General features: G+C 42.7%; 2 protein-coding genes across 3 annotated transcripts; one reads left to right on the top strand and one right to left on the bottom strand.

Moving 5' to 3' along the window:
• Positions 1–57,102: 57,102 nt before the first annotated feature.
• Positions 57,103–211,929, bottom strand: DOCK8 (dedicator of cytokinesis 8). 2 transcript variants are annotated; one of them, XM_056847983.1, is made up of 47 exons: positions 211,864–211,929; positions 207,210–207,385; positions 201,952–202,023; positions 196,201–196,324; positions 195,232–195,444; positions 194,186–194,271; positions 188,993–189,059; positions 187,930–188,079; positions 183,405–183,485; positions 181,912–182,071; positions 171,490–171,629; positions 170,557–170,650; positions 169,977–170,139; positions 162,087–162,204; positions 159,543–159,613; positions 158,270–158,408; positions 157,645–157,746; positions 155,628–155,723; positions 154,264–154,498; positions 149,912–150,076; positions 147,671–147,846; positions 147,002–147,097; positions 145,622–145,717; positions 144,988–145,137; positions 137,392–137,505; positions 133,770–133,925; positions 124,121–124,260; positions 122,977–123,146; positions 114,199–114,341; positions 110,888–111,070; positions 110,533–110,668; positions 108,733–108,820; positions 106,142–106,238; positions 101,656–101,790; positions 92,108–92,260; positions 91,213–91,371; positions 89,233–89,333; positions 87,300–87,492; positions 71,799–71,942; positions 70,562–70,693; positions 65,465–65,599; positions 64,214–64,303; positions 62,803–63,039; positions 61,164–61,307; positions 59,750–59,856; positions 58,190–58,360; positions 57,103–57,206 (listed from the first exon to the last, which is right to left on the bottom strand). In XM_056847983.1, the coding sequence occupies exons 2-47, from the start codon at positions 207,335–207,337 to the stop codon at positions 57,146–57,148; spliced, it is 6,111 nt and encodes a 2,036-aa protein (XP_056703961.1). In that variant the 5' UTR covers positions 207,338–207,385; positions 211,864–211,929; the 3' UTR covers positions 57,103–57,145. The 2 variants fall into 2 exon arrangements, with proteins under 2 accessions (XP_056703961.1, XP_056703960.1); XM_056847982.1 differs by having other exon boundaries at positions 114,199–114,347.
• A 16,781-nt stretch (positions 211,930–228,710) lies between these two features.
• On the top strand, positions 228,711–268,315 carry LOC130476049 (zinc-regulated GTPase metalloprotein activator 1A-like). The gene is made up of 15 exons (XM_056847864.1): positions 228,711–228,871; positions 231,025–231,111; positions 237,556–237,652; positions 238,183–238,274; positions 241,204–241,263; positions 244,941–244,978; positions 248,523–248,569; positions 249,247–249,333; positions 251,460–251,504; positions 254,910–254,966; positions 259,081–259,132; positions 264,008–264,076; positions 264,287–264,352; positions 265,802–265,931; positions 268,226–268,315. Exons 1-15 carry the CDS (start codon positions 228,727–228,729, stop codon positions 268,297–268,299), a joined length of 1,146 nt encoding a protein of 381 aa, XP_056703842.1. The 5' UTR covers positions 228,711–228,726; the 3' UTR covers positions 268,300–268,315.
• The last annotated feature ends 14,205 nt before the right edge of the window (positions 268,316–282,520 follow it).

The following is a 282,520-nucleotide window of genomic DNA, read 5'->3' on the forward strand; positions in this document are numbered from 1 at the left end:
GGTTTCTTTCTGGAAAATCTGCGGAAGGCATTTGCTTCCCATATGCAGAGTCGGGGGGGGGGGCAGGGGGAGGAGGAGGGACATTTGGCCTGGGTGTGAAGCTCAAAAGGGGACTAAAATTAGACACATTATTTTTTTGGCAACTAAGCACATAATGTGTCATTAATTTTTATTATGACTAAGGGCCAAAATACTGGATCTCTGAGAGGACCTGCCCATGAATTCTGCTGGTATATTTTAAATCAGTCAAGTATTAACAGAGACACCAAGAGTCTCTAGGGTTTTCTCATTCAAAGGAAACTAAAGCAGGCCATGTTGCCCCAAGAATTTCTCACAGCATGGGAAAGTGAGGAACATTTAACAGTTTAACAACCATCATTAGTGTAGTTAATTCATTTCATGGCCACCCATCAGTGCACCAACAACAATGCAGAAAGGGAGATTTCCTACCATTCCCATCCTGGGATGGTATTACTTACACAAGCACACACACTCTTCCTCTGGATATGTGAAGAATTCACAACACTGCCAGAGTATTTAGCTGTTATTCCTACTTGTTTATACAAAGGGCTAAGCGCTCTTCCCCTAATCTTGTTCTTTAACTAAGCATAAGACAAGGCATCATTGTATTGAAGTAGTAATATGAATATCCAAATGATATTCAAACTGGCAGAAACAAAAAAGGAAAATAAAAATGACAAATGCAACATAATGAGGAGCAAGCATGCAGCATATACAGAAACATTTGTACTTGCTCATGTCTATGTTACAATGATCTCTTAATAATCTCTTAAGATATTTTCATGAAGTTTATCTACCATTATGGTCACCTGCATTAGTACTGTAGGATTTACCTTCTATAGAGAAGTTTGGAGACACATCACTTGGTGGAAAATACCCAACAATGTAAGTATAATTAAGTAATGAGAAAAACGTCATGTCCCCTTAATGGTGCTTAGTTTAATTACTTCTTGGTCAAGATCTTTTTAAAAATACCATTAGTATCCTGCCACTCCATGGCTCAACTTATATCTCAAATACCAACTGAATTAGCCCCAATGGATTGGTGTATAAAATTAGACATGTCAGATTTGTGTGAAAGGCAGAAATCATTCTTGTGTCAAGAGTACTGACAGGCCTCATAAATATGTCAGACAATATTTACGTTCAGGCCAAAGTTGTGGTTTGGCAAAAGAGTTCATTCACCCCACCAGGGCTTTGATCTTCTGACAAATCATTTCCTGATACAAGTTTTAACAACAGGCAGGACTTTGGACACCGACCAGCTGTCACGGTTGCCCTGGGAATTGGCACTGGGCTCACACAAAGGGAAAAAGCGAAGACAGGCCCAGTCTTCTTACATCCTCAGAACAAGAATATTAGCACTTTACCAATTCAGTGATTTACTTTATAAACAAAACCAAAAACCTCCCCATAAATACACATATGACCCTCCGCATCCTTCTTGCAGTGCTATGAAGTACACATTTCACATGAAATTGGACACCATTTTATCCTCAGAGTTACAGGCAGTATGCCAGAAACACTGTTTTCATTAACTGAACAACAGCAGGCAAGCTAGAGGCCAATAAGAAAGCAAATGAGATATATCACTGATTCTAGCAGTTTTGTTTTTAATTGTAAGTTTTGCTCTTTAACACAATACCTCTTAGAAGATTGCTTGAGATGTGAAAATCTCGATACATAAAAACTGATCTCAAATTCAGTGAAAGACTTGACACACACACAAAATAGCTCAAATGCTATTTGAATGTATTATAAGGTAAAGAAACAGCACTCGTCGGTACTATTTCACTCTCCCTACACATAAGCATGTACTAATACAAACTAATCACTTTTCCTTGTCTAAGACACAGACTATCCCTCAGATATTTATTCTGTTGTCCCCATAATGCCAATGTCTGCTATCATTAACAGTTAACCATTCTGAAACTGGGAACCAGGGCAGGAAGACGAGAGTAAGAAAATAATTTGCCAAGTTGCTTTATTTTACTAAACTCTTGTGGAACCTCTAACAGCTCCACAAGAAGCACCCCATGTTCTGTTGCAGTTTAGAAGCAAGTGGCTGGTGTTCTGGTTTTTAAAGGGGGCTGTTTTTAAAAAAAATGTAAAAAGGACTTCAATGAAAGAGTGAAATTCATGTTTTGTACAAGCAAAACACTTATTCACTGAATTCTCCTGAACTCCCTTGTTGTGGGTGGCAGAGAATAACATTCCTTACTCCCACCAGCAGTATATTTGTTAGCATCCAGTTATTTGTAATTAAAGAAAAAATGTGCAACTCTAGAGCAACCAGACACCTCCAAGGATATTATGTCAGTTCAGTATAAAAGGCATAAAGCATACAAAGACACTAATATAAATACAATAAGAGAGAACCTGGGCAACAAAGTAATGAAGCAACTGGGATACATAGAAGGACACCACAAAAATGACACTGTAAGATACTGAAGACAGAAGGTGTCATTAGCAGTCTGTCACATACCCATAAAAAGGAACTAATCAAACATATATACCTTTGCCTAAGGAGGGGCTTCTTGAACTCAAGGGATATTACTCAACATCTTCTGTAACAGTACAAGTCAAGTGCCATACATTTGTATATTGTAAGATGGAACAGAAGCTCTACTTTTCCAATTTGGTTTGCTACACAAGTATTATATTGGAACGGGAAGGTTCAATTGACCCATACTATCTTATTGCTGTCCCTGTTGTAAAGATATTTTGTTTTTCTGTTAATTTTAAAATTGTATCATTTTTGTAAGTTGTTTTGGGTTCCCACTGGCACAAAAATAAGGCTCAGTATAGACAGTTATTTTTATAGAGAAACAAGCTCTTTCCCTCAGCCAAATCATGTGACTACCCTACCACAGGCAGGCCCAACCAAGTCAAATGGCAGCAGCCACCTCACCTGCCTGGCCAACTCAGCACAGCCACAATGCCTCAACCTAAGCCAGGAGCCACAAATCATCCAGCCAGGCCTCCCTACATCAGGGGTATGGTGGGAAAGAGTTGTTTTTTCTAAACTAAAACCTCAGTATTCAGGTTAAATTGCCGTATTGGCACTTGGCAGTAAATAAGTGGGTTTTGGGTTGCAGTTTGGGCACTCCGTCTCTAAAAGGTTCGCCATCACTGTCCTAGAACTTGTTTCTTTTGAGACTACTTTTACCCCAATCTTTTCTGGAAGCTGATTTTGAGCCACCTTTTTCCTCAAGCGTAATGTTTCTGTCAGTTTTCTTTGTCCCACCCACTCCCATGCACATCGAGCCCACTTTTTGCTGACTGGAATATTGTCATCTTCAAACCACTCCTCCCCCACACCCTGAAGACAAGTGGTTTCATTTTATTTTTTAACAGCACTAATATTGATATACTGCTGTAATGATAGGTACAGCAGTTTCTCTAAATTCCCAGCTTTCGTTTTCTTTAAAAAGTCTCTAGCCCCTTTCGTTGCAGAGATATAAGGAAACAGGCATATCTCCACAGGAGAAGGGTCTGGACGCTTGCTTTTTTTTTTTTTTAATGAAAGCTGGCAGTTTGGAGAACCTGCTTGACCAATCATTACTGCAATATCAACATATTGATATTTTAATACAATTTTAAAAAAACACAACCATAATATCAATGTGATATAAACATGTGTGAAAAATAAAAGGGGGTGCTGTGACACTACCAGTAAAGGCACTAATGACAACAGCACCTTTCCTTGAAAATCCTGATTATTTAAGGCACAAGAAAATAAACTGACTCCAAACCGATTCCAATGATTGTGGATCAACTACCAAGAAAACCAGGAGTAAGACAAGTGTGCAGAACAGCCCCTACTTACAGCAACAGATAGTATGAATTACAAACAGAGGATAGTCTACAGTCCCTAACCCTTTACCCCAAGCTTCTTTTTGAAACACTTTGTTACAGCGCAGACCTATTTCTTGTGCAAAAGACCCTCTTGAATAATTCAGTTTTGCAGAGTTTGTGGAAATCCAGGAGAGTGACAGTCTTTCTAACCTGATCAGGCAGATTATTCCATAAGGTGGGGTCCCAACAGTGAATGCACGTGTACAGTCAGCTGCTGATCTTGTCAATTTTCAGGATGTCACCCACAGAAGACCCTGCTCAGATGAGTGAAGTTGTCATGGTGGAGAATAGGAGAGAGGCATTCCCACAAATATGAGAGACCAAGGCCATGAGGGGCTTTGTATGTGACAGCTAATACCTTAAATTGAACCCAGTAACTGACGAGCAACCAATGAAGTGACTGCAGAATGGGAGTAATATGTATATACTGCCTAGCTCCCAATAATAATGGAGCTGGGGCATTCTGCAGCAACTGGAGTCCCCAAATTGACTTGGGGGGGGGGGCTTTTTAGAATGCATTACAGTAGTCTAGTCTTGAAATTCCCATATTGCCCAATCATCTATATCAAGGTAGGGAGGCATCTTCTGGGCTAGACTGAGTTGGAAGAAGGCGTTTTTTGGCAAGTGCATTAATTTGCTTCTCCAGCATTAATGTTGAATCCAATATAACCTCAAGGATCTTAACTGAGTTAGCAAGGATCAGATAAACCCCATCATAAGTGGAGAGCACAACAACCTTCAAGATTTCCACCTTCCGTAAGGCTCTTAACCAAGTCAGCAAGGGTCAGCTGAACTCCATCAAAACTGGGGAGCACAATGTCCTTCAAGACCTCTGTTTTCCCAGCCAGTATTACCTTTGTCTTTTCAGGGTTTAGTTTCAATTTATTTACTCTAAGCCATTTAACCACAGCAGCCAGGGAGCAAGTCAGGATATGAGGCTACCATTTGTGCTTCCATATTAATTTAAAATGAACCAAGGAATTTTGTAGCCTAGACATGGTTTCAGTTCACCAAATTTCTCATGAGCAACAATATTCTTAAGAGAGAAACACGATTGGATTGGATAAATGCTTTTATAACAACCAAGGATTTACTTGGATTACAGCAACTCCCCTAAAAAGGGTAGGCTGGCTTTGGCTGAAGCAACATAAAATTGGAGCATTCCTGTAGCACCAATTCCAATTAGTTTGATGATTACCTAAAGAATTTTCCCTGATTGCCTAAAGTAATTTTTTAACAGTAGAGTATGAAGTGGCCTGCTTCATTCAAGAGCAGAGTTAACTGCATTCCAACAAGATGCAAATTGCATCCAACTACAGCACAATTACAAAGGCCTTGAATCACAAGGCTGACTTTGACCCTTTGGTGAAGGCTTAATCTGTTGAATAATGAAACATGCATGCACACTACTTATACATAAATAGATTGTTGTGATTCATGTAACAAGACAATAATCAGAACAATCCGCATTTTCCACTCTGCCGTACATTCCAAAACATGAAAAATTTCACAAGACGTTTTTTAGTGCTCCTCAAATTCTTCAATGTTTTCCAATCAGAAAAACTGGAAAAAGTCATTAGGAAAGAAGACTTTTCCCCCTTGGACCTTCACATCTCTCAGTGTGGCAAGACCAACTCTTAGATGTTCACCAACAGAAACCAAAGAAAAGCAATTCTTGTAATAGATGCCTTTTGAGTATTAAGAGGCAAAACTAAATCTGAATGCATCCCCAAGTTACAAATGTAACCTCTAACTCTGCATACAATACCATCCAGAACTGGCTGATTACCACTCACAAGATATTATGACCCATCCACCTATATAGACCATTACTAACTCTGGGTACCTGTTCAGGACATTTCGCAGCTGCACCTGGATTAGATGAAAAGGAGAAATACAGTTATGTCATTGGTATGGAGATGACACACTGAAGTCAAAATTTCTGAACAATATTTACCACCAATTTCCACGCAGATATTAAACAGCATCATGGACACGAAAGCAACATACAAGCCTACATTATATACCGGTAAATGCCAAGGAGTCCCCTAGCATCACTTTCTGAAACCAGGCAGATGAGAACAAAACAACTGGTATCCGTTATCCTTCTCAACTAGCAGGTTAAGACACCATGTTCAGATGCAGACGGGACATTCTACCATCAATGGTAGACTTGTCGTAAAAGTCAAGGATTCTGGCGAAGGATACACTCAGAACTTCAGAAAATTTTCTGTGAGAACTTTGATTTAGATTTGAAATGTATGCTGTTGGGAATGTTTCCCCCACAACTAAACCCCAAGCATAAGGAGCTTTTTCAATATGCAACCTCGGCTGCCAGAATAGTTTTTGCTAAATATTGGAAATCTAACAGAGTGCCGGATATTACAGAGTGGATGGATAATTTCGCAGTAGATTTCGCACTGATGGCAAAGTTGACACAACTGATGAACCACAAATCAATCGACGAATTTGAGATGAAATGGCAAATACTGTATGACTATTACTCAAAATGTATATAAAGATTTCTAGAACAACAGGAGTCATTAGTAATTAGTAAATTAACTGAGTCACAAGAGTATGTCAGGTTCAGGCTTTAAAATGTTCATAGATAAATATTCAGTAGAGAACGTTCTTATAGGAGTATAATTTACGTAATGATAAAGGAGATATTTTTCAATGAGCGTATTAGTTGATTTAGCAAGTACTGTTGATGTAAAGGCTCAGCAGATATAATCTGTCAGATTTTGCCCTTTTCCCCATTTCCCCCTTCTTTTCTTCTTTTTCTTTTCAATAAAAATGGGGGGGGAGGGGAGACACCATGTTCAATTAGGTATCAGGAGACTATGCTCGATGGTATCAAAAATTATCACAAGTCCAGGTGAACCAACAAATCATGCACACATCTCAATCTTTCTCTCAGCAGACTGCCAACCAGAGCAAAGTTGTTCCAATCTTTTAAGCAGCATTAACTGAACCCCATACAAGGAAAAGTGATTTAATGTTACTAGAAGACCATTCATCATTAATACTGCCCTAATTATAGACCCCAAGGTGCTTATCAAGTAGCTTGTATTGACACTAGTACCTAGGTGAATGAGCAAATGTTCTATTGTGCATCTTTTGAAGATACTAAAATCTTTATCTTACTCAAGGGAAGTAGTATGACACTGCCAACTGAAGGTTTGTTACCATTTTATGTAACTTTATTGATCATAACCACTGCTTGCATTCATCTTCCAGATGACAGGCAGAGATCCTGCTGTATAAGCAGAAGGTACTTGCTCATGTAAGGGCGAGGTTGGTCTTAACAGCCACCATTACCATATTATGGCAATTACAGTGCATTCCTAAGGAGAGTTACTCCAGTATAAGCCCACTGGAATGAATGGGTTTAGACTGGAGTAATTCTCCTGAGGAATGCACTGTTAGAGCCCCACAGGCACATTCCATGGAATTTAGGGATCCCCAGCCATGTTCAAACTGGATTAGGTATTCATGCATTGCTCATTTAGGATTTTGCAACTTCCTAAAAAGTCTTGCTCGCATTATCCCTGTGAAATAGCCCCATAAAAAGGCTGATCTCTAAACACAGCACCATTCAGAATTAAATATTATCCTCATTACTTCTTTAAAGAGAATTTCAACAATTCTGCACATTAGATATTTTTCTCAGGGAAAAGGGCAAGGAAGTATTTTATTATAATTAAGAAATATGGTTCTCAAATTGAGCAAAACGTTTGACAGCACAAATTGATGATACAATCCAAAGTTACACTCTGGCTGTGCACAAAGACAGGGCTTTGTTTACTCAGAAAAATAGAAACTGCTAAGAAATAAATTCTGTTTCAGACTTCAACAGCTCACAGCAAGGATGTCAAAGATAAGGCCCGTGGGCCACATCCAACCCTTTGAGCACTAAGCCAAGTAAGCCATCCCCCGCTCCTGATTCTGGCCTGCGGGGAGCCCGCAAGCAGCAGAGATCGAAAGGTGGGGGCTCCACCCCAGCATGTGGATCACCTTCCCCTGCCATCCCAGAAATCGGGGGCACTGGGGAGGGTGATATACATGCTGGGCTCCAGCCTAATGCCTAGATCACCCTTCCCCACCACCCCCATAGTCGGGGGTGATAGGGGACGGCGATGTATGCACTGGGCACCAGCCCAGCGCTTGGATCACCCTCCCCCATTGCCCCTGATTCCAGGGGCTGCTGGGGAAGGCGATATATGCGCTGGAATTGCCAGCCGAGGCAGCTGCCCCCCAGTCCCCATCTGGGCTGGCGAGCCCGCTACGGGTCAGCAAAGGAAACCATGCTCAGAGTTTATTATGTATTCAAGGTATTTCGAATTCACTTTCCCATCTAATTTCCTCAAGGAGCTCACAAGCTATGCCAAATATGGCACTCAACACAAAGTATAAAATTACAAAAACAGTCTCAGAAACAGTAGCACCATCCCCAATGCTTAATTCAGAGCAAAGGCCTTTCAATAAAGAAAAGTATGGACCAGAAGAAAATAAATAAAGACAACCCCTTCCAAGAGGAGATTGATGGTCCAGACTTTTCTTTATAATAAATAAAGAAAAGTCTGGACCATCAATCTCCTCTTGGGAGGGATTTCCACAAACTGAGGACAGCAGCCAAAAAGGACCTCCCATAGGTTCTGACAAATCTTACTTTGGCTAAGAAACATTTCCTATATTAAGGCACTATTTATAGATTTCAAAATCTGGCCAGTTCAGTCTGAGAAGAGGCCCTGGATTTACATCATTCTTCCTATTACACAACTGATACCTATAATGTTCTTATAGAGGGCCAAGCTGTATTTAGGAGTCAAAAAAGAAATTACAGTTTTGTTTTTATCCATACAGTGAGGCCCTTCTCACTTTCCATTATCTGTGAATTGACAAATGAGCACATGAGATAGGAAAGCAGCAAAAAAGCCACTTCAGCAGGTATTTGAACTGAATGAAAATTTGACTTTGTGACCAGCAACTCTGATGTTGGCTTTACTCTATTAGGATCTTGTTGTCTGCCCTCATTACATGTTTTATTATGACAATTAACGATTTTTATTGACAGTTACCTTGGGGTCTTCCAAACCAGAAAGACAGATAAAGCTACCATGTGTGTGTGTGTAAAGTGCCGTCAAGTCACGGTCGACTCATAGCGACTCCAGCAAAGGGTTTCCAAGGCAAGTGATTAAGCAGAGGTGGTTTGCCATTTCCTTCCTTTGCAGAGTCTTCCTTGGTGGTCTCCCTTCCATGTACCTGACCCTACTTAGCTTCTGAGATCTGATGGGATTGGGTTATACCATGCCACCTTCCGTCCCCAGCTACCATGACATCAGCCTTATATCAGCAATGGAGCTTTACTAATTGTTCATATCATCATTTTATTACAATATTTAAAAGAGGGATATGTATTGCTGAATAGAATTGTATGTTCATTGTCTGAGGAAACCATATATTACCATTCTTGTTGATACATAATATTAGACATGGGAGGGATAAAGATAGAGCTTTGGATCCATATTTCAGTGGCATCCTTGATTGTCTCCTCAGGCCCCATGGGAAATCTAAATGCTTCTCTACATCAGTGCCAATTACTTAAGATACAACATCCAATTCCTAAAGTCAATAATGTATCACAAGAGACAAGAACATAGAAGCCTTCGTCATGAATTGAAGAGTGAGTTAAAGACATTGCCCTCTGCAAAGCAAAATGCCAGAAAAGTTGTATAGTGCTTTCTAGATGCAGTGCCAATTTCACAAAGATAAAAGGATTTTTAAAAAATCTTCCACAGGCTAATTTTGCAAAAAGGTCTAAATTGCTCATGATTTCCACACAAAGCAAAATGAACTTATCAATTGACAACGTTATTCCAAAACAAAGTCCATCCAGCAAAACACACGCAGGTAGACTGGTTTGATGCTAAGAGTTAAGCAATGGGGTTAGCATCAGAAATATATTATGAGTTCAGGAGCCTTAGTTCATTTGCCTCATTAGGTGCCTAGAAGTCGCAGTTCACATATACTTTTATCACAAGTGGCAAACCTGTTAGATACAGTACAGTGTAAATTGATAGCTCTATGCCTGTTTAATTGGTCAGAGTTCCGATGCCCATAAAAACAATCTCCAGCATGTTGACTGACAATAAATTTAAATCAAAACTTGGGAAATCAAATTACAGTTATAAATTAAAATCCACATACCTTCAAGCAGAGCATATTTCTGGGATTTGGCAGGAGGGTGGTTAGAAAACCAAGCATTGCTCTTAGGTTATATAACCTGTTCATATCTTGTTGAAAAAAGATAGAGGACAGAATGCACTCATCCTAAAGTTTATTTTTCTTATAAAAATAATACTAAATTTATTGGAACCGATATGAAATGGGCATAAAAATAGATTAAGAAGTTACATGTACATTACCCTGGAATTTACATGGCAATTTTGAAAATGCTATGTGTCCTATCCCCAATTTAAAAACATTGGCAAGTACAAATGGTTTATGTCAAAATATATGTGCAAGTTTAAAGCTTTAATTAAATTCTGCTACTTAATTCCATTAAATAAATGATCTCTAGTGAGGGTTGCTGACAGCATAAGTTTATAAGAATTTCCAATTAACTGATTGTGCTTTTATAACCAAAGGGATGAACTGCTGTCCATTTCTGACAGCTCTGCAAACAGCAGGAAAACAGATCTGCATCAGCTACCAAGCAAATTCTTCATTAGGGAGTTTAATTTCACTTCCTACATCTATTATTTAAGACAGACTACGCACAACAAGAGTGGAAAGACCAAGAGGTATTATAGCTTAGAGAGCAGAAAGGAAAGCTGACTATATACGAGGGCATTCATGATTTTTTTTAAAAAAAGCTACGATGGGCACATTTTCTACTTTCGTCTGAGCAAATGTGTATCTGAAGGGAGTCTGCCCTGCCAAATTTACTGAGCTCCTCTATGCTACAAGCCAAACAATGGGCTTTAGCTCTGCAATCTGAAAGTCCAGTACGGTCCCATGCCAGTATGAATACTCAAGGGTATTCACGACCAAGTCACATGACTTCTATAGATGTAAATCAACCCAGAAAACTTTCCCATATCCTAGAGAAAAGTTTTCATTTGTATTTTGATACTCTCAGTTTCAAGTTTAAAAACCTCATCCTTTCCATCATCCATTTATCCTTTACTTTCGTCTTTGCCAAAGCAATCCAGTTTCCTTTCTAACCAAGGTAATTGATCAGAAAGCAGTGTTAGCTATGAGCACTCTTGAATGAAACAAATTATCCAGATCATTTCAATCTGTAGTAGTTGAGGATGGAAACCGCCTTCGGTCCCCTGACAGATGATCTATACTGGGAGAAAGAGCAAGACCTTGTGGATTCTCCAGGATATCTCAGCAGCTTTTTCTGCCACTGGCCACAATATTCTTCTGGGACACCTGTTGTACATTAATCCATTTGTACCTTGCAGATGAGTTGCAAAAAGAGTTACTGAGAGACTATGGCTTTTCCTATAGGAACTGCCTGACGTGGTTCCAGCTTGTTTCCCATATTAATAACGCTATAGAAAACCACTGAATGAGCTATTGTTTCACCAGTATGCAGATGATACCCATCTGTGCTTCTCCTTTCCCCCTGCATCAAGTGCAGGAGGGCCCTTCCTGAATAGCACCCAAGGTCAGTAGGAACGGAAGTGAGTAAAATAAAGCTCAAAGCCATGAAGGACAAAATGCTGGTGGTAAGAGACTCAGTGATCTGGGTATGGTGTGCCAGTGTGGTATAGTGACTAGAGGGATGAACCAGGGCAGAGACCCTAGTTAAATCCTCACTCTACCATGAAGCTTACTGGGTGTCCTTGGCCCAATCACACAGACTCAGCCACACCTATATCACAGAAGTGTTGACAGAAGACAGTATAAGGAGACGGAAGAAAGGTAGAATTAAAATATAAGTATCAATAAGCTCTTTCTTGATGAGGTCAATCTCTTCAAGTAGTGAACTTACAGTATGGGGGTGCTCCTGGCAGGATGGTTCAAAATGTGACAGCCTGATTTAGTGCACCTGCTAAACCAATTATTTTGAATTTGTATTGGCTACCAGACTATTTCCATGAGAAGCATCATATTGACAAGCAGATTCTGTACAGTCCTGAAAGCAGTGTCTGCACACAATTATCCCAAGCCACACCACCATTGCTTAATGAAGTGTTTCATTCCCACTTCAGCCAAACTTTTCACAACAGCAGCACAGCCATTCTCAAGGCTAACTGCATTTCCTCAGGGAGTAAAATGTAGTTAGCAGCTGTTTCTTCTCAGGATTCAGTTCTGCTTTATCTAAAGGATATCAGTTGAGCATAGTAGAAACATGCAAGAATCTTTTCGAAGGTAACCCCACTGACCTCCACAAGACTGCAAATTCATTTTGGTGAAATACCTGATCAATAGAACTGAAGCACAAAGTACATGCCCAGGGTAATGCCAATCGCCACTTTGGGGTCAGGAAGCAATTTTCCTACAGGCCAAATTGGCCAGGGATTCTGGAGGGGTTTTTGTTTTGTTTTTTGCCATCTTCTGAGCCTGGAGCGGGAGGAGGTAGTTGTGAATTTCCTGCATTGTACAGGGGGTTGGACTAGATGACCCAGGTGGCTACTTCCAACTTTATGATTCTAGTACATCCCAATCCCAGATACTGAAGTCACAAGCATCACAAACACAAGGCACCATATCTCTTCCTGTATCACCACATCTCAGTATCCAAGCTGGCCCAAGGGAAGGGCTAAACCATGTTTAAAATCCATCTGGGACACAGTTAGGGAATAACACCCAGGATGAACAGACTCATCAATAGCTTTGTATTAAACTCAGGCCACTTAGTAACCCTTTGTACCCCTATTTCTCTTTATCCCACTACAGATACTATCTTCAGACATGGTTAATAAACAGGTTGCAGAGTAAACTAATTCTACTGGTATTGTGGAATTGGCAATAATTATCTTCTTCACCCTTGCTAAGCCATAACCATACTCAGGTACAGGGTAGTGCTATTACAAAATGGTAATGTAGGAGGAACTAAGGTGATTCTTCTATTTAAAAAAATCAATAGGACTTATTCTTACCTCCCACACACAGCCTTTGCATGTGGCTGCGGTACAATCATGTGGGCAGAGCTTCAAACGGTCTGTGCTTTGTCAGAACCATTTCTCACATCATGAGGGTGATTGCACCCAGTGCAAGGGCACCCCAAAATATGGGGTTGCACTAATGGGCTTAAAATCAACTTTATTCAAGCAAGGCTAAGTGTGCTTTGCTCTAAAGCAAGTGATCTATTTACTAGTACTCCAAAGTAGAAAGCCACATACATGACAAAGGTGTTTTATGCATAGTTGCTTCACCCTCCTTTATTGCCCGTTTCAGCCAGGATCAAATTTTTCACAGTATGCACGATATCTCATTCCTTGGAAGCTCAATGCTGTTTCGATGCAAAACGAACCCGGTTTTTCCCATTCCTCTTCGGGCCCGATTTAAACCATTCATCCTGGCTCATTCCGGAGCCACAGAGTGTGCATACTCCGTTCTCGGGTTGAGCTTCCCTGTGCCATCACGCCCCACCCTGTTCCAACCCCCTCCTCAAAGCAGCATGTTGATGGTTAAACAGGGGAAAACAGAAGATTGGCTTCTGTCACAGCCAATCACAAAGCAGTGTGTAAAGAGGTGGGGATTCAAGTGCTTCCTGCTTCCAGAGAGCTCTTTCTGAGCAAAAGAAAGACTTTTTTAAAACGAGGCTTGGGTTTCTCCCCCCCCCCCTTCTTTCAAGTAGCTCAATTTTTTGTTCTTAAAATGCTTTTTTATGCGGCAGTTGGGTTTGGGGAGAAGGAAATCTCTCACAGGGAGTACTGCGAAGTAAGCCAATTACAGAGCAGCATTTAAAGGGGTGGGACTTGATTTGAGCTTGGGAGACTGTTTTTCTGTATTCATGGTTCGATTAGCACAGAGTTTCGTCCTTGATCATTCAAGCCAATGCATACAGTTTCCCCCAACCCGGGTTACTTTAATGTGCAATGAACCCAGGTCCAAACAGGGAGATCCAAGCCATGAATAAATGACTATAGTTTGGCTACTTTTTTCAGGCCCAGGTGCAAGGGCTGTTTCTAGAAAAGTACAGAGTTGTCATGCAATAAACAGCCTCTAAAGAAACAGGAGGTAGATGGAGGTGGGGCAGATGATGGTGTACTCATAAAAATTATACTTATTTGCATAGTTGGAGAATAACCATGAACTTTTTGGCAAGGGTGTGAATCTTCAAGTTACAAATACAATAATAATAAGAAACAAGGTTACCCCCCCCCCAAAAAAAAACCCTGACAGCTGGAGGGGGCAATTTTTGTGCAGGCTCTCAACAAGCTGCTTAAGCCAGACCTCTGAGTAATAACTATAGATCAATAAGCTTCCAGCTATGCATAAAATGCAGCTTCATTAACGAATTCAGGTGCACAGCAGCAGTAGCAGCCCGGCAAGGAGGGAAGAAAGTCTGATTCTTTCCCCCTGCGCCAGAATCAAGCACAGCTGAAGTGCTGACAGGCATCCTCTTCTGGCCTCCAGAACTGCACCCCCTCCCCATCCCAAATACCTTTGAGGTTTCTAGAACAAAAGCCTCCCTCATCCCTGCTGTTCCAAAGAACTGAAGGAAGAGGTGAAGCGGCAAAAGGGCAGAGGGAAGCAGCAGCCCTTACTCCCCCCACCCCCACGCAAGTGCCCTGGCTATTGCAATGTCAAGTGAAGGGGAACCCGAAGGAGGGGGGAGAGAGAGAGGGCAAGAAAAGGGGGGCGAAGACCTGCAGCCCTAGGCTGTGCAAGCAGTAACAAGACTGGCCAAGCGACAGCCCGGCATCCCTTCCCGCCGCCCCACTGCAGCAGATAAAGCCCAAAAGTCACAAGGGAAGGGAGAAAGGACGACCGAACCGCCCAAGGGCTCCCATAGCCCAGTCCGCACCCCCAAACCTTCCTGGGAAGAAGGGAGCGTGGAAAGGAGGGCAGACAGTCACTCACCAACTACATTTCTTGGTATCTGAAGAAGTGAGCTGCGGCTCACGAAAGCTCCTACCCTGCCAGAAAATATTTTTGGTTAGTCTTTAAGGTGCTACTGGACTCTTGCCCTTTTCTACTACTGCAGACTGACTAACACGGCTGTGGCTCACGAAAGCTCCTACCCTGCCAGAAAATAGTCTTTAAGGTGCTACTGGACTCTGGCCCTTTCCTACTACTGCAGAAGTGAGCTGTTGCTCACGAAAGCTCCTACCCTACCAGAAAATATTTTTTGTTAGTCTTTAAGGCGCTCCTGGACTCTGGCCCTTTTCTACTACTGCGTTTCTCGGCACAGTCCTGCAACCTCCCTCCTAGTCCCCCCCCCCCAGGCAGTTCGCCGCTCTCTTTCCCGCCTGCGGGTCGCGCTGAGCCCAACCCCAATGCCCCAGAGCTTGACTCACCTCCCTGCCGCCGAGCCCTGCGGGAGGGGAGCGGACCGCGCACGTCCCAAGGCGCAGAGGCAGCTCCGGCTTTTCCTAGCGGGCGGCTCCAAGGGGAGAAGGCTGTGCCAGGCACGGCTGGCTGGCTGGCTGGCCCGCCGCCGGCAAAGCCCACCCCAGCGGCTGCAGCGATCCCCCGGCGGCGGAGGGAGCCGCCTCCTTCCAGCCACCTGGGGCGGCGCAGAGTTCCCTCCTGCAAACTCCTCGCGTGCCTCTTTGTGGCGAGCCGCTTCCCTCGCGCACACCGGCCGGCCCGCACTGCGGCTGCGCGCGGCTGCCCAAAATCAACAATGGGGACTGATCTCCCCCCTCCCCTTCCATCCCGGGATTCCATAGGCGAGGAGTTGCACGTCACGTGGTGGGCTTAGCTGCAGGGTCTGGAGCGGGCCCGTTCGCTGGCCGCCCCGATCAACTGGAATGGCAACAAAGAGAGGGAGCCGCTGGTCACTCGCGCGGAGCCACCCTTTCTGCTCCGGAGAGACGGGAAGTTCTGTGTCCTTCGAAAACTGGAATATTCCAGGCTCGCAGAAGTTGGCCCAAGGAAAACGTGCATTGCCCGAGAGGGACATGGCTGCTAATGCAAACAAGTGACCCAAGCTGCTGGTGTGCAGGATTCACCCAGTCCAGGTGGGAGGGTTTCTTGCGTTTGCCCGGCTTTCTGAAAGTGTTTGAGCCTGCAAATCTTCGTTTGTAATTCTGAGCTCAGTCTGTCTGTTGAATATAGTTCACAGTGGGTAGCCGTGTTAGTCTGTCTGCAGAGGTAGAAAAGAGCAAGAGTCCAGTAGCACCTTAAAGACTAGCAAAAATATTTTCTGGCAGGGTATGAGCTAAAGCTAAAGCTCATACCCTGCCAGAAAATATTTTTGCTAGTCTTTAAGGTGCTACTGGACTCTTGCTCTTTTCTACCGTTGAATATAGTGTGTGAGTGTGAATGTGGAAAAACTAGAAAGTCTTTACATGGGATTCAACCCCCCCCCCTTTGATTCTGTGTCAGCTGTGCACATAAAGTCACAGCCTCCTTTGTGTGACCTTTCTTCAGTGCCTCTGACTGGCTGCGACCTTGATGGAAAGCCACCGTGTTTCTGTGACAACATCAACATCATGTTCCTGTTTCCACAGGACGCAACAGATGTCAGTGATTTCCACCAGTCTCAATAACTGATATATTAGAGCTATTACGCATCCCTGGCTGGTGCTTTCTGACACCAGCAAAGACACCTGTTGATCCATAGAGGTGATAATTTGCCTTTGTTGCATGTATTGCACTGACAGGTCCCCTTTTCAGACTCTTAGAGATGCAGGAACTGAATGTTATTTTTATTTTATTAATTTAAAATACTGATAGCCCTGCTTTTCTCCCAAACTTAGGGGTACACAGCAAGTAACAACAACAGTAAGATAGATATCAGTGCAGAACCAGCAAAAATAAACCAGTCCTTTTAAATAAGACTGAAGGGGTGTGCACAAGAGAGGATTTTAGTATCACTCTGCAGTGCTAGGAAAAAGAGACAACCTGCCTGAGAAGTCTTAGTCCATGACTTAATCCTGGGCTGAATCCTGATTCCAAGTATTACGGGGATCAGGCTTCCTTCCTATTTAGCAACCTTCAAGCAACCAGGCAAAAACAATCTTACCAGTTAAGGCCAGATAGCTCAAGTCATGCTGTGACCTGGATAGCCCAGGCTAGCCTGATTTCCTCAGATGTCAGAAGCTAAGCAGGGTTGACCCTGGCAAGTATTTGGATGGGAGACCTCCAAGGAATACCAGGGTTGTGACACAGAGGCAGGCAATGGCAAACCACCTCTGAATGTCTCTTGCCTTCCAAACCCCACCAGGGTCACCATAGGTCAGATCTGACTTGACTGCCCAAAAGAAAAGAAAAGTCATGGAGGGGGGAGAGACAGGTAAGCTCAGCACCCTCCTTGCTAATTATGGGAGATCCTCAGGCTTTTGAGGACCCTTGCCTTCTCTCTATATTCTGTGTCAATGTCATTTTCTCTGTTGTAAAAAAATAGACACAACTTTTCAAAAACCCTCTATATTTGACAACTGAGTTCCAAACAACAGTATGTTAAAATGCAATGTTTTAAAACTGAAAGACAAAAAAAAATGCACTGTTGAGCGGTACTTCTGCCAGTGTATCCCACCATTGTTTGTGTGTGTGTGTTAAGTGCCGTCAAGTTGTTTCCGACTCATGGCGACCCTATGAATCAATGTCCTCCAAAGTGTCCTATCCTTAACAGCCTTGCTCAGATCTTGCAAACTGAGGGCCATGGCTTCCTTTATTGAATCAAGCCAACTCTTGTTGGGTCTTCCTCTTTTCCTGTTGCCTTCGCACCATTGTTTAGGGACTACTAAAGGTTAATGAAATCATTGCTGATCATGATCTTGGCCTGAGTTAGTAAGTATTCCTTGCTGTGATTGGCTGGAGTGATGGACAGACCTTCCAGACTTATCATTCAATCTATTGATTTGCTTGGAGGCAGATAAAAGTAATTAGTGGGCTATCTGTTGATTAAATGTGCAAGTCAGGCAATAAGAGAGATCCCAGCATTGAAATCAGTGGCCATAATCAGGAATAAATCAGGAAATCAAGAGTATGACAATTACTCATGGTTGCAGGGTTCTATTTAACTAAGAAATGTTACTGCCTTGGAAACATAGTACAGTTTGTCAGTGTAGCCCCCTTCATGTGTGAGGCCTGGAGTGAGCCCCCCCCCCAAAAAAAATGGAACTGACATGTTGGCCAGTGATACTCGTTTGAGAAAAATTGTCCTTGGGATAAGGAGGTAGCATAGGACTCTGCTACCAAGCAAGAACATAAAGCCAGGAAAGCAGTAGTTTTCTTTTCTTTGGGCCAAATGTGGGATATAAAGAAAAGTTTACCCTTGCAGAGATCCATGTGGCCCTGTGTCTCTTAACCTATTTACAGACCATTAGCATATCATTTACATATCAGTGTTTGCATATCAGCACATCATTCCTCCAGGCCATAAACTGCAGTCATTGTAGACTGTATGCAAAGTGGGTAAATAAATCATTAAATGTGGCAGTGGGTCGCATGGCCCCGTGCATAGGCAAGTGCTGTCTGTGTACCTCAAATGAGCTCTGTTCCTTTAGGGATTTTTTAGGCTCAGACTGCCTAACAGCCCAGTGTGCTGATCGATGGGAAATCCTGTCTGTTCTGTCCTGGGCCAAATGTGACACAGCCTTGGTGACTTCATTGGTGACTTTGCTTTCTTCAATTATGCCTGCTTGATTCATCTTCTTCTGCCGTGTCTATTCCGTGCAACCTACAACAACCTGCTTTCCTGGATACTAATCTGCTGGCTGTTCCTGAGGAAAAAGAATTATAGTTTTTGTAGTACAGTGTCAGACAAGCATTGTAGTAGAGCGTTTAGAGTGTCAGACAAGCATTGGGGAAATCCATGTTTGAATCCCACACTCTACCACAGAAACTCACTGTGTGATCTGGGGCCAGTCATTCACTCTTAACCTAACCTACTTCACACAAGTAAAGTGTGACAAGAGGCCACAGTTAGAACAGAATATGGAGAACAAGAGGCCACAGTTAGAACAGAATATGAAGAAACGGAATGGTTTCCAATTGGCAAAGGTGTCAGACAAGGATGTATTTTATCTCCCTGTCTCTTCAATCTATATGCAGAACATATAATTAGGAAAGCTGGATTAGATTTAGATGAAGGTGGAGTGAAAATTGGAGGGAGGAACAATAATTTGAGATATGCTGATGACACTACATTATTGGCAGAAAATAGTGAAGATTTGAAACGACTAATGCTGAAAGTTAAAAGAGAAAGTACCAAAGCAGGACTACAGCTGAACATCAAGAAAACAAAAGTAACGACTACAGGAGAATTACACAACTTTAAGGTTGACAATGAGGAAATTGAAATTGTTCAAGACTTTCTATTCCTTGGCTCCACCATCAACCAAAAGGGAGACTGCAGCCAAGAAATCAGAAGGAGATTGAGACTGGGTAGGGCAGCCATGAAGGAGCTAGAGAATATTTTGAAGTGTAAGGATGTGTCACTGGCCACCAAGACTAGATTAATTCATGCCATCGTACTCCCTATTACTATGTATGGGTGTGAAAGCTGGACAGTGAAGAAAGCTGATAGGAAGAAAATAGATTCCTTTGAAATGTGGTGTTGGAGGAGAGTGTTACGGATTCTGTGGACTGCCAAAAAAACAAATCAGTGGGTTATAGATCAAATCAAGCCTGAACTGACCCTAGAAGCTAAAATGACTAAACTGAGGCTATCGTATTTTGGTCACGTCATGAGACGACAAGAGTCACTGGAAAAGACAGTCATGCTAGGAAAAGTTGAGGGCAGCAGGAAAAGAGGAAGACCCAAAGAGATGGATTGACTCAATAAAGGAAGCCACAGCCTTCAATTTGCAAGCTCTGAGCAAGGCTGTCAAAGATAGGACATTTTGGAGGACTTTCATTCATAGGGTCGCCATGAGTCGGAAGCGACTTGACGGCACTTAACACACACACACACACTTCACACAGGATTAGGGTTGTGCAAATTTTTGGGGGGTAAATTTCGGGTTTGGGTTTATTGGGCTCGATTTTTTCAGTAAACCGTGAATAAGCCAAATACCCATACCGGTAAATATAAGTATTTGGCTTATTTCGGGGTTTACCAAAAAGAATTGGGTCCATTATAGTCTATGGAATTTTTTTTTGAAGCTCCTGTGGGGGCATTTTTTGAGGTAGAGTCACCAAATTTGCAGCATAGCTGCAAAAGACTCTCCTTAGAGAGACACTGAAGTTTAGTGAACTTTGGGACAGGGGGTCCAATTTTATGGGCCACAAAGGGGTTGCCCCCATCCTCCAGGCATTTGCGAGCTGAGCTACCATCTGTTTTCAGGTTCAGAAGTTTAGCATTGCCGAGGACTGGCAGAAAGAGCTGATTGGTAGGCTGGCGCCTCAAAGTCTGGGGGCTCCCTTCGTATCTGGGGCACAAAGAATGATCTCCATGCAAATTAGCTTCCAAACTGAGGAAAAAGGCTTAAATGCAAGAAAAATAAGGGACAGAAAACATTTATTTTGGTAGCAAATGACATCCTGTGAACAGTCCTTTATTATAGTCATCAAAAATCTAATTTTAAAAGAAGGTCACAGTGCGGGGAAACAAAGCCTCTACTCGGGGCGACCTTCAGTTTAAGAGCAGATTTTCTGGGAGGGGGTGATATCGGAGCCAGCTGAAGTCATGACCAAGGTAGCTCTTGTGAAGAAGATTGCTCTTTCTGAGTATGGAATCTTTTAAAATCTCCCTTCCAACACAGCAGAAGGAAGTGCTACGGATTTTGCCTGAGTAAATGCTCTTCTGCTGTTGTTAGATTCTATTTTGGTTAGATAGGCTGTATTTAAAATCCACGTGCAGTAGGATTTATAAAGATACTTGCTCATTGAGTGAACATAAAGATACTTGCTCATTGAGTGAACAAAGAGAGGTTGCCAGTCCATATAAGGAAGGGTGTTGCTTCAATGACAGTTAGTACTGTATACATGATAAGAGTCACTGTGTATTTGGGTTGCCATTTTGAATTTCTCCTTAGAATTGCCATCCAAAGACCATCAAAATAAGGAACATAGTATGAGATTATAAACAAGTATCACGTGTCAAAAAGTGTGTGTGTAAAGTGACATCAAGTCGCAGCCAACTTAAAGCAACCCCTTGTGGGGTTGTCAAGGCAAGTGATTAAGCAGAGGTGGTTTGCCATTGCCTTCCTTTGTAGAGTCTTCCTTGGAGGTCTCGCTTCCAAGTACCGACACAGCTTAGCTTTCAAGATCTGATGAGATCTGGCTATACTATACCATTCCACATCCTGTCAAAACATAACCAGTACTTTATTTTATTTTACAAAATGTATATTCCACCTTTCTGCCCTCACAACGGATCACCAATATATATTGGTAATATAGTGAATATAAGTTACCTTTTGCAGCTGTGGATCATTTCTTCTGCTTAATGAGTATTAATATGAAATAGGGAATCATCCCTTGATATAAGGAACCAGTGACAAGTCTATGCCCTTTGCTTCCTAAGCATCATTGTTTCTGAGTGGGAGCTTGATGGCTAAGATAATTGCCTTTCCATGTCTGGATTCTACAAACCCGTTGAATAGTTGCATTAGGAAGTAGTTAACAAGTGAATTTACAGTTGTAGAACGAGTGATTCACAATGGACCCAACAAATGCTAGCAGAGTGACAAGGCTTACAGTCTTTTTTTTCTGATTTGGGTGCATAATGTTGTTTATTGATCAGGCAGCTCACATTGTTCCATTGCTCACAAAGCCACTGCTGTTATACATAGAATCTCTTTCATCTCCCTGCTCCTGTCTCTACTTTACTGTCAGACTCTGGCATCTTGAGACTTTCTCAACTGCTCATTGTTTCTACATTTTCTTTGCTACAGGAGATTTCTCCTGAAACTCCAATGGTTCATTTTTTTATTTTTTATTTTGCTGTCAAGTCACAGCTGACCTGTAGGGTTTTCAAAGCAAGAAACATTCAGAAGCAGTTTGCCATTGCCTCCCTTTGCATCTCACCCCAGTATTCCTTGGAGGTCTCCCATCCAAATACTTGACAGGATAGAGGCTTAGAATGTGTGTCTGGCCCAAGGTCACCCAACCAGTTTCCATGGCAGGGTGGGGATTCGAACCTGGGTTTTCCAAATCCTTGTCTAACACCCTAACCACTACACCACACCAGCTCTCTCAACTTCTGTTACATTTGTAATAATTAAAACACACACACTAGTTGGTCTTTTTTCCCTAGTGGGAAAATAAATAACCCCATTTTAACTTTAGTAATTTATCTACTAAATATGTGGTTGATGAACTAATTAAGTGCTTGAGAGCGGCGGGGGTGGGGAAGCATCATTTTTCTGGGGTACTGATGTGTAGTATAGGTCACCTTCTGTGATTTCATTCAGTCAGATAAAATAATAAACCCATAAATAATGGGTTGGATCCAGTCAGGGTTTTTTGTTCAGTCTTGGCCAACTCCCTTTCTACAGCCCCCTTCCACATGTCTTTTGTCCATGCATGTCCCATGATGCCCCACATAACCTTTTTGGTTGTCAAAGGCTACCACTTGCTCTCTTTTTCACCAGTTTGGAGAAGCTGTTTGGATCCCACTCAATATATTTTATTTCTGAAATGTTGTAAGTACCATATAATGATAATGTGATTACATCCTGAGCCAGGATCCCCAAGATCTCTTGGTTCCAGGAAAATGTAACCATTTCCCTCCCAGTGTGGTGGACCTAAATATACACATTGTACAATGGAAATATTTTAGTGTGCTTATAGACTCATCTGTCAGTCTTCCCTGAATGGGTAGCATTAGGGATTTCTGGTTCAGAAATGTGTTACTAAAAACAGGGCATCATGAGTTTTTCATCCTTAGTTTTTTTTAAAGATCACATGAAAGATCTGTTTACACAGTACATTTTTAAAACCAAGTGATTACGAAGCTGTTGAGACACAAGCTATCTAATCAATTACTGTATGTCCTGTTACATATGTGTGTGTGTAAAGTGCTGTCAAGTCACAGCCAACTTATGGCAACCCCTTTTGGGGTTTTCATGGCAAGAGACTAACAGAGGTGGTTTGCCAGTGCCTTCTTCTGCACAGCAACCCTGGTATTCCTTGGTGGTCTCCCATCCAAATACTAATCAGGGCTGACCCTCCTTAGCTCCTGAGATCTGACGAGATCAGGCTAGCCTGGGCCATCCAGGTCAGGGCCCTGTTACATATATTTTGCCTTTATTTAAAATCTAAAAATGTCACAGGAAATACATTTATACATTTTGAATCAAGAGCTCATATTTTTAGAAACCCTGTAAGATTGGCTGCCATTTGTAACACTTACATTATTAGCTGTTATTATGAAATATTTAAGCTCAGAGCATCCTAATGTTTTATGCATGAGTTTTCAACTGCTAAGATGAGGAAGCACCATTGCTATTAATGTACTTAGAGCAACAGGAAGCCAATCCAAGTTATACATGTGCTAATATTCAGTTTGGCCACATTCAAACTTCAAAACAAACCTCTGCTTGCTTGTGAGAGGCACACATACAGTTCGTTTGCCATGCTCATGTGCTCCCTCTTCCTCTCAACCTCCTCCCTCATGCATTGAGTGAGATTGAAGGCTTCCTGGTTTGATTCAATCCAACTTGCTGTGATGTCCAAAAGCAGGTAGGTATTTCAGGAAAATGGATATTGGTCGGTTATGCATGGCTGGTTTGTCTTACGATTCTCCCACAAATGTCCCGATTCTCTATGGAGATTATGCATGACGTTCCCCTCCCTCTGGGCTCAGCTTGCTTCCATTCCACGATTTCCCTGGGTTTTCCAATCCCTGTTTTATCCCCCAAATAATTTTACTTCCGAGTTTATGTCAGATTTGAGTAGGTGCATAGTTCAGCTGCGGGTCAATCTTCCCACGTCACAACATGCCCCCATTCTCCTACCCCTCCTCCAACTCCTCCTTCAGCCAGCCTTCAGCCATCCCCTCTGCAATGCCCACAATGCCCCAGGCAGAAAAAAAAATAAAAAACTGCGGCAAGGGGGCATAGAGAAGGAGGCTTCTATTTTAGTGATTTTCAGCAGTGTGTGTCATACCGTGGAGAGTTCCCCTTTTTCGTTTTGTGCGATTCACATGGACAAATGGCAAACGTGCCTGTCTATTCAAGTCACTGTGTGTTCAACTACGGCGATCCACCCCCCACTTACCTTTTGTGTGATTCACAGGGATTCTAGTCAGTTTCAGCACTGTGTATACAAAGAAGAATCTCCTCCATTTTATTCTAGTGGATGAAGTTCTTTACTCTGTTTTGGGTTGTGAAATGGTCGCTCATGGGGGGAGAGGGGGGAGAAAGGGGAGGGGCAGGTTATGTTTTTGTCAGAGTAAACACTATTGCCAGTGAAAATGCAGCGTTTAAAGCAGGGATGGGGAACCTCAGGCCCGGGGGCCGTATGCGGCCCCCGAGGACATTTTTTGTGGCCCTCGGGAGCTCCAGGGCCCCACCGTGGAGGCGCAGCATAGGACAGCCCTCCCTGAGGGTGTTCCTGGGGCCATGGCTTTCAGGGGTGCTGCAGCGCCCTTTGGACCTCCTCTCGCCGACTGACGGCTGTTGGTCGGCAAAAGGAGGGGGAGGGACGCTTCCCCCAAGGTTGCCCCCTATAGCCACAGCATGCAGGAACACGGGGCACACTGTAAGCCCCTCTTGCTGCCTGTCGGCTGTTGAGCAGCGAGGGGGGGGGGAAGAGGCCCGCAGCTCCCGGCGGCAGAGCATGCGTGCAGGAGCCGATCGGGCTTCAGGGGGCCTTTTGTGGATTCTGGGGCGGGGAGGGCATGGAGCCTGGGGCCAGGTGGTGTGGGGCCGGCGGGTGTGTGTGTGGAGGGGAAGGCTTTTCTCTCTCCCTCTCTTTCTGTCTCTTTCTTTGTCTGTCTCCTTCCATCCTTTCTTTCTCCCCCTCTTTCCATTTCTTTCTCCCTCTCTCCCTTTTCCTCTTTCTCTGTTTTCCTACCTTCCTCCCTTGCCGATCAACCGCGGGCTGCACCTCCCTGCACCTCGTTTGCTTGGGGCCCACCGCTGGCTGCCCTCCCGCCTGGGAGGGGGGGAGGACCGGGGGAGCCCTCCAGGCCTTCTCTGCGTGGCCTCCCCTGGGGTTGCCAGCCTCCAGGTGGTGGCCGGAGCCTCTCCCCCCCCCCCCACACACGGGAGATCTACACCTGGTATGGCCCCCGAATGATGTTATAAATGTGCAAATGGCCCTTGGCAGGAAAAAGGTTCCCCACCCCTGGTTTAAAGGGACGGGGACTCAGGCACTTGCTGATCTCTCTTTGTGATTATGCTGTGCTCAAGAGACTATCCAGGACTTTCTTAACTACAAGCAAACCCATGCATAAGGTTTTCCAATCTCGGGATATATAAGTGTGAGACAAGAGAGGGACGAACCAGGGACATACTAACCATGCATAACCGACCACTGTTTCCTTTCCCCAGACTGGGATTCAAACCTGGGATTATGGTGTAGAATCCTGGTTTGGGGCAAAGAAACAAACTCTAGTTGACATCTGAATGCAGCCTTGATGTATGGGCTAAACACAGATTTACCTCCTAATCTCAAATGATTGGACACAAACCACTGCCCTTTATCTTATACTTATTAATCTGTACAATTTTTATGCCACAGCTCCCACTCTTAAAAAGCCCCCAATTCAGCTTTTGAATTATAAAATGACAATAATAAAACTGAATAAAACCATCAATAAAAGAGCTATTAGTAATAGAACATCCATAAACCAGTTGCTAATTTTAAAAAAACCCAGCACCTTAAACAGCAATAGAAGGTCTAAAAGATAATAAAGACAGCCCAATAATGATAATGGAGTATTAACAAAATGAAACATGAAGTAAAACTTTTAATTAAGCTTACTTTGAAGTAAGCAATCCTAAAATCACATGCTAGGAAATAAATCCCACCAAAGTCCTTGAGATTTATTTCCAAACAAAGGATTGGTCTGGAGCTGTGTTTAGGATGGGATGCAGACATCAAATGACCACTGAGAGGATTATTGCAATCACCCACCTGAATAAGAGCTGCCCTTGCAAGCGAGGAGGGTGCAAAGGTCAGGCCCTAAGACTAATAAATAAACAAATGTGCTCAGTGCATTGAAAAGAGCCAAGCAAGGCAAACAAAGCATCCTCTCTCTTTTTGGTTCTGTTCTCTCATTCAGTTCCCAACTGGTGACAATTTAGGTGGGTAAATCTGAAAAGGAAATCGATTATAATCTTGCCTGCATGGAGTGAAGCTTCAGGTACATATTCTTAGGATAGGCAGAGTATTCAGTTTTGCTGTCTTGTGTGAAGATGGAGAGATCATCAACCAATTGTCAGTCACCGGGTTGTTACAGCTTTACAGCTGATATTGACTTCTGTATTTTATAGGAAGCTGAGCCAAACCATGGATCCATCTGGCCCAATATTGTCTATTTTGACAAACTCCCCAAAGTTGAAGATTGTCACAGTCTGACTGAGATAATTTTAACTGGGTACACAAGCGATTGTACCCAGAACTTTCCACATTGCAGGTATGTGCTGTTTCACTGAGTGGTGGTTCATTATCTGAGCTCTATGTCCACTTAGATACCATGACATAGAGCTCAGATAATGAACCACCACTCAGTGAAACATATGACACTGTATTATGGGAAACCCACACATCCAGGTTGGCATCTTCAGAATCTAGACTCTGCGGATCCATGCAGAGTTTGCCATAAGGTGAAACAGCCATATGTTTAGTGTTAGTTTGTCACAGCTCAGTTTATATTGATTGCACCACACCATCCTGCCAAAAGAGGTTAGATGAAGAAGAAGAGTTGTTTTTTACACCCCACTTTTCTCTACCAAAAGGAGTCTCAAAGCAGCTTACAATCACTTTTCCTCTCCCCCCGCCAACAGGCACCTTGTTAGGTAGGTGAGGCTGAGAGAGTTCTGAGAAAACTGTGACTAGCCCAAGGTCACCCAGCAGGCTGCATGTGGAGGAGTGGGGAAACAAACCCGGTTCACCAGATTAGAGTCCATGGCTCATGTAGAGAAGCAAGGGATCAAACCTGGTTCTCCAGATTAGAGTCTGCCGCTCTTAACCACTACACCACGCTGGCTCCCCACTGTCAATATGAATTAACTTGTAAAAAAGGTAGTGAATCAGTGATATGATCAACCCGAAACATGTTGGAATACTACATGCGTCAAGTCAACATATATTTTCAACCGGGTGTTTGGGTTGTGTATACTAACTCTACAGTTGCCAGGTCCACATATATCATTTCTATTTTTTTAACAGATCTGCAGCTGTGGAAGTGGATAAAGCCCTGCCTTTTCCTACCCTGTTCCTTCCAAGTCCCCCCTTCCCTCCCTCCCTGTTTGTGTGCAACAGGAGCATCTTGCTTGCTCCTGTCAATGGGAGGGAACAGCAGACAACGGGAGGAACAGCAGTGTGGGAGAAGTACTGCATTATCTTTCATAAGTCACTAACAGCATAGCCCTAAGCAGAGTTACACCCTTTGAAACCCATAGCCTTCACTGGACTTAGAAGAATGTAGAAGTCTGCTTAAGACTACACACTGTTAATGAAACAGATGTGAGTAGGTTGAAGATAAGCTGCTAAAGCCTAATACTAAAAACAAATAAGGTTGTTGTGAGTTGCTGTCTGATTAGTGTGAATGACACGAACTGTTGAGTTCTTGTCCTTCCACTTATGGAAAAGATCTTTAATCAGAGGTTTAGGATCAAGCTCTCATTGACCAATAGCTAATTAACACATTGGAGATTACATCATCTTCTAGAACTGGTTAGCATTCTATACAATCAATATTAACCCTTGTCTGTCTGACATGTAGTGAAGCCCGCTACCTAAGCCTCAACACGAAAGAACATGAACATTCTTCAATTTAGTTTCCAGAACAGGCAGATAAAGTGCAGGGGTCGTTAGGCCAAATATAGTGTTTGGTGGATGGGAGACCACCAAGGAATACCAGAGTTGCTGTGCAGAGGAAGGCACTGGTAAACCACCTCTGTTAGTCTCTTGCCATGAAAACCCTGGACGGTGCTTTACACGTGGAAAATAATAGTTGTGCTGTTGGAGTACACAACAAGAGGGATAAAGAGAACAGTGAGATGGCTGCAAATGAAGCACCTAGGCATCCTTTTAGGACTGTGCGGATGTTTACAAGTGTGTATATTGTACATATATAGAAAGGAGTGGGATAGTGCCAAACATCTGCATTCACGTAGACTCTCCATTTGATAGGAACCTGCTTTTTATAGCATACCAGTTGTGGAGAGGAGCATATGTGTGTACACTTGTACCATAAGCCATGATTAGCTGAATGTACAAATTTGAGGGATAGAGACAGTGAGTGAGGTTTGGCTTTTTCTTTACCTGCTTACCCTTTGAACATCAGCACAACCCATTTCTGGAGACCTGATATAGGGTACTGAATCTACAGTCTGGTAATGATGCCTCTTTCTCTCAACCTATGTTCTGCTTATACATGGCAGTGTATTCCTGCTGTACTCTTTCAGAATTTGCATCTGTGACTAACTTGAAAGGGCTACTTGTGTCTGCCAGCCACATGAGTTTAAATGATGAGAAATTATTTACAAGGTGGCTGACTTTCTACTATGTGCTTTTTGACAAGTTGGGGGGAAAGGTAGGCTTGCATGGTAGATTTTATTTGAGATGCCGCCAATAGGCCAACATGCCTCAACAACATGCTGGATTTTTGCATGAATGAACAAGGGTGCCATCCCAGAAATTATTAACTAGATAGAATGCAACTTCTTCCTTATGATATTTAACCAAACCTTGTCAAGACTTTAAGTCCCCACATTTCTGGCTTCTGATAATGGTTATGATGTATTATTATTACAGTTGTGACTCATGGTTGCAACTCCAATGCAGCTGTTGGGACACTCAGAAGTGGCTATAATTCTTTAGCTATAAAAAGTCATATAATAAGGAGAAAACCCTCCAGGGGAACATGATCTGTATTATTTTAAAAGGCTATAATTTGATGGTTATATTAGTAAGAACATTTTTCTTCTGTTTCCTAGAATTTGGTGGGTGACAGTGGGTGTATGCATATATGAGTCTGCACAGAAGTGTCCAGCTGCAGGATTTTCACTTATGTACAAAGGGAAACTAAAGTTCCATCCAGAATAAATGATTAATTATTTTAATGCAAAAAATGTTTCTTGCTTTACAATATCCCTCTCCATTTTTGCAATTGTTATTTATTTATTAATTACTTATTGATAAGATTTATATGCTGACTTTCTGCCCTCACAAGGGCCACCAAAGTGGCTAACAATTTAAAACATACATAATCAAATCACATTTTAAAATCATTAAAATTAACTGCCCCAACACATATCATTAAACAAATAAAAACAGAGTTGAAATACACACAGACATAAAAACAGGAATTAAAACATTGGTCAGGAAAGAGGGATCACTGAGGGAATGTCAAATGAAACAAAAAAGTCTTCACCCGCTGGTAGAAGATAGCAACAGAAAAGAACAGAAAAAGAAAAGAATCTCCCTGGGGAGACAGTTCCAGAGTTTTCATGCCAAGACTGAAAAGGGCCTCTCCTGGGTTGTCTCCCACCTAATCTCAGAAGGCGGGGGGACCCAAAGCACAACCTCTGAAGATGACCATAGTGGTTGGACCAGTTCATAAGGGTAAAGTAGGCAGACCTTCAGGTATGTTGGTCCCAAACCATATCAGGCTTTGCAAGTCAAACTAGCACCTTGAATTGTGTTAATGCTTTTGAAAGCAGTTTTCAGTCACTAGTGCACTTTTTAAAATATTCAGGAGACAGGGTTGTTGCAAATTTTGTCAGGGGCTGGGGTTGAAGCACCGAGCAATTCGAAAACAGGTTTGCACTTACCTGTAACTGTTGTTGACTCATGTTCAGTTTGTGGTCCAGTAAGACTCCCAGATCTCTTTCACATGTACTGTTGTCAAGCCAACTATCTCCCATCCTGTACCTGTGCCTTATGTTGTTTCTGCCTAGGTGAAGTACTTTACACTTCTCCCTATTGAAATCCATTTTATTCTTATGGCCCAGCTCTCCAGTCTATCAAGGTCATTCTGAACTCTGACCCTACCCTCCAGGGTATTAACTACCTCTCCTAACTTGGCGTCATCTGCAGATTTGATTAGCACGCTCTCTATTCCATCATCCAAGTCATTTATAAAAATATTAAATAGTACCGGTCCCAGGACAGACCCCTGTGGTACCCCACTGGTCTCTCCAGGATGGTCGTGCCATTAATGAGCACCCTTTGGGTTTGGTTGGTCAACCAATTACCAACCCACCTAACAGTAGCAATGTCCAACCCACATTTTACTAGCTTTGTTTCAAGAAGATCATGGGGGACTTTATCAAAGGCTTTACTGAAATCAAGGTACACTACATCTACAGCATTCCCTTCATCTACCATACTTGTCACTCTTTCAAAAAAAGATATGAGATTAGTTCGGCATGACCTGTTTTTGAGAAACCCATGTTGACTGTCAGTGATCATGGCATTTTTTTCTAAGTGCTTACAGACCGTCTGTTTAATTATCTGCTCTAGTATTTTACCTGGTATTGATGTCAGGCTGACTGGCCGATAATTGTTTGGGATTTCTTTCCCCCCCCTTTTTAAAGATGGGGACCACTTCTTTTAACACCCTTGGATGCAGTTTGTAGTGCCCCGGAGACTTGAATTCATTAAGAGTAGCCAGGTATTCCTGTACTATCTCAGTGTCTATACTATGCTGTAATTCCCCTATTGCATCCTCTGCTCCATTATTCCCAGATTGAGCAGTATTCCCCTTTTGGGGGAGAAGACTGATACAAAAAAGTAGTTAAGTAATTCTGCCTTTTCTGCCTCCCCTGTTAATAACTCACCATCCTCTCCACGCAATGACCCAATCATTACCTTGATCTTTCTTTAGTTATGGACATAACCAAAAAAACCTTTTTTGTTGTTTTTAACTTCCCTGGCTAGCCGGAGCTCATTCTGCGCTTTAGCCTTCCTGACTTTCTCCTTACATGTGCCGGCTACTTGTTTGAATTCCTCTTTGTTGATTTCTCCCTTTTTCCATTTCTTGTACATGCCCTTTTTAAATCCTGTCTCAACCAAAAGTTCTTTAGTCATCCACCCTGGTTTCTTCAAACCTCTACCTTTTTTTCTCCTCGTGGGAATTGATTGAAATTGCGCCTTCAGTATCTCCCTTTTAAGAATTTCCCATCCTTCATGTACTCCCTTCTCATTCAATATTCTCACCCACGGGATCACACCCAGTAGTTCCCTAAATCTGGATCAAGAGAATGCGGTTGATGTTGTTTATCTGGATTTCAGTAAGGCTTTTGACAGGGTTCCCATGATGTTCTGATGGGTAAACTAGAGGACTGTGGACTGGACTGTAGGATAGTTAGGTGGATAGGGAAATGGTTGGAGAACCACACTCAAAGAGAAGTTGGCAATGGCATTTCATCTGAATGGAGGGAGGTGTCCAGTGGGATGCCGCAGGGTTTGGTTCTGGGCCTGGTGCTCTTCAATATTTTTTATAAATGATCTGGATGAGAGTGTGGAGGGACTACTAATTAAATTTGCAGATTACACCAAATTGTGGGAGGAGCAGCAAACACACCAGAAGACAGAGATAGAATTCAATGAGATCTGAACACACTGGAAAAGTAGGCGGATGTGAGCAAGATGCAATCCAGATGTGCATACTGGATGGGGGATACATTTCTGGGCAGCAGTGTGTGTGAACAAGATCTTGGGGTACGGGTGGACTATAATTTAAATATGAGCAGCCAGTGTGATGCCGCGACCAAGTTTTCCAGCCCAAAAAAAGGGCTGAAAAATCCCAACTCGGCCTATATGCGGGTCAATATGGTAGGTGGAGGGAGGGGGGAAACTTGCGGCCGCGGCCACCTCCAGCGCGCCTTCCCCCGGGCCAGGAGTGGCCTGCTGGGCCTCCTGCATGCCGGGGGGGGGGGCTGTCGCCACCACCGCCAGCTGATCGCCGCCTCTCCCGGTAAGTAGGGGGTTCAGGGGCTCTTCCCCCTCCCCCCCTAGGGTGGCGCTGGGGTCGGGGTGGGTCTGGAGGGCCCGGGAGGCCGGGCGGGAGGGCGACCCAGGGGTTGTATAAGCCGACCCTCGGATTATACGCGGGTGCCTAATTTTCCCCTATTTTTGGGGTGAAATTAGGCACCTCAGCTTATACTCGGGTCGGCTTATACACGAGTTTATACAGTAATGTGATCTCGGGGTGCATTAACAGAGGCCTAACATCCAAACTGCAAGATGTCATAGTTCCACTGTACACTGCATTGGTCAGGCCTCACCTGGAGTATCATGTGCAGTTCTGGAGGCCTCAATTAAAAAAAAGATGTGGACAGAATCAACCAGGTGCAGAGGAGAGCAATGAGAATGATCAGGGGCCTGGAGACAAAGCCCAATGAGGAAAGGCTGAGGGAGCTGGGAATGTTTAGTCTAGAGAAGAGGAAGTTGAGGAGGCACATAATTACTCTCTTTAAATATTTGAAGGGCTGTCACTTAGAGGAAGGCAGGGAGCTGTTCCTTTTGGCAGCAGAGGATAGGACTCACAATAATGGGTTTAAATTGTGAGCGGAAAGGTACCACCTGGATATTAGGAAAAAGTTTTTTACAGCAAAATTGTTTGACAGTGGAATCAGCTACCTAGGAAGGTGGTGAGCTCCCCCTCACTGGTAGTCTTTAAGCAGAGGCTGGATAAACACTTGTCAGGGATGCTCTAGGCTGATCCTGCATTAAGCTAGATGTCCTGTATGGCCCCTTCCAACTCTATGATTCTATGCCCAATTGGTTACTCTAGTTGTGAATCATAGAAGCAGAGCATTGGACGGGACCACCAGGGTGATCTAGTCCACCCCCCTGAACAATGCAGGAAATGCACAACTACCTCTCCCCACCCCCACCCCCAGTGACCCAGAAGATGGCCAAAAAAAACACAAAAAAACCTCCAGGATCCCTGGTCAATCTGGCCTGGAGAAAAATTGCTTCCTGACCCCATAGTGGCGATCGGCACAACCCTTGAACATAAAAGAAAGGGCCACAAGAGCCAAACACTGATGGAAACCTTCCTGCCCTCCCTCTCATGATCTGCATAAGGTCATAGAATCAGCATTGCTGACAGATGGCCATTTAGCCTCTGTTTAAAAACATCCAGGAAAGGAGAGTCCACCACCTCCCTAGGAAGCCTGTTCCTAAATGTTAGAAAGTTCTTCCCAACCAAACTGACAACTTTCCTTTCATTCACAGAAACTGGATTGTAAACTTGCTGACATCTGTTTCCTGAACAGTCAAGGGTGTTCATAAACATTCCAAGCCAATAAACTATCTTTGCTAATCAGAGTACAATATAAATTGTGGCTAGACACACTGGCAAAAATTCTTAATGTCAGGGTGGCAGTTTCTCAGTCTCAGCAATAATAAGGCTGTCAGCAGTAATAAGGCTACAATGGATTATGACAATTTATTTCTGGTTAATTTCATATGTCATTTAAGATCACTGCATACACTGGCATTTTTGCAACTCCCTTTGTATTATTCTGCAGTTTGAACACAAACCTCCAACTAGGATAAGAATTAGTGTGGTGCAGTAGAAGCTAGGTTGCAAAGGTTTGAGAACCAGCAGTAAGTAGTCAGCTTATAGATGGCATAGTTCTAGGCTGCTGAAAGTTCTGCAACCTTTGCAACAAAGAACATCAGTTTATAAAGATTGTATGGCTGTTCACCCTGCCAGTTCCTCCCTGTCTCCTTGTATACTTCATTGGGGGGGAAATGCCACCTTATTTTAGAATGGAGGAATGGATGTGTTAAACCAAGAAGCACTATGTTCACATCCAAGGCTTATTTCCAGAGAACACCTGACTGAAGGTTCTTTAGCTTTGAGCAAAAGTGACCTCCAAAGAAAAAAGAAAGTTTGCTTTTGTGTCTCTATCACTGTTTTTGCAGCATTGAAAGTGTATATTTGCTTTGAGATAGTCTTCTAACTTTAAAATGGTTGGGCATTTTAAGCTATGAGAGGTGCCACTAAGAGTAAACTAGACAGCATCTTCTAAACAGTTATAATAAAATTTCAGATGTTCACATTATGACTACTTTTCCAAGTTGCCATGCAACAACAGCAGTCTAATATCATCCTAATCCTCAACTGTGGCTGGGGAGGGGCAGTGGGAGACAAAGCACTTTACCACTTACTATAAAGTAATCTTCATAGATGAACAAAGCTTTCAGCTGAGGTTTGCATTACAACATCCAAAACCATAGCTTCTGCTGCACCACACTAATTCTTATCCTAGTTGGAGGTTTGTGTTCAAACTGATGCTATCATTCAGTGTCTAATGATAAAAATGAGTACATGACAACTGGTGTGGTTTAGTGGCTAGATTGTTGAGCTAGGCTCTGGGAGATCCGAGTTCAAATCCCTACTCTGCCATGAAAGCTTGCTGGATGACCTTGGACCTATCACACACACTCTCAGGCTAACGTACTTTAAAGGGTTGTTGTGAGAGTAATATGGAAGAGAGGCCACTTTAGTCTCCATTGGGGAGAAAGTGGGATATACTCTCAGGCCAACGTACTTTAAAGGGTTGTTGTGAGAGTAATATGGAAGAGAGGCCACTTTAGTCTCCATTGGGGAGAAAGTGGGATATAAATGAAATAAATAAATAAATAAATAAATGTGGCACATCTGTGTAGCTCCAAATTTAGAGCTGAATCCATAGGCAATTTATTCTATCCCACACTGGTCTCTCAGGTTAATAGGAATCATTGTTGGATCTGAGCAGGCTGTGCACTGTATGCCTAATTTCCTACCTTGAGCAGAAAAAGAATGTCCATGGAGAAAAGGGATACCAGTATACCAGGCCGCAGCAAGGAGTACAGGAAGCAGCTATGTGCTTTGAGGCTCAGTTGTCCCAAAGCGGTCTTAGAGGGGAAAGCGTTCACTTTTTCAAACATTCTCATTTGTTCCTTCTAAGAACCCCAGATTGTGCCAAAGTAAATGATGAGGGATCTTCAGTGAACAATTGCTCATTTGACTTATTGCCTGAAGGGCTTTAAAGACGTTGAGCTGGTTCTTGCTTTAGATTCTGCTGCAAGCAACAGTATCTTCATCTCAGACTTGATACTCACTAAGAAGGAAAAGGCCCTCAATATTGGCTTGCAGCTTCTTGCGCTTTTTGAAAGCATTATGAAGATTTCTGGAGAGACTCTTATTAACAGAATGTTCCCCTTCACAGTGCTTTTTTAAAGTGCTTCCAGCTGCACTCTTATACACAAATACCTGAGAGTAGACCTCACTGTACTTGTCACTTACTTCAGAGTAAATATGCATAGTTCAGGATTCACATCTTTTCAAAAAATGAATACAAGGGTTGTGGCTCCTTATGGTACATAAGCACTCACCGTACACTTAGCATACCTCATCCAGAAACAATCACTTGATTGGAGAGTTTGATTTTTAGTAAATGTATGTACCAAATTTAATGTACTACGTTGTGAGGACATTTGTTGGCCAAAATATTAAATATTTTGATTTTTTTTTCCTTGCATTCTGATGTACCATTTACCATAATTAAAAGTTAATTTTATTTAAATGGTTGTTTCATCAAAGAAGCCATTGCATAGTGTTCTTAGCCAGAGTCAGAGAGCACTACCCAAGATCTGTAAATCTTGGGCAGCATTCAGAAATTGGAGTGGTGAATAGGGAACATTCATAGACAACCACTTCTTTTTTGCGTGCAAATTACAGACCGTGGATGAGAATTGTTAGGGTTGTAAATATTGATATACCCAAACCGAAAATAAACCTGAAATTAGATGTTTTGGCAATATTCGGGTTTCAGGTAGACCGAATACCAAAACCTGGGAATATGTTCGAAGCTGAACAGGTGATTCCCAAAAAAGCCAAATAATTATTCGGCTTTTTCGGGTTTGGCTATTTGCCTTTGCTCAGATGCATGGCTCTGTGCTTTCTCCCATTTTTCTTTTTTTTAACTCGTTTTGTTAGGGCCCCATAAAAAGACATCTGAATTCTCAATTCAGGCTGCACTCGTGTCGCTTGTGCATTTTAACACCAAGAATCAGATTTTCACCTCTTTATCCTAACGAGCCCCCTCTGATGACCTTCTACCTCTTTTTAGAGAATGAACCAATACATCTGTCATAGAACAACCCCATTGAAGAAGATAACCATGGTTACCCAGACCTTGTTGCTGGTGTGTGCAAGACTGCCAGTATGTTAGAATGTGCAGGCAAAGTGTTTCCCCTCTCCCCGCTCTGTCTAGCAGAGAAGACAATTTCAAACAAACATCAGCCACTGCTTATGCAGAAACCAAGCCCTTCCCAAGTCAATGAGCCTATCAATTCAATCATCAATAGTCTGTCAATTACCAATATGCTGAATCACTCTCTCCTCACTCTCAACCCACCCTTTGATCTTCTTGAACTCTAAGCTAGACAGTTAGGTGCCAGAATAATGGTCAGATTCAAACATTTCCAAATATTACCAATCATGGTGTGTTTTTCATTTCAGATTAGCTACAGTAACCATATTTACTAATAGATATTTTTGCTTGTGTTTTGAGTAGTTAATATCTGAATTCACATCCCTAGTTCACACTTTATCCAGAACACACATCTCCTAGTGAATGCTTTAAAGTGTGGGGATACCAGTTCATACACATTCACGATGTCTGGAAAGTCTGCCAGGACAGGATCTGGAAAAGTGAGATGAAAGATTAACTATTTGATCTCTTTGAAACTGCTTAGCCAGTCTACATGAAACAAAGTTATTCCTTAGAATTGGTAGGGAACACCCAAGATTTAAACTAAATATGCAGAGCAGCTATTTATACAAAAATCCCTTCCTGGTGTTAAAACACAATTATCTATTGTAGAGTTTAGTCAAGGCCCAATAGATCGTGATTGTGGTTAGAGAGAATCAGGTCAAGCACACAATAAAACAGAGTCAAAAACTTTTCTCTTAATCAAACAAAAATCCTTTACTTTCCTAAAATAGGGGGGGTTACATGGAGTAAAAACAAATAACAGTCTTTCTATCTAGTTCCCTATAAATCTTGCTAGAAAACTAGCAGGTACTAGGGCTTAAAACCCTTTTGTCTGTGTCCCAGCTCAGGAGAGCTAAGAACAAGCATCTTGCTTCTGTGAGATTGAAAAAGCAACTGGCACATCCTGCCCCAAAGTTTCACACCTTTAACAAAGGAACAGGGTAATAAACAATTCTGACTCTGTGACTTTCTGCACGTTTGCAATGGCGATTTGCTAGCCAATAGAATATTTACATCTGTCATTTCATCATCACCTTGAGACTATCTAAACTGTTGATGTAAACAAGTTAACTCTTTAACTGCCCTGACAGAAATGGAACTCACATTGAATCCTCAACATCTATATGGCAGAGCAGCATCTTGTAGAAGGAGTTTTTACCTGGCACTGAAATATGGTAGCATCACTCATTAACAACATTTGTACACATTATAGCACTGGGAGAGAATGACAACATAATACAGACAAGCATTATGATGCTACAGGCCATTAACATTGTACTGTAGCTCAAAGTAATTGCCACTGTCTACACTAATAATCACAAGTCTTGGGCCATTTATGTAGGGGAAATTTGTGTTTGGTTTGCTGCATTGTTTTTTGTGCCAAATTCTCAAACATCATATGTATGAGGGCTCCCCCCTCCCCCAATCCCAGGAGTACCTTGTGATTAATTAGGCATCCCCAGTGAATCACGGAGCTTCTGAGTCCCTCCCCCTGAAAATGCAGCCTTGTTGCACTTAACTTGGAGGGGGCGGGTCAGCTCTTAAAGGGACTGTGTTCTTTTGCTGGGTATTCCTCCCCACCTTTCTTCAACAGCTCCCTGCCAGGAGCTGCCTTCCAATCTTTGCAGCCTTCTTCAGTGTCTTCCTGCACATTCCATGAAGGTTTAACTCCCTCTTTTATGCTTTGCTTTGAGGGAAGAGGTAGGATGGAAGGGACAGACACATGGGAGGGAGAAGCCAAAATGGGTGTGGGGAGAGAAACCCAGAGTTAAGAGCTATGCATGGAAATAGGGGGAATTTACATTGCTCTAGCCTTGAAGCGGTATCTAAATCCATCCTAAAACAGGATCCTAGAACTGTGGGGGAAGAACAAGGCCAGAGCGAAATCATGTCTGAAGGTCAGTAAAATCATGACTAATGCAAAAGAACCCTTGAAGCAGTCCTGCACAATGTGTGTGTGTGTGTGTAAAGTGCCATCAAGTCGCAGTCGACTTATGGCGCCCCCTTATGGGGTTTTCAAGGCAAGAGACTAACAGAGGTGGTTTGCCAGTGCCTTCCTCTGCACAGCAACCCTGTTATCCCTTGGTGGTCTCCCATCCAAATACTAACTAGGGCTGACCCTGCTTAGCTTCTGAGATCTGATGAGATCAGGCTAGCCTGGGCCATCCAGGTCAGGACACAAAGTAAATACCCCTGCATAAATGGCCATGTAGTTCCATTATATATATACCTTTTTCAAGCATGGGGTTTGGAAGAAAAAGAGAAAGACAGAGCAGTTGTAACTGAAAAGAAAATATGTTATTTACAATATAGAATAAGATTTGGTATCATACCAAAAGATCTGATGGTCAGCCCATTCCTGGGGGGGGGGGGTGTTGACGGCAGCTGGGAGTGGCGCAGCCATGCCACCGCCAAAAAGGCTTCCTAGCTGCTGTGGAGGGGGAAAAAACTATTTAAAAAAATTACAAAATTGAAAAAGGGCAAAAAAAGCCACATTGACTTTAGCAGGACTATGCTACCAAAAAGGTGGCATAGCCACACCACTGCACCAAGGGGTGTTCCCAAGCTGAAAGGGGTTAGGAAGCTGCCTAAAGGCAGCTCTGCACCTGGGAACACCCCAGGAATGCCCCCACACCCACTGCCGCCTCTTCTAGATTTAGTTTGAGGAATGGCAGTGCTGGCGGGGGTGGCCGGTGCAGCTCCGCATGGCCTAGGCACCGGCATAAATGCCCTCCATGCCAGCATAAGTGCCCCTTATCACAGGATAAATGGGCACTTGCACTGGCTCAGGGTCATGCCAGCTCCTAAGGAGCTTCACCCCCTTCACCCTCAAGAATGCTGCCAACAAGTTTAAAATATTAATGAGAAAGCATCTCTTCTTGTATCTACTACCTTTTGCTAGATTTATCATGCAAAATCACAGAACAATTTTATGATATGGTGGTCTAAAGACCTAAATTATTAGATTGACTCTAATGTGCAGAATTTTGTGTTTACTAGAGGAAGAACTTTTTCAATCAGTCTGTCTCTGAGGAAATGTGTTAAAATAAAATAAAAAGGTTAATCAGTGGCACCTCACCCTTAGTAGGCTTGCAAAAATATACTTATTGGCTCGAGTATAAGCCTAGGGTGGGAAATGTAGCAGCTACTGGTAAATTTCAAAATTCACCCCTCATCCTACACCGTGCATGCGCTCCCCCTCGGCGTTGGGTGCCTCCATTCTCCCCCCTCCTCCTCCTCTTCCATCCTCGCCGCTCCATCTTTTTTTCCCCTCAGCGGCGGCCGCCGGAACTCTCTGAGGAGGAGGAGGGGGTCGGAGGCGCCCCTCCCCCCACACATACTTTCCTGCCTCATAACCGCCGAAGCCCCCCCTCCCAGCTGCCCTCACTGAGGGGGGCCGCCAGTCCTAACTCCCTCCCCCCGAGGGACCGTCCCGCGCCCCCTCGCTTCCCCCCTACCCATGAGGCGGGCGCGCAGCGCATGCGCGGAAGATATCAGCAGTCATTGGACCACCTACAGAGGCTGCAGGCGCCTGCAGATGAGCAAGAGAGACCGGAGAACACCCGCACTGCACCGGAGAACAGGTAAGTGGGACCCTCACTCGAGTATAAGCCGAGGGGGCTTTTTTAGCATAAAAAATGTGCTGAAAAACTCGGCTTATACAAACCTTTCACTGCATGGGGTATGATTTCACATAATACTTTACATATTCTGTCCCAGAATTGTTTTATAACTTCGCAAGTCCACCATATGTAGTAGAATGAGCCTGAAGGTATCACCAGCATTTTAATGCCACCTCAACATTAATTTCAAACCATTTCCCCTTTTATTAATGTTGGTTGATGTGGCTAGGATATCTTTGAAAATTCCTCCCACACCTGTCTTTGGCAGTTTCTTGCATTAAATCACATTGCCATCTCTGTCTGTTTGTTGGCTACATATAATCTAATTATAGAAGCATCTCATAGCATTTTGCTAGTAATCCTTCTCTAAAGTATTCAATGGCTGAAAAATGTCTACTCTTTGAGCTAAATTGGATACAAAGTTTTGGATCTGTTGGTATTGGAATTCTACCAAGGGGTTACTCTCCACCCTCTCTCTTATCTGATTCCATGATCATACTCTCCCTTCATTCAAAAAGTCTACAATTCAATTAAGACCAGCTCACTCCCATTTGTGGAAAGATCCTGCAAGGCTGCCTTGTCTGAAGTACTTATTGTGTATAAGAGACATAAGGGTTAAAAGTGTTGGAAAATGTGCCCTTCTAGACTGTGTCACTTGCCTGCACATTTAGAGGGGGGACTGACCAGAGAGTCAGATAGATAGACAGGACATGGGAGGTCTTCTCTAGTTGCACCTCACCCTCATGTCCTGTCCCCTTTGATGTTTAGAGATATATTGTCAGGGAAACTTTCCCCCCTCTCTCTTCCCCTTTGCCCTTCATCCAAGGAAGACCTAGAGCCGAGGGCTCCAATCCTCAGGCCTTCCCACCCCAAGATGGAGTAGAAGGCAGATACCTTTTTATACCTAGAGAATTAGCAAGGTAGATTAGGATAGGGGACCCCTGATTGTCCTTTCCAACAGGTCATGGTGCCCAGATTTTGAAAGCCCAGATTTTGTTTGCCTGGATTTTGTTCCTGATTTTTGTTCCTGCGTGGAGCCCGTTTGAAGCAGCTTCCTGAGCCTCGAAGAGTTAACAGATCCATTCCTGCCAGCTCAGACGAATAAAGACTTGGAGGAGAACGATCATTGCCTGGAGGCGCCGAAGAAGGAAGAGCATCTCTGAAAAAGGAAGGTGAGCCCAAAACCCTGTGGGGCGTGCTCTGACTGTGTGTGTGACTAAAAGGCCTTTACCATGGCTCGTCAGATGATTGTCACAGAATAATGCTTCTGGATGATGACAACTTTAATGCTTGGAAAACTAGAATTGTGGTTGCGATGCAGTCTGAAGGTCTTCAGAAATGCCTTCATGACGAATCTCCAACCCCTCTCAGCAATGAATGGATCAGAGCAGATGGGCGTGCGCAAGATCTTATCTTAAGTAACGCGAGTAATTCTGTTCTTTGTGAGTTACACGAGGCTGAAACAGCCAAAGAAATGATGAAAATAATTACTGAGATGTTTACCAAGAAAGGTTGGCCCTATTTTTTTGCCTTGAGAAGAAGATTGGCCTCCCTGGTGTACAAGGAAGGAGATAATATTAGAGAGCATATCTACCAACTTAAAGAGTTGCTGGCACAGATAGAAATGGCTGGGATGCCTGTCTCTCAAACAGAAAAACTTTGCTCCCTATTTATGAGTCTCCCAGAACAATATATCCCAATGATCGGGGAACTCGAACGCAGACTTGATTTGACCTTTAAAGAGGCTTGCCATCAGGTTACGATGGAAATTATAAAGAGAGGCATTCTGAAAGTGGATAGCCGCTCTTTGCCAGAAGAAATGGCACATAAACTAACTGTGAAAGACCGCCATGTTTCCAAGAGGGCCCCATCTCCCAAATTTCAAAGGGATGAGCCAAGAGGGAAGAAGGGAGGGGCTGAACAGGGAAGCAAACGGCCAATTCAAAGGGAACAGTTTTGGCGTGTGAGCAAAGAGCCCCTCCCCCCAGATGAGATCAAGAAATCCCCCTACAGTAGTGTGCTTCGGTTGTTCAGAAGTTGGCCACAAGGTGTCACACTGTCCCCATAAGCAGCGTGAACAGGAGAGACAAAGAGGATCAGAAAGGAGGCAATATAGTGACAGAAATAGACATTTTAACTATTCAATTGGAGAAAAGCCTTATGAAACACCGTATTTTCTGTTGGATACAGGATCAACTGTACATGTCTCAAATAGAAAGGACTTTTTCATTGAATTAGAAAGGATTTCCCCTCAAGAAGTATTAATGGACAATGGAACTAAGATAGTGGCCCACCAAAGAGGGACTGGAATTCTAAACTGCCAACTAGAAGATGGCGAAGTATGTGAATTCCCCTTGAAAGATGTTTTATATATCCCTGAATTCACAAGTAATCTCATTTCTTGGAGTAAACTGGCTGCAGAGGTGTATGAGAGTGCTGCAAAAGGAAGTAAATGTACTATTTCACTGAATGGAAAAGCTTGCATGATCACAGAACACGGCAATGGTTTGCCAGTTGTCCAAGAGGAGCAGGATGATGACTTGCCTGAATTGTGTGCTGATGTTCCCAAACAAGAAATTAATGTGACAAAGTGCTGTGGGAAAACAGAATGTGTCAATTTATGGCACAGAAGACTCGGTCATGTCAATTACCAAGCAATTGAGCAAATGGCAAAAGGGAATCTAACCCAAGATTTTTATTTTTCAGACTGTGACTATGATATTAACTGTGTTTGCTGCATTAAGTCCAAAGGTGTAAACAGGCCCTTTCCAAAGAAGAGCGAAAGGAGAACAACAGAACAGATCCAGATAATTCCTAGTGACATTTGTGGACCTCAACCAGCAACACTGGGTAATTTTCGATATTTTCTTACATTAATTGATGATTTCTCAAGATATACTGTCTTGTATTTGCTCTCTGAGAAATCCCAGGTCCTTGACCAGCTGAAGGAGTATGCAGCTCTTGTGCAGAACAAATTTGGACGGAAAATACAGATCCTACGTTTAGATGGTGCCGGGGAGTACATATCTAGGGCGATGGAGCAGTTCCTGAAGGATGAAGGCATACAGCATCAACTGACAGTGCCGTATAATCCATCCCAGAATGGTGTGGCAGAGAGATGCAACAGGACACTAATTGAAATGGTGAGATGCATGCTTAATGACACACAACTTCCAAACAGTTTTTGGGGCGAAACTATTATGACAGCTACATATACACGAAACAGACTGCCCACAAAAGCTACAGGGAAGACACCTTTTGAGCTTTGGAACGGCCACAAGCCTCCCATGCAGCATCTGCGGGTTTTCGGAAGCAGGGCATATGCCTGTGTTCCAAAGGAGAAGCGCAATAAGCTGGATGACACAACACATGAGGGAATTTTTGTCGGCTATTCAGCCAGAAGCAAGGGTTACAGAATCTTAGACCCAGTCACTAAGAGAATCTCTATTAGTCGAGCAGTCTACTTTGATGAAAGCCAAACACTGCCAGCTTCAGAGGGGGTAAAGGCAGAAGTGGACAGCGAACTCAAGTACCCTGGTGACTTCAGCCCTAAAGAGGAAGAAGCTGAGGAGACTGAGGAACCTATGGCGAACCCGGAAGGGGAAGAGGCCACAGATCTCCAACCAGAGGAGGCTGTTGAACCGGAGGAGCCTGACAAAGCAGAAGAGGCCACGGAGTGTGCAGTGAGGAGGTCACAACGCACAAACCAAGGTATACCACCGCCGAGATTGTCCTACCTCGCAAGAGCAGCAGATGAACTTGAGCCAACCTCCTGGAGTGATGTTTCCAAACTGCCTCCAGAACAAGGGCAGCAGTGGAAGCAAGCTGCAAGAGAAGAGATCAACTCTCTACACAAGAACAAAACATGGACTTCTGACAGAAGTCCTTCTGACAGAAAGGCAATAGGGTGCAAGTGGGTCTTTAAAATCAAACGTGATGCCAATGGTGAGGTCCAGCGCTACAAAGCTAGACTAGTGGCAAAGGGATACTCACAGAAATTTGGCAAGGATTATGACCAGACATTTGCGCCTGTGTTTTGGCCTATGTTGATGATTTGATTATTGCATATGAAAACCCAGCTGACTGCAAGGAACTGGTGCATCACATAAGAAGTAATGTCTCAGAGTTAGATAGTTTGAATGATTTTTATACTTTTATAATCACTTTTTTAGATATATTATATCGCATTCGATCAGTATTTATCTTTTTTTTGGTAAGTTATTCCACTGGTGCTCTTTACACCAACTATAGATCTTTTTTCAGATTCTTTCCTTAGACAATACACAAGGAATTTCCCAGGTTTGTTGGCATGTTCAAAATACTTTTGCTTAGCAAATTTGATTTTATTCTGCGTTTCTTTTGTCTCCAGAAAGTCTTAATCATTTTTCACTCTTTTAATTTCTTTTAATATATTCTTCTTCGGATTTTTGACATGCTGGTCTTCCAAGTGCTTCAACATGTCCAAAACATTCTTCTTCTTTTCCATTCTTTGCTTTCTCATCTTAGCATTTATGGCAATCAGTTTATCCCTCATGAAGGCTTTACTTGTATCCCAAATTATAGCACTTGATACTTCTGAAGTATTATTAATATCAAAAAATTCTTTCAAGTCTTTTTTGCATTGTTGAAGTACTTCTTTATGGAGTAGAACACTATCATTTAATCTCCATCTTCTCATCCCTTGTGGTTTGAATGACCAAATTAGTTCTAGCCGATTATGATCTGCACAAGTTTTAGGAAATACTTTCATGCTTTCAAGATTATTTTGTAGTGTTTTTGAAACCCAACACATATCAATTCTGGAATAGGAGTTATGTCTGTTTGAATAGAACGTATATCCCCCCCCCCAGCGTTTTTACTCTTCCAGGCATCCACTAGTTGCAATAGGTCCATATACTTGAATACATTGTTTGGCTATTTGGCAGTTTGCCCCCTTTAAAATTTCTCGATCTGTCCACTTTAGGGTCCAAAACGCCATTAAAAATAGTTTTAAAAAACCTTTGAAGGGATATATAATTTAAAAAAACCCAATTATAACAGTCCAATTAAAATTAATCCAAGATTGGGAGACAGTCTGCCCTAAAAAAAGGAGAAAAAAATAAGTAAAAATAAAAAGTGAAAGAATTAGGATCCAATATATCCAGTTAGTCTCTCTGAAGTTTACAGCAAGACAATAAAGAAGTCAATTTTGGGTCAGGCTTTGGACCAGGAATTTTGATTTTGAAACAGAAAGGTTCAGTGGTATTCAGTCTCCAACAGATAGTGATCTAAAGCAAAAGATGGCAGTCTGGATCTAGGTCTAGGCACTCAAAGCTTGGCACTCTGCCAGCCAGCTCAGAAGATCAGCCTCCGTCTCCTTGCTTTGGTGATTATAAGTGCACTTTGTTATGGAGAAGTAGGGAAAGAGCCCTCACAAACAAGGGGCCGCACAGATCCTCTCTTCCCAAAGCAGCCATTCAGACTTCAAGTGGTTTCGATTTTACCGCTGGTGTGTAGGGGAAGGGGGGATTCTCTACTTTTCTTTAGAGCTTTCTTTCGTCTTGTTTTTTAAGAGCTCAAAGGTCTCTAGCCCTTGGCACACCACAGAGATTATTTGGGGTCTATTTGCATCTTTAAAACAGTTTCTTGCACCCCACTTGGTTTCCAGCCCCTCCTTCCCCTTCTCTTTCACTTTCTCATGCTTCACTCTGCTTGTTTTTCTCTCTAAAGTCAGTTTAAAAGACAGTCCTTACCCCACTCCAGACATCAATCTGGTTCTGGGTCTTGTCCAGCACTTTATTCCAAATGCTTAGGCACTTCTACGAAGACGTTTGTGCGTGTGTGTGCGCGCACACACACACATAGATGGAAGACCGGTGGGGGCAGGGACTACCTGGGAAGAGTCCCGCAGATGGCCCATTGAATTTGGCCACGCTGCTTTGGATCCCCCGGCAGCCGGCTATTTTGGCATCCTACTGGTTAAAGAGATTTTCACCCCTCCAATTCTGAACAGCCATTCAGAATCCCCAACGGGCGACTGCAGCTCGGCAGGTCTGTGAAGACAAGCCTGCTATCATCCCGCCATTCACTTCTGGTTCAAACTGGGGTAGAATTTTAATAAGTTCTTTACATCAATGGCCTTTTATGCACGGGTTGGCTCCATGGCAATCATCCCCCGCACCCCGTTTTCATTATGCACGTCATTTCCAAACTTTAGAAGTCACTTCACTCTCTCCCTGCATTTTCCCTGCATTTGCCCCATGTTTTCTGGATGCTGTTTTTGGTGGAATCCAGAAAATGCGGGGGAAACGTGGGGAGAGAGTGAAGTGACTTCTAAAGGCTGGGAAAGATGTGTATAATGAAAATGAAGCTCCAAAGTAGTCTGGGGGGTGGTGATCACCGCAGAAATAACCCATGCATAAAAGGTCAATCTCTAGGTTCAGAAAGAGAAAACACTACATCATCTGTATAAAGCAGTATTTTAGACTCTGTACTGGATTCCAACAATTGATTTATTTTGTCAAACCTTCCTAGCCATAATTTAAATACAGAGATTAAAAAGTAGTAGGGACAAGGACACCCTTGTCTTATCCCACATTCAAGTGTGAACAGTGAAGACTGGAAGCCATTTGCTGTAATCCTAGCCTGCTGTAATCCCTGCCAAAGCCAAATATCTCAAGTTTTTGTTCTAAAAGTCTCCAATTTATTCAATCAAAAGCTTTTTCCATGTCTGCAAAGAAGAAGACAACCTGTTCCTTATTGCTATTCACAAGATCTGAGAGATTTATTAATCTTCTTGTGTTCCAAGATAACTGCCTGCCCTTTAAAAAGCCTGCTTGATTCTCCACTATATAACATCCTAAGAAACTGTTGAGTCTTTTTGCAAATATGGCAGAACATTTTTATAGTTGCTATTTAATAATGATATAGGTCTATACAATAATACATTGCTTCTACCCTTTCTTTCTTTGGGAATTAATGTTTGCTTCTGCCCATGTGCTGCCCCTAATCCCTTCGCTCTTAAAGAGTCAAATAATTTCTCCAGGTAAGGTAACAGTTCCTCTTTACAGATAACATTTTTTAAATTAATTTGAATTAATTTGGCCCAGGAGCTTTGTTAGATTTTAAGTCACTAACTGCTTTTCTCATTTTCTCTAATGCTATGGGTTTATCCATAAGAGCCCTGTGATCCTCAGAAACTTTTTATATCTCTAGATTGTTTAAAAATTCTGACATACTGCGATCTTGGGTTTCTTCTTGAAAATACAAATTGGAGGGGGGGGGAGAATCCTAAACTCCTCTACTATTTTGAGTTCATCATTTGTCATTCTCCCTGATCTTGATTTAACTGTTAGTATTGAGTCTCTCTGATAATAAACAGGCCAAACTCTTTCCAAATTTATTTGCATGCTCAAAGAGATTAGGCTTTGAGTATAATAAAGTTTTAGCAGCTGCTTGGGCTTCTTATAGCTTGATATTTTTCAAGCAGTTGCCTAGCTGAAGAATGATTGATGGGGGAGCAGCCCAAAATCAGTCCTTCCCATATCTGGTGTCTCGGACCCATTATCATACATTACGCGAGGGGTTCTGGTATGTTAATGAAAACCATGAATGGGACACTGGATAGGCAAAGCAATCAAAGGAAGTCGCAGATGAAGGAAATTAATGTGCTGCATGTAAACATATGCATTTCCGAGCTTCAAGTTGCTTGCTAGTGGCAAGAGTGTCAGCGAGGGCATGCAATCGGACCCTGGATAGCGAGGTGACTTTCGTTTCATCTCTCCTTCCTGTGGGAAGGAAGAGGCAACAGCCAAAAGGCTCGAGAGATCTCCACTTCAAAGTGACTTCCTGATTGTAATCCTGCTCTGATCTTAAGGTGTGAATTCTCTCTCTTGGTATTGGGGAACCTCTGATGTTTTGCATTTCAAAGATGTTACTTGTAAACATGCTAGCTTGTGCACACTATAAGAATACCCTCCAAATGATTTGGCGCCATTGTAACGTTGTGTTTCATAGGTTACTGTACCCTTCCTTTCAAATAAATTCTACTTTAAACTCTCTGCTAACGTCTGGAGTAAAGTGGATGATTCCTGAGAGGCAACGGAGTCCTAGAACCTGACAGTACGTTACAATCCCAACCTTTTTTGTTTTCGGGTTAGAAGTAGTATTAGGATGTCGGCACCACCCTCGGTCCCGCTCAACGCGGGAGAGGAGCTTCGGCAGACTCCCGCTGATATTGAGGTTGGTCAAGGAGCAGCGACCCCGGAGCAGCGCCCACCCGGGCCTACCGATGTCCCTGGGAGGCCGACGTGGACCCCCCGATTCTCGGAGACCGGGCAGCGGCAGAGAGCAGCGTCAGAACCAGGAGGCGACTTCTACCGGGGACCGCTGGCCGCTTGGTATGGAGAAGGGGAAGGGTGGAAGGACCCCACGCTCGCTCACACCCCGACCCTCACTGCAGAAGCGGCCACTCTGATACGCGGACAGAATCAGATGCTCGTTCTGCAGAATCGGGACCTGCAGACTCAGCTAGATACCTTGCAGCGAGACCTGGCAGCCGTTCTAGGGGCAGTGAGGGGGCTTGGACAGCCCGTGCAACAATCCCAAACGGGTTCACGGCCGACTACAGGACCGCTCGTTGTTGGGGGGGCTCCCACGCCCAGACGCCCTACGGCCAGAGACCTGAAGGTATCTTTCGACGGGTCCAGCTCACAGTTGTCTCACTTCTTACTCCAAATCTCCGGCTTTATGAAGGACCAGGGGGAGACCTTTGCCTCGGAAGAAGCTCGGGTCAGGTATGTGATCAGCCTGCTGGAGAAGGAGGCAGTGGAGTGGGCAGTGACAGCGGCAGAAACTATGCCCCGAGTTTTGGCATCCCTGGATGAGTTCTTGTGCGCTCTACGACGCCGGTTCGAAGACCCCCACCGGGGGGAAAAAGCAAAGATTGCCATGCGTCGTTTGAAGCAGGGAGCCCGCTCAGTAAGTGAGTATGCACAGGACTTTTTATCTTTGTCGTGCAAGATAAGGGAGTGGAGTGAGGCCACAAAGGTCCAGCATTTCCGCGAAGGGTTGCGGTGGGAAGTGCTGGATGGCTGTTTGACTTTGGGAGATCCAGAGTCAGTGGAAGAGTGGGTAAATTTGGCAGCTCTAGTGGAGAACCGCAAGCTTACCCTCCAGTTCTCCAAGGATCGTCCTTCGAAGACGATCCCTATCCCGCCCACGAGAGGGGACAGCGCAGCAGGTCCCCGGCGAGAGGGAAGACATCGAGGAGTCTACAGTCTCGACAGGGCACGTCGGTTCAGGGAGGGAGCTTGCCTTCAGTGTGGGAAGATGGGTCATTTTGCAGCAAGATGTACCAACACGCCGTCAGAAGGGACGAGCAACAGGGCGACACGAGAGCGGGAGGCGACACCACCTCGGAACCTGGAGCACAGGAGAGCGGAGGGGACGAACGGTCGCCGGGGGGCGGCAGCCCTGCAAGCGGAAACCTCATCGGATCTCCACAACCGTGGCACCCGAGATAGCTTCCGAAGCCCCTCACCGGCAAAAAACGAGGACGGCCTTCTGTGAGGGAACCGGCACAGAGGGCACCCTTGGAAGAAACCAAACCGGCTCCATGTAGGGTGAGTGACCAGGGAGAGACATTGCTGATACCTGTTGTATTACGAAATCCCCAAGGGGGGGAACCGGTGGCCGTTGTGGCTATCGTGGACTCCGGGTGCTCCCGGACCCTAATTGATCAGGCGGTGGTAGAACGTCTGAAAATTGGGACTCGAGAACTGGATCAACCCTTACATTTCCATCAAATGGATGGGAGTGACCTGCGGGGGGGGCCGGTTCATTTGCACACTCGCAAGATGTGGCTGGGGGTGGGAAACCACTGGGAACAGATCCACTTCACGGTAGTGCCTAAGATTTCCTACCCGGTGGTCCTCGGCGTTAATTGGTTGGCGGGACATAACCCGAGCATTGACTGGGAACAAAGGCGGGTGGTGTTTGGAGCTCCTCAGTGCGAAAAACACAGCCGGGATGATTTACCCGGGGGCGAAGGGGGAAGCGCCGCTGCCTTGGAGGAACCCACGTTGCCCCCAGAATATAGTGATTTCGCAGATGTATTTGAGGGGACGGACTGTGACTTATTGCCTCCTCATCGCACTACGGATTGTGCCATCGAACTGATTAAGGACGTTAAACCGTCCAAGGCCCGAGTTTATGCCATGAGTCCTCAAGAGAAAGCAGTGCTGCGAGAATTTCTGGACAAGAACTTGGAGCGGGGCTTCATACGACCGTCCAAAGCTGCATTTTCTTCTCCCTGCTTCTTTGTGAAGAAGAAAGGTACATCTGATCTCAGACTGTGTGTAGACTATAGGGGGCTTAACGCGATTACTGAAACTAATGCCTACCCCCTTCCCTTAATCCCAGACCTCCTGAGTGTGTTACAGGAGGGTTGTATTTTCTCGAAAATTGACCTGGCGGAAGCCTACTACCGGGTCCGGATCAAGGAGGGGGATGAAGCTAAGACAGCCTTTTCTTGTTGTTATGGGTTGTTTGAATTTTTAGTCATGCCGTTTGGTCTGTCTGGGGGGCCCTCGTGCTTCATGCAATTAATTAATGAGATTCTACACGACCTCCTATTTAAAGGTGTGGTAGTCTTTTTAGACGATTTGCTCATTTACTCCAAGGATCCCGCAGAGCACAGGGAATTGGTGCGGGAGGTGTTGCGTCGTCTAAGGGACAATCATTTGTATGCTAAGTTATCAAAATGTGCATTCAACCAGGACCAATTGTCGTTTTTGGGTTATGTGATCTCGCCACAAGGGTTAAGCATGGATCCGGAGAAGGTGAGGGCAGTGTTAGAATGGGAACCTCCCAGAACTCGCAAACAGGTTCAGCAGTTTTTGGGGTTTGCGAACTTTTATAGAAATTTTATTCAGGATTTCGCTCAAATAGCTTTGCCTATTACTGATTTGCTTAAAACCAAAGGGAAGGGGCAAGGGGCCACTTTTGCACAATACCAGGTACCTTGGACCGCCAGGTGTCAGGCGGCTTTTGAAACTCTTAAGGAGCGCTTTACCTCTGAACCCATTCTGGCGCACCCAGATTGCTCCAGGCCATTCACTTTACAGGTAGATGCCTCGGACAAGGCGATGGGAGGCGCACTCCTTCAGAGGGATGATCAAGGGAGGCTTAGACCCTGCGCATATTTTTCTAAGAAGTTCTCTGGTCCTGAACTAAACTGGCCGATTGGGGAAAAGGAAGCCATGGCAATTAAACATGCGCTCATGGTTTGGCGACAGTTCCTGGAGGGAGCGGCCGAGCCCTTTGTGGTTTGTACAGATCATCGGAATCTCGAATCGATTTTGGGTCAGCGGAAGCTGTCCGCCAAACAAGTACGTTGGTCGAGTTTTTTCTCTAAGTTTAACTTTACCATCAAACATATGCCGGGGAAAGAAAATTGCTTAGCAGACGGACTGTCTCGCATGCCGCAATATGAGTGTCAGGTTGAGCGGCCGGTGGGTTCTCTCTTCACACGGGAACACCTGGGTTTGACTCCAGAGGGGAATAGTGCAGGAGTTCTGACCAGAGCACAAAGCCGCGCGGCGGCACAAGACTCGAGTTCGAGTCTCCCTCGAGATGTGGTCGCTCCCACCTCCTCATCCCCAGCAGTCCCCGGAGAACTTTCAACCACAACCGCTGGGGAGGGGGGGGAAAGCTCCCAAATAGAGCGAAGGGACCAGGCTGAAGGGCCGATACCCATCTCCTTGCCGGGGTCGGATGTTGCCATTCCCCGCCTCTGGGCAGTTCCAGAAAGCCTCCCGGAGGCAGTCAAGACAAGGTGGGGGGAGGCTCTTCAACGGGAGCGGGAGGAAGAATCTATCCCATCCCAGGTGACGGACCAAAACGGTATCTGTAAGAACAAACATTACGTGCCCAGGGAACTGAGGCGGGAGATATTGGAACGGAGCCACAGTTCAACAATAGGGGGACATTTTGGGTTTGCTAAATCCTTACACCTAATAAGAAGACAGTTTTGGTGGCCTGGGATGCGCCAAGACATCGAAGTATTTATCAAATCCTGCCCTGTGTGCGCAACTAGTAAACGTTTGATGGGAAAACCCCCGGGATTATTAAAGCCCCTAGAAACTCCCGAGGCACCCTGGCAAGTGATTGGGATGGATTTCATAACAGACCTCCCATCCAGTCAGGGGAAGACTGTCCTGTGGGTAATCACGGATCTTTTCTCTAAGCAAGTTCATCTCGTGCCGTGTGAAGGGATGCCATCTGCACATAAACTGGCTCGCTTGTTTGTGCACTGCATATTCAAATTGCATGGATTTCCACGGAAGGTCCTGAGTGACAGGGGCTCCGTGTTTGTGTCCAAGTTCTGGAAAGCGTTCTTAGGAATTGTAGGTGTGCAGTTGGGTTTGTCATCTGCCTATCACCCCCAGACGGATGGGCAGACCGAAAGGGTTAATGCGGTGATGGAATGTTATTTGCATTGTTTTGTTAATTATCACCAAGACAATTGGGTTGATCTGCTGCCACTGGCAGAATATGCCTACAATAACTCGGTGCACTCTGCAACCGGGGTGAGCCCATTCAAAGCAGTTTATGGAATGGATTTTGGACCATTAGGGGCTGTACCTACCCCACCAGAAGGCGATCCCCCCGAGGTGTCTAAATGGGCTCACACAGTGAGGAACACTTGGCCCTGGCTTGTAAAAAACCTGGAACAGGCTAAAGACAGGTACAAACTACAAGCAGACAAACACAGAACACCTCAGTGGGAATTGAGGGTCGGAGAAAAGGTGTATCTTTCCACTAAGAACCTCAGGTCTTTACGCCCGTGTAAAAAATTGAGCCAACGGTTTGTGGGCCCATTTTCTATCTCCAGAGTTATCAATGAGGTTACGGTAGAGCTGGAGCTACCCAAATCCTTACAAGGGGTGCACCCGGTGTTTCACGTGAGTCTACTAAAGCCCTTTCTACAAGCACCAGAATGGCACCCCGAACCCGAAGCGGCAACTCCCATCATGGTACAGGGCGAACGGCACTTTGAAATCTCCAAGGTGCTCGATTCTCGGAGGCGCAGGGGCCGACTGGAATATCTTGTGCGTTGGAAACATTTAAATTCCAGTCACGATGAGTGGGTGTCCGCTGTTCACGTACAGGCTCCAACCCTTGTAGCGGATTTCCATCGCCATTACCCGGACAAACCAGGAAATCTGGAGGGGGGGCCTTTGGGGAGGCGGAGTGTCAGCGAGGGCATGCAATCGGACCCTGGATAGCGAGGTGACTTTCGTTTCATCTCTCCTTCCCGTGGAAAGGAAGAGGCAACAGCCAAAAGGCTCGAGAGATCTCCACTTCAAAGTGACTTCCTGATTGTAATCCTGCTCTGATCTTAAGGTGTGAATTCTCTCTCTTGGTATTGGGGAACCTCTGATGTTTTGCATTTCAAAGATGTTACTTGTAAACATGCTAGCTTGTGCACACTATAAGAATACCCTCCAAATGATTTGGCGCCATTGTAACGTTGTGTTTCATAGGTTACTGTACCCTTCCTTTCAAATAAATTCTACTTTAAACTCTCTGCTAACGTCTGGAGTAAAGTGGATGATTCCTGAGAGGCAACGGAGTCCTAGAACCTGACAAAGGGTCAGTGTGAGCGCTTGGGTCCCAGTGACCACCAAGAAGGGTTAAACTGCCCAGCCAAGGCATTAAGTGTTCCTTGTTGGAACTCTACTGCACCAAACTTCCACATGGGGGTTTGATGGAGTTCTGACAGGCATCACACATAATTACAGAATCACCCCAACAGTAGCCCCTGCTGGACGTGGGCGGCTTGGGGGAACTGTGATCCCTGTGCCTGGGAGGAGTGGCCTGGCTACCCACTCTCTCGCATTCTACATGGCCCCAGCATCATGCTTCACCACTGCCTCCTCTGATTGTCCATAAGCCTGCTCCTCAGCCCAGGAACCATCCGACCCCTCCCCCCAATGTGGGGTTCTGGCAACTATTGCCAGATGGCCATGTTGCGAAGCATGGCACAAATGGCAAACAGTGACTGTTAGGGGCTGCATGGCCCTGTGCCTTCCCGTAAGGTGGAGGCAACAGAACCGCTGGCCGAATGCCTGCTTGATGACCATGTGGGTCCAGTGGTGGGCTTGGATGTAGGCTGTGTGGTCAGGCAGCTTGTCTTCAGGGTATGGAGCCAGCAAATAAGGGAGGAGGGGACATACATGGTCACCTGGCATGTATGGAATGACATCTGACAGGACTGAGGGCCCCTGCCACCCCCCAGCCCAGATTGACCCAACAGCCACCCTTTGCTGTCTGGCCAGGAGGCCAACACGTGGTTGAGGCTTGATGCCACAAGGATCTGTGAATCATGGACGCTGCCCAGAAACTTGGCCAGGAGTTCTGTGAAAATGTTCTGATGGTCACAGGTAGCCTGGACATTGAAGCTGTAGAAGCGATGGCGGTTTTGGTATACCTGTGGCTCCTCCCGGAGGGCAATATGGGTGTCGTCAAAAGCAGCAACCACAACCTTTGGAAAGCCCGTGACTGCAGCGAACCCTGTCTGGATGGGTGCCAGTTCTGCATCTTTCATTGGGAAGTACACATGCTCCTGAAGGTGGCCCAGCATAGCATCCAGAAAGCTATGCATGCAGGGCCTTGCTGATGACTGGGACATCTCTAGGACTTCTGCCATGTCCCCTTGGAAGGATCCTATGACCAGGAATCTGAGGGAGAGCAGGATCTTCAGCAGGACAGGAATGGCTCAGGGGGCAGGCACCTGGCCCTTGAGAGCTGGGCCCGGCTCCTCACATAGGGCTTGAATGGCCACCCTGTCCAGGCAGAAGTGATCCCGACAGCTGCTGTCAGAGTTGCAATGCCCTGATGTGTGTCCAGTATGCCTGCAAATGGGGCCTTCTCCACCATTGCTGTGCCACCGAAATATACATGGCAGTAGGTGAATGAGTCAGACCCCTGGCAGAGGAGGGAGAGGCAGAAGGGGGCACCATCCCAGGGCAGCCAGGTCAATGCCTATGAAGAGAGGGGCTGTGAATATTACAGTCACAGGACCTTGGGCTCCTGTGGCCCAGCCCCCCCATGCCTCCCTTTACCTACCCCCTTCCCCCACAGCTGAGTTCTCTGTCTGCGTGGCCTCTTTCTCATGCTTGGTGTCCATATTGGGAGCAGAGGAAGGTGGGGGTGAGACCCAGGATTCTGAAGCTTCCCATAGTGCTTTCACATTGCCTTGTGTGTGGGTGGCATGGCTGCCCTAGCATTTGGCAGCAGCAATGGCCACCACCAGCCAAATTGGATTAAGGCTGAGAAGCTGCTGCTGTATAGGTTGGAGGTGGAGTATTCCAGCATTGCCCTTGCCACTGCCAGGACCAGCTAGGCCACCGTGCCTTCTGGTACATTGCAGTGGAGCAGGTCTCTGCCCTGGGACCTCCTACCCAAATGGAGATATCCATCCTGAAGCACTGGAATGATTTGTTTGGCCTGGGTCGGAAATGTGTGCAGGCCCTCATGGCTCAGGGTGTCCCTCACAAGTGGCAAATGGGGTAGGGCCTGCCTGGAGCTGAGGGCATCATGCGGGGCGGTGATACCACCCATGTTAGTGGGTGGCTGCGGCATCAAGCCCTGGAGGGGCACGCCCCTTACTGCTCCCATCCTCCCCCACCCCCATCACCTGCTGAAATCTGCCCTTCTACCTGCAGGCAACTCTCAAAGTGGGGATGCTGTAGTGATGCCATTAACAAAAAGACCTGAAGGGTTGGTGGGACAGCCAGTGCCCTAGGAAGCCAGGAACCAGCCCCAGGCCCAGGGAAATAGGGGCCCTCTGCCACTGTGGTCACCCATCTCCCCAGGTGGGATGCTTTTCTGCAACCCCAGCACCCCACAATCCAGGCATCCATCTCATTGTGCTGAGCCAGGAGGAAATGGAGTTCAGCGACAGGGAGGCGGATAAATATGTAAAAGGAAATCAAGCAAGATAGACGATACTAATAGTGTAGTCTACTGATGAGTATGGTTTTCTGTTTTTCAATTCTTCTGCTGTTGTATATTTTTTAAAAAGAAAAGAAATAAAACAGGTCTCTTCTATTAATATAGCATTTTTATTTAAAAATGTCCTAGAATTATTTTAGTCCTTTTTGTATAAAAAAACTACCCATCAAGTACTTTACTTTCCACTGGACCCTTATGCTCCCCTTTCCCCAACTTGGACATTTCCCATTACTATGTATCACTATATTTACAGATATGCCTATTGATAACCACTGTGATTGCCTTTCAACAGAATCGGGCTGAATAGAACCAATCAATTGACAAAATTGAAAGTCAGGCTGTCAGGATATAACCCCATATTTCAAGAAGTAAAAGTTAGGAAAATATAACACAATCTTAAAATAGTAATAAAAATAAAAACATTCCAACTAAAATGAATCCCTGTAGTCTCTAAGAAGAAATAACAGCTTCACTGGTCAAAGGCTAGTTTATATTTTAATTTCTCAGTTGTGTAGCCTCCATTTTACTTAGATGCCTATCTATACCCAAGTTTGCATAAATAGTATGCATTGCTTTTTTATCCTTATGTAAATTAATCCTCTGTGTTTGAGGATGTCTTCATGAACTTCCATGAGAAAAGCTCTTATCAGGTTCATTTTAATGGCTCTCATCAAGAGATAGGATTATTCCTCTCTAAGCACTCAAACTATTTTATTTAAGACAGAGTTACACATGTTCTTAAATGTCCCATAGAAATGCTGAACTTTGTCTGGATCATGTTCTTTGTTTTTAAGTCTAGTAAACTTTCATATCTGTGGCTTGGACAATGTGCTCATGTAGCATTGATACAAATCCATGATTGGGCAGACAGTTCTTCCAATTAATTCAGGAATACTTCCATGAAATGTATATGATCAAAGTTCAACAGTAGAGGTTTCAGGATTAAACAAACCGGTACATATGGGAAGTATTTTCTCTATGAATGCAAAAATCCAAATACATTTTTTCAGATATGTTTCCTATTTCCTTAGAGGATGTGTTTCTTGAAACCTGAACTTTTTTCTTGAGTCTTGTACAGGATGTAGTCACGTGGAATTCTGGGAAAAGTTTCTTGTTGGTATACTGGATCCACTGCAACAATTTAGTTGACTCTTATGGGGCCACTTAAGTATTCTGTGGAAGCAGATTTTCATATTTCCTAAAACTAGAGCTACGGAAAGAACCCCTGAAATGAAAAATCAAGAACAAGAAACATGAGAATACAAAGGATTTAATTTTCTCCAGAACATAATTTAATATAAAATGTTGAGTCTTTTTGTTATTGCAATAGTTAAAAAAAGAAAGAATTGGCCTTTCTTTCCTGACACAACGTGAGAGCTGGATAGAGGGGGGAAATGGTTATGGTATTTTTCTTTGGTTAACTCTTCAATACATAATTTCCAGATTATTATTACATAACATATTATTTAATATATATGAGTATATAATCTCTATTGAATATGAATGTACATTTCATATGAATGTCCATTCTCTTCTATACAGACAGCATCCTAGGTGACATCCAGAGCATATAAACTAAAATATTAAACATTTAATGTAGTCAATAAGAAAGCCTGCTCGCTGGTGCAATAAAATACACATGGAATTTTTAAGCTGGAGCAAAAATCTGCCTTTCTGTATTTTGCCCTGAAGAACCATGAAGCTCAAGGCCCTTATCTGTCCCTAACGTGGAACAACAAAGAGATTTGTCTAATTAAAAATGAATAAAAGATATTTCCTGTGATTTGTAATGTAGAAGCTTGGTTCCATGTCTGCTCTGTCACCATTCTATGTTCTGGTCCAGGAGGTAGCAGGAGAAATGAATGTGCTATCACTTCTACCCTTTAATCAGGAATAGCATGGCTTCCATGCTGTCCTGGATTTTTTTTAGCACAATGACTGTACTAGAGGTTTGTGACAATCTCGGATATATTCATTGGACAAGTGACCTCTTGATTTTACACCAAAGCAGATAAAATTGAGTATTCAACTCTAAAGATCTGACAGTACAATCCTAAACACTGTTATACCCTTCTAAGTCCCCTGCAGTCAATGGGCTTAGAAAATAAAACTCTGTTGCAATACAAGTGACTTACATACTCTAATTTAAAAGATATGCTGAAACATATTGATGGTGCTTTGGAAATTGTAGAAAAGTAATTGTAATACCTTGTCATACTGTTCACTTTCACAATGGGTTTATACAGCTCTGGAATTTTCCTCTCAATCATTGGTCTGAGGTTCTCTTTCAACTTATTATAGTTTTTTTTCAGTTCAAGCTGATATTCCCGTTGGTCGGCAGTAATCAGGCACTTGTTTTTCTCCACAGCCTCTCCACACCTGTTCCCAAAATAATGCAATTTGATAAAGTCTGCCAAACTGCATGCATGTAAAGATGCAGCACATCTTTGAACATGTCATCGAGAGGGCAAAGAAATGTCTAACTATTGCTATTGCTGTAAGTAACAGTGATTTCAACTTGGAAGACTAGTTTTAAAAAACATTATGAAGCAGGAGAAAGAGGAAAGATGGTAAAAAGGCACTTTTTAGGGCCAAACTTAGCAGCCCCCCCCCCCCCCGCTATTTTCTCGAGCTGAAACATCCATGCGGGGGAGTAATTTGCCCATCTTTGGAGCTTTGGGTGCACAGAATACTCCAAGTGCAGCTCCAAAGATGAGCAAATGACTCTTCCCCTTGCCATTTTAGCTCAGGAAAACGGTATTTGGGAGGGAGGCAGCAGCCCCTCCTCCTCTGGCCTTGCCATTGTCTCAAGCCCAAGTGGGCTTCTGGGGACTTTAGAAATGCTTTCCTTGCAACTGTTGTATGACTGCAGACAAATGGAGTTGAGGAACCTGGACCCAGCATCAAAAAACATAACATGTAGTTTGGCCCTCGGTATTGATGTTACTTGGGAAAGCGCTAAATGGTTGCACACAGCAGCAACTCAAAAATGTGGCCATCACCAGCTGCCTGCCACCTCCCAATTCCTCTCACCACTTTCTCATTTTCCTGCTGCCTCTCACTTCCTGCTATCACACTGTTCTTCATCAAGAGCCAGAACAGTTAAAATGCTCTTCCCCTTCTGGTTTCCTAGCATGGCAAGAACTTGAGCTTCCCAAACACTTGCGTCTCATAAGTTGATGATGGCGTTAGGGGTGAAGACTGCCCCACAAATCTGCCGCCTGAGGAAACTGGCCTCTCTGTAGAGTTGGCCATGGTTGCACATTGGCCATGGTTGCACATCTGCTACTAAGCTAGTTTAGGGCCAAACCAGATGAGTCTCTGGGAGTTCCATGTATGGTGCTCCCAAGTTGACAGGTGGGATCCACATTCAGACTGGCATTATGGTACTGGGACAGGGGGTTTAACTCTTCCTTAAATGCCATTTTCCCTACCTGAAACAGTCTTCTGGAAAGGCATCTGGGGCCTGTAAGTTTTGTTGAACATGGCAAATACCAGCACCATGGGCTGTTTTCGGGTCAGGAAAATGGTATGGTAGAAAAGGTGTAATCTACCCCCCCCCCTCTCCTTGTAACAAAATCCCAATCTGAATTTGGATCCCACACACCCACTGTTTAAAAGGGAAAAACAAACAAAACAAAACACTTGGTACATATCAACTTCTTGTCTGGTAACCCCCCCCCCCCATAAAAGAGTGCCAGTACAGACACTATCCAAGGGCTCAGAGTCAGTTTTAAAAGAGAGGTGTGTGTTCCTCCCTTTGCTTACCTCATTATGAACTCTTTGAAGCATAACCTCAGCTTGTTGTGATGTCGATAAAGTTTTGGATCTGCTGGAATTTCAGCCAGGAACACTTGGGCTACCTCTAGTGGCCCCTTATGAAAATGACATAATATTGTATTACACTGAGTACAAAGAAACAGTAAAGAAAGATGGCAATGATGAGGCAAGCTTGGTTCTTGTGAACCAGTCCTACAAGCTTGGCCTAAATGGGCATGCCTGTGAGGAGCCAGAGTCTGTGTCAAAGAAGAAGAAGAAGAGTTGGTTTTTATATGCCGACTTTCTCTACCACTTAAGGAAGAATCAAACCGGCTTACAATCTCCTTCCCTTCCCCTCCCCACAACAGACACCCTGTAAGGTAGGTGGGGCTGAGAGAGTGTGACTAGCCCAAGGTCACCCAGGAGTGGGGAAACAAATCCAGTTCACCAGATCAGAGTCCACCACTCCAAACCACCGCTCTTAACCACTATACCACACTGGCTCTCAAAAGAATGGTAATGTTTCTTATTGGGCTTTGGGAAATTGTTCTGTCCAAGCACCTAGCAAGGACTGGAAGAAGTATCACTCCAGGTGAAGGGAAGGTGCAGATATATGTCTGTGTGTGAAAAGACAGCAGTTTAGATTTTGGAAGAGGCAGACAGAGAAGCAGACAGAGACTGTTGTAAATTGCCTGCAGCTTGCTGGGAGCACAGGATGTGTTCCTCTGGGATCTGATGTGGGCTAATGAATTTGCTTTGCTGTAGGATAATATCTTGACCTTCATTTGTGCTCTACTTGTACATTTGTAAACTAAAAAAAATAGCAAATCTCTAGTGGTTTCAATCTGTGCAAGTGCTACCCTTAACACATATCACCACTCAGAGAAGTAGGAAAACCTTAACAATACGATTGGACATCTTCTCTAGCTTAACAACTACAATAACAAAGCAAAGCTCAACAAATAGAATACAATTACTCTTGTCAAACACAGGGAAGATGGAGAATTGCAACAGACACAGAATTCCAGAGACAACAGGAAAAAACAAGCACGAAGTCTGTATGACCATACTCAGAGTCAGACGTTACTGGATAAACAGCACCAGCCTTTTGAAACCTATAGGCCAAGGGTCACCAAAATGGGAAGGGATGCTATGCAACAAAGGTCAGTGGGCTGATGAGACTGATTGGTAATCTTTTTGGATCTGGAAGTCACTGGGATGAGAAGAGTGAGGAGGTACATGACTGAATCAAGTGTGTTTGTGTGTGTGAGTGCATGCACCAATTTCTTATCCTGCCCAGGGTGTTAAAATGACTAAATAGAAGGAAGCAGAGAAGGAGAAAATTTATTTTATTTTAGACTTAGACTTATAACCCACTGCCCTAGAGAGGCAATACTTTTGTCACTTCACCCTCCCTGAATACCTGATTTACTGTTGCTCCAACAGAACCTTGAAGCACCATCTGGAGCATTTTGGCATCAGGAGGCACCTGGCTGGTGGCCACAGCTAGTTCCTGGGTTTTCTTTTGCATGTCTTCAATAGCCACTTCAATTGGCATCAAAACAAACTGAAACCACAGAAAGACAACAGGTCTGTCCTAACCCCTTCACAGTGAAAACACAAAGAGAAGCTGGCAAAGAACAGCTGGCAAAAGAAGACAATCGAGGCCTTCATTTCTGCTATCCTCTGCCTTTAGATCCAGAACTGGATGCACATGCTTCCTAGGCAGAAATGATGTAATTTATCGCTTCCCACATACAATCATGGAATCATAGAGTGGGAAGGGGCCATACAGGCCATCTAGTCCAACCCCCTGCTCAATGCAGGATCAGCCTAGAGCATCCCTGACAAGTGTTTATCCAGCCTCTGCTTAAAGACTACCAGTGAGGGGGAGCTCACCACCTTCCTAGGTAGCTGATTCCACTGTCAAACAACTCTTACTGTAAAAAACTTTTTCCTAATATCCAGGTGATATCTTTCCGCTCACAATTTAAACCCATTATTGTGAGTCCTATCCTCAACTTCCTCGTCTCTAGACTAAACATTCCCAACTCCCTCAGCCTTTCCTCATAGGGCTTTGTCTCCAGGCCCCTGATCATTCTCATTGCTCTCCTCTGTACCTGGTCGATTCTGTCCACATCTTTTTTTAATTGAGGCCTCCAGAACTGCACAAGATACTCCAGGCGCAGCCTAACCAATGCAGTGTACAGTGGAACTATGACATCTTGCAATTTGGATGTTAATGCACCTCAAGATCACATTAGCTTTTTTTGTCGCTGCATCACACTGGCTGCTCATATTTAAATTTAGGTCCACCCGTACCCCAAGATCTTGTTCACACACGCTGCTGCCCAGAAATGTATTCCCTATCCAGTATGCACATCCCTCATTTTTGTTACCCAGGTGTAGAACTCAGCTGAATTGCATCTTGCTCACATCCACCTACTTTTCCAGTGTGTTCAGATCTCATTGAATTCTCTCTCTGTCTTCTGGTGTGTTTGCTGCTCCTCCCACAATTTGGTGTAATCTGCAAATTTAATTAGTAGTCCCTCCAGCCTTTCTGCCCTCAATTTAAACCCATTATTGTGAGTCCTATTCTCTGTTGCCAACAGGAACAACTCCCTGCCCTCCTCTAAGTGGCAGCCCTTCAAATACTTAAAGAGAGCCATCATCCCCCCCCCCTCAACCTCTTCTTCTCCAGACTAAACATTCCCGACACCCTCAGCCTTTCCTCATAGGGCTCGGTCTCCAGGCCCCTGTCATCCTTGCTGCTCTCCTCTGCACCTGCTCAATTCTGTTACAAATGTAACAGAAACAAAACTGGAAGGGAGAAAGGAGGGAGGTGAGTGCCTACTAGCAAGGACAACCAGTTCAGGATGCCCAGACAGTTAGTATTAGAGATTACTGACCTATCAACTGAAAGAGTGCTAGGCCCTGACTTATTAGGTGGGCCCAAATCATACGTTTGGGTCCATCTAATAACTTCTGTGGTGATCCTTTTGACTACTGTATGACAACCATATATTTATATTTAGTTTCATCCCTTTAAAAGCATTCATTACCTCTTCCTTTTGAATAACATTGATTCTCGTTTTGATATAGGGAAAAGCATGCATTGTGGTCAAAATGGTCTTCCTCTTGTACTGCTCACTCAGTTCTCCTCGTGGGCGTCCATCCTGAGTGAAAGGGGTTGTGTACATAAATCGCCGGAGATTGAAGTTCTTTTCAAAGTGAGTCACTCGGTCTTTCATCTCATATTCATCAAAGTAGGGTTCCACAAAGGTAATCTGTATATAGGCCTGTGGAGGAAGGAAAATGGACAATGGTGAGTGAACTCTCAGTGGCAAGCAGTAAGTGTAAAATAGGACTTGAGCCTGGGAGCCTGGCTAAATGTTATATTGCTTATGTGACATGCTGCTGGGGTCTTCAGGCTCCAACCACAAAATACTCCCACAGGCATGGAAGGGGCTCGAGGTAAGCTTACCCTTACTTCTTCCTGTCAATAAAACAGGGGACTCTAGAGAGTTACCTTCACAGAAGCAGTTCCTGCCCAGGTTTGTTTGGTTTGTTTTTTAAAGTTTCCAGTGTTTATCAGGAGAGAGATAAGGAAGATCAGCTGCTTGAGATAAATACTAGGAAGGGAGGGTGAAACCCTGCCAAAAGTAACAAGAGAACGGCCTTTGCTTGCGGGGACAGCTGCTGAGGGGAGGGAGTTTTCTTTTTTTCTATACAAGCAGAGCAGAGCTGATTGCCACATCAGCAGCAAAATGTACAGCTAACTCCTACAAAGCTATATAGGCATTATTAGTTCCAGTAAACTGTATACATCACACAACAAAATCCCCCCAGGGCTTTCGTGATAATGTTTCAGTTTGTTTAATCTCCCTTTTATTTTTCTAGCTCTTACCTTCTTACCCCCACTGGTTAAAAGTCTTGGTCCAACAAAGACAAGGCCTGTTTCTTACTGCCTTCTCAGCTGAGATAGTGGTGGATTTCATTTAGCCCATGATATCTTCCATCCACAGCAGCCAATGATTAGCCAGCAATATACCCCCCAATACCACCCATAAATTAACTGCAACGAACTAAAAGCCAAATCCGCAGTGTGTGGTAGCAACTTCTCATGGTTGCCTTGAATGGTGATGAAGTGCCTGTGAGAATCAGATTTCAGCATGCTGCCTTCCCTCAATGGGGCAGAACTGAACTTGACTTACATTCAGTGTGGGTGTCAGTCATATGCCTATGGTGAAAACATTATTGAATCCATTCAAGATACATATGTAAGAGTGAGGAATTTTCCTGTTAATTCCTCTAATTTAAACTAGTCAAATGAAATCTTTATAAACTCCATTATATAGTTTTCCAAATGTGTAAAATTGTTGCAGTTTCAGGCTTGGGTTTTTTTGGTGGTAGTACTAGAGATGTGGTTACAGCACCCCAAAGTCCATGGTATTGAGAACATGTCTACCATACCTTATTAGGATCTAGTTTGTTCTTGTCTACAGGAGTAGAGTCTTTAATCACTACAACACAGTCCTCCCCAAAGCACTGACCGTAAAAACCCTGAAAAGAAAACAGTGTTTATGTACAAGAGTTTTACAAGTTTTTTTTTAAAAAAAATATTCTGAGGGGGTTACCGCACTTGTATTCCCAGCGATGTATTAAGAGTCTGAAAACGTTTTAAAAAATACTGTTCGCACTTTCTATGTATTCCCACCATTGTATTAAGATATTGTCGAAGGCTTTCACGGTCAGAGTTCATTGGTTCTTGTAGGTTATCCGGGCTGTGTAACCGTGGTCTTGGAATTTTCTTTCCTGACGTTTCGCCAGCAGCTGTGGCAGGCATCTTCAGAGTAGTAACACTGAAGGACAGTGTCTCTCAGTGTCACTGAGAGACACTGTCCTTCAGTGTTACTACTCTGAAGATGCCTGCCACAGCTGCTGGCAAAACGTCAGGAAAGAAAATTCCAAGACCACGGTTACACAGCCCGGATAACCTACAAGAACCAATTGTATTAAGAGTTTGAAAACGTTATAAAAAATACTGTTCTTACTTTGTTTGGCCCCTTTAGCTGTGAAGACGTTTTCCAACCATTTATAAGCCGCAGTATCAAAAAACCCTTTTAAAGCGCCGTTTTTTATAACATTTTCAAACTCTTAATACATCGCTGGGAATACAAAGGGCGGTAACCCCCTGAGTCAGGTGATATAAATGCAGCCATGGAATGAAGGATACTATCTAGATAAATTTCAGTCTTTCCAGCCAAGTTTTACGCATGTTTACTCAGAAGTAGGTCCCACAGAGTTCAACAAGATCTACTCTGAACTCGATGAGCATTGAATTGTAGACTTCATATCTGTGTAAAATTTTAGTGGGCCCAGAGGGCTGGAGGCACATGATCCAAGCTTGGCTGGGAAACCTCCTATGAATTTCACATGCACTGTCTTCAGTTCTATAACAGAAGAAAGGTGGACTGTAATACTGAAAACTTTCTGTGACATTCTCTCTGTAGCAGGGATTCTGACAGGTGGTTTGCTGATCCTTTCAAAACAAGATTTGATCTGACCAGCAAACTATTCCCCCACCCCAAGCTTGTTACACAAGTGTCTATGGTCAAATTCAAGTGGGATCTCTTGTTGACCAAATTCTTCCATGGAAAGGTTTAGGATCAAAATTATACTCCTTCATTTATTGGTGTTTATAATGGAAATGTAATCACTTACCTCCAACCTGTGAGAAATCTCAGGAAGTTTAGTAATGGCAGGTTCTTTGTATACAAATTCCTGTTCATCTAAATCTCCAAATTTAGCTCCATAAAAGCCAACACGGAAGTAAGTGCCAAACATTCTCTTCTGACCCTGATTGATAAATATGAAATTATTTTTCTTCCCTTTAAAATATACTCATTGTGTGTAGTAATACAATTAAAAATCTGTGTGATTATTTGCATTATTAATAGAACAGCTGTTTTTCACCTGTAGCTATGTCTTAGTAGGTGAGTGCAATTCTAAGTACAGTTACTCCAGTCTAAGCCCACTAACACATTTAAAGTGGAATGACTCTGCACAGGATTAAATTGTTAATTAAACAGTATTATTTATTTATTTATTTATTTATTTATTTATTTATTGTATTTCTAACCCACCCTCCCTGATAGCACTTTCAAAGAACTTCGCAGTAAATTATACTGGATAGTCTTAATTGTGTGGGTTGTCCATTATTTCAGAATATTTCAGTTTTATTCCCACCATAGAATGCATGCTACATTGATTTTGCTTTGGCTAGTGCATATAATCCTGAAAGTAAAATCTACTTAAATCAATGGAAAATGGAAAAATCTGGTTTCACTGCATGTGGCACTGATGCCAAAATTGGCATTAGCAACGACAACACATTTGTTTTTGGAAAACTACAAGGTCTTTGAAATAACATTTGTACTCAGCACATTTCTATGTCCCAGATGTCAGGTCTGGCCTCCCTTGTCTGGTCCCTGTGGGTCTCTTTGCTGCTCCTTCCACCAGCCTCAGAATCAGATTGGGAGCTTAGAGCCATGCTCTGGCTACTCCCTGTCCTCAGTGTGCTGCCCTTCACCATCTCCTCTCCTTCTCTCTCAGTGTGAGGAGCTCAGGGTCAGTCCACACACCCCTCTCCTTCCAGGCTGGTCTTTTTCTCTCCCTTTTATCCTTCCCTCCCCTTTTCCTCCAGGTGTTCCGACTAATTCCCTCTAGCTCTGCTCCCCACCCAGGTGCTCTCCGTCTCCCTGTTTACATTCCCCTCTGCATCCGCACCCCGTTCCCATGCACCCCCGTTCCCATGGTGAGCTAGGCTTGCCTGTCAGCCCAGCTTGTCCAGGCTCCTCTCCCCTGCTTCTCTCTCTCTCTCCTTGCTAATTGGAGCCTTCCAATCCTCTGTAAGGCCCTTGTTTACTGCAGCCCAGCCTCTCAGCCATGGTCCCGTGGGGCTGCCCAGCAACTCGTGCTTCCTGGGGGTTGCTGGCAGTGGGCCGGGGTTGCAGTGGGCCCCTGAGATTGTGGGGCCAGTGGGGGGGGGAGTCAGTGGTCCCCATGAGAAAGGCGGGAGCGGTGGTGGAGCTGGTAGTGGCCAGGGTGTCCCCAGCTGTGGGAGGTAGGTCTGTGTGGTCCCGGGGCGTCAGTGCAGTGAGGCTAAGGGGTGAAAAGTTCCAGCATCAAGCTAAACACAGACACAGGTCTGTGCTATGAATTTAAAACTGAAAGCTGATATAGCACAATGGCAACAGTGCAATCCTAAACAGGATTTAGAGGGTGTGATTTTGCCTAGGACTGCACTGTAAATTATCTTTATACCTAAGTGATATAGTGAGCCAAATGTCACCATCCTCCTGTAGGAATCTGGAAATGCAGAGAAGTGGCAGACATGATTAACGCTCAAATCACTGTGTGGTTGCTATGAATGAAAACAGGGTTGCATTTCCCTGTAACTGTTGTTTATCGGGTGGTCTTCTGTGCAGGCATACATGGGACTGTGCAGGTCAGCCACAGAGAAGACTAATGAGCTTTCCAGAAGATTCAAAGCACTCAGAGTGCTCCCCCTCCCCTCCATCTCGCACCAACATTTCCTGCCCAAACGGGCACATGACAGAGGTGGGAGGAGTGCTCCTCCCTCAGATCCCCCTTCACCGCCATTGAGCACTGCAGACCCTCTTGGTGCGTGCCAGCTTAGGGCCAATGGCGTGTGCCGGCTTAGGGCCAATGGCGCGTGCAGGTTTAGGATCCTTCGTCGGGGACTCAAGCTCCTAGGTTTTCCCCTGCTTACCTGCCTAACTATCTACATACATAACACCCTTCCCCCCTAAGTCCGAACAATACATGAGCACACATAGTCCTTGAGGTGACTTGGCCGCGATCATGTGCGCTGGGAATGGCGTGGCGCTGGAACGGGGGTTGCCGGTTGTTCAGCGGTTGCTGAGCTGTCGTTGCTCGCGGTGGCAGAGTCTTCGTCCGTTCCGTCTCCGGGCAGGGTGGTCTCGCTGGCCGGTGGCGGACAAGCAGGGAGTGCAGGCTCCATCGTCTTGACAATCGCTTGTTCTGCGGCGCTGGGGAACTGTGGAGGCTCTGTCGCGGTGACACGGTCGGGCAAGTCTGCTGGGCAGCGGCGCAGTTGATCGATGTGCCGCGCAAGACTCGCCCATCTGGAGTGGCAACCCTGTAGGAAACCGGGCCAGTTGCGTCCTGGACCGTGGCTGGGATCCAGGCCGGGCCCGCGCCGTAGTTCTGGGCGTAGACCGGGTCTTCCTGTTCTACAGTCCTCGGGGCAGAGCTTGCAGGGTTTCTCCAGCGCCAGATCAGGGTGCAGGCGGTCGAGCAGTCCTTTCGGCCGGCGACCCATTAAGAGTTCTGCGGGACTTCGGCCCGTTGTGGAGTGGGGGGTGATGTGCTGCGTCAGCAGGAAATTTGCCAGCCGCAAGTCCCAGTCCCCATGGACGATGCGCCGCAACGTGTCTTTGGTCGTCCGGACCATTTGCTCTGCCTGGCCGTTGGTGGAGGGGTGGAAAGGCGCCGAGGTCACATGGCGGATCAAGTTCTTTGCCATGAAGTCTTGGAACTCGGCAGACGTAAACTGGGCAAGCCATGGGTTGCAAGGAGCCGGCGCAGCTCCCGGATGACGATCCGCAAAGTCATGGATGCCACGGCCACGACTTCTAGCCATTTGGAGTAAGAGTCCACAACGACTAGAAATGTCTTACTCTGGAATGGCCCCGTGAAGTCAATGTGGACGCGGGACCAGGGTGTGTGTGTTGACTCCCATCGCTGGACTGGAGCACGTGGCATCTCGGGGCGGGACTCCTGGCAGGGCCGGCAACGGCTCATCCACTCTTCCACAGTGGTGTCAATGCCCAGCCACCAGACGTAGCTTCGCGCTAGCGCCTTCATTCGGACGATTCCCGGGTGGCTGGCATGTAGTGCCTCCAGGACCCTCGTGCGAAGTTTGAGCGGGGTAACGACGCGGCTTCCCCAGAGCAGGCACCCCTTGTGATTTCAGCTGTGGAACATCTGCAGCATGTAGCAGCAAAAGCTGTTTCAGGTTTGACTCTTCCTTGTTATGGCTGCATATTGCAAGCTACCTGACAGGCCTTACTGATGCTAAAATGATCAGCAGTGCCTTTCCAGCATCGGGCATTTGCTTCTGCTGGCCTTCTGAAAACTTGCTCTGTACATTTACTCCTGCTTTAACAGAGGTTAGAGCTTGGACAGCTGCACAGTGCAAGTTAGAATTCTGATGGGTCTGAAATCTAAACAATGACTTCTTCCAGTTTGAGAAGCCATTTTGAACAAAAGTTTCATTTGCAGTTTTGTCTCTTGATGTGTTTGGAAGAGGAACATTCATGTCATTTGCTGCTAAGCAACAGATGTCACAATACGCTTTTCCCATTGCCACATCATCAGAGAGCCATTCATAGGTTCTTTTCGAAGTATCTTAGTACTGTCGGCCTGGCTTTTGCTTCACATTAGAAACTCTCTTCTCTGAAGAGAATTGGTTGTAGATCATTAATAATACTATGTTAGACTGGTTTGAGTTGTGAGCTGTATGTGACCACCAGCGGTGTTCTGTTGTCATTTTCTTTGGGTTTGTCTTGTAGCAAGCTGTGCCTGGGTACCATTCTGGCCTTTCCAATCATCTTTTTACCATATCAGCAGGATACTGTAGATGCAAAATTGCTTGCTGTAGTTCTTTCAAATGAGTATCTCTGTCTGAGGGGTTGGAGCAGATGTGACTGTAGCATAGGGCTTGGCTATAGACAATGGACTGTTTGATATGGTTGGGGTGGTACCTGGAGGCATGTAGATGTGTTTGCTGATCTGTCGGTTTGCAATATAATGTGGTGCTTGTGCGTCCTTCATGTATCCGTACTGTGGTGTCCAGAAAGCTTATTGTTCAGAAAAATTCATAGTTAGATTGACTGTGGGGTGGAAGTTGTTGAAAGCCTGGTGAAATCTTTTGAGGTCTTCTTTGCCATGAGTCCAGACAAAGAAAATGTCATCAATGATTCTCAAGAAAAAGAGAGGTGCCAATGGGTAGGAGTTCAGAAAATGCTGTTCTAGATCCGCCATGAAAATGTTGGCATACTGTGGAGAAAGGCAGGTGCCCACGACTGTGCCACTGATTTGAAGGTATAACTTCTCACAAACCTGAAGTAGTTGTGGGTGAGAACAAATCTTCAGAGTTCAGTGGCAAGATCCTTTGTTTGGGCCATGGGAACAGATCTTTTAAGTCAATGTATAAATTCTTAATAAACACACAAATGCGTACTAGCAAACAGGAACAAAGCCCCAAGGAATCATGGAAATTGTAATATGATACAACGGGAAGGTACGGCAGGACTGTGCTTCAGCTGCCATTGTAACTGAGCCTCTCATGTGGGCACTGGTTGCCCGGGGGGGGGCTCAGCTCCCCCGGCCAAGTATGGGGGGGCTCGAGCCCCTCAGCCCCTCCATAGTTTACACCTATGAGAACAGATAATCATGCTTGTGCATGTAGCAGCATATAGACTTTAGAGTTTAGTGATAGCTGATAATCACACCCTGTGTGGACAAATATGGCTCTCATTAGTAAGGAAAAGTGCCCTTCCATCTGGTACAGCAAGCAAAAGGAAGTTCCATTCTTGCATAGGACTCTGGATTACAGCCAGTTTCTAAGTTACACCATAAATTCCAAATGGGAATTTAAAATAGGGAACAGAAATGCAGTAATTGTGTGCATTTGCAGAATAGCTTATCTATAGACAGTCATGATCCAGAAACTACCACTGTAGCCCTGTGACAGAAGCTGCTGAAGGGTACCTTATTAATGACACTTTCAAAGGCCTTTTGAAGTTTACTGTGAGTGGAAGAAAGCTTCCTGAAATCTCGATGTGCTTCTAAGATAGGAATGACAATCTTGTAGACTTCATTTACAGTTTCCCACAGTCCTCCCTTGCAAAAAAAAGAAGAAACAAATTCAAAACCAAAATGTCAAATCCCTTATCATTTATCAGACAGGCATACCACATGTGTTCCAGTGTTTAAAGCATTATGGCTTCTTAGGACAAGCTCGATGCTCATTGTGCACAACGAAGCAGATCTGCACTTTGCAAAGAATTTGTTTTAGCCAATGACCCAATGTTAACTAGAGAAGGCCTTGACGCAAGACCTTTTCTATCCTAATTTAACTGTAATCTAATTAGGTCGAAACTACACATTACATGTAAATTAAGTGTAAGAAAACCCAGGTGGCCTATATCTGTGCTGAAAAGGAGCACTGAGAGAGGGCAAGTTTTAGCTCACAAGTGGCAGGGTAGGTATGTCTAACCTTTACTTACCTCCTGATTTTTTCTGCTACAGTTCTCCCCCCCTCCCACACACACACCACCATTTAAACCTCAAGGGTTCTAGACATATGTTTACTCTTGCCAAGAAAGAAGCAGGCTATTGAGGGGTGGGGAGGTAGAATATGTACACAATCGGATGGAATGTGTAATTTAGCTCTAACCATGCTGTTCCTAGTGAATTCCTCTGTCACCTTTCACAGTCATCCTAACTGCACTCTGTTGTACTAAGATGACAAAGTGGCTCAGGGAGCAACTGTTACGGTCTTGTAAGTCACCTCAAACAAGGCAGAGAGTAGGGTTGCCAGGTCCCTCTTCACCATCGGTGGGAGGTTTTTGGGGTGGAGCCTGAGGAGGGTGGGGATTGGGGAGGGGAGGGACTTCAATGCCATAGAGTCCAATTGCCAAAGCGGCCATTTTTCTCCAGGTGATCTGATCTCTATCGGCTGGAGATCAGTTGAATTAGCAGGAGATCTCCTGCTAGCACCTGGAGGTTGGCAACCCTAGTGGAGAGGCAGAATTAAAATGTATTTTAAAAAGATCAATATGGGCATGAATCATAGAATCATAGAGTTGGAAGGGACCACCAGGGCCATCAAGTCCAACCCCCTGCACAATGCAGGAAATTCACAACTACCTCCCCCCTCCACACCCCTAGTGACCAGAAGATGGCCAAGATGCCAAGAAAGAATTGGCTTTCTAATTTTACTCACTGTGCTGAAAAGCTCTGCGGCTTGTTCTAGCAGTCCCACCATACCATTCTCTGAGAAATACCTTCCAGAGCATACTCCATCTTCATCTGGAGTCAGAACATCATCAGAAACGGCAGACTCCTCCAACACATTGGAAGAAATATTCTGAAAGAAAACAATGGCTATGCTGAAATAACCTCTCATAACAAATTATATTCTTTGGCATACCAGAAAGATCTCTTGCACCAGTGTACCATTTCTGATGTTCCTGCCTTGTGAAATACCATAAACACCATTCATAGTTGAGCATTTGATCTGGTGATCTCTTCTTTTGTTTACTTATTTATGACATTTTTTACAGGGCAATCCTTCAGTGGACTTACAAGGGTGTAACTTTGCTACAGACTGGACGCCCAGTCTTTCTTCAAAAAGCACTCTCACTAAGAAGGCTCCTCTTGCCAGAGGCAGAAGCTGAGGCACCTGGGCTGAGAGTCTGCAGGACCCAGAGTATCAAAAGAGTTGCTGTTTCCTGAGTGAGGAGGGCTGGTGTGACTGGGGTTAATTGCTGGCTCTGCCCTCTGCTGTTGAGCGGTGAGACTGAGAGCTGTTCATTAAGACGACTCCTCTCACCAGAGGCAGAAGCTGAGGCACCTGCCCCGTGAACACACTAGAAACTTACCTCACAATTTACACGCGTCCAGTACAAAAGAATCCAATACGTCTTTAAATTTCTGTTCTCGCCGTGCTGCCTTTGAAAAGCCCAGACCGGCACGCTCCCACGCATGCCCAGTCAGCACTCCAAGCAAGGACGGCGATTGGTCCAGCGTTAGTAAGGGAGGCGGGGGGAGTGCGGGGGTTGGCTGGCAGCAGGAAGTGGGCTGGCAGCAGGAAGTGGATCGAACACGCATTGCATGTTCCCACTTTCAGGCACCGGGTGTGGAGGACATGTTATTTTTTTAATTCGCCGTATAAGCGGATGCGCTTAACACGGCGAAATTGCGCTCTGGAGATGTCCTCGGAATCCTTCGGGTAAGTTGAAGTGGGAACATGCAAGGAAAGCCCGCAGAATTCAGAGCCGCAAACTCGCAGTGCGGACATGGCCCTGGGCTGAGAGTCTGCAGGACCCAGAGTTTCTAAAGAGTTCAGTGTAAGTTTTTGTTTTTTCTCAGCTGCTGGGGAGCTGCAGCTGAGGTTGGTTTGTGTGAGAGGGTAGTGTGTGAGAGTGAGTAGGTGGGGGTGCTTGGAGAGGGGTTTCTGAGTGGTTCCCTTTGTTCTTTTGTTTAGTTGCTGTTTCCTGAGTGAAGAGGGCTGGTGTGACTGGGGTTAATTGCTGGCTCTGCCCTCTGCTGTTGGCTGATGAGGGGTGGGACTGAGAGCTGTTCATTAATAAGGCTCTTCTCGCCAGAGGCGTGAGCTGAAGGGGGTCTGGCCTGGGGGCCCTGTAAGCAGCTGACAAGTTTCTATATTTTTATGTGTTGAGTGTTTTTGCTTCATCAAGCAGGGAGCCTTGAGAGGCAGTTTGTCAGGGGAACTATTAGAATAGTGCAGGAAAGAAACTGAACAACTTCATCAATGGATCACAGTAGTATGGTTAGTGAGGGAGCTGAGGCAGTAACATGCAAGGTCTGTGGCATGCTTGTATTCTTACCTGAGGGTAACAGTAATTACACTTGCAGCAAGTGTAAGTTGGTAGACCTGCTGGAGGAGAATACAGGGACTTGAGGCATGCTTGTCCACACTCCATTTTATAAAGGAAGGTGAAGAGTTCATGGACAGAACACATGAAGCACTCTTGAGGGGGCAACAGGAGGAGGAGAGAAAGGAATCTCAACTAATGGAGGCACAACCAACAAAGGAGGAGGGTAGGTGGAGGAATGTGACCCACAGAAACAGGGAAATCAGGACTCATTCTGATCTTCTGTTGCTCAGCAATCAGTTCCAGGATCTCCCCATAGATACTGATTCTGGACCACTGGAACAAGGGCTACCCCCTCCCCCCCAAGCGTGAAAGAAATTTCTCAGGCTCCTGTGCATGAGAGAACTCGAGCTTCCACTCCCCAATTTAGGAAGAGGGGTATTCTGGTAATTGGGGATTTCCTACTTAGAGAGGTTGAGACTAAAGTATGCCGGCTGGACTTGTAGTCTCGAGAGGTCTGCTGTCTACCAGGTGCACGCATCCAGGATGTGACAGAAAGGGTAGGAAGACTCATCAAGGCCACAGATTATTACCCTTTCTTGCTCATTCATGTGGGAACAAATGATATTGCCCAACACAGCCCAGAACGCATTAAAAGAAACTATGTGGCTCTGGGTAAGAAGGTGAAGGACCTGGGCGCGCAGGTTGTGTTTTCATCAGTTCTGCCTGTCGAAGGTCGTAGCATAGGAAGGGAAAGAAGAATACTACAAATGAATAACTGGATGCGTAGATGGTGTTGTTAAGAAAGGTTTGGATTTCTGGACCATGGCTTATGCTTTCGAGAAGAAGCTCTTCTATCGGAAGATGGTTTGCACCTCACAAGCGTAGGAAAAATGTGTTTGGTGAGAACCTCACAAACCTGATCAGGAGGCCTTTAAACTAAATCCTATGGGGGAGCAAGACAAAAACTTAAAGCCTAGTATGATGACAATAACTGGAGACGAGAACAATAAAGATTTGCAGGGAGTGGCATGTATGCAAGGAAACATAAACTCATTGGTAAGTACAGAAATGAAAACCTTGGGGCACATAAACAATGGATTCCGACGTCTGTAAACTAATGCACAGAGTACGGAAAACAAGTAGGAAGAACTTGAAGCCCTAATATAGGAAGGGGATTTTGACCTAATAGGCATTACTGAAACTTGGTGGAATGTCACTCATGATTGGAATATTAAGATTGAGGGGTACAACTTGTTTAAAGGGGATAGATAAGGAGGGGGGAGGAGTAGCATTACATGTCAAAGATGTGTATACTTGTGAAGAAATACATGAATCTGAGCATGGAAGTCCAGTAGAGAGTCTATGGGTAAAAATAAAAATAAATAATAGTGTAGTAAGAAATAATAGTGATATTATGGTGGGGGTCTGCTATCAACCACCAAACCAGGCAGAGGACTTGGATGAGACACTCTTAGACCAGATTACAAAGTTCTCAAAGAAACGGGACACGGTAGTCATGGGAGATTTTTATTACCCGGATATCTGTTGGAAGTCCAACTCTGCTAAAAATGCAAGATCCAATAAATTCCTGAGTTGTCTTGCTGACAATTTCATATTCCAGAAAGTGGACAGGGAAACAAGGGGGTCTGCTATCTTAGACTTGATTCTCACCAACGGGGAAGAACTGGTTGATGAGGTTAAAGTAGTAGGCACTTTGGGTAGTAGTGACCATGTAATCTTGGAATTTACAATCTTGGGGAAAGGAAAAACTGTACATAGTCAGACATATAGGTTGGACTTTAGGAAAGCAAATTTTAACAAACTTAAACTTATGCTGGGTAGAATCCCATGGTCAGAAATACTTAAGGAGAAGGGAGATCAAGAAGGGTGGGAGTTTCTTAAAAATGAAATACTGAAAGCGCAATCATTCCTATGAGAAGGAAAAATGGGAGGAGCCTAAAGAGGCCATGGTTTTTAAAGATTTGAGAAATAAAAAAGACTCATTTAGGAAGTGGAAGGAGGGCCTTATAACCAAAGATGAATATAAACAAATAACTAGTGCTTGTAGGTAGAAAGGAAAGCTAAAGCTCACTATGAGCTTAGGCTAGTGGGAGATGCTAAACACAACAAAAAAAGGTTCTTTTCCTATGTACAGAGTAAGAATAAGAGCAAAGACAAGCCCACTGTTGGGACCAGAAAGTGAAATTGTAACAGGAGATGAAGAGAGGGTGGAACTGCTCAATTCCTACTTTTCCTCAGTCTTTTCTTGTGAGGGAAATGTTGCTCCACATGGCATAAACACAACACATGATGAGGGAAGGGAGTTGCAATCTAGGATTGGCAATGGGGTAGTGCACAAACACCTAGTTTCTTTAATTGAAACAAAGTTCTGGGCCAGATGAATTGCATCCAAGGGTTCTTAAAGAAGTTGCAGGTGTAATTTCTGAGCCTCTTTCCATTATTTTTGAGAATTCTTGGAGAACAGGTGAGGTACCAGAAGACTGGAGGCAGGCAAACGTTTTCCCCATCTTCAAGAAGGGGAAAAAAGGAGGACCCGGGTAACTACCGACCCATCAGCTTGACTTCTATACCGGGAAACGTGGGGTTTTTTAATAATAGATTTTATTTGGGTTTTTTAGAGGATACAAAAGGAAAAAAGGGAACAATGGGGAAAAGAAGAATAATGTCTTGTCGGGTCAGCGACCGGGACATGCCCTCCTACATTAATCCCTGTTCTTAATAATTACACAACTGATGTAGCCATTCTTACATATTAATATTACTCTGCACATTTTTACTGTGTCTAAATAATGTGTTTAGAGATTCTAACATAACAACTTCATTATAACACCTTGTTCAAGTTAAAGTTCTATTCTAAATTAACCGCATATCTGTCATAAAATGATTGCCATCTCTGTTCATGCTCATCCAGTGTCTTCTTCTTCAGTAGATTCAAAAGTCTTGCCATGTCCGCACAATCATACATTTTTTTAATCCACTTGTTCAATGATGGTGTTTTCTTGTCTTTCCAATATTTAGCATAAAGTGTTCTTGCTGCCGTCATCCCATATTGAAATAACTCTTTATCTGTAGATTTTATCGATGGTGGAATCATACCCAGTAAAAAATGTTTAGCATGAAAATCAAAGTTCACTTGGAGGGTTCCTTGTAGTTCGTTCTGTATTTCTTTCCACTATTTTCCTGCTTCTTTACAAGTCCACCATTGGTGGAAATAAGTCCCTTCTGTCTCTGAACATTTTCAACAGTTTGCTTGATTGGATTTGTACATTTTTTGTAGGTCCTTTGGAGCAAAGTGCCACCTATAAAACATCTTGTACTAGTTCTCTCTAACCGCTTGAGAATCTGAGAACTTGATCTCTTGTTGCCACATTTCCCCCATGATTGCACGGGTATCATCTCTCCGAAATTCTGCATCCACTTTACCATACACACTTTAACTTGTTCCGGAGCTGTTTCTTCCGCTAGTAATATTTTGTAGATTTTTGAGAGTAGATGATCTTGAGAACTTTTTATTATACATTCAAATTCAGTCAATTTTCTCCCTTTTCCTTTTCTCAAATAGTCAGTTCTCAATGCATGAGCAATTTGTAAGTACCGAAACCATGATATCTTAATTTTTTCTTCGGTTAACTCTTGTAAAGTTTTCATGTTGCCTTGCTTGTTAATAAGGTCTTTATATGTTAAAAAGTCATTTTTAGATCTGGTTTCCCAGTTCCAATATGCTTTGGTCAGGGACATGAACTCAGGTGTTATTGGGCTTATAATACTTCTAAGGTTGTGCCAAACCTTTAATAATTGAAAGGATAAATTCTCTTGGTTGATTTCTCTTGGTATTGAAATTTGTTTATCTGGTCAAAGCCAGTGATGAAATCCATGGTTCAAGCTTGTTTTCTTGAGTCTTACTTTGCGGTCTTCTGGGTTGTATATCCATTCTGTTATCACCACTAATGCAGCTGTTTGGTAATATAGTTTTAAGTTGTGTACTGCTTGTCCTCCTCTTTTTTTCTCATCCTGCAGTACTGCAAATCTTACTCTTCATCCTTTCTGTCATTATCGATGCAAATAATTTGTAATCCACATTTAATAAAGAGATTGGTCTGTAGACGCTTGGAGATTGACAGTCCCTTTGGTCTTTAGGAATTAGAAAGATATGAGCCTCTTTCCATGAATTAGGTATTTTATTTTCTTGTAGAACACCATTGAAAATCTTTTGCAAATGCAGAGTTAAAATATGTTCCATCAATTTATAGTAATTGGCTGAAATTCCATCTGGGCCTGGTGCTTTGTCTGACTTCAACTTTCTGATTACGTCTGATATCTCTTGAGTGGTAACCTTCTGATTCAATAAATCTCGATCTTCTGAAAACTTGTTCAGATCTGCTGATAGAATGTACTGGTCTAACCCAGCTTGATCAGTGTCATTGTTCTGGTATAATTTTGAATAATAGTCCATAAAAATCTCTTGAATGTCTTCCTCTTTATTCGTCATTTGGCCATTTATCTGAACTGCCAAGATCCTTCTTTTCTCAGATTCTTTCTTTAACATATTAGATAATCATTTTCCAGGGTTGTTCGATTGCTCAAAATAGTTTTGTTTTACAAATTTTAGTTTTTTGTGCATTTCTTCAGCTTCTAATCCATTAATTTTATGCTTTAACTCTTGTATTTTTGCCAAGACTTGTTTTTGGCCACATTTCTTTTGTTCTAGTTGTCATAGTTGAGAGTAAAGTTGTTCCAATTGTTGTTTTTGCTCTTTTTTATTTTAGATGTTATGGCAGTCAGTCTTCCTCTCACATATGCCTTACTTGCATCCCATACTGAGCTTTGTTCCACATCTGGAGTTTCATTCAGAATAAAAAAGTTTTTCATTTCTTCTTGACACTGCTTGGTTATGTCTTTCCTCATCAGTATATTATCATTCATACGCCATCTTCTTAATCCTTTTCTATCTCCCCAAAACTAGTTTTAGAGGATTGTGGTCTGCATACATTGAAGGTAAAATAAATGCCTCTTCAATGTAATTCAATAAGGTATTAGATATGTGCCAAATCAATTCTGGAATAGGAATTGTGTCTACTGGAAAAATAAGTATAATCCCTGTCCTTTGGATGTTTGAATTGCCATGCGTCAGAGATACTCCAGTCTTCCATGAATTGCAAAACAGATTTCGGCAACTTGCTTCCTTTAAAAGTTGACTTGTGTATCTTAGGGTCCAAGACTGGGAAACGTTTTTGAACAAATCATCAGTCAGTCCTTCAGCATTTAGAAAGGATGGATCTGATTACTAAGAGTCAGCATGGGTTTTTCAAGAAAAAGTCATGTCAGACTAATTTTATTGTCTTTTTTGAGAAAGTTACTACCTTGCTGGATAGGGGAATGCAGTAGACATAGTTTGTCTAGATTTCAGTAAGGCTTTTGATAAGGTTCCACATAATATTCTTGTTGACAAATTGGGAAAATGTGATTTAGATCCTGTTACTGTTAGGTGAATCTGTAATTGGTTGACAGATCGCATCGAAAGAGTGCTTGTTAATGGTTTCTCATCCACTTGGAGAGGAGTGACTAGTGGAGTGCCTCAGGGATCTGTCCTGGGCCCTGTGTTGTTCAATAACTTTATAAATTATTTGGATGAAGTAATAGAAGGGATGCTTATTAAATTTGCAGATGATACTAAATTGGGAGGGGTAGCAAATACGGTAGAAGATAGAGCCAAGATACAGGATGATCTTGACAGGCTGGAGAATTGGGCTAAAAACAATAAAATGCATTTCAACAGAGATAAATGTGAAGTTCTGCATTTAGGTAGGAAAAATCAAATGCATAATTATAGGATGGGGGAGGCTTGTCTTAGCAGTACCGTGTGTGCAAAGGATCTTGGGGTCTTAGTAAACCAAACATTGAACATGAGTCAGCAGTGTGATGCGATAGCTAAAAAGGCAAATGCGATCTTGGGCTGCATCAACAGAAGTATAGTGTCCAGATCACGCGAAGTGATGGTATCGCTTTACTCTGCTCTGGTTAGACCTCACCTAAAGTATTGTGTTCAGTTTTGGGCACTGCAATTTAAGAAGGATGCAGACAAGCTAGAACGTGTCCAGAGGAGGGCAACAAAGATGGTCAGGGGTCTGGAGACCAAGTCCTATGAGGAAAGGTTGAAGGAGCTGGGTATGTTTAGCCTGAAGAGGAGAAGACTAAGAGGGGATATGATAACCATCTTCAAGTACTTGAAGGGTTGTCATATAGAGGATGGTGCTGAGTTGTTTTCTGTTGCCCCAGAAGGTCGGACCAGAACCAATGAGTTGAAATTAAATCAAAAGAGTTTCTGGCTAGACATTAGGAGGAATTTTCTAACATTTAGAGCAGTTCCTCAGTGGAACAGACTTCCTCAGGAGGGGGTGGGCTCTCCTTCCCTGGAGGTTTTTAAGCAGAGGCTAGATGGCCATCTGTCAGCAATGCTGATTCTATGACCTTAGGCAGTTCATGAGAGGGAGGGCATCTTGGCCATCTGCTGGGCATGGAGTAGGGGTCACTGGGTGTGTGTGGGGGAGGTAGTTGTGAATTTCTTGCATTGTGCAGGGGGTTGGACTAGATGACCCTGGTGGTCTTTTCCAACTCTATGATTCTATGAACGTGAGTCCTTGATTTAAATATATGTCGTATTTACCAACCATGATATGTTTTGTAATAAATTTCATCTAAATTCTCACTGAGAATATCTTTGTCCCATAATTATTCTTTGCTCAAAATGTCTTATACTAAAATGTATACAGCTAAATCAGATTATTCTGCTTCATTTGATTGGTCTCATTCATTTTAGCATTCCGGTATCTGCTTTGTGAAGCACACTATGACTTGTGTGATTGTGGAAAATCAAGGAATCAACACATGTCAGCAGATCAGAGAGATACCATGAGCAACAGAGTCAACAAAACTAAGTCAAGAATTAAGATGTTATTTTTCAATTTATTTATTTACTGTTTACAGACCATAACAGATGCAGGCTAGAACATTTATACAACACAATCAACATACATAAAGGATCTAATGGAAAATAGGATGTTACCATAATATTCTCTTTCAAAGTCAGTCAAGAAAATCAATAACCTTTTGCCAGAAATCCAGCTTTCTTTCCCAATCTTATTCTTTTACCATCATTCTCTGCTTGTAGAGAATCACATCTTCTACCATCTGTCATAGAGTTTTTACTAGAGAGTTCAGTTCAGTGAACTTTGTACAATTATTGGCCAAGGTAAAAAACACATAAATATTCTAGTCATTAAATGACCCTCTTTTATTTCCAAGTAGCTAGGCACACAGAACTCTTCACTTCAAGAAGTTACAGTCAAACTTAACAGCCCCTTCACATTCCTGGATAAATAAAACCTAAGAAAAGCTTCCCTCCTTCTCCTCCAATTCAAGCTATGTTTATAGCTTGTGTCTTGCTTTATTTGAAACAATATGTTTACCTTTTTCAGGTTTGTTCTTTAGCCTGTGGTTCATCAATTCTTGTTTCACAAATCAATCCCTAATTCTGGACCAGTATTTTACTGATTTTTTTTTTTTTTAAGTATTCAGGGATCAATTCTGGCAACAAATATCCAGCCCTGTAATCGCACCAAAATAGTAGATGACCTGAGATATAATAGTAACCACTGAAGACATGTTTGTAACTAACTCTAATGTCCTCAGGGGAAAAATATTATCATAATTATTCTTGAGCAAACCTGAGGCCTAAATTCTGTTTTAAAATGTGGTTTCATAAGTAAAGCTAAATTTTTACAGGAATGTAAACATGAATATTTGTGCATTACTCATCTTCTATAAAACCTGTTATTACTTAAGAGTCTGATTTGAAAACATGTACAGGCAACAGTGTTTTGATGTGACAAGCCAGTACAAAATCTGAAATATTCCAAAACAGCTTTAGACATTTGATATGCTTTTTATACAACTGGTAAGAAATAATCTTCTTATAATTTGAAGCATACAAAGATTCATAATACTGACTTGAGGAAGGAGCTGAAGGAAGGAGACTTTCAGGCACATGTTAGACCTAGAGTCATGCCAAACTAATCTCATATCTTTTTTTGATAGAGTGACAAGTATGGTAGGTGAAGGGAATGCTGTAGATGTAGTGTACCTTGATTTCAGTAAAGCCTTTGATAAAGTCCCCCATGATCTTCTTGAAGCAAAGATAGTAAAATGTGGGCTGGACACTGCTACTGTCATGTGGATTGACAATTGGTTGACCAACCGAACCCAAAGGGTGCTCATTAATAGCACAACTTCATCCTGGAGAAGAGTGACCAGTGGAGTGCCACAGGGGTCTGTCCTGGGACTGGTACTATTTAATATTTTTATAAATGACTTGGATGATGGAATAGAGGACATGATAATAAAATTTGCAGATGACACCAAGTTGGGAGGGGTAGTTAATACCCCAGAGGACTGGGTCAGAGTTCAGAATGACTTCGATAGACTAGAGAGCTGGGCCATAAACAATAAAATGGATTTCAATAGGAAGAAGTGTAAGGTACTTCACCTAGGCAGGAACAACATAAGGCACAGGTACAAGATGGGAGATAGTTGGCTTGGCAACAGTACATGTGAAAGGGATCTGGGAGTCTTAGTGGACCACAAACTGAATATGAGTCAACAGTGTGATATGGTGGCTAAGAAGGCCAATGCAATTCTGGGCTGCATCAATAGGAGTATTGTGTCTAGATCAAGGGAAGTAATACTACCACTGTATTCTGTGGTAGTCCCCGTCTTTGGAGGTCTTTAAGCAGAGGTTGGATGGCCATCTGTTGGGAGTGCTTTGATTGTGGGATCCTGCATGGCAGGGGGTTGGACTTGATGGCCCTTGTGGTCTCTTCCAACCTTGTGAGATTTTGTGATTTTTTTGTGATTTTGGGTTGACAGCTCTGGATTGGGAAATTCCTGGGGACTCTGGGGTTGGAACCTGGGGAGCGAGGGGTTTGGTGAGGAAAGAGACCTCAGTAGGTTGCCAGCTTTGGGTTGGGAAATACCTGGAGATTTGGGGGGTAGAGCCTGAGGAGGGCAGGGTTTGGAGAGGGGAGGGACTTCAATGCCACAGAGTCCAATTGCCAAAGTGGCCATTTTCTCCAAGGGAAGAACAGAGTTGCACTTACCTGTAACTGTTGTTCATCAAGTGTCTTCGGGCAGGCACACATGGGACTGCGCAGGCCAGCCACGGAAATCTTTAAAGCTTCTAGAAGCCTCAGCTTTACAAAGTGCTCCCACTCCCACCCGGCCAGTGCTGTGACTTTTCCCGCCCAAACAGTCACGTGATCAGGGGGGAGGGAGCACTCTTCCTTCAGTTCTCTAACCTGCTGCCATGGGGACAACAAGGATAAAAAATATGAAAGTCCCACAGCGGGGTAGGAGGGAGGAATGTGTGCCTGCACAAAGACACTCAATGAACAACAGGTAAGTGCAACTCTGTTTTTCATTGTCGTGTCTTCTGTGCAGTCCCAGATGGGAGAGTAGCAAGCTCGCTTACCAAGGAGGAGGGTGTGGGACCATTCAGTGAAAAATTGACTGAAGTACTGCTTTTCCCACTACAGTCTCCCTGCCAGAGTTGACATCCATCGTGTAGTACTTCACGGATGTCGATGGATTGGACCACGTTGCGCCTTGCAGATATCCTGGATGCTGACCCTCGAAGGAAAAGTGGCAGAAGCAACCTGGGCCCTAGTTGAGTGGGCCTTGATTAGTAAAGGACAGGCGACATTAGCCTTTTGGTAGGACAGTCTGATAGCTGAGACAATCCACCTGGAGACTGACTGAGAGGATGCACCCCTGCCCTTATTAGGGCCTTTAAAGCAAGCAAACAAATTGCCTTGTAACCTAAAATGGATGGCGTGACTTAAGTAAAACAATAGAACTTGGTCGATGAATGCCTGGAAACTTTCCGGTGGAAATGCATATGTGGAGTAATCAATAATGTCCTCAGGAGATGGCAAGGACGTTGTCTCAGATTCCTCGTCAGTATCTCCATGCTCTCTGTCTAAATCAAAAACAGCCACTTCTGGAGACAGAGAAACCCTAGTGGGAAGTGTAGCTTTCTTAGCCTGAGTAGATGACTTGGAAGCATGCTGATGTCAAGGTGGATCCATCGATGCCGAAGCTCTCTGAGTTGGTTCCGAAGGATGACGTCGAGATGAAGAAGGTAAGTTCCTTGATGTCGACCGGTGATGATGGCAACAATCGCAGGTAGGATAATAATAATAATGCCCATAGTCTCTTTCTCTAGGACTATACACATGGTGTCCAGCATAATGAGAGCCATGGTAATCTTGAGGAGATAATGGCACCCCGACTGCATGATCTCTTGGAGACTGTGAATAAGACCTTCTCCACGACAGTGAGGGCATTCTCAGCTTCGGAGAGGCCATCGGCATCAAGGATCACTGCCGAGATGGAAGCAGCTCATGATGTCAGGAAGCATGGTGCCACGGTGAAATATCCCTCCCCGGGGATCAACTTCAGCAGGGCAAAGGATCCCTGCAAGGGGGTGAAGAAGGATGCCAAGACAAGGTCAACTCTTGGTGAAGGTAAGTTGCTCTGCGTCAAGGTGAAACTTGGGGATCGACTTCGATGGGGCGAAGGATCCCTGTGGGGTGGAGTGGGTCAGTGCATAGGTGAACGACTCCGGCGCAGTAGAACAATGCTGGCGCTGGAACTTGAAGTGGTGCCGAAGGGGAGGTGCAGTGGCGACCTTGTGGTGCAGCAGATACAGCATCACCTCCATTGACGTCATGAGAAGGCGATCGATGTCGAGGAAGTGACTGACGCCGAGACTGATCCGACGCGCCCGACGCTGCTGCTGTGGAAACTACCGATTTCAACTTTTTGGCAGATTTCTTAGTAGGATAATCGTTTGATCTTTTCTTGGCCTTATTAGTGGCAGGAACCGAGGCAGACCTTCCCTCAACAGTAGCGGGGGCCGCAGAAGAAACCGGAACTGAAACTACGGAGGAACGATCCGCCGAAGTTGAGGGGGCAACCTGGGGTCCCAAAGACCTTTTCCAGAGGGCAGCTCTTAATTTAGTAGACCTATTCTGAAGGGACCTGGGTATAGGTTGGCCACAAGATTTACAGGTGGCTGGTATGTGCCCTTCCCCCACACATTGGACACACTCGGAATGGCTGTCTTTTTTTGCCATTTTAGTCTTATATTTAGAGCACTTTTTAAAAAGAGCGCCTGAGCTTTTGTCCTATCTTTCTTTTTAGCAGAATTGGATTCCATGTCTTCTCAGAAACACCAATAGTCACCTCTGAGGTAAAAATTGAAGACAGCTGAAGCACAGAAGTCCTCTCCCCTCGGTGGCAGAAAGAGAACTGAGGGAAGAGCGCTCCCTCCCCCCTTGTTCACGTGACTGGGCAGGAAAAATCATAGCGCTGGCCAGGTGGGAGGGGGAGCACTCTGTAGAGCTGAGGCTTCTAGAAACTTTAAAGATCTCAGTGGCTGGCCTGCGCCTGTGCAGTCCCATGTGGGACTGCACAGAAGACACAACAGTGAACTGATCTCTGTCGCCTGGAGATCAGTTGTAATAGCAGGAGATCTCCAGCCACCACCACAGAAGGTGGGAACTTACATGGCTGGATAGTCCTCCACACACACAAAAAGCTTGCACATAGGTTCTGGTCTAGTCTTCTCCCTGACATCTAGTTTTTTCAGTATCATATGCAATGCATGTTTTGTATGAAGGAGCAATAATTGGTTGTTTATGCATGGGAGTTTTACCTGAGGCTTGTTGCTCTCTGAACCCACACTTTCCTTGTGGGAATCTATGCACCAGCAGTCTCCAAGCTCAAATAAAGTCCCTGCCCCATTAAAAGCTGTTTTGTAATTGGCTTACTTTGTAGAGTTTACTGTGAGAGAAAATCCCCCCCAAAAAACCCAACTGTTGCATAAAAATGAATTTTAAGAACAAAAAATGGAGCAATCTGAAAGGGGGGGGGGGAGAAATCCAACCCTTGTTTTTAAAAAGCCTTTCTTCTGCTCAGAAAGAGCTCCGAGGAAGCAGGAAGCATTTGAATTCCTGCCTCTTTACACCCTGCTTTGTAATCGGCTGAGAGGAACCAAGCTTGTATGTCCCTCGCTTTGCCTTATGCACTGGGATTTCACCCGGGCTGAGCTCAGGGGAGAGGGAAGAATTGGGTTAACAGAGGAATGGGAAGTCCCAGGATTTGTGAGGGCTGGCAGCTTTTTTCTCATAACCTGAACTGGTCTATCCATAGGGAACATTCCCTTGTCTCAACCAAGAGCAAGTTGTCAGCTATTACTCGATTTTTCTATCAAAAAGGAAACCAATTTGTACCAGCAACTATAAGAATTTTCCAGGCCACAATAACTCCACACTTATTATATGGTATCCCTGTGTGGATCCAAGCTTTCAACAACGAGGTGGAATGGACAAATTTGACTTTTCTGCGGAGCATACTGGGTATATCCAACTCAGTTGGGTATCTTACACTTTGCGCAGAGTTGGGCCTTCACCTTATTGAATCCAGAGCCTGGATCTCTACCATTAAGTTCTCGCTGCACCTACATTTTCGTGCTCCCCTAAACAGCCTCATAGGTGGTTTGGTTGCATACCCTTATGTATCCAAATGGTCCCAATTTATAGAAGGGAAAACCAGCTCTTTTGGTATTGATATAGAGGCACTGGTAAATTCCGGGGCAGCCTATATCCTTCGGCTGATTACAGGGAGAATTTAGGACATGGAATTGCAGAAAATAAATGTCGGAGCGAATAAGATCTGCTCACCTACCTTTTTTGGCCTTTCCTTTCCTAAAAGAACAATGGCTGAATATTTCTCCAATTTAGTCCATCCCTCCCAGCGCAGAGCCTTTATGTTGGCCAGATTAAATATATTTTCAGCAGCTATAGTTTCTGGTAGATATAGGGGTATTCCTCGGAACAAAAAACTATGCAGCTGTCAGTTGAGAGAACCAGAATCAGTAGAGCATATTCTCTTATATTGTCCCTTGTACTATAAACAACATCTAGAACTAATTAAGCATCACCTCATGTCCTTAAAAGATTTCGCATATGATGGCATCAAACTTTTATTAGCAGATAGGACACCTGCTGTTTCCTAACATGTGGCAGAGTTTCTGGCAATTGTTGTTAAAATAAAAATAAGAGGGTAAGGAAATAAATAAAACCAATTGAGGCAATCTACAGACACTGGGAAATAATACATAAATGGGTACCGGTATTCGCTTTGCTGTGCGATAGGTCCTGGTTCTCATTTGTTGTGTTGGAGAACGTATTATTACAGCATTTAAAACTTAGAGTTCTAAATTGATGGTTAAGTTTTGGTTATATCGTTGTATAGGAGACTTTGAGCAAGTATGGAGTTTTATGTAATTCTGTTACTATTATTACTATTACTATTATTACTATTATCATGCCAATAAAGGTGACTAAAACTGAATTGGGTTAACAGAGGAACGGGAAGTCCCGGGATTTGTGAGGGCTGGCAGCGAGGTCATCTCTAATGGAGGGAAAACTCATGCATAGCTCCAAGGAACAACAGAGACAGACCAGGGGCAAACATGAGTGAAATTACCCATGCATAAATGACCATTGAGTCTCCACCTGCAGCCTGTAGTACTGCATGCCAGGTACAGGTTTACCACCTTAGCGAGAATAAGGCCTCTGTCTCTTTTCCTTTACTACTCCATTTTTCTGCTCCTGTTGTTGAGTGTTAAGTTCCATCAGCCTAGCCAAGCTTCAGTGACTTTGCCCAGTACCTGTGGGATGAAAATGGCCCAAAAATGACATTACCACAAGGACTCCACATATAGTACAGAAATCCACTCTTACCTGAAAGCTGACGCTGCCCACTGGCAGGTAACTGTGATCCTCCAGCATGCTCAGATATTCTGCAACTAATGCAGCAGCATGAACTAGACACATAGCAGCCTCTGTATAACACTTTTTCTTGGCATGCTTTTCTGCCATGTTCTGGAGCCAGGTCAACCTTAAGTCTGGTGATGTTTGATATCCTTTGGCAATTCTAACAATGGAACATGATAAAATGTATATTAAATTTGCTTTGGGCAGAGAGACTATGCCCCTGCAAATCTGGGGATTTAGAAACCACTGCACATGTTCTCCTGAATTGTAACTATTACACTATACCCCGTTGTAAGTTTATTGAGCCCCTCATACTGAGAATGGGACTTGACAGGGAAAGAGAAAAGATAGAAAAGCTCCTACAAGGAGATAATCCCTCAATCACCTCTCAGGTAGCAAAATTTTGTACGGCTGCAATGAACATTCGTTGTCACAGAGTAATCTCTTAGTCCAAATGGCAGATGTAACTCGGATGTTATTTATTTATTTTTAAAAAAAAATTTAAGTGACTTAAGACTCGGACTGTAAATCTTTGTCGGTAAGACAATTTTAGTCCATGTATCTTGTTTTATCTGGCCAAGGGTCGCAAATAAACTAACTATCTATGTGCTTTAGGCTAAAGAAAAAGCTCTTCTTCCATAGTTTTGTCACAAGAATTTGCCATCATTGAATTCTTACAGAGAAATTGTGGATTTGGGGGTGGCAGATGTCTGACAAAACAAATATTCTCTAAACACGTGTAAAACATCTTGGTGCACAAGATTGTTTAACTGCATTCAAATGTAGCTATCTAAAAGCTGTCTTTTAGCCCCTTCTGGCCAACACTGGATTTTGAAAAGTATTCTGAAAACCTTTTCAGAGCAGTTAAGACTTTTGTTTCCTCACTATTATTATTTTTTTTGCCATCAAGTCACATCTGAATAATGGCAACCCCATAGGGTTTTCAAGGCAAGATACATTAGGAGGTGGTTTGCATTGCCTGCCTTCGCAACACAACCCTGATATTCCTTAGAGGTCTCCCATGCAAATACTAGCCAGGGTCAGGGCTAAGTGTGTGTGACCGAACCAAGGTCACCCAGCAAGCTTCCACGGCGTGAGTGGGGATCTGAGCCTAGGTTTCCCAGGTCCTAGTACAACATTTTAGCCACTACACATTCTTTGAGTTCGAACAGTGATCCTACAGAAACTACAGAAATTGCTCAGAGTAAATAATCAATTCAAAGCAACAGCACTAATTAACATTATTCTTTGCTACTCATTGTCAGGATGGATCACCACTGACTCCCACCCAATCACATATGAGAAGGCTCATTTGGCAATTGAAGGCTTGTCTGCTAGTGAGAAAATCAATTCAGTAATAAGAGAGCAAGCCTCAGGTCTCCCTTTACATCAGGGATCACATAATATCACAGCCACACTGTACTGTATCTATATTCAGAGTTTCTCTGACCCTAGGATTCTGTATCCTAATTGAAAGTGGGGCAGGGAACGGGGAGAGCTCATTAAGTCAAGGAGATCCCTAGGTACAGATAAATGTGGTAAAGAAGTGTGCACATAAAAGCTTGAGATTCACTGTTAGCATCCAAACTTTCTTACTAGCTATACCACAGATGTAAACTAATTCCGTGGGAACCACAGTTCTATGAGAGACTAGGCATCACTAATCAAGCATTTTCATGGCACACTCAGATCACAAATTCCAGGATTCTTTGTTGAAAACCATAATATATAAACTATAATTAATATTTAATTATTTGATTAATATTAAAAAAATTGTGGTTTATAGCATCCCCTGCAGGATACTTGTCACACAGAAAACATTTTGTTTAAAACAGATTTAAACCTCAGTGTCCCAGCGCTTTCAGTCTAAGTTATCAAGAGAAATATTAGAGATTCCCACCTGTACATAAGATCCATGAGCATCTCTGGATCTTCCTGGAACTCTCGCATTTTCACGGTGTCAGACAATATGCTGTTCAAATTACACAGTAGTTCCTCCACCTAAATAAAAATCATTTTTTAAAAATCCAACTTTTCCATGTGTACTGTTCTTCCATCAATTTAAAATGAACAGAAAACTGCTGAAGGACAACAAAAAGTGATCTAAATTGTTACAGAAGAGACTCAACAGTCCTATTCAAGACAGAATGCTGTTTACACATTATGTTTGTTAGAGAATTGTGCCTGCAGTTGCTTGATATACATGTTTCTCAGTTTACAGATGTGGCTGTACTGCAAAATGGTTTCTAGAGAGTTTGTCATAATTAGAAATATTTTGAAGGGATGATTATGTAATGCAGTACTGACTGAGATGCTGCGTGGGAAATGGACATAATTATTACCATTGAGGTTCCAAGGCTGGATTGTTCATCATGAATAAGGTGGCTATGGGGAAAGCTGGGCTTTAGTGCCACTTTCTGGCAGAGTTTCAGTGCCAGCAATTCCTCAAATATAGTCAAATTGACAAACTATACAGCAAAGTTGTGTTTTTGCAGTAAGCTGGGGGACAAGATACAATTTTCTCTCTCTCCATGTTTCTTTCTACCTAACAGAAGGGCTAATTTCATCAGAAAGATTATAAGGGGGGAAACCATGATTTCTTCTATGAATGTCCTCACATGGAGCTTGTGGAGAAACAAGTTCTCTAACAAGAAGAACAAATACTGTTTGTACGACTTTCAGAATATATGTTATTGTTATCTTAGTTTATTTTATGTATAGAGGTTCCTGAAGGGGAGAGCAGGAAGGTTTCAAAGTGTTACAACCTATTTTCATAGGTGAAACAAGTTACTGTTGTTAAGGGGAGGTTAAAAGATCCCTAAAGAAGAGCCCCTAAAGTCTGAAATTCCAGAACCAAGCAGGCTTGACGAAGTGTCAGAATTTGAGTGGACAGAACCTTCCTGAGACACTACATAAGGGGCATTTGAAAGAGGCCAGAAGATCTACAGCTGCCTGATGATAAGGGAAGAGTGCCTCAGCAGGACCAGAGGGAAGACGGCAAACAGTGTGTGGCAGTTCTCAACATGAAGCTGCCAGGATATTCCATCAGTAAGCTATGAAGTACTGGCTTGGGTGGAGAAGTAGGAAAATCTGCCCTTTTTATTTTAAAAGGGGGAGTAACTGTTAGAGCCTCATCTTGCCAACAGTCCTTTACTGAGGGAAAGAATGGCATAATTTGATTTGCCACTGTTTAAAAATATTTCTCCCTATTTAAGGCTTAACTGTGCAATCCTGAAGAGGGAACTGGAGTGGCATAGGAGCCAGTATGATCCCTACGCCAGCGTCCATGCCACTTGTGCCATGCAAAGTGGCATGGATGCTGGCACAGGGCAACTTATGCCAGCTCCGGGGAGCTGTGCAGCAGCGTGAGCCTCCAGCACTGGTGCTGCCTCCCTGGTGGCATATTTTTGGTGTGAATGCTCGTGTCAGCATCCGGGGGGGGGGGGATGTTCCCAGGGAAAGCTGCCTTTAGGCAGCTTCCTAACCCCTTTCAGGCTGAAAACACGCAATTTTGCAAGCATTGAGATACACCTGCAAAATTGTACTGCAGCCTCGTGGAACTCTATGGGGAGTTCTACAGGGGTTTCTCCCCCCCCCCCCAAAAAAATACTTTTAAATTCTTTTTTCAGTTTGCTGTGCTGGCTCCAGCTGCCTCCACACACACACCCCTTAGGAATGGGCTGTAAGTCTTTATTTCCAGGGGACCTGACCAACACCCCTGTCAGGCTTGTGAACCTTTGGTGTCTCATCTGGTTGTTACAGACCTTACATGACTTCTTGTAGCATTTTTTGTGAATGTATAATATTTAGGTTTTGTCTGATAAGCTTCTTAAATATATGTGTAAACAGACCCTAAAGCACCAGTAACAAAATGTCTTACCTGTGCAGGGAACAGAGTTGGCTGCATGTCTGCATCTTCCTCCCCATATGCCAAAATGGTTCGCAAAGATTTTCTGAGATACTCCTCATTGAAATCTGATGCTTTACCAACCAGAGAAGCCAGGGACATCGTCACTTGCATTTTCACTCTTGCAAAATTCTTTGATAAAATAGAGAAGGTGATCCTCAGATGATCCAAGTCAATTGCACTGATTTTCCATCATCAGTGGCTTCTGCTTTCATGGGATTCAAACCCTCACGTCTTTCCAACTGCTTTAAGTACAGTTTGTTATAACCACCCATGGAATCCACTGTCTGAAATCCCATACATATTCGGGAGTAAATCCCATTGAAATAAACACAGATAGAAATGGGCTGCACAAAGGTTACCTCCCTTTTGCACATTACAATAACTTGTGCAGTATTACAGGCACTTGAAATCCCAAGTAAGCCAGTTTGAGTTTTCCAAAAAAACAGCAGTATGAATAATGCGTAAACATATACATAATAATTTAAAAATGAATTTATTTTATTTCAGTGTAACATCCTCTCAAATAATCAATCAAACAACCCCGGTTAGAAATGCTGCTACTTTCCTCTCTGTTTATTCTGATTATCAATATCAAATTAATTTCAAATTAAATAACCCTTGATTTTTTGCATACAAAGTAGTTTAAATTAATGTTATGGTTCTATGTAAGGGAATATAGCAAGACCATTTCCAGATTGGGGGGGAAATTGCTGCAATAGTGGAGCAATTACATCAGGCTCAAAGACCTTGAAGAAGAATTGCAGCACTAGCAGTACATCGAATTGTTTGACACGAAAACAAGGAAAGCATAACACACAGGCTGTGTAGCCAAAGTCTGAGACTAGTACCAATGGGGATTTCTTACATTGGTGGAGCTGAAGCTGTATCTCATGAGGAGATAAAGAGTGGCACACGCTTGAATCCGAGTGGTGTCTATGCTGCTACTGCAGTGCTGTAGGACTCTCTGGCAGATATCAGCACACTGCTCTACTTCCTCTTCAAACAGCAAGTCTCCAAACTAAAATAAAACAGAAAAAAGATACTGTACCATGGGCTCTAAAGGGTCAAACAGCACATTATGCTGGCGTTCCAAGATTAGAATTCCAGATACATTGTTTGGCTCTAAAAAGCAGCAACACAGCTCTCAATAAGGATAAAATAATTCTTCTCCCACTACTCATCATCCTTCATCGCTATGAACCTGCGCACCCATTCTGCCCTTTGTTTGCATCTTCTCTTGTTATCTCATTAACACTGCCAGCTCTTTCTGGAGCTCATCTGCAAAATGCCTTGCATGTACCTATGGTATGTGATGAGTGACAGCATCATAAAGTGCAATGTCAAGATATTTGATTTGGCAGACATATTTCAACTGGAGCTGATTGTTTCAAAAAGTAAATCACTTGAATTAGAACAGAGACTATACAGGTTTCCGGGCAGAGACGGAGCCCGCCAGACGCGAGTTCTCTCGCGGCTTCCCAACCGCTTCCGTGGAGACCCTCCCCAGGCTTGGGGGGAGTCAGCCATACAGGAGAGACCCTCCATAAAGCCCCCCCGGTTCACTCCCGGGGGTCCGACTGCCAGCAAAACGCCGTTGTGCGTCTGGTGAAGAAGGAAGCAGCTGGGGGTGAGTCCACTGAGACTATGGCGGCCGCCCGCTCTATCCTTTCCTTCCCCCCCCCACTTCCCTTTTTTTTAAAGAACTCTTCAAAACGATATAAAAACAAACCAAGAACTTAACAATTCAAGAACTCATCTTAACTTATCTAATCCTAAATACCTGCTGAAAGGGGCTGCGTTTGAGCGAAGACAACCGGAGGGGAGAAGAGAGAGGAGAGGAGGGGGGGGGATTCTTCTGCGGCTGTGTGTTCCAGGCTCGAGGCTGCTGTGGCTTCCTTTTGGGTATCCGTGCCAGAAATTAATCGTAGGTCTCTGTGCAGCTGCCCTGGTCCAGTTGGCCCACCTGGGTGCGGGCGGGCGAACGGGGGCAGGGCGGGCTGTAGGAGACCGGGCAGAGAGGCGGCGGTGGAGCAGCGGCGCAGCGGCAGTCCCGGCTGGAGACTCGATTCCTCCCAGCTTTCTTCCCGACCCCCCCTCCAAGAAACACAACGTTCGCTTGGGATTTAGCTCCGCGCCCCCAGGATTATATTTTTTCTTCGTTCTTTTTTTTTATTTCTCGCAGTAAGGCTCCTGATCTGAAGTGAACTCGAAACGGAGCAAAAGGGGGGGGGAAATGGAGCCCGGCTGCTAAAGTTAACTTTCGTTTCTCCCTTTAAAGAACTAAAGAACGCTTTGCTGCCCTCCTGTGGCTGCTGGACCAACTGCAGTTAATTTTCCCCATCTATTTTCATATACACTAGACTGAGATTTTGGTTCTCTCCCTCAATACTATTGATTTTTTCACATGTAATTTATATAACCTTTCTTTTTTAAAAAAAGAAAAAAGAAAACACTGATCAATTTCCCTACTGATATATAACTCAATTAGTTCTATTTTTGTAATCATTTGAACTAATATTGTGGTCTGATCCAGTACATTGAATGAACGGAAAGTAATGAACTGTTAGATTTACATCAGATTTCTAGGTTCTGTGGGGGTGGAAGTGGTCAGATTACCATAATCAGTGTGTGCAATTTGAATTGATAATTTTCAGGTTCTTTTTTTGACTACTATGAGGAAGAGATTTACAAGTTTTGCACACAGACAATCCCAGAAGTTGAAAGGTAAACAACAACAAAAATTTTTAGAAGAATTCGTAGTTTCTGAAGAAGAAGAACAAGAGGTAGACGTTGCAAAATTTAAACCTACACCAGAGAATACTCAAGATAAAAAAAACAAAAGTGTGGTCATGGCAAAAGAAAATCAAGATTTTTTTCTACGTACACAGGAGATGATACTAGATTTGAAAACTTCCTTACAGAAATCAATACAAGATTCAGAACAAAAGGTTCTTCAAAGTATTTCTAAGGTTGAAGAGAAACTTGAACTTAACTCCCAAGAAATTGTCAAAATTAAACAGAAGCAAGACGAAATTGAGACTTCAGTAACACATCATACTACAGAACTTCTGGAACAATCAAAAATAATTCAAGATCTTTCAACTAAATCCGATGCCCATGAGGTGAAGCTCCGAGATAAGAACATCAAATTTCGCGGGATTCCAGAACATTTCGGGAAAGAAACTCTAGAATCCGATATCAGGACACTTCTCCATGATAATTACGAATTTGAAGAAGACGATACTCTCCTGGAATTTTGCTACAGAATAAACTCTTTTTATGCCACCAAATATAAAAAACCAAGAGATATACTGGTGAGATTCGTCCATAAAAGAACTAGAGATCTCTTGTTAAAGACACAAAGAGACGATCCATTAATCTGGGAAGGGAATTCAATACAGATCTTAACCGATCTCCCGAGAAGTGTCCTAACAAAAAGGAAAGAGTACAACGATCTGAAGCAAGAATTGGACAAGTGACAAATTAGGTTTCGTTGGCTTATTCCATACTCACTAGAGATCTCTTTGCCGCAAGGGAAAAGGATAATTCATAATCAACTCCAAGCCAAAGAGTTACTTGAAGAATTCAAAATTCAAGGAGACACAGTTCCAAAAGACTCCGAAGACTTTCCAGGAGAAGGCCCCAGTAAATCTCAACCGATTCCGAAGGGGAAAAAACAACCGCTTGAGAAGCGAGAACTTAGAAAAAACAAGAAGACTTCCGAAGGCGATTAACTAAACCAAGCAGCTGCCTTGTAGAATCGAATCTTAATTTTACCATGAATCATCTGCAGATAACATCACTAAATATTAATGGTCTCAACTCTCCTAACAAAAGAAAAAGAGTTTTTCACAGTTTAAAAAAGCAAAAGAAAGACATCATCTGTCTCCAAGAAACCCATATAAAAAAAAATCATGAAAAAATTCTACACACAAATCATCTTGGAACCCCTTACTTGGCATCGGCGAAGGTTAAGAAGAGAGGCCTTGCAACTTACATCAATGAGAAAGTTTTGACGGTAAAATCCCATATAGCAGACTCGGATGGACGCTATCAGATTTTAATCCTTTTTGGATCTGATGGAATTTGCTTCACAATAGTGCATATCTATGCTCCGAATGCAGCTAAAGAAACTTTCTATGAAACACTGTTTAAGAATCTTACAGAATACCATCAAGGAGAAATTATAATTATAGGAGATTTCAACGCAGTTGTGAATCCCATGATTGATAAGACTCACAGCAGTACATCTGGAAAGTTGCCGAAGAGTGTCTTTAAATTAATGAAAGAATTTGACTTAATTGATATATGGAGAATGAAAAATCCAAAAACAAAAGATTATACTTTCTATTCAAACCGTCATAAATCACACTCAAGAATTGATATGTGTTGGACTTCTAGATCAATGACAACAAATGTGGAGAAGATATATATAGCACCCAGGATATTGTCAGATCACAATCCAATTGAATTGACTGTAATAAGAGGCAAAACAGGGATCAGAAGATGGCGGATGAATGATCAATTACTTCAGAACAAGCAAATACTTGAACAATGTAAACATGACTTGAAAGAGTTTTTTATTTTAAACAAAACAGAAGATATGTCCGATCTTGTTATATGGGACGCTAGCAAAGCTTTTGTAAGAGGGAAAATGATCGCCCTGAATTCCAAAAAAAAAAAAAAGAGAGACAGAAGAAATTCAAAGAATTACAAGATCAATTAAGAAAATTGGAAAAGAAAATCCAGATTAAGCCAGATAAAACCATTCTACATGATATCAAGATGACCAAGCACCAAATAGAGTTGATAGAAACAGAAGAAATCAGAACAAAAATTAAATATGCCAAGCAGAGGTTTTTTGAAAGAGCAAATAAGCCAGGTCGTTTCTTAGCCAATCAACTTCGACAACAAGAGAAGAAACGGAAGATAATTGGTGCCAAAGCTGATGGGAAAATTTATAACAAACAAGAAGAAATCGAAAAAATATTTTTGGAATACTACAAGCAACTTTATTTGAAGGATGACTTGCGAGAACAAGGACTTTCAACTTATTTAGTTGACGCACAACTATCTAAACTCTCACCAGATGAACAAGAGACACTCAATCAGAAGATAACAACCCAAGAAATTGTAGATGCTATCAATAATTTAAAATCAGACAAGGCACCTGGACCAGATGGTTTAATACCTCAATACTATAAATTGCTAGAACATCAATTAACCCCAGTTTTACTTTCTCTCTACAACGAAGTAATAGAACACGGTAAGATTCCTCCATCATGGCAAGAAGCTCACATTTCACTAATCCCAAAAGAAGCTGCAGACCAATACCTTCCCCAAGCTTACAGACCAATATCATTATTGAATATTGATTACAAAATTTTTGTTTCTATAATTACTAAAAGATTTCAAAAATACATCGGAAATTTGGTACATCCAGATCAAACAGGTTTCATTCCTAAAAGACTCATGAAAGACAATGTGAGACTGGTTCTCAGTGCAATAAAATATGCAAAGTCAAAATCATTAAAAACAGCAATGATATTTTTAGATGCTGAAAAAGCTTTTGACAATGTTTCTTGGCATTTTATTAGTCAAACACTACAACAAATGGATTGTGGAGAAACTCTACTTAAAGTCTTTAATACGATATATTCGGTGCAAAGAGCTCGCCTCTTGATTAACGGTCAGCTGTCTACAGAACTGAACATTACAAAAGGTACTAGACAAGGTTGTCCTTTTTCTCCATTTTTATTCGACTTATCAATGGAGGTCTTCTCAAATTACATAAGAAATGATCCAAAAATCAAGGGTTTAACAATAGGAAATGAAGAACATAAAATTAAAAGTTATGCAGACGACGTTGTCTTAATTTGTCAAAATCCTGAGCAAACACTCCCATACGTTTACAATCATCTTACCGAATATGCAAAATACTCTGGGTATAAACTTAACAAAACAAAGACGAAAATACTGACTTTTAATTTAACAGCAGAAGAAGACAAGCTTATAGAAGACATTACAGGATGCCGAATTACCAAAGAATCAGTGAAATATTTGGGAGTCAACATATCCTCACAAAACAACACTCTCTTAAGGTTAAACTACTTGAAAATCTGGGGAGAAATAGAAAAAGATCTGAGTTTATGGTCAAAGATGAACATTTCATGGTTAGGAAGGATATCGACGATAAAGATGAACGTTCTTCCTAGACTAAATTTTTTATTTCAATTTTTGCCGATTGACATCTCCGAAAAGACATTAGATAATTGGCAAAAACAAATCAACCGATTTGTCTGGAATGGGAAAAAACCGAGAGTAAGATTTAAAGTCCTTCAAGATGAAAAGAAAAGAGGAGGGCTGGCAATGCCCAACATCAAACTATACTACCATGCAGCCTGCCTATCTTGGATAACCGAATGGATAAAACAACCAAAAAGTCGACATGTTATTTTAGAACGGGCAGATTTGGGACAGGGTTTTCACAAAGTTTTGTGGGACCCTAAATCAAAAATCCAAAAAGATAAAGTACAAGAAGATTGCGATGTCAAAATAGTGTTACTAAAAGTTTGGAAAAGATATAAAAAGAGAATAAGTCCTTCTCCACCATCTATAATGTCACCAACTGAAGCTTATCATGATAATGTTAAACTAAAACCGGGTGTTCATTTTACTTACAACGATATGATAGAGTCCACGGGTGAAATCAAGGATATGATTAAACTTCAAGAAAAATTTCAAAAGTTGAATTGGTTAACTTTTTTACAATTGAGATCCAATTTGCAAAAAGACTGCTCATATCCACAACCATTCCGTGAACTAACTGAATTTGAGCAGTTAATATCTAAAAATGATTCACACATATTAGGAAAAATATATAAACTTCTCCTGAAATACGATACAGAAGAAGAACAAGTGAAAACAAACATGATAAAGTGGATGCAAAATCTTGGAGAAATGATCAATATGGACTCATGGGAAAAACTTTGCTCTTCCGAATTGAAATACACTGTTTCCCAAGAAGTGAAAGAAAATTGGTACAAGACCTTCTATAGATGGTACCTGACTCCCAATATGCTTTCTCAAATGACAACTCCAGGGAAAAAAGGCGCATGTTGGAAATGTCAAGAATCAGATGGTTCTTATTTTCATGTCTGGTGGACGTGTCCAAAGCTACAACTATACTGGAAAAGAGTTCATCGTGAACTACAATTGATGTTAGATATGAAGTTTTTATTCGACCCAAAATTTTACCTACTCAGTATAGTACCGTTAAATTTACCTCAAAAATTGCATGACGTTTTTAAGTATGCCACAACAGCCGCCAGAATAATCCTAGCAAGAACATGGAAACAGACCCACATACCTGAAATTGATGATTGGAAAGAAAAACTTTTGGAATATGCAGCAATGGCTAAAATGACTGATGAACTAAATCCTAAACTCAGTGAATCTATCGAGCAATTTCAGGAAAAGTGGGCTTCTTTTTATACATATATGAAATGCAACTAACATGAACTATCTATGCTAAAATATTATAAGACTCTGTTGTATACTTTTTACCTCAAATAACTGTTAAACAAGAATAAGAATTTTTAAAATATGAGATATTATGTAGCAAGAATTTCAAACTAAAGTCATTCTGTAACTTTATTTTATTTAGAAATCATCTTACAATACTGTATTGTTTTTATAATGTTAACAGCTATCCCTTTCCCTTTTTCCTTTTCTGTACCCCTTAAAGATGCAAGGAAAAAAAAAAAAAAAAGAACAGAGACTATACAGACAACACAAAATAAGACCTTAGTTATGAATTTCACAGCTACTCCTGTCTCTGCTAAAGTTACGGTAGGTACAGTGAGGGAAAGAAGTATTTGATCCCCTGCTAAATTTGCCCGTTTGCCCTCTGACGAAGAAATGACCAGTCCATAATTTTAATGGTAGGTGTATTGTAGCTGTGAGAGACAGAATAACAACAGGAAAAACCCCAGAAACCCAGAAGACAAAAGTCAGAGATTGATGTGTATTATAATGAGTGAAATAAGTATTTGATCCCCTATCAACCAGCCAGATTAGGGTTAGGGTTAGGGTTCTGCTGTCGACAGAAGCAATCAATTCCACCAGATTCCAAACTAGCCACCATGACCAAGACCAAAGAGCTGACCAAGGATATCAGGGACAAGATTGTAGACCTGCACAAGGATGGACTGGGCTACAAGACTATTGCCAAGCAGCTTGGTGAGAAGGTGACAACCCTAACCCTAACTGTCAACCTCCCTCGGTCTGGGGCTCCATGCAAGATCTCATCTCGTGGAGTTGCAATGATCATGAGAACGGTGATGAAGCAGCCCAGGACTACACGGGGGGGAACTTGTCAATGATCTCAGGGCAGCTGGGACCATAGTCACCATGAAAACAGTTGGTAACACACTACGCCGTGAAGGACTGAGATCTTGCAGAGCCCGCAAGGTCCCCTTGCTCAAGACAGCACATGTACAGGCCCGTCTGCACTTTGCCAATGCACATCTGAATAACCCAGAGGAGAACTGGGTGAAAGTGTTGTGGTCAGATGAGACCAAAATCGAGCTCTTTGGCATCAACTCAACGTGTTTGGAGGAGGGGGAATGCTGCCTACGACCCCAAGAACACCATCCACAACATGGAGGGGGACATATTATGCTTTGGGGGTGTTTTTCTGCTAAGGGGACAGGACACCTTAACCGCATCGAAGGAACGATGGACGGGACCATGTATCGTCAAATCTTGGGTGAGCACCTCCTTCCCTCAGCCAGGGCATTGAAAATGGGTCGAGGATGGGTATTCCAGCATGACAATGACCCAAAACACACGGCCAAGGCAACAAAGGAGTGGCTCAAGAAGAAGCACATTAAGGTCCTGGAGTGGCTTAGCCAGTCTCCAGACCTTAATCCCATCGAAAATCTGTGGAGGGAGCTGAAGGTTCAAGTAGCTACACATCAGCCTCGAAATCTTACTGACTTGGAGAGGATCTGCAAAGAGGAGTGGTAGAAAATACCTCCTGAGATGTGTGCAAGCCTGGTGGCCACCTACAAGAAACGTCTGACCTCTGTAATTGCCAACAAGGGTTTTGCCACCAAGTACTAAGTCATCTTTTGCAAAGGGATCAAATACTTATTTCACTCATTATAATGCACATCAATCTCTGACTTTTGTCTTCTGGGTTTCTGGGGTTTTTCCTGTTGTTATTCTGTCTCTCACAGCTACAATACACCTACCATTAAAATTATGGACTGGTCATTTCTTCGTCAGAGGGCCTTTTTCCCCTCTAATTGCTTCCTTCACCTTACTCGTTAGCCATGGTGGTGACCTCTTGGACTTACTACCACCTTTCCTGAACTGCATTATACAATTTAGCTGAGCCTCTAGTAATGTGGACTTTAGTAATCCCCAAGCCTTTTCCATAGATTTAACCCTCCTAACTGTTCTTTTCAACTTCCTCTTTACCAGGTTTCTCATTTTAGAGAAGTTCCCTCTTTTAAAGTCAAGGGTAATTGTGTGAGATTTCCCAGTCACTTTCCCACTTACATATAAATTAAATTTGATGCCAACTGGCTCAACTACATCCACATCCCGCACTAAGTCACTGGCAGCACCACAGAGTATTAAGTCCAGGATTGCCTCCCCTCTGGTTGGGTCTATGACCAACTGTTTGAGGGCACAGTCATTTAGGACATCTAAAATTTTTATCTCTTTGGCTTGACTGGAGCATACATTTATCCAGTCAATATGAAGGAAGTTAAAGTCTCCCATTATTACTACTTCATGACCTTTACATGCTTCCCTGATTTCATTCTCCATCTCAAGATCACCCTGAGCCTTTTGGTCATGGATGATGACAAAGCATTCTGTTTGAACGGGAGCAGGTTCGAGTTCTGGTAATATGCCTCTAAGAAACAGAACAGTTCTGGTAATATGCCCCTAAGAAACAGAACAACAAAACTGAAAACAAAAATAAAGTTAAGGTAAGAATGAATGAACGATACAATGAGGAGTACAACATGGTCTGAAGGCACATGATACAGCAACCTTGCTGAAACAAAGCATTTCTGGAAGACCATCCAAGAGCTTCAAGTACAGCATCATGACCTTCAAGAGGGAAGAGTACCATAGAACAAATAGAACTCTTTTCAGTGGTGTGCCACTTGTTTTTATCTACTGGTATTGACGAAATATTACAAGTAATTTTAATAATTTTAGATTGTTATTTATGGTTTTATTTTTATTGTTATATATTACATATTATATTGTTATATTGTATATATTGATGATGTTTGCCGCCTTGGGCCCAGCTTCAGTCGGCGATTGATGCCGAGATAGAAATCTAAGAAATAAATAAATAAAAATAAATTTGTAACTAAAGAAATAGTTTACCTTGACAATTAATGTTCGGAGAGAAGCAAAACAATGAGTCAAGAATGTTGTGCTCTGATCACAGCTCAGAGAATTGACCAGGACTTTCAACACGCCTCCCAAGAGGTTATCTCTGCAGTCCACAGCTGAACTTGCCTACATCAGATAAAAACACTGTTAAAGACTTTGAAGATGAACCCAAAAACCAGATTTTATCCATAAATGTCATACCATCACTAGCCTTGATTCAATGTCACAGCTTCACATAATGGTGGTGGTGAAAAGTGCTATCAAGCTGCAGACAAATTTGGCAACCTTGCAGGGTTTTCAAGGCAAGAGACATTCAGAGGTAGTTTGCCATTGCCTGCCTCTGCATAGTGACCCTGGTATTCCTTGGTGGTCTCCCATCCAAATACTAACCAAAGCCTACCCTGCTTAGCTTCCAAAATCTGACATTATCAGGCTAGCCTAGGTTATTCAGGTCATAGTGTCACATAAGAGAAGGTGGGAATAGTCTTGTTGTGTGTGGGAGGAGGAAGTGCATACAGCCAGGAGAAAACGTTTTGGGGGGATCAAGTAAATATTCTGGTAATGGTGAGAAGTTGTGAATGGCAGATAGCACTAAGTTGTTCAACTGAAATTTTATAATATTTGACTAAGAAATATTCTAGCACTGATTAAATGCTTGGCACTGCAATAGCACAGATGTTACAATACTCAAGGCACTGAAGACACAAAAATAATTACGGAAAGAAAACCTAAACTGATGCACACATGGAGGCAAAGAAGTGTGTCAGACTCACAAATGACACTACCTACAATATTCATAGTGCCTGTGACATGGTTGCAGCAATAAATCACAAACAATAGATACACTAGTCCTGTGGAAGAAACACACCTTTACTAGTAAAAACAAAATAGAACCACAGAACATCATGCTTGGAAAATATGCTATTCCTACAACAGTGAAATATTTAAGAAATTATTTAGATTCTGCACAATAAGTAACAATTGTACATTTAGTACACTTAAAAGTGATCACATGTGAGCACCCTCAGTAGGCAATCCAAGCTCTAAATGAGAGCACAGAGAAGAAGCCTCTTCATACAGATAACCAAATGTTGAGTGCTCACTGAGGGAGGTCAATCTGTGTCTGAGCCATCCCACTTCAGATTACAAGCTTGAACTCTGCCTAGGAAAACCTATGTGGAGATGATCCAGTCATGCAAACCCTCACCTGGGGTCTGAGGTGGTATGCCCAGATACACCTCAGTGAGAAGTAGGCCAACTGATAGAACCAAGCCTCCTAATCTAGCAGGCTACTGTCTGTCCAAAAGCACCTAGTATGTCTTAAAGCACTGCTTCCAGATGAACAGTTTTGCAGATGATTGATGTGCTCTCAGCATGCCAAATGTCTACTATTCCCATGCTGATTTTTGCCAGTGCAGATGTCCAAGCAGGGTCAGCTGGTGGCACAGCAACAGTTGTTCTAAAGTATATTGGTTGCTTCAGTTCTCCACACTATTTACTAGTTCAACACTGGAAGTACTCTCATTTCTATTTGGTGTTAGTGTTGCTGCTGAAAGCAAAATATGGAACACTAAAACCATTTTAAAACAGGCTGCATGGCTTCCCTAAAGCATGGGGAATTGCCTCTTTATGATGAATTCTATTATCTATCCCTTGATTCCTAACAAAATTAGAGTTTCATCAGGAGGGGCCATTTCAACTAATTTAAGTGTGTGGTGCTGTTCTCTGCCCACCTCACAGAGCTACACTGAAAATAACAATAAGGACTTTGAATGATGAGAACCCAGGCTCAGCCTGATTCTCAAGAGCACTAAATAAGCTCTGTACTACTATAATAGTTTGGTATTCATTACCCTAAACAGCAAACTGAAAGGCAAGGGCTCTTATCTTCTTCTTTTACCAATAAAAGAATAACAGCAAGTGTGTAACGAGTGTGTAACTGTTGTTCTCTGAACATGTTAACCCTTAGGTTGGGAGCCAGTGGATAGGGCCAGCAAGGATTCAAATCACCACTCATCACCACTTGTATTAATTATAAAAAATCTGGAGTGCTATATATAAACATTAAACCCAATACAACATGAAATCCAAAATGACATAGGTATCCCAATAGTTCATAAATCATTTAAATACTTGGGAGTAACTGTTCCAAAGAATTTAAATAAACTTCAGCAGTTAAATTTTCACCCAGTGATCTGACAAATAAGAAAAGATGTTAAAAAATGGTCCCAAATATATTTGACAATTATGAGCAGAACCAGTGCTATAAAAATGGTAGCATTGCCAAAATTAAACTATTTCTTTCAAACACTCCCCATAGCAATTGAACCAAAAGACTTGGCAAAGTGGCAAAAATATTTACTAGTTTTATTTATCAAGGTAAAAGACCACAACTTACAAACACTTTGAGACAAAAGAGATTGGATCATAGGGGATGGGGAGAACCTAGTATAAGTAAATAGTATGAGGCAAACCAGTTGAGAACTCTGGTATCATATCTAGGGGGAAGCTTCTGATAAACCATGGGTAGGTATGGAAGCAACTGGGAAACATCTAGAATTAACTGAAAGCAATATAAAATGGGTTGAGAATACTTTTCTACACACTACATTAAAAATCTGGAATAAATGGAAAAATAAATTAATTCCAGAAATATCCCCACTGCTTCCATTAACACTACATCCCAATTTTACTTATGTAGATAAGCCAGAGAAATATGTCAAATGGAAAGAAAAGGGGATTTACAGAATGAGAGACTTTTATAAAAATGCAACTCCTCTTACTGTAGTACAATTAAAAGAAAAGTTGCAAGGAGTGTCAATTAATTGGATTCTTTTTCATCAATTATACTACCTAATTATGAATCCTACAGTAAGGCAAAGTATGACCAGAAAGATGATGGAATTTGAACAGATCCTAATGGAACATATGAATAGTGCAAAAGGACTAATTTCCAAAATATATTCTCATTTAATCGAAACAGATACAAGTATATCAAACAGATTGAAAATATGGGAAGATGATATTGGGATAAAAATAAAAAATATGGAATAAATTATGGATGACTCAGACAAAGAAAATGATATCAGCAGTTCTTAGGGAGAATTTTTTTTAAACTACTATACCAATGGTATATTATTCCAGTGCGTCTTGCAAGAATAAGCAATACAAATAATACAAAATGTTGGAGAAATTGCAACCAGCAAGGTAAATATATCCATATGTGGTGGTCATGCAGTGTCATAGTTTTGGGGAAAAGTATTTCTAGAAATGACAAATATTACATATCAAACCATCCTTGCTACACCAGCATTGGCTCTGTTGACAATCTGGGGGGAACAAAATGGAAAAGTGGCATCCAACAGATTAATAGTGTTAATGCTGATGGCAGCCTGAAGGGTAATAGCAAAATGTTTGAAAACTGCAGAACATTTAACACTACATTCTTGGTATTCTGAACTGTGGCAAATAGCTATGGCAGAAAAATTGACACATCAACTTTGAGTAGTCAAAGAAAAGCTAAAGTATCAGATTTCTATGAAACATGGCATGATTATATTTCATACACAAATCAGAAAGGTACTCAGCATCTACCTAAGCCCTTCCTCAGATTATGGAAAAGGAATTAAGTCCAAAATATATAAAGAATTATTTAAACAACACCAATGCCATCAATGAATTCCTCTCTTATCTGTAATTGTAAGATAAATTGGAAAATGTGCTAAGTAGTAAGCCCTCTGTCAACAATCTGATTCAACTTTATGTTTGTTTTTATTGTATTATTTCTATGTTTGTTTTTTAAAAGGTTTGTTGTTATTGTTATTTGTTTGGGTGGAGGTTTTCTGTTTGGAAAATTAATTTAAAAGTTTAAAAATATCGCGCTCATCATGAAGCGCACTGGGTGACTGATGGAGGATAATGGGCAATTCCCTTTGCAATTCCAAACAGATCTCATCGTATGACAGGCAGTAATGTGCAGTGGTTAGAGTGTCAGACTAGGCTCTGGGAGGCCCAGATTTGAATTCCCATTCTGCCATGGAAGCTTGCTGGGTGACCTTGGGCCAGTCACATACTCTCAGCCTAACCTACTTCAAAGGGTTGTTGTGAGGCTAAAATGTAAGCAAGGAGCATGATGTTAACAGCTTCTAGGAGAAAAGGGGCATAAAAATGAAGTAAATGAAAATTAAAATGAATAAATGACTTTGAGCCAATCGTATTATCACAATCCCAGAGGGTTGTTGTGAGGATAAAAGGGGATAAGCACCATGTCCCACTGCCCTGAGTTCCTTGGAGGAAATATAGGATTTAGATGTAAGAAATATACATTTGAGGGATAGCTGAAGATTTTTTCTAAAAAAAATATAAATCTGTCTCAATCTAAATATTTTGCAATGCAAAAAAGAGACAGACGAACCCAAATATTCTTCATTTCCATGGCTGGAGGAACTGGCATGAAGCCAGATATGCAGTTTCTCACCTGGATGATGTTCTCTTGCATATCTAGGACAATCAGATTAGCTTCTGTAGCCAGGTTCCCACTGAGTAGAGCCTCCTGATCAATCTCAGCTTTTGTTCTAGGAAATAACCAAGCACCCACAGATTAGTTAATCAAACTCCTTTTTTCTAACAGAGCAGAATAGCAGCCTTTAGAACTGGAACACACCTTGGCCTGAAACTGCAACTTGGAACCCAATTTTAATTTCCTATCATAAATATCCATCTTTATTTTTCTCTCTTTGGCTTAGTTCAGACATACACTGAACCAGGCTAAAGAAGCTTCACTGCAGTTTTATATGACATCTGACTTGAGAACTTCTAGCTCTTGTTTAGGTTCCAATCTATGGTTAACACAAGTCCTGGTTTAGTGCAATCCCTGAACTGAGCCACAGTCCTTAGTGCAGGGGTGGGGAACCTTTTTCATGCCAAGGGCCATTTCCATATTTATAAAATCATTTGAGGGCCATACCAGTCGTAGGTATCCAGGGGGGGAGAGGCAAGGGTTGCCAGGTCTCCAGCCACCACCTGGAGAAACTATGCAGAGAAGGAAGGGGAAGGAGGGAAAGAAGGAAGGAAAGGAAGGAAGAAAAGAGAGGGAGAGAAAGAAAGAGAGAAAGGGAGGGGTTCCCAGCTTCCCCCCCTCAAACACACACAGGCACACCCCCGGCTGCGCAAGTAGCCGGGAGCCATCAGGGAGATGCCTCTGTGGCTTCTCCCGCCTTTGTGCGCGTGTGCGCACACACACACACAAGCAAGCCCGCTCCCAGCCACACGAGCAGCCGGGAGCGATGGAGAAAAAGCCTCCGCGGCTTCCCCTGCCTTCATGGGTGCACACACACACACATGCAAGCCAATCAGCCAGCCCCCAACCACATGAGCGTCCGGGAACGATCAGAGAGAAGCCTCCGCGGCTTCCTCCTGCTTTGTCACCCGTGCACACACAAAGACACACACACACACAAGCCAGCCAGCCAGCCAGACCCCTGCCACATGAGTGGCCGGGAGCAATGGGGGAGAAACCTCCGCGGCTTCCCCTGCCTTTGTGCACGTGCGCGCACACACACGCACACAAGCCAGCTACCCCCAGCCGCGTGAGCAGCCAGGAGCGATCAGAGAGAAGCCTCCACGGCTTCCCCCTGCTTCGTGCGCACACACACACCCAAGCAAGCCAGCCAGCCCCCAGCTGCACAGGTGGTTGGGAGCGATGGGGGGAAACCTCCGCGGCTTCCCCTGCCTTTGCACACACGTGACACACACACACACTTTACCTGTTGGCCTTGGGGGGGAGTGAGGGGAAGGCTGCATAGGAACCCACCAAGCCAGCGGAGGGTGCAGTGCGGCCATCGGCAGGGCAATGAGAGTGGGGGAGAGCGGCAGGAGATTCGGGTGCCCCAACAACTTTAAAAAGCGCCGCTGCCGCCAGGGCACAGGCCGGGGAGAGCAGCAGGAGACTCGGGTGCCCCAACAACTTTCTCTCCAGGAACAGGAAGCAGGGAGACTTGGGGGAAACGCCCCCACAGTCACCCAATCAGCTTTTAGTTTCGTTAGCATGCTCTCCTGCCTCCCTGCAAAGCCCGAAGCGCCGGGAGAAGGGCCTGGCTAGCAATAGCTAGCTCCCGGTCTCGGCAGGTGGGCCATGGAGCTCCAGGCCTTGGCAGGCGGGCCAGGGGCCGGACAAAATGGTCTCGTGGGCCGGATGCGGCCCGCGGGCCGGAGGTTCCCCACCCCTGCCTTAGTGCAATCCCTGAACTGAGCCCAAATTGCCTCACTCCAGCATTCTTATGGTGCCAATCATGAACTGGACAGAACTTCATGAGACAGCTAATATAGAGCATGCACAAAATGGCAGTTACCACACACCCCAGAGTGTACCACTCAACACAAACAGCTTGGCATGCAGAGTGAGCTAAAGCTGCCATCCCCATGGAAGTTGTCCTGCATGAAACTAGCTTCAAATTAGCTCTAAAAGTCCCCTTTTTACTGCTGAGCATGTGCCAGCCTCCATCTTGCAGCTTCTTGCTGCTTAAGCAAAGGAGGAGGCAAGCAGTTCCCCTGTGTTCCTGAGGGCTGAAGCAAGGGAAGTCTTCTCATCTTATTCAGCAACAAGAGATTAGAGGAAGGGCTTTGCAAGAATGCAATTTCTCCACAGCCACTCCTTCAGCTTCAATCAATTCAGCACTAATAATGTAGAGAAAGCTCATGACTTCCTACCATTCCATTTTTGTTGTCGGATTTCACACAACCATCAAGAAAACGAGAAACAAGAATCCAGATAATATTTTACGGATAAAATAATGCACTCATATTTTTGTTGTGTGCTTCACTGATAAAAAGTTTACAGCTCTGAACAATCAATTAATTTAAAGCTAATCTCTCATAAATACTGATGCTTTACCTCCTAGTGGGAATAAAAAGATTTCAGTAACTTCAGTGTGAGGATTCTAGAGAGTGACGCAGGTGTCTATCTTGGAAACCTTAGAGACAGAGTTTCTTGGTACAAGGAGAGGAAATAGATGGTGCCTGAGAGAAGCTGTTCAGGGGGAGGTGATAGAAATTCATTAAATGACTTACTTATCTAGCCTCTCATTTGCTTGCCGCCAGTGTGTCTGCTCTCTCTTCCATCGTAAGTTCTCATTCATCCCTGGGAACCGGTCGTTCCCTACAAGGGCAAAGTATACAAGTCACACTGAAACTTTAATAGTTAGATTTCTGAGGGACATTTGTTTCTGCAAGTAGCTACATCCATTGTGATAACAAGGAAAACTGTAACTTTTTATGCACAGAGGAAAACAACCATGTTTGATATGGAATCACTTAACTACTACAGATGGGAACAATATGCCCCAAGATCAGCAAGGTATGGATGGGTCAGGGAGTGAACCAGCCTAGAAGCGCAGACAGAACAAAAACAAAGCTGCAAATTCCGGTCCCAGGTGAAGTTGACACACCATGAGACCCAGCCACCAGGAGAAGGCCCTGGGGAATATGCATTTTCATATATTTCCCTTCCCCCAGTAGTCCCTTTTGACCCCTGGAATGATGGTTGCTGGAGTAGCAGGACCTTCCTGGACAAAAAGCAGTGTGTGTGTAGGGGGAGGGGATATGCCATGTGGAGAAATCATTGACCATCATGGGGCCCAATTAACTCCCCTCACAACAACCCCCTGACTAGGGTGTCTTTTTGTCTATGTGGGTCCCATGACCCCAGGCATGGGAAAAATGCATATTCAGCAGTGCTTTCCATGTACACTGTGTTGGCAATTGATTGGATACAACTCACGCACCTCTAAATGAGAGAATGTACAGAATCAATTCCTTTCTAATTCTTCTTGCAACAAGAAGGACAGAGGCGGGTTATCACCCCAGAATCACCTTATCCTCCAAAGGAGGTGATTGTTGGGATTGTTGGCTAAGACTTAAAATATTGTGAAGCAGGCTAACTCTATCTTCTGGCCTTTTTTGCTCTCTGATAAGCACTCCCTACTCTTCATTGTTCTTTTCATAAACCCTGTCCTTCTTCTCTGGCATAGTTGGCTTGTGTTAGGGCTCTTTTGAACTTCCAGTGTGGAAGCAGCTTCAGAATGGTCTGAGATCGTATGGGAGGATCCTATGATAAGGCTGCTTTCCCATATGGAAGAAGTCTGTGATGCAATTTCTTCCCAAGCAAACATTATTCTGGTCACAGTTGCAGAGAAAAGAGGCATGTGGTGAACTCTTCTCATGTGACCTTGGATTCCTGAATGAGATGGAAAGGATCCAAGCTGGTCCAATTCCTGTACCATTGCAGCTAACTCTGGAAGGGGCCCTGGGATGATAAGCTCTTTCAGCAAGGATTGCTTCCAGAATTGTATGACTGTGGTCAGCTGATACTAAATATGAACATTAATCAGTAAGAACAAGTGGAGCACAATGACTAAGAAAATGAGTTGTGATCCAGAATGTCCCTGGTTCTAATTTTTCATCTCTCCCAAACTCACGGGTTAGCTTCAGCAACCTACTCCCTTAGCCTCAGCTCCCAGTATTATAACAATACTGGCCTACTTTATAGGCTGTTGTAAGGTTTAAAACAAGATCATGTGAGTGGATTGCTTTGAATACTGAAAACACTGTATAAATGCTAAGTATTACCAATAACAGCAGCTGCCTGCATTAATCTCATTTCTAACCCATTTGCGATGTACAAAGTTATTTGAGAGACTCAAGTGCACTAATCAGAGGTTCCTTTAGACAATATACAATCCTGGCCTGAATAATTAAATATCTTTTCCATTTCTTCTTCACATACTGCTTGCTTTCTAAAGGCTATTTTAGTTGTTTTTATATCTACATTTTGCTTGTGGGTTCATTGATAAAAATGGACAAACACCGTACCAGCTGGCATCCTGCAACGCCTCATCATTTCGCCCCTGGCTCCCTCTCCTCTTAATAAAGCCTCTTCCAGGCGGGCTTTTACATCTCTTGACTTCTGAAGGACTTGAGTGCTAACTTTGTCAGAACTCTGCTTACCCTAAATGGACATAAGGAAGTACGGTTAAATAGCTAAATTCTCTAATTCATGTATCTAGATTAGTATTCCTTTAAACACACACAATCATGAATCTAATTCTGGAACCAGTATTTTGCAGAAGAAATACACTTGCAGAATAGATTTCCATGCTAGAAATTCAGTTCCAGGCAATGGAATTCAAAATGAGCAAAAGCCTGGGTTGGATGACAGTCCACTTACCTTGTACTCAAAGGCTGAGACGCAGATGAACAGAATGTCTAAAATCCGGTTCAGCTGCACAGATGGCAAATCTGAGATCCATTTTTTAATAAGATTCTGATCAGCATTTTTCATGATCCATAGGAAACAGATCAACAGGCAGCGGGTAGTTTCTGGAGTCAAAACGTTGCATTGTTTGTATTGCTAGGAAGAGATAAATTAAGAAGTTCATAGGGAAGGAAACTACAGAGATAAGTGTATTTAATAAGCTCAATCAATAGTCGAGAGTCAATATTAACAGTGTCATCAACCATCACAGAGAACTGCACAAGCTGTTTCCTAAAAGCTCCTTCAGTTTTTCTTTGATAGAAAAAAATTCTTACAATGGAGAAAGGCTTCTATTGATGCAAAAAGGCTTCCATTCTCTATTGAAGTCGTTCTCCATTGGAATAACACTTAGTGGAAGAGAGTAATAGGATTCAAATGGAGATCAGTTGGCGGGGGGGGGGTTGCTGCTTGCTGCTTGGAACACCTCTTAAAGCTGCCAAATATGCAGGAGCCATGTAGGTCCTTTGGCTGGGAAAGAGTCCATATCAAGGGGCAAGCTACAGCCCTATCTGCAGAGTTGGGTACTTACTTATTACATGTGCTAGCAGGGACAACTTTTAGCTTCTTGTTAGAAATGGAGCCATTCCCAAATGATAAAGGGCTGCAGTAGATCTGCCAGCTGGAGAGGACTCTGTTTAAGTAGGAGGTTTGAACTCTCTTGGATACATTCCTTCTTTAGGCAGGGAAGATCCTAGCCTGTCACTTGATGTGGCTTCCAGCTGGAATGGGCTCTGTTCTGAGCAGATCTGCTCATAGCCTGCTGCTTCACAACAGTCTAGACCAGGGATTCCCAATGTGGAGCCTGGGGGTGCCATGGCACCGACTGTTACCTTTCCAGGTGCCTACCAAGTGTTTTTACAAAGCGGGTGTCGCCAAATGTGGCTTTTGCCCAGCAAGGCTTTTGATTGGCTGTGCAGATTTTTAAAAAATGTTGCTTCAGCAACAGATGCCACCACAGCACAAGGATCTTCACTGTGTGATTGAAGGAAAACTGCAGCTGCCATTGTATGGCTGGCTATGCCTCGTGTGGCAGCCATTTTGTGGCTGCACCCATCATGCTGTGTCAAACTTCCAAAGGTGCCCACAGGATCAAAAGGTTTGAGGAGCCCTGGTCTAGACTATTGCTTATGAGCACTTTTGCTGCTCTTTGAAGGCGAAAACTGCACAGCTGCACCTTTCAGTGCCTATGCTCTTAGAATCGACCCCTTTCTGAGAAGAAGTATGTTATCTTAGTTAGACGCCTAATAAGCAGGACTCAACTAATTTCTTACAAGAGTAAGCTTTTTATTGAATAACTTCAAAAATATGTAAAATATGTACAGTATTAAAATAAAATGTATGTACAGTCTTAACATAATGTAGTATGTAGGAATGTAGATGGTTACAATGTCTTTAAATGTTACAAAAGTTCAGACATTATGAGTCTTAAACATGTTTCATGTTATAAGCAATTTTAAACAATCTCTTTTTTCTACCTCTATATGAGAGTTTCAAACCTTAAAACAGTAATAATATTTCATTCAGAAAATACAACAGTTACAGGAATCTATAAAATGATTAGTTCAGTAAATAAGATCTGATTTAGTTAAAAGTATCTTAATTCAAAGTATCTAGAATATCATAAGAATAAGTAGGCATACTTTACCCAATCACGTCATCTGTGAAACTCTCCAGTCTATAAGGACTAGAGAGATCTGAGAGTCCCCAGTCCATGCTAAGACTGGGTAGACTTCTAAGACCCTCCTTTTGTTGTTGAGTCTCTGAGAATATCTAGTATATGCAAAGTCTAGAGAAATCTCTGAGTATTCTCAGTCCATGCAAGGACTGAGTCTCCATTTGTTTGAGAGACCTCTGATCTATGCAAAGATCAGAGAGATCTGGGTTTGAACTCCTAGTTCATGCAAGAACTAGAAAGCTCCATGAACCTTTAATCCACGCAAAGATTAAAGAGTTCTGTGTAAGACCTCCTAGCTCGAAGGCTAGGGAAATCTAAGAACTTCCAGTCCATAAGGACTGGAGCGTCCACACAAGGGCTAGATAGGTCTTAGTGAAAGCTTCTTAATCCACGCAAGGATTAAGGAGATCTCAGTGCCTCCATCCCACGCAAGGGATGGAGAGATTTGTAAGACGGGAGCTAGGGACTCAGTACTTCCATGTCTGTGCAAAGACTTGGAAGGATCTAAGCTCCTCCAGTCCATCAGGACTGGAAAGCTCTAAGAGCCTTAATCCATGCAAGGATCAAGGAGCTCTAAGAGCCTCCATCCCACGCAAGGGCTGGAGATCTGGAAGCTCTCCCTTTAGGCTAGGAAGCTCCTTCTTTTATATGTTTTCAAGATCAGTTTTCTCCGACTTTATCTGATCTGATCTGTGAGATGCACTCTGAGGTTGCGCACAACTACTGTATGCTCCTTCGTAAATTCCCTGGATATTACCATATAAGGAGTTCCTCTTCCAGCAGGTCACCTGCTGGTAATAGCCACATATACTAAACAGTCAGTTTGTAGCTTTATTATACATCTATAATGATTAGTTTTACCAACATCTTCATCTCCTAGAGAAAAACAGTGTTGCACTTACCTGTAACTGTTGTTCGTTGAGTGGTCTTCTGTGCAGGCACAAATTGGCCTGAGACTGCACAGAAGCCATGAAAACGAACACGATAAAAATGAATATATTTTCAACATAATACTAAAACTCCTTCCTATTTAAATCTTAAATCCAGTATAACACTTATACAACACCATTAGGTAATGTTTCAGGCAGCTGCAGCTCTGTACAGTCTATGCAGTCATTGTTAGTTAACAAATAGGTTAAATACGGCTTGCTAAATACAAATTGCCTGAATAGCAAAAAGAGTCTCTTGTCCAGGCATGTCCAGGTTTGTCTAGTTTAAAGGGAAACAAGCCTCTAAATAACTTTATAAAGAATAAATAGGAAAATTCTACAAATTCATCTGTTCCGTATGTTCTTTAGGCTTCTATATGGCCTATAAGTACAGGGCCATGACAACAGCAGCAGAACAATCAGGAAGAGGGGGAAAACAAAGTAATATGTTGTTCCTTCTCTCAGGAAAATTACTTCGGGTGTGCACACATCCTTGTTTTCAGGCCAACCAGAAAATCAAGACGAATCCTAAAAGTTGGCTCGTGTAAGAGAGACCATTACATAGAGCAACATTACAGAATGTCTGTGCAAAAATGCACTGTCAAAAAACCCAAACTTACCACAGTGGACACAGATGGGCCAAAGGTCCGTAGGACATTAAATTGGTTCCCAGCAATAGCAAGAGCAATATTCTGGTTAATTGGGTTTGAAGCCTCTTGTTCTTCATCTAGAGTTCCAGTGCGTCCTTTCCCACCACGACCATCTGAAACTACATTAGAAACATCTCACCCCTGCACACCACCTGTAATTTCAGCTAAGTTATTGGGAAAAGAATGTTTTGAAATGTTTCCAAAGAATATTTCGAATTCCTTTAAAAAGCAGGAGACAACAGAAGTCTACCTATTAATACAGCTATTTAAAGAGCATTCGATAAAAACACAGCAATAGAGGCTATACAAAGCAGGTTTGCAAAAGAATTTCTGAAGGACTGAACCCACTAAAGCCATGTCTTGACAGCATACCCACTATCTACCAAAGAATGGTAATGAACGAGCAGAAAAACTTTGAGCAGCACCCAGGATGGAATTCCATCTTTATAAAACTAATGTAGAAAGCAAGATGAAGTGAAATGGGAAGGGATAATCTTTCTAGAGGTGAGGCTGTCTCCTAATTTCATAGCGGATACGTTAACAGAGAAGCTTAGCAACAAATAAACATATCTCTCTCTCTCTCTGTGGAACATCCACAAAGGGTCTGGATAGTTAGAGGGGTAAGAGAAGTTTTCCCAGTGAGTGAGGAACTGACTGCCCATCTTCTAAAGAATGTGGCTCACAGAGATACTTCCAAATTTCACTAATTTGCTGCTCAAAATCAAGCTCGCATATATTATCACATATTACGAGAAAAGCTGACTTAACCAAAGAAAGGTCTTTTGCTCAGAGTTTTAAAGTGACCATTATCTGATCAGTTGTCACATCTGTGCAGTCTCTTTGGTAGCAAAAGTTGTCAAGCCTAGATTGGGATGTGTGTAACAGGAGTAAAGGCCTTTAAACTGGGGTTTATCTTTCTTCCAAGAAAGCTGGCTTTCAGTAATATAATCAGAGAGATTCTTCAATCATGTGAGAGACAGAAACTGCAGTCCCGTGGATAATACAGTGGGACTCACTTCTGACAATACATGCATGGGATCAGACTGCCTAGTTATTATATTTCCATCATGCCATTCAAGTGCTTATTGACCAGTATGATTGCTTTCTGGCTTTGATCATTTAAGCTTCAGTCTGAGGAGAACTGAGGGGAGCTTGTTCATCTCTAGAGGCTCTGGAGACATCTGCTTTGGGGCCTTGAAGTAGACTGTGGACTTGCCCAGTCAAGCTTCATAGAGGCAAGAAGGTATTTCCAGAAAGAAGAAGAGGAAGAAGAGTTGTTTTTTTATATGCCAACTTTCTCTACCACTTAAGGAAGAATCAAACTGGCTTACAATCACCTTCCCTTTCCCTCCCCACAACAGACACCCTGTGAGGTAGGTGAGGCTGAGAGAGTGGGACTAGCTAGCCCAAGGTCATCTAGGTGGCTTCATGAGTAGGAGTGGGGAAACAAATCCAGTTCACCAGAGCTGAAAGATAACTAACCTGAATAAAAATGGGCTTTGATTTTACTAACAATATATAATGTACTTTTAACATGCTAAATATTATATGTAATCATTTTCATTATCCTACATATTTTTGTAGCATATGTTTAGTGAATTAGTTATTGATTCAAAGCCTTATCTCAATAGGAGAGGATCTGTTTTAGGTTTCAATATATTGGTTTTAGGTATTGATATATTACGGCTTTAAATGCATTTATTCTTATCTTCAAATATGTTTTGTCTACGTAACGAAGTGTCTGTGAGAAGTGAAACCAAGTTAGCTCAGTGAACAGCTGATAGTCTAGGATGAATGCCAAGTTACAGATATCAGCGTTGTTTGTGTTATTTTAAAGAACAGTAAAAAAAAAATGATACAAGAGACTTTTCGCATTCGGCTTTTCTGTTCTAGATGACTAGACGGATTTTTAAGATATTCCTTCACTTAGAAGCATAATCAAGATGCAATTATATATAACTTTAAGGTTAGAGGATGTTTTGACTAAGCAGTCAGACAATGAGCAGACATATGTGTGAACTTAAACATGTTATGAGAAAGGTGTTGTTTATATGACATTTCCTGATGCCATCCATCAATTTATGACATCAAGGTTAAAGTATATGCTTGAGAACAGACCTTTAATGTGAGAGCCAGCGTGGTGTAGTGGATAAGAGCAGTGGTTTGGAGCAGTGGAGTCTGATCTGGAGAACCAGGTTTGATTCCCCACTCCTCCACATGAGCAGCGGAGGATAATCTGGTGAACTGGATTGGTTTCCCCACTCCTACACACAAAGCCAGCTGGGTGACCTTGGGCAAGTCACGCTCTCTCAGCCCCACCTACCTCACAGGATGTCTGTGGTATGGAGGGGAAGGGAAAGGTGATTGTAAGCTGGTTTGAGTCTCCTTTAAGTGGTAGAGAAAGTCGGCATATAAAAACCAACTCTTCTTCTTCATCATCTGATTTTCATGCATCACAAGTCCTTATGAAGTGTGCAAAAATGACAATATTTTTTTAATGATATCTCATTGGTTCTCGGGGCAAGAGCCTCCAAAATTGTATTAAAAGGGCTTGAAAACTGAGAGAAATTGGGACATTCTCCCCCAAACATTCTTGTGTGCTGACTGTATAGGAAATTCTCCCCGACATGATCATTGATGGGTTGGTAACTGATTTGTAACTGACAGGGTTGGTAACTGATTTGTAACTGTATTCTATTCAGATCTATATTCTTCTGTTGTTGTAACTTGTATATATTATGCATATATCTTTTCCTTTTACTATTTTCTAAAGTATTTACAATAAAAAGGAATTGTTTTTCAATTCAAAATATGTTGTATCATCATTTGCAAGTGGCTGGTTAAATAAGGTAACATGGTTTTTAGTGAATCAAAAAATCTAAAAACCTAGTCACAAAAAGTACAGTGATTGACCACTTCACATAGCTCATGTGGAGGAGTGGGGAATCAAACCCAGTTCTCCAGATCAGAGTCCATCCCTCCAAACCACCACTCTTAACCACTACACTATGCTGGCTCTCTTGTGTTCAGTGATACAGGCAGTCCTATATCACTGAACACAAGATTGAATTTCAGTAGCAGTTGCAACCTGTAACTGTTGTTCATTAAGTGGTCCTCTGTGCAGGTACTGCGCTTGCACAAGCCAGCCGCAGGCTCCTATTAGAAAGCTTCTTGATAAGTTAGTCTAGTGACTAGGATTGCTCCCCCTCCCTTCCGTCATGCGCCAAGAGCCAATGGCTCTTCCCGCCCTTTTGGCCATGTGATGGAGGGGCGGGGGAGTATCCTTCCATCAGTTCTCCTGCCGCCGCCGCAGAAAAACCCCACAAGGCAGTGAGTCAGTCCACAGCAGGGAAGGAGGGAGGCATGTATGCCAGCACAGAGGACCATTCGATGAACAACAGTTACAGGTAAGTGCAACACTGTTTTCATCTTTGTGGCCTCTGTGCAGTCCCACATGGGAGAATAGCACGCTCACTTACTGTGGAGGTGGGTGTGAGGCTGATCAGTGAACAATAGATCATAACACCGTTTGTCCCATAGCTGCATCTGCTCCCGCATCGACGTCAATCGAATAACGCTGGACAAACTTCGAAGGAGTGGACCATGTTGCTGCATGGCATACATCTGTGAGGCAAAGGCCGCCAATGAGCCATGGGCCCTAGTTGAGTGAGCATGGACTGGGAGTAGACAAGGCCTCCTGGCCTCTGCATAGGCTCGTTTAATAGCTGAAACTACCCAATGTGAAAGGGACTGAGTGGAAATACCTTTACCCTTGTTTGTACCAAGTTTGCAGAACCACACTCAAAGAGTAGTTAATGTTATTTTATCTGAATGGAGAGAGGTGTTCAGTGGGGTGCCACAGGATTCAGTTTTGGCCCCGATACTTTTCAATATTTTTCTAAATAATCTGGATAAGGGTGTGGAGGGACTACTCATTAAATTTGCAGATGACACCAAATTGGGAGGCACAGCAAACACATCTGAAGATAGAGATAGAATTCAATGAGATCTGAACACACTGGAAGAGTGGGCGGATGTGAACAGGATGCAATTCAACAAGGATAAGTGCTGAGTTCTACATCTGGGTAACAGAAATAAGGGACATGCATACTGGATGGGGGATACACGTCTGGGTAGCACTGTGTATGAACAAGATCTTGGGGTATGGGTGGACCGTAAGTTAAATATGAGCAGCCAGTGTGATGCAGCAACAAAAAAAGCTAATGTGATCTTGGGGTGCATCAACTGAGGCATAACATCCAAATTGCAAGATGTCATAGTTCCGTTGTACACTGCATTGGTCAGGCCGCACCTGGAGTATTGTGTGAAGTTCTGGAGGCCTCACTTCAAAAAGGATGTGGACAGAATTGAGCGGGTGCAGAGGAGAGCGATGAGGATGATTGGGGCCTGGAGAACAAGCCCTATGAGGAAAGGCTGAGGGAGTTGGGAATGTTTAGTCTGGAGAAGAGGAGGTTGAGGGGGGATATGATTGCTCTCTTTAAGTATTTGAAAGGCTGTGTCTTAGAGGAGGGCAGGGAGCTGTTCCTGTGGCAGCAGAGCCAGAATCCTTTAAGAACAATAAATAATCAAACAATATGGAAAGGGAACAACTTTCCAGCTCTTTCTGACTGCCCAGTGAGAAAACCGAGACCACTTAGAACTGTAAGACTTCCTCGTCGCAGGCTTACGGAAGGCTAGGAGCACAGCCGTAACTCTATCTGACCATTTGTCTACTGTAGAATCAACCAGGCAGATGTAGGGAGCGATCATCGTGGTGGTGAATGGTGCCCACCACTAAGATGTCTTCCTCTGGAGGGAGGTGTTAGAAAATTTGTCAGGCCAGTTTCCATAGGAGGGGAAACCACATGCATTTCGGCCATCAGGGGGCGATCAGGATAACTGAGGCCTTGTCCTGTTAAATTTTTGCCATCTCCTGCTGCCCTGGAGCAGAACATGGGGCACATCCACCACCGTAGAGATTTTAGTACAGAATGTAGAATGGACAGTAAATGCCATTGGGGAGCCACATTGATTTAAAATGTGTGAATAAACCAATTCTGCAGAGGACAAAGGCGGAGCCTGACATATGGAACCATGGCAGTGGTAGAAACCATCAGGCCCAAACGTTTCTGGTCCTGAATTGCTAGCTGATATCTGTAAGCAATAAAATGGAAGCAAGGCGACCACCAGTTGATTTGACCCTAGAAAGAGGCAGGAGGGCCAGTTCTGATCTGGAGTCCAGCACAGAACCAATAAATTCTATGCATTGAGTGGGTACTAACTTGGACTTGGCATAGTTCACAATCAAAACCAACTCCCCCCAAATCTTGAGGACTGTAGCCACCTGGTCGGATAGAGCATCAAAGGAGTCTCCCACCAAAAGCCAGTCATCCAGTTAAGGGAAGATAGTGCACCCCTATAGAGTCAAATGGGCCACAACCTCAGAAACTCATTTGGAGAACACCCTGGGTGCTGTAGAGAAGCCAAAGGGCAGCACAGTATATTGGTAGTAATTGCCATTACAAGAAAAATGTAAATATTTCTTGCATTAAGGGTGTATAGATATATGAAAATATGCATTCTTCAAGTCAAGGACCGCAAACCACAATCCTGATTGTAGGAGGGGAATGATTTCAGGTATGGACAGCAAACAAAAAGTGCACGGTGTACTTATTCAGGGCGTGCAAGTCCAAGATAGGTCACTTCCCCCCATCTTTCTTGTCTACTAGGAAATAGTATGAATAAAAACCATGGGGGATCTCAGATGGGGGCACTTGCACAATGGCATCCTTTGACAAGAGGGAGTCCACCTCTTCACAGGCGGATTGAGGTCCTGGGGGGGAAAGGAGAACCACATGGGGGAACAGTGTAAAATTCCAATAAGTAACTGTTTTTAATAATAGATAACACCCAAGCATTGTTAGAGATGGAACATCACTTAACAAAGGACAATGTCAACCTTTCAAAAAAGGAAACATCAGCCTACCCTGTCAAGTCAGCTGGTCATGCTGAGGCCTTCTTGTTGGAGGAATGGTCTGGGGATCGTTCATCTTTCCTCCCCCTCTGTTTAGGCTGGTATTGTTTGGCCTGCTGTTGAAGGGAAAAGGGCTTATTTTGACCCTGTTGGAGATAACTGTAGGGTTGATAATGGTATGGTCTACCCTGGTATCCCTGTTGCTTATAGGGGTACTTCTGCTTGTAAGAGGATGAGGATACCAATTGGGTAATGTCAATGGCCTTGGCTGTAATCTGGTCCTTATAGATGTTATTCAGCCACTGGGAGAGCCAGCATGGTGTAGTGGTTAAGAGCGGTGGTTAGGAGCATTGGACTCTAATCTGGAGAGCCAGGTTTGATTCCCCGCTCCTCCACATGAGAGGTGGATGCTAATCTGGTGAACTAGGTTGGTTTCCCCACTCCTACGCATGAAGCCAGCTGGGTGACCTTGAGTTAGTCACAGCTCTCTTAGAGCTCTCTCAGCCCCACCTACCTCACAGGGTGTCTGTTGTGGGGAGGGGAAGGGAAGGTGATTGTAAGCCAATTTGATTCTTCCTTAAGTGGTAGAGAAAGTCAGCATATAAAAACCAACTCTTCTTCTTCATCATCCGTTGGGTTGTCCCTTGGGCTTTGTCAGGTCCCAGGGCCAGAGGCAGAGGAGTGTAGTCAAGAGCAGCCCGAGTTCAAAGCCAAGTTATTGAGAGAGTCCAGGTACAGATAGCCAAAATGTAATACAAGAGCATGGTCCAAGTCTGAGTGCTTTGGACAAGCGTGGTTCAAGTCTGAGTGCTTTGGACATGTGTGTGAGCATTTCAGAATAGAGCTTAGTATCCTCAGTGAGAGATACTGGAGAGGGGTCTACAATGATGTTATCTGGAGAGGTGATCGAAGCTAGTCCAGATTTGGAGTACCTCTCTTCTGACTCCAACTGAGAGTTGATGCTCAGTTCTGAAGAAGAAGAATTCATTTATTTGTTTAGCCATAGGCCATTACAAATATCCTTACATATGTACAAAAAGCCAAAAAAGGGATGTAATTGCATCAATATACATTGCCTGGATAAAAACTATTTCATACAAAATCTCTAATGCTCAGTTCTGGCGGATGCTTCAGATCTGATGTTGAAGTCAAAGGCAGGTCCTTCTTTTGCTGAGCTAACGGTCGATTATGAAGATAGGAGCAACACGGGTCACCTTGGCCCCACTGGTAGTGAGCATGTTGGCTGCAGCCCCAAGGAGGATAAAATCCCCATTGGGAATAACCAGGCTTGACATCATAGTCATAATGATGATGCCGGGAAGGTTCAACCTGTGCTGACATCCATAGAGATCTTCTATATCGGAATGGCCTGGCGGGACTTCAATGACCTCATTGTCCAAAGATGAAAACAAACAAACCTCCTTCCTAGTTTGGGAAAGGGTCTTAGGTTTTTTGACAGCCAGTGTCTCTTGACTCCTGTCCTGATGCCAAGAAGAAGAGGAAGAATCCTCTTGGTTCTGAACCTCCATTTGAGGCAATCAGAGTCACCCAAGGTGGGTCTTGATTCAGAGATGCAAGCGTCAACATCGGAGCAAGGTCTACCAACATAGAAGGCCAGACGATGAGATCTGAAAGGTTCAGATAAGTAGGGCTCAAGTGAAGGACGGGTGCTTTTGGTATACTCCTAGAGTCATCCTGAGCTGCTGGAGCCACCCCTCCGTGAGGGGAAGACTTTTGGCCCTGAGGGGTTGTAGTCGAAGGATCACTTGGAGGCAAAGTTGCCTTCCAAGTAGACAGGGCTGACGACCCACACACAGCAGGTTTAGAGCCTGAAGTCTTTGAGTGCTTTGAAGATGTCTTTTTCTTCGAAGAAGCATCAGGAGACTCTGACCTAGCCTGTTTTGCACCAGAATGGGATTTGTGCAACTGCGGTGGGGACATTGAAGATGAAGATTTTAATTTTAGAGTCACTGGCCCTGATTCCACTGGAATTCTCATTGCCTGCTCCCATAGCACAGCCTTTAGTCTAGAAGCGCGCTCCTGATGGGCTTTAGGGATGAACAGGGCACATGCCCAGCAGGAGGACAGAATATCGCCCTCACCCAGACAAAGGAGACAATCATCATGGTTGTCGATTTTGGCCATTTTAGGCCCACAGTTCTTACATTTTTTTAAGAGAGCCATTTTAAGAAACTTGTTGAAAGACTCAAATTGGTCCAAAGATGACTCAAGAAGAATCAAAATCTCTGAAGAAAACTCTGAAACATTAACGAAGCTAACCACAGCGGCAGAAAGAGAACTGATGGAAGGATGCTCCCCCGCCCCTCCATCACATGTCCAAAAGGGCGGAAAGAGCCGTTGGCTCTTGGCATGCAACAGAGGTGAGGGGGGAGCAATCCTAGTTGCTAGGCTAACTTATCAAGACGTTTTCCAATAGGAGCTCACGGCTGGCCTGCACAAGCGCAGTTCCCATGTGGGACTACACAGAGTCCACAAAGATGAATGTTGGTTTCTTTTAATGCATTGATCAAGCAAGAGATGCAATAGCTCCAGCTCCTGCTGCTCACTCCTCTTGGCCACTCTCTTCCTCCTGCTGTAGTATATTTGCTCTACTGCTGGCAGGTGGGGTCAGATGGCCAAGGAACCTCAGCTCCCACATGGTGCATGCATTTAAAGGAAAACCCCTATGCTGCTTCCTAGCCACCCTCATCCCTTTTGTCTTTTTATTGCCACTCAGATAAGGACACCAATGAAATCACAACATCATATCTTGCCTGTAAAATCATGTAGTTGAGGAAGTGCATCCAAAATTATCCCAGTCAAAGGCAGGTAAAGGGCAGCAACTTTCCTTTTCACTTCTGGTTTCATGCAGGATTTGTCCAAGTCATGAGAATTCAGTAGACTGTGGATAGCACTGACAGCTTTCCTCTGCACCTTGCTTATTCTGTTGGCACAAAGAAAGAACATTTATTATTAAGACATGAGTGGGGTTGTGGCTTTATCCACAAATTAACTGTTTCCAGGGTGTCCCCAGGTCCTGTCAAATTAGACACACAGTGAAAGTTCTGTGTTCAGGCCTCCCAGTGATTTTTGAAACTTAATTCTCAGGCGCTTGTGACCCCATTCTAACTATGGCACATGGACAGAGGAGACACTCACACCATTTCCTGACCTGAAATGGCCCTGATGAGCGGCTATTTGCCTTGTTGGGGAAACTTGTGTATAGTCCATCAGTGCACAGATGTTTCCCCAATGAGGCAAACAGCAGCTCACCAGATCCATTTAAGGTTAGGAAAATGGAATGGAGGGGGGCTTTAGCTCCCTCTCCTTTCATGCTGTGGTCACAGTCCAAATCAGGCCACCACAAGCCTGAGAGTTAAGATTAAAAAATGGCAGAGAGTTCTGGACACAGAACTCCCAGGGCGTGTCTGATTTGACACGGCTGGGGTGGACCTGGAAACAGAGTAATGTGTTCTTGCACATATTTATTCACAGAAAGTTTCATGGTCAGGACTTGAGGTCCTGAACTATAAACCTGAGGGTCTGAAGAAGGATGCTAGCCTCATGAGTTCTCAGAGAGGCCTCAGGTATAGAATGGAACATGGCTGTACACTTTAAGCCTCTGTGATTGGCAGGCAGAATGAAGACTCTTCACTGGCTATGCTGGTATAAATACTAAGGAACCCATTCTTCTACCCTCAGTTTACCAGTAGAGCAGTGCATACTGCACTTCAGGCTCTGACACTAACCCAAAATTAAACAGTGCCCCATCTAGGTCCAGGTTTGAGCACAGCCATCAATTGCTCAAGAGTGCAGCAGATATTTTAAGAAGCTTGACTGGAAATTCAGTGCATGTCTTTCCCATAATACACCAGCACTGAGCAAACAGCAAATCCTTTGGGGAAATCTGAATCTTACCCTTCTGCTTCTGTGTCCAGAGCAGCTGCCAACTCAGTGAAGAGAAGGCCGGTTAGGAAGTGCTGCTGTCGATAATCTGCTGTTAGGTCAAACATGCTGGCAATTTTTTGATCCTGGAAACTTGAGCAGGAGCTTGAATTCTACAAAATGTAAAAGGAACGGAGGGTGGGGATGGAATAAAGATTACATTCCAACTTAAAGCATGGATTTCAATGCATCATTATGAGGCAGCTGCACATTCTATCACATCATTCTCTCTCTCTCATTATCTCTGGTCTGTCCTGAGAGGTCCCCACTCAGGGGAGGAATCACTGCTCAACATTAGAGTACATGCTTCACATGCAGAAAGGACTAGGTTTAATTTCTGGTTTCTCCATTTAAAGGTCCTTAGGGCCAAAACAACATGATACATTTTTAAATGAGTCAGGTCCATGTTCCCCAGACCTGACTTGCTTTCCCCGCAGCTAGCGGTGTTGTTAAAGCCTGTGGGGTTCAATTTAGCTAGGGTCCACAGCATGCAGGGAAGAAAGGCTCCTGCTTTCTCCCCTCCACAGTTTTCCTGAGCCAAAAAGGCTCCAGAAGGGGGTTATTTACCCCAGTTTGGAGCTGCACATGCAAGGAAAACTCCATGGGCTACAAAAATGTTATGCAAATACCACCCAAGGTAATTTCATAGGGATGCCAGCCTCAGGGTAGGACCTGGGAATCAGCAGCAGCAGCAGCAGCAGGAGGAGGAGGAAGAGGAGAAGGAGAAGACTTGGTTTTTATATGCCGACTTCCTCTACCAGTTCAGGGAGACTCAAACCGGCTTATAATCACCTTCCCTTCCCCAAAACAGACACCCTGTGAGGTGGGTGGAGCTGACAGAATGTGACTTGCCCAAGGTCACTCAGCTGGCTTCATGTGTAGGAGTAGGGAAACAAATCCAGTTCACCAGATTATCCTCCGCCTCTCATGTGGAGGAGTGGGGAATCAAACCCAGTTCTCCAGATCAGACTCCACTGCTCCAAACCACCGCTCTTAACCACTACACCACACTACACCACTTAAACACTACACGAAGCTTTAGCCTCAATAGAGCCTTGGCCTAGTTCAGGGGTCTGCAAACTGCGGCTCCGGAGCCACATGCGGCTCTTTGGCCCGTTGAGTGCGGCTCTCCGAACTTGGTTCGGAGCCCCTGCTCTCGTGCCCACTTGCGCCGGCAGCCGGGCTGCGGAGCCGGCGTGCCTGAGAGAGAGAGAGAGCGCGCAAGAGAGCAGGCGAGCGGGCGCACTGTCTCTCCCCCCCCCCCCCGCCGTGGAGAATGGCCAGGTCCCCCTTTCCCTTGCCCTCAATGGTTGGGAGGCTAAAGCCTCCCCTCTAGTCGCGCGATTGCTGGGCGGGCGGCTTGGCAGTTCCTGCCCCCCCGCCCGCCTATCAGCTGTTGGGCGGGGCGGACTTCCTTTGGTAGACCTGGCCTCTGGCTGAGTCCCATTGGGAGGCCATGTCTACCTGCTGGCTTTCTTGGCGGTAGACCTGACTCTGAGGAGGGGGAAAAAGTCCCCCTTCAGAGGCCAGGTCTACCAATTGGCTTCTATGGGCCTCCGGAGGCCAGGCCTACTGCCAAGAAAGCCAGTGGGTAGACCTGGCCTTCCAATGGGACTCAGCCGGAGGCCAGGTCTACCAATAGGCTTTTATGGCGGTAGACCAGGCCTCCAGACGAGGCCTCCAGACGGGGAGGGGGAAATGGCAGGGACTTACAATTTAATTTTTATCAATAAATAAGATCACCATTAAGTATGATATCAAGTTTTATTCAGTGTACCTATAGTTTAATTAAGACTTAAAACTTTAATTAAAGTTTATTAAGTTAATATACAGCGTACCTACCTATATAGTTTAAGTTTAAGAAATTTGGCTCTCAAAAGAAATCTCAATCGTTGTACTGTTGATATTTGGCTCTTTTGACTAATGAGTTTGCCGACCCCTGGCCTAGTGCTAACCTTAAACTTACTCCAAATACACATCTTGGGGTCCCTGTAATTTGTCACAGAAATGGACACAATGGGAGGTTAATATCCTCATTGACCTGAAGAATCCATATTGAAGCACCGTATAAAAGCTGTGGGATGATTTTCATGTTAAACACTTGTAATCCCCCTGAAATATATTTACCACCCTTATGGAAGGAAAAGCGTTCAATTTCTGCCACCAAAGGTTTGATTTTTTTGTTATAAATTTAAGATGAGATTTTCAATTAAGGTTAGAATTAAAAATCACATCCAGGTATGGAAATCTGGAGACTTGTTCTAATTGTATGCTATCAATTCTCCAGGTTGTGGAAGTGACTTTCTCAGCTTTTGAAAACATCATAACTTTAGATTTTGAGTAACTGATCTTAAGTTCCTCTGATTTACAATACTTTGAAAACCAATGCAGGAGTCTTTTCAAGCCCACCTGTGTGTGAGACATAAGGATGGCATCATCCGCATAAATGAGTAAAGTTGGTGGTTTTAAAGATAGATATGGAGGGTGGAACTCTGCTGAGGAGAGGTTGACTGAAAGGTTGTTCAGATATAGGTTAAAAAGAAGAGGTGCCAAAAGGCAACCTTGTTTCACTCCTCTATCTAGGTGGAAAATCTCCAAAGTACACCCATCACCACAGCGCACTTGAGCCACACAAGAAGAATAGAGGTTTTTTTATTAACCAGAGGAGCCTTTTATTGATTGAAGTGTGCTCCAGTTTCCCCCATAATCTGTTTCTAGATATAATGTCAATAGCTCACTCCAGATCTATAAATGCAACATACAGTTTACCTCTATGTGAAAAGGGATATTTTTCAACTAAATGGGCTAAGATCAAGCAATGGTCTTGAGGGGAAAAGCCCTTCCTAAACCCAATTTCTTCATATCCTAGAATGTTATTGGAGGTTATCCATTCTTCCAATTTAAGATATAAATATAAGATATAAATATGACTGCTGAGCCTGGAGTTACCACGTCAGTCGACAGCAAAGATTCAGGTTCCAGGGTTGGCCAGGGGAAAACGCGACCTGAACAGATGCGTGTTTCCGCGCCTGTGCAATGGCCATAGGAATGCATTAAAACCCGTTTGTATTTGTTTTAATGGAGGAAGGGGGCAACCCCTTCCAGACCCCATAACTTCGGACCCCCGATCCAATCTTAACCAAACTTGGGGGTTCTTGCAAGGAGAGTCCCTTCAAGCTACCCTGAAAGTTTGGGACCTATACCTGCAAAAATGCTTCCCCAGGAGCCACGGAAATCCACAAAACAGTTTCATGGGTTTAAATGGCCGAATTTTTCAGGAATCCCGAATTTAAAGCCAAATTCCCACCTTTACTGGTATAGGGGGAATTCGGCATTTGGGTTTTCCCGTGGGGGGAAAGGCCAATTAAACCCGAACTCGAAGTTTTCTGAATTTTTTTTTCAACAGCCCTACCGTCAAGCTAGCACTGGAAACCGGAAGTTATAAAGGCTGCTATGCAACCAAGAGGAGAGGCAAACTGCTCAGGCTTGTCTCCAAAAAGCATTGCTGGTGATCTGTTCTAAGCTCCCCATGGAGAAGGCAATAGCAAGCTTTGCTTCTGCTTGAAACAGTACCTGTACTGAAAGCCCCTTAGGATTAACTATCAGTGCTGAGGGATTGCAGCAATACTGTGTTGAGTAGTAAAATGAAGTTCAGCAGGCCTTAAGCCTGCTTGTTGTCTCAGTACATAACAAAAAAAAAAAATCCACCCACTTCAGCAATTCACCAAAAACTACAGGGGGTGAAATTAGGGTTGCCAACTTCCAGGTACTAGCTGGAGATCTCCTGCTATTATGACTGATCTCCAGCCAATAGAGATCAGTTCACCTGGAGAAAATGGCCACTTTGACAATTGGACTCTGTGGCATTGAAGTCCCTCCCCTCCCCAAACCCCGCTCTCCTCTGGTTCTCCACCAAAAACTTCCCGCCGGTGACGAAGAGGGACCTGGCAACCCTAGGTGAAGAGGTCCAAACAACCCCAACTAAAGAGCACAAGGCCCTCCTGATACATAACAACTCTCATACAGAGCCATTAAGAATTGCAAGACTCTGCTAACCCATGCCTCTGGGGGTTTCACCTTGAAACTGAGGGCAGCCAGGAAAAGGTTCCTTCACTTAGGCCTAGCTAAGCCTTTAAAAGAGGCTCCCATCAGGCCACGACTTCAGGCTTCTCCCCTCCAAACGGACAGAAGGAGGGGGAAGGAGGCCTTCAGTCAGGCAGTGGGTGCCAGGCCATGCCTCCAGGCTCACTGCTGACAGAAAGCTTTGGAGTCGATAGGAGGGAATCCTTCAGTCAGGCTGTCTCTGCCAGGCTTTCGGATCTGACGGGGAGGGATTCCTTCAGGCAGGCAGGCAGGCAGGTCACAACCAAAGCCTTAGCAAAACAGCTGCTCTGAATCAGAGGTTCTGTCAGGCAACATTGCCAGGTCTCTCCCCTCAGAGCTGACATAGCCAAGAAGGGGGAATATGTATTCATCCAGGCTGGCGCGAAGCCAAAGCCTTTGAAAAGAGCCAATGAATCCACCAGATCACCCCTCACCTCAGAGGGGGAAGGTGCCTTTGAAGCGGGTCAGTGCCTTTCGAGAGACTAGGCTCTTAGAATTGACCCCTTCCTGAAAAGGGATATGATATCTTATTCAGCCAGTCACCTACTAAGCAGGACTCAACTACTTTACCTACTTTTAAAAAGCAAGTCTTTTTATTGATATACTTCCAGTAAATATGTGTAAATGCAAGTTATAAAGTATTTATGTTCAACAACAATGTATTTAACAATGTTTGTATATGCAGCAACAATGTATGTAACAATGTATACTGTTAAGCAAGCAAGTTCTACATACTATTCAAAATCTTAATCCAACATTTCAAATATAACAGTACAAAACCACTGATTTAGGTTAAAGTATCTAATTCAAATTCTAGAATAATATATTAGTAAAGCCATACATACCGATCAGCCTTTTCTGAGACTCTCTAAGAGAGAAGTCTCAGGTACCAGTCTTACTGGGTCTATATTTATACTATTTCTGTTACCTTGAGGCTGTGCGTTACTGTTCTATTTTAAGCAGCCTTCAGTATTTCAAGTCACCTATTCCCTAAACATGTTGGAATTTCTCAAGGCAGGAGACTGTATTGCTAACTATAAACAATCAGTTTTAAGCTTTATCATTACTCTATATATTCATATTTAGTATCATTCTCATCTATAGAAAAATAGCTTTCATTTGAGCCTATGCATTAATTTCTAGGAGCCTAGTATCCATATACAAATCATAAAACATAATATAGTTCACATTACAATATTTGTATAATTTGGACAGTGCACTTGTACACCTGTCTATGATATCATAACATTTAACATCTGTGATCCTGCTGGAATTCTAGCAGTATGCTATTAATGGATATTCCAGTAGCCAGTACTGATTCTGATGTCCAAGCTGGAATTTCTCCAGTAGGCCATTGGTAATGATAGACTGGAATTTCTCCAGTAGGTCATGATAGACTGGAAGTTCTCCAGTAGGTCATGATAGACTGGAAGTTCTCCAGTAGGCAGTGAATGTTACTTGATAAGTTACTTGAACTTATTAAGGTGTCTGTAAGAATGTGAACAGTGAAATGTAAATGTAAGAGACAGAAAGCCTTTTGCATAAGAGTATTCTTCTTCCTTTTAAAAGGAAATATCTTTAAGTATTTTAAAAGGAAATATATTTTCTGTATGTTGTGTTTGTGGTGCTATATTCTGAATAATTCTACATATGTACAACACCAATACCATGTTCATATGCTCTATATGTCAAAGCCTGTGACACCTTCATTCAGGCTGGTGCGCAGCCAAAGCCTTTGAAAAAGAGCTCTTCTCCAGCTCTATCAGACCATGCATGCAGGGTAAATTGGCGTCAGAAAGAGCAGGCAGCTCTGCTGTGTGATCACTCAGGCAGATAAGGCTCAGAGAATGGGCATTTATCAGCACCATTTTAAAGCCACAGTGGGCATAATCCTGAGGAGGCACATTTCGAGCCATAATGACAAGGTAGAAATCCAGACACATATCTTCTTTAAATGTAGTTTATTCTTCGCTAGAATGACTATTGATGAGAAAAAGAAGGCTCCTCAGCCTCATGACTGAGGTGAGGAAAAACAGAACAGCAATGGAGATCCTCTCTTCGTGGTGGCAAAAAGAGAACTGAGGGAGTAGTGCCACTCCTCCTGGTCAGGTGACCATTTTGGCAGTTAAGTGCCAGAGAGACGAGTGGTGCTCCTAGTCTGCTAGAAAGCATTGGAAATCTTTTCTGTGGCTGGTCTGCGCATGCACAGTCCCAATGTGGGACTGCACAGAAGCCACAGAGATGAACAAGCCATTGTTCGTGCACACTTAAAAAACAATGTCTACATCCCAACCACAAAGGGAACAAAGAGGGGATGGTGTGTGTGGGCCTGAGGATTTTGAAGGTTTCTTTCTGTTATAACCAATCATAGTTTGCTGTTACGTGTAATTCATGTCATAGTGAAAAATATTCTGCAGACCATGCTCCTTCCTCAACATTGGTTTTCACTCAGGGGACACTCTCTCTTGCCTGCTTCTTGGACCAACAGGATGGACAAAGGATAGTCCTTGTTGACTATATCCTTCTCAGGAGATTGTCAGTGTTTCATTTGACACTAACCCCCTACACCAATCTAGAGAAATTCTACATATCCATGTTGGAGGCCACAGTGGGATTTTCTGCAGGCCACTTCATATTCCAAGGCAAATCTGACACACAAGATCTGATTTTTCTAGAAGAGAAAGGAATTGCTAGGGGCAAGCAAGAAATTACTTTGAATTTGTGCAACTGCAAATGTGCAGCTGATCCACAGGTAATGTATTCTTTTTTTTAAAGCACTATTCAGGGCTAAAGCCTGTTCCCTCTTCCCTGAGTCATAGGAGCAGCTGTGGTTAGTCAAGAAGGCAAGAGCACTCTGTGTGTGCTCAAAATATTCCTATTATGATACTGTATTATGATAATTTCTCATGTTCCTGAAATACAAAATATGTAAGAGTTGAGACTTGCTGAGAAGCAAATTGCATCAAACTCCACACATAACCAATGGATTATTACTGAGCGACCCACATCAGCCAAGGAAGAATTACTTTTACTGCATGCCCCACTTTTAGTTGGCAAGGGAGACCTGAATTGCTCATTGGGTAGCCAGAGTCAGTATTAAATTATGCAACAGAAGCAAAAGACATTGCTGACTTCAGTAAGACTACTTCTGCAGTCTTTTTATCCTTCAATGTAAAAGGAGATGATGCTTTTACCTATCAGCAGAATGTTCCTGTCCTGAATACCATCTTCTTAATTCTAAGCTACTGGATTGCATCCCAATGGAGGTGCTAAATTGCTTTTAAAGGCTGCAATCTAGTTTCCAAATCCTTGTGCCAAGAATCAGCAGTGAGCTAGCAATTTTAGAAAAAGTCTCAAGACATATTTCATGTATTAGAAAGACAATCTCAAGACAAGCCTTCAAAAATGGCTCTCTTTATAAATATGGTGGTTTGCAGTCATGAGGAGCCACACATACCTTGCTGACAATTTCAGGACTGGCCCTATCATTAGGCAATGTGACTCAAACACTCTCTGGGAATAGAAGGGGTGGATTTCATTAAACAGCTGAAAACTGTAAATTATTTTATTATTTAATAATATTTGTTAGAATGGTTATAGGGGAGCCATATGGATTTTCTGTCTCTATCAGAAAAGCATCTTAGGATAACACTGGTTCTCTTCCATATAACCTTGACAGAGACATTTTGAACTGAGGACACTTAAATGAACCTTTTTATAGCTTCTCTGTGCCTTACACTCAATCAGACCATTGGTCCACCGAGGTCAGCATTGTCTACTCAGACTGGCAGCGGCTCTCCAGGGTTTCAAGCAGAGATCTTTCACATCACCTAACACCTGATTCTTTTAAGTGGAGATGCTAGGGATTGAACCTGGGACCTTCTGTATAACAAGCAGATGCTCTATCACTAAGCCACACATAAATCCCCAAATGCTGTTAATGCAGGACTGAATATGGAACAGCCAAGTTTGAGTAGAAGAGTGCATCAATCCCATCTCTCAGAGCACACACAGAAGAAAGTACCCAGTACACAAATATGGACTCTCTAGCTAAAGCTCTATAAGGTTCCAGAAATTGCTGTGCACAATTGTAGTGCAAAAGAGTCCACAAAGTCAAATTGAAGGATTTCTGCCCAAATGGCTAAGGGTGAATGAAAATATACGGAAGAAAGTCAGCCTAAAATATTCATCATTCTGATGCCAGCCTGATGCTGGAAATTCAAATAGCAATTCCATCCCTCTAAATAACACAGAGCACAATTGTATCTGTGGGACCGCCTCTCCCAATATACCCCCCAAAGAGCACTTCGCTCAGTTGGAGACAACCTAATAGTGATCCCTGGACCAAAAAGGCCTTTAAGAAATCTCTTACAGTGAGGATGTGAGAGCAGACAGCCTTAATCAATACCCACATGGAAGGCTGAAATGGCTGCGAGGTATACCTTGACTGATACATTGGACAGGCCCGAATCCTTGAGGGACTACAGATAGTCAAACACCTGGGAATGGGAACAACTCTCTGGGTGGAAGCCTTTGTTGGCCGCCCAATGAGAAAACCGAGTCCAGCACAGTCCAGGCAGGATCCATCCATCCAAGCTAGGTGTGGCATCTCAGGACACAGGGCACAGTGCAACATGCACGTGGTGCCAAATGGCTAAGGTAATTGACGGCTGCTGCTTAAAAGTTTCCCTCCTCTCCAAGAAAAACTGCATGATTGGAACACCATGTTGCCAACTGTGGCCAGCAAGCTGACCAGAAGTCTGCAAGTAAGTCATGAAGTAACAGGTCTCTCCGGTTGTTTGTCTCCTGGCAGCTGTTGTGCAAAACAGCCATTGAAAGACCTGTTGGCTAATACCCCCATATTTCTTCTTTACCGAGTTACCTATGCATTTCCAAGCATGCTTAGAAAGATTTTCCTTCCTGATAGCTACAACCAGTCCCTATGTATTTGGGATTACAGGACATACCTTCATCTGTGATGACTTGGTTTTTCAAAGCTGCTATCACAGATCAGCTATCATACAACATTTCCTAATATAACTTTTAGGAGTGATGGTAACAGGAAAGTAATAAAGACAGCAGATCAATAAAGAAGAACTACCTGTTGTGGTGGGTTTTCAGCTATGATTGCTATTTAGGTGTGATGATAGCCCTGCCTCCCAAGTGTATACTGAGCCAGTTAGTCCATGGGAAATAGCATTGAGTTGAATTGACATTGTCCCCTTTACTATGGTTGGCAAGAGATCAGTGCCCTGATCCAGTCACCTCCCTAGTACTGTCCAGTCACCTCCCTAGTACTGAAATACCCTCCAAATGCCAATGCATTGAAACACTTATGTTCAGCCTTTGTACACAAAAATAACAAAGACTGGGCAACCTAATGCATGAAAAACTTAACATCTGTCATTTGTGTACACTGGATGCTACCAGTTAGAGGTGGTTTGATTTCTATGCAAATTCTACCCCAGCTTTCTCGATACATAATTAAAATATTTTAGAAGAGTTGGAAAAATTTTACCTGCGATGACAGAGAAGGGGAGGGAGATGTTGGAGCAGATCCTGATGGCAAGAAGAAGAGATTCAAATTGAGGTAGTGTTCATGACTGCAGAGAATTCTCAAAAACTCCAGCCTCATGGAAATCAACGTTGGAAGAGTATTAAGTTTATTTGACAACTAAAAAATAAACATTCCAAAGAGGTGCATAAGAAGAAAACATAATTTTATAGAGAACATCCCTGCCTCCAGCAAAAAAACTTTTATAAGTCAAAATATTGTCGAAGGCTTTCACGGTCAGAGTTCATTGGTTCTTGTAGGTTATCCGGGCTGTGTGACCGTGGTCTTGGTATTTTCTTTCCTGACGTTGCGCCAGCAGCTGTGGCAGGCATCTTCAGAGGAGTAACACTGAAGGACAGTGTCTTATAAGACACTTAAAATATTAAATACAAAAAATTGCTTTTTGTAATTTTTGCATCTTATAAATTTGTATCCACCAGCCTCTCTTTGCTAGTGGTAACATTTAATCACTTGGCTGACCTGTCAGGAAAGGACCAATGCAACGCTTTAGCAAATTTGTATGGAAAGTATTTATTTATTTAAAACATTCCTTTCCATCCAAATAGGGTCCCCAAGGTGGCAAGCATCCAAACATTAAGACAGTTAAAAATGTTTTAATTTAAACATTTAAAATGTTAAAAATTAATTGTAATAGTGTATTTTCTAGATTGTCATATTAAAATTTATTCTAATAATTGTTATTTGTGAAAAAGAAAACAGATGCATACTAATTCTTTGCTGTGTATACAGCATCTGATAACTGGAAATGATTTCTCTTTGTGGTAGTCCATGATATCAGGAAGCAAGCACCTGGCCCGGCCTTTATACCACCGGAGCTATTAAAAGACAATGTAAAATGGTGGGCTCCCCTACTGGCTGTATTGTTTACTTATATTGATTCAACAGGGGATATTCCAGCGGTATGGAGGGAGGCTACCATTATCCCATTTTATAAAGCAGGGCGGCGGGAAGATCCAGCGAATTATAGGCCGATTATCCTTTTGAGTATCTTGGGCAAATTATATGCATGCCACCTTCTAAAGAAGCTAAGGAATTGGATAGACCAGGAAAATTATCTGGTCGACAAACAAGCTGGCTTTAGAGAAGGGCGTTCTACTCTGGGACACAATTTGATTGTCACACTTGATAGATAAACACGCCTCCAGCAAAATTGTTTCCCTATACGCTGCCTTTATAGACCTAAAATAGGCATTTGATTCTATATCTAGGATGAACCTATGGGAGAAGTTAAGTACCTCTACTATTGACCGGGGACTTTTATTTCTGATTCAGGCATTATATACTAATACTGTTGTTAGGATTAGATGTAATAAACAAGGTCTCCTTACTAACTCTATTCCTACCACCAAAGGTGTTAAACAGGGCTGTATCCTGTCCCCTTCCCTTTTTGCCATCTATGTTAATGACATAATTAGCTATCTTGGCCTAGTTGATACTCATTCTCCCTCCCTGGCGGCCGCCATATATCAGCCCTACTTTTTGCAGACGACACAGTCCTGTCTAGGACACCAGTCGGTCTTAGAAGAGCATTGAGACAATTTGGACTTTATTGTGATCTAAACCATCTCGAGATCAATTATCAGAAAACAAAGATAATGGCTTTCGGCTCAAAGCCAAGGATTAGGGAATGGAGTATTAATGGCCATCGGCTACAATAGGTGACAACCTATAAGTTTCTAGGGGTCATAATTCAATCTACTGGGGCAAACAAGGCTCATATTGAGTATGCAGCTAACTCAGGTAGGAAATCGGCCCAAGCTATTATTAGATTTTTCCATACAAAAGGAGGGAAATATGTACCAGTGGCCCTAAAATTACTCCTTGTTAAGACTGTACCACAACTTTTGTATGGGACCGTATTCGGCCCACCTTCATCTAGCTTTGCTCCTCTAGAAATGGTTCAATCTAAGTTTTTAAGAGCTATTTTCCAATTCCCAAAAAGTGTTTCTAATGCCACCTTACGCTTAGAAACGGGATTAATAAGAATTGAGGCAAGGGTAAGTCTTGCTTCAATTAATGCATGGCTTAAGCTTAGCCATTGAACCTCTGATATTACTTCGTTAATACTTAAAGATGACCATTGTTCCACTTGGCACAGAGCCATTTTTCAGAAGGCGTCCATGTTGGGTTTCTCACCTGAGTCTCTCCAGATAATGGCCTTAGATCAAGCAAAGGCCATAGTTAAGCAGAGAATGTTTGATATTGAGAGACAGAATGATATTGCTAAGGTTCCATATTTTCTAGCTCCCCCCCCCCCCCCGGAGGAGATACGTGGCTTCGCCAGTTCCTTATTTATCGGATTTGACAGTTTCATCATATAGAAGAGCGTTTTCTATGGCCTGATGTGGTTCCTTCCCTTCGGGGGTTCTGGAGGGCAACTATAAAAAGGTACCAATGGCAGAGCGCATCTGCTCGTGTGGTACCGGCAAACTGGAAACAATCGAACATATCCTGTTGGGGTGTGGGTTCTATAAAGAAATTCGTGACAAACACTTACAACCCTTGCTACAGAGACTTTCAGGTCTCCCAGACTGTGAGTTAGGAAACCTGCTCATAGTGGATTCTAATCCTCAGGTCTCGTTTGCATGTGCTAGATTTTTGGCTGCAGCTGTTAGAATCCGTAAAGAACTTAAGAAGGAAGAAGATTAATGGGTCTTAGGTCTTCTGTGTCTGTGTTTATGTATTCTGTTTACAGGGGTTATCTTTAGGTATAGAGTCCAAAGTATTGTTTTGTATCGATGGCCGGGTATATTGTGTGTGGGGCTATAACGGTCTCACTTGACTTATGCTGGCTATGTACCGCAATAATAATGTTCTGAACTCTGATATCAGGAAGAGCTACTTAAATAAGAATGATTAGCCTCTGTTTGGTTTTGAATACAGCAGGCTGATGAGGGAAGAACTAAAGTTTTCTCTTAGTAAGTACGTAAAATGGAATATATGGATCAAAGAACAAAGTCTAGGCATTCTGTTTGATCCTAGAATGCAAAATAGACTGTGAGATACCTACCACTTGCAACAAAGATTCAGCTCATTGTTTCCCCATGGCTTTTAAATTAAAGGAAACATTTTGGCTTGGACATTCTGTTTGTATTTAGACCTCATGAACTAAGTTTCCTTGTAAGGAGCATGAACCTGGTGTCTTTTGGGTCTCACATGTAAATTGTCTCCTGCTCTCATGTTCAAAGCTGGAATTAAAAACTCGCTGGTTTAGGAATTCTTAAATATAACTCCAATTTATTGTGATACACTGTGTTTTTCTTTCCCAGTAACTGAGATTCTAAACCACAACTAAACTTATTGGCATGTAATTCTGCTCAGGATTTCACTAGAAATTCCCTAGAATGAATATGGTCCCATTACAAATACTGTCAGGCAAAACTGACCCACATTCTATATACTCCATTGGGCTGGAGTAGTCAAAGCATGTCCATTTCCACTGACCATACTACTGATATCCCTCTGCTTTGCTTTTACCACACCAGTTAAACTATGAAGGCAATACTCAATCATATCAAGAAGTGAACTGAAACAAAGTTAAAGTGATGTTTTAAATGAGGCTTACTTGATTGCAGTAGTGTTTGATGAGGTTAAACACAAATCCACGATCCATTAGAGAAAGAAGATCATACAAGAAAAATGCCAAGCTAATGTTGATTTTTTCTGCTTGTTCACTTTCCTTTCAAATGAAACAAAAAGATATTAATTAATACATAAAAGAGCTTTGTTTTTATCTGTTTGATAGGAAATTAGAAATGGAAAATGGATGGTGATGAAAGCAAGGTGGATAAAGAAATCTGGGGGTTGCAGGATCTAATGAGGGAAAGATACAATATAGCAAATCTCACTTTTAATATTTCATAGGATTCTGAACAAACGTGGAAGTCTTGCACATTCACCTTGGCAAATAGTCACTTATTTTTAAGTACTTTTGTTGGACTGTTCATAAAACAGAATCAGAGTGGAAGGCTACATTCAGATATCACTTGCTTCCCCAACCCTCCTTCATTCTGTACCAGGATTGAAGACTTCCTTATTTAGAACTAACCAAGGTTTTTGGTGCCTTCTGAGTTAGGTGCCTTAACAGCTTCAGTTTGTTTCTTGTCTATAGATCCACATTCTAAACGAGGATTAAACTGTGGTTTTAAATCCTGGTTTGAATCAAACTGCAATATGAATCAGTTGCACTTACCTGTATTGTTCATTGAGGTCTTCATGCAGACACACATTTGGGACTGCGCCTGCATGCAGGCCTACCACCGGATAGACTTTTAGCTTCTAGCCACCAGGAGGCGCTCTCCTCCACAGCAGGAGACATCTTTCCCGTCCAAACATTCCATGCTCTGGGGAGGCGCCTTCTCTTTCCCTCAGTTCCTGACCGCCGCTGGGGAGGGAATGTGTGACTGCACGAAGACCTCGATGAACAACAGTTACAGGTAAGTGCAACTGATTCTTCATCTTCGGTTTCGTGCAGCCCCAAATTTGGGATTATAGCAAGCAGTTACCTTGTAGGAGGTGGGTGGCAACTCTACTAGAACAATGACTGCAGTACTGCATGGCCAACCTCTGACTTCCTTCGTGATTGTAGTTCTAATGCATAATGACAGATGAAGGTCTCTCTGTTGGACCACGTCGCTGCTCGACATATGTCTGACAATGGGACCCTCCTGTGGAACGCAGATGATGCTCCTCTGGCATGCACCGAGTGGGCCTTCACCTCCAAAGGACAAGGTCTACTTGCTGACTTATAAGCAGACCTAATTGCCAACACCACCCATCTAGCGATTGTCTGAGGAGATGCGGCTTTACCCTTTTTCAGGGCCCCATAACAAATAAACAACCTTTTATCCCTTCTAAAGTGTTTTGTCCTATTAATGTAGTAAAGTAGTGCCCTCTTAACATCTAGTGAGTGTAGTGCCCTCTCTGCTTCTGAAGTAGGCTCAGGGAAGAACACAGGCAGTATGACATCATGTGCTAAGTGAAAACTAGACACTACCTTAGGTAGAAACCTTAAACAAGGGTGCAAAACACCTTCTCTTTGAAAAACTTCAGATATGGGGGATCAATCCTGAGGGCTGCCAACTCGCTCACTCTCCTGGTGGAAGTGACAGCCACTAAGAATGCGACCTTTTGGGAAAGTGACTGCAAATCACAACTAGACAATGGTTCAAAATGGTTACCCAATAGTTGGGACAAAACCAGTGACAGGGACCACTGTGGGACTAACTTGGGTTTCAGGGGGTACACATTATTTAGCCCCTTCAGAAAATGCTTAATTACAGTATTGGAAAACAAGGTCGAACCCTTTAAGGGATCATGAAATGCTGAAATAGCGGCCAAATGGACCTTAACCGATGTCACTGCTAGGCCCTCTTAGGCCAAATGAAGGAGGAAGTCCAGGACCACCGAGAGAGGGCAGGAGAAGGGAGACAACCTCCTGGGTTCCAGCCATCTCAGAAACCTATCCCACTTGTTTCTGTAAGAATATCTAGTGGAGGGCTTCCTAGCCTGTAGAATGACCTCCTTGACCTGATCTGACAGATCTAAATCTGCGGTCTAAGGCGCCACGCTGTCAGGTGCAGGTGTTCTATGTCCTGATGGAGGACACCCTCCCAAGCCAGTAAATCTGCCCTCTATTGCAGACAGAGAAACACACACCGCGATCTGTGAAGCAACTCCGTGAACCAGATTTGCCTGGGCCAAAAGGGGGCAATGACTATACAATCTGTATTGTCTGCCACTATCTTGCCCACTACTCTCTGGAGCAGGGGGGAGGGGGGAAATGTAAAACAGACACCCCTTCCATAATAGTTGAAAGGCGTCGCCTAGGGAACAGGGATCCCCTCCCACTAGCGAACAGAACTGTTCTGCCTTTCTGTTTTGGAACGAGGCAAACAGGTCCACCTGGGGAAACCCCCATACTAAGAAAATGGGTGCGAGAACTTCTGTGTTGAGAGACCATTCGTGATTGGTCTGCAGGGACCAACTTAGGTGATCATCCAAGATGTTCCTTGTGTGAATGTGAATGGCCTTGAGGGACATTTCTTGCTCCATAGCTACCTGCCACAGAGCCATGGCTTCCTGGCAAAGAGCCCTTGAACCCATACCACCCTGCTTGTTAAGGCAGAACATAGCCGTAGTATTGTCCGTTTGGACGAAGACCCCAAACCCCTCAGAATATCTGCAAATGAGATAAAGGCAAACCTGATTGCACGTAGCTCAACTACACTGATATGAAGGTGCAAGGCTTCTTCTTGCCATTGGCCCTGGACAGTATGGGTCCCACAATGAGCTCCTTAACCCAATAATGATGCATCAGCAGTAAGTGTGTGCTGGGGGAACTAGCATCCAAAAGGCACTCCCCTGCCTAGAGTCCTCACGCAACCCCCAGTCCAGAGACCCAACCACCCTCCTGGGAACCAAGAGGTAAAGGTGGGATGGGAGCAAATCTGGATTGAATCTGCCTAAGAACCACAACTGTAAGGGTCTCATATGTAAACGGGCAAATGAGACCACTGCTGTGGTGGAAGCCATAAGACCCAAAACTCTTTGGAAGAATTTAGCCCTTTGAAAACTTTTATGTTGTAAGGTCTTAACAGCAGCTCGGAGGGAACTGCACCTGTCAGGGGGAAGGAACACTCTGGCCTTGACAGAGTCCAGTACGGCTCCTACAAACTGAACCCGCTGGGAGGGTATCAGTTTAGATTTTTTCCAATTGATAACTAGTCCCAATTTAAGGCATGTGGTGACTACTAGGTCAATCTGGCTCAACAAAGACTCTAGTGACTGAGAGGCTAACAGCCAGTCATCCAGGTATGGAAAAACAGTACAGCACTTGGTATGGAGGTGGGATACCACCACGGCCTGCACTTGGTAAAAACTCGAAGGCCAGTAGCCAACCTGAAAGGGAGGACAGTATACTGGAACACAAACGTACCCTGCCTGAAATGCAAGAACTTTCTATGGTCCCTGTGAATTGAAATATAAAAATATGTGTCCTTTAAGTCCAGGATGGCCATCCAGGAACCAGGTGGAAGAAGTTCCATTACAAACGGCAGAGAAACTATTCTGAACTAATTAACAACCAAACATTTATTCAACTGCCTTAAGTCCATGATGGGCCTAGGGCCTCTGTCCTTTTTTCTACTACAAAAACTCTGGAGAAAAAACCCCGGCGTTGGTCTGCCTGAGGTACCCTCTCCACTGCCCCCTTTTGTAAAAGCTCCTCTAACTGAGGGAAGAGTTCAGGGAAGGGGTTGTCTTTGGCCCTTTGCTCGGGCAAGCACACAGGTAAACGTTTAAACTTTAAAGCATAACCAAAACTGATGACGCTGAGGACCCATGCGTCTGAACAGATAGATGCCCAAGCAGGAGCAAACTGTCCCCAAATCAAACAGATTCCTCAGATAGAGGAGGGGATAGTCAGAAACGTGAACCCTGTCCCTGTCCCTCCTTGGAGGTATGGGGTGTGTGTTGAGACCTGGGCCTATTGGCCCAGGAACTTAGTTTTTTTCAAAGTTTTTTTCAAAACTAAGGAACTTAGTTTTTTTCAAAGGTTGTTGGAACGAAGGCTGGTATCCTGAGTGCCTGGGAGGATACTGTGGCTGGTATTGGTGGTGCTGCCGATAGAAAGGTGTGGCGAAGTCATGCTGGCACTGCCCAAAATGCTCTCTAGGCTGAGGCTGTTGCTGCTGTTTCGGGAACACTCCCAAGGACTTGACCGTTTGCTTGTCCTTTTTGATGTTTGTAAGGAACTCAGTGGTATTGGTGGAGAAGAGTGTATAACCCTCAAAGGGCAGGTCCTCAACTTGGGATCTAATGTCGATGGAGAGCCCTGTGTTGCAAAGCAAGGAATGATGTCTGAGGGTAACAGCCGTAGCAATCCCTCTTGCAGAGGTCTCAGCTGCATGTTTCCCAGCCGCAATCTCTTGTTTGGAGACTTTCAGGGCCTCCATCTGAATCTGTTGAATCTGCCTCGCGGACTCCTCCGTAAACAGGTCCAGCAATGGGGCAATTTTCTCCCACAAGTGAAGCTGGTAGCCAGCCATAATTACTTAATAGTTGGCGATCCTATAATTTAGAGAAGCGGAGGTGTAAACCTTTCTGCCCAAGGTATCGATTCTACGACTCTCTCTGTCAAATGGAGTGGAGTGGTGGCCGAACCTCTGCTTGGCCTGCATCTCTGAGGTCACAATAGAAGAGGGAGGAGGAGGCAGAGCCAAAAAATCAGCTGTCTCATGTTTGATACGATATAAGCTCTCCAATTTCTTGGCTGAAGCGGGTGTAGAAGCTGGTTTCTTCCAGATTGGAAGAGCCAAATCAGCCAAACCCTCCAACAAGGGAAACGACACAAATGCAGGTGAGTCCAGGTAAAGCCGATTCAGTATCTTGTACTGGGGCTTGTTGTGCAAAGTGGCCACTTCCAGCTCTAAAGCCTGGGGGATATGAAGCATTTGCAAAACGTGCAGCTTAGAGTCCTCTGTAGGAGAAATGGAACCTGGGCCTGCCACCTTATCATCAGATGATGACTCTGACCGACTCTCAGAACTGTAGATGGACAGATCCGGATAAAAAATCCCTTGCACTGAACCGAACAGAACCGAGGTGGAGGGGAGAGCTTGAGATGCTTCGAAGTAGAAGGTTGGGGCTGATGCGGGGCACATCTGCCCGTTGGATCGAGCTGGTGAGCGTGGCAGAAGTCAATCAAACCCTGTAGCTATTCAGGTGCTAGGTAAGACAAGGGAAACTCCGGGGGTTCCTGCCAGGGAGGGAGTTCCTGCGTCTCGAACGGACCAGGGCTCAAATTGGCAAGGTGAGACTCTGCTTCTCTTCAGAGAAGGAAGGAGGGAGGCCGACCCCACGGAGGGAGTTCTTGGTCGGGCTCTGAGGCTTCACAGAACTGACCGGTGGAACTGATGTCAGAACGGGAGGATCGAGGAGTTTTAGCTTTTGCTTGCTCTTCTTGGAAAACGTGCTCTCAGAGTGAGTCCTTGACTCCACTTGGCGCTTCTGGCTCTTACAGGCCATCGAGTCCTGTACTGTTCCCTTAGATAGGGGTATGGATCGAGCAGTGCCATGATCCGAAGAGGGCCCTGAGCTGGTGCCGCCGCTGGTGCTGCAGAGGGAACCGGGGTCAGAGCAGCACCCAAAGACGAGATCACCGAGGTTGGTTTCTGGGGCATAGAAACAGACAGAGTCCTCCTCCAAAGATCGGCCTTTACATGGGCCTCTCTATCATCTCTGGCCTTCTTGGTGAACTTCTGGCATACCTTGCAGGCCGAGACGTTGTGGACCTCCCTCAAACATAGGACGCACCTCTTGTGCTCATCCGACTAGGGCAGTGATGGCGAACCTTTTAGAGACCAAGTGCCCAAACTGCAACCAAAACCCACTTATTTATCGCAAAGTGCCAACACGGCAATTTAACCGCAAAGCCCGCGCTGTGGCCCGAGCGCTCTGCTCCCCTCCAGCTATGCCATGCTGTGAGCTATTCTCCCCTCCAACCTAGCTCCTCTCCAACCCCACCAAGGGAATCACCTTCGCCACAGACTCAACAGGCTGCCATCCGTGCTGCACCCTCACGCCGCATGTGAGCTGCCTGGCATGTGAGCCGCTCTGCCGCATGTGACGGGAGGGAGGAAGCGCTCCCATTGGGCTGCTGGGCAGAGGGGCGGGTGATGTGAGAAATGCCCTCAGGCGTGCGTGGAGAGGGAGAGGGGAGCATCCTGGCCCCGTGTCCCTCGGGCTTTCTAGTAACGAACTCAGGCGAACTCTGTGCTGGGGTGACGGTGCATGTGCCCACAGAGAGGGCTCTGAGTGCCCGCTCTGGCACGCGTGCCATAGGTTCGCCACCACTGGACTAGGGCATCTTAGTGTTGTAGCTAGTAGGGCTGTTGATTCGGTTCGTCCTGAACCAAAAAATTGCCGAATTTCCCCCGATTCGGCGGTTTCCGGTTCGGATGGAACCGAACTAAAAAAAAGGCAGGAAAAGGACGCGCCAAATTCAGCGAGTTCGAGCAAACGCTGAATAAATTTGGCAGATTTGGCGTTCCCCGAACCTGCCTTTTCCCGCCTTTAAAGACCGCCCTGCCCGGTTTCCTGGGAGGCGCAGATCTGTTTAAAGAGTCCCCCGTGCGCCTTCACGGGGCTTCCATGAGGGCACGCGGGGGGCTCTTTAAACAGATCTGCGCCTCTTCCCCCCCCCCGCGCGCGCCTTCACGGGGCTTCCCAGCTGGGAGGCACAGATCTGTCCCTCTGCGGGCCTTCACGGGGCTTCCATGAAGGTGCGCGGGGGGCTCATTAAACAGATCTGCGCCTCCCAGCTGGAAGGCACAGATCTGTTTAAAGAGCCCCCCGCGTGCCTTAATGGAAGCCACGTGAAGGCCCGTGGGGGGCCGAATGTTCCCCTGAACTCTGGATCTCACGCCGAATTTCGCGGATCCGAAGCGGGGGAGTTCGGACTGCGGCACGTCCTGAATTTAAAAGGGCCGGATTTTGCCGAAGCCGAACTTTACCGATTTTTTTTTCAATAGCCCTAGTAGCTAGCACAGTTCTTTAAAAGGGGCTTTGGCATGGCCAACGAATAGAGTAGATGAGGTTGGGCAAGATGAACTACCCACATACTCGTGTATAAAGAACGAAGCTCCTGAAACACGTCTGATCACGGTGGTGGCAAAAAAGGAACTGAGGGAAAGGGGAGGCGCCTCCCCGGAGCACGGGACATTTGGGTGGGAAAGACATCTCCGGCTCTGGAGGAGAGCACCTCCTGGTGGCTAGAAGCTAAAAGTCTGTCCAGTGGTAGGCCTGTGCGCACGCAGTCCCAAATGTGGGGCTGCACGAAAATGAAGATGAAGTTATAGTGCCCAATTCATATGTCACAACAAATTGATATTAGTTAGGTGTAGGATCCAGACTAAATTAGCAGTTTTACCAGTTGTCCCTTCCCACTGCAGATACTCCTTATCTCATTCCTTGGGGTCCCCTCTCTCCCTGGAGCAGCATTTTGTAGAGATCAGTGGAAGAGAGAGACAGGAAGTTCCCCTTTTGTTATTGGAAAATTTAGTCTGGATCCAACCCTAGGAATTGATGTCCATTGCTGGTAGTACATTTTGAATGACTGCATAAGTTAGAGACAATTATTTATCCTAGACTGGGAAATTACCTTTTGTGGCTTGACTAAAAGTGCTGCAACTTCTGAGGTGACCACGTTAACTATGGTGGTGATATCATCCTTGAAACGATCAGAAAATCGACTTCTGCGAGGAATATCCTGTTTGTCCATGTTATGAACATGCTGAGCCATGCTTTTGACCTTCAAGGAACAGATGCTGTTTATTAAAAGTGAGGCTTTAAGGCAGGGTCATATGGGGAATTTGATGGGATTAAAACATTTCGGAGTCTCTCCCAAGGCTCTGTTTTCATTGTCTCAAAGCTGAGACGAAGAGCTCTCAACACCATAAAATGAAGTATGCAACATGAGTGAATGAATACATTTTCTTGTCAGTTTTCCTTGCTGGGACCAATTATTGATAACAGGCTTAAATGACTGAGTCTAAAGCAATGTGTCAATGACTCAATTTTACTCTTGGAGGACTGCCACTGATTTTTTGAAACCCAATTTGTCATGAATCTGTTGTCATTTATTATTTGCCAACATTTCACATTTATGTAGGCCAGCTCCTATAAAAGCCCTGGGATCAATGCTGTCTTCACATCTCTTCATTCTCACCCTATCCAAACATTATGCTCAGAAATTCCCCTGTTGCTCAAAGGAAAATGCCATTATGGAAACTCACCAGCAGCTCAAAGAAGAACCAAGCATACTTGAAGACTGATTCCCTCACCATGCCAGTGCTCACCACCATCTGAAGTGCCAACTCTTCATGGAAATGCTATATAGAAACACTGCATATGAAAATACAAGCTGGCTTTCAACAGTAGAACTAAAATCATAACTCAGGGGTAAATTTAAAATGGCAGCTCTTTTAAGTTAGCACAAGCATGCACATGTTCATGTGCACGTGCACACAAATATACCAATACACACAATTAAGCTGAATAAAGAAGATAAGTAGAGGCAAAAACCAACAGCAGCATTTAAGGACAGCTTGCAGACAAATAACAGATGGGACGATCATTATCACACACAGTTAATAACACATATAACACCAGTTCTAGCAAAATGAATTAATAAAACCTTGAAAACAAGAAATGCAAACAAATATATAACTTTGTTTCTTCAAGGCTGCACTAATTAATTATTAAGATGTAATTGTTAATAGATGTACACTGTTTAAACTGGCATTGACAAAGGCCTAATGCTGACCAAGCTTGAACTGGTTTATGCCCAAAAAAGCTCGCTTCTGGAAACCAGGCAGAATGGCTTAGTTACTCATTCTGCAACTGAAAACATGCACAAAAAAAGACTGACACATAAAGCAACACAGGAGTCCTTTAGCTGTAGTTAAAGCAAAGGCTGAATTAGATGAGCACCATATTTGAAAAGAACGTTTTAAATATGGTTTAATTGAATGCATAATTGTGGACTGGTCTCACACACCATATAAAATGCCAAAGTGGTAAAAACACTCAGTTTTGCTCACCCATTGCCTGGGTTGTCTGTTCTTTGCCTCCCTAAAACACGGGGCTTTTCATCCTGCTGTTCCTAAGCCCAGAAACATGTAAAAGTTCTGCCCTGTTAATAAGTACTTTCTTAGGGCCTGCTGAGGATTATCTGAGTCTGGCCATTTAATATTTGCCTTTCGCCCCTTTTCTGCCACTCTGGAGAAAGCCAACAGACTATGATCGTTAGCAGACAAAACAATCTCTTAAAAGGTTCTTTTAAGGCATTCTGTTATATGGCATAGCTCACTTGGAATCAAGTTAGGATGATGACATATTTGTTTTTTTTACTTTCGATACCTCCATTCTGATTCCAATAGGCCTTCAGAGAAACTTATTCCAGGAAGATGACCAACCCAAATGTTCAGTGACAGAGACCCTGAGTTTCCACTGAAAGGTTCATTTTCTTCTCATTAATATTTTTCATTTCCTGAAATCAAGCTTCCTCCCCCCCACCCTGAAAGTCTGCTGTTCAAAGTGGCCTGCTTACAGTATTTACTTTAATTTGCTGAGATTTTTGTGAATGAGTGGTGTTGCCTTATGTGGCCATCTACCTTTTTAGCAGATGGCCGTGGGCTTGTGCAGGCACTTGATATATCACTGCTGGGTTCACTATAGTAAGACATCCGACTGTAGCATCGATCAGCAACCTAGAGGAATGGCAAGAAACCACATGTCAAAATCTGTGTATTAACAGAACAGAAGAAGAAAGGAAGAGGCAGTCACATTACATTTAACAAGTTAAACTCAGGACTTCCACCACGTGTTCTATTTTAGTAATGTACTTTCCAGTTTTAAATCTCTCAATCTCTCTCTCAATCTCTCTCTCAATCTCATAAAAGGTATTGGAAGTGCATTATAGTGAAGTCAGATACAAATTTTGCCTTTGGAAGATGTAAGGTAGAGGTAATTGATTATTTCTTTCCTGTTTGCCCTTTTGTTTCTGAAACCAAGCTAATAAAAATCAAATTTATTTGAGAAAGCATTCTTTTAATAATATAGCCTGTTTTCTTCTACAGAATTCATTCCCAGCATTGCTAAACAATTACTACTTTGTTCACAATGCACCAGGTTTTGAGATTCAGATTTATTAATACAGCATATGCCAGTAAAACACTTGTGGTTTTGCAATATCCTGGGCAGGTGCAAATGTTTCTGGGAGCTGGAACTTTATGTATTACAAAATTAAACATAACCCTCAATTTTGTAGTATCTCCTCTTACCCTTGAAGACATGATGCTTCTGACTTCCTCATCAGTAGCAGACTGGATCCCAGCAATATCTGGATTACTACAACTGGTTGCCCGGCTTTGTAAGAGTCTGGAACCCACTGAGATAGCTGAGGTGCGTCCATATGTATAATAACGAAATTCGGGAAGATTAGCACTACTTGCTCCCCCTGCCAAGAGGAAAATATTATTTTCACATCTGGGCATTACATATCACACAAGCTCAGTTGTACAACCCTCTGAAAGGGGACCACATAGTTTAAGGCTTAGAATTAGTTTACACACATAATGGTGTCAGCTACTAAATTTTTTCCTGGTCTTTGCCACTCAAAGGGAACGAGTGTTTCATGCTGGCATTGGGAAGAGGGTGAGCATCATTGTCAGTGTCCTGGGGCCACTCCTATACAGCAGCAGTCATCACTGCTATCAGTGGCCAAACTGTGAGCCCTGAAGGGATTGGCCTCATCCTCCTCATTCTGTGGATCCATGCCCTGCTACTTGTAGTGTGGTGGTGAGCCATGGATCCTCTTCTTTCTTCCTCTGGTATCACCAGAGAAAGGAAGTGCCAGCTACTTTCTGCAGAGTGACTGCCCTTATTGCTGCACTAAAAAAGATGAGCAGCCGCACTGCTGCTCATTCGCCATCTTCCCTCTTTCTTGCCCCCTCAGATCACTGCTGCATACTTGCTCAGGAGATTGGTGCCTGCCCTCTGTACAGGGGGAAGGAGGGAGACTGGTTGGGACCCTTAAACGCTGCTTAGCACATAGGAAAAAAACATGGGCTGGTGGCTGGCTACACAGAACCTTTCTCTCTGATTTGCTAGACTAGACTAGTATGTCCAAGGAATCTTTTCCAAAAGAGAGCATTCAGATACATGACTTGTTAGCTGCTGTGGCTTGGTCCAAAACCAAACAAACCCCAAAACACTTTCTTGCTTGGCTCTTGGGAATGTATAAACTGGACATCAGAATGCTCTGAAGCAACCAGATGGATATTCAGAAAAATCTGCTTGGCCAAGCACCAACAGCAAACTTCCCCTATAAGCTGAAATTAGTCCCTGCTGTATTCCTGAACTTGCACCCAGGCTCTAGATCAGAGTGCCCAGGAAAGTTGGGTTTCCTAAGCTTATATTCCGATCCTGTAGGCCTCTCTGTGATGCTTGCCACCCTATTTAGAAGATTCTGACTCAATGGAGATAAAGTAATAAATAATGTGAGGCTTCTGAAAATGCTCTCTGCTCAACTCCAGACATCTGAAGTGCTCTGTACATTGGGAGACCACGTTGTTAGCAATGCAACAAACAATCCTAAGAAGTGATATGGATGGTCAGAGATACACACACACCAGTGCACAGAAATGGTGCATCATTGATTGAGGAAATAAATTGTATTTAAACAGCTTGCATGAGAGGGAGAACTACCCCATGCTAAAATTCTGCTTACACATGTAACTCTCCACTGTGCACATATATTGTTCTTTACATCCCAACAAATATTTTGGTCGATATGAGGCAGTTTTTATGCCAGATGTATTCAGAAAATCAGTGAACAACATGTGGCACTCAGATACTTAGTGAACATTCAAATCCCTGTTAGAATTTTACAAAGTTGTCATCCACATATGCAACTACATTTTCCTCCAGGAGGAGGGCAGTAATTTATGTTACTGCCTATGTGGACAATTTTATGCCCTTCAACCTGTATGTGACAGGCAGGCCAGTCATTCTGTTTGGTGTGGGTGGATCATGGCATTGGCTACCCTAGGCAGGGAAGGTGTCCCTAAGTATGAGGGGGCCTGATTGGGCTGGAAGGTGAATGGAAGAAAGGCTCTGAGAGAGGGCCCAACTGCTAGGGCAGGTCTTAAAAGCCATTATAAGGCATGCTTTAGGGGTGTCCAGTGGAGGAGTGGATTGCTGCATTGTAAGGGTGGCTGGGTGAGTGTAACCACAGCCCATTGGGGCCAATAAAGTATACTATTAGTCCTTAGCAATAAGGTGAAATAATCCTTTCTGTTATCCATGACACCATCTTAAATAATCCTGGTAAGATTTTGCTTTTTGTAGGCACCTTTCAAGGCATACGGAATCTACTATATCCTTCTCCTCTCTACTGATCTTGTTCTTCTTCAGTAAATGGATGAGGAGGAAGTCCGGGACCTTTACTTTCTACCCACAGCCAGAAGATTCAGTGCATAAAGTGCAGCAACTTATTTTTGCAGGAAGCTCAGTGGCAATACCTAGTTTGACAATGTCTCTTTGAACTTCAGGAAGACGGAAGATGTAGTAGACATAAGATGCTAAGAGGCAGTTTCTCCCATGATGGTCCTTGCTCAGATCTTGACTGTTGTGGAGGCTATTCACTATTGCAACCACCGATTCAAAGGCAAATTGGGAAAAGTTGGCTGGAAGTCAAAAGAAAAACATTTATTTCATTATTAACCTTGAAACACAGAAAATGTGTAAAATAACTCGAGTTCACTTTACTCCAGAAGTTCCCTGCACAAAACCAGCTTTCAATCCTCTGATAAAGGGAGCTCTAGCCCACAAGGCTTATGCCACAACACACTTGTTAGTCTTTAGGGGGCACAGGACTCTTCTTTGGTTTTGCAGCAAGACTAAACACAACTACCCCCAACATGACACAGTGAAAATATGCTTTTTTAAAAAAGATTTTTTATTATTTTTTAATAATATCAAAACAATATGTATTATATTGATTTAAAAAGATATAAACATTACTAATTTAATCAATACCCAAAAAAAAGGAATTTTTTTTGACTTTCCCACCATTATACTCTTAGTACTTCCCTTTGCATATATTTTCTAATTTAAATCATTCTTTATCCTAGGATACAGTGAAAATATGCTAATGGGAAACCACTGGGAATAGTGAATGCTTTCAGTCTACCCCTAACAGAATCCTTGCTATTTCTATTAGAGAAGGTGGGAGGAAAACAGGGTTGCACTTACCTGTAACTGCTGTTCATCGAGTGGCATGCATGGGACTGCGCAGGTGCAGGCCAGCCATGAAGGAAAGATTTCCGAGCTTCTGGAAGCTTCGAAGCGCTCCCCCTTCTTTGTGCCGAGAGAGGGAGGTTTTCTGCCCAAACGGTCATGTGATGGAGGAGAAGCGAGTGCTCCTTCCCTCAGTTCTCCCTTCACCACCGTGGAGGGGGACCAGTAACAGGTATGATTAGTCACCAATAGAAGCCCACAGTGGGGAAAGGAGGGAGGGATGCATGCCTGCACAGAAGACACTCGATGAACAGCAGTTACAGGTAAGTGCAACCCTGTTTTCATCATTGTGTCTTCAGTGCAGTCCTGCATGGGAGAATAGCAAGCTAAATACCTGTGGGTGCCTCAATGAAATAACGATTGTATCACTGCTGTTCCCACAGCTGCATTGCTCCTGGAATCGACATTGATGGAGTAGTGTCACAGGAATGTAGATGGAGTGGACCAGGCTGATGCTTTATAGATGCCCTACAGATCCACCCTGCCAAGAAAAGCAACTGACGAAGCCTGGGCTCTGGTCGAATGGGCCTTGTAGCAAGGGACATGTCACCCTAGCAGAGTCATATGCCACCCGGATAGCAGACACTACCCATCTGGAGAATGTTTGAAAGGTGGTAGCCTGTTCCTTTTTGGGCCCTTTAAAACAGACAAAGAGTCTATTATGTGATCTAAAGAACTTGGGCCTATCAAGATAAAATAAAAGAGCCCTGCAAACATCAAGTGCATGCAGTGATTCTGCTGGGGATTGAGGTGTTAGATAAAACATGGGTAGAACAATGTCCTGGGACAGGTGAAATGGTGTGACTACTTCAGGCCTGAATTCCAGACTAGGTTGTAAAACCACCTTATCAGGATGGAATCTTGTAAATGGAGCTTCAGAACAGAGTGCTGACAGCTCCCTCACTCTCCTGGCTGAGGTTGATGGCCTCTAGGAAGGCCACTTTAAATGAAAGAAATGAGAGATCGCACGTAGTAATGGCTCAAACCGTTTATAGATTAACTGGGATAAAACCAGGGAAAGGCTCCACATAGGCAAAAGAGGTTTTACAACTGGGTAAAGGTTAGACAGACCTTTCAAAAATATTTTGATTCAGGGAAAGAGAACAAGGTAAATTCCCCAATCCTATCATGGTAGGAGGATAGGGCCGCCAAGTGCACCTTTATAGAAGTTGTGGCAAAGCCCCAATCCTTCAAATAAGTGAAAACATCACGGGGAAGGCAAGAGGATGGGGAACGACCCTGAACAGCAGCCCAATAGACAAAAAGGGACCATTTCTGGCTATAGGAACATCTGGTGTAAGGCTTCCTGGCAGCCAACAATATTTTGTGTGGCGGAGGGGCACCATTGCAAAGGCAATGGTAAAGTTGGCACTCTCTGCTGTATGACAGGTGGCATCTAATTGTTGTCTGTCCAGTCTAGAGCCTTCAGAAGGAAGACCCTTGCCCAAAACCTTTTTATCCTCTGGGAGGAGTTCCAAACATTGGGAAACTATCCCACAAAAACCTTTGGTAGCTACTCATCACTACCATGAAGTAGTCGCTACTCATCCTACACACGTAGGATCAAGGCACTGGAAGAATATACCTTCTGCCCTAACACATCTAATTTCCTTCCCTCTTTGTCACTTGGGGAGGAATGAGTACCCACTTTAAAATGGGCTGGTAGCACTTCGGTTACAATGAAATTTGGAATGGGGTGATGGAACAAAAAATCAGACCCTTCAGGCATAATTTTATATAAATTCTCCACTTTCTTCAAGGATGCACGAAAAGTAGAGGAATTAGCCCAAACTGCCACTACCATGTCCCAAAAATCCTGTATAAAGGGTAATGCAATTGGTCCATTATGAGCCCCATAGAGGACACCCTTGATGGGGTGAGCTGCTCTGGAATCTGGCTGAGAGTATAAACTGGTCAAAGTACAGTTTGAGATTGACAGGAGGCAAAATTGGTGCTGGATCCTCAACCCCTTCTTCAGGGAATGGCAGGGACGTCTTCTTGGAGTCGTCATCGGAATCGAAGCCACCAATGTCATGGGTTAACGACTCTGAATATGATTGCCCGGAGGCATGTTTATGTCGATCTGACATCCAAGCCGGCAACACAGGCACAACTCGGCGCCAACGTGAATGACAATCAGCTGGAGTCTCCCAGTGAGGCATGTAGGATGGTGGATAATACAACTAGGCAGAATGCCAAGGATGAGCATAAGACTCCCAATTAGTAGAGCTGTGTGACGTGGGATGCTTTGCCAAAGGACCAGACATTTCTACCACCTCTGGATCCGAAGAAGAGGAGACATCCCTCGCCTGGTTAGGAGATTGAGTTTGGGATTGGAATAACAAATCGGGAGATTCTCGATGCTGTGTAGACCTGGGCGGCATCAGTGTGAATGGAACTGAGGCGAAAGCGATCAATGAGGTCAAGCCGATTTTGGACTTCTTCCCTGTTCTTGTGCTGTAGCAGAGAGATTAGAGGGAGAGGGAGAGCTTCGGTGCCAAGGTGATCGGGGCTGAAGAAAAGCTCACTCAGTCAGCGTCAATGGACAGTGCCAAATCTTTACATCAGAAAGGTGAGTATCGTCCGGCTTTTTTTGGTGGGGCAGGGACTCACGTTTGTCCTTTGACTATTTCAGAGCCTTTTCTTCCTTTGATTGTTTCTTTTCCTTTGGAGGCTCTGAAACAAACCTAGGCACATCTGGGGCTTGGATGGAAGTTGAAGGCACCACCAGAGCAGACACCACCAAAGGCATATGGTTCTTCTTCTGAGAGGAATCCATGGTAGTGGTGAAGGCCTGTTCCCACAAATAAGCCTTTAAACGGGAAGCCCTCTGCTGCCGAGCCTTGGGTGTCAAGAGGCAGCAAAAAGAACAAGTATCAACAATGTGGGACTCACCCAAACAGAAAAGGCTCTCCGAATGTTTATCACAGGAGGCATGATCTTCATCCCACACTTTGTACATTTATGAAAGGAAGCCATCTGTGAAGAATAGCACCTCTGACAACGATCGAATAGTCATGAGGTAATTTCGCTCTGATCGAGATCACATCCTCCCTCCATGGAAGTGAAAGGAGAACTGAAGGAAGGAGAGTTCACCCATATTCCATCACATGACCATTTGGGTGGGAAAATGCCCGTGGTCAATGCAAGATGGGGTGAGGTGGGAACCCTCCAAGCACTCTGAAGCTTCTAGAAGCATGGAAATCTTCCATCTGCAGCCGGCCTGCACCTGCACAGTCCCATGCTGGACTGAAGACACGACGATGAACAGATGGTTCAAATGAAGCAAGATGGCCTTGGCAGAGTGCAAAATCAAGACCTGACATAAGCAAGTCCTTATAAATTACAGCATGGTAGACCCAGTGAGCTAGACAGTGTCCTAGGAACAACATGTGAAAAGTTTTGAAATCTGTTTTCTGCAGGAAAGTTAAGTACTTTGCTTCTTGCTAAAATCTTGCACAATGTGGAAAACAACTTAATGTAACACGCCCCCTCACAACAAACTACCATTACGCCAGTATATCTCTGATGATTCTGGCATCTACAGCAGAATTTATTGCAACCTTGTCAGTACCTGTCTGGCCTGCTATAACCATGGGCTGCACAGCTAGCTGGAAGAGCTTATCCAGCACCAAGTGTAAAAACAACACTAGGGGCTCAAGGCGAGAGGAATTCAAGCAAATAATGCTGAGCTTCAACTCATGTTCCAGCGTGGCTTCTGTGATCTTCTCATTCATCACTCTAATAGGAAAGGCAACTTGGCTTTCTAGTGCATGGCACAGGGTGAAGAATTTCTCCAAGTGATTGTCCTGTAAATGCAAGACCATTTGACATATGTGATGTGGGATATTTGTTACACATAGCATCATGTACATTGATGGTACTGCATAAATAATAAGGTAAATTTCACACTTTCAGCTCAACTACTAAACTGTTTTTGTTCTTGGATTTAAATTTAATTTCTCTCCAAACAGTACTTTTGAAATCATGGATGTTCATGTCATCTTCTGAAACTCCTAAATACAGGTTTCTCCAGTCCATGTCCAACACCATCACATACTAGACTGAGAAAGGACGGAGGGCGACCTCTCAAACCATGTGGGTTCCTGTGCCAGTGCTATCTTGATTGCCATATTCAGGTAAGTATAAAATTTATTTCCTCAGGAGCTAAAACTCAATATGTTTGATGGTAAAACAGAATCCCCCAAAATGATTTCCTATATAAGATTAGAAGTGTCATGCAGAGTTCAAAATGTAGAGAAGGGTGGAAGAATTTGGAGGCACACAAATATAAAATCTGATCTGATAAAATTATAGCTTCCTAGAGTGGCTTTTCATTTACTAAGAGGGCTTCAATTCACATACTTGCATGTAATTTGATGACGTAACATCATATGCACATTTTAGTTTGTTTCTAAATCTGTCCTTTTTAAAGCAATCCTAAGCAGGTCTACTCAGAAGTAAGTTCCATTTTATTTACTCCCACAAAAATATTCTTATAATCCTAAACAGTGTGATCCTATACAGTGCGATCCTAAATTGACTTCATTGTGCTTTGATCTTTATATTTTACCACTTAATAGGTTTTATGCTCTATACTTCTAATAGGACAATCCTAAATCAAGTCACATTCTTCTAAGCCTTCCAAACTTAAGACTTCAGTGGACTTAGAAGGTGCAATTCTACTTATGATTGCGCTGTAAACCTTTATAGTGTGGCCATACAATTAAGCCTCCTTGCTCATATAAGTAGGAAGCTGGTGGTAGCTAACAAAGTTTAAGAGTTATTGGTGCCCTCAGTTTCCTAGTTTTGAAGTTGTATAAGTAGCCATCACAACCAGATGCTGAGTTTGAAGGGAGATTTCTCCCCAAGACTGGCACCCTTCTTCCCATGAGTGTTTAGGACTGGGATGCCAGGCTGCCAATTTAAACCCCTTACCTGTGTGTGAACAGATGAGACAGCTTGCACTTCAACGTTAAACACCCCCTTGTGTCCTTCGATCCACTTAACTTGAGCACACTGTGGAGGAACTTTCTGTGTTGAAGATAAAGTAACTTGATGATAAACAATTTTTTATAATGTTAAAATAATATGTTTCCATTTAGTACATATAAATACTACGTTATACCAATTTACACAATCCATACCAAAACATTTCAATCTTGTCCAGCTGGTGTAATTAAGGCTTACCATTTTCCATGGCCAACCAGAAATGGGAAAATAACTTGAGCCTTGGAAAATGTTTGAATACCAGAATACCAACTCAAAAAGAGCCTCTGAGAAGACCAAAGCTGTTGCTGGCCAATAATCATAAACGTTCATATAAAATAATTGCTCATGCAAATGTATGCTTGGAGACTGATGGGGTCATTTCTGTGACAAAAACAATTGTGTTTGAACTATTCTCCACTGAAACAAATTGCACTGGAATAACTGAGAGCTGGATTCTTGGGATATTTTACTTTTCTCTTACACTGACCTTCCCACAAGAATTTTACTGGTTTTCCAACTCTTTGACAACAATTTCTGAAAGGACTGCATGTTCCAATATTCCTCTGAGTTAGTATACTCACTGGGGCTGTCGATTCGGTTCGTCCCGAAGCGAAAAACCGCCAAATTTCTCCTGATTCGGCAGTTTCCGGTTCGGATGGAACCGAACTAAAAAAAAAGGCTGGAAAAGGACGCGTTGAATTCGGCGAGTTCGGGTGAATGCTGAATAAATTCAGCAGATTCGGCGTTCCCCGAACCTGCCTTTTCCTGCCTTTAAAGACCGCCCTGCCCGGTTTCCTGGGAGGCGCAGATCTGTTTAAAGAGCCCCCCACGTGCCTTCACAAGGCTTCCATGAAGGCGTGCGGGTGGTTCTTTAAACTGTCCCCCCCCCCCCGCGCGCCTTCATGGGGCTTCCCTGGAAGCCCCGTGAAGGTGCACTGGGGGCTCTTTAAACAGATCTGCGCCTCCCAGCTGTTTAAAGAGCCCCCTGCGCGCTTTCATGGAAGCCCCTTGAAGACCCACGGGGGGGCGAATTTTCCCCCAAACTCCGGATCTCACGCCGAATTTCACAGATCCGAAGCGGAGGAGTTCGGACTTCGGCAAGTCCTGAATTTAAAAGGGCCGAATTTTGCCAAAGCCGAACTTTACCGAATTTTTTTTCAACAGCCCTAATACTCACTACCTTAGTATACTCACTATCACACCAGGAAGAGAAATCACATTTCTCTCCTCCTTCTCACTGCTGACTCCAGCTAGCCCTCCTCAGCTCGGGCTCCAGTTTGCTGACCCCCTTCATTCTTCAGCAGAGTTCCATCACCATCTGTTCCTCTTCTTTGGCATAACTGCTAGTATTTGCAGTTTGACTTATGCAATGTTTGTACATGCACAGACACCTCAGATAAGTTGGGTGAGGGGGTTTCAAACCACAGAATAGTTTTTAAAAACACAGAGATTTTTCTGGAAACCTATAGATTCCACTGTATGTGCAGAACCCTCAATGACAGTCTAGCCCCATTGTGTCGATTTGCTATTTGCACAGAGCCCAGCTCTTAGATATAGTGATTAAGTTCTTCACTATTCATTTATTCAAAACAACCTCTATTTCAATTTTGTAGTTAAGTTGGCAATGCAAGCCTTTGCATCATTCTGAAAATCTGATTATACACCCCAACACATACACACACAAAACCCCATATTAGCTCAGACATTGCTAAGATTGGTAGCTAAAAAGATCCTTAACCCAACCTCTTATTGCTGCTGTTCCTGTTCAGAATTTCCATGAATTGGGGTGGGGGATGGTGTTCTTCAGTATATCAACACTATTTAACATACATATTATATGAGGGTATGTGTATACAGCTTATGCATTTCTGTGTTAGGAAGGCAAATACAGAATACTGGGCGGGGGGACAGCCATATCTCTTTAGCTGGCCTAGCAGTTTCTTCTAGTTATTTTCACTGTTACCTCTGCTGAGTGCATTGAATAGTTTGCAGGCAGTTTATCCAAGGCAACAGGAAGGCAATAATGACCTGTTTGGAGACGGTCATTTAACAGAATTGGCAGCCACTGAAACAGATAAAAGGAAAATAGAACATTATATCATTACTTGCATGCAATAGTGGATATTGATCTGGTTTAATTATATCCCAAAAATTATATATCAGTTGTGGTATTCTCCCATAGCAATTACTGTAAAGACCTTTCAGTCTAATGCCGCTTGTAGCTGATTTGTAGACATAGCCTCCTGGATCACTGCCAGACATTATAGCCTGCTGTAAAAACCATTCTCTCTGAACCAGCATATCACAGAGATTTTTACATTCCAGCTAAATATATGTAGACAACTCTTCTTGGCAAGTTACATATTTTTATTTTAGATCTGTAGCTGTCCCTGTGACGAATGTGTTCTTTTGAAATCTTGCATCCAAGCACAAGGTGTTAGAATAATGTGCACTATAATCCACTGCATGCATTAGGAAATAAAATCTCTGTATCTGGTGACTTTGCTACTCTGACAGAGAAAATGCTGTGAGGAAAATGCTACCTATTGATTTCCCCACGAAGCCAGGATGAACCAGAAGTGACTTACTGAATACCCCAGGAGAGTTTCTATACATGCTTCTTGTTTGGGTTGACAACTGATGTGATAGAATGTGAACAGCAAGTGGTGTTTTTCTGTGAGTTTAGCTGGCAACTTAATCTTTACTTCTTCATAGAAGTCAGGTGACCTGTTTTGTTTAAGAAACAAATATACACATTTTAGAACATGAAATGGAAGTGCAAATTACCTTACCTAGCTCTTTCTAAGCCTCATCATTATGTAACACCCATAACTGCTAGAAGGGCAATGATCTCTTCAGAGAAAATGCCAGTGTTTTGTGGATTAGTCTTAAGACAGAAAACCAAAAGGCTCTCTCTCAAGACACAGGAAATTTCTCTTCTCTGATGCCCAATCTTGACTGCCTTCAGGGATTGGTGCAGATCAGTCAGTGATGAAAAGACCAAGCAATTAGAGATGAGTGAAGGACAGCACTGTTCCCTTCTCTTTTCTAGAGCACAAATTCCTCCTGTCAGGCCTAACCATAGATTAGGATCACATCAGCACAGATATTAGACATGGTTACAGCAAATCATGTTTCTGATCCTGAATTAAGTGTGAATCCAGTCTCCAACCAGTAAACATCACTGATATCCCAGCAATTAACTGTAATGAAGCAATTCGCTGTAACGAGGTCCAGCAGAAGAATTCTCACTCCGCAAGGGTTTGGGGAAAGGGTAGCATGCAATTCTGCAACCTGCACGCAATTGTTCACTATCTATTAAGCTCGGGAACTATTACGTAATTTCATCTTTCTCCTTTAACAAAACTGGTGTAGTAGGCTTATCCCCATATCTACTGTGTTTACAGTAGTGTCCTCTTGGAATTTCACACTCAAGCCCACTTATTTGATCAGCAAAGTCAATTAAATGGACATCACAGTGTAAACATTGTGGATGTCAGGAAAGGCAGTACTTGTAAGCCCCAGTACTTCATCACAACCAGCATCAAAAGCATTGCCCGTAACAGCTTTGCAATCTCATTATACATCCTTTTCCAAATGTGGGCTGCCATCCTTAGATTGTTTCCCATATCTTTCTCTTCCCAAAACCTTTCCTGCTTGAGAGTTTGATACTTAAAAAAAACTTAATTAAAAAATTAGCAGACTGGGTCCGTTGTAGATGTCAGCCTTGAAGACTGCTACCTCTCTGGCTCCCTCATAATTTGTGATCTATTGATCATCATGGCAGCGAAATCCACACATCATATATGTAGAAAAGCACAGGAGATTTCAGTAGCACAGCAAGAACAGTTATATGCTTACTTGTTATGATATGTAACAGGTGTGCAAACCTCTGAAACAAATTCTGGGCCACTTGATTTTCCAAAGATTATCTACATGACAAAACATAATGAATTAAACAAAACAATGTTTTAAAAGTGGCAGTGATTTAAAGGTTATTCAATGTCACTACAATGAGAACACTGGAAATTTATATATTATTTTTGATCAGGCTCCCATATATAACTAAAATAAATTAAAACTCTAATTAAACATTGGACACAGAAAATAAAAGAGTACTGAAAATGTGAAGGACCGTCTTTCATTGTACAAGACATTGCTGTAGGAGTCAGCAAGCTTCCAGGTTACAAAGAGCTCTCCATTGGACAGAAAGGAAAACTGCCAATTTGCATACAACATGAGAATTTGCTATTATTCCATTCTCCCTGGTGAAGAATTCTGTGATGTTTCCAAAGTTATCCTCTCCAACAAAGCTGGTCCAAATATTGTTATCACTCCCACTATTGTATATTAAATCGCATTCAAAAACAGTTTTGTGACAGCAAAGACAGCATGACAATTCATGCACTACCTTGTTACCTGGCATCACTGCAGTCCAAGGAGGATCATATATTATATTCTATGAAGCCAACTCAGGTCCAGCAACTCAGGTTTCAGACCATTTCAAATATAAAAAGAACTCTTTTATTTATTAACAGACTGCTTATTGCTGAACAGCAGAATGGGAACAAATGACTAGGCATGACTTTACTGTCTTTCTGTAGACATTTCATTTTTGCTTCATGCTGAAGGCGTATGCCAAAACAGGAATAGATCCACATCCCATTGAAGATCTAGCATGTTCAGTTTCTATTTTATTGTAGCTGATATTCAGTTGTTGAAGTTGGAGTCTGAAATTCAAGACCAGTCTTTCAAAGTTGAAGTGAAAGTTAAACCTTACACATCTAATTATAGTTGCAATTCAGCTTCTCTGAAAAATTTCATTATTTTTTTTTGTAATTTTGTATATCTAGGCTGATTTTAATCTTTATAATCAGTTGGAGTCCCATCTATTTTTTTGTTTATTCTTGCATATCAAAAGTTGTCAAATAATAAGTATAAGCGGGCAAGTGGTGGTATTTTGAAAAACTGAGATGAACAAACGTGGCGAGCACAAAAAGTAGTGCTGTTATAAAAAAACAAAAAAAGTTCATTGTCTTGTTCAGAATGACTGATTTGATCATTCTTTTTCACTCCTGTGATTATTCTTTTCTCAGATTCTTTCCTCAAATAAGACAATAGATATCTTGCCAGTTTATTTGCATGTTCAAAGCATTTTTGTTTTAAAAAACCTTATTCTGTAACTCTTCTGATTCAAGCAAGTCTAATTGGTTTTTCAGATTTTTAATTTCCTTTAAGGTTGCTTTATTAATTACTTTTAATCATAGATTGTTTGCATAGATTGCCACTCACTTTTTTATCGGCTTATGAGGCAAATTTTTGTTTTTTAAAATATGCTCATGTTTTAATATATGCTCATAGGCCTGGTTGTGGGTGTAGCGGTCAAGGAGATCATCGCTGCAGTAGGGGATGAGGAGATACAGCTTCAGCGGGTAGCCCCCATCACCTGGGGAGGAAGGCCAGGGGGTGATTGAGGTTCAGATGGGTGCCTGGTGCTGGGCCTCTACTACCCACCCCCATGCCTTCCACACTCACTGAGTAGCCAGCCTTGGCCCTCAGACCATCGCTCCAGGAGGTGCCTGAGATCTGAGGCAGCAAAGATTTGGACGCTGCCTGGGAACTTTGCCATCAGGTCAGTGAAGATGCCACAATGATTGCACGCCACCTGGACACTGGTGCTGAAGAAATTATGATGGTTGAAATAAATGTGGGCCACCTTGTAGGGGGCCAGGAGAGTGATGTTCATGCAGTCGACAGCACCCAGAATGTTAGGGAAACACACAAATGATGATAGATTAGATTAGATTAGATAGATAGATAGATAGATAGATAGATAGATAGATAGATAGATAGATAGATAGATAGATAGAGAGACAGAGAGAGAGAGACAGAGAGAGAGAGACAGAGACAGACAGACAGACAGACAGACAGACAGACAAGGAAAAAAGAAAAGCAAGATGGGAATGTTTTCTAATAATAAAATTATGATCTCTTAGGTGAGTGAAATTAGAAGTCATATTTAATTTCTGAGCAAGATTTGAGTCCAGTTGCACCTTAAAGACCAACAAGCTTTCCAGAGTATAAGGTCTCAGGAATAAAAGCTCCATTTGACAAAGAGAACTTTGGCTCTTGAAAGCTTATACCCTGGAAATTGTGTTGGTCTTTAAGGTGCTTGTTGGTCTTTAAGGTGCTACTAGACTCAAATCTAGCTCTTCTACTGCAGACCAACGTCTATAGTACTTATGTTTTTATTATATTATATTTTGTAAGCCACTTACAGCAGGTTTCCTTGAAAGACAGCACACAAATTTTCTAAATATATAAATGCCAGTCCCAGTTCCACTCTGGAAATACCTTCAAGATCTGCATACTTTTACATGAATTAATATACGCAAGCAGTCTTACGGGCATTGCACTGGTAGGGTCTTCTCCACGCATAAACTGTATTTTAATGGTAATGTTTCGTGCCGAGGCAAGACGGTTTGCAAAATTCAGCCGTTGGGGGTACACATAGAGAAGATTTCTGAAAGAAAATGAAATGAAAGACAAATAATCAAATTTGTTCTAATTGAACACCTTCTCCACAGAAGTCCTGCATGAGAGGAATCTTTCAGGTGTAAGTTTGTTTCTAACAAGCAAACTGGGTGAAGTTTATATGTGTAGGAACTCCCACTATGGAATAAGGTTTTCCAGCTGCATAAAAAGAATTTATTTATTTATTTGATTTCTAGCCCTCCCTCAATCCCCAGCCAAGGCTGGACTACAACAGTTCGTTATAATAAAACAATTAAAATCTTACATCTCCTATCAAATTATTAAAACAACAAAAATAATTTAATCTAATCTAAGTACAAAATGCAAAGATGGCACTCAATCCACAGAGTAGTTGATGGAGAATGCAACAATTTAAGACCCCACACCATCAGACCAATGGTGTGGGGGAGACAAGGGAAGGTAGGGAGGCCAACACTGATGACAACCCGCAGCTGCCCTCAGTCATAGGCCTAGTGGAATAACTTCGTTTTACAGGCCCTGCTGAGCTCTTTAAGGTCCCACAGGGACCTGATGTCATTAGGAAGTGAATTCCACCAGGCCAATGCCAGGGCTGAAAAAACCCTAGCCCTTGTCAAGGACAGCCAGACACTCTTTGGGCTGGGAACCACCAACAAGTTGGTATTAGTAGAACGCTATGTTCTTTGGTGGGTATATAAGGAGAGGCATCCCGAAGGTATGAAGGTCCCAGACCGTGTAAGGCTTTAAAGGTCAAAACCAGCACCTTGAACCTGATCTGGTACTCCAGCTGCAATCATGCAGCTGGTGAAGCACTGGTTGAGTGTGCTCTCGCAGCGGGGTCCCCGTAAGGAGTCTTGGTGCAGCATTCTGCACCAGCTGGAGTTTCTAGATCAGTCTCGATGGCAGCCCTACATAGAACAAGTTACAGTAATCCATTTTAGAGGTGACCATCACATAGATCACCGTGGCTAGGTCAGGGCAGGAGAGATAAGGCACCAGCTGCCAGGCCCGGCAGAGATGGAAAAAGGCCACCTTGACCATGGCTGTGACCTGAGCTTCCATTGTTAAGGAGGCATCAAGGATCACACCCAGACTCTTGACAGTGGGCACAGGTGTTAACTGCACGCCATTAAGAGCCGGAAGCCGGCACCCTGTCCCTGAGCCACCCCAACCAAGCCACAGGACTACCGTCTTCACTGGATTTAACCATTCAACCATCCAGTCATGGCATCCAAGCATGCAGTTCTGAGTTGGCACTCAGAAGGCAGCCTTCCATTTCTCTGTGTTTATTATGGGAAAGAATATCTACTGAAACAGAAACAGAAATGGCAGATAGCTGGAAAAGGAGTGCAGCCAGAGGTCCTTATGAAACTTGTCAAGTACAGATTGTCAAGCATAGATTTGTCCACTTTAGATGTTTCAAGTATTTCTGATAAGTAGATTTGAGTTCAGTAGCATCTTAGAGACCAATAAGATTTTCGTGGCATAAGCTTTCAAGAGTCAAAGCTCCCTTTGTCAGACACAAGTAGGATGAAGGAAGCTTTGACTCTTGAAAACGTATCCCCTGAAAATCTTGTTGGTCTCCAAGGTGCTACTGCACCAGAATCTACAGTTCTACTGCATACCAATTGGGCTACCCTCTGAAACTATTTCTAATAAGGAAGGAACTAAAACGTCACTTGAATTATGTATTTACTATTAGTAGGTGTGGGTTACACCAGACATTTGTTTCTATTTACACAGAACCGTCTTGTCAAAAGACCATTTGAATACCAGGCACAATGATTTATTTCATTTCTTCTTCGTCCAATAAAACAGCACTTCCCTGGCACAACTATTATCTACTCTGAATCTACTGTTCAAGTAAATCCAGCTCCCTGCTACCTCCCTCCCTATTGTGCTCTGGGTGGGAACAGAGAAGGAGCAAACATCTGATTTAGTTATGTAACTTATGTTACCATTTTAAGATATTCAGCATAGGTAATTGTTATACTTAATAAAATCATTTATTATTGAGAAAAGTGTATTAATCAAAAAACATACACACAGAATGTTTACAGTGATGCTGTCAGAGCCACATACCTATCATCAAGAAAATGGCCTAGCTGAAATCAATGGGTGCAAACCAGCCAGAGCAAACAATTGTACAATTGAAATCTCATGAATTTCAATGGTAGAATTAAGCATGAATGTTTTTCTGCCCAGGAGCTCTGCAAATTAATAGCTTGATCTGTTTACTATGTATGTCGTAGTATTGTCACAAGACACCCTGGTTTGGAAAGATAAGTTAGGATAAACAAATTAAAACCAAAAAGTATCCTTCATATCTTCTTGAGAATAGTCATTGTGATGAGAGGGGAAATTTCTCCCTCGTCTCCTACTTTGTTTTATCTTAGATAATTGAGACACCAGAGGCTTTATTCAGTTGAACAATAAAATAACAGAATTTCTTCCTTCTTCTCACCATGCACTTAAAGCAATTCTCTCACAATACTTGGGCCAGGAATACCTCTTTCCTCAGAGACTATTCCTCCCCCATGACTAGAGACCTTTTTTTCCTTCCAGTCTCTCTTTTTCGTCACCCTTCTGGTTTTTCCCCAGACACATTAGGCACAACCCATCACACCAGAACCCTGAGTAAAAAAAAAGCCCTTTTTCCAGCAGCTCAGAGTGTACCCTCTTAAGCTCCACCCACTCCCTGTATGACCCTTTCATATACAGTCACTGACAGACATTAACCCTTAGTCCATCACATGTCCCATCACTTTTGGTGAGGTTTCCAAACGTCTCCTAGGCAATGGGTGAAAAAAGTGGTTAAAACATACACCTTTAACTGGTATTAACCTTAACAAGTTACCTTCTATATATCATTGACCAAAAACAATTCATAAATACAATATAACAATTTCTTGTATAATATTTTAAATATCTGCACCTTACATGAACCTTCAGGAAAGTGCGTCAGCCACCACATCCATCCTTTCTTCTAATGTGCAAAATATCAAAGTTGTAATTTTTGCACCTGAAGACTGCACCTGATTAACTTACAATTGGAGCTCTTCACCTGGTTCAACCATCTCAAGGGCAAATGATCTGTACACAAGGTACATTTCCTCCTCCACAGGGAAGGTTTCAATCTCCTGTAATCTACATAAAATCAGACTGTTTTGTCTGGCTTAGGCACCAAAATCACAGGGGAGGCCGAAGGGCTTTCAGGAAGGTACAACCAGCCCAAGGCTTAACATTTCTTTAACCTCCTTCTCTATGATAGTGGTGTTTGGGCCAGTGACACGGTAAGGAGGAAGTGCTATTGGTTTAGAATCCTCTGTATCAAACAGAGTTGTTCAGCTGTCACCTCCTGAGAAGTTTCAGCCCTTTGCCATAATTCTCGCAAAGTTTCACATCCCCTCTGCTCATTCAGTAATTCTGTAGCACAGGTTCCTTGGAACAAGCTGCCTGTGTCAATCATACTAGCTCCGCTAGGTGGCTACAACTGGTATCCATAGCAAGCTCTGGAGCTTCAGGACTAGTTTGCTGTTCTGAAGCTTGATTTTGTGTCATACTTCCAGTGATCACATTTACAGCTTTTACTTGAGAGGCTAAATCTTCCCCTAAGATCATGGGAATGCCTAAACTGTCCCAAACATCAACCAACCATTTCCCTTAATATTCCTTATATTTTATTGGGATTTCAGCTAGCTGTACTTCAAATGCTGGGCCACTGATCCCCTTAATTGTATATGTCTTTCCTGGTAGGTACTGCTTCTTATGTACTAATTGTGGCTTTATGAGGATAATCTCTGACTCTGTGTCTCTCTAGCCCACCACCTCTTCATCATTAACCTCTACAGTTTCCATATAGTCCCTGTTCAGATCTTCTTGCACTTTCCAAACTTGTAATAGCCTATCTGGGTGTGCTGGTAGCACTTCACCAGATACAGGTTTCTGTGGAAGGTTTGGATCTGCTTCAGTCTTTTTAATGAGATGGACTGTTTTAGCTGGTGTGTGTGGTTTGGCTTTTGTAATTTTGGGCAGAGATCCTCTCAAGTACCCCTCTATTTCATCTAACAGTGTAGCTGCTCCCTCCACTGTCTTGAGCCTTTTGTCTCTGAGGTACCATCTTAATTGTGAGGGAACCTGCCTGTAAAATTGTTCCAATCCAGTAGATTTTTAATTTCTCAAAGGTTTTGACTTTACTCCCGCCCATCTGGCCAGGGTTCTGTCCAATCTACATCCAAGTTGAGAGTTTCTCCAGGCTTCCTTGTTATTTCGCGGAACGCCTTTCTGCTTTGTTCTGCAGTGAGACCAAATCATAAGTTCTAACTCCTGACTAGGATTTTCCTCACAGGAGGCTTCCTCTGAGTATTTCCCTGTGCCTCTTTTGTTTTGAGTGGGGGTGCCATTTCTGACAGAGATGTCTAAGGTAAAATTACTCAGATTTTTGAAATATTTTTCTTTTCTTATTTAGTATCTTTGGCAGGACGACTAGTTGTGGGTTTATTTCGGATCACAGTACTGCCACCAATACATGTGACTAGGGTTGTGCAAAAAATTTTTTTTGGGGGGGTAAATTTCAGGTTCAGGTTTATTGAGCCTGATTTTTTCAGTAAACCCGGAATAAGCTGAATACCCATACCAGTAAAGGGGTATTTTGGCTTTATTTCCGGGTTTACCGAAAAATCCGGGTCCATTGTAGTCTATGGGGATTTTTTTGAAGCTCCTGTGGGGGCATTTTTGGAGGTAGGGTCACCAAATTTGCAGCAAGGCTGCAACGGACTCTCCTTAGATGGTCATCAAAGTTTGGTGAACTTTGGGACAGGGGGTCCAATTTTATGGGCCCGCAAAGGGGTTGCCCCCATCCTCCAGACATTTGCGAGCTGAGCTGTCCATTGGTTTTCAGGTTCAGAAGTTCAGCATTGCTGAGGACTGGCAGAAAGAGCTGACAGGCCAATGCCTTAAAGTCTGGGGGTTCCGTTCGTATCTGGAGTGCATAGCATGATGTCCATGCAAATTAGCTTCCAAACTGTGGGGAAAAGCTTAAATGCAAAAAAAAAAAAAAAAATAAGGCACAGAAAACATTTCTTTTGGTGGTAAATGACATCCTGTGAACAGTCCTTTATTATAGTAATTAAAAATCTGATTTCAAGAGATGGTCACGGTGTGGGGAAATCAAAACCTCTGCTCGGGGCGACCTTTAGTTTGACACCAGGTTTTTCAGGGGGTAATATTGGAGCCAGCCAAAGTCATGACCAAGACAGATCTTGTGAAGGAGATTGCTCCTCAACATGGGTGATGAGTCTTCGTCAAAAGCCCAATAAGTAGCTGTAGAAGCAGTTGTTTTTTAGTTGGAGGGTATATCCCTCTGGATGGGACTGGGTGAGTCCCATTTTTTAATGTGCGGACCAGCTCACTGTCAGTTGGTCAGACCAACTTGCCTCCAATTACACGACCCCTACCTCAAAAGGGCCCCATCTATGGGGCCCTAATAAAACCAGTCAAAAAATGATAGAAAAATGGGAGAAAAAACAGATCCATGTATCTGAGTAAAGGTGAATAGCCGAACCAGAAATCGGGAATCGCCTATTCGGCTTTGGGAAGATTCCCAGGTTTTGGTATTTTTAAAACGGCTAATTTCTAGTTTATTTTTGGTTCAGTTATATTGGCATGCACAACCCTATATGTGACAAGAGCCATCTCTCCCTCGTCTCCTACTTCATTTTACTTCAGATAATTGAGATGCAAGAAGCTTTATTCAGTTCAACAATTGAATAACAGAATTTTATTATACTTCACAGAGAAAGGTATTGGAAGGGAGACTAGTATTAAGGAAAGGTACAAATTTTCTATATAAATAATGAGTTGCTCAACAAGTACAGCCCAGATGTTACTTAATCCAGATTTCCAACTCTTTAAGGTAGCTTAGTCCCAGAACCAGCACTCAGAGGTTCACGTGTATACGCTGGTGCCTAAAACTAGGAAGTGTGGAGACTCTCCCTTCTTCCTTCCTTTTTTCTCACCATGGAATTACTTTACAGCGCTTAAGGCAATTCTCTCACAATTCTTGGGCCAGGAATACCAGAGATAATTCCTCCCCCACCCCGTGACTAGAGGAGGTACCTTATTTCCTCCCACACTCTCTTTCGTCACCCTTCTGATTTTTTCTCCAGTCACACTAGGCACAACCCATCACATTGGAACCCAGAGTAAAAAAACCCACCCTTTTTTCCAGCAGCTCAGAGGCTTTTTTCTTAAGCTTCACCCACTCCCTATTTGTCCCTCTCGCGTACAGTCACTGACAGACATTAACCCTTAGTCTGTCACAGTCATCATCAAAAAATAAAATCTATGCACTAATGTCACGACTGAGCCTCAGCCATGGTAGTAGAGTACCTGGGTCAGGTCAGTAAACTCAACAACCTTAAAAAGCTGAAAAAAGCTTTATTAATAGTAAAAAGTTCAAAAGTAGATTAAAACACAGTTTACATAGTCAATAAGGCACACTGGCAAGGAAAATAATGAAGTCTTAGCTGGCTAAATATACTTACTGAGCTGTTACATAGCTGCTAATCTTAATGCTATAAAGACGTAGTTTCAGACTACAAAATAACTTGCTGGAGTTGAAGCATGGCGAAGGAAAGTAGAACAGAAAAGTAAAAGGCTAAGTTAAGTGACCACCATAAGGCATAGCCTAACTTACTGTAAAGTGAACTCAAGTCAGATGACCCACAACTCCCAATCAAAATAGTCTCCAGGGAGAAGTCTCTAGATGGTTCAAGCTGGTTTGAGCTGGAATAGCGTTCTCAGGAGAAAAGAGTGATCTCATCCCCCTCCCATCTTCCCATAGATATGCTGATGCAACCAATTAAGTTGGTATGAGCTAGCGTCCTTGATGGTTCTATCTGTTAGTGTAACAAGCTGCAGGTGTTGTTTGTTAGAACAGAGTGTTAGGCCTCTGGGAAACTAATAAAGCTAAAACTTAGTCACACAAAATGGAGAACAATACTGATGTCGAGAACAAAATGGTTCTTCTGTCTTCACAATTAAGCTTCAGTTTATTGTCTTATTCATGGGTAAGCTTAAGCAAATTAAATCCATCCAGTACAACCATTCTAAACTAAGATTTCTTCAAATGGATGACAGCCCAAATGCTGAGTATATGTTAACATTTCTTTTGATAATGGGAAACAGCTCATAACATAGTCAGTTTCCGAGCTGATTGCTTCTGCAGCTATTGCCATCCCACCATAATTCTCTCCACTTCTTTATTATATCATTATGGCATGTCAGATATGGTGAATCAGCTGAAAATGCTGTAATAACAAGCAGTTTAGAGGTGGGAGTTTTATTTCATATGGTTTTCAGTATGCTAAGCAGGGTTTGATAGAATGTGTTGAGTTTCTTTTTAATTAAAACAAAAAATAGTAACAGGTCTGCTTTTCTCTGGAAATGCATACACAAATGTAAGAGTCAACGAAGACCCTGGCAGCATACCCAGAATTCCATTCTGAGTGGCAAGATATTTAATATATTTCTTATATTCACTGTACTGGAAATGATAAAGTAGAAAACTCAGGATCGGTAAAAAGAGGTGATACTTCTTCATATGATGCATAAGCAGACTGTGGAATTCATTTGCATTCATTCTGAATGGGGACAAAGATGGGCATCCCACCAACAGCAATGTGCTGTAAATATAAAGGATACCCAGTGAGGTGCACATTGGATTTTTGCCCATACTTCCTAATCCAGAAAGAGATATAGTGGTGAAAATGTTTTACATACCTATATACAGTATAGGGGACGTAGACTTCTCTAACTGGAAATTCCAGAATCTCTTTATGAGGACGGCTGCGGTTTTCAGGGAAAGGCTTCACCTGTAATAATTCCGGGCTCAGGCAACAGGGGAGAACTTCCAAAGCAGGTGAGATCTCCAGTTTAAGCAATCCTTTAATACAAAATACAATGAAAACTGAATATCACATCAAAAAGAAGCAAGTTGGAAAAATCCCAAATCCAAGCAGAGGCAGAAGAGGCTCTAGAATACACACGCTGCAGAAGATACAAGAATGATCCTTGCTACAGTTTGCAAATGGGCCCTTCCCGCCTAAATCAGGGGAAGAGAGATGAGGAGAAAGCAAACCGGTAAAATGTTGGCAAGGGAAAATGACAACCAGATTGAAGTGGGATTACACGGGCTTCAGAAAAAAGGGCTAAAGCTGCATCTTTAGCCCAAGAGCAGGAGAAAGAAGTCCCTGAAAAAGCTTCCCAAGTAAATGTTCCAGCATGACTCTGATGACCAGGGAAGGTTTTGCCTTCTGCAACATCTCATTAGTCCCCAGAAAGCTGGGTCTATAGGCCATACCTGGTATAGACTTCACTCGTCTCTGCAAGGAGGAAGATCTTTTGTAGTCAGCTAGAAACTTTAGTAAGTCTTCATCACTAAGTCTATCTCCTTCCTGTGAAAGGAAGAAATTTGATAAAGAATATCTGTTACCTTCTCCCTCTCCCAATTAACTGTATGTTAAAGACTATTGAAGTAATCTGCCATGGTCATTCTGGTGGCTTCTGTTTGGTAGGCATGAAGATTCCATGATCATGCTTTTGTTGTATGCAACATTCTAAAATGAACCCAATTTATGTCTTCGGTTCACTAACAAAGGCAATATTCCACAAATAGGAATGGACAAAATGTCAGCAGTACACAAGTAAGATAAATTATAATTCACTTATAAAGCTATAGGATTTGAAAACTATTTCTAACATTATCAACTAAAGCTGCAATCCTAAACACACTTACTTAGGAGAAAGTACCATTGAACACAGTGGGACTTACTTCTGAGTAAACATGTATAGGATTGTACACTGCATAATTTTAACTCTATCCTCAGATCTGAACAGGGAATGGTTGGAAGGCACACAGAGGAAAGGACACTTGCTGAAGTTCTATGGGTCTGATCCATGCCTGCCTAAGAGTACTCATGGGACCCCTGTAAATGCTGAGATAGGTTTTGTGATGGAATAAAAGTCAGGATACAAATTAAGGAATAAAAATGAGAATGCTACACCTGTATTCATGTGGCTGGCTATGTTTTTATTTCATATATTATTAGGCAAAAGGTTCATCTTTATCTTCCGAGGATATTCCCTATCATATACTTCAAGTTTCAGTTAAAGCACTTCTATTGATATCTTAGTGCTATTTTGCATTCTGTAGAGATGGCTTGTTAGAGACAGTGAAGTAAAAAATATTGGCAAAACCTAAGAATCCTCTGGGTGTCATTGTACTTTACTGTACCTGTTTAAAAAACGTGTTGATTGTCATAGTGGTAGTTTTGAAGGTGGGTGTGGTAGGAGCATCTTCTAAGACAAAGCTTCTTTCAGAAAGTCTCCTTGCTTGCGTTGTCATTGTTCTTCGGTCACCAGCAGAACTTCTGCCTTCAGGAGTGAAAATTGCAAATGCATCTTACTTTTGTATTTAAACGAAGTCTTGTCAGGAGGCATGACACACATGACTGCTATATTGCACACTTTCAGGAAATGAATTACTGTTGTTTTGTTTACATGGTCCATCATCTTGACTTGAAACCAAGATACTGAATTCTGAACTGGAACTGAATTCTACATCCCTTGTTTTAACTTGATGTAAGATTGCAAATGTTTTTTACTGGATTAACAGTCCACATCAGGACAAGTGCCAAGCCCTCCATGTCTCATTCACTCTCATAACAAAACTGCAAGATACGGAAGTATTTCACAGAAGGCAATCTGGGGCAGGCTGTGAGATGAAGACTTATCTGACACAAATGTAAAGTGCAAGCTTTTGAGGTCATCAGAACCCTTCATGAGGCAGATGTTGCAACAATAAGGAGGAGAAAAAAGACAGGCTTTTATGCCAGCTCTGATGATGTTAGATGCTGACAGGCTTACAGATTAGTTCAATTGCTGTAGGTGTTAGATTCCAGCACTTGCTTTCTGGCAACAAGAAGTAAACAAAGGAGTCACCTCTCATTATAGCAGAGAAATGCCCCCCTGGGATGACTTGTCCCTACTGCCACTGAAAAATAGAGGGCTGGTAAATACAACTGCGACGTGTTCTTTAAGGGGGCTGGTGCTGTCATGAAGACACCCCATGAGATCAATAAGAAGAATATTTATTTATTATTTCCATTTGTACTGCACATTGCAATTGTGATGGAGTGATGTCACCACATGACGGTATTTGCAGGTAATGGGGTGGATCCAACCATCCTCAAAGTAGGATCCATTACTCCATTGGAAGAACCACTTAAAGTTGAGGAAGGCTGCTTAGACTGGAGGAAGACTTCAAACTGGAGCCCCAAAGGTGGGCTATAAAGATTTTAATAAATAAATGGAATGAATAAACTTCAGTAAGTGGACGGGCTGGATAGGGTAGAATACACCATAGTAAATGTAACATATAGACTGGCCTCTGTCCAACACACTACATATTAGGTCACATAGTATGCCAAATTCAGCATTGGCAGCTATTCTACAGGGTCTCTCATTCACTGTAACGTCAAGAAGACATCATTCTATTTTTATTCCAAAAGATGTAATAGAATTTCTGTTTAGCTCATTTTATCTCTACAGCTCTACAATGATGGAGAGATCAAAACTGATATAGAATATTGTCAAAACTGAGCCCATGCCAAGCAACCACCTTGTTTGTAAAGAAACTGAGCCAGGTCAATAAACTCAAGCCACCTTTAAAAAGCTAAAGGCTTTATTGAAAATTTAAAGGTTCAAAATGATTAAGAATACAGGTTACAGAATCTTAAGGCACACTGGCATAGAAAATAACAAAAGTAATTGCTGACTAAATCTACTGACTACGCTGTTACATAGCTGCTGATATTGCTATAGATACATATGCTGGTTCAGGCCGCTCTAAGACTTGCTTGCATTGAGGCATCGCGAAGAATGTGACATAGATGTTGCAGGTAAGGTATAGAGTAGAATAATAGGAAGAAGAGATATCCACCATGAGGCCCAGCTTAAGTTATCAGAAAGTGAACCCAGGTCAGATGACCCATGACTTCCAATCAAAGTAGTTACCAGTCAGAAGTCTCTGGATGGTTCAAACTGGTTTAGGCCAGAATAAGGTTCTCAGGAGAAAAGAGTGATATCATCCCCCCCTTCCATCTTCCCACAGATGAGTAGAATAATCCAATTAGGCTGGTATGCAATACTGTCCTTGAACACGCTATCTGCTGGGGTAACAAGCTGCAGGTGTTGCTCGTTAGCTACAAACTCTGCTAGGCCTCTGAAACTACAAAGCATACTTTAAGCATACAAAATGGAGAATAAACTGATGTCAAGAAAAACAGTGCTGCACCAACTCACGAACGAGTACAAGTTAAAGAACTAGTGGGTGCAGTTAAAACAGTGGTTTCCCCTGAGACTTTGCTAGCCATAAATCAGGAGGAAAAGAGACAAGCTGAGATATTAGCATTAGAGGGACTACCATTTGAAGAGGAGGAGGAATTCCAAGCAGATGAAGCAACTGCATTAGAGTAAAATGGAAAATCTAAAAATTACTTTGATCAATATTAATGGTTTAAACTTCCCAGCCAAAAGAAAGAAGGTATTTCACAAATTGATAAAATCAGTTTCAACATGGTTTGTCTTCAAGAAATACATATTAAGGATATCCATGAGAAATTTCTACAATGCAACAAATTAGGTACTTTATATACATCCCTATCATCTAAGAAAAAAGGTGTAGCAATTTATATCAAGGGTAATAAACTTACTGTTTTAGACTCACTGAAGAATACGAAAGGTAGATACTTGATGTTATTAACTCAAGGGGCCAATGGGAATAAATTAATGATTGCAAATGTTTATGTACCAAACCAAGCAAAAGGGGAAAAAATAAAGAATTTTTCGAAGATCTTTCTAATTTTCATCAAGGAGAAATACTGATTGTTGGTGATATGAATGTCATGGACGCAAAACAAGAAAAATCGAATAAATATAAAGGGGACAAATTACCAAACATTGTTTTCCAATTTTTACAAGATTGGATTCTTATAGATACTATACATTTTATTCAAACAGAACAAATCCTATTCCAGGATCGATTTAGGATGGGTTCCAAATACCCTACTCAATAAATTGGAGGATGCTACTATGTTACCTGCAACATATGCTGATCATAACCCACTCCAAATAAAGCTGCAAGGACACAGAATAGGATTAAGAAGATGGCGGATGAATGACAGCTTACTTCTTCGGCAAGACATACTAAACAATGTCAAGAAGAAGCCAAATGTTTTTTGTTTTTGTTTTTTTGAGCTCAATACTACTCCTGGAATGGCGGCAAGAACAGTTTGGGATGCTAGCAAGGCATACATGAGAGGTAGACTAATTGCTTTGGCATCAAAAATAAAGAAGCATAAAGAAACAACATTGGAAAATTTGTATCAACAACTGCGTCAATTAGAAGAGGCCCATAAAACAAGGGGAGGCAAGGAAGATCTGTTCAAAATTCGGAACTTGAAACACCAGGTAGAGGGAATAGAAATAGAAGGGATGCAAAAAACCCTGAGATTTGAAAGACACAAGTATTTTGAACAAGCTAATAAACCAGGCAAGATGTTAGCAAATTTATTAAAGAAGGAATCAGAGAGAAAAAGGATACTGGAGGTCATTAAAAATAATCAAATATCGAGCAGAGAGGAAGACATTCAAGAGATTTTCAAAATTATTATTATCAAAAACTTTACCAAAATAATGATACTGCACAGCAGAATTTGGACTCATACATACAATCGGCCAGTTTAAAGGGGCTTTCTGAAGACGATCGACAACTACTGAACCAAAAAGTCACAATTCAAGAAATAACAGATGCTTTCAGGAAACTAAAGCTAGATAAAGCACCAGGTCCAGATGGCTTAACAGCTAGCTATTATAAAGCGTTGAAACACATCTTGACCCCACAGTTACAAAAAGTTTTCAATGACTTATTACATGAAAGGAAAATCCTGGATTTGTGGGAAGAAGCTCATATAACACTAATACCTAAAGAAGAGCTAGATAGATGCTCTCCCTGAGCATACAGACCAATTTTGCTATTGAATGTGAACTATAAAATTTTAGTGACTATTTTGACTGAAAGACTTAAAAAAATGCATCTTGACAATCATTCATCCAGATGAACAGGATTTATTCCAAAACGACAACTGAAAGACAATGTCAGAGTGGTACTGGCAGCAATTAACTGAATTAAGACAATGGGGGAGGGAGCAGCCATGCTGTTTTTGGATGCAGAGAAAGCTTTCGACAATGTTTCCTGGAATTTTCTTTTAAAGATCCTGCAACAGATAAACTGTGGTAACCAGTTTCTAACAGTGTCAAGGTGATATATTCATCCCAGAGTGCGAGGCTGTTGATCAACGGGATGCTGACTGACCGATTGAAGATTGAAAAAGGTACGAGGCAAAAGTTCCCCTTATCGCCTTTGTTGTTTAATCTAGCCATGGAAGTACTTGCCAACAAGATAAGGTCAAACCCTAATATTGAAGGATTAAAATTTGAAGATCAAGAGTACAAAATACGGAGCTATGCAGACGATGTGGTGCTAATTTGTCAGAAACCAAAGACATCTATACCAGAGATAAAGCAACAGATTGAGCTCTTCAATTATTATTCGGGATATAAGCTCAACAAGCAAAAAACCAACTTGATCCTATACAATGTAACCAAAGAAGAAAGCCTGGAAATTCAAGATATCTTACAATGTACTCTGCCAAAAAGAGAGCATTAAATATTTAGGAATCAAAATTCCTGTTGGAACTGAGACACTGTTCGCCCTGAATTATAAAGCTCTATGGGTTAAGACTGAAGAAGATATTGAAAGGTGGAACAGACTTCAAATTTCATGGCTGGGTTGAATTGCAACCATTAAGATTAATATCTTGCCAAGACTAAACTTCCTATTTCAGACACTACCAGTTCACATCAACGCAATCACAATGAGTAAATGGCAACAACTTATTAACAGATTTGTATGGAAAGCAAAGAAACCAAGAATTAGATTTACTGTGCTACAGGATGAGAAAAACAGAAGTGGCTTGGCATTACCAAATTTGAAATTAAATCATCAAGCAGCAACTTTGGTGGCTCTAACAGAGTGGATTTTGCACCCAGAAGACCGGAAAGTTAGATTAGAAAAAGCAGGACTGGGCCAAGGTTTTCATTATTGGTTATGGTCCAAAACCTCTAAGTCATTTTCCAAAGCGGGATATATGGAAAATATAACGAACCATCTATTAAGTGTTTGGAATCTTCTAAAAAGGACAATTAGTCCCACTCCTCCAGATATAATGTCACCAACTGAAGCATATATGGACTTTGCAACTAGAACTAATAATGACTATATAATCTACAAAGACTTGATTAAGAAAGACGGACAATTTAAGACTTTGCTAGAACTACATGAAGATTTTAAAATTTCTTGGTATGCATACCATTAAGTTACACACGGATTAAGAAGTGATTATCAACAAAAAAAGAAAGGACAGGAAACTAACTGACATCGAACAGATGATTACTAAATCTCAAGACCACTTACTATCAAAAGTATATCAGCTATTATTATCCCAAGAGATGGCCCCAGAACAGGTCAAGATGTGTGTGATAAAATGGATGCAAAATTTTGGAGAGATTATTCCTTTGCAGATTTAGGAAAAGATGTGGAAGACTGGGGTCAAATTCTCTAGATCACAGGCGATTAGAGAAAACCGGTATAAGATGTTTTACAGATGGTATTTTTCACCAAAAGACTTACAAAAGATGTACAAATCAAACCAAGCAAACTGCTGAAAGTGTTCAGAGGTTGAAGGAACTTTTTACCATCAATGGTGGACTTGCAAAAAGGCTCAGAAATATTGGAACTTGATATACAAAGAAATTCAAGACATGTTGCACATCAATTTTGAACTGAATGCTAAACATATGCTACTTGGAATAATTCTAACCCAGATACAATCCATGAACAAGAAACTTTTTGAATATGCGACAACGGCAGCAAGAATTTTGTATGAAACCTACTGGAAGGCCAAAAAGACTCCCGAGATAGCTGAGTGGGTTACAAGAATGCATGAGTTTGCAACAATGTCAAGATTAACCAACTTGCTTCAACAAAAGCCAATTGACGATTACAAGAAGATATGGCAATTTTTTTATAGATATGTATGATAAAACATGTTTAAGAATAGATATGAAGGTGTAGTCATAAATTAGTTGAAAGACTAAATAGGGAATATTGAGTAAAAGATGGTTAAAACCTATGAAAATTCTTTAATATGTGATGATTATTAAGCAATCTCAAAGTAAAGTAAAATGTTCAACTTTGAGGAACAGAATAGAACAGAAATGGAATTATATGAGTTATAATGAAATGTTTGTTTATGCATAAGAGAATATAACTGGGGGTAAGCTTAATGAAGTAATTTATTAAGGGCACGGACAACTATTGTTTATTCTCCCCTTTTCCCTTATTTCCTCCCTTTTTTTTCTGTATCCCATAAAATCAAATAAAAAATTTTAAAAAGAAAAAGAAAAACAGTGTTGCACTTACCTGTAACTTTGTTCATCAAGTGGTCTTCTGTGCAGGCACACATGGGACTGCGTACGCACAGAGCCAGCCAGAGATAGACTTGTCAGCTTCCAAAAGCTCAAACACACACGGAGAGCTCCCCCTCCCCCTTGCACAGAGCCATGATTTCCCACCCAAACAGTCACATGACAAGAGAGGAGGGGGAGCACTCTCCCTCAGTTCTCCTATGACGCTGTAGAGCTGAATAATGACCAGTGTAGTCTCAGCAGTCCACAGTGGTGAAGGAGGGAGGTCAATATGAGCTGCCAAAGCGACCGAGGAACCTGTGCTCTGGTAGAATGTGCTTTAATATGCAGCGGGCACTCCTGCTTTGCTTCCTCGTAGGACCTCCTAATAGCTTGCACAACCCACTTCGATAAAGTCTGTGATGATACTCCTTTACCCTTATTTGTACCCTTAAAACACACAAATAAATGTTCATCTCTTCTGAAGGAGGATGCCCTTTTCAAATAAAACAACAGGATCTTTCACTTATGGGAGACCTCAGGAGGGGATGGGGCCCTTCTCTTCCCCTTCCGCTTATTTTGGAACCTACGCCCTTGTTGAGATTGTGAGAAAACAGAGCAATAAGGCTGATAATTGGAACCTTAAAGTCCATATGGCCTTTGAAATTGTTGGACATACCTAAGAAAACATCGCTGTTTCTAATGGTTAGGTGGTTGGGGAGCAATTGCCAGAGAACAGGCATTATACCTGTTTTTTTGCAGACAGTCAAGCATAGCATCCGTCTCCTCACTAAACAGCATTTTGCCTTCAAAAGATAAATCTTCTATCCTAGCTCTGTTATCAAAGGAAAGGCCAGATGACCTTAGCTAGGAATGTCATCTCAGAAGAATGGTTGCAGACATAGATTTACTGCAACTGTCTGCCATGTGTCTAGCTGCATTTATTGGCTGCTTTCCCAGGTGCTACCCTCAGATTGGACCACTTTAGCAGATGCCTTGTTGTCATCATTGAGGGAATCAATATGGTGAGACATACGGTCCCATAAGTGATAGTGATAGCGGCTCATGAAATTGGCTAACCTCAGACCTAATGCTGCTGATGAGTATGATCTACAACCTAACATGTCTAATATGTGCCCTTCTTTGTTGTGAGGAGCAGACATTGCCGGGGCTCGATATTTTGAAAGTAGAGATTCAGTAATGGCCGAATTAGACGGAGGATGTTTGAAAAGAAATTCACAACCCTCATGATGGATCTTATACAGGTTCTTTAGCATAGGCCCAGACCCCATAGATGGATTTTTCCAGTTGGCAGTAATAATATCCATAACAGCTTGAACCATAGGTAGAGCAATGGGACTATGAACTTCTGAATACAGAATGTCCATTATAGGGTCTGAGGAACGGGGCTCAGACTGCTGATAATCAATAACTGCACCAGTTGTTTGGCATACAGCCTGATGTCATAAGATGGCGAGATTGGCATGGGATCATCTACTACTCCATCAAGTGCAGGCATGGAGGTGACATCGTCCTCTTTAGAAGAATCATTGCATGGATCATCTAAAGAATCAGAGAATGAAGCTGTTCTGTCCTTTGCTGAAGAATCATTCTTGTGGTTCTCATGCTCTGTCGGACCAGAGACATCCAGGTAAGATTTATTGCCAGATAGAGATTGTCTATTGTGACTGTCATGGGCTCACTCCAAATAACAGGAAGAATTTCCATGGCAACAGGAGGAGGGATCATAGCTGTACCAGCCTTCTCCATAGATATCCTCATAGTGGTCATTATATGGGGAACAACAGCGAGGCTTTTGCTGTGGATCCTCCTTCCTCCCTGCAGCCTGAAAAGGACCTGGGGAGTCCCAACATCGTATTGACAGTGAAGGTGTCTTCGGCCGCACAAACCTCAGCGGTGATAGTGATTGACACCGACTTGGGGATCAGCTGTGCGCCCCTGCTCGGCATCGATCTCCCTTGACATCATGTTGTTTTAGCTCTTGCCGGCATCTCGGCAACAGGCTCCTCAACAAATCAGCCCCTGATCACAGGGGAGTTGAGGCCACACATCAGGGTGTTGTAGACCAGCCCGAGCTGTCCTCCTCCTCCAAGGAAGAGGAATGGGAACCTGGGCGCGGTCCTCCAAGGACTGCACTGGAACAGCAGGAGCAGGCATTAGAGCCACCAGGACCTATGACAGGAGATGAGGGCTGCTCTTTCTGGCAGCAAACAGAGCAGCAGAAGCAACTGCAGCAAGGGCAGCAGGACTCCTCGCCTGCAAGTTCTCCCAAGCCGGCTGAGAAGCAGAGAATCAGGGCCCGGCTTCAATTAAGAGAAAGAAGGCAAAATGCCAGGTGGGCCTTGAGAGAGAGAAAGGAGACAATTAAGCCTAATCAGGACGGAGTGGAATAAGCTGGAACTGATAGGCTAATAAAAGGCCAGGCAGTTTGCCAGAGCTCTTGTGGGTTCAACACATGTTGAAGGCCACTGACTGAGATGCAAACAGGAGCTCCAAGCAACTGTAGCTATCCCGGCGTGCAAACTGCAGTCTGATCTGAGAAACAAGGAGACAGAGCTGGTAAGTGCTTTGTCTGCTAATTACCTTAGGCTAGCCCGATCCCCGGGAAGAGAAAAGCCTGTGTCAGGCTCTGGTCAGCACAGCACTCCCATTGCTGTTGTTGAAACCAGAGGCCAAGCCTCCGGCCTGGTTCGTGTCTGCACGCTACATTCCTGCCGGAGTACGACACAGGGTCAGAGAGCGGTGGGTGGGGCTTCAACCCCGAGACAACCACAGCGGCAACAGCCTGCGCTTTAGTGAAACGACCAACATTGTACAGCGGAGGGTGGGGCTTCAGCCCCAAGACAACAGCAGCGGCGGCAAATGCCTGTGCCACGGCGAAACGGCCAGTAACTGGCTACGAGGGCCAGAATGAGCTGTAGGCTCTGATGTTAAAAAGGTAAAGGTCCCCTGTGCAAGCACCGGGTCATTCCTGACCCATGGGGTGACGTCACATCCCGACGTTTTCTAGGCAGACTTTGTTTACGGGGTGGTTTGCCAGTGCCTTCCCCAGTCAGGCTCTGATGTTACGTTCACCTTTTCACCCTTTTGTTTTTTCTTTTCTGGGCCAGTTTCCTGATCTTTCTTCTTTTTAACTGGAGGTTCCAATGTGGCCCTTTTTGTCTCCTTTAAATTTAGATGTAGAAGCAGTAGGGGCAGAAAGCACTGATGATTCATCCCTCTTATCCACACCCAAAGTCACCTCATATAAATAGACTCTGAGACAAGATTGTCTCTCCTGTCTCATTCTGGGTGTCAGGAGACCACAGGCATGACAAGATGAGGGGATATGCCCCTCGCCCAGGCATAAAAGACAATCCAAATGGGCATCTGATTTCGCCATTTTAGAGCCACAAGCATGGCATTTCATTTACCCTTAGTTTCCTTCTCTTTAGACATTTCACTTCAGAAATTTTACCTCAGATTTTTCTCTCAGCATCCTCTCTCTATGGCAGCAGAAGGAGAACTGAGAGTGCTCCCCCCTCTCCTCTCATCATGTGACCATTTGGGCAGAAAATCACAGCTCCGTGCAAGGGAGCTCTGTGTGTGTTTGAGCTCTTGGAAACTGACAAGTCTATCTCTGGCTGGCTCTGCGCATGCACAGTCCCATGTGTGACTGCACAGAAGCCACGGAGATGAACAAAATTGTTCTTCTGTCTTCACAAATATACATTAAAGGTAAAGGTAGTCCCCTTGTGCAAGCACCAGGTCACTTCTGACCCATGGGGTGACGTCACATCACAATGATGTTTACTAGGCAGACTTTGTTTTATGGGGTGGTTTGCCATTGCCTTTACCTCCAGCAAGCTGGGTACTTTTTTACTGACCTCAGAAGGATGGGAGGCTGAGTCAACCTTGGGCTGGCTACCTGAAACCAACTTCCATCAAGATCGAACTCAGGTCATGAGCAGAGCTTGGACTGCAGTAATGCAGCTTATTACTGTGCACCATAAGGCTGATAGAATATACATTACTTTATCTCAAAATCTGGAAGCGGAGGCAAAGGCCATTTTCTTGATTACGTATTATATCAAAACACACAGTTGTGAAACTTAATTCTTAGGCTTACCATTTAAAATTTCTAACTCCACGACATCTCTTTCCAGTGTAGAAATATTGAAGAAATTTGCTAAGTTTACTGGGACCCAAGCAAAAGGCATGCGGTATTTTCCCAAACGTTGACAAAAGGACTCAGCTTGTACCTTTAGTTTCTCAACTTTGTCTTTGTTCTAAAACATAAGGAAGAGGAAGTTAGCAAGAATATTTTAAGGCACGGATGCAAATACTATAAATAAGGATATCTTGAAACTCAGTTTTCAGTCTCTATTAGATATGTACATTGGTTAATTCCTTTGTCAATGCACCAAATGAAAGTTATTAGAATATATTCTAACAAATAAGGCTATTGTACCAAGCCTCCATTGGCAGCTTCTGCTCCAAATCCATTTTCTCTTCATACGTTTAATCAATCAGCAAAGAGGGCTGGCACAAGATTTATGATCCACTAAAGTTTTCCATAGTCCACAGATTGAATTCCATGACCCAAATATTCATCCCAGGCTTAACTAGTTCCTTTCTGTGCCTTGTCAAAATGGTGCTATAAACATGAGGAATTCAAGTCAACAGAAATGGAAACACAAACTGATGTCAAAACATACAACAGAAGTGAGTAAGCAAGAAGAAGAGCCTATACTGGAGAGGCAGAAGGGTCTGTTTCCACAGCTGATTGTTGTCTCACAGCTGAGCTTGGCATTTACTATGCCCTTGTAAGAAAGAAGCTAGAAAGCTGGCTAAGTTTGAGGTTCAGTCTGAGGCTCAGTTCAGACATAACACAAAGTCATGGTTTAATTAACCTAATGATGGTAAATGTGCTCAGAGTCATGTGCTCCTGGTCCATGTGATCTTCTGCCCCACCCCATGACATCATCTGCAGCTCTGCCCTCTCTTCCACCCTACCTGGAAGCCAAGCCACCAGCATTGGCTGGCTCACAGGCTTCCCCCTCGTCGCTCCCCAGCCTCACTCCGCAAAATCAGCTCCAGGTAAGTCCAGGGTGCTGAGGCAAACCGGGATGTTAAGAGATCATTTGCAAGCCAAATAATGATTTCACAAACTAACCATAACCATGGTTTTGCATTTTGTCTTAAATGAGCCAACAATGTAATGCCACAATCCCACACAGAGTTAAGGGTACTGAACCCATACAGACAGAGGCTTTTAGCCTGCTTAATACTGCACAGGATGATATATGAGGGGCTGCTATTCCTTGGCAGGAATATACACAATTAAACTCAGACTGCAGCAGTTTGAGAAATCGCTTTCAATAGTACATATCAGTGGTTTTGAAGACTCTTCTATCTCTTTCTTACAGCCAGATCTAAAGTGTGCTTATGCAGAGGAAATGCCATGGAATTCAATGGGACCTTCGAGTCATTGTGTTTTGTTTGAAAAAAATTACAGAATTTTGCATCAATTACAAAACTAAATAAGACTTATTTTGGCATAAACATTTTATCCAGTGCATGGTGTATTTCACTGAAGAACTCTCATTGTATCATACATACCTTCCCGCCTTCACTCTCTTTTAGAACCATGTAGGGTTCTGAACAGTCTCCAATTTCTCCTTGTTGAAGGACTTTTTCAATCTATCAAAAATTCACAATCCAAATAACATAAAATAATATACAGTATCATGGTAGAACTTCAGACTCAATACAATAATACAATAACTAATGTTATGTTTAACATATGCAATAAAGAAAAACAGAAAAAAATGCTGTGACCTATAGGAACTGCCTTGGTTATGTCTGCAGAAGGTAGAACAAACAAATATTATAGGTCAAAACCTTCAACCTAAAAGATTCACATCTTGTACAAATATTTAGACTGATATTGATTTCATACAACACTGTATATGTGCAACCTAATAAATATCTTAATTTAACTGGGGGAGAACTTATGCTAAACATATCAGAGTTTTAGAAGATAACTGAAGAGCGGATGAAATAAATCTGAAGAAATACAATGTGCAGTTCTAACACTACAATTCTCAACACATGTGCCTTTTCCAGCAATTTCCAACTGCAGACACCCACAGAGCTTTTCTACCTGTATGCTGAAGAGCTGCCCCATTATGAAGCTATGAGAAGCACGCACAGTGCATACGGAAGCACAGACAGGAGCTCCATGCAAATGAGACTCTGAATCAGTTATTGGCCACAATCCATAGATGCACAACAATCCATATGTGCGGCAATATTTGAAAGCATTCCCCTGACATCCCTTATAGCACAGCAAGCTCCTTTTTAAATTCAGAGAAGTTTTAAAAATATGAACATGGGAATAATAGTTCCTTTCTAAGCATTCTAAGCTTAGCGCTGTTTCTCCTTTACATGTGTGCTTTTCACTGTTTTAATATCTAATTGTTAAATCTTTTCCAATACTGTGCATTAAGAGCTTTTAAATGTACAAGAAAATCTCAGAATAAGAAGAAGTAAATATCAGCCACTTCAAATTATATGAGCAGGAAAAATACTCAGTTTATAGAGGTTCCCCCCATAAACTGGAGAATCTAGAAAGATCCAACTAGTACTTGGTATATGTGGGGAAAACAGCAAGAGGCTTTGCACTTTAAATTGCATTTAGCCTAAGCAGACAATCTGCAATTTCCTGAAGCAGATATAGTACCATGTAAAATTTCAATCACTCTGAATTCCAGTCAAACAAATATGTAAGTGACAAAAAACTTCACCCATCAATAATGTCAAACTCAATTGTTATGACATAAATGTCACTTGGTCAGGCTGGGCCATGCCTCGCCAGCCCAGATCAAGAGTCGGGGGGTGGGTGGCTGCCTTGACTGGCTCGTGAGCCAGATAAGAGCTCTCAAGGGGCCAGATTCTACCCGTGGGCCTTACGTTGGACACCCCTGCCATAGATTGTTCCACCTAGTTAGTGTAAACCCGTTGCCATTTTATAAACATTTATCTATGAGATTTATCATTTTGTGGGGAAAATATACTAAAGGAAAGAAGGACAGCTGGTGGGAGGAAAGTCGGTGGGAACACATGGGTCTTGCATTGTCTACCCCTGCTCTAGGTGGATTTAGTAGAAAACAGAGTTGCACTTACCTGTAACTGTTGTTCCTCAAGTGGTCTTCTGTGCAGGCACACATGGGAACTGCGCTTGCACAGGCCTGCTGTGGAGAATTCTAGCTTCTAGCGAGGTCTGTCACTTCAAGAACATCTTTCCCCCTTTCCCTCTGCTCCGTGCCCAAGCCTAATGGTTCTTCCCGCCAAAATGGGCACGTGACGGAGGGGAGGGGGAGCGCTCTTCCCTCAGTTCTCCTCTCATCGCTGTGGAGAAGCCTGAAATATGAGAATCCAAGCAGCCCACAGCGGGGAAGGAGGGAGGGATGTGTGCCTGCACAGAAGACCACTCAATGAACAACAGTTACAGGTAAGTGCAATTCTGTTTTCATCTTCGTGGCTTCTTTGCAGTCCCACATGGGAAGATAGCAACAGGTGGGACATGGAATAGTGATGGAACATAGGGGACTGCGTGATGGGATTGAGGCAAATTCCAAAAAGTAACCAGTCTTTATTAACGATAACACCCAACCATCCGAAGTAATACAGAACCAGTTAATCCAGAACATAGACTACTGGGGGTAGTTATAGGGCGGATACCTAGGTTGCCTTCCTGATTATGAAGACTCACCCTGCTTAGGGTAGTATTTGGGTTTAAAAGTGGAGGGAACTTTTGCTGTGTTACGCCCAGTTATTTGGCATTAACATGATTTTTCCACATCTTGAGGATTTCCTCAGTTTGATCATGGAAAAGGACTAGTTGATCGAAAGGATGACCATTTAATCGGAAGGATGTATGAAGAATGTTTGAAATTAGACACAGATTATTAAAGAATTTATGGTGTCATGGGCAAGAAATTTGGGACATAATATTCAATTAGAGGATTGGCAATATACATGGGAAAGGGGCCTCAAATGTTCATCCAGCTATTATGTAAAAGAAAATTATTATAAGATGCATTATAGATGGTATTTGACACCTTTTAAAATATCAAAGATGAAGAAGAATGAAAAGGGAATAGAAAAATCTTGGAAATGTCAAAGTGAAGTGGGACCTTTTTCCACTAATGGTGGAGTTGTAGCAAAGTGAAAATTTTTTGGAAAGGTATTCATAAGGAAATTTCTAAATTTTTACTGGAGTAAAAATTCCACTCAAACCAGAAATATATTTACTGGGTATTTTAGATAGGACATTAGAAAAACAATTGGGAGAATCATATGGGCGAAAAAATGGAGAACAGAAGAAGTACCCACATTGCATGAATGGCATCAGAAAGTTATGGAGTTGGCCAAGATAGCCAAGTTAAGTAAATATATAGAAGATAGCTGGGTTTCCGACTTTAATATAGATTGGAAGGTATGGTCAAAATATATAAAGCAGTATTTCAGGGATAGAAAAATGACCCTAGGTTTTAAAACCTAAACTTACTAAACTGTAGACTAAGATGAAAATAGCAAAATAATAATTAAAGTAAAAACTGATAAACTTGAAGTGTTATTCACAAAAGAAATAATATATATAATATTCTGTTCGGTATGAGGAGAGTTGGAAGTCGGTTTCTGTAATATTTTATATTTCACTTTTTCTTTTTTGTGTACTACACTTCGTATATTTTGTATATTCTGGTATATTCTGTAACATTTTGCATACCTCAATAAAACTAAAAAAGAAAAGAAAAGAAAGGCATATCCTTGACCTTGGCCTTAGCATCAGGTGCCAGAGTAGATGGGCACAGCCAAGAATGACATCTCAATGTGATGCTGGATGCTATGGTCCTGCTGGAGGCGTCAGCCACATGCCTGGCTGCATTCAGCTGGTGCCTTCCCAGCATGTATCCTTTGTCCTGCAGTGCTCTATCCACGGATCCCTTATTCTCTGGGAGGAGGTGTACCAATTGCTGGAAACCTCCCCATAGGAACATCTGGTATCTCCCCATCATTGCCAAGAAACTGGTGACCCGTAGCACCAGGGCTTCGGAGTATACCTTTCTACCTATGGCATCCAACTTCCTCCCTTCTTTTTCAGAGGGGATGGATTGAGAGCCCACCCTGTTCTTAGAAGCACAGGCCTGTGGAGACACTTCGCTTGCAGCGCCCCCAATTTGTTGGAGTAAGAGGGTTTCAATGCCAACTTGTCTCCCCTGGGCTAAATGGGAGGTGATGACCCTTTCGGCTGCAATCCTGGTGCTGAAAGGTGTTTAGTTTTCTTTTTGGCTTTCTTGGCCAGTTCAGCAGTCACCATTTTATCAGTTGCCCTCGTTTCCTAAGGAAGTCCAACTCTTGTGGTGTTAGTGAAGCCACTGAGGGGGACTTAGTCTTGGCTGAAACAGAAGGTGCATCCAGGGCCTTCAGTCTTCTCCCATAAGGACGCTTTAAACCTAGCCACCCTTTCTTGCCTTGCTTTGGAAGTAAAGAGACCACATGCCTTACATGAGGAGGGGATGTGCCCTTCGCCAAGGCAGAACAAGAAGTCCTTATGCTCATCATTCTGTGCCATTTTGGTTCCGCAGGACAGGCACTCCTTGAACAATGCCATGGCTTTGAAAAAGCTCTAAAATATGTTGACTCACTCTTCCGTATCTAAGACAATCCAAGAAACGAATTAGGACTTGTAAATATTTTACCACTTTCTCCTGGGGAAGAAAACGTTGAAGCTCCACAGCGGTAGAGAAAGAACTGAGAGAAGAGCGCTCCTCCTCCCCTCCATCACATGCCCATTTTGGCAGGAAGAGCCTTTAGGCTCAGGCATGGAGTGGAGGAGAGTGGGGGAAGCACTCTTAAAGTGACAAGAACTTGCTAGAAGCTTGCTAGAATTCTCTGTGGCGGGCCGGTGCAAGCATAGTTCCCATGTGGGACTGCACAGAAGCCACGAAGATGAACTAAGAGAATCTAATGGATATCTTTCCACAATGTTGATATACACCTTGTTGCTTGCCCACCATTACAACAATCCTGGTTAGAAAATATGAGTAAGAAATAAATCATTATTAGGATGACATACCTTCAGAACTAGGTAGATATCTGGAGAGGGATACGTTATGGAAAACACAGAAGACCTTGACTGACTAGAGGAGTCAATGCATGGCGTATGCATTCGCAAGAATCCTTTGAACTGCTCAGAGTTCAGGTCACAATGAAAATTTTCTGAGATCTTAGGGCAATTAAAAAATAATATTTAATAATCCATGTATGAAATGGCACGTGATCTATATGTAGATTGTCACATCTGTGATGATACTAGCATCTATGTACACATTCATTCAAGCATAAATACAGAGCTAGCAGCTTTACAGCTGAGATGATACAGGGTCTAGCCTCATAATAAAGCAAGAATGATCTCCCACTCGTTTATAACATATCATTTATATGTTTAATCTGTGGCACAGAAAGTGGCTAAAAAGGAAAAATTTAGAAAACACTGTAATAATCGCCTGTTAGCTGATCTGCATCTAGTAAAGAGAACACTTTACTATGACTAACAAATAGTAGGTCATTGTGGAAGTGGAAAGGAACATTAAAAATAAATAGTAGGATCTGACTATCTTTTCCATTGGTGAAAAAGAGAGGAAGGGTCCCCTCTGATGACCAAAAATGCTACGCACTTGCATTATGGCATTTGCATTAACAAAAAGCTCTGTGGGATGGGGGTGGGGTGATAGTAGGGAGAATTGGGTAAGACGGAGCAAATAACTAGCTGTATCCCACCCAAACAGTGGCTGAAGCTGATAATTTACCATGTGGTAGGCATTTGGAAATGTACCACAGGATGCATTTCACTACTAAATGTATATCTGTAAGACTTGGCCACATGGAGATGCAAACTGCTATCCTGATTTTTCAAATGCAAAGACACAGAGAAGTGTAGCTCACTGTGTGGTCAGAGTTTAAGTTGGCCAGCTCCCTTCATGGTTGCATGTCTCCAGAGACCATATGGATCTACCCATAGTACAGGGTCTAAAGTTCTAACAATTAAAATGTGATTAATAAATGCAACTAGTTGTCAGCCAATGCATTGTTTATATAGTCTTATTATTGACCTACATTTTATTCATCAGCACTCTTACCTTTTTCCTTTCTTTTATATCATAGAGGGCTAAGCTTACAAATAATGGTTCTATTTCTATCTCAAATCTGTAAAGAAGATGACAGAGAACTGCTTAATATTAAGTAATTTTGACAGGTAAACAAAAGGAAACAAACATCAGTATGGACTACATTAATTCTACCTAAAACATTTATCTGAGATATACAGCTCCAGGTCACTCCCATTTATTTTATTTGTTGGCATGGTAAACCAGCATCTGAGATCACCTTCAGTGTAGGTTAGTTGAGAATTTGTCACAATTAAACAAAATGGTTGTGTCTTGATGATTTCAAGAAGATGTCAAAGAGAACATTCAGGATTTAAACAATTATTGACTGATGGCAAATGCCCCCTTTTAGGCAAGGTTCTCAAATGGGTAGTGGCTGCACAACTCCAGGATCTCGGTGATGAGACAGATTATCTGGACACAGTCCATTTTCAGGCCTGGTTTTGGGACTGAAACTGTCTTGGCCACCCTGGCTGACAACAATCCCTGGAAGAGAGAAAATGAGTGTGCAACCCTGTTGATTCTTCTGTGTGTCTCATCTGCTTTCTATGCTATTGAGCAGGGTATTGTACTGAAAGAACTTAGGTGGGTATTGGAGGTACTGTGCTCCATTGGTATGGTCTTGACTGGTTGATTAGTTCTAGAAGGTAGACTGAGGTGTCATCAGTATGTAGATGGCACCCATGTCTACTTTTCAGGTGAGTCAGGTTAAAAATGGACATCTTGAAATGGAGTCTGACGATGGTAATGGGCTGAATGATAAACTGATACAACTGTGGTGCTGTTTGTTAATATTCAGGCCACCCGAGGACTACCCCAGATGCATTGTGCTTCCTCAAGGAGCAGGTTTGCACCTTAGGGTGCTTTTCAATCTGGATGTATGGATGGAGGCTTAGTACTTTTTACCAGAATTGGTTGGTTTGCCAGCTCCAGCCCTTCTTTGAATGATATGATTTAGCCACAGTTATACAGGTTCGGATTGCATCCAGATTAGACTACTGCAATGTGTCTACATGGGGCTACCTTTGAAGACTGTTCAGAAGCTCCAAACAGTTCAAAACTTGACAGCTAGATGACTAGCAGGCGTAAGTGACACATAACATATTATGTCACTTTTAAAGGGTTTCACTGGCTTCCAGTATGCTTCCAAGCAAAATTCAGTGTGCTGGACATTACCTTTAAAGCCTGGCAAGGTGTAGGACCAAGACATCTAAAGGAATGCCTTCTCATCTATGAACCTCCACATCAACTGATATTTTCATTCAAAGCCCTAGCATATAATGGCTTCCCTTTGGCACACAGCCTAAAATTTTAGTGTGTGTGTTAAGTGCCGTCAAGTCGCTTCCGACTCATGGCAACCCTATGAATGAAAGTCCTCCAAAATGTCCTATCTTTGACAGCCTTGCTCAGATCTTGCAAATTGAAGGCTGTGGCTTCCTTTATTGAGTCAATCCATCTCTTGTTGGGTCTTCCTCTTTTCCTGCTGCCCTCAGCTTTTCCTATCATGACGGTCTTTTCCAGTGACTCTTGTCATCTCATGACGTGACCAAAATACGACAGCCTCAGTTTAGTCATTTTAGCTTCTAGGGTCAGTTCAGGCTTGATTTGATCTATAACCCACTGATTTGTTTTTTTGGCAGTCCACGGAATCCGTAACACTCTCCTCCAACACCACATTTCTTTTTTTCTTTTTTTCATAAAATTTTTATTATTTTTAAAATATTTTACTGTCTGGTACTTTTCAACAACACATTCATTTCATAAATCATACAATAAAAAACTTTAACAGCGTCATCGAAAAGCATATTCATCTATTAATGAAGATATTCAAATAAGAGACTTCCCCCTCACCTTCCTCCATCTTGCTATAAATTTATCTATTCTTTTGCAAAGAAGTTCTAATCCAGAAAAATACATCAAGCTTGATTACTAAGTTAATTCTAAATTATTCAATTCATTTACAATTAGTACGTGTTTATTATTGATTTCATATATAGTAACAGATTTTATTTCAAAACCGTTCTTAAGATAAAAGGATTGGATCAGTAAATACAAAATTCCCTAGTCATCATTTAAATCCCTGTTTAGCCCTCTGTTTCTCTCTATCACCCATAAACTGCATGTTTCCTTTTAGTTTTGTTCTTGCTGTGAATTTTTGTTTTTCCAACACTTCTGTTATTTTTGATGTCCTGTCTTTTTTGTCCAGATGTCAAGGCCAACTCCTTTTTCTCCTCTTCTTGTTGATGTTGTGGCTCCTGGTTAAGGCCAGCTAGATCTTTTGCATAGTTCTTCAAAAAGTTTTTTACTTCCTCCTGTGAAGTGATAGTAAATCTGACCTCTTTGTAGGTAAAAGTGAGTCCCTGTGGGAAGATCCAGCAGAATCTTATTCCATTCTTCTTCAATGTCCCAGTAAATTCTTTGTACATATTTCTCTTCATCATCAAATGTCGTGGGATATCCTTAAGAATGATAAGAGGATTTCCATTCACAGACAAAGGATTATCATAGAGGGTTTGCATAATATAATCTTTCATCCTTATATCATAAAAGGAAATCATAATATCTCTTGCCTTTGTCTTCTCCAGACTGGTGGGTAAAGGAATTCTATATACTTTGTTTATTGCATAATCCAGATCTTGTTCACTTATATGAATCAGGTCAGCCAATGATTTTATGATAGTTATTCTGGTACATCCCATTGCTTCTGGAAAATTGCGAAGTCGTACGTTCGATTGTCTTAATTTTAACTCCATAGTAGCCAGTTGGTCTAAAACATTTTCTTGTTGGAAATGTATAGCTTGAATTTGATTACCTTGAAGTATCTGTTTATTTTTAATATCTTTCTGTTCTTCAATTGCCTTTTTAATTGAAGTATCCATTTTTCCCATGTCAGTTTTCATTGTAAATATTTGAGATTTCATATTTGTAATTTCGCTTGCCAAAATGTCCAATTTCTGACTAGTCTGGTTGGTAGTTTGAGTTAGACTAGTCAATATGTTGGTTAGCTGAGCCAGACGTTGAGATTGTTGCTCATATTGTTTAGTAAAGGCATCCATGTGTTTTGTTAACATTTCCTGTATTTTCTCGTCGGCCTTTCCCATGTTTATTTCTGAAAATAGTTCTAATAATTCACCAATATCAAGAAGTGCTGTTCTAAATATATTGGCAGGGTCCAAGACCTTGTAGTGGTTCTATTCATCAATTATACAGGTCCCGGGATTAAATGGCTGTAAATTCTTCTCTCCGCTGTAAAACAATTAGTGTTGTTGTAAAGGGCCATCAAGTTTTATTGACACTCTGCTCGATTGTAAAAGAAGGGGGTGAGCTGGGCATTATTTAAATCGCGGACCTTCGGCTGTCTTGTTTTCCAGTAGTAGGAATATGTTGCGTGTTGCACAATAAAGACACACTTGGAGCCCTGCGATTTTCCTGTATGATCTTTCCCTTTCAGTCTCAATGGTTTTCTTTGATGAATCGGAAAGACGTCATTTCCAGAGGAATTTAGCCCATTCGCTCCCACCCCTTTTAACACCTCGGCTTCTAATTGGTAGCTAGAGTGTCTGTCAGCCGTCCCGTTTGTTATGCCAAAGTGGAGATCGAATAGATAAGGCTCCTGCCGTTCAACTATAGTCTTTTTAAAAAAACAAAGTCACTTATATTCTGGACAGAGAGATGCAGATTGCATTGATGATTGTTACGATCTTCCAGAGCTTCAATTTCAAGGTAAAGACAAAAGAATTCTTGCAACTTACTCAGATGTTGGATGATAAGGTTACGGTGATGATAATTTTCTTAGATGGTGATTGAAGGGGGAGGACTGAACCTTGATTACCCATGAAATGTTCCGGCGATGACTTTCCCTTGCCCGCAGGACCGGCATCAAAACTTCCGAGGGGCTTAGAAGCCTCCCTCGGAAAGTTCTGGAGGTCAAACCGCATAAGTGGCTGCAGGGAATTCCTGCTTCCCAAGTCCACTGTTTAGGACCGGGTTGAGGTGCTATTTAGCACCCCAATTTGAACATTTCTTGGATTGTTCCTGGAGAGTCCAGGAAACATGGCGCTCAGCCCAGCTGCCCCAGCAGGAAGTCCCTCCAACACCACATTTCAAAGGAATCTATTTTCTTCCTATCAGCTTTCTTCACTGTCCAGCTTTCACACCCATACATAGTAATAGGGAATATGATGGCATGAATTAATCTAGTCTTGTTGGCCAGAGTCACATCCTTACACTTCAGAATCTTTTCTAGCTCCTTCATGGCTGCCCTTCCCAGTCTCAATCTCCTTCTAATTTCTTGGCTGCAGTCTCCCTTTTGGTTGATGGTGGAGCCAAGGAATAGAAAGTCTTGAACAATTTCAATTTCCTCATTGTCAACCTTAAAGTTGTGTAATTCTCCTGTAGTCATTACTTTTGTTTTCTTGATGTTCAGTTGTAGTCCTGCTTTGGCACTTTCTCTTTTAACTTTCAGCAATAGTTGTTTCAAATCTTCACTATTTTCTGCCAATAATGTAGTGTCATCAGCATATCTCAAATTATTAATGTTCCTCCCTCCAATTTTCACTCCACCTTCATCTAAATCTAATCCAGCTTTCCTAATTATATGTTCTGCATATAGATTGAAGAGATAGGGAGATAAAATACATCCTTGTCTGATACCTTTGCCAATTGGAAACCATTCCGTTTCTCCATATTCTGTTCTAACTGAGGCCTCTTGTCCAGAGTACAGGTTGCGCATCAAAACGATCAGATGTAGTGGCACACCCATTTCCTTTAAAACCAGCCATAGCTTTTCATGATCCACACAGTCAAAAGCTTTGCTAAAATTTTAGTAAACCTCTTCAAATAAATGATGACCTGTAACCAAAATCAAGCTTGGAACAATGTATTTTTCACAATACAATCCTATGCATAGCGACCCCACTAAAAGCTCTTTGAAATTATTGAGTCTAGAATGGAATAACTCTGCACAAAATTTCACTATTCAAAACTTAATGCATGGACAAACCTTACAAAATACAAAACGAAAACACATTTCAGAAAGTTAGTATGGTAGGTCCTTTGCTGACAGTAAGAGGATCCACTTCCAATATTACCACAGTCTGATGAAACTATATCCAAACAGCAAATGTCTCTAGTTGGAACTATAATGGAAGTTACATAGAGACTTACTTCAGGGTTTGTACTTTCACCAATATCCTGTTGCCCAGATGTTCCTTGGGGCATTCAGGCACTGGTCGTATTTCCACAGCATCCTCCTATTGTTAAACATATTATTCAGTTATTTCAGGTTAAGCATTTAGGATGCTTCCATATTATCAGAAACAACATATATGAATGTAAGCTGGCTGCACCATGCCACAAAAATGGCAAGACATTCATATTCTGCTCCTTCCAAACTCTGCAAGTGACTTCATTTTCAGTCTGGGATGAAATCTTCCATTATTGAATGTGGACTGTATTTGATCATGTAATAATATGAGATCTTCACTAAAACCCAGATGCTGATTTGGGATGCCATAGCAAAAATTAAAATAAAATAAACATTTAAATCATCCAACTTGGGATATTGCTATGCTTACAGTATTCCACAGAAAAATAATTAGATGCACTTTGGCACACATCCAGCCTGTGGGATCCATGTACTTGCCATATCTAGTCATGGTCAAATGTAATGTTAATAGTCTAGGAACAGGCAGAGTTCATTCTACTTTAAATATAATGGGTGGTATAAACCCTTGTTTATGACCAGAAAATTCTTCTGCTTCTTTTCAAGGGAGGGGCAAAGTTTCCTTCCAGCATCAGCCCCTTGTTCCTTGCAGGGTGGCACTACAGTGAGGCCCCCAACTTTGGAAGCAGGGGCTGCTACAGCAAGGGAAACTGAAGCATAAAACTCTCTGTGTGCAAGCAGAGCACCATTTGAAATCCCAGCCAATAATATGGACATCCCATTTCAGAGGAATTCAAATTCAACTGAAATAGAAGCATGACAGCACCATCAGCATGGACAAAGTCTAAGAATAATTTGCCCTGTAACACTGAGCTCAACAAAAACAATGCAAGCCCAAGAGGAGCAGTGGAGGTCTGTGGGAGAGAATTACACTTCTGGGGCAAGCTCATGGAAGTAATCTTCTTCTAGGGCTAGCTTTTCTCACCATCTTAGTTCTAACTGAGCTATTTCTTCATAAAACATGCAAACATTGACATTTACAGCTCACCTCATCTATACTTGGATAAAGAGCCAACAGCTCTGCCGGTCTGTCACTTCGTCGTGCCTCCTCATTTTGCCTTTCAAAGTCTTCTACACTAATGTGCCGCAGCAGATTTGCCAGACGAGAATCAGGTTGCAAGCTGCGCAAGTCAAAGTCACCGGATGTCAATGTGGTTCTATCAGATTCATCGCAGAGGATCTTTAAGTGCCTGGGCCCTGCCTGCTAGAGAAGGTGTGAAGTAGGATGGAATGAATTACTTTAATTGACAGAAGCTAAAGATGTTCTATATTACTGTGTCATATTTTGCCTTTAACTCAGTGCTAATGAGAAATTTCCCTGGAACTAAGTAACAAAGTTCTATGATCAGAAAGTGTTCTTGGCAGATATGAAACTTGAACCATGGGTACGGTGGCAAGGAACTTGCTCAGTAAGAAAAAATGATAATATCTTAGAAGTAAGTCTAGGAGTAATCCCATCATATTCAGAATAAAATCACACTCTAATTCTCCAGTCACAATTACTACTTCAAATTAGAATCTCCATTTTGCCTATGGGTATTCATCAAAAGGAATGCCTTTTACCTCTCTTACTACAATCCATAATGAAGGACAGTTCAAAGGATAATTAATTTATGTTGGGATTTTTCTACAGTATATTGTATTCTATATCAATCACTAAATTCGTTTTGGTACAATTTATCATATGTATATTACATCTCCACTTAATTTTCTAGTCTCTCTACTCTTCCCTCTCCTCCTTCCTTGTCAAGTGATCTTGCGTATTTCTTTGGAGTTACCTTTATATGTGCAAGTGCAAATGCAGAAGGATTCTTGCATTACAACTACAGGGGGGATGCACCATGAGACAAGCACATGGTGTGCAGAGGGCATGCTAGTAAACTCAAATGCAGTTAATCCTGCCCCTCTCTTGTTTCTTATTTATCTCCAACTTCTTCAATATTCCAAAGCAAAATACCTGACAGTTTGTATCACCATAATCTGAAATTTCGGATTCAAATGTTTGCTTTTGAAGAGTCTTGTGGAAATCTCTTCTGGACCCCTTCTTCTTAAAGGTGAATGTCTCATTATTTCCTTGGTTTCTTGAATTATTATTTTTTAAGCCACATAGGGGAAAACAAAACAATAAGGAGAAAATGAAAGAACCACCACCACAAAATAAATATGTTCTGTTGTCATGTTATGACATACATATGACAGCACCATCTTAAGCACTTAAAATAAAATATGCTTAAAATTGAATTTATGGGAATATACTAAATTAAATTACTATATGCTTGCTATCTTGCCCATGCCTGAAGTTTGTTTATACATATTTTTATCCAAAGAAATCCTTTCCCCCAATTCTATACTCAAAATAACCTATGAAACTGATGCACAGGTAAATTATATTTAGAGCCAGTTTGTTTTAGTGGTTAGAGTATTGGACTAGGACCAGGGAGATCCAGCTTCAAATCCTCACAGCCATGACATTCAGAGTGCCTCTCAGTCCAAGCTACCTTGTAGCCTTGTCTACTGCTCTGATTTCCTTGGAGAAAGGATGAGGTAAAAATGGACTAGAGATTATATTAAGTTTTTGGAAATGACATTGCAGAGTGGCCAGGTGGGTGTACTGGAAAAACTGAAAAGTGACAAAACTCAGCAGTTATCATTGCATTAGTCTGTGACTGGCCAAGTGATCCCCTGTTCAAGCTGGATATGTTCTATATAATTCTTTTGAAATCATATGTGCACTGGCTGCTTTGGAAAAGCCCAGCTGCGTTCTCCAAATGTCTAACCTGGCTCTAGAAGCCTACCAGTAGGATCTCCTGGGCCTGGTATGATACTTCAGCTACCTGAAGCCCCATTGTTTTCATCTTTAAACATAAAAGATTTAGCCCTTGAACAAAACAGGGAGTCTTAAAGTTAGATATAGCTGAAGTGCAAAGTCCACCATCAATCACCCCACGGCTACCACCAGAGCAGGGCTTCATACATTTGGTCTCACTGGGAACACACATTTTATAGACAGCCCTAGTCAGTTACACCATTAATATTTCTTCTGATTTCTTTGTCATGATATTTCAAAGGCTAGACACCCAAATGCTTTGTTATCTTGCATAACAAATATTCAACAACAAGCAATTATTGATCCTGGAGACACTTGTTTATTGCATTTTGGGGAGTAGATAAATTGTATGCAACATTGTGTTTGCATTTTAATTTGTTTGGATTTTGTTCATCAGTTGACTGAGAATGAAAAATGATACCATAAAGCAGAACACACCTTCCTTGGTATTCCTGCTCTCCTTGAGTATGAACTTGCACTGGAAGCTGTCTTAATTATACTGGCTAAAAGACAAGGAAGAGCTCTGAACGGTTTTCTTTTTAATTATGAACACTCCAAAAGGAGTGTTCCTCTTAGTGGAATAAAACAACACCTCGAAAACGAGAAATGCTTTGCTACTTGTAGGTTCCAAACTATACCAGAATATATGGATTGACTGAAACCCAGGGGCCTCCACAGATTGTGCAGTGCTCTGACTCAGAAGCGTTCACTTGGAGATGCCACAGTGATATTCCCCTTGTAAGTTCTCAAATCACTTACAAGAGTTTTAAATCTGTGAAATGGTGCCTCCATGTGGGGACTATTGGCTTGGACACTATCCTCACAGAAATAACAATGGTTACATAAACCAACCCAAATGTTTCCTGTACATGAGCAGAACAGTACCAAAAACATTTGCATGAGGCAAATCAATCCCAAAAGCAACCTCATTGTTTTAAAAGCAGCCAAATACCACAGAGTATTTAATCAAAACGTATCAATCATTTTACTGAACCTACCTGACCTAGATAGCCCAGGCTAGCCCGATCTCATTAGACCTCGGAAGCTAAGCAGGGTCAGCCCTAATTAGTATTTGAATGGGAGGCCACCAAGGAATACCAGGGTCGCTATGCAGAGGCAGGTAATGACAAACCACCTCTGAATATCTGTTAACTTGAAAACGTTATGGGGTCACCATAAGTTGGCTGTGACTTGACAGCAATAAAACAACAACCTGGGAATTACAATAATCTTCAAGGGCCCTGTTTCAAGTGCCATCTGAGTCTAAATGGGTGGCAACCTGAGAAAGGGCCTTCCTGTGGCATCAAAACTATGGAATCTCACACCCCAGGGAGATTCATCTGTTCTCTTCTATCACTGTCTTCTGCCAGTGGATGAACACTTCTCTGTTTTGTTTGGCATTCTTTCACTGATTCTCATTGACCCTCCTTCCCATTTATTAGGCTGTGTGTTTTGCTTTTAATCGTTTTATATATTATCTGTATATATTTTTAAGCTTAATGTTTTTATTATTCACTGCCTTTGGAACCCTAAGTTGGGTGGAAAGGAGGCTTTGAAATGTTTTAAACAAATAATGTTTATTTAATTAATACCCTGCCTTTCTCCCCAGTGGGGACCCAAGGCAGCTGACATGGTTCTTCTCTCCTCCATTTTATCCTCACAACAACCCTGTGAGGCAGGTTAGGCTGACTGTGTGTAACTGACCAAAGGTCACCCAGCAAACTTCCATGGCAGAGTGGGGATTCCAACCTGGGTCTCCCAGATCCTAGCCCAACAGTCTACCACTACACCACATTGCCAAGCTAGCATGTCCATCCAGGGAGGAGCAGTTTGCAGGGGAAGCAGCACCTCTGGACAGTAGTCCAGTCCCTCCAAACAAGCAGCCAGAATTCCCAGACAGTGGTGCCTTGCTAGATCTATATAACTGGTCTTTTCTTTTATTTAAGACCTCAATCTGGTTCTAGCAGCCATTGGAAAAAGTTGTCAGTTTTAGAGCTCTCCAAGGTTCTGCAGCTTGCCTTCAGTCAAGTCTGACTCCTTGCAAGACCAGATCTAACCTGAAAAATCTGCTCACCTCCCCCCTTTAACATTTTTGTCCCATCAAACCTGACCAAGAGTTGTACTGATCTCAAAAGCTTACATAACATTTTTTATTATCTATGTAATAAAAGGTAACAAGGGTTTTTGTAGGTTGGGAGGGATTTTACATAGATCAGATACAGCTGGTTACAACTTTTCTCTGCTTCAAAAATACTTGATTTCAGCTGAGAAAAGAAGGATTTGTCAAAAGGATGGGAGTAAGCTCAGGAAAAGACTTTGCTTACACAAGGCCAAACTACTTTATTTGGTTTCAATTGACTTATCCCTTGTGCACCATCTTTTATCTCAAACATCGTTAATATAAAGACTACCTTGTGCTTCCTCCCGCTCTCAGCCTTCAAATGGAACTGTGCTTCTTGTCTGACTTTTGAGAGACATTTGACCTTTGCTGGCCTTTATTTTTCCAATGAGATGACTCTCCATTATGTACTTCTTCTTCCCAGGATGCAAGTGCTGCAATCTGACTCTAGCATCAATTCAAAGTGACATGCCTGCTCAGCATCTCATAAAGAACATGAGCAAGACCAGGTCTATGTCAGGTTCTGCTGCTATCAGGTCTGAGTCCAGGGTTGTCTCACTCTCCAACTCCAGGATTGCTTTTAGTTGGGTAAGTGCCCCAGGATAGAGCCTCAGAGTAGAGCAAGAGGAAGAGGTTTCTTTTCACCCAGTTTCCCAATTCTGCTCTGCCATTCCCCTATTGTCAGCTGCTTTGGAATGGGTCTGGCTCTTCCTCCATGGCTGCTCCTGGGAACACCCTTTAGATGTTTCCCCAAGGAAGGGGCAACCCTGGGCTCAGCCAATCCTTCCTGCCCAATCCATCCCTGGGAAGTGACAAGCCCCTGGGCCATGGATACTTGTCTTGGAGTGGTAAGCTCATTGGATTTCTTTAAATAGCTATTTGTCCTGCCTGACCTCCTCTCAGTGCTGCTGAGAGCTGGCTCGGCTCCTTCAAGTTGGCTAACTCCTGAGTAGACTCTGCCAAAGCCGCGCCCTGCTGCAACCTGACAGGCAATTTCCCCAACTGTGGGGCTTTCTGGCACAGAGCACCTTTGGTGGGGCTTGCAGTCCCCTGGAGTAAGTGAGGGGATGGAAGCATCACCCTTGGACAGTCCAAAGATGTCCTGAAAAATCTCCTGTCCCTCCCCTCGCTTTTTTTTATTTTGTAATATTTAGCCTGATGAAGAGTTCTGGTGAACTTGGAAGCTTGTACAATGTTTTATGTTACTTCAGTTGGTCATAATAAAAGGTATGTCCACCTTCTAGGCTTCATGCATTAACGTGATCCTGCCCTGCAGGACCCCTGCCAGGACTGGAAAATAAGTTAAATATATTGTTTCAAACAAAAAGTGCACTAGAATAAGCATCTCTCTACACAAAAGTACACATTTTTACATCTAGATGCCATCCATTTTTGCAGTTATTGCTCCTATCCAACTTCACTGTATTAAAACATTTGTTAACCAAGTTTGTTTTAAAATATAAGAACCATCACTCTGCCACAAGAAACAAATAAACAATATGCAATAACACTGAAAAGCAAAATAGAATCTGAATATATTCAATGGAAGTACCATTACAGTCAGCAACCCAAGCAAAAGGAAAAACTGAGAAAAATAGGATATTTTGCCCTCTGGCAGTCTGGCAAACTTCTATAACTTCAGAGCTATGAAGCTACCATTGAGAAAGTCCTACCTACTGCAGAAATATATTTTATAATACACAGATATGGCACTTGGAGCAAAGACCACCAAGACTTTTCACAGATGTGCACTGCCATTAGTAAATATATAGTTCCTTCAATCCAGGGTAGGGGATATGCATGGATAGAACTGCTGTTCCGCATCTAAAAACCCACAATGGATCCTGTTATGCACAGGTAAAGTAGTGGATGCTGCCTATGCATGTTGCAAAACGGTCTGGCACACATCATTGTCCATCTCTACTACTAATCATTAATGGAACCCCAACTAGAGCCAAAGAGGACAGAAGGTCCTGAACTATGATATCAAATTATGGCATACTGTACTGGTTGCACATAGCACTGTATAAACTGAGCCCAGTGAGTGAGAAAATAGCAATGCAATCCTACATGGGCAGCCCATTCCTCAGGGGGAGGTAGATCCGTGGTGGCTGGGACCAGCACAGCTGTGCCACCTCCTCAGATGCTTCCCAGCCACTGCAGAGAAAATAAAAGAATTTCAAAAAATATAAAAATGGAAAAATGGGGGGAATGCTCCATTGCAAAAAAGTGAGACTGTGCCACCAAAAAAGTGGCACAGCCACACAGCAGCTCAAGGGGATGTTCCTGGGGCGAAAAGGGTTTGGAAGCTGACTAATGTCACCTCTGCCTCCTGGAACACCCCCCACATGCAGGCTCCTGCTGTTTCTTCTGGGATTTCACTTCCCGCATGGCTGCGCTGGCGTCAGAGGCTGGCGCAGTTCCGCAGCTCCCAGTGCCAGCGTGTGTACCACCCGGGGTGGTGTAAGTGCCTGTTATCCTGGGTTATGTAGGCACTTATGCCGGCACTGGGTTAAGCCAGCTCCTATGGATCTTGCCCCCCCCCTTCAGGATTGCATGGAGAGATATGGCCCTTTAAGGCCATTGAAGTCAATGGGCTTAGAAGGGTGTAACTCTGCTTAGAATGACACTGTAGGAACCCTACCTATTGATTAGGTACAGTTTGCAGGACTACTCAAAGCAACATTTTAATATTCCATTATCAAGAAAAATAAATATAAAAATCAATGTGTTAACTCTTTGAGTACAAATCTGGAACTTACTTTCGATTCACAATCAGCCAGTCACGGATATAGGTCTGTACACAATCCTGGACATGTAGATCCAACTCAGCACTGGGGAGGGGACAAAAATATTAATAATAAGCAGCCAGTGGCAATATATAAATCTAATCTGGAAAATAACAGCAAAATGGGAGGTTATACTACTTATTAAAAATGGCTACTTCACAAAACACCTCTGTTGCAACTTATAATTTTGTGTTATGTCCAAACCTGTTTTCCAGAATTTCTTTTTTTAATGCTGATTTCATTAGAAATCATTGAGACAATATCAAAAACAATGGGAACAATAGCTAAAAAGTAAAAATAAATAAAAACTTAAGAGTTACATTCTGATGCGACAGTAAAGAAGGCAAATGTGATCTTAGGGTGTTTCAGTGATGCCTGATGTCTAAGTCATGAAATGTAATAGTACCACTGTGTACTGTACTGGTCAGGCCCCATCTGGAGTACTATGTCTAATTTCAAAGGCCTCACTTTAAGAAGGATGTAGACACTTTGGAGCAGGTGCAGAGGAGAACAATGAGGATGATTAGGGGGTCTGGAGACTAAGCCCTATGAAGAGAGGGTGAGGGAATTGGGGATGTTCAGCCTGGAGAAGAGAAGGTTGGAAGGGTTATGGTTTTTTTAAGTATTTGAAGGGATGTTTTGAGGAAGGTAGGGAGCTGTTCCAGTTGTTGATTGAGGATATGACTCACAATAATGGGTTTAAACTATGGGTAGAAAGATATTGTTGGAATATTAGGAAAAACCTTTTAACAATAAGGGCAGTTCAGTGGTGGAATCAATTGCCCAGGAATGCAGAGGGTTCTCCGTCCTTGGTGGCTTTTATGTGCAGCTTCTGTCCACTAGCAACTCCGAGAAACAGCAAATTGCTGATAGAAATTATCTCCTATCTTTAAGCTTGAGGGACTGCGGGGTCTCAAAAATGCATAATAGCTACAATTTACATCTGAGTGAGAATAATTTTTCCAGCAAGAAGCATTTTTAGAGGGAAACATGATCCTTAATGTAGCTTTTAATGTGATATTGGAAAACTCTAAACACATGTAGCTAGAGATGGTAATTTATTCACAGTGCAACCTTATTCACAGTTTTTTTAACTGATCGCAGTGGGAAACTGAAGTAATACTACACAGGATTGAACTGTCTGAGAACTTGCAACACATGTTGATCTGGTAAACTCATGACATGTTTTATACACAAATGTGAAGGATGTTACTCCAATATTTGAAATGTTATTACTGAATTCATATAATTCTCCTAACTAACCATGCTTGGATCTTGCATGCCAAGGATCCATCAGACAAACCCCGTAATGGAATGTGAATTTTCTTCTTCAGAACCAAGTTCTATAGGTTCTAAAACTGTACAGTTAATGTAGGTGTCTCACAACATTTTAGTTAGAACATCCAGCCCAACATATTCCCTATACTGATGTCTGCTGCCTCCATGCTGAAGAAGAGAGGGTTGCAAGCCCATCTTGAGCTCTCCTGGGAGTTAAGGAACATCTGGATGTTCTTTACTAAGGAATGAGTAACTCTTTCATTTAATGGGATTGGAAAAACCATTGATATAACAGGATAAGATCATAAATTGAGATATATCAAGATTAATATGGTTGTCCCATTGCCCTCAAAATGGAACAACAAAAAGCACTGATAGGTATCATAGTTAGTATACGAATGTAGACCATGGATATATAATCACCAGTACTTGGAATGAAGAAAAAGACAAATAATCATTACTAAACATTGAGTTAAGTGAGAATAATGTTAAATTACCAAATTACCAAAAACATTTTTAAAAGAGAGAGAGAAGAAATATAAATATATTATCCAAACAATTACCACCTCTTTTTCTTTCACACATACAGATACAAACTTAATCGCAAAAGGACAAGATAGGTTTAATTGGTCATGAATCGTGAACATTATGTTATCTGGCCCTGCCCTACAGTATATTAAAACTAAATTACACATAAACTGTGACATCCTATTCAGTGTAGTATTAGGAAATTTTATATGGTAAGTAAATAAGAGGCAAGAGGTAAGTGGCAGCAAAGCACCAGAAGATGTCAGCAAAGAGTTAAATTTTAGTTGGAAACAGTATTAAAATGTTCTAGTTTGCTGTGGATGCTATCTCACTATCTCCTTGGGTCAAGCATCTGGAAAAAACAAGGTTCAGCTGCCATCCTCAAAACTCTGATATGGAGTCCTAGTCTACCAGTTGGATCTGCCAAGAATTATAGGAACTCTCAGGTTGAAGATTTTCAGAAGCTATAATCTAAATAGCCCAGATTAGCTTCTGAGCTCTGACAAGCTCAAAGGCTAAGCAGGGTTGGCCATGATTAGTTCCTAACTTTGATACTAGGCAAGTGCTGTAGAAGCACAGCCTATGAGCCCTTCTAGTAAACAAGAGAAGTCTGGGAAGAGTTTGGTGAGCTATACCATTTGGGGGTTGTGCACCTCTGCCTGTTCTTTTTCTGCCTGTTTTTTGCCTTCAAGTCACAGCTGACTTATGGTGGCCCCGCAGGGTTTTAAAGGCAAGAGGTGGTTTGCCATTGCCTGCCTCCGGGTCAGAACCCTGGTATTCCTTGGAGGTCTCCCATCCAAATACTAGCCAGAGCCAGGGTTGAGAATGTGTGACCGGACCAAGGTCATCCAGCAAGCTTCCTTGGCGTGAGTGGGGATTTGAACCTGGATTTCCCAAGTCCCAGTCCTACACCTTAACCCAGTGCAAATTTCTGTGCCTTTGGTTTTCCAGTTAACCCAGCTTGTCTCTTAGCAACCTTCACTTTCTGAGCTGGTGCTTGTACTTAATTTTGCAACCATGTTGCAGTATCAAGCACACAGTATGATGTTTCTGCCACTCAAGCCATGTTTTGATTCAGATCAGAGGGGATGCAACTTCATAGTGGAAGACAATTTTATCTGCAGGAGGATTTCAGTGGTACAGGCTGTGCTGGCACCCTGAGAAGAGTCAGAAGGGCCATAAGTAAACAACCAGCCATGGGCCGTAAGTAAACAACCAGTACATGTGGGCATCCGGGGAGGGCAGGATTCAAATCACCAAATAAATAAATAAAATAACACCAATAATTAAAATAACACTAAAATAATCTTTTCAGCAGGGAACAATTAGGTAGTTTGTCAAGATGGCAGATTAAAAAAGCCAAGTATCACCTTGCTCAAAGGCTTAATGAGGGCTTCAGGCCAAACACAGTCAAATTTGTTGAAGCTTCTTATTTGCCCTGTGCCTGTAGCCAACTCCGGTTTTGAATACTGCTCAAATTGCAGAAGAGAAAATTAGAGAAGAGGAACAACTGGAGGCAGCAGCCAGCTAGTGTTTTGCACAACCATTCTTAGCATCAGCTGTCTAGTTTTACAGTATGAGCTTGCAGTTTCTACAACACCAGTCTTATAGGTCCACGTCCATTCTTAACTCACACAGTGGTATTTAAAAGTAGTTTAGCCATATTAATGGAGCATAGGTTCATCAATAGCTACTAGCCAGGATGACTAAAGGGAACCTCCACATCCAGAGGCTGTAAACCTCTGAATACCAATGTCAGAAGGCAATATCAAGAGGAGGCCTTGGCCTCTAAACAGCTGTTGGTTGTCTCTTCAGGGCAACTGGTTGGCTACTGTTTGAAATAGGATGCTGGACTAGATGAAGCACTGGTCTGAACAAAAACTTCTTATGTCCTTAGTCAGTCTCCAGATATCCTAGACCTATGCTGATAGAATGGCGATGTGGAATGGTGTAATATATTCTGATCTCATCAGATCTTGCAAGCTAAGCAGGATCAGTACTTGGATGGGACACCACCAAGAAGACTTTGCAGAGGAAGGCAATGGCAAACCACTTAATAACTGGACTTGAAAACCTTATGGGCTCACCATAAGGCAGCTGCGAGTTGACAGCACTTTACACACACACACATGCTGACAAATCTTTATGTATGTCAAAACCAGCCCTTTGAACTGTGCAATAAACCCAACAGGGAGCCAGTGAAGCCGACAAACTGCAAAGTGGGCAGGGTTACCCCTTCTTAAATGAGACACTTCCCAAGCCTACCTTCGCTATGTTTGCTAATAGGTCTGAAGAAAAATGTCCTGCCCCTCTAATAGAGGCCTGTTGTATGGAAATGGGCAGCTGAAGCTTTTCATGGCAAACAGGTAAATAACATCACCTGACATATAAATTTTTTTGTTAGTGAAATGCTTGACAAATAAAGTCACAGCAATCTGTTGAAAGTTTATTTTGATCACACTAAGGATCATCACTTTAAATATACATACGTAACGTGACACAGAAGTATTTGTGCCGCCATCCCCACCACGGAGTAGGCTTGAAAATAAGCTCTAGCTTGTGTCAGATTCAGTCCGACTTTTTTCACTTTCCTTTCAGCTGTCATCCCTGCTGTTTCATTGCATCAGGTTCCTTAGGGAACAAGCCTAAGCAGATATAGTCAGCATTCTACTCAGGCCTATTCAATGGTGCTTACTCCCAGGAAAGTCATAGAATCATAGAGTTGAAAGGGGCCATACAGGCCATCTAGTCCAACTCCCTGCTCAGTGCAGGATCAGCCTAAAGCATCTCTGACAAGTGTTCGTCCAGCTGCTACTTGAAGACTGCCAGTGACGGGGAGCTCACCACCTCCCTAGGCAGCTGATTCCACTGTTGAACTACTCTTAATGTAAAAAAATAAAATAATGTCCTTTCTGCCCATGATTTATACCCATTATTGCGAGTCCTATCCTCTTCTGACAACAGGAAAAGCTCCCTGCCCTCCTCTAAGTGACAGTCTTTCAAATACTTAGAGAGCAACCATGTCCCCCTCAATCTCCTCTTTTTTGCATGCGCAGACCATGCACTGACTGTTGTTCTGCAGTGGCCATTGGGAACTGCAGCAGGCTTGGCAGCAGGTACAGCAGAGCCCAGGAGCCCAGCAGCAGCTATAGCAGAGCCCAGGAGCTGTCACCAGGAGCCAATCTGGGCCCAGCAGTAGCAGCAGGTGCCAGGAGCCACTCCAGGCTCAGAGCATGTCCCAGAGACTGACACCACTGCAGCCAGGCTCCAAGGTGAGTGGTGGGGCTTGGAGTCATGCCAGGCTCGGCAATATGGGGGAGATAGGATTACTTCCCATGAGTCTTGCAGGCCCCCACTTGTAGTATACTATCCATTAAGCTTAAACCTGTTGTTGTTGTTAAAGAAATTCACCACTGTTCCCTTACCCTTCCTCAGGGAATGATGGCTGTAAGGTCCTGTGTTCCTTTGGAGTAAAGACCACATCCAAATCATCTTCCGGAAAATCACCAATTTCTTGCAGGAGATCCGAATCCAAATTGTTCAGCTGCATCATTAGGAAACCTTCAAAATCCACTGGCTCTACTGCATCATAGAATTGAGGCTGTATCACAAAAACAAAATAAGTGGTTCACAACTACTCTACAGGCATATTTGTTTATTACTAGATGATATTACTGTTATTATATAAAGAGCTCAGTTGATGAATTGGGAACCCTAGGCATAAATCAGATGCCTACTCAGATGTAATGTGCACTGCATTTGCTTGAATGGGATGTATATTTCAACTTGCATTCAAATGGATAACCCTAACCACATTTGTGTACAAGTCACAAGTTAAACACCTTTCCTGCACATTATTGCAACTAAACCAGAACAAAAGTCTTTCTTCCCCTCTCTTTCTGTGGTACTAGCAAAATAAATAAAACTATTAATGAAGGGTTACAAAAGGCTAATGAAAGAGAAAAAGGAATCAGGATGTTAGACCCAATTAGGAAATCATAATCCAGCTCAAATTGTCTTGATATTATAGACACTAGAACACTTTCTATTATGCCTTAGACCCCTAAATAAGGAGCATTTCAAAGCTGTAGCAAATCTTCTATGGAAACCTACTGGGCTCTTGTGTTCTCAGTGAGACCATCATTTGATGATATTCTGGAAAAGTGGTTTACACTCTGTATTTCATGTCACTTTGGACCTTATCAGGGCTTCCTCAGTCAAAAAGATCAGTAAAAGTGCCCTAGTTTCCTTGACAAACAGTGGTTGATATTGATTTTCCTCTGTAATGTGCAACTAACAGTGCATTCCTGACTGAAATGCCTGCACTGGGCATAGGAGGCAACACAGCGGTGCTGCCTCCTAAGGAGGTTTCGGCCCAGCCGAAACCTCCACCTGGCACCAAAAAAATGTGCAACCCTATGCACGGGAGATACACCACCTAAAAGGTGGCATATCTCGGGGTGGGGGAAGGGTGTTCCCGAGCTGAAACGGCTCAGGAGGCCAGCTAACGGCGGCCCCGCCCCCCCTCCCCAGCCAGCACCATGACGCCCCAGGAATGCCTCCTGGGCCGCCACTGCGGCATTTGCTGGTGTCCGGACGCTGGTGACAGGCTCCTTCGGCGTCCAGGCCCAGCGCTGCCGGGCCAGCGGCCAGACACTGGCATCCAGCCCTGCTGGGCCCACAGACGCCGGCGTGCACCTCCCAGATGCCGGCACTGTGGGCCCTTGCGCCTTTGGTGAGGGCCGTTGGCACATCTCAGAATGTTCTGTAAGCACATTAGATGTATTCTAGAGTTCATGCAGAGCAACGGGGAAGCCCAACAAGTCCGGCCTTTGCTTCACATGAACTAAACTAATTCAGTGTTTCATATGAACCCTAGATTCAGAACATACTCTAGATTACGTTAGAATTCACAGTGGGTTCATGGAACACATGCAGGATAGAAACGGTTCTTTGAAGGTATAATGTTTGAAAACCACTGCTCCGAAATAAGGAGAACTCTTGAAATAAGGGGAATCTTGTAAACCCTACCTAATAGAATAGGCCCTGGGTTCTGCAGATGGCTTTGCCAGCCATGCTGTTATGTAAAACTAATGGACCAGATAAGGAAATAGATGGAGAAGGGACATGTGGACTGAAAGACAGCAAATAGTGGACTGGAAGACAGCAAATACTGATCTATAGGTTCCGTAAGATTTGCATCTTTAATAATATTCAAGGGTAATGCTAGGGGGGAAATATCCCAGTTTTCAGGTCCCTAAAATGGATTTGGGTTCTAATTTCCCAATGGAAAGAGAACACCAGCAACTCCCAACGAAGTACCCCAAATAAGAACCATGTCTGAAAAATGCAACCCATCTCGCATCTCTACCTAAGGCTGAAGTGCTTTGCTTATATGGTTTGCATGGTTTAACCAAACTGTAACTCTTAGCCTAGATGTTTCTTTGATCAGGGTTATCCCCCTGTTCCACCAACTATACTGAAAAGATGTCTCTCAGCAGCATTATTTTAACGTTTATAGTCATAAGAACATATATATAATTTTCACTGGGGTTCACCTATGTGGACACGAAAGTCCAGTTCTTCCCTGTCCTGCCCACATTGGTACCATTTTCCCTCCCCATGGCAGCCATTTCCTCCCTGAAACTGGAAGGCTTCTTGGTTTATTTTCAATCTGCAGCTGGCATATTGTTATAGCATTGTAACACTATAGCAACACAACACAACACAAGCCTTTATTGGCATATAATAATACTATAGCAATCTGTGTATCAGGTTCTCTGAATCAGGTTCAGAGACTGAAATTACCTTACTCTGTATGTATTTTACTTAACATCTTTCATGCGGTGTGACCGAGAGGAAGAATATGCAAAGAAAAGGTTCTTGTATTCTCTGTCACTGCTTGCCAAAAACTGTGTGATCACAACCTTCTTCAAAAGGAAGCACAACCCTGTCCAAGGGTTTTATACAACTTCAGATCACTGTGGGCAACAATCCTGCAAATAGCTGGGCTGCTTATCTCCCATTGATTAGTAATACTATAGCCTAAGAAATCATGTATAACACTGTTCAGGTAAACAGTCTCTTTCAAAAATAGTCTTTGTCACATCGATGTTTTAATTGCTTTTGATACAATCACGGAGATAAATCTAAGATGTCCTTCCTCTGAAAACTTTATCTACTTAGGGTTTTGAGGTCCCTCAAAATTCAATGTTCATAACTGAAAGCAGGCTTATGCCCATCTCCATTAGCAAAGCACCACATACTTTTAGACATACATTTACACAGCAGAGTCATGCTCCACTTAGAGCTCCTGGAATTCACAACAGCATTGTGTGGCATATCACTTTGGTTTGCAAAAAAAAAAAAAATAGTGCATAAAATTTAAATATGCATGTGAATGGATAAATAAAGGTCATGCCATGTTTTTCTGCTGATACTGGAAAAACAAAATAATATTTTCCTTTATTTAAAAAATCAATTTAGGATTAATTATGGAATGTTCAAGCATTCTGACTGCCTACATGAACCATCAATTCTTGTACTTTAAGATTTTGTGCTTTTTACTTCTACAGTTTCATAGGCCTCCTAGTAAATGTGTGCAGTTTCATAGGCCTCCTAGTAAATGTGTGCAAAGGTTAACAAAATGTTTATTAATAAACTGTCTGATCGAAGTAGAGGTGAAGAACTGCTAAACAAACTTAAGCAATAAGGTTTCTCCAGTTAAAAGCAAATTAAACATCATACGAAAATAACCACAGATCACCAACATTAAACATACCTTTTCCATACGGTACAGTCAGCAGCAAGGGTACATTTTAGCAGCAAGCAAAATGGCGGATACCGGAACTAAGATACAACTTTTGCAAGTTGAAGACAAGCATTTTTTTAAGGACAAAAATGTCCCCTCCCCCTCCAGTGAATAACCCACAAAGGACAAGTTAAACACCACAACTGCTCAGATTGAGGAAATGACTAAAACATGATGGTGATTAGCTTTGACAGACAGGAAATGAACACTATTTTAGCGATCCAGTTTCCAAAACTGTAGCTTTCCAAGTACCTGCTCATTCTTATGAACATGGAGTTAAATAAATCAATATATTTAGAGCTTTAACAAAATTCTGCAGTCACTAAATTTCTCTTACCTTTAACAAGCACCCAAAACAAGAAAATATAATTAAACTATGAGGGTTATCAGGCTGTTCTGTTACAAATTAAGACTGCAGGTATTCTGAAAGATTATACCTTATTTCAAATGAGCAAACAAAGGTCTGTGAAGTTATTTGGAACAATATTACTCTGTGAAGCTCAACAGAACAAATGGAGCAAGACAACATCATACTGTAAGACTGAAAATTGGACTGGGCTAAAATGATTATAGCATGTCTTATAATTACACTGTATTGAAATCTACACCCTGATTCCCAATTGCTCAAGATATAATCTGCAAGTGAAATTGTGCACTTAATCAGAATCCTGCTTTAAAATCTTAGATGTTCTTTGTCTCCTGGTTGAACAATACTTGTAGGATACATCTGTCTATGGCACCTGCACCTTATTTCACACATGACTTTATTATACTACAGTCCGTAAGCTTTACTATGGCATTTTTGTTTGATATTTCAAATCTGTTAACATTATTTTTGGTTACTTCAGATGATACTGTCATCACCTTAGATAATAGCATGTTATAGATGTGCTATATATGGTAAAAAGAATGAACCGGTTCTAATAGTTTTAGTCCGTTTGTTCTGCAGAATAAATCTGCAGGCCTCTGCCAAGTTACATAAGTTTCATATTAGGTGCTACGTATAGGTTTCATGCAAAATGCCTTCACAGGACCCTGGAACAGTTTTTAAAAGAAGCAGCTTCTGCAGAACAGATTTTAGGATGGAATGGAGAAGAAACTGAAGGAGGTGATTAACCCTTGCCCACTCACCATTTCTTCACTCCAGATTTTTCACATGCACATCAACCCTCATCATGTTCCAAATGTTTGTGTGCCCTACCTCATGTAACCAAAACTAAACTCATGTCATTTGGCAGAGAAAAATGTACAAACATCTCTATACTTACTAGAGAACTAGAAGAGAAGCCAGGGGTACTGATACTTCGTTGAGGGACCTGACTGATTGGATGCACAAATTGCCTTCTTATTTCTGCTGAAGAATGCCTTTAACATCAAAAAGGAGAAGTCATTCATTAGGGAGAAGGTAGCAACCGAACACCCTTAAGTATTTTAACATAGATCACTGTTCTAGATTGGGGGCATTTTAACTACAGAAATACCTTCCAATGAGAACAAGAATCGTTCTCTTTAGAAGAGCTTTCACCATGCAGGCTGTCGTCTTCTTATAATATTGAAAGAATAGATATCTAAAAGATCTATACACATCAGTTTTAAAAAAAGAAAGGAACTAGGAAAGCAAAATAACAGTTGCATGATTTGCAATACTCATGTCACAGAATCCTTAAACACAATAGAAAGAATTTGTCACCACCAATATATGCAGGCTAAGTGCTCTAACTTGTCCCTGTTTCCATAAATAAACAATGCATTAAGATAACAATCAAGTGTTCTTTGGTTAAAAAAATATTTCCTTTTGCTTAATGGATACCACATTCCTTAAATCAAATATCATCATCAATATATCTAATTCTCAACATGGGCCCGTTTGTGGATTCTTAAATCCAGAGATTGTAGCCATGGACAGACAAGACATCTTTCTACAAAGCTGAGAAAAGCCTCAGGTTCACATAAAATCTGAAATCTAAAAAACAAATACACTGGAAGGTTAAAAAAAACCCAAATAATAGAAACAGCACCTGTAGCTTTAAGAAACAGATGTTATCAGTGGCCATGGAGCCAGGCCATGACTTGCATGACTCACCCAGGCCCAGCTGATTGCTACTGTTTAACAACAGCCATCCATGAAAGCCTGCATGTATAGTGGTTAGAGCTTCAGACCCAGGTTTGAATACCCATCCTGCCAAGGAAGTTTATGGGGTAACCTTGGGCCAGTTACACATTCTCAGCCTAAACTATCTCACAGGGTTATTATGAGGATAAAATGGAGAACAAGAGAATGCTTTAAGCTGCTTTGGGTCCCCATTGTAGTGAAAGGTGGACTATAAATTAAGTATAGAGAGGGGACAGATAAAAGGTGGATGGGTGGGAAGGAAAACGGGAAGCACAGAAAGAATATGGTGTTTCCAAGAGGAGGGAAAGAGGAAATAGTCTGGGGAGGGGAATACAGGAGAAACTGAGGTGCCCCCCCCCCAAGTCCTTGTGGATTCCCCACTGCAATTGAGCCTTGCCTTGTGGCCACCTCTGTGTAAGTGGACCAATGGCTGGCGCTGCATAGCAGCTGGAACCAAGCAGAGTTTTCCCAAGGAGAGGGAAGGAGGGAAAGCTGAAGACGGGGCCCGATAAACGTAGGCTGTTGGTGGATGGGACGGAGAGAAGGTAGCAGGAAAAGGAGAGAGGCTGTAGGGTTTTGGGATGCCACGGCTAAAAAGTGGTTGGAAGACGTCTTCACAGCTAAAGGGGCCAAACAAATTGCAAACAGTATTTTTTATAACAGTTTCAAACTCTTAATACATCGGTGGGAATACATAATGCGGTAACCCCCAAAGTCACTGAAGGCAAACAAAGCCAATATCTCAGCCAATTGGATCAATGATTGCCTTCGCTCCTTAGGACCAAACACTTTTCACCCAAACAGATACTGGAAAAGTGCCTAAAGGAGCACATGTATAGCTAAATCTTGTGTGGGGGGGTGGGGGGAGGCACATGTACAGTCTTCAGGAGAACTGTTTGGTTTTTCCTCAGCCCTACATTTAATGCAATAATGTGAAGCACCATTTCTGTTAGATTATGATGATCTTTGCATTCATAGAACTTTTGTGCTGATTTTTTTACATTGTATTGAAATCCAATAATCTTATGTTCATAATCCTTTGACAGATAAATAATAGATACTTTCATAGTGTATTGTGATTTGATTAACCATTTTGGCCCTGTTTGTCCACCTAAAATTAGTTATGACTAACTCATTTCTGGATTAGAGCTTCTGTATTTATAAAGAACATAGCTTGAAAGAAAATGTGATGCACGCCAGAAAAACTTTATTGTAGTAACACAGCAATTTAGTTTGCAAGACCCATCATTAGCGTAATGGGCTACACTAATGTTCCCCTTACACTTAATTTTCCCCCCACATTGTAAAAAACAAAAGGATATGACCAAGCAATAAAGTGAGAGTCTTTAGTGGAACATAACTAATTGTCTACCAACTTCCATTCTTTCTCTGATTCGAGGAACCTTTCCTCCCTTCCTACATTAACTTTCTTTATAACTGCACCTCTGGAGGAGTACACATTCCCATTGATGTCAGTGAACTGGATATTTTCTAATGGCTGCAATTACATCAGAATCACTTCAGAAACCACAAGGACCCACAAGAGCAAATCAACTCTTACATGAATTAGCAGGAGCTGGAAAAGATTACTTGTACTTCACCTCTTGCTCTCCTGTTAAGGATTCATGAGAAGAGACATAGTTCCTGGTGCAATTTCATGACACAAAGGTTAGACACTGGCATGCTTAGAAACATTTAGAATTACCACATAATGAGTTTTTTTTTTAATTTTGAAAAATGCAGTTATAACCAGGCACATTCTTCTCAAAATTTCCATAATTATGACAGACACAACGTTAATGGAAGAGAGTCTTGTATGCTATGTAATTTCACATTGAGTATGTATGACTGTGCCCATGAAAGCAATCCTGAGCAGATCTATACAGAATCTAATTCAGGTCTATTCAGTGGAAAGTGTTCCTAGGATAGTACTATATGTTCATACAGTACATTTCTGTGTGCCCTGTGCACAGACGCACATTTATTTAAAATATTTATATCTTTTGCTCAAGGCAGCTGACAATAGAAACACATAAAGTTAAAAGCATAATTAAAACACATAAACCAAATTAAAACTGCAACTCCAGCCAACCAATATCACCATCAGCTGCCAACTGCTACCCTCTCTACTTCACAGGCTCCCTATCAGTGGACTCAGTGCTACTCAAGTACAATGCTTTACTTTTCCCCATAGTATGAATAGAAACTGTACTGAATTGATGGGCAGATTTAGCTCCCTTTGAATTGTGAGCTAAACAGCACTAGAGCATGAAGGCATGCTGGAAATATAGATTGCTACAAGTTGAGGACTTGTGTAGGGTTGCCAACTGCCAAGTGGGGACTGGAGTTCGCACAGAATTACAATTGATCTCCCGACTACAGAGATCAGTTCCCCTGGAGAAAATGGCGGCTTTGGACGGTGGAGTTCTTGGCATCACTTCCCTGCTGAACTCACTACCTCCCTCAGACTCCACCATTCACCCCCATAATTATAGGCATGAGAGGACTGAGCTCCAAGAGTGGATACATAGCTTCCTGCTGGGAAAGGGTAAGAAGAAGAAGAGTTGGTTTTTATATGCAGACTTTCTTTATCACTTAAGGAAAAATCAAACCAGCTTATAATCACCTTCCCTTCCCCTCCCCACCACAGACACCCTGTGAGGAAGGTGGGGCTGAGAGAGCTCTATCAGAGCTATGACTAGCCCAAGGTCACCCAGCTGGCTTCGTGTGGCAGTGTGGGGAAACAAATCCAGTTCACCAGATTAGCGTCCACCACTCATGTGGAGGAGTGGGGAATCAAACCCGGTTCTCCAGATCAGAGTCCACCGCTCCAAACCAGTGCTCTTAACCACTACACCATGCTGGCTCTCCGGAAAAAGCCAGAACAGCCCAGAACTGCCCAGAAGGGGCATTAAACATATAATAATACCACAAAAAGTGGCGTGTCTTAAAGACATTCCAGAACAATATTTTAGAAATCAAAACATGGAAAAAGCACATATTTATTAACCTTTTCCAAGACAAAATGCCTCTGGAACACAATGGAACGGCCTGGAATAGGCATTAGACAAATAATGTGTGTAAAGTGCCGTCAAGTCGCAGCTGACTTATGGTGACCCCTTTCTGTTCCACCCTCTTCTAGGTTTATCTCCCCTCTCTCCTATTTTTACCAATTTTAGTCTGTCTCTTTGAACTCTTCCCCACACTGATACAAACTAAGGTTCGCAATCCTCAGTAATGTTGGTTGCCTGTTGCTTAGCAACACCAAAAATGGCCCCCCAAATCTTTCAATGTAGTCTTGCAAGATCTCAGCAACATATTTTTCTTAAAGAAACTGATATTGTTTCTAGGTTTATTGGCTTTTTCTAACATTTGATATTTTTTTGCAAACCTAGAGCTTACCTCAGGCCTGTAGAACAATTCCCCTGTCTGTCACTAGCCCCATTGTGTGCATCTTTTGATCCACTATGGCCTGGTTCAGGATTGTGTGTGTGTGTAAAGTGCCGTCAAGTTGCAGCCGACTTATGGCGACCCCTTATGGGGTTTTCAAGGCAAGAGACTAACAGAGGTGGTTTGCCAGTGCCTTCCTCTGCACAGCAACCCTGGTATTCCTTGGTGGTCTCCCTTCCAAATACTAACCAGGGCTGACCCTGCTTAGCTTCTGAGATCTGATGAGATCAGCCTAGCCTGGGCCATCCAGGTCAGGGTGGTTCAGGATTAGGTATAATGGTTTTTATGCTACGTACCTTTATCAACAAACTTTTGTTTTGGGTGCATTAAAATAATCACTAGTCAAACACTATCATGGGTTAGAATGACTACTTCATACATTAGCACTGAAAGGGAATGTCATCATTTTCATCGATTTTATTTGACATAGTGTTTGACCCTGGTGGTCCCTTCCAACTCTATGATTCTATGACATAGATTAACCAAAAGGTTTTCAGTGAGCTTGAATATGCATCCTCAAGAGCTATTTCAAAACATTCTCTTGTTAGACTGCTGGCTCCTGGTTTCCTTCTCCAGTCGTGCCCAGCTTTATATAAACATTAAAAGTGGTGCCACCTCTCAAGGACTATAACTTTGGTTGGCAAAGCATTTCTATACAAGAATAGTTTAAAACATTCCTCTGGTTGTTAGTTCCAGAGCTACTGTGGTGTAACAGTTCGAGTGACGGACTAGGATTATAGAGACTTGGGAACTTCCGTTCTCTTTCATCCTAACCTTTCTCACAGTGTTGTTATAAGGTAAAAAATAGGGAGGGGGAAACCATGTACAGTATGAGCTCACTGGAGGAAAGGTTAAATTAAAATATGACCGATGAACTTGAAAGGAACCACTCCAGGATTTGAGAACTACCATGATTTCTAAAAAAAGGCAATGCTAAACAAATATTTTCTGTGCTGTTATGTAAGCTATGTCTTAGTAGTATTTGCATAACAAAATGACACAAGAATTAGAATCACACAGTTGAAAGTTAAAACAAGGTAAGTGATGTATTCAAATATTAAACTGGTTCTTTCTCCATCGATATTGTAGATATGGACAACAAAATAAAATAATATAAACAGATGGACAAAACGAAAAGGTGTACAAAAATTTAAATCCATACCTTTTCCTTCTTAGGAAAAATGTATCCATTGTGAGTATGTCCCACTGAAATTAACAGGACTTCCAAGTAAAAATGCTCAGGACTGCAGTATCAGATAATACACAAGAACTAAACCAAACAGAACATTTTGGTAACTTTTTGTTTCCAAACCTGAACTGTGGTCTCAAGCCTTAACTATGTGGCCACCAGACATACAGCAGATGGGTTTTCACCCACCAGCGGATCACCTTGCTGGGGAAAGCCGTGCCCGTGGAATGTACGGCTGATCTGCAGTTTTTAAGGGCATACAGAGTTTAAAAAGCGACACCTTGAAGCTGCCACCCATAAAACATTTCCAGTCTTGGCTAAACTTAATTGATTTCATCCCATTCACTTCAAAGGGACTGTAGAAAGAGGAAGCATGTCAGTCTTGAGGACTAGCGTGGCTGCAATTCAGAACAACACCCAAGGCAGCTGGCCCTAGCAGTGCTCCAATGGAGTTTACAGGGCTTCTCCAGAGGACTTTATTCGCATCCACAAGCCCTTCTAAAGGGGAGGGAGGAATCTTACAGCGACCTGTTAATCATAAAACGCCTGGTGTGTGCTGCCTTTTATAAAGGCACTCAGAACAAGTTCCAACTAAGCGCTTGCCAGAGCTCATAAAAAGAACTCCACTGAGAGAATATCTTCCTACACAAATAATGGGTCTATCAGATCGGTTTTTCCAGGAGATCGTTCTTTTTAAACCCACACACAACCCGGTATCTAGCAACAGTTTAATGATATCAGTTGCAAAACCGACAAGAATCTTTGAAGTCTCCGTTAGGCCCTTTGAACCCCGAGGGGTTTCCAGCCCCTCCCCCCCGCACGCCTGCTCCAGTCCTCCGGCTGCCCCGCGCGCAGCAGAGCCCGCCTGAGCCGCGGCGGGAGGGGAAACCAACCAACCCCCGGGGGGGAAGTCGCCCAACAGCCGCCTCTTCGTACCTGTTGAGTTTCAGAGCAAAAGCCCTCCGGTCCGAGCTGGGCAAAGTGGCCATGCGTGCGCGGGCGGCAGTGTCCAGATCCAGCTGGGGGGGTGGGGGATGCGGGTGCGTTGCCACCCAGATTGGTGGTTATGCATGCAATCCTGCCCAAAGAAGCGAGGCTGCTTTGTCAATTCGGGGTAGAAACTTCCGCATTCCCCCCCCCCACACACACACACCCTCTTCCTCGTTGCAATCAACTCGTTCAAAAGGGAGGAACCAGCTACTGTGAGCTCCTGCTTCCCCGCTGAAGACGCACGACCAACGCCGCGGTCCTTAACACATCCCTGGACGCAGCCTCGGCTGGAGCCACACGGGTAGCAGAAGCAGGTTGTACAGTCCTGAGATACTGTTCCACTGCAAAGGGAAATCGTTGTGTGTGTGTTTTTTTAAAAGGTGATTCATTAACAATATTCAGAGAAACTGCTGAATTACAGTTGATATTCAAACTAAAGACAATGCATTTACCTGGGCTGAATAAAGACCTTGCAGTCATGGCTCATGACCAATGCTGATTTCTCCACACCCATCTCTCCCCTGGACATCACAGACTCTTCTGCATATCACCCCTAATCCCATCACGCCTGCTATTCACATTTACATACTGTTAACATTTACATACTACTGCTTGTCTGGATTCACTCTCCTCGACTTAAAGACAGATGGATTCACATTCTAGCTGTATCTGAAGAAGTGGCTCATGAAAGCTCATAACCTGCCAGAAAATATTTTTGTTAGTCTTTAAGGTGCTACTGGACTCTTGCTCTTTTATATTACATTAACAATATATCCCTCCATGCTGAAAACTAGCACAGCAGGATTCCGGCTAGGATAAACCCTTCCTCTCTGAGGTGCTACTTTTCTACGTTAAGGCACTTTTTGTTTACATACCGAGGGGCGTTCAACAAATGGTAACCCTCCACCACCCCCCATTGGACAGCTGATGTGGTAGAGCCAGCTCTACAGTCACAGGGACTCTACCACTACATTCAGCCGCATGCGTACATGCCGTTTGTGGTTGTTTTATATCAAGATACCTGTGGTCTTCGCTATACGCAAAAACACACAGAGGAGTCCTGGAAGACTGCACTCAACTCCAGACCTCCACCCTCCCCGAGCCTAATTTTTAGCTCTCTTTCAAAGATTGCTGTTTCTTTTTTTGAGCTGCTCCGCTTCAAAATTCGCAAAGGAAGATGAGATCTGCTCTCGTAACCTGAGCTGTATAAACCCCCGTTTCCAGGCTGTTTGGGAAGTTCTGATAACATGTCAGTTTCTTGCACAAGCTGAGTTTTTGCAAGCCCCGATCTCAGTAGGTGTCACTCTCGCTGCACTGGAAGCAAGCAAGCGCCAGCAAGTCTTGGCGCCTGCAGCAAAACCCGTTCCTGAAAACTGATCAGCCGGGTGACAGCAAACCTGTTTCATGTCATTTCTTGGGGAACAAGATTGCAGGCGAAGAAAATCGTTTGGCTTCTTAGCTGGAGGGAGAATCAGCGGGACATAGTATCTGCCAACACATAGTATGAGAGGAACACATAGTATGAGAGGCCATGGTGAGGCAGTTCCACCACGCATGTAAGCGACAGATAGACATAGATTATCCATGGTTTGCAAACACTGCCTGTCAGTTTCTGGGTGGGGGGGACTAAAAGCAGCTGGAAAGGGGAGAGAGCAGATGAATGGAAACCAACGAAATCTGTTGCATGAAAACAAATCTGAACATGTTACGAGTAAATTATTGCAGGCAATCTAGCATGGCACTTGCGAGGAATATGGAAAAGAAGACATCAAGAGCAGTTATGTGATTTGATTGTGGTAGCTTTTACTCCAGATGAGTGAAAGACAATATAAAAATAAACGGTGAATTATGCTTGTACCAACATTTGTGCAACCTGTCACGGAAACCAACATGAGGCTCCTTATCCTGTTTCCCCTCAATGATTCATCTTGATCTCGCACCACTTTCTGTCTTAGTTTTGATGGAACTTGGGGTGGTGGAGCAAAGCCTACACACTAGCTACCTTGCATAACAGCTCTGGTATGGAAAAACCAGCATTCTATTTAAAAGGAATTAAAACTTGCACACACACCCTTGATGCTGTTGCATTGTGGACAGAATTCCTAACTCTATCCTAAAGATATATTTGTAGTTGCCATGAAATTACACACTTTACTCCAAAGTCCTACCCAGCAATAAGTAAACAAATAAACATGTGCATTGGTGTGTTTACCATCAAGTCACAGCTGACTTATGGCGACCCCGTAGGGTTTTCAAGGCAAGAGAGGTTTGGAGGTGGTTTGCCATTGCCTGCCTCCGTGTGGGCTGAGAGAACTGTGACTGGCCCAAGGTCACCCAGCAGGCTTCATGTGGAGGAGTGGGGAATCGAACCCAGTTCTCCAGATTAATAGTTTGCCGCTGTTAACCACTACTGACTGTAAAATTGGTTGGAGTGCCCATTTCTCTGTGCTAATGATTTCACTTTACAATGTGCTTCAATAAGTAACTTCTACTACGCTTTAATCCGTGGAGTGCAGTGATTTTTACCAGAAACACAAAATATCCACTAGTAAATAGCAATTGTAGATGGCTGGGGAAGTCATTGGCAAACCATCCCATAAAGATAATCTGCCTAGTAAACATTGTGATGTGACGTCACCCCATGGGTCAGTAATGACCCAGTAACTTTACCTTTAAGTAGAGGTTGTAAATGTAAAATAAAACACTGTCCTCCATAATGTAAGAAGGCATTGTCAGTCTGAACTGCCATCTAGTGGGTTCTGAGACAATCACACAAATGTGGCTTTATTTTTAGGCAGGAATATTCCGAACTGCAATTATAGCTTTTTAGTGAACTACATGCTCTCTGCAAAACTAAACAACTTTATGAATAAAATTTATGTAAAATGTTCAGTAATATTGTAATAATAATAGTATAGCTTTTAAATTAATTTTACATTACATAAAATCTGTCTTTTTCACTTTTTAGTAAGTAAAACTTGATACACAACTCTCCTAGTAGTAATGTCATAAACTACATTGTGAGAAGGCAATTAATAAATAATAAATCCTTATCTTAAATACATTAACTCAGAATTACCCATTTGGTATGGTTCTCCCCAGGTATGTTTGCAGCCCTTATTTAATTTCTCCTGTTAGGCCTGCAACCATCCATGGAGTGGGATTTATGTGTGTGTGTGTGTCCCTGTTTGTTTCCCCACTCCTGCTGCAGTCCACTAAACCATCCCAACATTTTGTTCTTGGGGGTCAACAGGTCCTCGTGAACAGCATTGGGGGAAGTGGGGGTCTGCAGTGGGACTGGGGAATCAGGGAATCACCATGCCTCTTTTGAAAACTTCAGTAACCCTATGCCTTTGGAGCTGTGTGGTGGGTACACATTTCCATCTGTTGTTATTTCTACCAATGATGGCTTGTAAAATTTCGAACAATGTAATGAACAGGAATATAAAAGTGAACAAGAAAAGTAATCATCCACCTAACTTATGATGCATATCTAAAAAACTAGTTTATGGGTCATCTGCCTATCCGATATGTGCCCATCTCTGGCCCTTGAAAGGTATTTTCTAGTACTTATATCTATTCTACAGACTCTGCAGATGGGCTTGCCTACTCTGTTGCCTACATTACATAGGCAACACTCTGCAGATTTCTCCTTCCCCTTTTTTTAAACTGAATTTTAACAGCCCATTCCTGAAGGGGGGGCGAAGCTCAGGAGCAGGCATGACCATGTGCCAGCATAGGTGCTACCTTATCAGGAATAAGGTGGCATCTACACTGGCCTGGGGCCAAACACACCAGTGTCCAGGTGGCGCCAGGTCCCACCGCCAACACAGAAACACCAGCAGGGGTTTTCCAGAAGAAAACCCCGCGTTGGCATGGGGGGGGGCATTCCCAGGGGTGGAGCTGCCTTTAGGCAGCTTCCACAGCCCTTTTGTCCTGGGAATACCTCCTTGAGCGGCGGTGGGGCTGCGCCACCTTTTTTTGGTGGCGCACCCCACTTTGTGCTATGGGGCATTTCTCTCTTTTTATTATTTTATTTTTAAAATTGCTTTTTTTGTCTCTGCGGGGGCCGGGAAGTCTCTGAGGAGGTGCGGCTCTGCCAATCCTGGCTGCCATGGATCTATCCCCCTTTGGGATTGCTCTCTAAAGCTGAAAAACAGTTCTGGGGAACCCAAATGCTTGTTCACTACTTTCTGATGCTTCAACTGGTCCTAATAATGACATCACAGCATAGCTGCTTGCAGATTTAGAACTGGTTCATACTTTGTTTGCCTTGGTAAACAATATCAGGTAGAAAGGCATACCAGGCAAGAATGTGGTCATCATGTGCATCTGGTTGTGGCTTCTTAGTGCATGTCCGTGCCACATTACAGAAACACATGTTCTGTTTATGCTATTTGGGACTCCTTGGGAAGGACATGAGTCTACAAGCACAACACAGTAGGCACCACTTTCATCTCCCAGTTAAGTTTAAGTAATTATATTTCTGTGTATCTGGTAGCATTTGGTTTTTAAAAGTCTGTATGGTCTGGGTCTTTAGTATATCAGGAATGGGGTGAGAATAACTTAGCATTTTTAGCAGGGGGGTTGAAGCAGAAGACAGTAAGTACCACTTCTGCCACTTTCCTACAAGTACTCTGTATTGCTTTACTTTCAGAACTGCTCTGGGAACATCTTCCTTTGTATGAATTCGGTCTTCTGCCCTGGAGTTGCCAACCCTGGGCTGCAAACTTCCTGGAGATTTTGAGGGTGGAGTCAAGGTAGGGTGGGGTTTGGGAAGCTCAACAAGGTATACCATAGAGTCCACCCTCCAAAGCTGTCATTTGCTCTAGGGGAACTGATCTCTGTCATCTGGAGATCAGTTGTAGTTTCTGGAGATACTGAGGTGCCCTCTGGAGGTCGGCAACCCTATCCTACCCAGACATTAAGACTCTGCTGCATGGGCCATCAGTTTAGCAGCTTAGATTTTGATTTATAAAGAGGACAGCCTTTGGGGGGGGGGTGCCCCTAAACTCTTGAACTCCCTTACCCTTGAGGTCAAGTTGGCGTACTTTTTTTCAAAAAGAACATATCTATTTTATTGTTCTGCCTCTGTTTGATCTTATCTGATAATTGTGTGACTTTCCCAGCTGTGTTGGTTTTATGTCATGTTTGTTATTGTTCTTTCTTTTGTTGCATAACTGTTAATTGTAATTTTACATTCATTGTTGTTTTTATTGTTTTATGATTATAAATTGCAATGAGATCCATTATGATTGAAAAGCAAGATTCAAATATAAGAAATAAATCCTGACACAGGGAGAAATGGATTAAAATGGATTCTAGCCCCTATGTTTTTTCCTTCTATTCTCTGGAATCACTATGCAATATTCAAACAATAAAGCCTTAGGTCACAGACTATGAGCAACTAATTCCACAGCAGTCCTGCTAGAGTTTCTAATTCAACTAATTTTGTGTCAAGAAATCCTACCAAAATCCACAGGGCTCATAGTTCATAATAATGGAGTTGCTTGTACATCTTAAAATGTGAAGCCTAAAGTCTTGCATGTGTTTTAACAGCAATTCCAAACTATAGAAAAAAGAGGAACTAAACTAATTTTAGTGGCTTCCTTCCCTTTTCTGTGCATGAACGTTACAGATGATTACACTAATGATCAGAAGCACTTTTATTTCTTAAAATACAATGGAAGAAAGAGGAAGAAAACAAATAGCATATGGTTGTCAGTGTGACTTTTTAAAAGCTCATGCTACTGAAAAAAAGCATGTTCCTAGTAAACAGGGAACAGTTGGGGCATTTTTATGTCAGGCTGATTTAGATGCATTTGCAACTTCCAGGAGTTTGTGGGGCTGCTATCATCATGTTTGGCAGTGCTCAAAAAGAGGAACTGTTTGGAAGAAGCAGATATCTGTGTTAACTACCATTTACCGGGGTCCCCAACCCTACTGAGCCTTCAGGCACTTGTGGAATTTAATAAAAGGGTAGTGGGTACCACATAATGGCTTCCATGGTGGGCAGGCCCAGTCACAAAACATTGAGAGGTTCCAAGCAAAGCATGCTTCTGCAGCCGAGGCACTGCTTCCCTATGTGGGTGCTCCCTGTATGCCTCTTGGGATCCTCTGAAGCATCTGCTGTACCAAGAAGATGGAGGAAGGCTGGGAATAGTTATTTGCTTTAAGGAAGAGATGTTGTTTGGTTTCAGTTTTCAAAGTCCTTTTATGCAGGGACGTTTCCCTGCGGTCACCCCTGCCGAACGCTTCGGGGCTTCTTTTAGATTATGCATGCCTTTTCCACCTGTCAGAGGTCACCTCACTCTCCCTCAGTGTTCTGCCCACATATTCCAGATTCTGGCTAAAACAGCATCTGGAAAACAGGGCAAAGCACGCAGGGAGAATGAGGTGACGGGGTTTGGAGAGGGGAGGGACTTCAATGCCATAGAGTCCAATTGCCAAAGCGGCCATCTTCACCAGGTGAACTGATCTCTATTGGCTGGAGATCAGTTGTAATAGCAGATCTGCAGCTAGTTCCTGGAGGTTGGCAGCCCTATATTCCTCCCAAATTGCGTTATGCCCTACTCCTTTTCCCCATCAACTTATATTCAATCTCACTCCCCTGACTTCCAGCAATTGGATGGTCAGAGCAGTGGCCAGACAGTGTGCCTTTTACTCCCTTCTCCTAGGACTGCAGGTCCTAGAAGAGGCAGCAAGGTGAAGAAGCTTTGCTTCAACTTTACCTTCCACTCTAACCCCCCTGCCCCTTCCTCACTGCAATAAAAGGTCATTGACATGTGAAAGCAGCCATCCAGGATGTAAATCTGATGCAAATTTATGTGGATACAATCTGTCTGCAGTGCAGTTTTTTTAATGGGATGCTTCTTCGACTTGGCTGTTTCTTGACCAAGCAAGAGATATGGAAGCTTGCTTCTGTGCATGTATCTCACTATATGGATTAAGACTCATGGATCCACAGGACTGGCTTATAGAAGCCCTCTAATTGCGCCAGAAGGTACATGATGCTATCAAAAAAGTGGCAGGTTTGGTCTGAATTGGTATGTGGAGAAACCTATGGAGATAATCTCCACTTCAGCCACCCTTCTGCAGCAATTGAGAATGCTTGGTTTGTTCCAACACCATTATGAGTTCTTGTCTTGGGTTCAGATGCAGAAGAGAGTTATAGGCATTGGATTCAAGGCACTCCGGCCTTTGCAAAAGCATTGGGACTAAAATGGGAAGCATTTGCTTCATCTTCCCTTCAGCCCTGAAAACCACTGTGGGAAGAGTAGGAGAAAGCTTTCTCCTAAGGCACCAAGGGCTGGCTCCTTAGGATCTTTGGTGGATGTAGGAATTAACATTTGTCTTGGAGGAAGTATTCCATCAAGGCCAATGCTCCTTTTAGGACCAACACTTTCTTTGGTCCTTTATGCATGGGTACTTTCACTCGCATTCGCCCCTGGACTGTCCCAGATGTTCCTTGGAGTCATTCATGAGTTTTCCTTCCATTTGAGATGACCTCATAGCCAGCCCTTGCAAATTCTGGGTCTTTCCGTTCCTGTGAAATCCCGATTCTTTGATCTCCTCTGAGATCAGCCCAGGTGAAATCGTCCTCATCTCCATGCATAAGGCAAAGCGCAAGACAGGGGAGCTGGAGAGGGGGGTGACTTTTTTCTCACAGTACAATTTTCTACAGCCAATTATAAAGCAGTATTTTAAGGGGCGAGGACACAAATACTTTCTGATTTTTGTCTCCCACCCAGTTTGTCTCACATGAGAAAGGGTTTTTGAAATGATGCTTGGGTCCTTCCCCCCATTCCTTTTTAAAAGCTCAGTTTTTAAAATGTTTTTTAAAACAGCACTTGGGTTTCCGCCAGGGGGAGAGGGGAACTGGACATTTTTCTTACAGTAAGCACTATAGCCAATTACAAAGCAGCATTTTCAAGGGGTGGGGACTCAGATGCTTCAGAATTGAGCTAGTGCATAGCAATTTTTGGATTCGCAGCACAAAAGTGTGGGTCAAGTAAGTATCGAACCCCAGGTAAAACTCCCATGCATAAACGACTTTTCTCTTAGGCTCCGAGCTGAGAGCAGGCACTCTATGCCTATATGGATTTTTGTATAACTGATGGTCAAGAAGACAATGATTTTACCACTTCTGGCTGTACTGAGGTAGTGGCCAGATGCTGAGACCTAAGTTCGCCCACCTGTTCAGCCAGACGTTCTACCACCCTGGAAAGTCCCTGAATGGTGGCTTCATCACGCTGGGCTGGAGCTGATGTACGCCTTTCATTGCTCTTTGAATGTGCTTCAGTACCCTTGCACGCAGGAGCCAGGCAAGACCAGGAACGACGGGCTGCCCCTGGACGCCCCCTGGTGCCAGGAGGCAAAGGCTGCTGCTGGCAACCTTTGCCAGGCTGTGCAGGCTTCCTCAGAGGCATGATCACCCTTTTGCAAAAAAAAAAACAAAAAAAAACGACCTATTGGCAGGCGTGGAAAGAGGGGTGGTGGTGCAGTGATACAGCTCAGTGATTTTCAACTTGCCCCCTCTCCACACACACACACACTCTAACCAGTGGTATCTTATTCTGCCAAGCTAAATGGTACAGACCTGTGCAAGCCTTCCAAAGAGCTCCACTGAAAAGGAGATTGCAAGCTGGCCAGCAGCAGTTGCCTTGAGGCTGCCTGCGCTCCTTTCAGTCTCTCTCTCTCTCTCTCTCTCTCTCTCTCTCTCTCTCTCTCTCTCTCTCTCTCTCTCTCTGCCTCTGATCCGCCTTAAACAAGCAGCTAATGCAGACTCTCTCTCTGCCTCTAGACTACCTTAAAAAAGTAGAGAAGGCAGACTTTCTCTCTGCCTCTGGACTACCTTAAAAAAGTAGGGAAGGCAGACTCTCTCTCTGCCTCTGCACTACCTTTAAAAAGTAGGGCAGGCAGACTTTCTCTCTGCCTCTGGACTACCTTAAAAAAGTAGGGTAGGCAGACTTTCTCTCTCTGCCTCTGGACTACCTTAAAAAAGTAGGGCAGGCGGACTCTCTCTCTCTCTCTGCCTCTGGACTACCTTAAAACAAGCAGCGAAGACAGCCTGAGGAGGCAGGGGAAAGCCACCTCTTAATTGCTCAGTGAAGGGACAGGAGTGAAAACTCCCTGCCGTCCCTTGCTGAAGCAACAGTCCTCCCCAAGCTGGCCGGTAGGGCTGTTGTAAGCCCTTCCCCGCCCTGCCTGAAAGGCCCGACAAACAGCTGATCTCGGGTCTTTCATCTGCAGAGAGCGCCGCGCGCGGCTCGCTTCCGCCCGGCCTGGCTTCCTTCTACCTTCCCCCTCTCGCGTCATCAAAACAGGCGGGTGAGTCCAGGAGGCTGGGCCTTCAGAAGCGGCTGAGCGCATGCGCCTGGGAAGGTCGTGGTATGAGGGGACGGAAGGGAAGGGGGTGAAATTCATGGCTGCTAAGTAAGTAGATGCTTCTGGGTGGCTGGAATGGAAAATAGTTACGGTAAACTGCAGAGTGCTGAGAATTTCTCTCCTATATCGCCTAATCAGTCTTACTTCTTAATGCTGTAGTTAACCAGTTGTAGTTCGAGTGTATGTATGTTTCTTCCAGAATAAGAAATGAGTAGACATAGGTTCGTAGCCCTAGAGTGGTGCCTCAAAATCAGCAAAGTACTTCAGAATCCCCCACTTTGTTCCTACATAAGAATCTTTTGGGTTACTTGTTCACAGCAGCATTCTCACGAAACTGGGCAAGTGGAAACACCTCACTTCCTAAGGTCTCCCTGATGTATAGTTTCTGACACATCTTCATTTAATTCGGTTTAAGAAACGGAAAGCAAACAGTTTCTGTACCAGTGGGGCCTGGTTTTCCTTAATCTAAATTTCTGCCTTTCCAATTGCTGAATTTCTATTTTACGCAAAGCCAGGCCTGCTGAGTCCATGCCTCTCATGCTGTTAAAGGTGGTGAGCACCTAGTATAACGAGATAAGATGGCAGCCCTAATTACAACCATATTTTGACCTATTTGTTTGTTGTGGCATTGTTCAGAGCATGATGAATGACTAGCAAACTGCCACTGATGATGGAGTGTAACTGGGATCCCTGTCAGTGAGTGTCAAGGATGGAGGGAAAATTTTGTTCTACTTCTTAGCATAGAAGTGAACAGCAGCTGTTAGGACAGGGAGCATTTGTGGATGCCGAATCCTGCCTCAAGTGATCCCAGCAACTGAAAATTGCCCCCAAGATCTAAATCTGCTCCAGAATGCAGTGTCCAATCTAGGACATGTGGATTAGGTTTTCAGGGTTTCCTACTTATAGTCCTTCAATTTATACTGTGTTTATAAAGTTATGCAAGTTCTGAGTTATTCCAAAAATATTTTTAACTGTGTGCATTGGGTTGCAGGTGACTCAAAAATGGAAGACGCTTTTATGGATGAAGAAGAGGATTGCCCAGAATTGATTCCCATAAATGAGCCGGAAATTAAGGATAGTACAAGGAGAGATGTGCAATCCAATCAGGCTGCTAAGATCCCTGTTACTATTATCACTGGATATTTAGGTAATGTTGTAATCATAAATGGTCACCATAAACATCAAAGTAACCCTATTCCATTGTTATATGCAGTGTTGCTTTGTTTTGTTCAGAATATCTCTTGCATACTGAGTATGCAAGTTGAACTATGTCAGAGTTCGTGTAAGGCTTTTAGGCTAACGTGGCCTTGTACAAATGCTGTGGTATTGTTATCAGAAGCAATTACAAAAATTGGGTTGTTAACTGGATGCAAACTAAGAACAATTCCAATTTCAACTGTAGCTCTTTATGAAAATATTCTGTCTAGCAAGTGTTCCAAAGACATCTGTGTTCTATGGAGGTGTGAAGGGTGTTTGCAGAAACCTTACTTTTTTCTGGCCTTGATCCTTGTGTTGTGTTGAAGGGGGTGGGATATATTATGAGAGCACACAATCGATGGCAATTATCATGACATTATATGTACCTCTGGAGGAGGGAAATCTACACAAGAGTCTTCCTCAAGGTTTATATGGCTGTGGGAAATCAAGATTGGCTGACCTGCTATGTTCCCAACCTACCGTAACTCCTGTATAATGCTTGCATTTTGTATTTCACATTTGCAGAGGGTCTGTATGTGTGGAGAGCAACACATGCTGCCCCCCCATGCAAATGTGAAGTCCAGGACTCCAGGCACGTTCCCAGTTCTCCATCATGTGTAATATGTGAACATCAGTATAGTCCTAAAGTGCTGCAGTAAAGGGAGAATCTCAATAATGCTGTGATAGTAAAGTGCTGATGCTGCATTGAAGCCTTTACCTGGAAAGTGATAGTGCCCTTCTAAGAACTCATAATCTTTAGTTTTTGTAACCAAGGGTTAAGTCATATTTATGTTTATTATGGAGTTAATGGATAAACCTGATTTAAGAATTTATAAAATGGAGGTGTATGAGAAGTTGGGAATTTTTCTCTCCTCCAACCCTTACCTTACCTCCCACTCCAGGATATTATTATTTTCAAGGGGCTTCAGCAAACTAAATAGCTTTAATTCATAGTCTAGGGCCTGATTCAGAACTGGATATAATGATGATGATTAAACGTTTTTGAGGAGGGGATATGCTCCAAATGCACTACAGTTTGTTTTCTTGTTTTGAAGTTGATCTTGTTTCACAGTTTATAAGATGTACCATCATACCACTTCTAGTGTCTTACTGTCTTCTGTTATTTTAAACTCACCATAAAGTGTAAAGCCAAAAGAAAACCATGACAGAGTTGTTTGTGCAGTTCATTATGCATAATTAGATTATTTTAGTGTAGTCATGCTTTAACTGAATTAACTAGTCTTGCTTCTTGCTTCATACTTTAATATCACATAAATTAATTCTGATAGAATAATAAAAATAAGAGCAATGGATGTTAAAATCATGCAATAAAACCAAACAAAAATAACCCTGTGCCAAATGCAAAGGCAATAACTAAACTGACAGCACACTGGCCAACATAATATTTTTTCAAAATGGCATAAATTTGTACTATATATTAACATATATTCACAGGTTTACACATCAACTTTACCAATATTATAAATTTTCATAGTGAATAATTTTCATAATGAATTTCCCACAAATTGGAACGCAGGTAAGTATAATGTTTCCAGGTATTATTCTGTAACAGAAGATACAAGCAAGTATTATACACAGAGGAAGTAGAACTTGCATTAATTATATTAAGACTGTTGCATGGACATTCATTTCATACTTGCTTGTGTCTTCCGTTACAGAATAATACCTGGAAACATTATACTTACCTGTGTTCTGATTTGTGGGAAATTCATTATGAAAATTATTCACTATGAAAATTTGTAATATTGTGAAAGTTGATATGTAAACCTTTCAATATATATTAATATATAACACAAATTTATGTCATTTTGAAAAAATATTTTGCAGTGTGCAGTCAATTTAGTTATTATAAAACCAAACAAGACATATAAATGCTTCATAAACAATTTCTGTATCTAGAAATTCTTTTGAGTCCCAAAATTTTGAGAACTAATATAGGGTTCATTGCAATATAAAATAAAATAATTTTGAATGGTTCAGTATGCTGAAACATTTCCTAAAAATACAGTTTGAAAGTGTGTTTTTATCTCTACATTTCTATAATTTTTTTTCTTTAGCATAATGAAGTTCATCTTTTTTTAGGTGCTGGAAAAACTACTCTTCTTAACTATATTCTGACAGAACAACATAATAAGAGAATAGCTGTTATCCTGAACGAGTTTGGTGAAGGTATGTAAAAATAGAAACATGCAAAATCAAAAAATCCTAAATGTATAAAAATAAAAGTTTTTTTAAACATCTTTTTGGTAAAAGTCTGTAAGTTGCAAAAATTATCTTAGAGCTCCCAGCATGTATTTAGAAGTTATTTGGGCATCATCATGTAAAAATCTATTTCTCAAGTGTGGGCAGATCTACGAATACCTAAATCCATGGATCTGGCCCACACTGAAAGAAAGGAGATTTTTCTTCACGTTTGGGGAAACTTCCAGGTTTGCAGAAAAATCATTATATTAAAAAATATATTGGGGGGATTAAATCCACACCAAACAAAAACTGTCTCTGTGGAAGCACAGAGCACTTACCGGAAGGGGCCCCGCCACTTCCCTAACGCCAATGCTATGGGCGGGGGGGAACAGGTGGGTGGCTGGGAGATCTACAACTTGGGGGGATAGAAGCAAGCAGGGGGTGGCGACTACAAAGGTGTGCGAGTGGGTGAGTAGCCTCCTTCTCACCGCCGCCTCTGTAGCTGCCAGCTCAGCTGTCCTTTTATAACTTTCCCCTAGTTTCTAAATGGTCAGACTGCAGGGAGAAGCAGTGTTGGAGGAGGGGGGGAGGTCAGAGAGGATTCTTTGCTCCCCTGCCCACAATTTCAGGGCAGATTTTACCCACAGTCTGATCTATTAGAAGCTGGGGGAAAGTACAGAGGCATGTGAGTGGGCGAAGAGGCTCCTCCTCACCCCCATCTCTGTAGCTGCAGGCTCAGCTGTCCTTTTAAAACTCTCCCCCCCCCCCCGGTTTTTAATTCATCAGACTTCAGCTGCAGAGGTCAAGGTAAGAAGGGGGGGAGAAAGAGATGGGGGAAATATTGACAGAGAAGGATGGGGGAAGAGAGGGGAGTAAATTGTCAAAGAAGGGGAGGGGAAAATATAAGGGGGAGATTGACAGAAAAGGGGGAAAGGAAAAGAGGTAAGATTGTCAGGGGAGGGGGAAATAGGAGTGAAGTATTATTTGAAAATGGGGGAGGAAAGGGAGCAAAGGTGGGGGGATGCACCTTCCCCACAAGTGTCTTGACTGAGAAATGTAGATTCTTTTCTCTTCCTAACAGTTTTGTCTGGAAGCATCCTTTTTATATCTTTGGAATACTGTGTACAGGTCTGGTCACCACACCTAAAAAAGGATATTACAGAGCTTGAGAAGGTGCAGAAAAGAGCAACCAAAATGATTAGGGGACTAGAGCAACTGCCCTATGAGGAGCGGTTAAAATGCTTAGGGCTGTTTAGCTTGGAAAGAAGGCGGCTAAGGGGAGACATGATAGAGGTCTATAAAATTATGCATGGTTTGGAGAGAGTGGACAGGGAGAAGTTTTTCTCCCTCTCCCATAATACTAGAACACAGGGTCATCTGCTAAAGCTGGAGGGCGAGAGATTCAAAACAGATAAAAGGAAGTATTTTTTCTCACAATGCATAGTGAAATTGTGGAACTCCCTGCCCTGGGATGTGGTGATGGCTGCCAACTTGGAAGGCTTTAAGAGGGGAGTGGACATGTTCATGGAGGAAAGGGGTATTCATGGCTACTAGTTAAAATGGATACTAGTCATGATGAATACCTATTCTCTCCAGGATCAGAGGAGCATGCCTATTGTCTTAGGTGCTGTGGAACACAGGCAGGATGGTGCTGCTGCAGTCATCTTGTTTGTGGGCTTTCTAGAGGTACCTGGTTGGCCACTGTGTGAACAGACTGCTGGACTTGATGGGCCTTTGTCTGATCCAGCAGGGCTTTTCATATGTTCTTATGTTCTTATATTTTTATTGTTCTAGGGCATAGCTCTTTCCTCTTTGGCCATGATTTCTCTCAACCTAAAGGAGAAGCCATGGTTAAGATTAGATTTCAGATGAATTTTTACATTATGTTTGGGAAGTCCTGACTTAAGAGAAAATGAGAATCTTTTATCATCAGGAACAAGATGTCACCCTGGTTTACCTGCTTCAGGGTGAATTTCTCTTGGGAAGGTTAATGATGTACAGAGTACATCATACCCTGACATACTCCTCTTGAAGTTTTGAATTGACAAAGAATATTACTACAAGTTTATAGAATTGTCATTTACTTCATTTATACCTCATGATTCTCCCCATTGGGGGCCCAAAACAATTTACATAATTATCCTCTCCTCCATTTTATCCTCATAATAACCTATTAGGAAGGTGAATGTAAGAGTGTGTGACTGGCCTAGGATCACCCATCAAACTTCTATGGCAGAGCAGGTGTTTAGAAGTATCCCACCTCAATAGCTCTAGTGAAGGACACCAACAAAGCAACTGTTCTTTGGTACATGACTGATTTGGAACTTTTTGCTAGTGACTTGGATTATGTCTCAGTCCTCACCTGAGAGACTATGTTTGCAAAAGATTGCTGTACTCTTAAGGATGCCCTACTGCATGTTTCTGTTGGTTGTGTTGGGCTTTCCATTTCTGTTGGGCACTCTGATCCAGACTGCTTTTTTTCTACAAGATGAGAAGCAAAATTATCCTTCTGTCTCATGAAAAGGAAAGCAGTATGCTTCATGCCGCTGCTGCCTTTATTTGGTTTAGGGGAGCAGTTCAATAGTAGAGGGCATCTTAGAGTGTCAGACTAGGATCTGGGAGACCCAAGTTTGAATCCCTACTCTGCCATGGAAGGTTGCTGGTGACCTTGGGCCAGTTACTTACTCTCAGCCTAGCCTACCTCGCAGGCTTGTTGTGAGGAGAAAATGGAGAGGATGGTGATGTAAGCTGTCCATTGGGAAGAAAGCTGGGGTATAAATGAAGTAAATATGACTCTGTTGCCTGTTAGTTCTTGCTGTCAGTTGTTTGCTTTTGTCAGCAAGTTATAATAACTGAAATGCAGGTGTTAGCTGCAAAGTTGGGTGCTTGAAGTAGAGTTTGGGCTGAGAAATTTTCAGCCTTACCTGGTATGAAGGCTGTCTTGGTCCTGGTAGAGTGACTGAACAGCTCTGTGCTAGGCCAGTGAACTCAACAATGTTGCTCAAAAAGCTTTATTGATAGAAAAGTTCAAGAAAAAGGTTAAAATACAAGCTATATAGTCAATAGGCAAATGGCAATAATAAAATAGTAAGTATTATGTAGCCAGCTAGATTTATTAAGATGTTACATGATAAGCTGGATCTTAAAAGCTAAAGATGTTCTTCAAAGGTACAGAGTAACCTGCTGAAATCAAAATATGAAGGAAGCTTAGCTACCGTAAGGCATAGTCGAACTTAAGGAAAAGTGAACCTAGGACAGGTGACCCTCAACTCCTAATCAGGATGGTCGTTTGGGAGAAGTCTCTAGATCAGGGGTGTCGAACTCATTTTTTAGGATGGCCGAATATAACATAAATGTCACTTGGTCGGGCCAGGCCATGTGTGCATAAATAAATACCATATGTAATGCCAGATACTGGAGATACAAACATCATAGAAGACACTTTCAAAGTCAATTAATGATATTGTTTTTTACTTAAAACACAAACAAGTTTACAACAATAACATTCTTACAGTATTTTCTTTTAGTTAAGTCTTATTGTTATTTTGTAAAGTATGTTTGTATTTTAAATTTAAAAAGTAAAAAAAATCATTAATTGACTTTGAAAGTGTCTTCTATGAAGTTTGTATCTCTAGTTCCTGCCATTAGTTCTGTTAAAAAATTTAAATCGGGGCTGGTGAACCTGCAGTGGGCTCACCAGCTCAGATCTGGACAGGGGGTGGGATGGGGTGGCTGCCTTGGCTGGCAAGCCCACAGCAGACTCACCAACCCAGATCTGGACTAGAGGAAGATTGGCTGCCTTGACTGGTGAGCCTGCAGCTCTCTCCCAGTCCAGAAAGACAGGGAAAAAGAGAAATAAAGAGGGAGAAAGAGAGCGAGAGAAAGAGTGAAACAGATGGGAGGGAAAGAAAGAAAGAGAGAGAGAAAGTAGGAAGGAAAGAAAGGGAGGGAAAGGGAGGGAGGGAGAGTGAAGAAGAAGGAAAGGGAGGGATGGAGAAAGAAAGAGGGAGAGAAAGAAAGAAACAGATAGGAGAGAGGGAGGGAGAGAAAGGAAAGGAAGGGACAGAGAGGGAAAAGGTAGGAAAGGAGGCTTCAGGCTGGTGCGCAGGTTGGGATCCGGTCCCATGTGCACCCGGGGAGGGAGGAGGGAAGGCTTCAGGCTGGCGCGCTGGGCCAGATCCGGTCCCGTGTGTGCTCAGGGAGGGAGGAGGGAAGGCTTCAGGCAGGCGCACTAGGCCGGATCCTGTCCCGTGTGTGCCTGGGGAGGGAGGAAGGAAGGCTTCAGGCTGGCACTCCGGCTGAATCCAGTCATGTGTGTGCCCGGGGAGGGAGGAGGGAAGGCTTCAGGCTGGTGTGAGTGGCCCCGTGTGTGCCTGGTGAGGGAGTGGGAGGGCTTCTGGCTGGCGTGCGTGGTCGGATCTGGCCCATGTGCACCTGGGGAGGGAGGGGGGAAGGTTTCCGGCTGGTGCGCGGGGGTGGATCCAGCCCCAGGAAGCCCAGAAAAGATCGGGGGAGGGGGGAAAGGGGGACTAGCTGCCTCTGTTTTGCGGGCCGGAGAAAAGCCCTCCAGGGGCCGGGCCAGGGCCTGCATGTTTGACACCCCTGCTCCAGATGGTGTAAACTGGTCTGAACCAGAATACTCAGAGGAGATGAGTGATCTCATCCCTTCCATCTTCACACAGATGTTCTCACTCAGTTAATTAGGAGTGGTGTGAGCTGGTGATCTTGATAGCCAGGCCTGTTGATGGAACAAGCTATACCTGGGTCATTTTTTCATGGAGGTTTGGCACGGTTTCGCCTTTGTTTTGCCCCGCTGCAAATATTTGATTTTTCATGAATGCTTTGAGTTTTATTAGAAAAACTGCGTCAACTCCACATCTTCTCAAACCGGTGTTGGTCCGTTCTTTGTGGTTGCTACGCGTTTTTTTCCGCTCCATTAAAAACATTTGGACCAATTGTCCCTGCCCATGTCGGCTAATTTCTCCTCCCCTGTGAACGGCGATTGGCTGGAAGAGTTTCAAGCCCGGGGGACAGCCTCCCACCAAGGCAGGACAGATCTCCCTCCTGCAAATCCAAGCCAAAACTCCCGTCACCCTTCTGAAGAGGGGCAGCCAGTCTGCTCTGGGTCTCCCTCCTGCCGGTGCGATCCTGTGTGTGTGTGTGTGTGTGTGTGTGTGTTGGGGGGGGGATCCTGAGAGCGGCAAATCCAAGCCAAAACTCCCGTCACCCTTCTGAAGAGGGGGAGCCAGTCTGCTCTGGGTCTCCCAACTGCCGGTGTGATCCTGTGTGTGTGTGTGTGTGTGTGTTGGGGGGGGCATCCTGAGAGCAGCAAATCAAAGCCAAAACCCCCGTCACCCTTCTGAAGAGGGGCAGCCAGTCTGCTCTGGGTCTCCCTCCTGCCGGTGCGATCCTGTGTGTGTGTGTGCTGGGGAGGGGCATCCTGAGAGCGGCAAATCCAAGCCAAAACTCTCGTCACCCTTCTGAAGAGGGGCTACCGGTCTGCTCTGGGTCTCCCTTCTCTATCTGGATGGAAGTTCCTAGCAATGAATGGCCGTCTGTCAAAGTCTGGGAAAGGGGGGGCATGGCCAAGTACGGGTGGGGAACTGGGAGCATGGTAAATAGAAAAGTTATATAAGGAAACCGGAGGGACTGGTGTTTTTTTTGGCTGGGGCTGTGTCCACAGAGGTGAACTGCACTGGGTAATCCGCTGGGCGGAGTTGGGGGCAGGCATAAACCATGAGCTTTTCAGAAGGGGACCGACCAAACCGTTGTAGAATACTGCTTGCTTTGTTCCCATGAAAAACCAAAACTACTTCTGGATTGACGGGGATATGAAAACATGAATTTAAATCGCGCCCATGAAAAATAAATTTAAATCGGTTTTTTTTTTTTTTTGCTCCGCGGCAAGAGAGCATCAAAGTCTTCCGTGAAAAGTGGGCCCTGGTGTTATGAGAATGAAATGAGTTAGGCCTGTGTGGAAAACTACTGAATGTTGATTTCCAGGCAGACCAAATGAAGAATGTAGAGGTTGCAAAAATGAAAATGGCTCTTCTGTCTTGACACCTGGTAATTGAGCTCAAGGTATAAAGTCTTGAATTGAAATGGGTCTGATTCTCTTGAAGATCAGTTGACGATTTCAGAAATCTAAGGAAATCTTTCTCCTAATCAAACTGACCAATTTAAAAAAGGATATGATGTGTCACAATTGCAAAGAATTTGGAAAATATTGCTTGTAAAAATATAGTGTCTGTGCCTATGTATATACTTTAGCATATTAAACTTTTTCCCCTTTAAATAAAAAGAAAGATCAGTTCATGAGTTCTTTTGGCTACCTTATGGCTGTGGAGAATAAACAGTTTGCTCTAAACAATCCTTCTCTATTTTTAACAAGTGTAAGACTGAATTGTACTGTTACATTCTTATTTTCAGGAAGTGCATTGGAAAAATCTTTGGCTGTAAGTCAAGGTGGAGAACTCTATGAAGAATGGCTAGAGCTCAGGAATGGTTGCCTCTGCTGTTCTGTAAAGTAAGGAATCTTTTAAAATGTATAACTGGCCTGTGTACGTCAAGTATTTATGGTTTCCATTTTGCCAGATCATCTTGGCAGAGGCCAATAAGTATTTCACAAAAATTAGAAAAATAAAATAAAAAGCATATACTTTGAAAACATTTTCTGTTATTGTTATGAAAAATGGCTAGTTGGTTTCCCACCCACCCCTTCAAGTCACAGTTGAGTTATGGTGACCCCTGGTGGGGTTTTCCAGGCAAGAGATGTTTGGAGGTGGTTTGCCATTGCCTGCCTCTGTGTCATGACCCTGGTATTCCTTGGAGGTCTCCCATCCAAATACTGGTCAGGATCAGGGCTGAAAGTGTGTGACTGGCCCAAGGTCATCCAACAAGCTTCCATCGCTTGTGTGGGGATTTGAACCTGGGTTTCCCAGGTCCTAGTCCAACGTGTGAACCACTACACCATGCTGGCTCTCTCACTGGTTGGCTAGCTCAGTAAAAACATTGCATAATATGTTTATCTTTAAAGCATGTTTCTCTTTTGTATAGGGACAATGGCTTGAAGGCTATTGAGAATCTAATGCAGAAGAAAGGAAAGTTTGACTATATTCTGCTAGAGACAACTGGGTTGGCAGATCCAGGTAAGTATAATTAGTTGTGCTCAGATGAGAATCTGGGATGGCTGAATGGAACTATTCTGTACATCCATAGGGTTTCTGGTGATTCCTAGAGAGGTGTGACGTCACTTCCAGGTTTTCCCACACTTTTGCTGATGGCCACTGCTCTACGTCCTCCCTTATGGTCAACTGCTGGTTGCCAAGCCAAACCTGACAATCCTAGCGTACAGCTGAATATACTTCAGAAGTAGGACTGGATTGTGAATATGTCTGCTTTCTCATAGAGGGATGTGCGGTGCATGAAGACTAGCTACAGATTGTACTTCAAGTGTTTCAAATTTAATTCTGTGCCCTGGGAGCTTGGATGTAGAGATGTGAAGGCCCATGAAACCTTTGCGGGGGTGGGGGGCAGCTCTACCACTTTCCTGAAAATTTGGGCAGGAGAAAACTCTTACAATACTTTTCTTGTGTAATGATCTAAATGCTTTTAAAGACAAAGTTTTAGTCACTCAAAATGTGTACTCTGAAGATCTTTTTATAAGGCAATCTATAGTGTAGCAGAAAATAATTTTAGACCTGCACAGTTTTCAAAGAAATATTTCTTATATAAAGGCAACTACTTTTTTCCACAATTATAATGCTAATGTGTATAATATACTATTGAAGACTTCATTGTTTTCAGTGTTATAAAGAGTCTTAATGTCCAGATATGCTTCTCATCCTATTGTGACTGTATGGGACTGTATAATACAAAATTTGTGTTTTCTATTTCAACTGTTACTGTTTCCTATCCGTCAAATGGAAAAACTAAGATGCATGTGCCACGGTAACATAAGAAGCAGCATGTTGCAGCTCTCTTTAACATTGAGTATATTCATAAGTTTGCTTGGAAAAAGACTATTACAACATTCTAAATGTGTTGACTTCAGTGGACTTTATCTCTTTGTGCACTTTGTGCACTGCTTTGTGCACTGTTTGGCATTTATACTTTTTAAATTCATAAAGTAGTACTATCATAAAAAGGCAAAGGTCCCCTGTGCAAGCACCGGGTCATTCCTGACCCATGGGGTGAAGTCACATCCCGACGTTTATGAGGCAGACTTTGTTTACGGGGTGGTTTGCCAGTGTCTTCCCCAGTCATCTTCCCTTTACCCCCAGCAAGCTGGGTACTCATTTTACCGACCTCAGAAGGATGGAAGGCTGAGTCAACCTTGAGCCGGCTACCTGAAACCGCTAGCTAATTTATAACAGTGCATATTATGTTGTTAAAGCAGTAAAATAAGCTTAGGTTTGTTAAAGTGTTGCTTATATTTTAATTTTTCCAAACATTTGATTTTTTTCATGCTTATTGTTTTGTGGGGGGGGAGGCTTTAGGATTTTCCGAAATTTTAATCTCTACTTGAGTGCAACTAGGGACAGCCTATGATATTACTGTTAAATTGTTAAAAAAAATGATTGTTGCCATTGAATATGATGATTTATTTTTCTGGTATGTCAATAACTATGCTTAAATAATAAGGCAATGTATAGAATTCAATGAATAAAAGCTGTGTAAAAATATTTCCTGGATCCTTTTAATTACATTTCTGTTTGCTGTAAGGAGAGGAAACGTCCTTTTGGCAATTTAGTTGTTTCCTGTTAAGGAGAGCGACACTCTGCAGTTCAAAGTAAAATAATTGTCATGGTAAAGTAATTTTCTTTAAAAGAAAGGACATTGATTCAGCGTTTGTTACATACCAATCCTATTTCAGTTAACTTGGAAAACTACTAAGGCATTTGGGGAGGGAATCAATAAATACCTTGAAACAATTAGATTTTGTGGCCCTTTCTATATCTTGCACGAGTAATCGCTATAAATAGCTAACAGGTATTTCTGTCCTGACACCTGGCAATGCTTGGGAGGCCACATCTTGTTAGTTCAGGTAGACAGTTTCAGACATTGGAATAGCTTCAGGTATCATTGTTTTTGCCTGTGTGTGTCATTCTTTTGGACAGCCCAGACATCAACTAGATTTGTGAGCCTTTGAAAAATAAAATTAATAGCTGTCAATTTCTCACATCCTTCTTGTTGTGGCATTTGCACATGTTAAATCAGCTCATGTCAAAACTAATTTTGATTTCTTTTTGTCAAAATATAACATCTTGCAGAAGCTTGGCTTTTTTCATTAATTTTCAGTGATGTGTGTGTGTAAAGTGCCTTCAAGTCGCAGCCGACTTATGGCGACCCCTTTTGGGGTTTTCATGGCAGGAGACTAACAGAGGTGGTTTGCCAGTGCCTTCCTCTGCACAGCAACCCTGGTATTCCTTGGTGGTCTCCCATCCAAATACTAACCAGGGCCGACCCTGCTTAGCTTCTGAGATCTGACAAGATCAGGCTAGCCTGGGTCATCCAGGTCAGGGCAATTTTCAGTGATAACAGTATTAATTTTGTTAGCACCAAGTAATGATAAAGGTTACTGCCAGAAAGCAAATGAAATACTGTAAGACAATCACAATATTCTATGATATTTCTCTTGAAAGAGTTACTCCAGTGTAGTTTTAAAAATGGTCATTATAAGAAAAGCGCATCTGTTGTTACAAAATGTTAGCAAATGAATTTTCTTCTCATACTAATGGGAGGATTTAATTCCCTGTAGAACTTTAGTGGGTTTCAACCCTTGGGATTCAACCCAATAATTTCTCCCCTACTGAAACTGGTACTGTTTTCAGTACAGTAACATAGTGCCGATAGCATTTGCCCAAAGTTTTCTGTATAGACAATGCAAGTCAAGTGTTTTCGCTATCTTGACTTTCATTGTCATGTGGTTAGGCCTAAATACAAATGTAGGATTCCTGTTTTTGCTTTTTGATATTGTTTTGGCTTTCAAGAACATAGAAAATTACAACATTGTAATTGGCAGTTTTTAAAATCTACTTGGTTTTACTTATAAATATCCTGTATTTTATTTGCTAGGTGCTGTTGCCTCCATGTTCTGGGTTGATGCTGAATTAGGAAGTGACATTTATCTTGATGGTAAGAAAAATAATTCATGTTGTTTAGATGCATGTGTGTGTGTGCACCACAAGTTAAATAATATATATATTGTTACAGTCAAAGACCAGCACAATTATAAAATACAATCCATCTTCCACAGTGAAAGAATTGTATACAATCATGAGCTAAATACATACCCTGATTGGTTAAAAAGCCTAAGGATAACTATGTATCTGCTATTAATAAATTGTGTGAACCTATGTATGTATAATCGTTAACCTTTCTTGTTAGATGGGCGAACATGGACAGCACCTTTGCTCTGTTAGTCTATCTAAAACAGTGGAAGGTGTAGCATCAAAGCGAGTTCTGGAGAAAGCCCATCTGTATTTGGCACAAGTAATAGTCGATAGGTAAGGGGCTGCAGCAAATTTTGAACATGGTTTCAATGCACTGTATAACTTTGGCAGTAATGACAGCTCGTTTTGGCTTTCAGTGTCTAATAGACGTTGATGGACCAATCATTTTCCTTTTCTCAAACCCATCTCTAGGAAATATTCCAGGTCTAATCTGACCATGTATAATTTATTTATTATTCTAGAAGACCATTTCAGGTATGGGACTGCCGCAAGTAGCAGAGGGAGTAGGCCAGTATGATTTAAATGAATTCTCAGCCAGTAATTGATGGTAGTCAGCCAGATTTTTGTCTCTACCTTGAACAAACCAGCCTCCTGTCTGAGCACCACATTAGGAATGCATTTAGGCACTTTAAATAGAGCACTAAGGAAGCCTGACTGGACCCTCTCCAATGCCTTACAGTTGGTAACTATACCTAATTGGGCATGAGTTAAATAAAGTAACACAGGTAATGTATGCTACTGAATTCAGATTGTAGTCATGAATGTGGGTAAAATTATTTATTGCTGTCAAATCATAGCCACCCTGTAGGGTTTTCAAGGAAAGAGACGTTCAGAGGTGGTTTGCCATTGCCTGCCTCAGCATAGTGACCCTGGTATTCCTTGGTGGTCTCCCATCCAAATACTAACCTGGACCAACCCTGCTTAATTTCTGAGATCTGACAGCTGTCCAGGTCAGGACTGTGGCAAATACGCTCGGTGATACAGATTAATTTTTTAATCAATGTTAGGATTAAGATGTCTTCTCCAAGCTTTTGTTTTCTACTGATATGATAATTTGCTTACTATTAATTATGCTAAATCCAAAATAACATGTTTTCAGAAATATCCATCATGAAGAAAAGCAAACCCCTGGATTTTAGATGGGCATAGGATTGAGCGAGTGTTGAATTTCAACCAGTTAGCCTTTCGTTTTGCCTCTTCCAATAAGTGTAAATTTCATTATTTTTATCTTCTTGAGACTATTAAAGTACATTTAGCAGCAATTATGAGATTCTTTTATCATTCTGGAGGGCAATTTATTTATTTTTCTCTGGAAGTCTGTAAGGGAAAATCTGATAATTTCTGCTTTATGAAGCTCCAATTTGGTTTCCTGCTCTTTCCTCTAAAATTGCATCTCTACAATCCAAATTTCTATGTGCCATTTTTCAAGTGCCTAGTTGTATTTCAAATTCCAATTTATATTTAGAGGCTAGTCTTGGTTCCATCTCCTTGCATGGAAATCTGTGATGAAATTCAGATTTTTTCCTACTAGACCAGGATTTTCTTCCTGATCTTTTAAAATGAACTGAGTTTGACCCTTTTGTGTCGTCTTGGACAAAGACAGTAGATTAAAGACTTTCAAGCATACAGATTCCCTATCCAAGTTTTCCCTCAGACCTCCCTTTAGTTATGAGTAAGATACTTACGGATTTAGAACAAAGGTACCATCTCAAATTATGTAGTTATGCCAAAAGGAAATGTGCACCCTCTTTCTGGGGACTGAGCATTCCATCTTTTTCAGTGCTTCCAGGTTATTTAAAGTTCTTAGCTATTCCAACCTTAAGAAGACTTCTTCTTGGCCAGACATAATGCCTTACCCTCAATGAATTATTTGGCAGATTCTCAGATAGTCCGGTTTAGCACAGAGTCTGCCCATGTGGAAAGGCAAAGACAGAAACACCCATTTTTTATTCAGTTATGATTTATATTCCATAAAATCTTCTTTTATTACTCAATTGATCTCATACTTTCCAATATGTTTATACGATTATCATTTAATATATTTGCTGTATGGTAAAGATAAGGTTGTTACCCTATCCGCAGCTCATTATTTAATGGCTGCCTTGAAGATGCGTCCAAAGCTATAATTAACTTACGCCTAAATGCTTATTTGCATACAGGTATTCATTTTGCACTGGAACTGGGATATAAAGAGTGGTAATGGCTTTTCCACGCTCCTTGTAGGACAAAGCAATTGTGGCCTGTGTTTTTAAGTATGTTAGTCTTTATGCGGACGATACCGTCATTCTTTCTTTCACCAAAGTAGGCCTCCAACGATATCTAGATGCTTTTAATAATTATTGCCATTCGAATTTACTTTCTATTAATTCCTCCAAATCAAAAGTAGTGGTATTTTCCAAAAAATGGTCCTTATACAAATGGCATATTGGGAAGGATTCAATCGAACAAGTTAAAAGCTATAGGTATTTGGGAATTACTTATAACTATAATCTCAATTGGTCTATACATCGACAAAATACTATTAAAGCCACCAGGATTTCCTTAAATCAACTCAAGCAGTTTTTCTACGCGAAGGGGAATCAGTGTGTTCTTGCAGTGATCAAAATCCTGAATTTGAAAATATTCCCCCAACTTCTGTTTGGTGTTCCCTTATGGCTTGGAACTCTTAATCAAGAAGTGGAGAACATCCAAGCCATATTCCTTAGACAAATATTGAGGATACCTAAATGTGTTTCATATTTTACAATTTGTCTTGAAACTGGGCAAAACTTGATTGCCACCAAAGCCTGGATTCAAACAATAAGATATTGGCTCAAATTATACTTTCAAACTGAGCCAGGTTCCCTTTTATATATTTTGAAAAATGAACTTCATTATTTCTCATGGGACATATTGATTAGATCTAGACTTCCAAATTGGAATTGATTTAGATAATCTTGCTCTGGCCAATGAATCTTACATCTTTAAAAGAATCAAGCAACGTCTCCTTGATGTAGAATTGCAGAATTTTAATCCAGCTCTTCCCCCCATCTGTTCGCCGGCGGCCCTAGGCCTTAATAATGGATTCGGTAAAATGGCTAGGTATCTAGATAACCTAGAGATACCTTCTCATCGCCGCGCTTTTCTATTAGCTAGGGTTAACGCATTCCCATCTAGGATGCTCTTAGGCCGATACCTTCAGATCCCTAGACACGAACGCCTATGCACGTGGGGTTTAAATTTGTTGGATACAATTGACCACATCCTTTTAGATTGCCCCTTCTATGTGACTTTGCGGGATAAACTGCTATTTACTTTGCTCCAGTACAAGAGTTACAGGAGTAATGAAGTGAAATGCAAATTTCTTTTGAGTGATCATGATCCTAAAATTACGGCTACCGTGGCTGAATTTCTTACAGGAGTTCTTAAAGAACAAGAAAAGTTTTATTAACCTGACTTGTAACTTATATGTATTGCCCTTTGGAGGTATATTGTTGTTGTTTTTTATCTCTGTCTTTTGGTATGCCAATAAAGGTTAATGAAATGAAATGAAAAAAGTATGTTAGTCAACCTTTGTTCATCTACATATCTTTTTTTCAGGTGTTGTCTCTGTTGTTGATGCAAAGTATGGACTACAGGTAAAATAATATCCCTATGGCCATTGAACAACATAGAAAAGTACTGTATTCAATCATAATTTAGAGAGCAGGTCATTGGGGCTTACTCCCAGGAAAGTGTTCTCAGAACTTCAATGTTAGTATTCTAGCATGCTTAGTTAGGTGTAACTCTCTTTGTCTTGTAACGTAACCTTCTGTATCCACTATGTCCTGCACTTTTCTGCTGTCTTCCATCGTGGAACTTTCAACTTCTAATTTCTGGTTTGAATTGTTTTTCAAATGATGCAGGATTATTTTTTTAAAAATGGATTTGATCCTTAATTTTTCGGTTAGAACTGCTGTGGCTCAGTGGCTAAGCATCTGCTTGGTGTGCAGAAGGTCCCAGTTTCAATCCCTGACATCTCCAATTAAGTAATAAAGGGTAGGTAGTGGGAAAGCCCTCCACCTGAGACCCTGGAGAGCTGCTGTCAACCTAGCTGGACCAAGGGTCTGATTCAGTATAAGACAGCTTCATGCATGTTTCCCATATTACTTCATCCATTAATAATATTGTTTCAGATTTAATCCCAACCAAGTAATATTGAGTTTATTCTCCAACTATCAAAATGCCTATAATTATCAATTATGGGGAATGTGTGAAGGAAAAGGTTGTACATTGCAAGAGTACCTGTGGGTTTGCAGATCCCTTTGACATTCTCACTGAGTGACAGGCTACCCACTGTCATACATTCCCACCGCAGAGTTGTCCCAAGTGCAGGGCTTGTCATGTTCCAATAGAGAAAAGTAAATCTTCCTTGTATATGAGAGAAAGGAAACCTGGTACACCTTTGAAGTAGAACTGAATCTGCTTTCTGGTGGCCAGCCATTGGGAGCCACGCTTCTTTCTGTCTGCATCTTGGGTTCTTCTGTTTCTTGATCACTCCAGGGTGTGGCAGACAGGGCCGTCAAGAGGGGGTGGACGGGGGGGGGGGGACAAAATTCAGGGGCCCAAGTCAGCTGGAGGGCCCTTGAAGCAGGTGCCATGCTGTATTCTCAGAATTCATTACAGAAAAAATTTCTAGTGCAGTTCTGACTACAGCCACTAGAAGCACAGGGAAGGCAGAGAACATTAAAGAGTGGTATCTGACTCAGGGATTTGGCCTTTCTGGAAAGTTTGCTGCGAGGCTGAGGGTAACCCTTGCATCTCACATCCTGGTAAACCCATCAGCCAAGCCAGCATTGGAGCAAGGCAAGACCAGCCAGGGCAAGCTACAGTCAATGCCAGGATGCAGCCTCCTAACAAGGTCTATGCTTTCCTTTTCCTGTTAGTTCCCCCCCCCCAGCTCCTGCACAGCCAGATCTTGCAAAGGGGCAGCCTTGTTAGTGTGTGGTAGCAAAATTAAAAAAAACCTTTTCATTGTCTTTTTCTACAGTTCTCTAACTGTTTGACACTCTCTTCCTTCACTCTGCTCTCTCCTTTCGTGATCTGCCATTCGTCTATCCCCATTTCTAATTTTTCTCCCCTCCCCCTTATTTTTCAGTTTCAGCTTCTCTTCACCCATCCTGTTTGGCAACTTAGAACGTATTTAATAGTAGTATAGCAGCAAACCTTTGTTAATATGAACAGAAGGGGGTGTTAATATTTCCCCAATTATCTATCAAAGTAGCAAAAGGATGCATGATAATAATCTGCCTCAGTGGTAACAAATGAGGAACAGAATTTAGAACAAATTTATTTACTTATATCCTGCCTTTCTCCCCAAAGGGGACCCAAGGCAGCTTATATCATTCTCCTCTGTTTTATCTTCACAACAACCCTGTGAAGTAGGTTAGGCTGAGAGTATGTGATGGGCCCAAGGTCTCCCAGCAGGCTTCCATGGCAGTCGGGATTCAAACCTGGGTTTCCCAGATTCTAGTCCAATACTTTAACCACTACACAAGCTTAGCTTCCATTGCAAACAGCATGGGTGTGTGTTTTGAAAATAATATGGGCCAGGATATTTCAATTCCTTCAATTTTTTCCCCTGGAACTCACATGATCATCTTGAAGCTGGTGGCCAATTTTAAGATTCCAGGTTTTATTTTCTGTGTTATGCCTTCCACAAACGGACAGACAGATGGACATGCTGATCCTTTTATTATTATAGATGCATGGTAACAGCCAGCCAAATGGTTTGTTTTGTTATGAAATTTGGTATGGATCAGGGTCACATGGGGGGGGCAGGTGAAATCTTTGTCTGCGAGCCCATGGTGGCTCTTAGCAGTCCTGTTGGCAGAACATGTGATTGTGGTGCTTTGAACTGGCCTTTATAGAGAGATAACACAATTACCTGGCAAATCTCTGAGCAAAAAAAGGGAAGGCCCTTTTCTTCAGCACTGGTATGCACAGCAGTAAGTGCAGCTACCTAGTACTGCATGGCTGGTCCCAGGCAATAGGAGCAAGTGGCTGGAGGGTAGGACACAAAGCCCCAATTGCTACTTATTTCAGTTTTTTGGCCATTGCTCCATATGCCAAATAGCCAAACTTTTCTCAGAGGTGACATACTTTGGTGTATATTTTGACTAACAGTCGACCTTCTCATAGGCAATCAACTGGTAATGGTGCCTGGTGTTCACATGAGATGATAATGTATTACCACTGAATTAATTTCATCATAGGGCATTTCACATTTGAAGGCTTGTTTAACCGTCAACACCACCCATCATATTTTGACCAAGACTAAGTCACTCCACTGTCACAGCTATGCCCACCCATCCCTTCACAACATACTTGGTGGATAGGTCACATTCATTCAGTGGACTTAGAAGGACGTAACTCCGGTTGGGATTGCACTATTAACCATGTAATCAGAGGACAAGGGTTTGCCCATATATTTAGCTAATTACGGCATACAATCTAAATTTGCGCCCTAGTTTGCCCCACTTCTGTAGTTCATTTCAACAGGTAACTTTGAAGAACAGATCCCTGTCTTAATTTTTGTAAGCCACTACATGAAGAGAAGCTAATGCAAACCTATAGAATGGAGTTGTGGGTACATTAGCATGTAGTAGTTGTTGATACTGGTATATAATTTTTGTACTTGGCTAAGAGGTTACCAACAAAACCCTGCCAAAACTTTTTGAAGTTATAAATATATAATGTTCAATATTTTTGGAATTCAAGACAACCTCTTGTATTATTAAACCAGTAAACGTTACGAAGCTTGGCATGCTGTCAGTACATTAGAAGCTTTTAAGGGTTCTCAGTCATATGCCAAATAGATAACATTTGTTGGTTCTTGTGGGTTTTCCGGGCTGTGTAACCGTGGTCTTGGTATTTTTATTTCACCCAGCATGATCTTTGTAAGCTTGTTTATATACATTGAAGCAACTTTGTTGTGAGTAAGCTCTTTTGTGTGGAAATATATTGTTATAGCTTGTTTTACTTTTTAATTCAATTTTTATTTTGGTTTATGGGCTTTGAAGTTGGAACATTTAGAACAAGTAAGTGATATCCTTGGTGTTTGCTGTATAAAGCCCCTTCAACATTTGCATTATTGATGTAATTTAAACTGATGTTCTCTCTCTTTGTTTACGTTCTTTTCAGTATCTGAGAGAAGAAAAACCCAGTGGCCTTGTCAATGAAGCTGCGAGGTATCAGTACAAAGTTTGGTTTTCTCTGTGTTAGTTTATTGGAAAGAATGGCACTGAGCATATTAAGAAAGCTTTCCTCAAAAAGCAACTTTGCCAATTTCAGTTTCAGTCCATAAACCAGTATTGCTTGTTCTGTCCACTTCAGTTTTGTGGATTACTTGCATGTACCTTTTTTCCTCTGTTGGGTTAATGTTTGGGCTGCTTGACTATTACAGCCTAACAATTAAAAAGAGAAAAACTAATTGGAATGCCAGAGCACGTCTAAAGTAGCTCTTTAGATGACTTCTTTGATTTAATTTCAGAATTCAGAGAATAGATATTGTGGGAATTTTTTGCCATCTTATTCATACATTTCCTTGTTGTGTGTATAGTTTTACTCTGGGTCCATGACTAAGTTTTTATGCTAATTAGATGTTCTGTGAACTCTGAACAGTCTTGTAAAATATTCTTCAAGATCCCTAATTTGTAAGGTAATTATATAAATGATCAGTATTTGAACTCTGCTATTTTTTTTCTAGCTTAGTATAAGCAGTATTGGGAAGAGGAGAAATAACATCCCTCTTCTTTATATCTAAAATGAATTTCTGTCAGAAAGGGAGCAAAAAATCAAACCTGAACTAAATAGACAGTCGAGTTAAGTTTTTCCATTCATTTTTTTCTATTCATTCATTGTGTAGACAGATTGCACTAGCGGATCTTATTATCATCAATAAGACTGATTTGGTTCCACAGGAAGCACTGATGAAACTGAGAACAGCTGTCAGGTAAGCATAAATATAGTGGCTGGCAGATTTTTGTTTTGCATATTTCCTACAGCTGGTAGCTGCTAGGATTGTTAGGGTTCAAAATAAAGAATATCTGTTCAGATTTTTGTTTGTTTGTTTAATTTGTTTTTTAAAAAACAAATAAAAATATTTTCTATTAAAAAAAAGAATATCTGTTTAGTTTGGAAAGTGATTGCCTGTTGTGTTAAGTTTGGTGGTTTGCTTGTGACAAGCAAACTTCACCAAGTCTATGTAGTAGCTGTTCAACACTTCCTTAATTCTTATGGTTTTGCGTAGTCTCAGTATGTTAAGAAGGAGAAATTATCAGCTGTCAGTTTACTCTGAGACATTTAAAATGAAAAGTGTGTGTTATTGTTTAATGGCAAAATGGTAAAGACATTGGCCATTAACGCATGGCCGATTTGTCCAGGGAAACTCCCAGGCATGCAGCGAATTGTCCTTGTCAACACGCATGGCCGTCTCTGGCTTGCGTGTTCGATGCGGCCCATCCCAGAGCTTCTCCGAGTTTTTAGGTTGCTGTGATATTGCAACTTAAAACTGAAGCCTCGCTACAAATCAGAGAGCTTGCCCGTGTGCGCAGCTTCTGGGTCGACTCCCCGCTGCTTCCGCCCACCTCCTCGCTGCTGGAAGAGCGTAGGACCATCGCTGCAGCTGCAGCCTGTGTGGGAGGAGGAGGAGGAGACGGTGAGAGAGAGGCCCGTTTGCTGCTGAGAGAGAGAGAGAGACCAGCCACCACCAGAGCAGCCACAATTAGAGGCGAGGTGAGGTGAGGCGAGGCGGAGGGCCGACAGAAGCGTCAGTGGCTGTTTCCCCAGTCCCCGCCGCCTCCACCCGCCGCTGGCTTCCCTCCCCCTGCTGTGCCCAGGGGATGGCAGGGCAGCTGCTGCTGCTTTGCCAGTCCCCGGCCGCAGCAGCCTCGGCTCGCTGCCAGCCTCCCCTCTCCTCCACCCGGGGACGGAAAGGTGGAGGAGAGAAGAGTGGCGGCGGCTCCCACTGGGTGCTCCTTTGTGCCGTGCATTTGATTTCCCGCTTTAAAAAGGTTCCCTCTTTTAAAAAGCGTGCACCTTTACCGGCACAAAGGAGTCATGCGTTAATGGCCATTGTTATTGAAGCGGATTGACATTGCAATCCTAAGCAGTTACACCCTTTTGAGCTGTTGTTCTACAGTGTACCATGAGGCACACACAACAAAGGCTGCGACTGGAGCTACTTCTTTCTACCTATAATCTTACCTTAGCTTCTGGAGTTACCTGAAGACCCATGCTGTGGATATTACTAGCTGATCCAGGCAACATGAAGCAAAATTGCAACTCTTGTGACATCCCTGGATTCAGCCAGTAGACTGTAAACTCAAAGACATCTGAGTTGTTCCCACAGTGGCTGGATTCATCCTCTCTTGAGAGAAGAGGCAATTCTTGGACCTGGCTTCCCTGGGTCCAGTGGCCAATCTTTTGTCTCCAGAATTAGGACAAGGGTATGCAGCTTGGTTGCAGTCCTGGGAAGATTGATGAGAAGAAATGTGGGAAAAGGACTGGAAGCCACACCAAAATTAAATGGTCTATGTGAACTGCAAAGCTCTCAAGCCATATGTTGGCATTATGTTCACATCAGTCAAAGAAAGTCAACTTTTACTTTACTTTACTGCACACATGGATATCTTCAGAGCAGAATCTCTGCTACCAGACATGGCAAACTTCTAACCTTTCATTATATATTACAACAGAGATCCTTCTAGCTCTCCAAGAATGCATTTTCTTGTGAATCCCCCCACTTGGGCCTATGATATGAAGAACTGCTATTTGGCTGAGGGATCAAAAGAGGTGGAAAGGTTAACACCTCCAGGGCAGTAACTCCATTAATCTCTATGTTCACATCCCTATAAGCTGTAGATTTTTTAAAAAGTGCATACTAACAATTTTGGAAAGATTCATGTTTAACACAAGATCTTTTAAGAAGAGACATCATTTAGATTTCCCACTTCCAGCTGTGTTAATCATGTAGGAGAGTGATTCAGTGTGTGTGCGTGTGTGTGTGCACGTGTGTGTGACTGAGAACAAATGATTTTTCCACATCTTTTTAATTTTTCTCTCCCTCTCTGATTCTAGGTCAATAAATGGATTCACCAAAATTATAGAAACTCAAAGATCAAGGTAATGGATAAAGCAAAATTGATTATTGCAGCTGCTATATAGTCTTAAAAAATACTGTTGTATTTTACCAAGGAAGGCTCCGTATGACCCACAGACAGTATCTGGTCAGTTTATGTTTTGCTCTTGGTTTTTTCTGTCTTCCTGTCCTAGTAGTTGCAAAATAGAGGTTATGGGGGAAAACCAGTAGAGTCTGCAATCTGTCTTTCTTCAGCAATAACCTCAGCAGTGCCAGTGCTGCTTATTGGATATATGTACCTCTTTATCTGCGGAATTTGCGACAAATGGGATCCTATTAAATGTCAGTCATACTGAACATCCAACCTGATAGAGTTCTAGGAACCTTGCAATATTTTGTTGGTCCTTATAAAAAGATATTATAATGCTATTTGGGGGGGATGTTTGTAGACCAACATGGTTACCTACAGCCTATGTCTCATAATCATATGATATATCTCAAGCACTGTGAAATACTATGTTTTGTTCCTTTGCCTGCATTTCAATTCAATTTGTGTATAGTCTTCACAGTAATTTAAATAAAGCCCTGTGTGTGGATTAGGGGATGGCATCCGAAATGAAAAGTCAGAGATATACAGCAAAGCTGTATTCTACAAGAATGGAATGCTGGGAACAGGACTTCTTAGGGAATTTATAATTCTTGGAGTGCCATCCTTCTCAGGCCAGTTCAATGGGGCTTATTCCTAGGAAAGTTTTTTTGGATTGCACTGATAGTACCACATCTTCATGCTGATTACTCTGCTAAAAGCATGTTATTGAATCAAGGGGGGATTCATTGATTCAGACAAAACAAAATACAGTTCACTTTGTTCAATAGCCAAATCGCAGTCTGTGTAGCTATCTGTGTAAGTCATTGCAACACTACTGCTTTTAGACTGAACCCTTCAAAAAAAGCAGCAAAGGCCTGGTGAAGAGGAAGGCTTCTTGTTAACCAGTGATTTGTTGTTACATATGACTCATTTGAAAGGTAGTTTCTACCTGTTTATTAATTTAAAATGTTAATTTATGTAAAATATTTATATGCCACCTCTTCAGAGACCAGCTCAAGGTGGCTCAGAAAATAAATCAAGGTAAAATTATAATAATGTAAAATCTTGAAAATATATAACCATGAAAATTTTAAAAGCCCTGAAGCATAAAGCATTTGCTATATTTTTAATGATGTTTTCAAGTATTAGTTTTGGAACCAACTTGAATAAATTGATATATTGGTACAAAGCAACTTCTCTGGAATTTGATTATTAAATATATCATTACTGGCATCAACACCCACACCTGAACCCTTATCACATCTTTTGAATAAACAGAAAAAAGTGGTTTGATTGAAAGCAGTACAAGCATCCAGGGCTGTGGTCCTGTGCACACTCACCTGGGAAAGAAACCTTTTTGAATAAAGGTGGATTTACTTATGAATAAATATGCATAAGATTATACTGCACGTTACAAAGTCAGTGGTTCTAGTTATAATATGTATGTTCCAGGTAGCTATTACTCTTAATTTCTCAGTATCTAGATAGCAGAACCAAAACAATAAAATATTTTGTTGGTTGATGTCTTTTAGCCCTTGACCCAGAAAACCTGTTCAAAACCATCAGTGTCCTTCTAAATAAATACTTCTGTTTAGCTGGAAATCATTTCCTATGGCTGATCTTCAATGTCAAGATTTTCCAGTGCCAGCAGCTTCCTAACAAATTCCATGTAGAAGGTAATTCACAAGCAAAAAGCAGGAGGAGCAAAGGTGCATCATCTAGATGTGCCTGTAAAACAAGGAATAAGTAAAACATACAGATTATTCAAGCAGGCCAGCTGAGTCGCACATTAAGGAAGTATTGCAAGGATGCTGGCCTGGGGAAAAAAACCTTTGCTCTCATTTGGCATTGCACAAAAGAATTAGAAATGGTTTGCATGCTATAAAGTCCTTGTCTCCCTCACAGGTCCCATTGACCAGACATGCTTTGGGAGCTCTGTTCACAGAACTTAATTCCCAGGTGTATCAACCCAATCTGAATCAGGCCCATTGTATGTGGGGGGAGAGATTGCATGAACCCCCCTCAACATCTGCTATTTGCCCCTTTGGGGAAACTTTTGTGTATACTGATGGGTTACAAATAAATTTCCCCAATGCGGCAGATAGCAGACATTCAGGGGAGACCCACACTTGCCTGGGGATTAATGCACAGAGCACAGAACTCCCAAAAGATGTCTGTCTCCAGGACACATGAAGAACACAAGAACTTTGTCATATGTGAATTGGCTTTTAGTAAGTGCAAGGAAGATGCTGCTTTTCATTCATCTCATCCTGTCCAAGGGGGGAAAATGAGCAGTCTATTAGATGACCTGTTACTACTTTTTACCAGTGTATACTAAGAACTAGGGCCAGACTGAATTCTAGAGGTGTTCAAATTCTTCTTTATCTTGTTATACAGATCTCTGTCTCTGGGTACACTTCATGCACTCTTTAAATGATCATCTGACTTTAATCTTAAGGATTTATATGGTGATTAAATTTAGTACCAAACTTCCATGCTTTCTGATTTCTTGCTACACCATTTTGTTCTCTGTATGCTTCTATAATTTTGTATTTGAAAAACCTGGTGTAGCTGACACAGACAGGTCTTTTTTTTTAATGAGGTCTCAAATATTGAGCTAGTTTGTTGATCCTGGCTCAGTATTCGTGTCGCACCCCAGACCATGGGGCTGCCTTCTCGAGAGGGGTCTCCCTTGCTTGGGTGCGAGTTGGGGTTGTCGGGGCAGAGAGGATCACCTCGGCCTCAGACCACTCAGAGGAGGATGAAGAACTTTCCTCCCCTGAGCTGGCCAGCTTGGTAAATCCCAGTCAGTACTGGGGTCAGTAGACAGCCTCCTCATTGGCCTCCATCCCCTCTGTTTTATATCCTCCCCCTTTGGGTAGCCCCCCCCTACCCGTGCCTCAACCCGAGGCTATAAAGGTTCCTACTCTCCCCCCTATGTCTCCTTGGCTGGAGAGTTTCCCAAGAGGGCAGGGGCCTCGTCTTTGCCCCACCCTCACTCTTCCGCCCCCTGGACTCCGCGCATGGTGAGTGGAGCCCTGGGGAACTGCCCCCCCCTCCTCAGGGTTGCCCCCCCCTTGGTGGGGTGGATCGGGCGTCCCAGGAGCCCGGGAGAGACAGCGACGCGGGACAATGAGCGACCTCAAAAAAAAAAAGTTAGTGTGCAGATTAGCATTGTGTTCTGAAGCATCCATCCAGTTTAAGAAAATGCTGCATACATTCAGCCAATCTTTAGCTCATTTTCTTCACAATCTAGACATCTGTAAATTTAGTTTTAAAAGTTCCACAAAATGCAGATTGCCTATTGGTGAGACATTGATTGCACATACTTAAAAAATAACATTATTCTCCTTTTTCATAGAGTTGATCTTTCTGATGTGTTAGACCTGCATGCTTTTGACAGTGTCTCAGGAAAAAGGTAACATTCAATTTTACAGTATTCTTTGTGTTGGGAATTGGACGATGACTTTTGTCTGGATCAGGAATGCTAGTTAAATGTATTTATTTATTTGCATGATCTCAGGGAACAGTGCTGCAGCACATAGTCAGTGTTATTTGATCAGTTGGTCATGTGACATTCTGCTGCATTCTGAGGGGCTGCAGTTAAACTGCCGTTTTAAGTTGTTGAGACAGACTGTCTATGAAAGAGGACATATTCCTCAAACTATAAGCGACATGACAGCTTTTATTATGTATCCCATGTTTATCCTCCCTATAATAAGTAAACGTTTGTTCAGTTAAAAGAAAGCTACAAGTTCAGAGTCCTTTATTTTGTGTGTGTGTACAATAATCCACAAGATCACGATCTATTTAGAATTCAAACTCAACACTTTGTAACAATCAGCATAGTGTAGCTGTTCCATAGGACCTAGGCAAATGCTGTAATTTTAGCATTAGCCTTGCATCACTGTCTGTTGTATGACTAATTATAGACACTGTCATAATTAGCTGTGTTCCTATCACTATTTTCAAACACTCACAGTGCATTCCTGAGGCTGCAGGCAAGGCGACAGGGCAAGGCACAGCAATGGCACAGCCGGGATGCCTCCAAAGGGGCCTCGCAGCTGCGTGTGCCACCACGAAAAATAAAAAAACGACAGAAGGGAGAGGGCGAGGAGTGAGGCCACGGCAGAGACACAGGGCCAACGCCGCGTAGGCCGAGGCTAGGCAGCGCCAGCAGAGTCAGCAGGGCTACTTCCAGAGGAAGGGTGTCGTTTGGAGGAGGTGGGGCACGCATTGGGGATGGGAGGGAGAGGCCGTGGTGGGGGCCGCGCCCCTCATGGATAGGAGTGCAGGGGGAAGGGCAGGAGGGAGGGAGAGCAGGCTGGGAAAGGAGAGGGCAGAGATCTCCCGAAGGGACCGGGAGAGTGTCCAATGAACGCATCTGAAGCCTTGGAGAATAGTGGTGACATGTTGGAAGGGCTGCCTCCACGAGTTCCTGCCAACCCCTCAGTTCCAGTCAACCATTAATCCCTCCCTTGACTTGACCACTAGGGTGTGGGGGGGCCAGGACCACTGCCCCTCTGCCCAGCAGAAGTGAGCTGCCTATTGTTGCCCTCGGTGTATGGGAGTACGTCCCCTGCCGCAGCTTTGGGTGGCCGGGGGTCGGGCTGCCCAGAGAGATGGGGGGCAGCCAGGGAGCGCTGAAGGGTTTGGAAGGCCCCCAGTAACCCTGCCTGCCACTCAGCCATGGTGCAGGTCAGCTCCAGCATCGTCGACAGGTGGTTCCTGGAGGCGTTCTAATCGCCAGCCAAGGTCTCCATCCAATGATCAGCCCGTTCACTTGTCTCTCACCACTCCCGTCTGGTCTCCAGGTGATCCCTCTGAATGGCCGCCCACATGGAGGAGGAGGTGGGGGAATGGGCTGCGCCAGCCAGGGACCAGAGGCGCGAGGCCCGGGGGGCGCCACCTTCGCAGCTGCAGGGTGGCCTGGCTCCCTGGGGGGGGGGTCATCTGGAAGCTGATGGAAGAGTGGTGGCCGGGGTCCGCAATCACCACCCTGCTCTTCTTCCAATGACATTCCTGAGGTGTTGGCTGGAGGCCGGCGCTCGCCAGGCAGGTCGCGACACCTCGCCATGGCCATACACTCCTGAGAGATGTCCCCGGAGTTACCTTGGCGCTCCTGGAGGGGCTGCTTGCTGCCACGCTGGATGACATTGGCGACGGCCACAGGCAAGAGTGCTGGACCTGCAGAAAAAAGGGCCCCGTAACTTGCAGCCTGTTCCAACAGCCATCTTCTCCTTCCCCCGCCCCCCCCCCCCCCGACACCTGTGCTTTCCATCCCATGGTGCCTGGTCTCAGTGGGAAGGCTGACGTCTGGGGTCACCTCCATGGATCTCGAGGGAGCTGACCTCTGAGGTTCCAGCCATCTCTGTGGGGTGGTCGAACGAGCATCCGGTGCGGAGAGCAGGAGCAGTAGTTGGCCTGTCCTGAGTGCTCAGCCCTGGCCCGCCCCAGCTGTCTTGGGAGTCAGAGCTGGCCAGGCTTCAAGATGATGCTGGTGCGCTGTGGTCCTCCTCTTGGAAGTCATGTGCTGCAAGGCAGAGGGCAGGCATTCAGAGGGAGGTCACAGGATGCCCTGCAACCTCCCCCACCAAGATTGCTTCGGGTCCCTCCAGTCCTGGGGTCAGGACACCCATTTCTTTGCACGCCCGTAGGAGTCATTCCATCGCTTCAGACATGAGGGCCCGTCCTGGTTGCTTGGCTCAGGGCGGACACCCGTTGGGCCGCAACTTCCCAGAACTCATGCCACCACGTCTGTGTCGGCATGCGTCTATCTGGGGGAATGGGTACCGACACATTTTCCGCCACTATTTCAAACAAAAGCATCTTTTCGGGGTCTGTCCAGTTGGGCTGGCACGAGGGAGTCTGGCTAGTCTCGCCGTGCTCCGCCATGGTCCTTGGGTGCCTTGTGCAAATGGATGGGGCCCGCCTAGAAGTGCGGGAGATAAGAGCTGGCCGGCTGCGTGGATGACCTTGGTGGCTCTCAGCTGTGAAGTGTGGGAGAGATGGCCAAGAGCCAATTCCATTGTCTAGGAAATCATTCCAGGCCACCTTGTCTGCACACAAGAGGTAGGCCGGGCCACAGTTGGCCCAGTGAGCCTTGAGGCGGCTAGGGGGAATGCTCCTGATGGCCGCCTCCTCTCCTGCCTGTGTATTATATACCCAGCCCCGATCCTTGGCCTGAAAGGGCCTTAGGAGGCTTCCTAGCCGGCGGAACACCCTGGAACGCCCCTGCGGCCGCCACCGGCCACTTTTGCCCTCTCAGGTGCTGGCGCGACCCTTGCGCTGGCGCAACCGTGCCTTCCCCCTCCACTGCCTGCCGCTGCCGGAATAAGTCAACTTACTGCAGCACCCAGGCCGCTTGTGCGGCGTAAGTGCTGTTTATGCCAGCATGAGGCCCTGTGGGCCTTCTAAGCACTTTCGGCGCCAAAGTTCAGGAATGCGCTGTCAGTGAATAGAAAAACTTACATATTCTACCTACCACAATTATTTTATGGCATGTGGTAAACATTTTTTTTCTTTTGGATATTGCAAGGAAGAAAAACTTTCCAGTGACTAGGCAGCTGTAAAGAATTCCATGGAAAGCACATACCCAGGGGCAGGGGGCTATATATCATGTTATCAGTCATGTCACAGTAACTAACCAATAGTGACAGCTGAATAATCTCCTTACATGTAATAATCTTAACAGCAAAGGAGGCTAAAAAGAATTGCATCTAACCAGCACCTTGGAATTGGAGTTATGGATTCCCTGCAAAGGAAATGCAGTCTAAATAGATATATCCTCTGCAGCACAAAAGTAATTTAAAAACGACACCTATACAGAGCCATAGCATTAACAATCTATTTGTCTAGCCTCTGAGCAATCATGTCCCCCCTCAACCGCCTCTTCTCCAGAATAAACATTCCCAATTCCTTTAGCCTTTCCTCATAGGGCTTGGTCTCCAGGCCCCTGATTATCCTTGTCACTCTCCTCTGCACCTGCTCAATTCTGTCCACATCTTTTTTTAATTGAGGCCTCCAGAATTGCACACTTTCCAGGTGCGGCCTGTCCAGTGCTGTGTACAGCAGAACTATGACAGCTTGCGATTTGGATGTTATGCCTCTGTTGATGCACCCCATCAACCAAGCTTTAGTTTTGTTTTGCTTCCTTGCATTTTCAAAAGTTGTACAATGTATAAAAATCCAGCAGGTGTCTTCCATTCATTCACTTGATGACACTTTTCACGCCCCCAGTCCCCAGCATGATTAAAACAAGGTGCTCTTAGGTTCCAAAAGGCCAGGCTGCAATAAAATCTCTGCTCTTTAGAACTAATTGCACAAACAGTACAAATGATCCACTGATGTGTTTTTGCAACATGCAGGTGCTCATCTGCTACCAAGAGTGTATGGTGTTGCACAAACCAACGAAAGCACAGAAGAATAATCTTATAGTTCTGCAGTTCACTAAGATATATTTCATCACAACACAGTAGACAACTTAGTGTTTCTGTTTAACATAATGCTGCATTTATTGTACTTGTTCTAAGCTTGCAACAGAAGCTGCAACTTCAAGACTCACCGCAGCCACACCTAGATAAGGTAAATATTTTATTTTCTACCAGTGAAGTGGTTCCATGATCTGCTATCAGACAGCTTTTGTGGCTTGCACATACTGTAGTAATACCTTTATTTCTCACGTTTTCTTTGTTTCCTCTTCTGTTGATCATTCTTCCTCGCAGTGCCTTGTACCCCACTTTTTTTTCCCCTGAAATTTTTTATTTTATTTGGGGAATACAGAAAGAAAAGGCAGGGAATAGGGGAAAACCGTCCGATATAGACAAGCACTGTTTTAATCATATAAATTCAAAAACATAGTCGATATTCAAACTATTATTTGTCAAGCATATTCATTAGTCAAGTATGTTTACATTTATCTAAATATATATTCGCGTTTCTTGAAGTATATATATCAGTCAATTTACTAACATATAGATATAAAATGATTACCATTTCTCGTTAAACTATTCATCATGAAAATTACCATAGGAATCAGGCATTTTGTTAATCTAAAATATTTACATTTACCTTGGTGTATATTCTAGTTTCTTAGAATGTGTTCATCAGTCAGCCTGCTAAAATGTAGGGGTAAAATGGTTGCCATCTCTCGTTAAACTGTTCTATTGATTCATTGTAAATAGGATTCGTCATAAAAGTCATTCTGGCCATGTTTGCATAGTCAAGCATTTTGTCTTGTACCCCACTTTCAAAAAGCTGATAGCATGCAAGGCAGCAGTCGGAGGGTTGGTTTCATTAAAATACTTTACAGTTCTTTGGAACTTATCACTAAATGTTCACAGTGTATCCAGTCATCTTTTGTAGCTAATTTTTACTCCATTCAGGATTTTTAAGACACTACTGGTAAGTAATATTTTTGCAGATGTTTGCATTTTGTAGTTGCAGGGATAGTCTTTTTGTTTGTATGGGGTTCTTTACAACATTTTACAAGGCTGAAAGGAAACATGCATTACATATACTAGCCTCTGTGTGTAAAGCGCCCTCAAGCCACAGCCGACTTATGACAACCCCTTTTTGGGGTTTTCATGGCAAGAGACTAACAGAGGTGGTTTGCCAGTGCCTTCCTCTGCACAGCAACCCTGATATTCCTTGGTGGTCTCCCATCCCATCCAGCAGATCAATTAGACTCTTATAGACCAATAGCATTATTGAATCAAGATGCCAAGTTATTTGCGGCAGTCCTAGCAGCTAGACTAAGTAGTATAATAAAAAGTTACGTTTCTCCTGATCAAACGGGATTTATACCCCAAAGACAAATAGCAGACCCAATACGTAGAATATTAAATGCTATTTATATCAGTAAAAAGAAAGGATCACCCCTAGCTATATTGGCACTTGATGCACAAAAAGCATTTGATCGCGTGGAATGGAGCTTTATTCTTGGACTCCTAAAAAAATTAAATATTGGACATTCTTTTATGAATGCAATAGAATCGATCTACCAAAAGTTGAAAGCTAGAATTAGAGTTAATAATTTCAACTGTAGAAGTTTTCCTCTAACTAGAGGAACTAAACAAGGTTGCCCCTTATCCCCTTTGCTTTTTGCTCTTTCATTAGAACCCTTAGCAATGGCTATTAAAACTAATGAAAGGATTAAGGATTAGAAGTAAACAACCAAACACATAAAATCAACATGTTTGCAGATGACGTAGCAATACTTACTGTGAACCCCAAAGAAGCCGTACTGGAGCTAATGAGAGAAATTAATAACTATGGAGTAGTAGCAGGATTACAGATTAATTATAAGAAATCTGGGGTAATGTATATAAATGTTAAACCCGAAATACAATATGAAATTCAAAATGAAACAGGTATTCCAACGTTTCCCAAGTCATTTAAATACTTGGGAGTAACTGTTACAAAAAACTTTAGTAAGTTACCACAAACAAATTTTCTCCCAGTGATTCGACAAATAAAGAAAGATGTTAAAAAATGGACCAAGACACAATTGACGATCATGGGAAGAACCAGCACCATAAAAATGACAGCACTCCCTAAACTGAACTATCTTTTCCACACTCTACCCATCGGAATTGAACCAAGGAAATTAGCAAAGTGGCAAAAAATATTTACAAATTTTATATATCAAGGCAAGAAGCCATGACTCATAAATACATTAAGACAAAAGAGACTAAACCAAGGGGGATGGGGAGAACCAAATATAAGTAAATACTACGAGTCAAGTCAACTGAGAACCATAATATCATATTTAAAAGGCTCATCAGAAAAAATGTGGATAGGCTTGGAAACAACAGAGAAACGAATAGATACAATTGAAAGGCTTATATATGGTGGAAGGAATGTGAGAGACATAAAATGGGCTGACAATCCCTTTCTACACATCATGTTAAAAATTTGGAACAAATGGAAAAATAAATCCCAGAAATATCTCCATTAATTCCATTTAGACTACACCCTAACTTTTCATATATTGACAAACCAGAGAAATATCAAATATGGAAAGAAAAAGGGATGTATAGAGTGAGAGATTTTTATAACAATAAAACCCCTTATACGGTAGCAGAATTAAAAGAAAAACTAGGAGGCTCAACAACTTGGATGCAATTTCATCAATTATATTATTTAGTCTCGAATACTTCAGTAAAACATAGCATGACTAGGAAATTGGGAGAATTCGAACAAACCCTAATGGAGCATATGAACAAACCTAAAGGGTTAACTTCTAAAATATATCTACACCTGAATAAAACCGATACATCCATTGGATTAAAAACAATCTGGGAAAAAGATGTAGGGATAAAAATAGAACAGAATATATGGGAAAAATTATGGAAGACACAAACTAGGGAAACCATATCAGTGGCTCTTAAAGAGAATTCCTTGAAATTACTACACAGATGGTATGTTACTCCGATACGACTAGCAAGAATAAGAAATGTTCACAGTCTGGAATGCTGGAGAAAGTGTAAACAACCAGGTGATTATATACAGTACATATGTGGTGGACATGCCCGTCAGTATCTCAGTTTTGGAAGGAAATCTTTGCAGAAATTGCAAAAATCACAAATCAAAACATATATGTTACACCTGCATTGGCCTTACTGTCAATATGGAGGGAGCATAACCAAAGAGCAAAATCTAAAGGATTAATAGAGTTCATGTTAATGGCTGCTCGAAAGGTTATAGCAAGAAATTGGAAAACAGCAGAACTCTTAACATTATGCTCTTGGTATTCTGAACTGTGGCAAATAGCCATGGCAGAAAAACTGACACACCAACTTAGAGTTATCAAAGGTAAGGCCAATGTACTGAATTTTTATGAAACATGGCATGACTTAATCTCATATACAAACCAGAAAGAAATTCAACATATATCCAAACCATTTCAAAGATTATGGGAAATGAATTAAAGTTATAACGACCCTTCCTCTACTCTTTTTTTTCATTCCTAACTGTATTAACCATCTAATTCGTAATTATACTTCTCTTATACTTGTATATTTATTTGTTTACAAGAATACTAAGCCACCGACCATAAGTGCGGCAAAGATAGCTTTCGTTTTTTTAATTGTTTTTGTCTTGTCTGTTTGACAGTCTCATATTGTTTGTTTATATTTGTGGGTTGTGATTGTATTTATATATGTTAATAAAAAAAAAAAACGAACTCCCTCAGCCAGCCAGTCAGCTAAAACTCCAAAACGCAAGCTATAACAAAGATAACGAAGGCAAAACTAAAGCAAAATAAAACCCTCTGTTGAGCACAGCCGCAACACTGTTCACAGCAAAAGTGGAACCGGAAGTTGGTGAGACCCTGCCTGAATTTAGAACGCTGTTTGTCAGCCCTGCATACTAGTCTTCAGGCATAAATGCTAATAGTATCTATCAGTTGATACCTTTAGTCAAAGATGAGGCCTGTAGGCCAGATCTGACCCTTTGAGCACTGTTATCTGGCCTGCGAGCCAAGCCGAGGCAGCTCCCCCCTCACTCCCCCCTCCCAATCTGGGCTGCAGACTTCATTTGCCTCTGCAGGCACCACTTGCCAGCTGGGCCTTCACATGGAAGTCTGAACCCATAGACCATGGGGATCGGAAGGCAGGGGCTCCAGCCCAGCACTTGGATCACCCTTTCCTACCGCCCCAAAGTCAGAGGCGGCTGGGGTGGGCGATGTACATGCAGGGCTTGCCAGGCGAGGCAGTCCCCGCCCCCCCCCCCCGCCCCCGTTCAATCCCAATCTGGGCTGGTGAGCCTGCTGCAGGCTGGTACACATGACCCGGCCTGACCAAATGACATTTATGTCATATCCAGCCCTCGTAACAAATGAGTCTGACACCCCTGCTTAATTCATCCTGGGCAATAAGTGGAAATAAACCTGGAGAGAGTTACTTGGCAAGGATTGTTAGGCTTGATTTGATGGCTGTTATCAAAACATATAGATACCAGTCTTTTAAACAAGCAATATGTCAATTCCTGCAGCTAGCAGGTTATATTTAATGGGGGGGAAACTATATCTAAAAATATTATGATTAAAATGAGGAGATGTTGTTGACAGCATTGGTCACATCATGGTATCCAGGCTTGCATCAGCACTGCTGGGTTGCTCAGCGCTGGGTTTGCTCAGTGCTGCCAGTCTAGGAATAGCTTCCATTAATAGAGTCATCTTGATAGAAATGATAAGAATGGGATTCAAGCTAACACAAAAGCGCTGCACAATGGAGCTGCTATATCAGGTCAAGTACGGATACCACATTTTGTATTACGTTGGGGTCTTTATGATTTGAACTGATACAATTTTGGGGCCGTGAAGGGGTTTCCTGCAAATACAGCATGGATTATTCAGGATGTCAAAAGAACACACAACTGAAGGTATTGGTTTTCAAGTACAATGTATTTGTTCCAATTTTAAAGAGCTGATTATAGCCCTTTACATATCTATTTCAGAATATTGTCACATCCACATTTGAAATACAAGGAAGCACAACTGAAAAAGACCTAAATGAGTTTGTTCAAGTAAGTGCTTCATACTTTGTACCTAAGGTCCAGTTCATTCATCATTTTCCCTGCATGGTAAGAGGGCAACAAAGGAACTTGTGTACCCATGGTTTTTGGCAGATTGAACTTTCCCCTTGGGAAGTAATGGGTGGAACTTTGACATGTTTGTGCAGGAAAATATCCTATTCTCCATGCATCATTCTTAAAAACCTTCTTTTCTGTTCATAGAACTTACTGTGGGAGAAGGCTTTCAAAGACCAGAGAGGTAACCCCATGGAAGTCATAAGACTCAAGGTTCAGTACTCAGTTTCACCAAACTTTGTTTTTCAGAAGCATTTTGTTTGGGCATAACATCGCTGCATACATGGCAAAAAGAAGCCTAATCCACCAGCATTCATTTGGAGCATACAGCTGTAGCAATGACACATGAAGTATCACATAGAGTCCATTCTGAGGTTATGTTCATTGCATGGACAACACTTAAGATGTTTTTTCCTTTGCTTTCAAGGCCCAGTCTCTTTAGGAGGATTCCATAATACAGCTGCATCCCAAGCCAAAACAAAAGCAATTAGCATGGGAGAAGGAGCCACTCCATGGATTCCCTCCCATATGATTCAGAGCTTTTGATGTTATCCCAGCAGTACAGGAAAGAGTCATGCTCAGTGGCTTCTACACCTCAGATTGGGCCCGTGATGAATAGCTGCATAATGATGAGTTGTCCCAGTCATAGAACCTTGAGTAACAGGAGGTACGAAAAGAAAAAGCGGAGAATTCTACAAGTGGCAGTTAAGAGAAGACCATCAAAGAAACTGACAGTTAATAACTGACTATTGAAGCTGACAGTTGAGGCTGGCAGCTGGAGTGAGAGGAACACATTTGTTTAGGATCAAGAAGGATTCTGGGTATGAGAGAAGTTATTAGAGTGTCTTTCCCTAAGGAAAATAGCTCCTGAGTAAAGGGGTTATCCCTAACCAGTTCTAAGGAAGAAAACTGAGAAATTGTGTGTCTGTTCCTGACTCCTCCAACTTAAAAATATTGGTTCAAGAAGCTTTTGTCTATAAACTAAGCAGTAACTACTGAATGAAATCTATCTCTGTACTTATCAAAAGTATCAACACCTGTTTGTGAAATACATCAGGTAATCCTGATTACAAAATATCTATTGTTTATAAACATGGTAAGTTTCTTCATTCCTGTTGTTTTGTTAACCTTCCCAGTTTATTTTCTTAAACATACCTGCAAACCTGACTACAATTTCCCCCCAAAAGACTAATAAAACAGTTTTATGTTTTTATTTCTTGAAGCCTCTCTTGTGCCATATTTCTGACTTGTATATAAAGAAAGAGTTTTTGGTTGATCCCCCAACCATCTTAAGTGTGGGACAGAAAAACAACAAGAGACAAGTAATGAGTCTCAAGAGATAATGGTGATTGGTGAGGGAAAAGTCAGTAAAACAACAGGAGATCCATCATAGTCCTTCTTTAGTGGAGGATGTTAGGTAGCAGTGGAAGCTGCAGAGGATTTACAGACATATATGCCTCGACCCACTTCTGAAATCTATGCCAAATCTACCACTGTTAATGTGGGACAATACGCTTCAAGAATATTAGGATTGCTAAAATAACCAAAATATTGTTAAAGAATTAAGTGATGTAGACAAAACTCAGATTTCTCTCATGTCCCAAATTAAACATTTTAAATGTGTTTATGATACAGCTACTAATTTAGATTGTTTGTTATTAGGGGCTGGTGTCTATCAAAGATAAACCTTATCAAGTGATAGTACAAGGTGTTCATGAGCTGTATGATCTGGAAGACACCACTGTAAGATGGAAGGAGGAGGATGAACGAACAAATAGATTGGTGTTAATAGGTATGGGGAAAATGTGTTTCATCTGGTTGTTTTACAAGCAATTTATTATTGATTGGGGGCACATACCATAGAGGATATAAATTTTGAGAACATTTGAGACATTTTCAGTTTCTACAAAGATATATAGTGCTTGATGTTTACTGTTTCTTGGTATATGTGTGGGTCTGTATTTTTCATTTTAACAGTTTTGGATTTATATGCAAACGTGGGAACCCACAAGGACTTGCGGGAGACATTTCATTTCCCCCTCTTTCGCTATTTCCTCTTTCTCTTCCCTGAAAGCCCTCATAGCTTCTTCCCTTCTACTTCCTTCTCTGCTTCCCACCCAACAGCAAACCTTCCTTTATCTGCCACTCTGTCTTCAGCTTTCCCTCTACCCTCCAGTACACTTTACCTAGGAAAACTATGGCCCAACTTTATGGTGCTGGCTATTGGGTGAGGCTCACTTGCATGTTGGGGAACCCTTAAGGGCCTGTGGGTAGGGGGAACCTCACTTACCCCTGTATCGCTGTAACTAGTTCCTGTTTCCCTCTTCCTGGCAACCTCCATATCCTCTCCCCTTTCCCTGCCTCATTCTCTCCTTCTCAGCCATTCACCAACCTACCTTTTATCTCCCTCAGCTATATTTATTATGTATTTATTTCTTTTATACCCCATCTTTCTCCACAGTGTGGACCAAAGCAGCTTACATCATGCTCCTCTTCTTTTTATCAAAACAACAACCCTGTGAGATAGGTTAGGCTGAAAGTATGAAACTCGCCCAAAATTACCCAGTGAGCTGCCACAGCAAGATGGGGACTCGAACCTGGGTCTCGGAGACCCTATTCTGAAACTCTAACTGCTACACCACACTAGCTTTCATAGGGTGGCTGCTGTTGAAAAGTAGCAAGCAGCCAGGCCTAGTTGAGTCATGCAAGTTGGATAGTATGGAGTCACCCAGAGGTTGCTTTCAGGCCTAGTGTTGCCAGCCTCTAGATGGGACCCGGTGATCTCCCAGAATTACAACTGAACTCTAGCCAACAGAGATCTGTACCCCAGGAGAAAGTGGCTGGTTTGGAGGGACTCTCGCATTATATTCGGCTGAGACCGCTCCCTTCCCTCCTCAGACTCTACCACAAAATCTCCAGAAATTTTCCAACTTGGAGCTGGCAACCCTAGCCAGTCCTAGCCACAATGAGTCCTCCCTCAAAGGCCAAAATAAATCTTGAAAGAACCCTGCCCCCTCCCTGCCTTATACATAGAGAACCAAGCCTGGAATACTGTGGTTGCCTAGCAACAGCCACTGATGCAGGTGTTCCTCTTATCATTTTCAGGTTTTTTAAAACCTCCCCAATGTATTTTTTTAGATTTCAGGTTTTTCTACAAACCTGGGGTGTTTTTCATGTTTGTAAAAAGATCTGTTTTGCCTATTCACAGCTCTAGCCACCGGATTTAAGTATCCCCACATTTGGCTGACTTCGTTATTAGACATATAGATGATGGATGCTTGTGTGAATGATTGAAAGTAAGATTGGAACTGATCCTGCACCAAATCAAATTTGTCATCATAGGAATGTTCCAAACATTGTATCCGTGTAGATGGTACTGTGTGCACATATGGATTATGAGGTCTGGCAGTTCATGTTTTGTCTCTGAGATCAAGCTGCCTGTGATAGTTGCCAAGAGTCATACCTTTACATTCATGATTTCCTGAATCACATACAAATCTCTTTTAAGGAGAAAAGGGGTACTGAACCTTCCCCTATGTCAACTGTTCCTCAGTTGACCTCTGATCCTGGAAATGAGCCCAGCTGGAGGGAGTGGCTGTGGAGATAAATGTGTGTGTGTGTCACACCCTGGCCTGCTGTAGATATGACAGGGGCAGCCCCACATCTAGGCACAGCTCTGCCACCATTATATGTAGCTTGGCTTTCAGATTTATCTTTCCAAAACCTTCAAGTACCTAATCAGTAGCAATTTTTTAATGCATACTACAGAGTAGCTTTGCCTTACATAGGCCCTTTACCTTACACAGGCCCTTATGAAGAAACATAACATCTGGGAGTCGTTCTATGCAGTAGCCTTGCTTCTTGCATTGTGGTGAGAGGAGTGTGACTTTGAAAGAGTATTAAGGAGCAAGCAGCCCTCCTGCTAAGCTGCTTGCCATGCACCCTTACCCCTCTGCGTATCAAATTGGAAGGGGACCTGATTAGACTATTGTACTAAGCATTTGTCTTCTTCAACATGCATCAATACAGTATTTTCTCCTCTAATATGCATTAAGGTTTTTTCTTTTCATGTTGATCTCTCTGCAGGTAGGAACTTGGATAAAGATATCCTTCAGGATGCCTTTATAGCTACTGTGACAAAGAGAGAAGAAAACGGTTGATGTTACCTGCTGAACACTTTAAAATGGAAGAATCCTGGACTGTGTTCATTTTCATTACTGTCAAGTTGGAATTTTGTACAGTTCAGCATATTTGCTTTTACTTCCTAAAATAAAATTAATAAATGGGTGTGTGTGTTTAGTCATTTGGATTTGTTTTAAATCTCACAATGATTAAATGGCTAATTGGGAGCAGGGAGACTTACAGTGCATTCCTAAGAAGAGTTACTCCAACCTAAGCCCACTCATTTCAATGGGCTTAGGTTGGAGTAACTCTCCTTTAGGAATGCACTGTTAATGTGCAACCACACACTAATTCCCTCTTGCTTTCCCAAGTCACCAGAGCCTATTGTTTTTTTGTATTGATTATTTTGTTGAAAAGTTAGTGATGAAAAGAGATTACCCCTACTATTAGTCAATTCCTAATAGTAAAAAATAAAATGGTTGTCACAGTGGAGTGTCCTAGACTCACAAAGCTCAAAGGAAGCCAAAGATTGTGTGTAGTTCCCACTAAACTGATCCATTCTCAGGGACAGATTGACCATTTAACTTATTGGAAAGTTCCTGGTGGACCACTGTCATAGGAAAGGCCACTGGCAGCCAGGAACAAGCTGAGCCAGGTATTTTAGCATCACAACTCCTGTCCATATTGCACAACTCTCCTTTTACAGCTTTACACTCCTAGTAATTATAGTGAGAGCCAGCGTGGTGTAGTGATTCAGGTGTTGGACTAGGACCTGGGAAACCCAGGTTCAAACCCCTGCTCGTGCCATAGAAGTTTGCTGGATGATCTTGGGTCAGTCACACAACTCTCAGCCCTGTTGCTGGCTATTATTTGGATGGGGAACCTCCAAGGAATAGCTGGGTCCTGACATGGAGGCAGGCAATGGCAAACCACCTCCAAATGTTTCTTGCCTTGAAAACCCTATGGGGTCACTATAGGTCAGCTGTGACTTGATGACAAAAAAGCAAAGTAATTATAATATACTACAAAGATTGGAGCCAGAGCAAACAGGCCTGCTCATCTGATTAAAGGAGTAGATTTTAGTAAATCAGATGTATGACAGTCATGTTGACTAGAAAGACTGCAAGGTCACTAACCAATAGTAAGTGTCTTTCCCAAACACAAATATAGTAATCAGATTCCAGAGACAATCCTCAAGAAAACTTACTTTGCTTTAGCAATGTTCTGTCCTACCCAGCATCCCTTTTCAGGTTGTGATGATCTCTGCTACACAAGACACAGGTTATTTTCACCACCACCTCTGGGCTTGGTGTGTGTTTTTGGTTAATGACAAGCTCAGAGTATTCACTGCCTAATAGCAGGAAGAAAGGAATTCCAAAATTGGATGGGTTGTAGAGCTTGGTGAGTAGGGAATAGTGGAAGCATCAGGACCTGGGCAGCAGAGTCAACATTAAGGGCCAAATTATGTACAATTGTATCCCAGACCCTTGTGGGGAGTACTGAAAACTAACTTTGGAAACTACAGTCAGGGAGAGGACAGGAACTACAGAGGGGTTCCTTAACCCTTTCCTGCCACTTCTCCATTCAAACTCCGCTCTGCCAGCTGCTTTTTCCCCCCTGCAAGAGGAAGGATACAGAGATGCCTGCTTTTCTCCTCAGGGGTTGAAAAATAATTGGGAATGCTTGGTAACAGACCAAAGGAAAGAAAGAGAAGGAGCAACCCCTGTTCTCCTACTGCTTTCCCACTCCTGATCACAACCTATGGAACTGATTAGGGGGGTGTAAGGGGGAGGGAAATGTACTGACAGCTGCAATACTGCAGGGAGATCAGTCCTGCTGTCTTGAGGTGGCTTCTTTGCCCACTGTTGGCTGCGCGGTAAAAAATAATGATACAAAAACGCAAAAGGGATCATTTAAAGCCAGAGACACTGCAAGTAGGATTGATGCAGGATGGGTCACCATGTGTTTGATTTTGGGATCGCGGGAGAGAAAAGTGAGACTGGAGAGGGAGAATTGCAAGACAAAACAGCCATGCGTTAATGGCTATACAGGGCACTCAAAGTTTACCCCTTCACTGTTGGAAATCTTATTCAGTGACTCTTCTGGCTGCTGAAATTTCAGTAAGTGGTGCCTATACTCGTCATAGCTTAGGAGCTAGAAAGTGTGTTTTTAAAATGAATCCTGGGGTTCTGAGTAAACTGAATTCTGTGCCTGAAACTACAAGCTGCAGTTTTTCTGCCAGCGTGGTGTAGTGGTTAAGAGCGGTGGTTTGGAGCGGTAGACTCTGATCTGGAGAACCGGGTTTGATTCCCCACTCCTCCACATGAGCGGCAGAGGCTAATCTGGTGAACTGGATTTGTTTCCCCACTCCTACACACACATCCAGCTGGGTGACCTTGGGCAAGTCACGCTCTCTCAGCCCCACCTACCTCACAGGGTGTCTGTTGTGGGGAGGGGGAGGGAAGGTGATTGTAAGCCGGTTTGATTCCTCCTTAAGTGGTAGCGAAAGTTGGCATATAAAAACCAACTCTTCTTCATTCTTGTGAAACTTCTCAATATACACAATGCTGGCTACTCTTAATTTCTGTGTCTTGTATTAGCTAAGTGGTTTGTAATAGAAATCTGGCCAGCTCTGCTGATATACAAATTAAACATTCCCTCCAGTTTACAACAGGGCTGGATCTAGGGGGAAGGGGTACAGGTGACCCAGGTGACAGGCAGAGAGGGGGTAGCAGCATTGCCACTCCTGCCTCCACCCGGCAGGCTGGCTAGCGGAAGCCACTCAGGAGGATCTCGGCTGGGTGGTCTCCTTTCCCTTCTAGGCCGCTTCACTGGCAGGGCTGCTCTCCTGCCTGCCCCGGTGTGGCTGCAGCCCATTGGCATTTGCTAGGCCAGCGAGGAGCCTCCTTGGGACAAGGTGAAGGCAGGCCCAACCTCACAGGCAGGCAGGCAGTTTCAAGGCTTTGCCGCTTTGGAATAAGGTGCAGAGCTGGAGGTGGGGTGGGGGAATAAGGTTCAGAGCTGGGGAGGTAAGGTGGGAATAAGGTTCAGAGCTGGGAGGCAGGCATAAACTGTAACAGCCTGTCCTTTCGGCACTTCCCTCTCACAGGCAGGCAATTTGGAGGCTTTGCCATGTGGGAATAAGGTTCAGAGGTGGGGGGGGGGGCATAAACTGCTACAGCCTGTCCCCTTCAGCACTTACCTCCTGCAGGCAAGCAGGCAGGCAGTTTCAAGGCTTTACTCATGGAAATAAGGTTCAGAGATGGGGGAAGGGGCGGGTGAGAATAATCTTCAGAGCTGGGGGGCAGGCGGGAATACGCATCAGAGCTGGGGGTGCGGGAATAAACTGTGACAGCCTGTCCTTTTCTGTGCTTCCTTCCCGCCTCCTTGTCCCCAGCCTCACCTGACAAAAGAGGAAAGAGCAGGGAATGGTGCAGCTGCTCTGCAGTAATGTGGCTTATTCTCATTCCCCTCCCAAGGACACTTCACATGAGAGCTGTTAAAGTGTCCCAACTTAAAATTTGAATGTGTGGGCGGTCGGGTGTATACTCAATGTCATTCCATAATAGGTGAATGAAACAGGTCCTCGGAGGGTTCAGCTCTGGATCTCAAAAATGACATTTTCTGAACCTCGAATGCATTGCGGCTGAAGAAGCCCACAGCGAAACGTGCCAAAATGATCTAGGCAACATGTTCCGACCTTCGGACATTCCGACGTCCTGCTTGTCTTTGAACCTGGAGATCCAATCCCCCCCCTTTTCAGTACAATGGTGTAATTTTTTTGTCAATATATTTACATGACTATTGAGGACTGTGCATTGACTTTATTGAGCTCATATATTGTATTCTACACCAGGATCAAAGTATGGGTCTCACACTTCGGTGTGCTTCCCAGTTACATTGTTGTAGGTATTTTGTTTTTGCATTGTCTTTTGCTTTGTGGTTTGTGGTTTGTATCACCTGTATTTTGTGATTTGTCTTGTATGACATATACTCACGCTCTTTCTAATAGATTTTGTATAATATTTAATATTGTTTGGGTGCTGTTCTCTTCATTCAACCACCTGGAGGTTGGCAACCCTACCAGGTAGCTGGTGCCATACATCTCCCACTCTAACCTAGCCACAGTGATCCATGCAATGGTCAACTGTAACTCGCTCTACGTGGGGCTGCCCTTGAGACTGCAAGAGTTAAGGACCCCTCTGAGAGCACACATCCAACCACCCTGATATAACTAGTTCTGTTGCAAGATTTTTGGCGGAGGTGATGTCGCTTAAACGTTAAAATAAAATAAGCACGTAGGCTGCAAGATGAATGTTGGATTAAATTTTATGATTTGAATGATCCCAGTTCAATGAGGCTGGTTCAGGGGGAATACATTGATTGTTATGGTATTAGTGATGATATGTTTAGTAATTATATTTACTGTGTTTTAACTTTAACTATATGTTGGGTATTGTAAATTGATTATTTAGTGTTGTTCTATTTTATGTATTATTGTTATGGTTAAGCTCAAGACCTTTGGTCAAAGGAGCTAGTAACTAAATGGAAATGGAATGGCACACATCCAACTGGTGCTCCGGCAACTGCACTGACTTCAGGTCGAGTACTGGTTCAAGTTCAAGGTGCTGATATTAACCTTTAAAGACCTACACGGTCTGGAACTGCCGTATCTGCAGGACCGTCTCTCCTGGTATGGCTCCTAAAGAGAGTTACACTCCGCAAATAACAATCTGCTGGTGGTCCCCAGCCCGAAAAATATCTGGCTGTCCTCAACTAGGGCCAGGAATTTTTCTGCCCTGGCCCCGGCCTGGTGGAACTATCTAATGAGACCAGGCCCTTGTGGGACTTGTTGCAGTTCCGTAGGGCCTGTAATACTGAGATGTTCCGCCAGGCCAGTGGTTGAGGGCTGCAACAGTTTCCACCATAGCTGGCCTCCCCCCACATTTTTTTCTGCCTTCACTTTATTTGGGCTGATTGATTTGGGGACCCTCACCATTCCCCTCTGGGCTGGCTGCTGCCCCGTGTGCTATAAATTATGTGCCTGCTGGATTTTAGCATTATGATTTATGGTTTTAATTGTAAATTATTTCTGAATACTAGTGCATCTTGACTGATGTATGTAATGATGTTTTAATGATGTGAGCCGCTCTGAGCCTGGCCTTGGCTGGGATAGAGCGGAATATAAATTCAATAATAAATAAAATAAATAGTGACCCTGGAATTCCTTGGTGGTCTCCTATCCAAATGCTAACCAGGGCTGACCCTGATTAGTTTCTGAGCTCTGACAAGATCAAACTAGCCTGGGCTATCCAGTCAGGGCAGTTAGGTTACAGCAACCAATAAAAATAGTAATAATAGGTAGGGTTGCCAGGTCCCTCTTTGCAACTGGTGGGAGATTTTTGGGGCGGAGCCTGAGGGGGGCGGGGTTCGGGGAGGGGAGGGATTTCAATGCCATAGACTCCAATTGCCAAAGCGGCCATGTTCTCCAGCTGAACTGATCTCTATCGGCTGGAGATCAGTTGTAATAGCAGGAGCTCTGCTATTACCTGGAGGTTGAGGAAAAGATAGCACAAGGCTCAAAAAGTTATGCAAAGTACAAAATTTATAACACAAATACTACCAACTAATACAGTGTGTAAACTACCACCGATGTGAATATAGACAACAAATAAATAAATGAACTTATATACAAATTTACTGTTTCATATAAGCACAACAGAGCTGTTGTGCTTATATGAAACAGTAAATTTGTATATAAGTTCGTTTATTTATTTGTTGTCTATATTCACATAGGTGGTAGTTTACACACTGTATTAGTTGGTAGTATTTGTGTTATAAATTTTGTACTTTGCATAACTTTTTGAGCCTTGTGCTATCTTTTCCTCAACTATTTGTTATAGCATAGGTGTTTTTTTCCTATTACCTGGAGGTTGGCAACCCTAGTCATAAGTGTTTTATGCATGGTTGTTTAACCCTCCTTTATTCCCTGTTTCAATCAGGATCATTTTTTTTGGGAATGCACGTTACCTCATTCCTTGGAAGCTCAACACTGCTTCAACGCAAAATGAACCTGGCTTTTCCTATTCCTCTTCTTGCCCGAGTCAAACGGTCTTTCCTGGGTCATACCAGATTCAAAGAGTGAGCATACACTTTCCTCGCTTTGAGCTTCCTTCCCCCCCCCTTTCCAAACCCCTCTTCTGTTCTGTTTGCTGATAGCCATACAGGGGAAGCACCGAAGATTGGCTTCTCTCACAGCCAATCACAAAGAAGTGTGTAAAGAGACAGGGATTCAAGTGCTTCTTGCTTCCTGGGAGCTCTTTCTGAGAGAAAGAAAGGCTTTTTAAAAACGAGGCTTGGATTTCGGGGGGGGCTTTCAAATGGCTCCGTTTTTTGTTCTTAAAATGCTTTTTTATGCGGCAGTTGGGTCTGGGGGGAAGGAAATGTTCTCTCACGAGGTGAGCCAATTACAGCGCAGCAATTAAAGGGGTGGGACTTCATTTGAACTTGGGAGACTACTTTTCTGTATCCATGCCTCCAATTTGCACACAGTTTATTCCCTGATCATTCAAGCCAATGCATACAGTTTTCCCCAACCCATGTTGCTTTGATCCTGGCTGAAACGGGGAATAAAGAAGGGTAAAGTGAGCATGCCTAAAACACCATAGTGGGAAGTGTTCTCACTCCAGGTGGCGCTATTGAACTACTTTCCACAAAGATAAAAAAGATAAAACATGCCTTGAAGATCAGTCTTCTCTGAATTTTTGATAACATTGAGATCATACTCTTAACAATATCACTGTATTCCAACATCTGTAGAGCACACACATGATTGACCAGTGTGTGAGGCTTATAAAGCACAGTATGTAACGTATGATAAAGCCTGAAAGACAAACAACTGCTCAAGTGTTGGTACAAATACATAAATCCCTCCTGTTTTCCCCTTGGTTTGGCTAATGCTTACAGTGTCAGGTCAGGCAAGGAGTGGGAGACTTGGGTTCAAATCCCCACCCTGCCATAAAGCTGCTTGGGTGGGTCATTCTTTCTCAGTCTAACCTATTGCTCAGGAAGGGCTGGACGAAATGTGATAAGTAAATCATTGTTTGTCCAAGATGAAAGTTTCTCAGTGTCACTTCAAGGCTCTTTCTAATATGGAAAGGAGACTGTCTGGAGTTGGCAACGGCACCCATGCTATCTGAAGTGAGAAGCAGGTGGTCCAAGTCACCCATCCAAGAGGGTAACTAATTGCCATATGAAAAATACTGTTGTGACTGTTGTGCACCAATGGCATATTGGCCAGAAAGCAACATTAAACTAGGCAAAGGAGATCATCATGCAACCAGTTAGGGCAGGAACTTAGAAAACTGTTGAGTGCTATTTCCTATCAAGTATGCACTATGGAAAGAAAACATCATAGCTCCTGTAACAAACCATGCCATTCCCTAAGCAATGTTCCTTTATGGTTTCTGCAGGTGTTTAGTTGTGCTAAGAGCCACTGCAAAGTATGTAAGGTTGTAATGCCAAAGATAGGAGTTCAAGCTTCACCTGGAGCATTTCCTTTTTGTGTCAGTCAAGAAACCAGTTAGTTAGTGGCACAGGTATGGAGTAGACAATGACTTACCTTCTGGGGCTGAGTTTACCTCATTATCCCTGTTATCAATCCAGGTTTGGGATGCCATCCTCCGGGTGGTGCGGAAGTTCTCCCAGAATTACAACGAATCCCTAAATCATTCCTTTGGAGAAAATGGCAGCTTTGCAAGGAAAATTATATGGCAACCTGCACCTGGAAACCAGCGGGAAGGTTGAGGGTCGGAACATGGTTGGGGGCATCATTGTCGTGAGCATGATGGCATAACTTCTGGGGGAAACTCGAAGCGATGGAATCACCCGAACTCTATGGTAAGTTGCCAGTGATTCCTAGAGCTATCTCTGTCGCTTCTGGGTTTCCTCTCGAAGTGATGTCATCACACTTGTGACACTGGTGAGTTTTTAAAAAAAATTCCCCTGCTGCTGGAGCTTGGGGCAAGAGATCCTCCTCTCCAACTGGGAGCTTGGCAGGCCTGTATAACATAGCTTCTAGGTGAAATCCCTCCCCAAATTCTTCCACAGGCATCACCCCCAAATCTTCAGGAATCTCCCAAGCCAGTGTTAGCAACCCTAGTTGCTCTGGCCCAGGTTTTGCCCCCTTGAACTTTTTTTAAAAGTTCCTGCTGGGAACCCTGGTGCAGTGTGGTTAAGATGCTGCAACTCAAGATGTTGAGGGCCTTTGTAAGTAAATATAGTATAATTGGTTCTTGTAGGTTATCCGGGCTGTGTGACCGTGGTCTTGGTATTTTCTTTCCTGACGTTTCGCCAGCAGCTGTGGCAGGCATCTTTAGAGGAGTAACACTGAAGGGCAGTGTCTCTCAGTGTCAAGTGTGTAGGAAGAGTAATATATAGTCAGAAAGGGGTTGGGTTTGAGCTGAGTCATTGTCCTGCGAAAAGTATCAAAGGTAATGTGCTAATCATTGTCCTGTAAGTATCAAGATAATGTGCTAATGAGGGTGTGGTATGTTAATATGGAACCATTGTATCCTGAAGTGATCTGTTAACATGTGGAATCCAAAGCTAATCCGCATAGCTATTGTGGACTGTAGTCTTTGTTAGTCTGGAGGTTTTCAGGACAGGAAGCCAAGCCTTATTCATTCTTAAACTCTCTTCTTTTCTGTTAAAGTTGTGCTGATGTTTATGAATTTCAATGGCTTCTCTGTGCAATCTGACAAAATAGTTGGTAGAATTGTCCAGTATTTCAGTGTCTTGGAATAAGACCCTGTGTCCAGTTTGGGTCAGTCCATGTTCAGCCACTGCTGATTTCTCAGGCTGGCCAAGTCTGCAGTATCTTTCATGTTCTTTTATCCTTGTTTGTATGCTGCGTTGTGTGGTCCCGATGTAAACTTGTCCACAACTGCAAGGTATACGATACACCCCTGCAGAGGTGAGGGGGTCTCTTTTGTCTTTTACTGAACGTAGCATATGTTGTATAACTGTACTCACAATGAACAAAGAAAGGAACACAAGACCTTCATAGCAGTTTGCCTAGCAAGTCTACAACTTATTTATTTTAAACTGTTTTATGCTGCCTTTCTACCTGATCAGGGTCCCCAAGCAGTAAAAAAAATTGAACAATTAAAAACATTTAAAATTATAAAATAATTAATATAAAAAAAATACACAGAAACAACACCAGAACCAGAGATGAGGGCCAATAACTATTATTGGGAGTATGCCAAATGAAACAAAAAAGTCTTCACCTGCTGGTGGAAGTCACCAATAAAGGAAGACAGACAAATCTTCCTGGCGAGGGAGTTCCAAAGATTTGTTGCCACAACCAAGAAAGCCCTTTCTTGGGTTGCCACACGTATAGCCTCAGATAGCGGGGGCAACTGAACCAGGACCTCCAGAGATGACTGGAGTGAATGGTAGGTTCATATGGGAGAAGGTGATCCTCAAGGTATGTTGGTCCAAGGCCAAACTGTTCCAGATTCTGATACTCTGGAACTAAATTAAAACATGAACTTTCAATATTACATAGGGTAGGTGGGAAATTATGACAAGAAAACCCCTGTAGGGTGGCATCTAGCCCCCAGAAATCTGCCATATCATTGTATGCTTTTAATACCCTCCAAGTAATAGAAACAATATGACCAGTCTTTCACTTTGCTCATTCTTCCTTTTAACTTAAAAAAGACCAGCAAATAAGTTTTACTTTTGTTCCTGATGAAGTATTACATTATTGAACTAAAATGCTACTGACTAATTGGATCCACGCTGCCTTACTGGATCTACATCGATTATGATTACGTAAAATTTTGCGGTATGGTAATTTAAATAAGCCCCAAAGGTAATGTGGGAGTCAATGTTATTTTGTACAATTGTGTTTAAAATTTTGTTTCAGTCTGTATATATGCATGCGCAAACATACACAAGCATGGGGAGCAAAGTTATCAACTCATTGTATACTACACCAAATTGCAGATGTTGCTTTAGAAACTCTTGTCATGTATAACCATTGGGATATGTAAAACTATTGTTGTTAGCTGTAGTTTGGATGCCATTTTGGATGTGCATGAGGAAATTCTAGACAGTCCATGTGGCTGTGTTTCAAATAATTAAAAGCATACAGCTGCAATGAAAAAGACATGTATTTTTTCTGGTGATTAATGAAGAACTGCCAGAAAACAATTCCCACCAAATTATAAATAGCCACTTCTCATAAAGAATTATTGGCAGTGCATTCAGTATACACAAAGTTCATCTGGATAAATATGAGAACCACACAATGCAGCATGGAGCATAAACAGAAATTATGATGCAGTCAAGTCACTCAAGATGGGTGGAGCTTTTCCATTCAAGTGGATAGCTTTAAACCTGCAGATTTGTTTCACGGTATGCCACAAGCACCATGTGTGAGCTGCCCCACATCCTACTTGTAACATCTTCCAAACACCAAGTATTCAGTTGGAAGCAACTTGCAGTACCATCCTAAGCAGAGTTACACCCTTCTAAGTCCATTGAAGTAAATGGGTTTAGAAGGGTATGTGGCAACCCACAATACTCACGGGAGGGATCCCTTTCCCCTCTTATCTTTCCCTCCCCCATCACTGCAGTCAGGCCCGGTGTGGCTCCCAGCCTCTGACACCAAGCCCGCTGAGGCTTCTCTCCCCCATCAAGGACGATGGCAGTGAGCCCAGCACAACTTCTGGCAGTTGGGCCCACCAAGGTTCATTCCCATCCCCCAATGTTGGCAAGCTCTATGTGGGCCTCTGGTGTCCACCCCACTGGACCTTCCCCCCTACCATCAAGGAGGAAGAAGGTGGTGAGCCCCGCATGGCTCCCAGCCGCTGGGCCAGTTGAAGTTTGTCCCCTCCACAATCACTGATGTTTGTGAGCCCACACGGGTCCAGGCCTCTGCCACTGGGCCCACTAAATCTTCCACCCACATCGTCAAAGACGATGGTGGCAAGCCCCTGCTGCTCCTGGGTGCCAGGGATGCCAAGACTTATACCACCACCATCACTGATGCCCGCAAGCCCTGTGCAGGTCTTGGCCTCTGCTGCTGGGCCTGCAAAAACTTCTCTCTCCCCCCCATCTAATAGAGAAGGAGATAGGTTCATTGTCTGCACATGCACAGACAACTAATCTGTTTGGGAGGGGATTTAAAGTGTATTTTTAAAAAAGTTTCAGATTTTCCTGCAAACCTGAGGAGTGTCCCAAGTTTGCAAAACTATCTGTTCTGGGTAGCTATGGCCCCAATCCGCAAATTTAGATATCCGCAGATGGGGCCAATATATCTATATATTAGATATATAGATAACTGCTTAGACTGGCAATGTTTTGTTTTTTAACTGTCAGGTTGTTTAGTTTTCATAGCACAAGAATATACATTTTAAAAGAACTACAGGTTTTCTGTTCATTTTAAGAATAGCTTAAATGTATGTACATTTTGGATTTAGGACCGTTTTGTAAACTTTTAAGTACCGTATATTCCTATTGGGCAGTCTGAATTTAACCATTATGACTATGCGCTGCTTAGTCATAATGGTTAGATTCACACTGCCCAATAGGAATACACTTTTAAAAGTTTACAAAAAGGTCCTAAATCCAAAATGTACATACATTTAAGCTATTCTTAAAAGTGCTTAGGCATAAATATTTACAAGTAATCTGAAGTCATTGGTTCTTGTAGGTTATCCGGGCTGTGTGACCATGGTCTTGGTATTATCTTTCCTGACGTTTCGCCAGCAGCTGTGGCAGGCATCTTCAGAGGAGTAACACTGAAGGACAGTGTCTCTCTGAAGTCACTCCATATGTCCTATTAGATACAGATGGCCTGAGAGCAATGAAAAGCTGCATAGATGATACACAGTGCAATCCTATGCATGGACTCAAGTCTAAGCCCACTAATTAGACTGGAGTAACTTTGCATAAAATTGCATTGGCAACCACCTAATGCTACCATCTATGATCTATTATTGTTAGCACAGGTCTAGTGCCATCATTGTGCAAGGTGAATTACCACTGAAACAAAAAAAGATACCCCCCATTTATAAAACCATAATCCCATCGATGCTGATTAAATCTTTAAACTTTGAACAGTCTTTAAATAATAAATTATAATGAATAACTATAATGAAAAACAAGCAAATGTTACTACAAAATGTTTCACACAGATTAGTTGCTCAATTGTGGGTAGCATGAAATTCCACTAGGGTGGGTCTGGCACTACCACTGTTGCTTGAAATGTTTTTAGTATTTTGCTGGGTAGACTACAACACAGATCTAATTAGTTTACATCTGCTTTAGGTCCTTGTTTCAACTGAATTGAATCAAACATTTCAGCCCCTTTACAGAGTTGTCTGTGAGCTGTGCACACTATGAGTTGTTTAAGGGAAATCCACAGACTTTGTCATGTTCAGATGGACACATGAAGCTGCCTTATACTGAATCAGACCATCAGTCCATCAAAGTCAGGATTGTCTACCCAGACTCTCCAGGGTCTCAGGCAAAGGTCTTTCACATCACCTACTGCCAGATCCTTTTGCCTGGAAATGCCAGGGATTGAACCTAGAAACTTCTGCTTGCCAAACAGATGCTCTGCCACTGAACCACAACCCCTCCCAGCAATTGTCCTTTGGCAGTTCACAAGGTTGTTTTGCGACATGCATGTTGCACCCATCCTGAAATTAAAAGTCTGCATGGCTGCAAGTGTGGTATAGTAGTTGGTATGTTGGCATCAGAGTATAGAGGTCCATGTTCAATTCTTTGATCAGCTGTGAAGCCTCTTTGACAGCTTTGGACTAGTAATTATCTTTTAGTCCAAGGGTGTCAAAGATAAGGCCTGTGGGCTGGATTCAGCCCTTTGAGCGCTGTTATCCAGTCCGCGAGCCAAGCCAGTCACCACCACCCCGTTCCCCCCCGCTTCTGTCCACGTGGAAGTCCAAGCCCACAGGAAGTGGGGATCAGAAGGTGGGGGCTCCAGCCCAGCATGTGGACCGCCCTTCCCCGCCGCCTATTCCCCGCCAATGGACTTGCACCATTGCAAGCTGGCTCCAGAGGAGTCTCCCCCCCCCCACTTTAGGAATGGGCTCAAAATTTCTGGCAGGGTATGAGCTTTCGTGAGCCACAACGCACTTCTTCAGATACTGGATCTTCCTATGTATTTTAGACACTAAAAAGAAGCTGTAGGATGGGTGAGTTGTTTTTACTTGTCGTCTTTTCCTTATAGGGTTGATTGCAGCTTGGGGAAGGAGGTCAACTGGAAAAATAGTGAGGAAGAATTTAAACCCTCCTTATCAAATGGTTGTTATTTAGAGTCAAAATCCATATTGGCAGATCCAGTGTACCTCCAACACTACACATAGTTTGACCTTCAGCTTTGCAGTCTTAAAGTAATATCCCTACAGAAATATTGGGGGGAACAAGGCAAAGCTTTTCCTTCCATTGCCTGTGGGCCTGCTACCTGTATTTTCTGTCTAAATGTTCTAGTGCCATTTGAATTCTTTAATTCTAAAATCTCATACGCAGTTAATAGCAGGTGGCATCAAATTCAGTGGAATTTATTTTGAAGTGCATGAGATTGGGCTGCAGATCAGCTAAAACCAAGTGTTTTGGCTAAACTAGGCTGTGAAGTGAGCTGCAATTAGATAACTTCTCTCTTTGGGCCAACTCCAGATTCTGAGATTATGTAAACTTTTATATTCTACAGGATGACCTATTGGTTATTTTTAAAAGTCAAAATGTTTTCCGCAGGGCTCCCATTTTGCTATCCCATTCAAGTATAAGAATTCACCGAGAAACACTGAATTCACTGAAATGATTCTTCCTCAGCAGAAACAGACTTTACAATGTTCTTTATAGCACCAGGATCTAATTATTTGTTCCTCCACTTTTTCATCATTATTAGTGTCCTTGTGTCGAGTCACCTCTGGAATCTTCTGATAAAAAATGGCAATGGTAACACTTGGGGAAAAAAGCAATCTTAGGAAGGACTCTGCTGATCTGGGAAGATTTCAGTATTCTAACTTTTAAAAACCTCACTTGTAATTAAAACAGGAACATAGCTTCATTTTTTAGAATACTTTTATTTTAAAATGTTGAGTTGGGAGCCAAACCGGCATCAAAGCTCAAATGAGATAAAATGAGATAAAGCCAGAATCACAGGAAAAGAGCTCAGATGTGGACTATTGTGCATTAAGGTTTATGCTGGAATAACATTTTGTT

The sequence above is a fragment of the Euleptes europaea genome, chromosome 4 (assembly GCF_029931775.1).
Source record: "Euleptes europaea isolate rEulEur1 chromosome 4, rEulEur1.hap1, whole genome shotgun sequence".
Classification (NCBI taxonomy): domain Eukaryota; kingdom Metazoa; phylum Chordata; class Lepidosauria; order Squamata; family Sphaerodactylidae; genus Euleptes; species Euleptes europaea.

Excerpts from the sequence above, each read along its gene's own strand:
- DOCK8 (XM_056847982.1), bottom strand. The coding sequence starts at position 207,337 with ATGATGCAGCTGAACAATTTGGATTCGGATCTCCTGCAAGAAATTGGT. Across the intron at positions 183,486-187,929 it reads ATATCTACCTAGTTCTGAAG|ATTGAAAAAGTCCTTCAACA; the intron begins GTATGTCATCCT and ends AATTTTTGATAG. Across the intron at positions 147,847-149,911 it reads AAGAGACATTGTCAAACTAG|GGGGAGCAAGTAGTGCTAAT; the intron begins GTATTGCCACTG and ends TCCTCTTGGCAG.
- LOC130476049 (XM_056847864.1), top strand. The coding sequence starts at position 228,727 with ATGGAAGACGCTTTTATGGATGAAGAAGAGGATTGCCCAGAATTGATT. Across the intron at positions 249,334-251,459 it reads AAACTGAGAACAGCTGTCAG|GTCAATAAATGGATTCACCA; the intron begins GTAAGCATAAAT and ends CTCTGATTCTAG. Across the intron at positions 264,077-264,286 it reads ACCTAAATGAGTTTGTTCAA|AACTTACTGTGGGAGAAGGC; the intron begins GTAAGTGCTTCA and ends TTCTGTTCATAG.